Raw genomic sequence first — 267,447 nt, 5'->3', positions numbered from 1 at the left:
CCACTCACCATTACAGTTAAGCTGCCAAGGAAGGACACAAACTAAAAAAAAAGAAATATGAAAGAGAGACAGACCCAGCAGCTAGACACGAATGTTGAAACAACAAGCATAAACAAAGAGCTCACATGTCCATCGTTAATATCTCAGTTGTGATGTTCTAGATTTTCTGGTTGTAACATGGCACCAAATCCATGTTACGTGTAGCTTCTTCATACATTGAAAAGGGGTTTCTCACATGAAATAAGGGGGTTATGTGTTTAGCTACCTTACTATATATATATATGTAGGTGTTTTTGTCTGTTAGGATGAAAGAAAATAAATCCAGTGAAACACGATAAAACAACACTTGTTACTGCCAATGAGTTGGGGATAAGAATGCAGTGTCTGTTTTCTGTATTTTTGTGATACCAGTGCTCATGGATGTGCAGCTCTTGTGATGTTATAAGATATTAACTCTATATCTCGATCGCTAAACCTGCACGCATGGGCTTCATGACAAATCGCTCACATTTCATTTCTTCATGATTGAGCCGCAAAAAGACAATGAATTGTGAAAATCTGGAACCCCATAGGGAGGATTTCGAGGAAGAACAACTCATTTGATAGTCTAGTTATGGCCTTAATTACTAGCTAAGGGTTATGTTACCTAGGAAGTGATTGAATGCTAACATCAGATGCTGCTACTTAGCTGTCTGAGTGTATCAAGAGATACCAAAAATGTTATTTACCTTTGGCTGATATCCTTCCTCCAGATGTCCTTTTTCAGTTTTCTTTTGAAATGCTGACAAATTGTAAAGCTGTTAAGTTGTGCTGCACTAACATGATAAACTCACAGCTCTTTTAAAAAGGAGAGGTTATACGTCCGTCTCTCCTACTAATATTTAAGAGTTAATCCTTTTGCAAAGCTCCAGCAGTTAAAGACAGGATTTAGAATTTCTTAGATGTAAACCCTTAGCGAATCATGTTGATTGTATGTCGTTATGTTGTTTTCCATTTTTATTTAAGTTATGAGGAATTAACACCTTTTACTGTATGCATGTTCAAATACTAAGCACTATGCATGCATCTGTGCATATGCTTACTGTAGACCTGCATCTCCTTTCATCCATGTATCCATCAATCTTTATTTGTAAAGCGCCAATTCACGCAATCCATGTTCTTTGCCTGCAGGTAAACTCAGAGTTTTCTCGTCTTCGCCCCACTGAACTGAAGCGAACTGAACGTTAAATTCTCTGTGATTCACATTTTCCTTAGCTTCATTCATGCAGATGTTTTTTTTTCTCTATGAAACACATCCAAGCATAGACAGAAAGAGAGGAGGAGGAGGAGGAAGATGGAGAATAAGTGAGTCATGGTTCCTGTTGAGCCGTACACAGGAAGCCTCTGTCACCAAGACACCACATTGATCTCTGATAACCCTTCCTGGGTCCCCAAAGCCACTTTTCAACCCTCTAAGCCTCACATACTACCGAAGCCCGAACAGATGAGCTCAAGTTTCTCTTTATAGACACCTCTTGTTATGTCCCACATCAGTCTGAAACATAAATGAGCTTAAAGGTGGACAAAGACAAGATCTTTGCTGCTTCTAAATTATTGCTGAAATTGATCAAAATTGAATCTCACAGTTGTTTTATTTGTCTTTTGTAAGGATCTCTAATGGTCCTGAGGCGCATAGAATCAAACAGAAATAATAAACAAATCACAAAACTGAGACTTTAGATCATGACTTTCCTCAGTTTTGTCTCAACATGAAGCAGTAATGTAAACAGGTAATTCCTTACTTTAAGGTAGAAAATTCAACATTTTCACCCTAAGCCTAATTTTAGCTATTTTCAACGGTACTTTTAGCTTACGATTTCAACTGTTTATATCTGTAAGAGTATTGTGGCTTACTATTTGAACTGTTTTAGTAGCCTATTTTTAGCAAAGTGTTTCAACTGTGTGCTTAGCCATTAGCTTACTTTGAGCTTACTGTTTTCAACTGGTACTCAATAAGCCTTCTTTAAGCTAACTGTTTCAGCGGTTTTAATAGTTTAAATAAAATAGCTCTATTTAGCTGTTTATCCGTTAGCCTAGTTCTTTTTTAAAAACTTTGCATCCTCTAGTCGATCGTAAAGGAAGAATGTGCGACATTGTGCACATAAATACAGCAGAAATCAAGTATATACTCTGTAAATGTCTCTGAGTCATGACTGTCTACAATGAGTGAGAAGCGCGAGTCCTGCTGGCTGTGTCGTTGTCAGGCTGTGTATACATCATGTTTACATGGGCGGGGCGGACTTGCGTATAAAGCTGGTTTAGTCGAGGGCTAGAGAAAAGAAGAATTATCAATGTGAAGCTATAAGTTAACCAAAGTGTGCTAACATTAGCCTGCGAACATAACAATGCAGGTCACAGGCAAAGGACAATTTTGTCCGCCGCTTGCGCTTAATGATGCTTAATTATAGTTGTTCTAATTCCTAACTTCATCGTTTGACCGCAAGTGGAGGGGGGGGGGGGGGGGGGTTGGAGGTGTGCCGCTGGAGGAGAGTGGAGGCTTCAGGTGTCGTCAAACAGCGATTTGTTTTGGTTTAATGTTGGTGCTCAAGTGCGACATCTACTGGATCAGAAAGTCGCACATTCTTCTTTTAAGCAATTTGTTTATACAAATAACTTGTTTCTTATAGCTATATATTTCAACTTTTTTATTTTAAACATTAATCTTCTTTTATGTAACTAATGCGACTATTTCCACTGTTTATCCGCTAGCCTGCTTTAAGCTAACTTTTTCAACAGACCATTCGGCCATGAAATGTATTTTAGTATGTTTACCCGTTACTTTAAGTTAAACTTCTCTGCTTGCTTGCTATCTAGCATTCATACATTCTAGTATTCAGGTGCACAGCCTAACATGATCCCTTCATACAACTTACAACAGAGACCTCCTTGAGGAACAAGTAGGCTGCCCTGGCTTGAGAATCACCGTCCCTCGCTAATACGTTCTGGCCTTGTTGCGTCAGCAGTGAAAGTATAGTAAAACCCTCCCTTCCTCCATCACTAGAGAAGAGATAAAGCCAGAGATTTCTTCATTTGTAATCTGATTACTATGTTTTATTATCGGCTCTGGGGATCAGCTTTGAACCTTGTGGTGTCAGTGCAGCTGTTTTGGTTAATAGGCTGGTTTATTAAGTGCTGTTAATCCACCTCTCAGAGGACGCGGGTAAATGTGGTGACTTGCAGGTTTACTGAAATTGTCTTTTCTACTGTAAAAAAACAATGCATTTTTAGTTTAACGTAGGAGCTGAAGTAAATGTCAGTTTTTTATGAACGAGTAGATATTCTCATAGATTCATATTAGGGGTTTCATGACCTAAATTGTAGCACAAAAATGTCTTTCTCAAAAAGGCCGAGAGTAATCATGTACAACAGGTTAACATATAACCTCTTTTTACACACTCGATACAACAATGGCGGTTTTGGGTGAAGTCTATGATGATGAAGGTTTTTTTTTTAAATGATTCTGTACTAACAGTGTTTTTATGTGTGTTTCCACAAGAGGTAGGGTTATCACAACCAGCGGGGGAGGGGCCTGGATTTTAATTCTGATTTGTGACCATCTGGCTCCTCCAGGCAGCTGCCGGCCCAAGCTGAGCAGAGCCACCCCGCCTAGCTAGCTGCTCTGCCCCGATGCCCCATGGGATTTACAGAGAGGTCAGCACTGCTGCTAGAGACACAGTGTCATCTAATACTCTCAAACAATCAGCTCGAATGATCACACACACACACACACACACACATACTCATAGATACAACGATAAGATGGGTTGCAGTTTAAGAGAGGATGTGAATGAAGAAATTGTTTAAATTAACATCCTTGTTAAGGGAAAAAAGGCCATGATCGTTTCAAATAAAAAAACAAAAAATCACAATTCTTGCTCTGAATGGATCTACACCTAATTCAACAAGACAAAAGAGAGGCGATGGTAGAAGGGGGTGGGGACAGAGAGACGGAGAGAATGGATTTCCCCCCAAGTGTTGCCATGGCGACAGCAGTGGATAGTGGATGACTGATTTCCTGTACAGCTGTGGAGCTCGGAGGGTAGAGAGAGAGAGAGAGAGAGAGAGAGAGAGAGAGGTAGAGAGAGAGAGAGAGAGAGACCTTATCTGTGAAAGAAGAAGGAGGTGGAGCTTGCTGAAGAAAGCATCCATGTTTTCTCTTAAATGTACAAATTCTTAGTACTGATCAGTTTCTTTTTCTGCCTGCATGATACAGGGATTGCGTTCTTTTAGAAATGGACAAATTATTTATTTTCTTCTTCCACAATCTGCAGGGATACATTTGCGTGTTTCATGGAGGACAGTTGTAAAAAAAAAATATCACAACAGGCAACCACAGGACAAAAATTAGTAACAGACACAAAGGTTCTAATACCTACATTTCTTACATTTCAGAGTGATTGTAAAATCGCATACCAAACATAAAACCCATGATTCTCTTTATTTCAGTCTTTTTTTTCCATATACCTTATAAGAGAAAATGTTTTGTTTCATCAAATGTTTGAAGATCTCTTCATGTGCCTTATAGTGTAAAATGTTGTGCCGACATCAATAACAAATTAAGCTTCAAGTCAATGAATTTAAAGAAAGCTTCTCTGCTAAATCATTTGAAACAGTATTTGAGATGGCAGTTTCTGCTACACTGCTAGGAGTAATTATAGCTTCTTCTTTTTCCTCATCATAATTAGATTCATTTGGTTATGTTCAATGACAAGCTGGCATATCAGTTCATCTCTGGTAAGGTGTCAGAAACATTCATTTTGTGGATTTGTACATTTGAGCCGTGTAGGCTGACAAACTAGCTAGTTAACTTATCGCGCTTTACCTGCGTAGCTCACATTGGTTGGTTTATTTTTTATTTATATTTTATTGTTCAATAAACTGTTTTCTCCTTGTTTTCTTTGTTAATAGTACAATTCTGTGGCATTCTTTTTTTGTTCTCACCTAAAAGCCAATTCCTGACCAAAGTTCCAACTGTTAGCATGTAGTGAGCATGTTGAGGCCTAAAGATTGCAGACACGCTGGTTGTTTCTTAAGAGACGATCCACAGAGTGTGCTTCTGTTCAAGTCTCTGAGCTTTTTTCATTGAAGCCCGTCACTATCAGCCAAGAAAGTGAAAACCAAGAAAGTGAAAACATACAGAACTGTATTGCATTCACATGAGAAAATAAAAAAGTTTTTCTGAATTCATTTGATAATTATCTTGGTTTGATTGTATAAACTGTTACAGTTCTACTCTGTTTTTCTCAACTCATGAGAGACTGAACCCAGGGACGGATGGTATAAATGGGCTATTAGGGCTAAGCCCTCCCTTTCTTATACAATAAAGATGATTATAGTTTGTTTTAAATTTTGGGTGATCCCACAGTAGAAACGGAACATAAAAGTACAAGTAAAACATGCCGCATCCGGCCTATGAGCATTTCAATAGTGTCAGATTTATTAGGTAGATTGAATTGATGAGGAGGTTGAGGAGGGGAAACAAAGGCACTTTAATAAGAACTGCGGCCAGCTAGTATATAGACCATTTGTCAGCATTAAGTTATAGGAAAGTATTAGCTCTGTAATATTTTCATATTAATCTCAATGTAAAGCATATTGAGCTAATGTACTGACGTGCTCTATAAATGAAATTGCTACGGCTACTTTTCCTTCATTATTTTGTAAAACTATATCAAATGTAGCAACATCAAGTTTAAATAGAAGCATCCCCAAACAAATTTATATTTTATTGTGAAACAGCGGTTATAAATACGAAACTGTTTGTTTTCCGGTAGCCAGCCACCTACAGTAGTGTGTGTTTAGATGTGGCAGAAACATCACTACTGCTGTCCCATGTGTTAGCATACACTGCCACCTTCTGGCCAAACTAAAACCTACCTGAAAGCAAGCTACCACCAGAGGGCAGCACACACTAATAAAACAGAAGACAATTATTTAGTGATAGTCATGGTGTATATTTTGTTTTACGTTAGTTATTGGAAACAAGTCCATCATCTTAAATAAACTTACAGGCATACAGTACTTTTTATTTTTTAGCTGCTTTTCAATTATCTATATTTCTTTGATTTTTTTTATTGTCATATTTCATTTTTGAAACTACAAACAAAAGAAAAAGCTCACCTATAGAAATCACCACATAAGAACAGAACGTTGGCAAATAATTGTACCTTTTTATTAGATATTGAGGGCATTAGTACCAAGAAGGCACAGACCAAACTTCATAGTAACATTTCTTTTGTTTTTAACTACAGGGTGACAAAAACATATCCTGAAGGGGGATCCTTTCACAGAAAGGATTATGGGCACGAACATACAGACTTACAGTCTCTTACATATTGTAAGTTTGACCATATATGGAAGTCAGAAAATGTAGTAAAAACAAATTATGCAGACTTTAAGGACGTGGGTTATGACTATGGCTATGTACCTCAACACTGTTTGAATATAAGAAACTTTGTCCATCAAACTATGACATGTTTTCATTAATGAGAAGAAACAGCTTCAAAACAGTAAGAGGAAAACATGTAAGAAATATAAAAGTTATTATAGAGCAGTATCTCATTTATGTGTTACACAAATGTTTTTTTTACTTGTTTCGTTGCTGCATTACCTGCATGTAAAAAGCAGAGTATTTTAAAAATGGCATGGTGTATCTGATAGCTGACCAGGACAAAAATAAACAAAAACACCAGTGATCTAGAATGATTTCACATCTTGTATGAGTTTGAAAACACTGACAGTGTTTGTCTTACAAAATGACACGTCGTGCCGACCTAAAGGAACAGCGAGTAAATAAAACAAGCTGAAGTTTGAATGAAAACTTAGGCCGTTTGTTGTTTGACAGACATGTTGTATATAAACTCTAAAAGCTTCATTTCAAAAAAAGAAACACCTCATCTGCAGATGAACTGTTACAGTGAAATCCACAGAATTCATGGAAAAGTATGAATATTTAGTAAGAACTATAATCACTTTTCCTGCCGGGAGTAAAATAAAAAAAAGATTGATATCACTCATCATTTTGTAAGATGTGGAGGAAGCTGACACATGACAAAGGTTAGCTTAGCTAAATGTAAATAATTAAAGTGTGAGGGGGGGCATGGCTCTTCAATGGTTAAAAATACACCAGTTTGTCTTTGAACACATAATTTTATGTTTGAATTGTACAAAAGAAAAATCACACAAACTTGAAAATGAGCTGCATGTGTGTGTTTGAGTATGTTATGGCAGGCAGCAGGGATTTCTCACTTTATCAAGAAATTGTTCTGCAAATTCTGTAACCCTGCTGTGATATAGAGAATTGTTACTTTTCAAGTGTTGCTTTTTAAAGTAAAAAGAAATAAGCTGGTAATAAGTGTCATATAGTTGTGGATGGTGGGGTATTGTTAGTGAGGCTATCAATGCGAGGTTTGGCAAACTGTCTTTTCTCTGCGACTGAATATTAAATGTAGGGATATGAGATTGTTTTACAAGATTCTCATTGAACTCTCTGCATGAAGGAGTAATAAAAGCCCTTCACCTAAACGATGAAATATTCTTTTAATATCACAGCCCAGCAGGATCTGTTTTTTTTATTTTATATCTTCAGGATCTTCAAACTTGATACGATTTCATTTCAAATAAAAAAAGTTATTCTGGGGTCTCGTTCATTTCACAGTGCAGTGTTTCCCAACATGTATGAACACGAGTCAGGCTCTTATTAAAGAGAAGCTGAAAACTTGATTGGATTTTTAAAAAGTATGACAAAGTTGATTTAAAGAGCCCATATTATGCCCTTTTTGGGGTTCGTATATTTAATCTATGTTCCTACTTTTGTACGTTCACAATAGCTAAAGTTTGAAAAAAGTGTCTGTTTTCATGTACTGCTCCTCCTTGCTCCCTCTACGCTCTGAGTCCGTCAGCTGCACTCTGTTGAGCCCACACTGTTAGACCCCACGTGGGCCAAGTGTGCTCTGATTGGTCTGCCGATCCTCTCTGTCGTTATTGGTCAGTTGCTCAGCACGCTTCTCGGAAATTTCAACATGAGCTGCTGGGCTTGCCACAACGAGCCAATGGGCTTAGATCAGTGATCTCACACTGACAATGACGTCGGACTGACACATTTTTATCGAGGGGGGCTAGAACCGAGCGTTACATGCGGCTAATGCTACAGCTAACAGGAGGACGTAGGAGAAGCTGTGTTTCCGCGGACTTTGAATTTTTGCACATAGATGTGCCTAAACATGCACAGGACACTTGGAAAACACACTAAAGAGCATATAAAACCAGAAAAAGCATAATATGGGACCTTTAAGCATATAAAACTGTTTCTTATTTTTTAATTGCATGTACGGCGCATTAATAGGTTCTTTTGAAACCGTCAAAGATTTATGAGAAGTTAGAGCTCGTAGCATCCTGTCAGAGACCACAGTCCTCTTTAGCTTGTCAGTTTAAAAAGATGAAAGCCTGTCCATCTTGTTCAGAGCCACAAACATCACACGTCCTTAATACTGTCACATACATATTGTTTGTAATACTGAAGGAAATCAAGCACACACACAATAACTGTTAAACATAAACAAGTCTGGACAGCGTATACAAAAAAAAACACATGTAAAAAGCTTTCAGGTAAAACAAAAAGGATGCAAAATAAAAAAAGATGAAACCAATTCCAGTTAATGATCAGAGTGACACAAACAGGAAGACAAAGGTGAAATCAAGCCGAGCAGGAAGGAAGACTTGCATGTTTGCATTAACATGTAAGGTTTGCTTTGGCCCACAGCGAAGCGGCCTCCATTTTGAGTCTAGATTACAGGGAAGCTTTCGTGGCCGCACACTAGACTCAAGTCAGGACACGCAGGAAGTAACTCAACTTCATTCCTGCAAGAAAGCTCAGTCTGATTTCACAGGACAAGGAAACATTTTGAAATCATTCTGACATGTTTTAAAATGCTAAAAAACGGGCTTGATCTAATAAAGGAGTGTGTGTGTGGGTGTGTTTAAAAATAATGTCGTGCTTTGTGTTCTGATGGCTTGGATCTTAAAAGGTGAGGGTGTGTGATTGTCAAGGCGACGGTTTGACACCTGCATAGAGGGATGAAGGCACATCGGTGTGTGTGTTCATGATTAAGAGTTCAGTCTGAGAGGCGGGAGTTGGCACACTGCACTTCCTGTTGAGGTAAAATGAAGTGGTGTCGAACCGAGGGAAGGTTCATCTCCCCTCCTACCCTCCATGACTTTGAAATGTGTGTGAGGGCAGTTTTTTCTTTCTTTCTTTTTGTCTTTGGTTTGTAGCTCAGAGTGACTTTGTCCTTTGTGTCCTCCAGAGAACTTTGATATGCTCTTCATGTCTGTGCATGAGTCTCTGTCAGCTGTAACACCTCGTGCATTCACACACTTCTTTTGTTTTTAGTAAGGAGGAAAACACAACATGTGGTTCTTAAAAACAGTCTGTAGGAGACACATTTGAATAAAAATGTTATTTAAAAGATGATGACACGATCCCTTTTTGTTTCCTTTCACACAGGGGAGCAGCTCAGGTTACGTTTTTTAAGACGCATTTTCTCTTTTTTTGTTCTTTAAGTTCCCATTTCAGCCAGGAGCCTCCATGTTTGTTCATGTGTTATTCGTCTGAGCAGCAGCAGACTTCTTGCCAGTTTACTAATAACTGCTGCCAAGAATAGAAACCACCTCTCCAACGCTACTCTCTCGTCTCGTTCCCTGAGGGCTGAAACATTTCCACATCTGACACGAGTCAGAAAAGGTCACCCTGAGGTCGCCTCTTTTCTGTTTCTGTCACACCACGAACTCGGGGACCTCGTCGCTGGTCAGGTCCAGGGAGAAGTACTTGTTGGTTCTCTTAATAGGAAACGGGTGCTGCTCACTGAGCATGCCGGCACGCTGCTCGGCCAGGCCCTGATAGCCCCCGCCGCCGTCGCTCAACTCCTGAGCGCAGCCGAATGTGTAGCTGTGGGCAGTGTCCTGGCAGAGCTCCGCCCACTGCAGGCAGTCCTTCTGGTAGAGCCGGATGTCGTCGAGAGACTGGCTGTGACGATCTGTGGAGGACTGAGGCTTCCTGCAAGCTGATGTCTGTTGTGTGGAAAACAAGAAATTCAATATTACCAAGCTGCAGTAACATTTCCCGCTAATTAACAAATGAATTAAGGCTAATGCAGGTTCACACCTTGCTGTGATTAGTGAAGTGTGATTTACCTGCGGCAGAGACTCGATGCTCTGTCCTCTCATCTTGACAACGGTCTCAGAGGAGCTGGATGTGGAGGAGCTGACGTCTTTCACTATCAGTCCTGCAGAGAACAGAAGAAAACATTTAGCTTAAGTATGAAACAAGTTACTGAATGGCAGATAAAAAGGAAATTCACACTCAGCGAACATGCTTCTTTATGAGTGTCTGACTCCTGTTTGTTTGGTAACTAAGAATAATACAGTATTACACTTCTGCAGGAAGTTCAGTTCACCCTAAATGACTCTTAACAGGTAAAGAAGTCAAATTAGATCAGGAATATTTTGAACCTTCTCTACCTGAGTATCCGTTGCTCTGATCAGGTGACATGGTCAACATGTCCTCTGTGATGTGGATACACAGCTCCTGGTCCAAAGCCATCTCATGAAGCTCCTCGTAGTCTTTGGGGTCGTCAACCAGCATCTCTATTTCTAAGGGAAGAAATAAAGTCCAAATGTAAATGTAAATTAATGTGCTTCAACAGGGTTTGTGGTCTTAAGTCAATTCTTTAAACCTATTGTTAGAAAACAAAAAGACATAAATAACTTTAGTATATTAGTATTATATTTGTACTTCTTCTACACAAAGGAAATGCTGCTGAGTCTGGTTTGGCATTAAGGATTAAACACCAACTCCACATTAACCCTCCTCTCTCACCATCATCATCCAGTATGCGCTCCTTGCCGCTGCTCTCGATGCCGGAGGTGTGTGAGCTCCCGTGGCTGGTTGTGGACGAGCTGCAGGTTCTTAGGGGCCTGTGGGGTGCCTGACCCGGGGCCCTGAAGCTGTCCGTCTCGATGCCCGAGGTGTGTGAGCTACCATGGCTGGTGGTGGAGTGGCGGGACAGGCGTTTGTGATGAGAGACGCTCCCCGCACTGCTGCCGCTGGCCCGGGAACGTTTGTCCAGATGGTCCATGTCCAGCTCGAGAGCGTCACTGATGTACGACTCCCTGTACTGCTTCTTCTCTGATATCAGACAAATACACACAGATACACACAGATTTAACGAGAGCAACAAAGATGAAATGATTACTGGATCAATCAATCCAAAGAAAATTAATCAAAGAAATGTTTTGACCAGTGATGAATTATTCCAGTCAAGTTTGAAGCTGTAATGTTTACCTTTAAACATTTACAGAGTTTAAATGCAGCTACAAGACAGTTAGCTTAGCTTAGTTTAGTTTAGAACAAACGCTGGAAAACGGGTAGAACCAGACGGCTCACTCTGACCTTAGTCGACAAAAATCACCTGACATCATCTCTCAAACTAACTAATTGCCACATTCTTTTGTTGAACCATTACATAAACAGTTTAATTAGCCAATCTGAACTTTCACTAGCTATGGGTTGGAGGATTTTTCTTGGAAGATGGTATGTTTGTGTTCACACCTATCAAATGAACCGGACTTTGGGGTCAAGTCTTCTCGGATCTGGGCCCGGGTCCCTCATGTGAAACCACCCTGAATCTTTCAGTTTTTTTCTCTTTTTTTTCTGTTTTTGCACAGAATGTAACTCACGATGAGCAATGATCAAATGTAACTGGGAAATACCTTCATTTTCCTCAAGTCGTCGGACTTGTTTGAGAACAGGCTGCAGGTTCATGTAAAGCCGGTGGCTGTTGCTGAGCAGCTGCAGGAGGTGGCGAGAGCGCACAGGACAACCTGTGTAGTAGATGAGTTTACGGGCTGAGGGAAGACCATCGGGGAGGATTTCAAACTTCTTCCCCTGAGAGAGCAGAAGATGACAAAGAAAAAGATAGCACATGAGACTTTAATTTATAGCAGTTAATAATATTAAGTTAATGAGGTATGTGGATTTGAAAGTTTTATGACAAAGTGCCAGAGAGGCCTGAAGGCAAACCACAGAGAGGAGTCTGTTCTTAAAACTATTATGCAGCCAAACACAATGCGACAATCAGTGCATCCGTTCTTAACTTCTTCATACACACACTGAGACGGAGCACTTTGGAGCATATTTGATGATTTTTGCAGGAGGAGGACATGTTGGGTGAATGCACAGGAACACTAAAATGGTGGGTTTGTGCTTTCTCTCCAGTTTCTTTTGGCAAAGGCTTAGCCCCAAAACAGCTGTCTTTGGTGTCAGCGAGATTGTTTTCAATACAGACCTCTAAACATTTCTGCAAAGGTTTGGGCTTTCAGAGGCGAGGGGAGGGTTTAAAGCTCTGCAAAATGCAAAGAGCTGCACATTTCTGACCGCAGCAATGCACGTTCACTTCATATGTATCCAATCCTTTTAAAAAGAAACAAGCTTGATCCAAGTATGTTTACAAGCTGTGCACATGTTGGGAAACACGTTACAGGTATGAAGCTGTGTGGTAAAGGCAAATAAGTTCATAGAAACCAACTAAGAGTACATTGACAGTGGCCTTCCTCTGTCTGACAATTATCTCAAGGCAGAGTTATCATTGAAGCTAAAGACTTCGTCTAAAAAAGGCAGAAAAACAGTGTTTGGGGAAAATGAAGGACACATTCTGTTCCTTCCCTTCAGTAGAGTATTTGTCTTTAACCTCAAACTGGAGCTCCTGGTGGCCACCAGTAAAACAATGAAATCGCACTGAGCGGTTAGGGTTAGGGTGAATGAGCCAAAGAGAACGAGTCAAAGAAGGTCACTGCTGCATGACAACTCTTTTCTTAACCCTTTGGACCAGGCTCCCTTTTCGTCTTGCTTGGGATAGGTGAATATTTAACATAATCCAAAAACTAAACACATTATGTTTAATCCATTTTCATAGTAATGCATGCACACATTTCTGCAACTTTCAGGATAAGTTAGATGATCAGATTTTCAGCAATGATTAGCTTTGGTCTTAGGTTGTTTGAATTTCCAAATCTACACCATGGAAGGTCCAATTAAGCAGTCCATGTTTTCAGTGTAACGTTTAAGCACTTTGTATAGACTGCTTTAAGACCTTTAGATATAGGGATATGTGATTGGCTCCAACTGCATTTATTAGACTCTTAGGGACTGAAATTGTTTGAATTTAAAACCAAAACATGACAAATCCATGGCTTCACTGCTGGTGGTTGCAGGCTGAACGCACACAGCAGCAGACTGGTGTCAGGTTTTAGATTATTAAAAGGTTTTCAGAGGCCTCTTTTCTCCTGTTTCATGCAGTACACATGGTCAGTCCATCTAAACTCTCCACTGAGGACAGCTGGACAACTTTCTCCTCTTTCCAAAAATTCCTCCCAAACAGGCCACACACATCGAAAACTCCCAGCGTCACACAGGGGCCGTTTTCATCCAAAAATCCCTCAACAAGACCAACATCAACCAGAAAACTGGCGAGGTTATTAAGGGAGTCTCTCCAATCCAACACCACAGGACACGAGGGGAATGACTTCATTTGTAAATGCAGGGGGAAACAATCAAACTCTCAAGAGGGGCATATATGCTTTATTTCTTCTTATTGCATCAGAAACACTGAATTCGACAACTCCTTGCTTTTCAAGGATAAGCTTAAGTTATCTCAATGCAAGGATGAGCTTAAGTTATCTTGGCCAATATCCTGAACAGAAAAACCCTGAAACCATCGTAACATATGGTATTTATCGGCCCGCACGTCCCTCCACCCTGCTCTGCACTGGCTCACTCGGCCGAAGCTGCAGCCGTGGTAACAGCGGTGTTGGGTGACGTGACTCATGGGTGTGGTGGAGGCAAAAGCCTGTTATTCAGAAGAAGGGCGGGACAGAGCCACCAGAGGCCTTTCACGTCCACAGTGAAACCACAGCAGCCACGCCACGGTCGACTAGCTCTCACGATGCTGCTGACTGCAAGCTCAAAGAAAAACAACCCGAAAAAATGAATGAGGAAAACAGGATGCGTTCACTGTGAACTGTTTGGCAGATGTAACAGATTTTCTTGCGCTAGAGTGGGGCCAAAGCAAAACTCACCACTTCAAAAAATGTCTAGAACAACAAAGCATCTATACAAAAATACAGGAAAAGTAGCTAACGTTAGAATCTAAAGGGCTGGATTTGTCTGCGATGGATAGAGGCAATAATGACCTCTCCTGGTTGAGATTAATAGCCGACTGGTGGAAAACATTCAACTGTCACTGTGAAGCAGATACATGGTGAGCATCTCCTAACCCTCCTACGATATCAGAGACCCTATGGAAAAAAATTAACCAACTGCTGCGCTCTGCTCAACGACAGGCTGAGTCAGAGCGCAGATGAGAAGATTAAAAGGAATCAATTGAGAGTATATAATATGAGAAAAAATACTGCTCCTGATTACATGAAAATATGTGCACAGTATACAGTGTGTGTGTGTGAGAGAGAGAGAGAGAGAGAGAGTGTGAGTGTGTTTGCAGGGAAAGTCATCTTAAATCCCTGATTAGTTCCAGAGGACTTGCAGGCTAAGATAAAACAGCAGTGCAGGGAAAAGAAGCCCTGCGTAAAAATTTCCACGACCCTGAGCATTTCACAAAGATTACCATGAGCCAGGGGATGCTCTGGTTTCGTCATCAATGAAGAGAAAGTAAAATAAACAACACAAACTGAACAACCTATGACAAAATGTTTCTTTGTGCTATCTGTAAGAAAAAGGTGTGATGGTTTGTCTGACTCACCACAAATACGAGTTTTCCCACGTTGGTCCAGGGGAAGTCGTACAACAGTTGCCTTACAGTGCCCACATTCTGCAACAGAGAATTACAGACACGTGAAGTCAATGATTGCAGGTATGGTGATCTTTTTTTCATGACACCCTGATGCAAAACTCAGCAAAAACTCTAGAAGCACCTATGAAAGCCTAGAGACTGAGTTAGCATCTTAGAAATTAAAAATATAGTAAGAATAAGGGACATAAAATAGACAAAAATGGACATTTACTTCAAAAATACTCTTTAAAAAGGGATAGAAATGATTTGACAATGCTGGTAGATTTTCACAGAGAATAAGACTTTTCCAATGAAGTGAAATCATAACTGAAAATAGAAGATGTTAGTCATGCTCTTTAAGTCTAACATCAAAAATAATAAAACCTTAAATCCCACATCAATAACTTCCTCATTACTGAGTAGGAAATGTTGAATACCTGAAATATTTGGATTCCTCGTAAAGTCAGTCCTAATGTTAGAGATGCCTCCACTTCCTTCTTGTCCTGTCAGATAGAAGAATCAAACATGAATCAACTTATTCAGGGGAGGCAGTGTGTTTTTTTACTTTAAGAACTGGAACCATTGAAATGTATGATAAGAGCCCCATGTTTTTTTTTGTTGTTTATTTAACAGGGACCCAAGCAATGAACATGGCTCAATACATAAAATACACAGTACATCCTAGGCATACAGGTTTCTGTGTCTATTTGCAACCCCTGTACCCGGGTAGGCTTTTCAGAAGCATTAGACTTAACTTTTTGATACAACACAACAAAAACCCATTCTTTTGCATGCGTCTTTAAAACCTTGAGCTCGGTCAGTTTTTTTTTTTTTTATTTCAGATGGTATTCCAGATATGTGTTCCTCTTTCTGAGAAGGATGGAAAAATGGAGTTCTGCGTTTTGGTGCTCTACAGTTTCCATCTGAACCCTCGTTCTGATTGCACTTTTTTTGTTTTGTGTACCAGTGGTTAACAAGATGCTATATGTATTTATTATCTCTCCTATCCTAAAAAAAAGTCCATCTGCATGAAGAGATTGATCATCTTAGATTGCATTAATTATCTGTCAGAGTAGACTCTCATGTCACTGCTGTAGACCTGAAAACGTTCCCGTCTCTCACCTTGTAGAGTCTGTAGTAGTGGACAGTGACGTCATCGAGCTGGGCACACTCCTTGATGTATTTGAGGTGAGCCTCCGAAGCTGTGAGAGCGAACTGGTCTTTGTGCATGTTGGGGATATGCCTCAGGATGTACTCACGACCGCGCTTTGTTATCACCTGAGAGAGCGAGAGAGAGAGAGCGACATGTCATGCTTGGCTGCCCTCAAGTTGTACAGATTCATCACAGCAGATTGGCAGCACAGGTTGCCAATAGGCATAAAGAAGCTCCCTGCTGCAGGCCAAACAGATGTCAACCTGGAGAAACTGAACGAGAGCAAGAGGTACGAGCCGGAAACACACTCGCTAAGCTTCATGTGTGGCTTCTAGATACTTTCTAAGCGTCTGAATCTGTGGGGGACTTTCTGTAGAGGAGCGCTCATCATCAAGCAATTTCCTGTCACTGCTGGTTTCAAGTGGCGATAAGAAGGCAGGAGGTTAATTACAGGAAGTGAAGGGCAATCAGACGGGTGTGGCTGGCATAGCCATAGAGATGGAAGGGGGAGGGTGCCAGTTTGGCCAGAACAGCCATGTCAGAGCGAGCATTTCTCAAGATTAAAAAAATAGTCAGTGTGTGTGTGTGTGTGTGTGTGTGTGTGTGTGTGTGTGTGTGTGTGTGTGTGTGTGTGTGTGTGTGTGTGTGTGCCAATTCCAGGGACAAAAATAAACTTAGTGCCCCAGTTCTCAACATCCCACATGCTCAGATGTGGAGCTGTCACTTAGTGTTTGTACAGTGTGATTAATGGAAGTGGGCCACAGACACAGATATTGTATTTACTGCAGGTCAGAACACCAACACACCTTTACTATACGTTTTAGCTTCTCAGCCGGTGATACAGCAGTTTCATTTGAGTCATTTTGAGCCGAGACCTCTTTAAGTCACTGATGTTTTACAAGGAAATTCACTGTGACTCACTTTAAAATCAGACAGACTAACCACAGGAGGATTTACCAGTCTAACAAAGCTATGTTATCACTGTTTTACTCACATCTAACACTGCTTTAAAGCTTCTTCAGGGGAAGTAGAATTAAATGGTTGAAGTGTATGCACCCAAAGGCAGATATGTGGGTGTCCTTTATGTAATAAAACATTTGAAACTGGTTTTCACAGACTAGCAGGACAGGTTAAATACTGAAGCTGTTTCAGTGTGAACAGGAAGGGAAGGAAAAGTGCAAAATGATGATCAGTCATCTTAAATCACCTCTTCTTTGATTTTAATTTGACACGCACACCCACATACGGTTCTTGTTGGACATACTCACCCATGGGGGGAAGTAGGCTTCAGGTTCAAAGTACTTCCCAAAGTGCTTGTTGCGTTTGAAGTTTCCCAGGTCAGCCTGCAGGGCGAAGGCTGCCAGGAGGAAGTAGGCCTCCTCTCTTTGGATGCACTGAGAGAGCAGCACCTGTTTCCTCAGGTGCCAGTAGTAATAGTACCTGGCTGCCCGGTCACTGCAGGGCAAACAGAAGTCAAAATGAAGCAGGTTGAAGATTAACTCGTGTTAAACTGAGTCATGTTAGGATAGTTTGTAGCGATTAGTCGTTGTTATTCAGTTGGAAAGCTTTACTTGCCTGATCAGTCTCCCGTTCTCTACGTAATACTGAGCTCTGAAGTGAATGATCATTGGAGGACCGAACTGGTCGATGCCCTGAAAACGAAAAAAAAGGTTATTTTCTTTTCTACAACAGGTAGAATCTTAAACTACGATGAATCAGGCATAATGCGTTAATAAGCAACATGTACAGAGGTTTTAAAAGTGAGGCAAGAGAGCAGCTTTTAGGCAAACTGTAAGCCTTCATATGCAGCAGGTAAAGTGTAGCGACTGCCTCTTAAGATGGAAAAAGAAAACTTTCAGAAAACACTTGAGCCTCCCTTATCAGGGCAAAAAAGTGTTTAAGATGATCAGGTGTCAGTTTATATCCATGACTGGAGTTATATAATCTTAAATTGGTGAGTGGTGTCTTCTGTAATGGAAATGTAGAGAACCTTAAATGTACATTATATGTATTTATACATTTAATAAAAACAGACCAGTTCAATGAACCTGGAAAACAATCAAAATTTGGAATCATTTAAGAACACTCAATAACAGGAACATCAATTCACATATTGTGCATTGAAGGAAAGAATCAAATACCCTTGTTTAATCCAGTTCTGTGACCTCGCTGTGGTAAATTATGTGAGTCATCGTTAGTGTGTCTTAAAAACTGGGACTTAATGTACTCGTCTCACTTTGTAACATTGTCTGAATGAACGTCTTACCTTGCTGGCTTCTCTTTTCCATTCTTTAGGGCAATATTTGGATAGCTTTTGATCCAGTTCCATATAGATGTGTTCATTATCTGTCAGAGGAGGAGAGTGACAGATTTATCTCAGACATGAGTTTTCTGTTTCATCAGTGTGTGTGTGTGTGTGTGTGTGTGTATATATTCTTTATGTTTGTGTATTTTTGGATGTATAGATACCTTCATGTTTGTGTGTGTGTGTGTGTGTGTGTGTGTGTGTGTGTGTGTGTGTGTGTGTGTGTGTGTGTGTGTGTGTGTGTGTGTGTGTGTGTGTGTGTGTGTGCAGAGAATTCTCTCCTGAGTGCATCCTGTTCAAAGCCTGCCTCCGAGCCATCACATCAGACAGCCTGTGCACTTCTCTTTGTACTCAGAGCCTGTGCTGCTCCTCCTCACTCCCTCACCTAACTCTGTCAGGTCTTAATCTGCTCCTGAACTGACGCCTTTCATGAGCTGCAGCCCTGCACATCTGACGACTCAGTTTACATACAGTGAAAACCCACTGAAAAGCAGAAATTAATCAGAATTCAAACTGTAAAAAAAAAAAAAAAAAAGACTAGAAAACACATTTTATGTTCATGTTTACTACATAGTGACAAATAACTCAATAACTTATTAAATTATCTTCCAACAACACATTTGGTTTAATTTTCGGGTCGGTCAGATAAGCAGTATAAGCAGTGCTTCTCAACTCCGACAAAATTACAAACTGAAATGTCTTCATATGACATGAGTGTTTGTTGTAGACAAATATTCAGAGATTTGCATAAAATGTATTTATTACGACGTACTACAGGCAGTCTTAATCGACAATACAGGAGCACATTTACTCCAGGACATTTTGTCTCCACCTACATTAGCCTGTAACATCAACATTATTTCAGAATAAGTGGGCGGTACTATATGCTACTTTTTCTCCACCAAAGGGATCTCTGTCGCCATGCAGATGGAATTGAGTTCAGTCATATTTGACTTGTGGCGTTTAAGAAATCCAAGCATTACAATTGAGAAACTATTCAGCAAAATGGCTTTCCAGAAACAACATTCCTGTTTATCAGGCAAATCTAAAAACGTCACTGTGAAAAGTTTTCATTGAGGACTATTTGTAGTCTTCCCTTTTCGTAAAAATAAGTAGACCAGGGGTCAGTGTTTTTTTTACTACTTTAAGTTTTGAAGGAATTAACTTCTCTTGAGGTCTGATACATCTGATATGTGTTACATCATATTATTTTAATAAACAGGAATGTCATGTTTGACAGATTGTTGAAGATTTTTTTTGATGAATCCGGTTTCAATCACTTTTTTATTTGTGTGGCTACAAATATGGAGGGATATCAGCACATGATTTGGGGAAATTGAAGTAATAGAGAAACAAAACAGAACAGATCAAGCCAAGCCAAACTAAATTAGGACAGTTTACTCAAAAGATGTATTTCTTACACTAATTAATGATGCAAATGGTGTTTCGTTTTTTCCATGAATCCTCCAAAGACGCATCTGAACCCATGTCTGATGTATCAGCTCGTCTTTGGTTGGGGGGACATAGGGTGACACACAGGGAGTGGGTGGCCTCTGTTTGCCTTGGGGATTTCACGCTGTTCAGACAAGCACTTTAGGAATGTCCCACAATCAGACCCATTGGCTCCTGCTCAACTGACCTGCTGCACCATCATTGGCTCATCTGGGGGCCAGCTGTCTGAAAACATTGCCTTTGCAAATAACTCTCCCTTTGCAGTTGCCTACAACTGTCACCCGCTGTCTGCCTCGCTGTAGTAAAGACACGGTGACTCATTCCACTTGTACGACCCTCACTGTGCCGTCACCGTAAAAACAACTGTAGCCTCGCTGCACAATAGGGGCCAGTCAGGACCAAGAGGCCCTGGTTCCTGGGACATCGCCATGACATGTAGGTGAGAGATGCTACGTTTAGGGCAGATTCCTGTTTCCCAGCCAAGTGATTGGTCTGAGGAAAGAAACTTGCCTGGTTACGCTGTTTCTATGTGGCTTTGTTGCTCTTTATGACTGCATCGCTCCACTATTTCATGATGTAACCGTTTACTTTAAATATTTTGAAAACAAAGCTTTGTCCACATTAGTAGAGATGTGGGGGACGGTCACAGTAAACAAAGTCTGCTTTGTTCAGCTGATGAGTGAAGCAGTTCAACATCAGATTAACTTTAAACAGCATCACACAAAAATACACATAGACTGCTCAATCAGTTTGTTTCCCCCAAAGGAATCCCTGAAATAAAAAAAAAAGTCTTACTCTGAATAACACTGAGTCCAAACAGATGGCAGTCCTTCAGCCTTAAGAGGTCGCACACCTGCACCAACAGTTCCTGGCACAAAGTCTTCACCTGGGGAGGAAAGAGGAGGAGGAGGCACAATTTTAGATCATCTTTTGACTACTGTATACATAAAACAAAAAACATAATCAGATACAGGGATGTGTGTAGTCGACTTCACAGTTAAACATCATCACCCTCACTAGTCGGCACCAGAATTACAGCTCAGTTTAACAGCATTTTTTTATATGTTGACCCTATATGTTAGTCAAATGTTATGCACAGACTCATCCGGGCTGTAGTCATATCCTGGCTGTAGCTCTGTTTAATGGGCCTGCTCTCCCCGCTCTAATACCTCGACATAAACAAGAGCATTGAACGGATAGCATCTGAACTGGATATGGACTGGAGCAATCTGAAACCCCATTTAGCGCAGTAACGTGCTAGAACTAATAATGATCGCCACACTCAGCAAATATAACCGTTTCCACAGATGCACTCCTGAAAATATCCAGATAATTATAATATAATAATATCCAGACATTCTCCTGACCTCGCTGTTCACATAAGCATCTCACAGCGGGAGACTATCCCTGTCAGATGGGATGGGGTGCAGGGGCCAGGTCTCCCGAATTAAGACGGGAGGTAAAAAACCACAAAGTAACAGAATCCGCTAAGCGATGCTATAATGAGTATATTTGCCTTTATATTAATGCTACGTGTAGTTCAACGGAATCACAATTTCAACAAAAGAGAAGAGAACATCATACTGACAAACAGAAAAAGTAACGCACTCTATGCACCGTCACAGTATATAAAGGTCACTCCCCCGTCCCATTTGCTCAAGGTGAATTCTCTGGAGAATATCCTGCTGCGTTCTAACATCAGCTCACTATCCCGAGTTTTTAAGGAGTTTTCTGCAAGTGTGAAAGCCCTAAAACATGGTTTACCTGCAGACAATTCATTGAATTACAGGTATATCTTGACTGTTTTCTGAGTGTTTTCTTACCCTTAGACTAGTTAGTCTGAATTCAAATTCATGTTTAACTGTCTAGTAAATTATTTGCCTAGGAAGATCCCTAATCACATGTATTCTACCACCACCTAGTATCTCAAAGTGTTGGGAAAGTTGTGCATGTCTGGACATATCTCAGTCCAACAATAGAACATTTACTACATAAAGTAAACATCGGATAATCCCTAATGAGATTAAATACATTCCTGCGATTTCTGCAACAACGATTCAGTGTTTCATTAAGTACCAGCTGACAGCTGCCAAGAATTAATTTCACAATTTATTATGATATCCAAACCCCTCCATTTGTGCTCCGATAAGTTTTACAGGCTTATTCACTTTCTTTAAACAGGGTCAGATGAGGAGACTGATACCATAACAAATATGAAGCTACAGAGAGTGGCTGGTTTTCTTAGCTTGGCTCTGCCTGTCCACTAATTCTCTAACACTTATTCTCTTTAGGGTCTCTGTAATCAAAACAATTACAAAAAAACACCAACTGAAGATGTTGTGAAGTAGCATGGTATCAGGCAGACATTTTCTCCATTGTTAAAAGGCTAGAATTGCTGATAAATATCTACCTTAACTAGTGCTGAAAACAATTTCATAGACTACCGGTAAGTACTGTGCATGTTGTGCATGTTTGTCTTTTTATTTTTAAGTTTATCTCACAGAAATAAAATCACGGGGCGCTGGTGGCGCAGTGGTCAGTGCGCGCGCCCCATGTATGGAGGCTGTCGTCTCAAGCGGGCGGCCCGGGTTCACCTCCCACCTGTGGCTTCTTTCCCGCATGTCATTCCCCACTCTCTCTCCCTGATTTCCAACTCTATCCACTGTCCTATCTATCCATTAAAAGGCACAAAAAGCCCAAAAATAAATCTTTAAAGAAATAAAATCACACATATCTCAGGGTTAAAATATTGGAAACATTTGGAGGACACAACAAGTAACAATTTCAACAAGATAATATTGTGTTGTTGTTGTGTGTGAAAGCCTCCTTAGGTCCCTTGAAAGGAACTAAATCCATTATTATGATATTATTATTAATGTCAGACAACTGAATGAGTTAATGTTACAAAATGTATCTTTAAAGGACATTATTTACAGCTTACCTCACGCAAAGCAAGGCTAGCTGTTTAAAGCTCTTGACATAAGCTAACCAACTATTGGTTGTCATTTTATAGTTGACAGATGTTTATAACAATATTTCCTTATCACTCTCAGCAAAACAGCTCATTAGTCTGTTTCCAGAACCATTCCCTTAACTTCCATTGACTCTTTTGTTTTAACATCTTGAGTTAAATGAAAAGTTTTGATAAATATATTGTTTGTATTTGTACTCACATTGACAATGACGTTGAGCGTGTCATCATTGGGCAAAAAAACACAGACACAGCGGCGGTCCTGCATGGCTTTGTTGTTGTGGAAGCTCAGTTTGTTCATCTTCGTGTGGCTCAGACAGAACAGGCCCCTCCTCCTGCTTCCACCGCAGGCACCACAACCACCACCAGGACCAGCGGTCACTGTATGTGTGCTTCAGCTACAGCCCAGTGCAGACACACCAGCACCTTCAGGCTCAGCAGGCCAAGCAGCACTCACAAGGCAGAGCATGTGGACGTGAGCTGGAGTCAGACACTGTGGAGAAATGACAAGAGAAGAAGGATTTAATGACGCGACATCCGTACTGTTGACAATAAAAAAAGGTTTTACAATCTTAAAGTGTTTAAAAATAACAACACGGAATTTGCTGAAAATAAAATAAGTCTGACAGGATACAAGAAAGACCGAGAGAGAAAAGGAGGGACACATTCCTGTTTGTGTCTTTGAATATGTGACTTCATGTACAGGGAATGTCAGTGACTCCTGAGAAACATTTGAACATCTGTTTGGAGAGGAACTGATGAGATGTTACGATGAATTAAAGAAACAGAGACTAATACCTCAAAAACCCACTGAAAGCCTCCCTGAAAGATAAAACAGAAATGCCAAGGAAATTTTATCAAATGAGTAATACGACAACAGCCAAAATGTAGTTGACTTCATCAGCTGTACAGAAACGTATGCACAGGGTGTTAACATGACTACTAGATGTTGCCAAACATCTTCGCTAATCAGCTTCATATTGTCCTTCTGGCAGCTTGCCTGTAAACTCATTCAGCTGTATTCTGCTGTTTAAAAAAAAAAAAAGCATCTACATCGTTTACAGAGGTAAAAATGTTTTCATAGTTCAATAAATGGAGACTCTCAAAGTGCCACATTAGTTGGTCACAGAAATGTTGTAGTATGTGTGTATTTACTATTTTTTGGCACAATTTGCCTTCATCCTGAACTTGGCCCAGAGGCGGGTCAAATATTCACTCCTTTTTTCAATCTACCTGCACCGACTTGACAAAAATAATTCCCACTCAGTCCAGTTCATCATTCCCATTCCACATATTTTGAAATTGTAGACTAGGAGGATAGCCTAATGGTTATGTCGTAAAATGTAGGTTCTGGTGTTACATTTGTTTAAAGGTAAAATTTGTTTGTTTAAGGAGTTCTGTTAAAAAAATGTTGTGGTCTGATCTTTCCATCACATAATAGAAAAGTATTGATAAAGTATGGGATCGTAAAGGAATATTGATAAGGGTATCAAATATCGATAAAAAATAACAATCCCATCCCTATTATAGCATCAAATATATTCCTTGTTCTACTGCCATAACGAGTATAATACAACAAAAGAGGACTATATTAAATTATAGACATTTTGCTCTCATTCAAATACATAGTTATATTGCCCAGCTTTATGACAAGATATATGAAACACACACATGAGAGAGAGAGAGAGAGAGAGCGTAAACACAGCTCCAACATTAACACTTCTCCTTTAGCAGTGAGAAGCTCTCACACTCACACAACAAGCTCTGTGCCCGAGGACGTGATGAGACCTTCAGCGGGTGTGAAAAGTCTCACACCAGACAAAAGAATGTTAAAGAACAATCAATCCAGATTATCACTTCTTCCTGTTGAACGTCACTCACCTTGAAGCCATGTTGTCATTAAAAACAGACAGGAAAGATACCCGAAAGGAACACATTACAGAGTGAAAAACAATTAGCATTTCAAAAGATGTAATCAGGGGATTAAAGGGCCATTCACCACGTTGAGGAGTTCAGGCTTAACAATGTTTTTGCTGAAGTATGAGGCCCCTTCCAGCTATTCAAAGACATGCAGAGCAAGGACTCAAGTGTCACAATGTCTTGACAAACTCACTAAAAATATATGAGTGAAAAACATGCCTTGAAATCAGTACCTAACTTTAACGTAGAAAGCAGAGGCAGAACCTCACGGAAATTACGGTACTTAAAGGAAAGCTACTAATAAACAACAACTTTAACTGCAGGCCTGGACCTCTGCAGCAAAGTCACAAAGTGCTTCTCAGCCTAAGTACCCATTCAATACGCCTGCTGTAGACATATAACACTGCTTTGTTGCTGCACAGACAGGGAGCATTGTGTGCAGCACAGCCATAAATACACATACTGTTGACATTCAGCATCAGTTCTCATTAGAGCTGGTCATTGGATGTGCAGTGTGGTGGGCAACCGGCCACTCAGCAAAACTCTGCTGATGAGCTCTGACTGGGATGACTCCCGCACTGCTGCTGTCCTTGACTTAACACAACAGTACTGCACTGCAACCGCAAATACAAACTCACACAGACAGTATGTCGATGCAAATAAAAATAGAGACACATGTTCAGAGCATGCATTCACAAACCCACACACACACAAACAGTATTGCTTAGTTTCTGCTCTCTAGCCGTGACCATATGTCAGGTGTTACAACAGAATGGCAGAGCTGTGTAAGATGGCAGCGGGGTTAATTAGAAGTGAGATCCAACTAATTGGATCACTTCCCTTCATTTCCCACTTTCCTTCCAGAGCAGTTACAGTAAGCCGGGACTGATATATCTGCAGAAAATACTTTGTTTGAAATGGTTTTGTCTGTCAGATTGGTGAGGTCATAGACATAGAAAAACAATAAATAACGCAGTCAGCTTCATTCATACTGAAAGAAAGGGCTTAATGGCAGCCCCACTGTAGAAACCCAATGCCTTTATGGGGGCTCTGCTGCAACACTAGACGCCTGCATCGTATCTGATTAGCTAGTATCATGCTTTAATTACTGTATATATTCCCCATGTAATCCTGTTTACATTCTTTCATTCACCAATATACAAGGACTGTGGGAAAGTTACCTCTGTCCATGGAACCAGTCTGGAAATAGTTCAACTTTTTTCACTAAGAGGTAGTCCCTTGTATAAAACTGCAACCTGCCACTTTATCATCATTGAAGTACTAAGTACTGGTGCTAAGCTGCTGCTGGTTTTAGCTTTACTGTAAAAAATAGACAAACCTTTGACAAGAAGTCCAAAAAGCATGTGCCAAAACAAAAACATAAAACTTTCCTTGAGCTTTCTTATTGCTGTCTCCACTGTAATATCTATTTCCAAAGATGAATACAGAAGACAGTTTTAGTCAATTGTTACTGAATCTTTAATCAAAGTGATGATCATGCTGTATCACCAGTTAAAGTTACACTCAGGGCAAGACAATCCTCATGTTCCCCTATATTAAAATGTCAATCTTTACTGCAAGTATAAAAATGGTTACAGCTAAAAGTCAACACGCTTTCACTCCGATAGGCATATTTCCTTGTTCATAAAAATGAAAAAAATATTTTGTCATTCAATCATTAAGTTAAATCAGTGACTCAAGCTTTCCAGCTTTCCAGCTTGAGTGACAGTTAGGTGCTGCTTGCTTTCTGCTAGGCTTTCAGCTAATTCAAGTCCCTAAACTTGACCTCTTGGAAAGCCACCTTCTGTCAATCATTGTCAGATCTGGGTCCAAATACTAATATGACAATGGCCAAAAGCAAAACTTAAGGCTTCATAAAATCATGATTACTACGTCAACAAATGGGAGGAAAACGGTATCAAGTAACACATGACTTGTTGTTTATCCTGGCCTAAACCAGCATCATGTTCCTGTAATAAAGTTAACAGCTCCTAAGTAGGCTCTGCTGAAGACTTAAATTGCATTTTCAGATGGAGATATGATTCCTGACTTTCACAGACACATCTTATTTATGACTTGTTTATCCCATTGTTGAACGTTAGTGGTAAAAGCTGATGTCTCTGTCGGTCAGTCGTAGAGACGGATAACTCAGACATAACTGAGTAAAGTCATTATTGATGGCTTTAAAGGGCTATTGTGTCATGTCTGGTCTGCACATGAGACATCACCACAGAGGGAATGTCCACCATGAAATGAAGGGGTGGATTCTGTTACACACTGTTGAGCGTGAACACTGTGTGAGGGAAGAGAGTGCTGGATAATGAAATTATTGCTGCTTTCAGACCCCCTCTCACTGCCATGCAAAGTGTGATGCAACACCAAAGTCCATCTCAAGCAGCTCAAGCACGCACAAAGAGCAGCCAGCAGAGCTTCCTCTTGCCTTTCGGCCTCAAAACAGGGATACTGTCAACGTGGCAAACCTCAAACCTCAGAGTTCGGGCTTGATACCAAATTCCAAACTAGTGGAGAGTGAAAGGGCCTCAGTCACAACTATACCTCTCGTTTTCTCATTCTTTCCCTCCTCCATTGACATCAGAGGGCTGGAGAGAGTCCCTATGTCTAACTGTTGGATGGTAGAGCCAAAGAAAACTTCCTTTGCTAGGAGAAGAGGGAACAGACCAACTGAAGGAAGCTGTCACCATGCGCATTTAAGAATAGCTCCAGGTAGAGTTCGTGTCAAAGAGGAAAATAAAAAAGAGTACAGGGTGGATATATGCAGCAGAGAGAGGGAGAGCACAGGGAGGCAGCGCTTCGAAGCTTAGGCATGAAAAAAGAAAAAACTGCTGCAGTCAGGAGAATTCCTCACTAACATCTGCTTCTCATTTTAACAATGGCGGCCTTTGATTCCTGATGCACACACGAGCAGCACCGCCATCGTCTTCTTCGTCTCCATGTGCTCACAAACTGCATCCTCTGGCAGCATCCTGCAACCTGCACTCACTGTAATCCCTGATCTGGAGCTGACCTGTGTTTGAACACAAGTCTTATTAAGGTAAACCAACTCAAGGTGTTTGTTTTCACCTGCTGTAAGAAGTACATGGGTGCATCCGGACTTTGCACATAAAGTTGAATGATTCAAATAAGGCACAATAATATGCAACTATTTTAATAATCAATTAACCAACATGAAGATCACAAGTTGGGCAACACTATTTGTCAATATGGTAAGACAAAACAACAACAAAAAAACACATTGCCATAGGCATATTTTCATGTTACTTGTAGGAGGTATGGTGGGTAAATGAAGAACCAATTTAAATTTAAATTAGGTCTCTAACAAGCAGTTATTTTGTCCACATTCTAATAGTTAATTATATCAAATCTGAGTGAAGATGTCTTTGTCATAAACATAGTTTTTGAAATCAACTTTTTTAGATAAACTGCCATGTGTTTCATAATTGTTCACATGTACAATAAATTAAAGGGTTTCAGCTTTTCACAAATTTATGGTAAGCATTTTAATATTTGTTACGAGTTATAGTTGCTTTCCATCAGCTTATTTGTCAGACAAAGATTTTTGTTCTGATGAAAAGACAAAGTGAATTCTGATTCTTTGTAAGCAGTCATATGGGAGGAAGCCTGTTTCATGGGCTGCAGATGCTGACACAATATGCCTTTGCTGAAAGGGCATGACTTTTATAAATAGTGCCAACGTCTGGATCCGAGTGGGGAACCGCTCGTTTTCTTTCTGCAGTTCGCTGCCAAGAGATCTGTTTATTCAGCTGATGAGAAATGCTGCTGAGCTGACGAGTGGCTCTAAATCACATCCGTCACAAGATGGAATTAGCCTTCACAGTGAGACTTCCCTCCTCTTCACTGTCTAAACGACTGATACTCTAAAAGGAGGGACTAGGTGAGAAAAAATAAGCAGGAAAAAGCATGCTGGCAGACGAAATGCTTGACCACTGTAACCTCAAACCCTAGACAACCTCAACGTCTATTTTGGATTAAGGCTCGTAAGTCATGATGTCGGGAAGTGGCTGTCGTTATGTACAGGAAACACACCATTATGCTTGGCAAATAAAGCTATTCAATCATCTTATATTTGACTTTCGCTGCTGTCAACAGACCAAAGATGGCGTAAACAAATAATTGTGTCACTTGCTGCAAATAATAGAGCCTAGAGGTATATTTATCCGTGCCCCCATAAATACCTGGATGCTGTGTGGATCATGTGCGTTTTTAGCCGTAGAACCTAATCTCAGAGGCAGAGGGAAAACACACACAACTATTTAAGACCCTGATTCCCATGATCCTTTGCCCATAAGATCATCTAGCAGATATTTGTGATGTCTATTTCCACTGGCTGACAGAGAAGACAAACTGTTTGTGTCTGGCTCAGAGTCAAACTGAAAATCAGAGAGCCTCGACCAGACTTTATCAAATAATATTCTGTTATTTAAATGCAGGATATGAATTATGGTAATCATCCAAAATACACATAAACCATGGAAGTGTCATTATCTTTCAAGTAAAGAGTAATCAGTATATTTGCTCACACATATCCAACATTGGAGCAGTAAACGCCTGGATGTCTCCCTTCATCAAATGTCACACTCATTAACCCTAAAGGTCAGGCCTGGACACAGCATGGTATTATAACACTGTTGCATAATTCATAAAGAAAAGTCGAGGAATTGGATGGTGGGTGGCCTCAGGCTCAACCGCAACTAACTATTTAAATGCTGCTAAAATATCTAACATACATTTTCTGAATTCACTGTAGAGGAAATGTTCATTGTGCAAGAATTTTGAAGACGTTTCACCTCATTTGGCTTTCGACTTTCAACCATCATTACATCCTTTGTCCATGAATTCCTCTCACACTAAGAGAATGAAGCACCTTCAAGCTTGAGCATGGGCATATAAATATGAAAGTGACAAAAAAGACTTGGGTAACTTTCTATGAAATGTGAAATGCCAAATAACCAGCTTCTCAGCTGCTCAAGTTGAGTCGTGTGTTGGATTAAAGTTTAATCCTTGTGGCACCAGCCATCGGGGCAAAGAAATGTGATTTGGAAATATGTGTCATTAATCATTCGTGTCAAAAGCTTTATGGACAGCTGAAGGTTAAATTAAGGGTGGGAATCTTTGGGAATCTCACGATTCAAATGGGATTCTTGGTGGCATGATTCAAAACATAATCCACTGAGGATTTAAAAGCTCTATAAAAGAAAAGGAGGAATTACTTTCATGCTTTTACACAAAAGCAAACCATTCACTCTGAAATCTGATTAATTGCAAAAAGTTACAAGACTATACATACTATACATATAACAATGCTAGATTTGGAAATGATTTACAGTCCATACAGTTCATATTGACATATATATGAACAGCACTTGCTAAATGTTTTAGTACAGTAGAAATTTCTCTATTTTATACTGAGTCAGAGGAGGAGGAATTGCTCCACTATGCTGTTCTCAACCAATCCATCATTATCCACCCTGCTGCTCAGCAACAGCTAACCTATTGGGAAGCATAGAGTAAAATATGCCAGGGTTATGTATTGGCCAAAACCTGTTGATACGATTCTTATACCGGTGGTAATATATATCGCCATACAGGTTCAGGTTACTTTATTTGTACCTGTAGGTAGATTTGGTTGCAGGGAGAGACACTTAATACAACACAGACAATACATAAAACACACAAAGTGCAAATGCACAGATCTACAGAAGATGGCATCCATTGCACACATAAAATGTCAGTCAGAAAAAGAAAAATGACCAGGCGAAATATAGTACTTTTTCAACAGTAACAAAAAATGTACATCAAGCTTGAAGTAAATTTGTCCACAGAAAAGAAAAGCTAAGTTCAATGATTTCAACATTCATAACATCTGGCTTCCATGTGGCTCTTAGCAAAGAAACAGAGCACACACACACACACACATACATACACACACAACTCAAACTGCCGGCACTGCCAGACAAGTTAGAACAGAGTCAGCAGTCGCTCCCTTCCCTTCCCTCCCCACCCAGCATTCAGGCTTGGACTGAGCATGAGCAACCTCACAAAACTAGCAATCGTAGTGCAACACACCGCGAGAACGTCAACCCGACCATTACATATGCTCAAAATAGTGCAAGTAGCTCCAAAAGAGAAGGTTAAAGAATGAGCTGTAATTATAGCAAACCCCAACCAAGCCCTGTTGTTTTGTTTCCGGCAACAATATTCCAGTTTTTTTTGACAGAGTAAAAAGGATGCTGAAAGCGATCTGATTTGTTTTCTGAGCCTCATCTTTGCAACAGGTCTGTCTGCTATTGTTTACAATGTAACACTTGAGCAGAGTCACAAGTGTCATACTTGAAACTTAGTATGCCTTTTCTTCTCAGGATTATCATTTTACCTGGAGTGAATTGCTGGATTTTGCGAAATTGAAAAAAACAAAACTGTAGATATCTGAAACTTTGCAGAAAAAATGAAATCTGAAAGTATGTAAAGCCTATAAATGACTATAAATCAAGGAGGTGTATGTATTGGCCCTGTATAGGCCCAAGTTGGCCCTACTGCTTAATGTGCACTATATCTTAAATTACCCTTAGAAATTCAATTATAACAGATTAAATCAGGTTGCAAAATCTGTTGTTTAACTCAAGTATCCTCTGTAGCTGAAGGAACTAAAGGTCTCAGTGTCACACCAACCTGCTACCAATCCCCACCAAAATCAACTAAATATCCTACAGGAAGCACCATGAGCTGTTGTAAGAAGCGTGTGAGATAAGCTGATAATATCCTCTGGGGGGATGCTGGCAGGTTAAATCTCTTTGGTCCACTTCCTTGAAAGGACTCGAGCTGCACTGAGAAGGCAAAGTAAGCTGAGAGGGAGAAAAAAAACACAATCCAAGGAAAGGGGAGAAAGGGAGACAAATGCAGGAAGAACTGACCTATTTTTTTTTCCATCTGTCCCTTTTGGTGCACTTGAGACATGAATCTGAGGAGTCATGCAACCTCCCTGCAGTAACAGAAGAGGCATGTTGTTGGTGTGCATGTACTCAAATGGCCATAAAATCCAGAAAAATAATTCAAGTTAAATCTTGACAATCACATAGCATCCAATTTCTGGCTTTTTCTAACCTCCTCCAAAGCTAGACTTCCTAAGATTTCAAGTTTGAATACAAAAGCAGTAGCAAGGACTGGATAGTGTAGGGTGATGAGTGGAGAGCCCCGGGCCCCCTGTATAACTAACACCAAGACATGCATTTGACAGCACACACAGTTGAGATCCATGATGCAAAAGGACAGTATGATATAAAGTTTCTTCTTCTTTATGACAATAACAGTAATGTCAACCTCTGTCATGGAGTTGCACCACCCTCAATCTTGACACTCAATACATTGTATGTTTTACACCTTATAGCAACAAGGCTGAAGGCAGAAGGTGATGGATCTAGAAGAGATCATTTCAGAGAAGCTTGTGAAGTATTTTGAAAGTTTGCTCCTAACATATGTCAGGCTTCCCTGAGAGAATTTGCATTGTAAGGAGACGATTATGTAAAAGCACACAACGGGTTATCTCCAGTTACAGATGTACTTAATGCAGCAAATACTTCCTTCTTCAGCTCAGGTACTTTGTGTTACACTTTTTGTATTGACGGAATAGCTTTAGCATCAAAGAAAGCCAGCCCTAAGGCTAATGATTCAGTTGAGCTCTTGATGCAGAGTTTAAAAACTGAGGAAATCGCAGAAAAATTCTGTAAAACAAAAGATCCAGCAATCGCTCAAGCATACCATAATTTCATACTTCATGCGGTTTTAATGACAGCACAGTCAAATAAAGGTTAGAACCTCCAGAACGAGTTGGCAACACATATTTGTTACTCACATAAAGCGTAAAGTGGGATGAGGGATGTTACCTTGTGCAATAGTTGGCCATCCCATCACACATTCCAACACATTCATCTGAGTGAGTCACCGACACACAAACACACACCAGTCATCTTTGTTCGCACATTTCCTTTTTGCTTCCTACTCAAGCGGTGCGCTTCCTGTCCAGACAGCACCTGCACCATCTCTATCTCTCTCTCCCTCCCATTCACAGCATCAGTCTCAAAAAAAAATCTGTTTGTTTTCCATCCATTTTCCTTCACACAGCTGGAGCGAAGACCTCGTTGGCATGTCCCAAACTATGTGCTTGGGAACCGGCCACACAAGATAACCAACTGATTAACCTACCATGTGTACTGGATGAGTTTCCAGTTAATAACAACCCTTGGAGGAGATCCTATGACAGACTGAGCTTGGGTCAGCAGAGCACATTTATGATTAGGTTTGTAAATTGCAAATGAAAAAAATGCAACGATTTAAATCTGCACCTTTAATAGGATGTGGAAAAGTGTTAATTAAAACAACGTAGCTGAGTTCTTAATTGGAAGAGGACATGACTGTGACAAGGTAGTCAAAACAACTAACTGCAGGGTAAAAGTTCAGCTTGCCAAGCATCCTGTCTCCCAAAGAGCCTCAAGACATTAAGTCATGATTTGCGTCAGGGGAATGCTCAACTCTTCGCAATGACATGCATTAAGAAACAGAGCAATGTTGGCCCAAACATGTCCCACAGCCCAAAAGTTAAAAAACGTGATGATTCCCATTGCCTCATTTTGCCTGATTGTCTTGTTTAATATTAAACAGAGGGGGGGAATTGTTGGCATTCCTGAATACTAAGAAGACGACTTTTCAGTTTGTTTAGAAGGAAATAAATGGGGAATGTGTTGCTCCTAACAGGGTTGATTAGCCAAGGTTACACATTTAGTACATCCTCTGAGTACTGTTGGAAGGATGTGTTGGGCATGGTAACTACACAACAATAACAATAGGGGCACCTTTTGTTACGTCTCCTCGAATAATGTTAAAATATTAACATACAATAGTTGAAGGCACTAACTTTAACTTTGCTCTTCGTACGGTATCTAGGTCTGTTTTGGGCCACCATAAAAATAGGGGAAGGTGGTTACGTTTAAAACCATTAAAAAGGGCACATCTTTTAAAGCTATTAACCTACTGTATTTGCTGGTGTCTGTTTCATATTTGGTCAAAATGCGTCAATTAATAGAAAAAAAAACCTCGACCCGGTTACTCATATTTCGTGGCTACATTCACTGTAAAATATCCTGGCAGCATCACTGTTGATGAAGCAACACAACTTAATACTTTTAACCACTTTTAAACACCTGGCACCAACATAAAACTACACAAAACGACTTCACCTGGGAGACATTTAAAGGATTCAAACTGCAGGATTTACGTCACAGTCATTGGTAACCGTTAAGATTCCCTGGAGTGACGAAATGTAAACGGATAAAGATAGAAAGCATCTCGGTAGTAAGCAAAAACCCACCTTTTGACGAGAAAACAAATTAGTCCTGTTTTTAAAAAAGTGTTAATCCGAAAGGTTTTGTCGCGGTTTTGTTAAAACAAGAAGGTATGAAATATCCTCAGTTTGGAAAAGACTTCAGTAAGTTTTAGGGACGAGTCGTCGTTCTGCCGCCTTCAGCTAGCGCCACATTCTGTCCCGACTGGAGCAGAAACAAGTACAGAGGAATACATGTGCGGTTAGAGGAAGCCTAAAAGGGGGGGGACCGGGATGAAGAGTAAGACTCTGAAGTCATATTGATACATATATATTCAAAGTAAAAACATATTATTTAATTCATTAGAAATGTACACTCTAATGTGCTTTTGCTAATGCGCGTTTATACCGTTTAATCTCCATAGTTGCTTTAATGCTAGTAGTGCGCACCCCTAATGGAATTCCAAGTTGGTATCGCCCACGGCTGCCTCTCATTCCATTCCTCCCGACTCTGCTGGACTGGAGCTCTCTGTCGCATTAGTTTTGGAAGTCTGCGTGGAGAAATAGTATCGACCGTGTGTACTAAACAAGCAATCGGAATAAATAGGTAATGTGACGTTAGGCAGTTTATTTTTAAGTTCTCAACAACACCCAAGAAGCTGGGGGTCTTTTTTAAGTATTATTGTTGACAAGGAATGTCATTTGAAAAAAAGTAGTAACGTGTATTACATTTTCCCACGTAGTCTAATAGAAGGATGTAACGACTGTAAATGGCTGTTTATATGAGTTTGTTATATGAGTATGAAAGCAAAGTAGGCTAAGTGTCTTTTTTGAGAAGACTCAATGTAATAAGTTTAAATTAAATTAAAAGTTTGTTAAATTCTCATAAATATATCAAGAGAATGAAGAAGGCTTCTGAATGCCATACACCTACTTGTTAATAGTAGGCCTACTTCTGGCTTTAATGTTGTGTAAGCTAAAACATTAACAAAGTCAAGGCCCAAAATAATCAGGCAAGAAAGCAGACCTGTCATATTTTTGTTCTGCTTCCTTCTAATGTGCCAAAAAAATAGCCTACTTAGTAGGGAAAGAGCGTGGGAAGCCAAGAGGATGAAACTGAAGAACTGCGAACCTTATATAAGTCACAGAGACATATGTAGACACCAGATGTGTCTTTGATAATAGGCTAAATGTGCACTTTCATTACCGTGTTTATTAAGAAGAATTATATACTGGACCCTAATGTTTCTGGTAAAGCCTCTTTCTCCCCCTTGAGATGTCACAAGTTTAAAAGTGGGGAGAGCCCCTCTTAGTTGACATGGTGACCTGTAATTAGTGCTTGGGGGGCCCCTAGACTCTGCTCCCACTGCTTGTCAGGGAGAAAGAAATGAAGTGCCAAACATGAAAAGGGGCTCGGAAGTGTGTCTGGTCAAGCCAGGCTAAAACCCCCTCTGGCCCAGATTGTACACAGCTTTGAAGTGACATCAGAAAGGGACTTGCAGACAACAAAGCTACCTAGAGACCATTATCCTCAAAAAGCAAAAAAAAAGAAAACTGCAGACCACAAATCCCCAATCCCTTGGAATTTAGAATTGATCAGGTACTGTCTGACGCCGAGTCAAAGGTACTCCCAACTTGTGCTCTCCCTCCCTCTCAAAACCACAGACTGCATCATCCCTGTCCTGATTTGATTAGCTGTCTCTGTCCAGGCTGGAGGTGCAGCGGGGAGCAGGTTGGGCTCTTTGTTGTGGCACTATCTCACTAATTGAAATAACTCCCTCTGTGTTTCTGTCTCCCCTGGGGAAGATGAGTACCAGGCCCCCCCTCCCACCCACTGAACTTCAATCATCATGAAGAATCCTTGCCATTAGTCTTTCCCTTGGCTTAATGTGACACATGCAGCAAACCCCAACCCCCTAAGCAAGGTAAAAGCAACATAGCATGACATATTCACACGAAGCTGTTTCTGTTTTGTACACGAAAACACCGGATTTAAAGCTTTGTACTCTTAAGCTCGTGAGTAAACTTCTTCTTAACCAAAGTCAGACGTTTTTGTACTTCTGTACTTTGGCTTTGTGCACAGGGTATTGTCATGCAAAATGGAGAAAGGGTCTTGTTGCTAATAAACAAGGGGTTATTAATCATTGTAATGGTTAGCATAAAAAAAAAATCCTTTATAATAGATATGGGTTGGGTTATGCTCCAACAGAGCTAGTTCACACAACATTTTGTCCGGTTTGAAAGGAAATCTAATTCGGTCATAGTTGCTGCAGACACATTGGAAGGCCAATAAGACAACAAGAATGGCACACAGTTTTAGGTATTTTCAGACTCTCCTTCTACACATTGAATTTGTAATTTCTCACTTGAAAAGTGATTGAAATAGTTTTGTCAAAAATGAAAATAGAGGGGCACCAATGCAATTATGTCGCGTCCCATGTACGGAGGAGACTGTAGTCCTCTGAGCCGTCAGACACAATTCTGGCTGGGAAACATGTTGCATTTGGAAGGTGGTGAATTGCATTCCCCAAATTTACTGGAAACGTTATTTTGTCTGCATACCAAAATAAGTATGCAGACTTTATATTTGAACTTGTGCTCGTAAACTGCCTCATATTAAATCTGACAACAAGCATGAGTTTGAGCTTGGACGTGAAATCTAAGGAGCCGTGCGTTCAATCGCATCGCAGCAGATGTTGTTTAATTGTTGCCATTTGGTGCTCTGTTATGTAAGGGTGCATACCAATGTTACGGAACAATGTTGGGTCAAGAGAGGAGGAAGCTTCCCCGGCTTTCAGTGCCAGATCAAACAATGCTGTTTATATAGTTTTTATATGGAGTCATTCTCAAGCAGTAAGGCAGATGGCAGGTCAGTTGCATGAAATCCTTCATTCAATTTTCTCACCCCTCAGGGAAATATCAGGGAAATAGGGGAGTGATATCTGCTTGGAAGACAAATTAGCAAGCATTATGGGGAGCTGAAGGCTGCAAGATACACTCCTGACTCCAGAGTATAGTTATCCTACTGGAGAGCAATATTAAAAACAGAACACTTTACAGTTTTAAGGATGAACTTCCCCATCTTGCAATAATGTATATGAAAGTGCAGCTGTAATTCTGAAGCCCTGGAGTGCTATGAAACTTGCTGAACAACAGGACTGTAGAAGCTGCCTGAGCTCCCTGGAGGCAGGGGGACAGATGAGGGCATTGATTTAAGTTATTGTGCAAAAGCCCCCTTCAATTGCTGTCCATTTATTTCTTTGTGGCACCTAATGGCACTGTTAGCACAAATCATTTAGAGGAGATTAGACAGCTTGTTGTTTTGTCCATTTATTATACACACAAGACTATTTGGGGCAGCTTTTCATAGCAAATGCCAGTAATCCCCTGACTTTCCCCCCATTTCCCTCTAGATTTAAACATTGTTTGTTCTCATTTTACTACAATGCGATTCACCAGCAGCACTTTATTTTATTCATTGTTTAGCAGAAACAATTGCTGCTGTATTGCTGACACAAAAGGGCCAAACATCTACAGATAAAACAGCTAATACTCACATCTGCACGGTCACAAGCTCGTTTCTCAAAGCGCTTCGTGGTGACGGAAGGAGAGAGAGAGAGAGAGTGACATAAACAAAGCAAGAAAGTGGGAGAGTAATGGAGGGGGTCGGAGGAGTGCGAGTCACCAGATGGTACAGTGAAAAGCATACACAATGGTAACACAACACTAGCGTCATTCATTGGGCTTATATAAGCTTACGCTGTAATGGTATATGCAGCACCACTGTCTAAAATTATGTCATATGTGGACCAATCCATTATTCACTGAAGATTTCTGGAGGATTACAGAATAGTTTCTATTATCTTTCTTACTTGTCTTGGAAAAGCCTAAAGGATACTTCTGGTACATTACAATCAGGGTGTGATGTTCATGATTGGAAGTGATAATTAAATTGCCTTCAACAAAGTATATGCTAAAATAATGTCACATCAGCAATGCTTAAATTAAGTGGTGAGATCTAAATAAGTTATTGCACTTTAGAAGCTTTATTGGCAAGTAGTGGTAGAGCAAAGAGAGCGCTGCTGTAGTTAGCCTTAACTCCATTATACCATCTTTATTCATACATGCACACAACTCAGAAACTTTTCAGGGCCACAGGCAGATACAATCTAAACACATACAGCTGACAGATACAAAAGAACAACACCTCGCTAGTCAAAGGGACACAACTTCACCAGAGCTTATGTTGCTTAAAAATACAGCTTGTTGGACCCTGATTTTATTGAGACGTCTGCTTTAACCACAGTCACAAATATTAGCAAGGATGAAGTAAACAGTGTGTCTGTCTGTGTGTGTTTTGAGTGCAGAGGGCTTTGCTTTGTTTTGTTTTGGCTAATGTAGCAACATGAGGTTGTGCTTGTGGCTGTGAATCAGTACGGGCACCAGCTGTCATACCTGGCAATGTCCCCTTGCTTTCCCACACACACCTGGCACTTTGTCAACTCTCTCAACAAGCACTGCATTACTCATTTAGTTGGGTCTATTAAGAAGAAGTTCACAAACAACACTACATGCTCTTCATTTAGAGAAAATCATTTTCCACCCTGGATGCCGATGACACCCGATTTCTCAGAGACCAAGTCAAAGTTGACTTGTAATGCTGATCCCATAGACTCTAAATAATAGTGGACAAAGTTTGAGTGATGTCACCCATTGTTTACTGCAGGGGGCTTTGGGACGCCCATTGGTGGCAGTCACCATGCTGGAAATGATATCTCAACCTAACTTTGAGTCCACCTAACACGGCCAAAAGCTGGAGCTGACAAATCATAACGGATGAGTTGTGCAAAAGTGAACTCCCTTTACAGTGTCTGCCGAGAGAGACATGAGCTAATCAGTCCAATTTGGCTTTTTAAAACAATCTGTAAACATGTGACTTTCTGCTGTACGAACGGGCTTTTTTTTAACGGGAGTCATCCTCAACTGGACACTAGACGACCTGCAGGATTCTGCACTTCCTCAATGGTTCATTTTTTTAAATGATCCCCGTTTTAAAACTCACATATAGTGTTACAATAATGGATGCCCATACTAAAGGTGGGCAAAGTTTCAGATCATGGCGTGAACGTATTTTCCCCCAATATTAAAACTAAAATTTCACGAGATGGCTTCAAGCCTCTACGTAAGCCATCTTCTCACAGCACTGGAGAGCATCCCTACCCTGGCAACCCACACACATCACATGCGCACAAACACATGGCTGTTTCGTCCTGCCGCCTTACCATCTTCCGTCTGTTATGCCTTTGTTACACCCCTCCATTGCGGATTGAAGGCAGAACAATTTCGCCCCACCATTCTGCCTCCATGTATGACACAATGCGGATGATGTGTAACCTAAATGTTGTACCTTGAAATGGCACTCTGTAAGTATCAATAGATAATTAATTCACTGGTTAGGAAGTTAGTAATTGGAAGACGAATGTGTCAATGAAAGCTGCTAATTCAAATTCTTTGAAGAACATTGACAATCCTCTCTAGTGTCAGGGATGGTTTCACATGCTGAATTATTGATTGCAGGGAGTGAATTCCATTTCATGTTTTGCATGATGTAAAATGTTTATGTGCTTTGCCCCTGTGTGGCCTCTCTGACCACTTACAGAGCAGGTTAGCAGATTATTGAACAGATGATTCAAACAGATGCCTAATGGACCTTTTTATCAGAATCGTAAACAATTATTGATTTTTCCTGTCTGTCAGTAGTGGTTTGAATTCGCTGTGACGGGCCGGAGTAGGAGATCAAGGACTCTGACATGATGCTGGTCGGTCACAGCTGGTTGTCTAGCCTTTGAGCAAGGTTAGACAGGAGCAATGGATGGATGGATGGTTGGATGTCCTCGGGCCCACAGAAGCTTTGTCCTCTATGGTTGCAACCTGACTTGTCTTCTGCTTGAGTTGACAATATTTTGCCTTCATGTCAATATAAGTCCCTGCAGCATGTAGTAATCGTAAACACATATTGAACAGCGGGATTAAAATAGCACACAATTCAACAATGACACCTCATCGCCTGGGGCGGGGTTGTGACTAGTGCTATTAATACCTGTCATATATTAATGTTATGTGTTTTCTGGCAGTCAAGGTTAAAGTGTGTCAATGAAAAGCTCCTGAGCAAGCACAAACACGACACCTTAAAAAAAAAAAAAGCTTTCTCCATCAGCTACCGGTCCTCCAAGTAACGGTCTATTTGGTGCACCCTGAAAGAGTTTATTGTTACTTCCTAAGCACATCCGAAGTCCATTAACATGAATTAAGATGTTTACCTTTTAGTGAAAACTTAACAGCAGCTTTTTGTCCGTCCTATCAAGGGTCACTGGTTGTTCCCGAGTCATAAATCACCTGGGCTCACCTTGTCCAACATCTCACAGGATCAGGTTTTTACGGATGATTGTCACTGTGGGGATTAGAATATCTGCTGTTTGGTGTCTATCAGGGATTAGTGTTGATTGTAATCACTGATCCTTCCCGGCCATGGAGGTCACAGAGCCCGAGGCCGTGGAAAGGCTGGAGGCCAGGCAGCAACAAAACAAACAAACCCCCCCCCCCCCTTTTTTTCTTCTACTCCTTCCCACCCCCACTGCATGGAATGTGCATGTATGTTCGCTCTGGTCCCCATTGTTAAGACTCAGTAACCGCATCACTTAATTGTATGAAAGAATGTATCCATTCAACATTTGAAAGTCAAGGTGAATACAGTTCCTGCATGCTGAACATGGGTACATCACTATTTTGTATATGCAGGTTATTGAAGCCTGACCCCACCTCTCGTGTCACGACCTCCTCCTCCCCTACACTGCAATAAAAACATTCTCTGAATATGTGAGTTGGGGGTTGAGTGGCAAATAAGTGTGGGGAGGGTAAGTCAAACTAAACCTATTTAACAGGTGACTGGTTATACTAGAACACCAGCCCAAGTAACCATTGTGTGTGAATAACAAAAAGCAAAGGAGTTAGGCTGAAATATTTTCAGTATCCAAAGTTGAGATGATTAACTTGTTAGCAAACTGTAGCTCATTTACACACAGAAGAAAGCACTCATTTGGAGTTTAGCTTCCGAATTAGTATAGCTCCAATTGCATATTTTTAATTAAACTTGCGTCTGGAAACAGAGATTTTGAGCCCAATGACTAGAAAATGTCATTCTGATTTGGTGCATGCTTCCATCCTTCAATGTGGGCCTTTGCTTTGAAGAGATACAATTTTTCTAATGTCGATCATGTCTGGTATCAGTTCAAACAGGACTTAAATGACCTACATACAATATTAAACCACCATTGAAATGTGCCACATAAACAAGAACAAAAAAGTTTGGCAGCCAAAGCCGTTTCTTTGACTGTAATCCTGAAGCTATCCCACATGTTTGCTTTCAGTGGTTTTCTCTATTCATTGAGAGCTTTCTATGTGTTCTCCTAGTCAAAATATAGAGTTAAGAATGACTTCATCTGAAAAACATGCTCATGTGGTGTGATCCAACATGAAAAGAGCGGACCGTGTGCTCTTTCTGTTCATATTACACGACAACCAATCCGATCTGATGTGACACCTCCAGCTCGGGTGTGAATCTGTCTCTCTATGTCTCCTTCCATTTGTCCTGTTGTTTTTCCAAGCTGGACCATCTAGCAAAACTGACATTAAGCTTAATCCTGCGATGTCATTTTGTATCATAATGCAGGCTCATGGCGTTGGCTAAGAAAGACGTCAAGGGATTTTTAAGGGCACAACTGTCATGATTTGGTTTCTTATTTTCAGAGTTTAGGTTTTCTTGTTGTTTTTAGTTCTCATTCTTGTCTGATGGTGTTGTTTCCCTTGTGTGTTTTCTAGGTTAGTGTTTCATGTGTTATTTTTGTAACTTCATATCCTAGTGTTTCTTTATGTTCTAGTGTGTTTTGTTTCATTCTTGGGTTCTGTGTGTCTTTAGTGTTTCATGATTTAGTTTGTAGTTGTCCTCAGTGTTTCTTGTATTCCTGCCTCTGTGTGTTTCCCAGTGTGATTGCCCTGATTGTCCTCACCTGTGTCTTGTTAGTCTCACCTGTGTCTGATTACCCCTGTGTCTATCTAGTCTCTGTGTTTCTTCCCTTCTGTGTCAGTTCATTGTATGTTGTAAGTTGCCAGTGTTGTTTGGCGTCTGTTGGCGTGGCAGTGTTTCCTAGTGTTTCTCAGTGCTTGTCAATTTTTGGATTTTCTCAGTTTGGACATTTTGATAGAAAGTTTTAGTTTTTGCCTTTTTGTTTAAATAAATAGTTTTATTAGTTTATTCTGCACTTGGGTCCACCTCCTTGTTTTTCCAACCGTACGTAACAACAACAACCTCGAAAAATATTTCTTTTATTATCTGTAGTGAGATCCTTGAGATCCTAAATCTGAGTCCTTGATGGTATCCTGTATCTTAAATCTTAAATGTACCCACACAATTTACACTACAGGACAAAACATGATAAAATAGAGGACATGCTGCTCTTGGAAACAGATAAAAGAGACTATAAACAGAAGTCTGTGTCGTGTAGAGAAAGAAAAGGGAAAGGAGCAAAAGCAAATATTTATCCTCACTGGAGAAGTGTTTGGGTTTCGGGCACCTCGTTCAAAGTCCAGAAAGTAAAAAATGCCCCTCGACTTTTGACTTCCCTAAACTCTGTCCGCCAGTCCGAAGCCGAAACAGGCAACACCAGCAAGTGCATACATTAATCCCATTACAGAAGTCTGACCCCACAGGTGTTGTTTGACCTTGGATTCCTACATGTTTTGTTGCTAGAATATAGAAAGATATGATGCTCCAAGTGTCTGCACAGAGGATTATAAATCCTTTTTGACGCATGTCGCCAAGGCTGGGAAAGCTTCCCCATGTAACTCTGCCAGAAATACTACACACACTTATACAAACTTCTAGTCCTCCCACATGTTTGACTCCCTGCCTGTTGTGTCTCCACAGGCTGGCTGGTGCTGAGGAGGATGCTGGATTAATTTCAACGAGACGGGTTTTGGGTGGGTGTATAAAGTCCTCAAGGATTAGACAATGAATCAGCACAATTACTGATAAGAGACTGTCCTTATGTTATTACCACCAAAGCTGTATTTATATAACAGCTCTACTTGTCATTTTTACGTGGCACCTGAGAGGAAATATTTGTTCCTTTAATCCTCCACTGCTACTATTTTTAGAGACTGAATTTATGAGTTTATATAGATATGTATAATATTCTTAACCTTGTATAGAGTATAGGCCTTTTACCATTTTCAAGGCTAAGCATGTTACGACTATGCCTGTTCTAGTGTATTTATTCTCACACAGCACATACACATACACCAAATGGCCAATGACAACACCAAGTCATCTTTGAAACTATAAAAAAACACATATATGAACAAGTTTCTGCCTTCTAGCCTTATTTGATAAGAATTTAGGACAGGCTTATATAAGCAGTTAGCTTCTGCTTATGCCTGTTCAGTCACAACTTAATACATGACTTTTGACTTTGTTTGAACTGTCTATATTGTAAAAATTATTTTCTTCTGTATAATGACTGAATAAAAAAATACACACTTACTCATTCGAATGTGTGGACTATAGCTGGATTTAGCAGATTCTAGTTTTCTTTATGTATAGCCGAAAATTGCCCAAACTGAAAATGCAAACTCCACAAAGAAAAGCCATTGTCAGGCCGGGGATTCGGACCAGGAACCTTCTTGTTGTGAGCACAAAACCACTGCAGCTGGATGCCAGCAAAGTTCATGGGAAAATTAAAAAACAAATTCCACATATTTGCCCAGGAAAACATTTGAAATTAAAAATGTTCAACGGTCCTGGCAAAGTTCTCTGATGAAAGTTTCCTAAAATTGCCCAAAATTACTTAACATGTATTTAAATGACCAATGTACACATTTGAACTTGTGTCTTGGACGTTCTCTAATTCAAATTTTAAAAGGATGAATGGGTAAATCGTTATTTCAGAACACTGTGTATAAAAACGTTGTGTTAATGTTCTCCATTGAAACATTGGTTAAGTACTTAGGGGAACAGAAGTGATAGGGCCGTGGTTGACTGAAGGGACCGACCCGTTCTGTCTGCTCTCCAGAGCTCAGAGCATCATACGCTCACACAAAGACTCAATGTTTGCATCTTATGCATCACTCTTAATGCGTCCCACACTGTCAGAAGAGGACCTATAAATAGAAGCCTGGATAAAAAAAGTTTCAGGGCCCTCGGGAAGTGTGAGAGAGGCAGATCGGTCCCACTGTGTTCTCTCTGTTAAAGGTTTAAAGGTTTGTACTTTTTTTCCCCATGTAACAGCATTATTGCAAGGAACATTGTGTAGGATAAGAAAGGACAGAAACCAAAAGAACATTTATACTGCAGCTGTAAATCAGCACAATCAGTCAACCAGTAAATGATCCTGCTGGTTCTAAGCAATTTAAATAACAAAACAAATCATGTAAATCAAAGTTTGCACAAAACTGAGTCCGAACCTATTGTGTAATTTATTAAAGTAAAAACATGATTGTGATGTATTTTTATGTTTTAATTGAACAGCTGTGCCATTATGAGCAGGGACTGTATTGAAGTGCTTCTTGGTGTGTTCGAGGGAGCTTAAATAAAATATTTAAGACAAAATGTTTAAAGACATTAAGGGTTCATGTTTCCAATCTGTGAAATAAATGGCAAAAAAACATACGGCCCGAATTTAGGGAAAGATTTTCCGCTTTGTTAAATGGATGGCAGTGATAAAAAGTTTTAAAAAATGATAACATTCTAACCAAAAAGCATTGTTAAAAGCACAGGTTGACCAACACATGGGACAACAAATGTTTAGCCTAAACTAATAATACGACTGTGATGGATATCTGCTGCTTGTCTCAGACATCAGGTCACCCTGCTGACTCTTACATTTACTGAAAACACTAATCACTCAGTGAGGTAAGGAGGTAGAGACTTAATGGTTTGTTACAGTAAGTAATTGTAGGGCAACCTGATACTGAAAGAGTGCAGGGTTATATCTGACATCAGGGAGTGGTGCTGGGGTTAACGTTTACACTCTGGGTACCCCCAGCTGCCCGTCAATTACATCATCATCCAATTACATCATCTCCCACTTGGACTGGTAGAGCCATCCCAGCTTCTCCTCATGATTGGAGCTTTGCAGTGGCGCACTGTCCCACACCACAGCTTATGTTGCTGTGAGTTTAACTGTGGTACTACTGTGAAAAGCAAAGACAGCACCGTTTTTCCATCTCTCTGAAATGTTCAATGTAATGCCATTCAAAGGCTTTATGTATTACGTAAATCATTACACTCTAGCAGGGAAGCTCAAATGCTGTTATTATGTCATTCTACTGTATTGGAGATCTGTCATATAGATTTATTGATAATTAAACTTGTGTGCCGTATTTTAAACTAAACCAAGGTATTTGATAACCCCTTAGCTTCTGTTAGACAACAGCTAACATCAAAATTCAACCACTTCCTAGATAAGATAGCTTTTTAAAGAATATAACAACAGGATAGTAAAGCTAAGGGTAGTGTTAGCTTGCTAGCAGAAACGTAAGTAAGGGATAAGTTACTAATTAGCTGCTGAAAGACAACAGATAAATTAACATTCAACCACTGCCAAGCTAACCGTAATGTTTGCTAGCTAGTTATTTTAGCAAGGGAAAGTTTAACTCTGAAAAACAACCGTGTTAGCTCGGTATTACGTGTTATAACTTTTCTTTCAGTCAATCAATTTTGTTATAACATATTTCCCTGAGTAAGATTTATGCTACTTTAATTTAGATTAAAATGTAAGAGAAGCACTAAAATTATAATTGTCAGTCATAACTGTCATTGTTGTCAGAGGAAAATGGCCACCAAACAATTGGTATGAAGGTCCATAAAATTCTTACCAAACACAAAAGTTGAAAATACGCACAAAAAAAAGAAACAACACAAGATAAATATTGTATATACTATAAAAATGGTGTCTGATTTTGTCTCTCTGTCCTCTCTTCCTGTGTTTCTCACGTTGTTATAATTTGCCATAACTGCAGAGAAAGTTCAGTTCAACTTAACAGTCTCTCTTTCTCTGTGGCTGACAGCCCCGCCTTGAAAGCAGACAGTAATCTGAACACTGACTGAAGCGGTGAAATGAAGTGGCCACAGTAGCTCAGCTTTGATCATGTGTCTCATATAGTTTAAATCCTGTTTGTACCCCTCAGGTTATTTTTGAGATTATGTTAATTCCATCAGGAGTTGGATTTTACATAACCTCAAAAATTATTCCCAAAAGAGTTTCACTAACGGTCACCTGAGTACAGCAATATCATAATTTTGTTTTTGTATGTTTGTTAGTTTTTGTTAGAAAGGTCCTAAGAGAGCAGATGTGACAATGTTATATTCTTATCACGTAGGCCTACAATGATACACATTTTCATTATCTTAGTTAGGCATGGTAATGTGATCACTTCTGCTGAGGCTGCTATTGAAGATGCAACTTTTTAGTCATAAGCAAAAGCAATAAAGGATATATGGACTTGAGCTCGTGTAGATAGTTTTTCATCTTGTAGTCTTCACATATCACATTCACACCGCACTCACAAATGGCAGAAGGCTGCTGTGTGTATTGTCCATCAGTACTAACTTATCCCATCCATATGCATTCAAACACAGCTGACGCAGCAGTGGAAGCAATTTAGGGTTAGGGTGATGCCCAAGGACACTTCTTAACTGCGGGAGGTGGAGATTGAGTCCCCGACCTTCCAGTTGAGAGTTGATGGACTCTGAGCCAAAGGTGCCCCAAAAGTGCGGACGGTACACATTGAAATGTCAGTGAGGTTATTATGGGCCATAAATATTCAGGGGAAACTCATTGATTTTTGGAAAGTTGTGTGTGTGTGCATGTTTATTGATTTATTGTGGGAACGATAGATTTTGCACAGATTTTTTGTGTGTTGATATTCACCTGCCCAAAGACTACGGATGGAAGTTTGCTTGAAGCTCAATCTTGAACATAGCATATTTTCTCTTCTTGAGATAAATGTATTTTGCTCATGCTCCATAATACAAATACACATAATTTATTAAATTGACATCCATCGTTAAATATATCATTATTCCCAGTATAAGTTGCAATCTTGATTTACTCAGATTTCTCTGATTTATGCTCATGAGTTTTTTAAAATAAAATACCCAAACATGTACTTGTTGGTGGTACCACAGAAAAAGAAAAGGGGTCACCAAAATGTGTAAGCTTGACCTTGTGGGGTGTATTTATACCTGTATAACTTTTGTGTAATAGTTAATGATATATTTCTTTCTGAAACAAAAAAAAAAGGAATAAACAAACTAAACGAGTAAATCATGACACACACAAGGGTTTACTTGTACACACCAGAGATGAGCCTGAATCACATAATCCGTCCCAGGCTACACATAACAAGGTTTCAATTTAATTAGAGAGGCTAACATCTTTCTGCTAATGTTACTAAGAGCTAATTAGCATATTATTAGTTATCAAACAGCAAACAGGGATTTGAACAGAATGTAGCATTAAGAAGCACTTTGTATGCAATTAGTGGACTATGAGGAAGAAGAGTTAAATTGATCTTCTTTGTGCAAAAAGGGGAGATTCATGGCCGTACATTTTCAAACATATTCCTCTGTTTTGTCAGCTTGAACTTTGAAATACACCCATTTATCATCCTGTTTTGGAAGTACATTTACTTTTATACGGTTCAGTGTAGGCAGATAATTGTGTTTACAGGTAGTAAATGTCATCAAACAAGGAAATTATTCCAGTATAGAGCTTTTTTAATTATTCATTAACCAGCATTGAGAAGCCTCTTTGAAAAAACAAAACATAGGAGACATTATGGAGACAGAGGAAGAAGAAAAGCACTCTTTTCTTTGTTCCAGATGGGCCGTGTTTTCACGTGGGATGATGTTTCCATCAGTAATTTCACTTGTCATTACCCTCACAAATAGGACTCCCTGTTTAATCTGCATTTCTAACACTGGGTGCATCTATTAGTAGAGAAACTAGAGCTAATGATTTGAAAAGAATGGCTTTAGGTTCATGTAGCTGCTCACCCACACATTCACTCTGAGTCTTTATTCTTGAGAGTTTGTGATGCGTCTGTTCTCTTCTGTGGTTCTATCTGTGGTTTTCATCCTCATTTGCAGTCTTTGTTCTTTGCAAAGCACTTTTGATGTTTGTTTAAAGTGCCTCTGAAATGAATCCGCCTTTGACCGGACTATATTTTCCAAGCCATTGTATGAGATCTTCACCTTATTTTTACCCCATTTACTTCAATTTCCCAGAAAGGCCTGTTTGAAAGAAAGTCAATTTCACGTCAAATCCGAAGACCTTCACATTGATCCACTTGATCTGATGTGTTTGGTACGTCATACAAATGAGCAACAGGCTTCGGAAGGCGATGGAGGAGACGTTCAAGGCAACAGAGGAAGATTAACAAACTCATGAGTGGAAGTTTCCTGGCTCGTAGGGAGCAAAACGAAGAATTATGATCCTCACAGTGACTGAAATTAGCATGAAGTGACTCATGTTGTGCTCTGCCGCTCTCAGAGAGCCAGCAGGAGGCTCGCCCAGCACAGCAGCTGCTTGTCGTCATGTCTAAACAACATCCATAACACACTACATAAAACCACAAAGTGCCTATGTTTCCAAATCCATCAGGATGACTTATTGTTATCATGCAGATTAGCTCCAACTTTTAAGCAACTGCTGGAATGGGAAGTTATTTTCTTTGATTGATTTACATATTCGTACAACAAACACGCTTATATTCAGAGATTCTCTGAGGAGACGTCCTATTGTTCACACATGTCCAGTCTAGGGTTAGATTATTTTTTTGTAAACATTGTGCCTCATTCACCAACCGTTCATAAGAACAAATTTGAAATCTGAAATCCTAGAAGTTACGAACACTCGAGCACTCTTACGCACATTTGAGAGCTGACCGGCTCGGGCAAAACGACTGGTTAATTTCAATCTACACTTTTAATATTATAGGGTTTAAATTGCAAGATTTTGTTTCATAATTAATATTATATCTCATACATAATTTACATTAGTTATTTTTATGCCACCCCATATGACCATATAAAGTGGCCACTTTGATATGGATTATGACATTTGATAAAGCTTTGATATAAATTGAATAAAGTAGTTTGATTTGATTAAACATTTTCTAGACTTTACTCACAAGGTATACCCTAGTCCATTGTCCATGTGTTCTTCCAGTGCTTTTAGAAGATATGATGTCATTTGTTGGGAAAAAAATAGGATGTTCTCTAGCATGATGACAAAAGAACAAATCCCACACATCTTGAAAATAGTACTTTTACACGTCTTTTTTTAGCAGCTGTTTTGATTTCACGGTTTGAACAATAGAATGTATATAAACATGGACATAGTCTCAGTGAGGCCACCTATTTTTTTTTTTAACCAGGCTGTGTGGTTTGAACAAAGTTTAGTTTATGGCCTTAAAAACTGCTCAAGGGGAAAAGACATTTAATGGTATACAATCAATAAGCTCAAGTTCCATTTAGAAATAAGAAGATCTTACGAGAGTCAGAGGAAATCAGGCAAAACCAATCTTAAATTCTCCTCTTCCCCATTAAAACAGGTCTAAACTTTCTGTCAACACAGGCTTACGACTGAGTGGTGATGAAGCAAAACACTTGAGAAAGTTTCCTTCAAAATAGAAAAGCACGCCTGAAGAAACATTCCCCGAATGTGATTAAACAGCATCCTGTTGCTGAGTCACCCCTACAGGCTCCTCAGGTGTTTCTTACCTAGCTGATGTACCTGCTTTTGATTGGCTCGCCATGTTTTTTGTCCTGATGACACAGCTTTGAGTGTCCTTCCTCTGACTTACATGGACATGACGAGGCATGAGGGGCTCGTTCATGTTTTTCTCTTAACTTCAAACACTTATTGCTTCAGGGGAATTTCAAGATTTTCTCCTGAAATTTATGATTAAGCAGTAAAGGATGATAATGTTTGCCTCTGTGAGAATGTTTCAATGCGTGGTTCTTGTCTTTGCTCGCCAGCAGATGAATCATACCTCATATTACTGCGCCTAATTTGCTGTCAAAAGACCCCTTTATAAACGTGTAATTACAGTCCCGCTACCAGTTTGTTTTTAAGGCTTGTTTTTTTTACAGCTTTGCCCTCCATCGTAAATGTTTTTAATGTATCTGGCAGCACGGTTGTTGGTGGTATACAAAGCTATTAATCCCCTGCAGGTCGGCCTGTTTCTCTGTCATCCTGTAATGAGCTAATTAAGGAGAACAGTAAGCCGCGAGAGAGCCACCCACCTTGTGTGCTCCATGCCGTGAACCGTTACCTGTTGTCTAAATCAGGATGTCTGCTTCAAAGACGTTTTTGTTTTCAAGGTAATGATGTGGAAAAAACTACTGGGACACTTTCCACAAAGTTGGAAAAAAAAAAAATAGAATCTTTATAAGCCAGTGGGACGCCGGATGTTTCAGTGTGACCTGGTTATTTAGCAGTGCAATCTTGTTTCATACTATACAGCATTTAGAAACTTTAGAATGTGATATTATGAACTTCTTCAGTTTTGAAATAGCTTTAGCCTGTTCCCTTTTCAGAAAGCACTCATTTGAAATATAAGTAAATTTCAATGCAAAATACAGTATATTGAAGAGACATTTAACAGTCATTTTGTTGAGCTTCTTTTTCACCTTGAATTGATAGGACAGCAGAAAGAGTATTAAACAGAGGGTGGGGAATGACATGCAGGAAAGGAGCCACAGACTGGATCTGAACCTCTTACATGCTTGGTAGACTATAGCCTCCAATCAGGCACTTCCGCACTTTCCACAATTTCCCAGTTTGGGATCGATAAAGTAATTCTATTCTAATCTAATGAACCGCTAGGTCATCCTGCGCCCCGTTTGTCAGGAAATTTTAAATAAACCCAAAAAGTTATTTGCCATTTATCTCAACATTTAATACTTCATGTAAAATGTGTTGCTCATCAATTCAATGACAGTTTAAGTAAATTTAAAACCATTTTTGACCTTATTTTAATTTTAAATTAAACCATAAAATACAGAGTGAACCCTGCCCCCCTTTCTTTTTTAAACATCAAACACCCTTGCACTAAAAAAGAATCCTGGGAGCAAGTTTCAGTCTCTCCTCTTTAAACACATTAGGCAATGATTAACTGGTGCCTTGTTTCCTCTCTCTTGGAGCGACCTCACCTCCTGCTCTCACTGTGTGATCTCGTGCTGTGCTGTTAGCCCGCCTGCCCCCCCCCCCCCTCCAAACGTGAATGTAATACTTCAGTGATCAAACCCTGAACCCTCCAACAGCCAACCAGTCAGCTTCAAAGCACCTGTACACCAACTCCTCCCTCCTCAACACCACATCAGTCCTTCTGTCCCAGACTAAAAACTGGCTCCCAGGCTTTTTTTTTCCCTCTAACCAGTGTGCAGAGTGAGTATAAATGAAGCCTTTGATGTGCTAAAAAAAAAAGAGGCAGGGATAAGTCTCCAGAAGCTTTAACTATAGCGCCTCACTGGTCAACACTAGCCAACTCCTTCTTCAATTCCATTACAAATTATAGTCATGAATATAAATGCTAACATGACAATTATCAAGCAGAAACATGCACTAATGTTTCAAAGTAAAATAAATCATTTTGCATTAAAAGGCAATCAAAGTAAAAAAAAAACAAAGACAGTCTGAAGGAAAAAGATTTTAAAAAATAGTTATGGTGATCATTAACTCCAGTAAATGTAAGGGGAATGGGGACAAAGGTTGTTGTACTCTATTAATTGTAGATATCTGCATGATTTCCTTGAATTAACTTCATGTGTTACTACGGTAATATGTTTCTGTGGAAGTTATTTGTGTATGCTTGATTGTTTGTTGACAGGCAGAAAAAATATCTGACCTTGCTTAAATCATTTTGGATACTTGAAGGCTTTAACTTAATGGAAGTCGATGTCTGGGCAAAGATTGCATTTTTGCAACAGAGTTGTAACAATTCCGCCATCAATACACCATTTACTTAAACATAGTATCTGTCAAGGCGAAATATTGTGTGACAAAAATAATGGCACTAAATCAGCAAATACATGTATTGTAATGTAATCTAAGTTGATAAATTGTTGAAGCTAACTGTTTTCTGTAACGAGTCCAATCTTTAGTAGAGTGTTGCTAGATTTCTGCTCTTATTTAGATCTGCCTTTTTTTTCTATTCAGTCAGTCTGGCACCAAATCTGGAGGCCACTGAGTTCTGTAAACAATCCTTGCTGATATGTTTACACCTTCTCCTCAAAAAAACACGGCCCATTGTATCCCTGCTGCCCCTGATAACCAGCCTGCAGGTCACAATGCCTGTTCTGAAGAACGCTGAGGTCATCTACTTCCTGCTAATTGTCAGTGAGATCAGTGTGGTAGTGGTGATAAACTAGGCCAGGAAACTGGTTGACTGGGAGTGCTGAGAGGCAATGGGACTGGGAATATGGTTAGACCTGGAGGTTGGAGCTGGAAAGGGTCGTGGCGGCGGATATTGTGGTTTTAGCATTGGGAATTGAAACCATGAAGGGAATAATTCTGGTGTTTCTATCCACATTTATCGTACAACACTTCTCTTAAAATCAAATTAACAGCTTTGAGCTCTGTGTATAGCTCTATAACTTTATTGTTTTGTTTTTGGAGCAACACAAAATAGGCCTTGACGAAAGGAACTGAGTATGTGTCATGCCCTTTCTTTTCTATTTCAGGGCTCTAACCTTGCAATTTTCTCCTCCTAAAACAAAATCCTGCGTTTAAACAGTAGTGTTAACCGCTAGTGGTCCCAATTTCTTAGCTGAATGAGGAAATTCCCGGTCTAAAAGCAGAGTTAAACCACCTGCCTTTACCCTAAACACAGCCTCAAAACAATAGGAAGAAAACAGAAAGGAGGGACATGATCTTATCCGGCGGTCAAGGATAGAAAAGATTAAATCAATTTCAGCCCGGGCTCAGGGACAATCCTGAAGACGAGGGGGGAGCTTTGACTTCCCTATCTCATGGCTGAACTCTCGTCTTTGGGACCTCGCTGACTCCACAGATGCAGGAACGCATTACAAACAACCCCTGGAACAACGCGTGGAATAAACACTGTGCCTAAACAGAACCAGATGTCCCTCCTGCTATGAATCGGAGAACGCTGTGATCCTGCTCAGGGTTGGGCTGATCCCCAGCGTCACGGAGGAAAACCAGCTCCAGCTTTAGGCCTTAAGCAAAACAGGTCTCTTCCTGTGCCTCACAGGAGCAACTATTACTGCTCTGAGGCCCTTTATTGTGTAATGTATGCATTTCATTTGGAGAATAGTTGTGTCTTTGAAGTGACCTGTTGACTATGAGGTCTGCTTCTTGCGCAGAAGTACGTAATCAGCCTTGCCTTGACGTGGGCTGTGCTGTGCCTGAATTAATCTTTTTTTGACTCGGCCTTGCATATTTGCTGGATGACGGACTTTCATAAAACGTGAAAGAAAAAATTAAAGTAAAACAGACTTTACAGACATGGTATAGTGACACTGTTAGGCTGTACTTAAGTGCAGCTATTTATTGAGCTGAATGCAAATATCACGCTAACGTCAGAATGATAACTTCATGTCAACATTCTGATTTTCACCGGTATAAAGCAATATTCCCCATACTTAGTTAATTGTTTAGTCATGCTATAAGTAAGCCAACCCTTGACTGTTAAAAAAAGTGAATGTAGCCAAACGACTTTTACCTGTTTGTTTGCGTACTACCACTTTAAAGTAATGAGTTTGGTGTTAATGGATTCACCATCTTTTCTCTCTCTCAAGCATTAGAAAGATATGATAATCTGTACAGCATTTACCACTGGTCATGCTACTCTCGTCCATCTGCCATGGGTGAGAGCAGTAAAACACCACTTACTGCTTGTCAAAGATGATGGTATATATTGCTTGGTTATACCAATATATTTTGACTTGACATGATTGATTCTCACCACAGTGACTCGCGACTTGCTTGAGACTTGAAGGTTGAGACTTGCTTGAGACTTGAAGGTTTAGACTTGAGACTTGCTTGAGACTTGAAGGTTTAGACTTGAGACTTGCCTGAGACTTGAAGGTTGAGACTTGCTTGAGACTTGAAGGTTTAGACTTGCCTGAGACTTGAAGGTTTAGACTTGAGACTTGCTTGAGACTTGAAGGTTGAGACTTGAGACTTGCCTGAGACTTGAAGGTTGAGACTTGCTTGAGACTTGAAGGTTGAGACTTGAGACTTGCCTGAGACTTGAAGGTTTAGACTTGAGACTTGCCTGAGACTTGAAGGTTGAGACTTGCTTGAGACTTGAAGGTTGAGACTTGCCTGAGACTTGAAGGTTTAGACTTGCTTGAGACTTGAAGGTTGAGACTTGAAGGTTGAGACTTGAGACTTGCTTGAGACTTGAAGGTTGAGACTTGAGACTTGCTTGAGACTTGAAGGTTTAGACTTGAGACTTGCCTGAGACTTGAAGATTGAGACTTGCTTGAGACTTGAAGGTTGAGACTTGAGACTTGCCTGAGACTTGAAGGTTGAGACTTGCTTGAGACTTGAAGGTTGAGACTTGCTTGAGACTTGAAGGTTTAGACTTGAGACTTGCCTGAGACTTGAAGGTTGAGACTTGCTTGAGACTTGAAGGTTGAGACTTGCCTGAGACTTGAAGGTATAGACTTGCTTGAGACTTGAAGGTTTAGACTTGAGACTTGCCTGAGACTTGAAGGTTTAGACTTGCTTGAGACTTGAAGGTTGAGACTTGAGACTTGCCTGAGACTTGAAGGTTGAGACTTGCTTGAGACTTGAAGGTTGAGACTTGAAGGTTGAGACTTGAGACTTGAAGGTTTAGACTTGAGACTTGAAGGTTGAGACTTGAAGGTTGAGACTTGAGACTTGAAGGTTGAGACTTGCTTGAGACTTGAAGGTTGAGACTTGAGACTTGAAGGTTTAGACTTGAGACTTGCCTGAGACTTGAAGGTTGAGACTTGCTTGAGACTTGAAGGTTTAGACTTGAGACTTGCCTGAGACTTGAAGGTTGAGACTTGCTTGAGACTTGAAGGTTGAGACTTGAGACTTGCCTGAGACTTGAAGGTTGAGACTTGCTTGAGACTTGAAGGTTGAGACTTGAGACTTGCCTGAGACTTGAAGGTTGAGACTTGAAGGTTGAGACTTGCCTGAGACTTGAAGGTATAGACTTGCTTGAGACTTGAAGGTTTAGACTTGAGACTTGCCTGAGACTTGAAGGTTTAGACTTGCTTGAGACTTGAAGGTTGAGACTTGAGACTTGCCTGAGACTTGAAGGTTGAGACTTGCTTGAGACTTGAAGGTTGAGACTTGAGACTTGAAGGTTTAGACTTGAGACTTGAAGGTTGAGACTTGAAGGTTGAGACTTGAGACTTGAAGGTTGAGACTTGCTTGAGACTTGAAGGTTGAGACTTGAGACTTGAAGGTTTAGACTTGAGACTTGCCTGAGACTTGAAGGTTGAGACTTGCTTGAGACTTGAAGGTTTAGACTTGAGACTTGCCTGAGACTTGAAGGTTGAGACTTGCTTGAGACTTGAAGGTTGAGACTTGAGACTTGCCTGAGACTTGAAGGTTGAGACTTGCTTGAGACTTGAAGGTTTAGACTTGAGACTTGCCTGAGACTTGAAGGTTGAGACTTGCTTGAGACTTGAAGGTTGAGACTTGCCTGAGACTTGAAGGTATGGACTTGCTTGAGACTTGAAGGTTTAGACTTGAGACTTGCCTGAGACTTGAAGGTTTAGACTTGCTTGAGACTTGAAGGTTGAGACTTGAGACTTGCCTGAGACTTGAAGGTTGAGACTTGCTTGAGACTTGAAGGTTGAGACTTGAAGGTTGAGACTTGAGACTTGAAGGTTTAGACTTGAGACTTGAAGGTTGAGACTTGAAGGTTGAGACTTGAGACTTGAAGGTTGAGACTTGCTTGAGACTTGAAGGTTGAGACTTGAGACTTGAAGGTTTAGACTTGAGACTTGCCTGAGACTTGAAGGTTGAGACTTGCTTGAGACTTGAAGGTTTAGACTTGAGACTTGCCTGAGACTTGAAGGTTGAGACTTGCTTGAGACTTGAAGGTTGAGACTTGAGACTTGCTTGAGACTTGAAGGTTGAGACTTGCCTGAGACTTGAAGGTTTAGACTTGAGACTTGCTTGTGACTTGTACATGTGTGACTAACTCCCATGTCTGTTGGTTAGTGACTATTGGTTGCACACTAATTTTCACAATGTATTGAGGGATACAATAAGTCCACTATATGGTATGATTATAATGCTCACTGATAATTCAAAATGGTGTATGATGTGTAATGATGTGTGTGATTTCAGACACAAGATCTTATCCTATGGTCAAGGACAGGTCAGATAAAACCCATCTCAAGCCAGGCTCAGGGACAAACTTGAAGTTGAAGGGTACTTGAGATAATTGCTGAAAAGTAGAGAGGTAATGGGTCATTTTATGTGATCGTATATCTTTTTCACTACGGACAGGGTTGAAAGAGGTCAGAAAATGAAATGTTCAAAACCAGAAAACAAGGACCTGGATATTTTGTAAGACTGTGAAACTGAAAAACATCAATGATCCATAAATTCAGCAATGAAAACCTTAATGGTTGTCTTGGCAGGGTTAAGATGCTTTTGTTGTAACTCAAAACCCAGGCTGGGGGAGTTTGGAGAGGCAACAACTTTGTGGGATTAGTCTCTGTGGCATGTGTATATTTTCACTGAAAACAACAGATTTTCACATTCCTCTGCATCATTTATTCATCTGACAAGAATTATGGTTTCAGGCTTGCGTTAGAGATGATGCAAATATTTTCCTCTCGGGTGGAATCTGACTTGTTCTTTTTTTTCTATTCCCAGGGTGAAGTTTTGAAATAAAGTCAGCATCCAGTTCGTAGGGACTTGCCTGGATCCACCCTAGTTCTTTGGGAGGAAACCACTTCCATTCCCTCCAATTTCAGACTTTGAGCCGCAGCTCCGAGTTACACAACCGGTGGGTTTGAGAGCGACATTCTCACATGCTGATGTTAACTACATACACAGCACTTTCCGCAGGTCAAACCCCAGCCTCAAAACCCCACGATCTATTAAACTCAAAATTAAGCTGTACATTTGTGCTTGTGGTACAGAAACCAGTTGTGTTACAGTAAAAAAAAAAATTGAGCCTTGTCATGGTACATTTGATGATGAAAAATTGGCGCTCTGTAAAGCCAAACCTTGTGACTCATACAGTAAAGCTGGAACTTATTATACAGACTCACAGATGTTCATGTGGCTGTACAGCAATCACATACACTGTAATGGTGTGCTCTACAGTATTTATGCATTTATGCTACATTTACATCAAATGGGATTGATGGTTGGAGAAAATCTATGTTACTTCATAAGAATTCACATTAACAGGCAAGCCAGAACAGTTGATTGCATAATTTATTAAATGGTGCCAACTCTCGTGCATTGACTGTTATACTCAATTGACGCAAATCTCACGCTTTCACGCCACACATACCTTTTCTCACGTTAACTGGTTGCCATTCTTCTAATTTAGTCGACTGTGGCACTGAGACTAGACAAGGTTATGACATCATGGGATTGCCCTCGAACACACCAGTCATAATGGTCATCATCTGTTTGAACCATACAGTCCATGGTTTGAACTTTGAACCGAACGCGTGCAATAACATATCATTGCGCTGTGCGTGCCTGTGGAGCAGCCACTCATAAGGATTTTGTGGTCGACCACCCGGAAAACTACCAGTTTCAGAAAAAGGAGTAGGAGAAGAAAGACTGGGGTTAATGCAAATAAGAAAATTTTATTTCAAGCTCAAATGGGAAATTGAATTTGACCATGAGTTTGTTACTTAAGCTTTGCTAACCAAACCACTGCACTGTCACTCGTGTAAGCCTACGTTAGCAAAGGTTGCTGCGTAACTGACCTTATAATGAGAAAGCTGTGACTTCATCTCTTCTACCTTCCTTTTTATTACTTTTGTGTTCTAGAGTATATTTAATTCATATAGCTGCAGCAGGGCTGCATCATGCCACATCAAAAGAGTTCATAAGTGTATTCCCCACCACAGCCTATACTTCTGTTGACAGCCATGAGCTAAATGGCCAAAATGCAAATGTGATACCAAGTAATTAGCCTTGTACAAATCACTCTGCGCCCTGCCCCTAGCCAAAGCCCAAATTTGATGAGGTAAAAATCTTCAAGTAACCCTTCATTATCATTCCACCGGGCTGGCACGGACCACAGAACAACAAAAATTACTCAAGTCATTTGGCATTCAAACATCTCGTGCATCTGTCGAGCACGCTGAGGCTTTGATAGATTCTGGATTGCCTGCAGAGAGAACCAGATTTTTCCCCCAAAATAACTGGCTCTTAAAGTAGATGCTGTGTTTAAATTTGCACTGTGTTGAGGAGATGCAGAAATAGGAGTTTCCCAACTTGTCATTTAATGTGGGCATGTGTGGAAACTGCACATAAACGTATCATTAGTGGAAACAAATCAGTGTTTGGGGACATGTTAGGAAGATTTTACTTTTTTGGCCTGAACCTCTGATGACATATGAAGAAAGTAACTGATTTATTCCAAATTACCAATTGAAAAGAAGAGCTATTAGGGATATAAGAATGTGCAGTCCATCAAAAAAAGCATTTACAGGCCAAGCATTAGTCGGCCTGTAAATGATTGTGCAAAAATGTTTAAGCTTAAATTACAGCAACTACTCAGTGACCAATACAATACGTTCAATATCTGTCCTACAAACAGTCCGCTATTGTCTCTTTGAATGCCTGCTCTGTTTAACCTGTATGTTGGCTCCACATGTCTGAACATGCAGGTGAGTGAACACAGCCGCTTCATCAAGCTCACGCTCTGACGGAGGCAAAAAGTAAACCTGGATTTTGTTTCTGTTGTTCCTCTGCTTTATAAACTACATAGACTGAAATAAGTCCAAGTAAAGTCCAGTTTTTATAAGTACAGAAAAAGGAAGAGTAATCTTCTCGGTAAAATAGCACGCCAAGCTCAAAAGGGAAACTTTAGTAAAGTAATTTATTCTCTTTTGGCGAAACAGGGTTAAGTGTGACCCATAAAAACAAGAGCAGAGGTGAGGGATTGAGTTTCCTCAATGTGAAGGAGGGAGCAGGATGTCAGAGGGGAGCTGCGTACAGGTTAAGGCCTGTCCTGCATTTAGAGGGGCTGGTTCTGAGCCGACACGCAGGAATGTGTCTCCATATAGAGCGTGAAATCTGTCCAACGCAATCTCCTCTGTATGCTCAAAAATGATGACCTGAAAGATGAACTAAACTCTTGATCTTTGAGGCTTAAAGAGTTACAATTTAAGCTGCAGGTAGTTTATTATGACTGTGGTTGTTAAATTACAGGTACGCTGAATAAGAGAATCATTATCAGAGTTTTTAAGCGCCCACATAGTAAATGTTAAATTATTTTAGTTTTAAAATGATTGCAATAAAACTTGACAATTCAAAATGTATATGTGAAATAAGATAAACATGACAAAGAATCTGAGAATTTCAAGATAACACTGGTTTTCCTGTGAGAACTTGATGTTGATTTCTCAAGATCTCTGGGACATTTCTGAAAATGAACGTAATGCTCGAAAACCAGTGTTGTTATCTCCAGATAACGAGATAAGTCAAGATCTTTGGTAATCAACCAAAATGTAATTCTTGTGACGGGAAAACTGAATAAAATAAAATAAAGGAAGTATGTCGTCCCAGGGCCTCCCAGGATTTAACACTCCTCTAGATTTATTTACTTTTAATATGTTTACTTGAGCAAATCAGAATTATGTCTGATTGTAAAAGCCCTGTGAAAAGAGTTGGAACAGTAGGTTGTCCTTGAGTTGCCATTTCTGTGTTGCTCTTTTCATCAGACTGGAAGGGATTCTTAACAGAGACGGACAGCGATCATCGTGCCATGAACCCTCCTGAACTCAGCTGCCTGAGACCCGACCTCTCACCTCCTGACTGACCCGCGCTGTGCTAGTGTGGAGCGGATTGTGGCTTCATAGGGCTGCAGACGAGCCCCTTGAGTCAGGAGAAATGAATCTTCCACATGCTGCAGGAGGAATTTCGGGGTCCAGACGGTCCGGAGATCCCTCCTGGGAGTTCAGGAATTCAGGCACCTGTGTAATTCCCTTTAAGTCTTTTTAGTTGAGGGGAGGGTTGGGGGCATCGATCCTCTGTAAGTGCATCTGCAGGCGCAAAGACCAGAGAATGGGAAGATTTCATCCTCAGTATAGAATGGATGGGATTTTTATCCAAACCAAATAGACTGTACCTTGCTAATAAGTTAGCGAACGTCAAAGTGGTGGTTCAATGATGAACGGTGAAAACATGGACGACTTTACAGCTCTGTACATTTCTTACATTCTCTACACTTTCTACACTACTTTTGATTCAAATGCCTTTATCCCTCTGCAGTTCGACATCCGGGTCAAAGCCTGGCATGGGTACAGTGGAGCCTGTGCAGAACACCCAGTCCAGTTTGGGTCGGATAGAGCCATCCATCTCCAACCGCATCATCTAGGTATCTTATTACGACTTTGAGATATTCAATTTCATACAATTTCAGCATGCTTACATTAATTTTAAAAGTCCAGTGTAAGTCGGACAAACACAGTTAATCAACTTTTTCTAACTTCATGTAAAGCTACTGAGTGATTTGTGGTTTTAGTTAATTTATTACACTAGAAAAGCAGAAGTCTAAATTTGGTAACTGAGAAGAACAGGTCTTCACTCACTAGGTAGGCCATCTTCTCAGTCAGAATGAGCCAACAACAGTCCTGCTTTTTCCACTGCTCAGCTGTTGTCTTGAATTGAGGAGTCTTTTCATATAAACTACAATTAAAATGTATTTTTAACATTAGATTGTCATTTGCTTTTTTTTTTCAAAAGCTGCTCTCCCTCATTAAGTCAAAAACACATAAAGATATACAGTATATAAACGTATAGACATAAATAAAGATATCGGTGAGTCCGCACTTTAGAGGGAGAGAGATGTATACGGGGCAAGCGAGAGTCAGGTAACGTGCCATTGTGCACAGCCTGTAAGTGGACGGACAAAAACTTAAATTGATCATCTGCTCTACGGTTTACAGGTTTACCATCAGAGTGTGTGAACACCACGGCAGACTCACTGCAGTCTCCGTTAACACACTGATGCCGTCCAAACTGCTTCAATGTGCACAGAGCGTGCATCCACACGTCAACCTCATTGCTCTGTTTATTAAAAACTATAAACTGGTCATAAGCCATGTCTGAACTTTCAGCGTGAGGCTTGATGTGTGTTGAAACGTTCTTTAATCCGTATGAGCTGCTGTTACGCTAATTACTTATAATACCGAACATTACAATTAATAACTTAAATATGCTTTTGCTTAGTATGACATCATCAAATAGAATTACTTCTCTCAGCTCCCACCAGCTCAAACTGACGTCCAGCGTTCCTGAATCAGGGTAAGTGAAAGCGTTTGTACGATCAGATAGACAACAAACCTTTTACATAAAAGCCAGGATTTAAGAAGTCCACTTTTGACCTTTTGAAACACATTATAAATCACCTCAGACAACATTCTTACAAGGCATTGCCAGCAGACTTTTAGAACCCTCTGAATGAGCTTATTCACAGCAACAGTAGCTGGAATTTAAAGAGGAGAGAGTGTGAACTTCACAGGATGACAAAACTGGACCCTTTTGATGTCCTGCACAGTTGAATCAGTGTCGACTGTGCCTGCGGCCCAGGCAACGTGCTGGTGTCACATTTCATGATCTCTGTGTGCGAAACCTTTGAAGCTGCACGGCTGCAGCTCTTGAATGACAACGGAGAAAGATAAAGTCTTTGCAGAATCTGCTGATGGCTCTCGAACACAAACAAGAATTTAGCGTTTAAGTAAAACTGTTCCTTACCACTTTCACCAACTTTGACCTGCAGAAACCTATGTTTTGTTCAAGCAAAGCAAAGTGTTTGATGGTCAATATTATCTCTGTGTAGACTGGGTCTTTGTTTTCAGTGACATACATTTATTTAATGATGCAATAAAGAAGCTAAATTGCAATATATAACAACTTACAGATGAAGGCAGTAGCATTCTCCAGGCTTATACAAATGTAATGCTGCTCAATCATCCCTTATGGGCCTCCATACATGTGTGGTGACAAAGCTTTATGCTCACACACAGGACAGTAGACTGGAAGTTAGCTGGTAGCAGAGCATGTAACGGCCAAAGAAAGATATTTTTGCTAAGAAGTAGGTGGCGACCGGAAACAGCGCTAAGAGGGGAGACATTATCTGCCCATACCACAACATCGACACAACACAACTGTTTACAGCTTGTTGCACAAATGGACAAAGGCGGTGCAGGTTTAAATCAAGTAAATACAAAGAATGCATAAAGAAATGAAACCTTTTGTGAGTGTTGCATTGAATGTTTTTTGTTTTTTATCAGAGCTTCAAACCAGTATACAGCTACGGAGACAAAAGAGGGACTGAAATGTAAAGGAAACAAAGAAAAAAGCTGAGAGTGATGAACAAAATCATGAGTGAGCAACAGTAGCTGTGGTGAGAGAAGAAAGCAGCTGAGGGAGTGTGAGCAGTCAGGCTGTTAAACTCTACATCATAAATCATGGAACAAGCCTCTCCTTCAATTATGACGTGAAGTTAGGAACCACAACACAAAGACAATGACGAGAAAGGGAAACGGGGGATGTTTTTACAGTTGGCTCCACCGCCATAGGGTCAATGACGTATTTTTTTTTATGCGAGCAAGCTTTCTGAAGTTGATTCAGACTTTTTCTTCTGCAGGAACAGTGTCCTTCCATTTCTCAGCTGTGCACCGTGACGTACCCTTCACTGTTATATAACACAGAATGTATGGCTGAAGTTTCTCCCGCAGATGCTGACTTTATGAAAATCACTGAATTGCTTGCTAATTTCCAGCTGAACGTTATTATCCTTCAGCGGGTGCCAGGCTGCGTAGACAGAGGCCAGTTTGACACAGAGATTTAACATCCCTCAGGGGTCGTACATGACTGGGAAGATTAAAAACAACAGGGTGATATATCTTTTGTCTGCAGTGCAGGGTTCAATCCATATTCGATGAATGGAAAGTAATGAAGATGTCTAAAGACAGAGTGAGTCCTTTTTAATATTCATCAGCTGAGAACACACTGCTTGCTGTTCAGATTGGACATCATGAAACACGAGTGCAGCTAGTAATAACTTAATTACAGAGGTGAGTTAAGGCTGCGTGTTCGTCCTCTGAATTCTAATTAGCAGGACGTGAAATGGCCAGGAACAGGATGAGCGATTCCTGTTGATTTTTTTTTTTTTTGTGTGGATCTTCATGTAAAGGCCTCAAAGTCTTGGCCTCCTGGCAAACAGCTACAATGCATCCACTGGTCAGTCAAGTGTTGTGACATATTTGGAGTTTTGGTCAGATGGTTTTAACCAGAATGGCTCTGAATATTCGCCTCTGCCCAGACGTCGAGCACTTGTCCCGCCTCTCCTTTGCTTTTGGAGAATTCGAATGGCTCTTGTCGTGGGCAGCCACTTAAATGCTTCCGGGTCATTTCACTCGGGTTAGGAACCTTCCTGAGCAAAAATGACAATTCGGACGCAGCCGTTGTGTTTGTTTTCCATGTGGGTTTGACTTTGTGGCGTCCTGGCTATTTAACACTGAAGCCAAGAAATGTACCACTGTTTACATGTTTTTAGAAAAGATATAATTAAGCCACTTAAGAAAGTCCCGCTTAAAAATATCCATATCAGTTTTAAGTGTATGCTTAAACTCTGAATTTTAAGACATCGTGAAGGATATCAAAAAGCACCTGCTTTATTTTATGAACTAAGGATGCCAATGCAAAGGGTTAAATAGATGCAGCACGGACAAATAAATAAATACATATATAAGGCTATTTACACACAGGATCTATAATCTATGAAGTCTTAACACTGTAGGCTGTTTTGATTTTAATTTGCAGACCAGTCAGGTAACAGCAGTTCGTGTCGCTGACAAACTGAAGGACTCTTTGCGCGAGCACCTTAAGAGATAATTACTATTTTGACCTCGAAGCGCTGACTGTCTATAACAAACTCTGTGAAGAAACTAAGTGACAGTAAGAGAACACACACGATGTCTTCTGATGCAAAAGGGATCAACAAGTTATGGATTCTAGAGATCCTAAAGACTCACATGAACCCTCATATTAACTCTGAGCTGTCCCCTAAGAATACATGTTGACAAACAGCGGAGCCCTGCAATTAAAAGGCCTCTGTTTCTGCGACACAGTGACTGCTGCTGACGAGGTTCAGTAATTGTTCCCTTGTCGTGTAAACCTTGTAATTAACCTCGTGGAGACGGAGGCATCTTCTCGCTGCCGAAATAGTCCATCCCTCCTCCTCCGTCTCCTCCTGCAGCAGAACCACCAGAGTCATGATCCCAACTCTGAACCAAGAGCCCCCTTTTTTTCCCTGCTACTTTGTTTCGAATGTAAACAGGAAGTACGCGCTGTATGTCAGAAACTGTGTCAGGAAGTATGCTGTGAACGGTTTAGGGAAGTGTTGTGGTCGCCTTAATGTGGCAGGGATCAGAGGATTTGGCTGCTCTGCATGCTGTATAATTGGGTAATCTAGATGGTGTTATGCTTTTTCAGACTTTAAACAGCAGACGTCATGTAATAAGAGAGGACCGCAGGAAAAAGTAAACCATCAAAGGAAAAGTATCAGCAGCTGCCTGATGAATGTTTGGGGCAGCAGCAGGTTGCAGAGGAGGTTTCGAGTTTGGATAAACTAAGCTAATGGAAAGATCCATAGCATTGAATTATACATCAATTACATGGATTAAAATACACAATCATTTCAACAGATGTCTATGCGTGTATGATATCTAACATTTGGTAAAAAGTAAATTGATGAATGGACTTGAGCTTGTGTCGAGTTTTTCTACTCGTCTGACTACTCAAAGCATTATTTACACCACATTCACATTGATGGCAGTTATATAAAAGTGTCCAACCAACTAATCCATTCGCACACATTCACACCCCGCTGATGTACCAGCAGGAGCAACTTGGGGTTGCGTGTGTTGCCCAAGGACACAGCGACATGTACAATCCAATCCCTGACCTTAAGCTTGGGCAAATTAGCTTCTTGAAGCACGTTTTAAAGAGCACAGCTAATTTTGCAGCTCCACTTTGTGGTTTTAATCACCATATTTACAGTACATGGCGCCCAATTATTTTGGATGTCATGCTCATGGTGGGATGTTAAAATGCTGCTTTAACGTGTATTGCTATGTTCCAGACGTACAAATCCTGAGTGTAAACAACATTAGGGTTTAAAATGCTGATGAAGTTTTTAGTTTCAGGGTTGTGTTGTTCCAGTTGGTTTTTAAGAGGTACGTGTAACGTTACTGGCTTAAGCCCAAAACAGCCTGCCACTACTGGTTAGAGGAAATACTCTGATGCCACATCTGACTGTGCAACCATAATACCATACATGCCGATTACACAAAGCGCTGGGGGGCATCGCCATTCTCCTGATTACATAACCGCAGTATGAAGTGAGAACATGGACTGCTGGAAAACGGTTTACTTCACCAGTCAGTCGAGATTTTCTCTGAACGGTCTCCGTTGAGCTCATGAATAACAGATATCCATACAGTCACATTTGGTCTCTGCAGGTTTATTTTGATTCCCATATGCCGGCTGTCGAGCTGCTTTACCCAGCCTAACACATATAAACTCAACCAGAAAGGAAAAACATATTAACCCTGACCTACAGCAGAGACTTAACCTCACAGGAACATGTCGGGTGTGCAGCTCCAGGCTCTGACCCAGCTCTTATCTGCCTCTTTGTAGTTGAGCTCAGCCTCAGATATGAGCTTTAATGTGTCAGACATGCAGCGTCTCAGGTCCTTACTAACACTGTGTCAGTCTCTAAATCAACTCTTAAGGGACTCAAGAGACCTGAGAGGACCTCGCCACACAAGAACATAACTAGGTACATTCACTCAACAATTTAATGCACGTTTTGAGTTGATTCATTTATTTTACAGTATACATTTCTGGTTACAGTTTACAAATGATATATGCGTATTAACTATAAATTGTTATTATCATCCGGACTTGTAGAATGTATAATGTTAAAGCAGATACGTATTTTACAGGTATAAGTTCACTTCTGATTGTATTAACAGTCTTATGTCATAAAACAATATTTTATTCACATGACTCACTCAATTCCTTTTTATGAACACACTTGTAACTTGTTATTTAATTCTGCTGATAAGCTTTTAAGTACGGTTATAAGTCAAGGTTTTTCTTGTAATGGAGGGCCTCACAGTAAAACAGAAAACAATGTACACTTGAAGCATAAAGTTATTACTTGTCACATTTTAGATGACAGAGACAGCTCAGGCATTTCCCTTTTCCCTTTGTCCTCCTCCTGTGAAGAGATTTAAGATGTTCAGAATTGTTTTCCTCCCACATGAGCGTGTTAGAAAAAACACTCCTAAAGTCAGATCCAGATTTGGCTAACCTATGATAAAATTTAAACGGAGGGTGTGCCTCGTGTTAGTTTAGGGACTTTCAGGAGAACTAAGAGGACCAGATGTGAGATTCACATCAGGTGACGTACTGCAAAACAAATCACGGGATCCATGGAAACTGCTTCAGCGCTCATTGAGTTTAGATTCAAGTTTGGAGTGAAAATCCACCTTCTCCTGACCAGAGGGTTTCTGTCTTTACACCAACGCAAACCACATTATAAGTACTAAGGAGGAGTACTAGCATCGCAACACCTTTGAGGGTATATGGGGCATTTAAACTATAATGTAATAATTTAATGTTTTGTTTATAATATCAAAGTAGTTTCATCATTTAAAAATAGTTAAGTACAATGTTTGCCTTTGTAACACAGTGGAGTAGAATCATAAAGTAGTATAAAATGGATATTTTTTTATTTTTTTATTTGTTCCGTACATGTCAAAACACACAACAGAAAAGGACAAAGAAAAAAAAAAAACAATTCACACTTTATCCCATGTACGGAAAGGAGCAGGGAGAAGAATAACTCTTGCTTTGCCTGCCCCCCTTACTCAAAAAGCAAAGAATAAATGTCTGGATGGTCTGTCCAATTACAATCAATGAATGCATATCATGCCAACATAAAACAAATCTGACAATTCAGTCTTTACTTCCTCAGAAAGTAGAAGGAAAACACACACAGAATACACTAACTGCCACTTTCATACCGTCTGATAACTTTGTTCTTATACATTTTCTTAAACTGAAATTGATATATTGGATATACTTAGGCGAAGTAGAATTACCACATAATTGTCCTCTCTTTTGTAAATGTACTAAGTTGATTTTAAAGGAGGGTTTCATTAGACCAGAGGAAAACTTTTAACTTTTAAGACAAAAATCTGTGAGTCAATTACATGTATTATTTCTATAAATGGACCTCGGAGTGTCCCCCCCCCCCCCCCCCCCCCCCCCCCCTTTGCCCTTTTAGGACCTTTCTCTGCTTCAGTCTTTATTCTGAACAGTCCAGTACATCGCCCAAACAGTCAGTATATTTTCCTGTGTTTATACCTCAGGGAGCGTGTGTTTCTATTTTAGTCTCTGCATACAGTGAAAGAAAGACCTTAGCAGGGTTTGCTCTCAGGCATGTCCACAATGGTTTCCTGGAAAATATAGCCTACCTGCTGGAGACTGGAGGGGCGACACAACAGCAAACTGTGTTCTGTTTTGATTTCTGTTTGAGCCACTTTTGTGATTATGCTGCCTGTAAGGAAGTGATGTAAATACTGGTGGGCAGTGGGTGACTTTTTTTGGGTTAGAAAAAAAAAATCACTCAGTTGAGCTGTAATCACAGGGGAACTATGTGTCTCTAAAACAGTCATACACTCATGGATCTGTAACGGCTTAATGGACAAATGTTGGCTCAACATAGAAATAGTTATATTTACAATATGGCGCCCATGCTGCAGACACGCAAATTACCCAGAAAGGTAAAAGTGGTGAGTTAAAATGTCTACAATCCACTTGGAAAACAGAATAATCCTCATGTGACGGAAAATAAATAAACACAAAGACATGTTATTTTGAAATGACACAAAGGCTATAATGTTTTTTTTCTCATGTCAGTAAAGTCTGGAATGGTAACACAACAAATAGAATTGCACCGAAGCGTTCTATATTTTCATAGTCATCCCTGAATAGTATCATAACTGGAGAAAAAACTCGGACCAAATCGTCTTCGTCTGAGAATGATGCACACCCCTACAAACTGACAGATGTGTGATAAATGTTGTGTGTTTTTGTACATGAGAATTGGGGATTTAGTAAGAGGGAATGCAGACAGAAATCTGGCAGAGAGAGCAAAGAAAAAATAAAACAATAGCAGCCCCATTGTTCCAGCCCGCTGATCATCTCCTGCAGAATTTTAGATTAATGAATAAATCATCATTACGAGGCCAAACAGAGGAATCTCAATCTCTTCATCTTCTTTATAGGATTTAATGGTCTGACCGCATGGAGGACACAGAGGGGACACGGCAGCTCAGAGAACAAGTGTGGCCTTGTTGAATTCGCACTCTCGCACCTCGCCGGCGTCCAGCAGCTCAGCCAGTCAGGAGGATCATATAACAGTGCCTTGTTTTCCTCGTGGATTTTTGTGGTTTGGGCAAAAACCCTCCTGGCTGCCGGCCCGGGGAATTAAATTTAAAAAAGACCTCTGTACCAAAAATCCTTCTCCCTTGTCCTGAATGCTGAAGAGACCCTTGATTTTCATACAATACACTTTATGAGACAAAAAAGACACTTGGCTAATCACATTAGATACGATTTATCATCCGTAGGAGAATTATCCCATTTTCATTATGGGAGTTAACAAACCCTGAATGGAAATAATTTGATTTATGAGGAGGATCAGATGGAGTTTAAGACTGGAAACAGGATAGAGAAGCGCTCGGGAAACCGGAGCTTTAAAGTTTCTGTTTGTGTTTGTGGTCGGCTGCTCGCCACTGAGGTGGAAAAAGTGACTCAGGTTGAAACGGGACAGATAAAGAGAAACTTCCAGGAGAGACTTATGCTCAGGTCTACTCTGTACGACAAACAGTACTGAACATGCATTTGATAAGGTCTTGCAGGTCCATGTTAATGTAGTTTACTTTCCCATCCCCATCTGCCTCTACTTCACTAAACATTACATTTCAGGGGGAAATATTGTACATTTTGTCCACTTTATTCATATGGAATTTTTAGTTTTCTTTCAAGATTATTTATATATGAACCATGTAATGAATCTTAATAACATTGTATTTGGAAAGAATAATATGTAACTTTTCCAACTTTAAATAGTTAAACCTTTAACTTTACTATATATATTATTTTTCATTGTGTTTTGCGACTTTCACCTAAAGGATCCGGATATTCCTCCACTCACTGAGAACCTCAGAAGACATTACTTTAGTGGGATTTTCCTTGACCTGGCTGTGGATAACTTCATGCTGTTTCTCAGACTGACCCTCAACACCTTACTGGCAAAGTAAATGTAACTTATTGATGTACAGTTTCCCCCCACATGCATCTATACTGGTATACTTATACAGAACTCCAGCAGTCCTCCTATACAAGAGTTGTTTGAAAACGTTCCTGTTAAAGTGAAATCAAGGACAATAGAAAACCTTATGGACCAGAGTGAGCTAAATGAACAAGAAGTGAAAGCACCAAACCAGTAGCGCTGCCATCTGCATTCACTTTACACTTGCCGAGCGATAAAACAGCCGGCTGATCATCCAGTTCAGAGTGTGTCCGATAAATCAAAACCCAGTGAGGGGGCTTCAGTTGAGTGTGAAGGAATCTTTCGTAAAGCATCTGCCAGGTGTTTTGCATGCGCACACAATACAATCTCACTGCACAGACGCATCAGAAGAGGCACACAGCAGGGGGGGGAATCCCTTCCAACACCTTCCTCCTTCTCCTCCAGCCTCAGGCAAATTAAAGTTAACAGAGCGCATGCAGAAGGCAACCCGAGCTGCAACGACAACACTGATTAGAGATCCACTCCAGAGACCAGCTCCCCTCTTAATCCAGGGGGACTAAAACCACTCAGGAGGGTGGAGGTAACACTCACAAAGGAAATGAGAAGCACTCAGGAGCGCAAGCTGGAGGAAATTTTAACTGTAGCTTTTCATTCGCTACAAGAACTTTTTCAAATGTTACAGTCTGTTCATGTCACCTGCTCCACAAAGTGCAGTGCCCTGACATGGATTTCCACTACTGCTTTTTGCCTTTATCTTGAACTGCCTTCTTATTTTCAATTCTTTTTACACTTTAAATACATCTACTATTTTTTTGTATTTCTGTTTCTCTTCTCAATGCATATGTTTTTGGTAAAGCACTTGCAATTAAGGTTGTCAGCGTCTTCAATACTTTGATGTCACGTGATTTCAAACAATGCAATCTACTTTATTTTAATGATCGATAGCCAAATCTTAAAAAGAAAACCTCTTCAGTTGTATTTTTAACCCAAAAATACTGCCAACAAGAGAGAGAGCACAAATACACTGACAACTTCTTGGTGCATGGATTGATAATATTATTAAGAATGTACCCAACAATGGGTACTTAGGACTTTTATTTGTTTGTTGCTGTGTTACCGGAACAGGTAATAATTTAATGTTTACTAGTTACATATCAAAGTTTAAATTCTCGTATTGTGACAACCCTACTTTGAATTGCCTTGGAGTTTAAAGGTGGTGGCCTATAAAATGAATAGAGGTTCCTTTGCAGATGATTTAGAAATAACCCAAAAAGAGTGCAACAGTGACATCTGCTGGCAAGGACTGGAACTTATTCACATGTATTGTTATTTTTGTATTTTCTTTTAAAATATTTTTTCCCTTGAATTATCAAACAAACAAAAACAAGAACCTTAATTGTTTTAAATTAATTAGACACTTCAGTATACGCCGACCACTGCAGCCAAGGTGTTTCTCATTTCTATTATTATAAGACAGTATGGGCTCAAACGTCACCCTTTACAATCAGAAACCTTTCATCATTATACAACCAGTCCTGAAAATGTATTCCAGATTTGAAGGATTTTACAAGAAAGTTGAAATGCTTTCTAAAAGCAAATCACAGCTTTACCCATTTTTAACTGTTGTATCTTAAATTTAAAATTTACAGTGGTTTGTAGAAATGTTGTATTGTCATATTGTTGCAAAAACTACATTAACTGCATTGTCCTTATTAAGTTAATTTCATATCTCTGAGTCGTACACAGTCAACCAAAGAGATGTCCCCTCTAAATTAAGCATTATTTAAGTTTGTCATTAGATATTTGTTTATTGCATGGAGATATTTCTGTACACTCGACGATTCAAAAATACCTGGTTGAGCTGGATTTTCTATGTAACAAAAATGGAAAGTCAATCACTAAAACGTTGAGAAACTGGAAACCTCCAGCTTGATGTCACAGTCAGAGTTTGCATGAGCATAGGGAAAGTTTTGATAGCAGACAAAGTGAGTTTTTTATGTAAATGTCAGCCAGTACTTGATGCTTATTCCTTCAGATAAGTACAACAACTTCAACCAAAATCTGTAACCTCAAAGCAGATATTAAAGCTCTTTGTTTCACAACCACTAAAATACTTCTCAGCCACTGTAAGCTACAACATAGGCTAAACAATTAAAGGTCATAACACTTACCTTGCAGAAACATCAGGCAGGAAGGTTGGTAGTGTAGAGACTCCTCAGCTGAGTTTGGATCTAAATGAGGCTAAACCCCTTTTTGGTTGAATCTCTCCATGTTTATCCAAACACTAGAAGTTTGATTTGGCACCTGTCTTTAACCTGTTGATCTAGTTGGCTAGTATAAGGCCTAATTCCAGTTTTGAATATGGGGATATTTTCCTACAATGCCAGGGTGGGAGGCTCAGTTGATTTTATAATGCCCTCCTTGGTTACAGTCAAGTAAAACATAGAAAATCTGAAAAATTGTGATAATTTGACAGTTCCTTGAGTACTCAGCAACTAAAAAGACAATAAATAGGCCTAATGAAAACATGTTTTATCTAAAATAAACAATTTGAAGGAATCCCAATAGTTTATGAATATTTTGTTGTTCCTTCATTCCTTTTTTAAATTGGCCATTTGTAAGAATCCAGCCTCTAGTTTGGGAACGCTGGTTGTTAATCCGTGTTAACATCATTATCAGATAGAGACAGTCATATGGACCAGTTTCTCAATTACTTTACTTTTATATTGTTAATTATAAACATGATTTGATCTGCCACAGCTGCTATAGTTCTACTAATTTGTATTTTTTTTTTTTAAACATTGCCACAAATAATTTACATTTCTTTATTTCAGTGTTTTCCAGGTGTCCCAAATATAAATATAAAATGTTTGTGTTGCTTGCAGCTGTTGTATCTTCTTGCTCACTGATGAATAAAGTTGATATTTGTATGAGTCAGCTTTTGGTAGCAAGAAAAGCAGCTGATGTGAGATACAGTTTCCAGAGTTCAATCTTTATTCAAAGAAATGTTCAAAGAAGAAGCTCAGAGTGAATGCTACAAGCCTTTCAGAGTGGTCAGGTAAAAAAAGGCAACCGGTTTCATCCAGTTATTTAATTAGTTATTCACTTTTTGTAGAATAGAGAATAGCAGAAAGAAAAACATCTACTCCAGTCATCTTTAAATCCAATAAAATAAACAATGAAATGAGCATTGAAAACATGTCTCTCTCTCTCTCTCTCTCTCTCTCACACACACACACACACACAGCTCAGACAGACACAGACACAGGCTGCCCTTCTACTCTATGAAATATATGCAGAAAGTGCCAGCAACCACATCACAAAAACTGCACTCATTAAAGGAGAAATTAGTCTCAGAAGTTCTGGTGTACTTTGACATTTTCAACAAAATGAAATACTGTTTGAAAGGGGTTAAAACAAGATTACAGTGGGATAAAAGTAAACCTCCCTTTGTTCATTTAAGTCCTCGTACTGTTCCAACAAAGCAGAGCAGCATCAGGACAGATATGCCACACGTCAATACGACCTTTAAGAAGACATTGTTTGATAATGAGGAGAATCACACGTAAATATAAGAAACAAAAAATAACGTTTTACATCTCAGTGGTTGATTTTGTGAAAACATAATGGAGTCATACAGTATCTACAGAACAACATTCACCAGGTGTCTTATTGGGAGTGAATAGAAATAAGCATCTTCTTAGCGTGGTTTACTTTTCTGCAGACTGTTAAGAACGCAGCTCAGTCGAAGGTTTGGTGTGATTACTGAGCAGAGCACAGATGCCTTAAGAAGGGTTCCTGCCCCGTACGTACCTGTGCAGACACGTTGCACACTTAACACACACTCAGGAGAAGAACTAAAAATAGATTTTAACCTCTGTGTCCTGTGTTTAAGTTATAATCCTTAAGACTTTAACTAAATCAAACCCTGATTTTTTTTAAAACAATTTGAGGTCTGTTTCCTTTTTTTCTGATATTGAAATGTTTATTAAAATATTTTCTACGGTGGAGTTGGCCATTCTAACACTGGATTAAAAAAGGCCTCCAACACCAAAGACTGTACGTTTGGATTTCACAACTGTGACATCACACATTGGTTTGTGCACTGCAAAAACTCAAATACTACAGAGTGTATTTGTCGGAAAAAAAACATCTCCGTGTGCTCAATATAAGCCACATTCACCTGATGAGTCAAGGTAACTCAATCTTATTTCAAGGTTCAAGGTCAGGTGCATGCTTTTTAAAATTAGGTTAATGATTCATATTTCTGTAAAGAAATTAGACAAATACACTTGCTTATATTTGAGTTTTTTTTAGGGGTGGGACAGTTTTGAAGCCTAAAGGTTGGTTTTGACATCAGAAGCAAAATATGCACAATTTTCTGTCAACAAGACCTCAATGTACAAATGAAAATCATCATCAAGACATGAAACTATCAATGAAGAACAGAAAACTTCAGAGAAAAAGAAGAATATACTGATGTAATAAGTCAAGTGAAAAGAGGGGTCTTCTATTGAATCCAACACCTTTTTTGCAAACAGCATGTTCACCCTCCTGCTGGCCATTTGAAGAAATGCAGGTTGAAACATTTCAACAGTTCTTTCACACCCAGAACGCGACATCCACCTCTTTTTAGAAGACACTGCTTCATACTGAAATGTATGTTAGACACTTAATCAAGATTTATGGTACTTATCTTTACTGTCGACTCTCCTGACACTGCAGCAGAGCTGAATGAAGTCACTGCAAATCACAACAAATCCTTCCTACAACTGCTCAACTGGTGGGCCAGGACCCAAAAGTGGTCTATGGGCTTTATTGTGAAGCAATTACCAATAAGGTTTCTACAATTGGAAGTATTGGAGCAAAAGGTGCAGCCTGCAGCCAGGGAGCGCTAATTGAAGCGTTGCAGTTATAATGAGCAAAACCTCTTTATTAAAACAGAGTTTGTTTGGCTAAACTGTGTAAACCACAGACTGTATAAAGAATGGACAGCACAAGCGCTGCTGAAAAGTGAAGCCAGAATTATATAAACCGCACCTCCTCCATGTTAACAGATGACACATGGAGCAAACTTTAAAATAGAAAACACACAGAAAAAAACATTTCCAAAAACATGGTTTCTGCCATTATTGTGAATCTGACTTATCACCAAGTTTTCTGAGAACATTTGTTTCAATACGTTTTCTTATGTGGGGAAAAAGAGGAGATGTAACGTCATGTTTGATAGCTCTGTTGACAAATGCATCTCCTACAGCGCTCTGTATCAGATTAGCAGGGTACAGGACGAACAGCCAGAGGAGTCATGACGAACGCTAACACAAAGGTTTTTTTCAACTTTCACAAAACGGTGTCTGCTTCAAACCGAAGCAAGAGTCTGTTCTGCTGTAGACTGCACCGATTTTATAGGTACGTTCTGACGAGTGCTTTGGTTAGCATCAGTTCCGAGGATCAACCACCCAGCTCCTTTCTGCACGTGTCTTGGCTTCAACTGCAACATCAGCGCACTATGTCAGCACCCCGTTGCGAGGGTAAATTGGCTTCTTTTTTTCAACAGCGGAAGGAAATGGAGGCGTTTATCAATATACAGTCTATGGTGTAAACTGATGCATTGGTTGCTTTTTTTTTTTTTTTTCAAGTATTTCTCATAAAGAATCAAATTATCGGTTGTTGTACTAAACCACGGGTATGTTAGGATTATAACAAAAACCTTTGAGCCATTCCTTTCCACTCTTTTATCCATCAAACAGCCAAATGTGGAATGGTGTGTGTGCATCGTGTTAAACTGAACTGTCAGTTTGTAAATATATGCAAGGTATTATGACTGTATGTATAGATAAGCCGAATAGTCAAATGGTACAAAGTAACCCAAGCCTGTTATAATCACTCAGAATAATAAACATATAATTAACACACATTTCTTTAAAAAACAATGCATAGCATAAACAACATTGCAAAATCCATCTCTGCCGCTCTTCATACCTAAACCTGGACAATGCTTTTTGTTTCAACAAGTGAAAACAGGTGTCAGGAGTGTTTTTGCTTTTTTCCCAGCTGGAGCCTTCTGCTCAGGCAGAGAGAGCGGTGTGAGAGTCTAAAGCGCTCCCATTTAAAAACAAGAGAAGGAGAAGCAAAGAGGCGAGGTGTTTCTAGGGGGCCCAGAGAGGGAGGCGGAGGCGGAGGAGGAGGAGGAGAAAAGGGAAAAGAGGGGGAAGTTAAAGGGGTTAGGCTTAAGGGGCTCCCTGCTGTAAACACTGCTGCTCAGGACCAAAACTCCTCCGACTTTGCAGACTCCTCGTTGATTTTCTCAAAAGGAGTAGAGAACGGGTGACTCTTTAAGTGTCCTCCTCATCATCGTCATCATCCTCACGGTTTCCCACCACCCTCTTCCTCAGAGCTTCATCAGAGAATCCTTGTCCCTTTGATTCTGGGCGACCCTCTGGTGACCCTCTCCTTGTCCTCCAGACGTCGCTGTCGTCATCCTCTTCTTCTTCTTCGTCGTCGTCTTCCTCGCCATCTGCCTCATGTTCGGCCTCTTGTCGCTGGAATAATCTCGCCTGCTCCATCGTCTGTTTTTCTGCAGAATAAACATTCAGAACAACAGTCAGGGGGCCCAGAATAAACCAAAACCTAAGTATGTGTAGGTTTATTATCTTTACTATGTTTTTACAGCAGGTAAAACAACATTCATTAACATTTTATTATTAAAAAACTCACTTTGGTAGTAATCCTGAGAAGAAAATCGACGTGAGGGGAAGACAAAGTCTGCGATGAAGACCAGTAACTGCAAAGGAAGACCAACAACAAGATGGTGAAACTTTCACTGCAGTCTTTTTATTAAAACACGACAACTTGGTGATGCACAAGAACTCACCAGCCCAAGTGCAAGACCAGAGAACAGAGTGGCCAGGCCAAAGATGACGTAAGACCCCCAAACAGGAATCCCCAGCTGCTCCGTCATGTAGTTATGACAACGCTGGAAAACAAAAGAGAGAGTAAAAACTGTTTTACTTAATGCAATAAACCACGAAAAAAGTTCAAAGAAAGGACAATTATCTCACTTTGCCCAAGTCATTAAATTAAATCATTTATTTAGTGCATTTAACAATCCAAATGCATGGTCAAATGGTTAAACTGACTTTTTTGCTTTCACGTTTTTGATTTCTTTTAATAAAGGCTTTATATGCGATTTTTCACACTTAAATGTAATAGAAATCAAGTATATCCTCTGAAAATAAATCTGTGAGTAATGACTGTCTACAATGGGTGTAACACCCGAGTCCCACTGTCTGTGATGCTTTCCGAGTTCTATCTTCACTTTGTTTACATCGCCCGGACGGCCGGCCGACTCCTCCCCTCTTGTATAAAAGTTTTTCAATTGAGGGACTAGAGAAAAGAAGAATAACATACTGTACTCACTGCTTAATTGAATGTCACGTAAGCGTTTCTAGATCACGCTCATTTCGGGTAAATTTACATGCAGTGTGAAGATACGAGCATAATAAAGATCGCTAGCATTAGCATGCTAACACAACAATGCAGCGCGAGTTGTTTTGGTTTCATGCTGGTGCTCAAGGGCGACATCTGCTGGATCGCATATAAAGCCTTTAAGTACTTTTTGTAACATTTTAATGAAATATTGTTACAATGAGGAAAATGTTGGCAGTAAATATAATGTTTATAGAGAATACATTCACAGTAAAATGTAAACACAGTCTTTAGGTTAAAGTTGTAGACTAAATGCTAAATGCATATTTTCATTGATCTGTCTTTTGGCACCACCAAGAGTCCACAAATGCTCATTGTTGTAGAAACTTGTATACACGTATATCACGGTATGGCTGAACGTTACGGTCAGAAAGTCATTTCCTAAAAAGGGACACAGTTTAATGTAAGATGTATATTTTTGTCTTATCTCTTATTAATAACCACTACATCGTTTAAAGAAATGCTTCTACTGTAAATCCTTCTTTTTGTCAGAGTATGTGTGTAACCAAGGCCTTACACATCTTACTCCTCGATGCCTGAGGGCTCCATTGTTGCTCAAAAGCAACATGAAATAAATGCCTCAAAAAGTCACACTGTTCACTGGATATTCCCCCTTTTCTATGATAAACATAAACCTTATATTTACTCATGTTTACGTTCACTGTCTGGCTGACAGAAATACAAGAGCTCCAAATTCATCAAAAGCTGAATTCCTCCTTGATCCATCTCGGTAACAACATGTGTAGTTTGCATTACAGGTCAGGTCACCTACATTTTGTTCTGTCTTTTGAGTCATGCTTGTATCCTTTAAAACTGGATCTTTTTTACGTTCTTAACATTAATTCAACATTCGAGTCTGTTTTCTCGTGCCGTTTTACACCGATTAACACCTTCTTCAATGAACTAAATCATTTGACTCTACAACAAGAGAGAAAACCTCACTCACCCGGATGAACATGGAGAGCTTGAACAAAGCAGACATTGAATTCATTCTGCAGAAAAGAGGAGGAAAAGACAGCAAGTCATTTGCCAAGGATTTATCAAACCGTAACGTCACAACAAGGCCGAAACACAACAACATAATGAGGAGGGAATTGGAGTGGTTGTTGTTCTGATTTTAGACCAACAGGAAGACACTAAGAATAGAACAAACAAGAGAATGATGTTCCTTTATCTTTAAAGGATATGAAACTGTCACTGTGATGAGGAGCTAAAAAAAGAAAAAAAGCTGAATCCAGAGAGCTGAGTGATATCAATGTGAAAACACTCTGACTACAGGGGAGGCTTATTTTGGATATTAATGTATAATAGTTTGGCCTGCAGGATATGAGAACTAATGGATTGTGTGAGAATATAGAACATTGCAATAACGACATATTAAGTGTTATAAACTAACTAAATGTACAGTATGTGTGGTGTGCATATTAGCTATGACTCACAGGTTTTTGTCTTTCTGCAGTCCATCATGTCTTAAACAACACTAGTGTTTGCAACATGTCCCACTTAAATCCAAAACAAAACCAGGATGCTTTTTTTCCCAAGACTAAACTGTCTCCTTTAAAGCTGATGGAAGCTGATAGCTACCTTGAGCTTTATCCGACTGCATAAAAATGATGTGAAACAAGGGACATTAAGCAGACCTCCATCCCGTGGATGAAAATGTACACACACAGGGGGGGAGGAAACATTGCTTGTTTACATCTTACGGCTTTTGCGATCCCTTTAGTGCTCATATTGAAATAACAATGTGACTAATTTGCAGCCCAAACAATAATTTTTTTGAAGAAGTTAAAAAAGCGGCCCCCCTACCACCACATGTAAACACCACCATGGGTTTTTATAAACTCACAGAAATGAAGATGGCCCGAGCCAGGAGGAGACCGGCTCAACTGCTTTCCATTTCTGCTCATCGACAAAGCTGAGGAAGTCCTCTTTAGTGCGAGCTCCTTGATACTTCCTGAAGACGCCGTCCTTGCAGCTGAAACACAACATTTTCAAACCTTATTCAGGGTGTCGAAAAAAAATCCTGCAGACCTGAAGGGAGGAAGTGATTAGACGTATCTGCACAGCTGTAGAAACATGCGCACCATTGATTAATATGTTCTGTATGGCACCAGATCCCCCCCAAACTGAGCTGAACAAAACAGTTGTGACATTAGTTTGAATACTTTTCTTGAAGTAGTTTTCTGTATTAAAAATCTCATGGACTTGGTGTTTGTCAGTCTGCATTAATAAGAAGGCCACTGGTATAACTGAACACATACGTATGTGTTCTTATTTTCTCTGGTTTAGAAACACTTTTCCTGTCATAATTGAAGTAATGTGAATACACATGAGATTTTAAACTTAGATCAAACTAGAATGTTCTCTTTTGAATGGTGCAAGCAGCCAACAAGAAAGCGGAAGCAACAAAACCACTAAATAACTTACTGGTAAATAGTAGGAAGTGAAGTGATGATGAATCGCCCACTCAGACCTTACGGACAGAGGAGATGAGAACTGTTAGTGTGCAAGAAGACGACGTTTGACTCATAACTTAACTGAAAACAATTTCAGACTTGGCAGACGGACTATCTTAAAGTCTGGCAGCTGCTACAAAAACCCACTGAGCAACATATTCATTTATATTTTATACAGAAAAATAAACACAAAACAAAAAATGAAGACGCACTGAATCCTTCAGAAATGAAGAAATACTCCTCTGCTAAAGTCTGTAAGTATGTTTTTACACAAGCAGTGTCCCACTGAATGAGCAAGCTGTCAGGACATGCAAGACAATTCAACAAAATGACAAATGAACTGTTGTCTTTTGACCGCAATGTAACGCCTCCAAACCTCAATTAACTGTTTTCTAACATCCAACGAGTCAGTGGCAAAGAAACAGACAAGAGTATGACATGAAAGTAAATACATTGTGCTTACGTCATTTCACTGAATGCAAGAGATTCTGTCATACGTTCCTTACTATTACTAAAGTAACTGTCCCTGAATGATGTTTTCAACCATGTAATGCAGACACTTAGGCACCTGAAAGCTTTGAGGATTAGCAAAACATATTCATTTCATCCATAAATATGAAGATTTTTCTCTCTCTGAATAGATATGCAACTCATTAACTCGTTTTGGGATGGCCTTTGTAACGGAAACTGTAGGTGTTTTTATTTTCACACCTGAATTGCAGGAGTACCTTTAGTGAAAACTGCAAACTGTGTCCGTGGCTACTAGTCCAAAATGTCCAAAGTCATGCAAATAAATCCCACTTTCTTCATAGCAATGATAAAGGTTTTCATTAAAGTATTTTGAGGCTATTTTTAGGTTGTTTTTTGTTGCATAATAGCATTTTACTGAGACGTGTTTCAAAGAATTTGATAATGCTCACCGGGAGTAGCTGGGAGGAAAAAAGATTAGCAATACCTCCTTTATTCATCTATTTTGTATCCTAATATCTGCAGGTAAGAAAACCACAACTAGAAACTGACTGCATCCTGAACGCCCGCATCAGAGGAGTAAAGGATAAAGTTAATGAAATCTATGTTATGGAGAATGTACCCTCTCGCTTCATATCCGAATGGACAGATTTACTCAGTTATGGTTAAGACTGGTTCTATATGTGCATCAGTCACGACCACACGACTGGGAACTGACAAATCAAAAGATACTAAACTGTAACGGGCGTTATCCTGAATGTGTAAGTACATGTATGTAAGTACTGGTGTAAGCATTAATGGAAGGATCACATGCATTTATATTTTTCCTATTATTACTTTTTTTGTGTGTGCTGTAAACTTACTGAACTTTTTCCCAACATGACAATGCAAATGCATGCAGCTACACAACCCTCGTTATAGAATGTACATAGTTACTGAGCAAAAAGATGCTGATTATTGTAAAAAACAAAAAAAACAAAAAAAAAAAGGGGTTTCAAGAAAATCTTAATTTGATGCAAACATTATTCACTGCAGATCCTTTATACTCTCTGTAACTTCACTGCTATGTATCTTCAAAATGTTCTCAGCCATTCTCCAAATAATAATAATAAAAAAAAAACTCATAATATAAATCAACTTCAATCGACTGACAACTATTACAAAAACATGGCAATTAGAAAGTCAAAACACTGACTGTACAGTTCAGTTTCGATATGCTGCACTGGCTCGAAAGCTTCATTTTCTGTTCGCATGATTCAAAGTGTAGCTGCCAGTTATTAGAGAAGGTCATTCAGGGCCTACCGGGTTGATCTGTCACGTCCACCTTGGCTATGTTGACCCCCATGTCCTCCCCCCAGTCCGCAAACTCCTTCCACGCCGGCTGCAGCTGCTGGCACGCCGGACACCAGGGTGCGTAGCTGTGAGGTATTACATTACACAGATAAGGCTTTCGGGTTAAACTGTGCAATCACACAGTTTAGGATTTTTTTTTTTTTTTTTTTAAGTCACAGGAGTCAGCAGATATCATGTAAATACAAAACGAGCAAATTACAAGTTAAATCAGAACACGCATAGGAAATCGTTTCTGCGAGATTAAAAATCGCTACTGAGGCTAACAGACGAGCTAGTTAGCCGATAGCAGTGTACTGACAATTCAATCATCCATTCTCCTGACAGGATGTCCTCCCAGTTCCCGTCGGTGACTTCTCTGAGGCTGTCCGGCTTCGCGGAGACCGGCGGCGACGTTAAACACATCGCCAAAAACAAACAGTGGATCCACGAGCGGTGTCTCACTCGCCGCGTTGGAGGAGAAAACATAGTTGAACTGCTGCTCGGGAGCAAACACGCCATGTCTGCCTGATCGAGTCGAGACGGCAGCAGCACCACTTCCGGTGTGCGCGCTTACAGTAATGTCGGCGTCAGCCTGGAAGAAATTACCAAATGTAACTGTGATAAAAATAAAAATAAAAGTTATATTTATCATCCCAAATGGAACTTTTTAAATTTATTATCACGATTAATGAACACACAGGCTTAATCTCACTGTTTTATTAAATATAATCACATATTGATTCACATTAATTCAATAATACTGCAATGCTTATACACAGTAAACTTAACTGTGCTCCTGAATTTAACTTATTGTGCGTTTACGACAGAGAAGGTGTTTTATGTGTTACTACTACTGTGTGTGTTTTGTAGATATCTTTGTTTTCACGTGTTTGCTGTGTATTGTTTGTTTAAAAAGTGTACAGTCATCACAGTCAACCCAGCTGACTTCCTGTTGGAAATGCAGATCAGGTATTGACTTCTTCTAGTCTCTGGACAACAACAGACGCAACCTTCTTGTACGCCTCAGCCTGTAAAATAAACAGACACACACACACACACACACACACACACACAAATATGCTGATTAAAGTGCTTAGCGAGAGTAAGAAACAATCTGTTTGTTTAAAAATACAAATAAACACAAGGGACTGTCACTATCAGGGGCCCGTTTCTGAACGAAGGTTTTGTGCAAACTCTCAGTCCGTTAACCCTGAAATGAGGGGAAACTCTGGGTTATCCGTTTCAGAGGGGGAGGTCACTCAAACCCGAGAAAGAGGTGGTAACTCCAGCCCGTTCCAGAGGGGGAGGTCACTTTACCTCTGAGTCAGTTACTATGGTAACTGAGTCTGTGATCCTAACCTGGTCGGGAGCAGGTTTTCTTCAGTGAATCCCAGAGTTTCTCTCCGTCTCCTCCCTCTTTCAGAGCCAGAAACGCCGCTTCATTTCCTCATTCTACGTTCACTCCGTATCACGCGCGCGTTAGTGAAGATTCACCGTTTGTCTGAATAAAAATCCCGGTTGTTTTTAATATGATACGTGAGGTAGGCATTACTACAGCGTATAAAACGAACCATTTTGTTGAACATGTATTTTAGTCGAGCCTCGGTATGAAGGGACTGCATTACTCCGCAGGGAATTAGAGCCTACATTAACGTCAGGAGATGTTAATGTAGGCTCTAATTAATTAATAAACTAAACAGGATAATGGTGAGAGGATGTTTAGCCTAGGCTATGTGTGTGAATCATAGGTGTGAATACAGCATTATGTTGGGGATAAAGTTAATGCACATTCAAATAGACTCTGAATTAAGTTAACTTGAAATCTAGGCTATAGGAGCCTAGCATGTTCTTATATTTCATTTTGAGCTGTTTTAAAGTCACTTTTCTTCTGCTGGATTGCATCTTCATGAAAATAAATTGTAGGTTTAATACAATTCCACCAGTTTTGACCTGCAATATTTTAATTCTGATTAAATATTAAATTAGTAATAGACTTCATTACGCGCTGACGTGAGCAGCTGTTTTCTCTTACACCACTTTTCTCTCCTTTGCTGCTGCGCTGAAACAGTGTTCCTTTTTTTCCTTCTTAAAACCTGTTCATATTCGCTGTATGGCAACATGAAGATATTGATATATTTCGAAATGGTTAAAGTAGGAGGATCTGTTTTTTGTCACCTGTTGCCATGGTGAATCGTAGAATCGGGGCTCCATTCATGTTGGCTTTTTATCGTCGTGGTGCACGCGCTGAACACGGAGTGGACCTACTCAGAGTTGATTTAACAAACTGAAATCTGCTGATCTGGAACCGAAAAAATCGGAGATAACCCGTCTGAGAGTAAATCAACTCAGAGCTCAGGGTTAGACTGAGGGTTTGTTGAACCTTCTTTCAGAAACGGGCCCCAGGAATGCCAAAAGTAAAAAATAAAAGTCAACAATAAACAGGAAAGTATTGAATTAAATAAAAAAATAGTGAAGAATAAAAAATAAAAAAATACCTCCGGACTGTCTGGGGAGGAGATGACCACTGGAGTCCCTCTGTCTGACATCTCTCTGATGTTCAGATGAAGAGGTATGTCACCTGGAGAATGACAGAGAAGTGTAAAAAGGAAAGTATAGCTAAAAGATTTTTATTCGACTACAACAAATCCCTTAAACCATGCTCATCGTTTTGGCATAACAGGGAAATAAGACATGAGTGGCACCTCTTGAGACAGATGATCATACCTATGCAGTATTTATTAAGTAAGTTACACTGTTACCTGAAAACACCTGCTGTCTTCTCTATTAATCGAGCTGCTGCTTCTGTACCTACCAAGGAATTGGACTCCCAGAGTGTCAGCGAGCTGTCGGGCCCCATCAGAGCCGAAGATGTGAGTTTGGTGGTTACAGTTGGGACACTGGAAGACGCTCATATTCTGAACCAGACCGAGAACCTGCAGGAACACCAACCTCAGTTCATGTGTGTGTGTATAAAAAAAGAGTCGATGGGTGTTGGACCCCTTAAGCTGTATAAATCAGTATGTAGTCTCAGTGACGTCACATGTTGGTTTCTGAAGCAGAGTTTTAAAGCTCAAAAACGGCAGTAAATATATATATATATATATATATGTATATATATATATATATTGGGAAATTTGTCTAAATCTAACTTTGATTCAAACAAATAGTCGGAGCTGAGGGCTTTAAGCCTCCTTATTGACAAACATTCATACAACAAAGATTACCGGCACGTGAACTTTCTTGAACATCTCCGCTCCTCTTCGAGCATCTAGCAGAGCGATGTCTTGCGGCGTTGACACGATAACAGCGCCTGCACAACGAAACACCAATGGTGGATTTTGTATAACAGAACTTTTCCAAATACATTTCCTTAGCATGCATTCAAGGTATTTACCCTTATTTGAGTATTTACGTTTTATGCAATCTATTACCTCTTCTCCCTCTGAGGGAAAAATACTTTTTACTTCTCTACATTTGTCTGACAGCTTCAGTTACTGTTTAGATTCTAGTTTTTCATACCGCCCTGGGTTCGGTGAAATGCTTTTCCTGCTCGTGTGCTTTATGAATTTTCTGATAAAATTACAAGTACCCCATAGAAAATGATGCATTGAATTGCGTCAGCCAAATTCAGATCCATCTGCGGTGGTCGCACAGAGCAAGGCTGCTGTGAAGGCCGACTGTTTTGCACCAAATACACTGACTGTATCATGTAGACAACATGTCTCCATCTCCATCTCTGACTGGTGGAGCTGAGGAATTGACACCATGCTCCTGCTTACCAAAGCCCACAATTAACTCAACGATAAAAAAAAAAGTCACAGATCCCTCAGTACAGTCCACAGCAGAAAAGAGACTCTCACGTTTATGGAAAGTTCAACGACTAACCCTAACCCTATTTTTGATACATTTCTTCTTGCAGATCCTCTTTTACTCTTCTAAACCTGTCGAGGATGCTGCAAGGAGCTGCATATTACATCCGCTCTTTTCTTTATGAAATAGTGAATTAAAACTAAATTTATCTCAAAACAGTAACACATAAATCAGCCTGTTAATAACTCTTATAAATACAATGACATAATCCTGATTTGAGAAACATTTTATGTGTAATTTTAACTTTACAGTTTGATCCATGTGCCAACTGTTAATGAGGGGGAGGCTGGTTCATGACTTTTACTGCAGTCAGTCAGCAGAGGGAGCTCTACATCTTTTGGCTTCACTTTCAGGAGGCGGATTATATTTTGTCAGACTGGTCGAACTTAAAAGGGGCTTAAAAAAAATTACTATGAGGACTAATGCACTGACTAGCATACTAGCTGATACCATGGATTTAGAAAACTCTACTACAATCTGTAACACTTCAAATAGAAGTGTGTGTATGTGTGTGTGAGGGAGGGAGAGAGAGAGAAAGAGAGAGAGAGAGAGAGAGAGAGAGAGAGAGAGAGAGAGAGAGAGCGAGAGAGAGAGAGAGAGAGATACTTGCCTGCTACTGGGATGTTCTGTGTGATTGATAGCTGGACGTCTCCTGTCCCGGGAGGCATATCAACTACCAGGTAGTCCAGTGACCCCCAGTCCACCTACATTCATACACACCCCCAAAAACACATCAAACACATTAAAGTTTCTTGTCCATTCTCAGGTGGGTGTCTTAACTATTTTGAGAATCTGTCTCACCTGTCTGAGCAGTTTCTCTATAGCTGACATCACCATGAGCCCCCTCCACACAATGGGAGCCACATCCTCCACCAGGAAACCCATGGACATGCTGAGAGGGGAAAATGGGGGGAAAGTCACACAACGGGCACCAGCTGCTATTTTATTTTGCTCTAGAACACGAAGAGTGAATAGGTGAGACATCAGGACATAGTGTTTCGATTGCAATGACTCACCAAGGAATCCCGTAGTTGGTGAGTGGGATCATCAGGTTGTCTGGGAGAGAGAGAGAGAGAGAAAACAGCTGAAGACGGTCAAATGATCAGAAACCTTCTGGACAACTGACTGCTCCTAGACCTAATGTGGCTTCAACCCAAAACCAATGACCAGGCGTCATTTATTAGCAAGAAAAAGAAAGAAAGGGACAATTGGAGAAAGATAAACAATTTGCCGTACGGTCACTGAGCTCTGGGTTTCCCTTTAGGTTCATGAGTTTCGGAATCGACGGACCATGAACGTCAGCATCCAACACACCGACTGACTTAGACTGCGGGAGAAACAGAGATATCTTATATCAGACTGAAATGACTGACAACTCACTGATCATTTGTCATTTTGAGAAGCTAACATGGATGAAACAACTCGTGTCTTCCAACTACTTTAGTTGCATTGTGGTAATAATAACCAACTCTGAATTCAAAGCTCGCGTTCAGTGAGGTTAAGCATATTTTTCCAGAGATAAATGTGTCACTTTCTCCCAAAATAAAGTGATCAGCTTTATACGGGATATAGATTCAGTACTTTAAAGGTCTGAAATGCTGAATTGCTACAATGTAGAAATGAGTAGAACAAAAAATGTAACTTACTGGATCGTTGGCCATTAATCCAAGAGCCAGATTTACTGCAGAAAGACAAAAAAAAAGACATTCGACACCACTGCCTCGCAACTTAAACATAATTGGCTCAATGTTTTTATTCAATTCAAACTCAGAAGCGTTCGTTTTATTTTCTCTGGAGATAAAAAAAGAAAAGAATGAACGATATGAATAACAATGAATAACATGAATAGTCTTTTTTAAATCAGAAAAGTCATACTGTACCTGCAGTAGTAGACTTTCCCACACCACCTTTCCCTGAAGCTACCACGATGACCTGCTTGACCCCTGTGATTGGCTTCTGTTTTGGAAGGCCTTTCGCCATCACCTGTTTCTGCCTCTCCTGTAACGCCTTACTGTCCACAGAGCGCTGTGAGGAGCAAACACAAGAGGTACGCAACGAAAAGGATCAGGAGGTTGTGACTTGATGTTGCTAGTTTCATTTCAGGACCTACATCTGAAACCTCAATAAATCAATCAATATGGAAATGGGACTTTCTGTTAGTTAAATGGACAAAATTAGGACTAACAACACTTTGCTTTATCCATGCCATGATTTAAAACCTGCATACGTTATTGTCAATTTTTATTAAACAAATCTTGTGTACAGACATAAGTCAAGCTCAATTCACCAGAAGTCATAAACACACCCTGGCATTATGTACATGCTGCTGAAACAGCAATGTTTAATAAACAGACATTAACATGAAGTTTGGTAAGAAACTGAGAGTGTTTTGTTTTAATCAACACAGAGTTGATCTGGTGTTTATGTGACCAATCACAATTGTCTTAAACTATACCAATGGGGTTAAAAACGGTCTATATTACTCATCAGAAGTTAAATCACATGATAACACTCTCCAATGAGGCTGCTACTGAAAAGAAAGTGATTGTTTTCCTTTCATTGTTTTCTTATTTGTTATCATTTATTAATGCTTTAAGTTGTGAAAAATCCAACTTTTCAGAAACTACAACCATTCTCTAAAAGTCAATTATAATTACATTATAAGTATAACAAAAGATACAAATAACTTCAAACTCTCATTTATAAACAATGTGTTGACAAGTTAGCTGTTGACAAGTTAGATGTCAAATTCCGGGAAATACAAGCAACATTTCCGGTCTTACATTCAAAATAAACTTTAGCTGTAAAAAAAAAATAATAATAATAATTTTTATATCGAAGCGAGATTATATTAATACTCAGATTGATATACAATTTACAAAAAAACATTCAAATAAAAATACGTTATATTCCTGCTCGTGTTTTGAATATGATTATCATTATTTATAACTATTACGGCTTTTACACTTCCGGCCCATCAACTTGCATCATCTCCAACTTGACGTCATCATGAAGCTCTGAGCTAGCCTTGACTGAAACTTGATCACAGTATCATACAATCATCTCACCTGGCAGCGTACGAACTGCAGACAACACGAAGCTGCGTGTTTTATTTCCGGTCCTTTTTGTAAAACGGAGCCTTTATCTGCGGATATTCTCAGTAAATGGGACAGTCTGCTGTATGTGATCTGAGCCATGTTTAGCTGTTTAGATCAGGAGCCTCTCAGCAGGCTAGCCTGGTGAGCCTCAAAATTGCGCCCAGTACGCATGCGCTATCGAAGGTGCGCATTTTGTTTGATAAGTGTTGTCCGTTTACTAGTCTATTTTATAATTACCTAGTTTGTAGTCATTTTACTTGGGAAAAACTTGTGTCCATATAAAATGTTTTATGCAGAGCACAACAGCTATTAATTTTATTGATATCTATTTTAGCTTAAATAATTAACCAATCTATTTATACAATATAAAACCTTTATTTAGGCTATCATAATGATTTATTCTACTTAAAAAAAAAAAAGTTTGGGAAGTGTATTTTTTCTTTCTGTTATTCCCACCTTGTCTTCATATTTTTATTGTAAATATGAGCTCATTTAATGATTGATTTTGTTACTTTCCTTTTTCCCCGTCGTTTTCTCATGTGAATTTAAACACTTTTTTTTTAATTCTGTTTTGCATTCAAAAATAACTACGTAAATAAAATCCACACAATAAAAGATAAAAAAGAACGAACATGCGAAAATAATGCGCAACTATGCGTGCCTTTGGGCAAATTACCTTGTCATTATACGGAAGTGTTTTGCGTGTGTTTGATGTGAACTGTCTTTGCCATTCATCAGGAGCTCTGACCGTTTTTCAGTCAATATTGTTCTGATCGTTTGTGCAGGATATTTCAAATTTAGCCCGAGTTTTCCTTGCTATAGCCTGTAGTGTAGACGGAGTTTAAAGCAGGGAGAAAAGAGAGAGGACAAACTTTCGTGATGACAGAGAAAGGCAGTGGTGCTCCAGCGGCTCGGACGGTGCTGCAGCAGTGTCTGCAGGCCAGACTTCAGGTGAAACCAGCAGACGAACACTCTGAGGCTGAGTTTGTACAGGTGAGACATGACCACACCGAACCTGTTTGTTTACTGCAGCTTAATCATCTCCATTTGATAGAATATTTGCATGATAAAATGATGATCCCCCCCAGTGATGTGCACTGTACTTATGGAATGATGTGAAAGTATAATTAACAATTAATAACAAAGGTGAGTGTACAATTTGACATGAAAAAATTGAAAAAGAAAAGCTGATTTTGAAGACAGGGAATGTCTTTAAGTAGGAAAATAAGATTCAAAGAGAGAGATCATTGTGATTTATAATCCTCAAACTAAAACAGTGAGTCGGTTATCAGTAAGAAATGTCTGAGGGACAAAGAACAGCTCCAACTATTGCTTATTGTACCGCGTGATATGGCATTTGTCAGTGTTGCTGAAGTGTGTGTGTTTTTCTGTTACAGGTCGACAGAGGAATGGTGATCTATGTCTGTTTCTTTAAAGGAGCTACAGATGAAATCCTGCCAAAGATGGGTCAGTGACCTTATAACCTCCCTGTTTTGATCCCTTCATGCTCTGCACTGCTCTCTAAATCTGTCTGCTCGACTCTTATCTCCATGCAGTGTCCACATTGTTGAACCTGCGCCTGTGTGAGACCGATTCGGGGAAGTTCGCGTCGGTATTGGAGCTTCCCGGCAGCGTGCTGATCGTTCCTCAGGCCACGCTGGGTGGGAAGGCCAAAGGCAGAGGCATGCAGTACCACAACAACATCGGTAAAGAGGACGGACTACGGCTCTACGGCACCTTTGTGTCTCTGTGTGAGAAGGAACTGACTGCTGCTGCTGCTTCAGGTGAAGCTGAAGTGACAGTGAAACACGGGACATATGGAAACAGACAAGTGCTGAAGCTCGACACCAACGGACCCTACACACATCTGATGGAGTTTTGAGCTGCAGGGAAATACAAAATATATGTCTTTTTTAATGCCATAACGGTTATTGTAAATATCTCTAAATTTACATCTAACTTGTAAATACCATCAAAAAAGACGAGATACAATCACACTGGAAATGTCTCTTTTCTATAAAAACTACATTTCGAACTGTTTTGGGATGTTTTTTTTTCATTTTTGTGTAATTCTCTAAGGATTTGAGTAAGTAGAAAACAAAAGGCAGTATTCAATTTGCATTACAATTTAAAAAGACAATTTTCCGAGGATTGTTTTTGTTTAGATCAATGGGTATTAGATTTAATAATGACGCACTGTTATAGAGGTAAATCTTATTGTATCCTACCTGCTTAAAGTTACATTTAAGATTACAGTACACTTTCAACCTTAGTGAACAATTTCTGGAAGGCTGTCCTAATAGAGAGATGTGGTTAGGTTTGGTGTAAATGGGCTTGATTGTTCTGCGAAGTGCCAACCTGACACCTCACAGGAAGTGTGTAATGATTGACTATAATTTAACCAGGGTGTCTTTTTAGATCACAAAAACATCCTTTTGAAAAAATCCACATGAAAAAAAGAAAAATAGGTTCCCCCTGTTTCAATAAAGGTGATTGTTTTAAATCATGGAGTGTCGCGACTGGTGCACATCTTATCTCCCCCGGGTCAGCAGGAGGCGCTCTGCTTTGTTTTGGGGAACGGAAATAGACAGCACACAGTTAGCTTGGGTTACAGCAGCGTTTACAACCTGTGTCAAAACTGCCCTTTTGTCAAGTTAGCAGAGAGTAGCAGCAGCAGAACTTCCGCTATAACACCTTTCCCACTTCAATAAATCACATGAATTCAAGTAGACGATGTAAAGGACGATTTAAAGAAAACGGGGACCTATACTTTTATTTAATGGGGACGGGAATTAGGGGTCAATGTTTTACTCAAACTAAAGCGTGTATTTAAAATAATATAACCGTCAACCTAGTGTTAATCTGTGTTGAATGTAAAAATATTCACACATATTGAAATAGCTATTGTGAAAAAAATCCCAAATTATTTAAAATAAGATAATAGATGCTAAACGTTTTTTTTTTCATTTCATGGCTAACATTGTTGGATCAATTGCGCTCTATAATAACATCACAAAGTTACAAGCAAAGTTTGAACTTTTATTTTGAAAGTTCGAACACCGGAAATTACAATGTAACTGCTGCCAGCTTAAAATGCACACCACCAAACGCTACAGTTAGCCATCAGTTTGACTCGATATATATCACTCTGTAAAATGTAAATATACATTTGGATGAGGCAGAATTAATCTAGTTGTTTTTGTGAGCATTTCGGTGTAAAAACAGAACACCGAAACTTCAGTTTTTGTTGAAAGCTGCTGACGGTGTAACGAACATTTCTGTTTACCGGACGCAAGATGTGCTAAGGTGGGAAACGGTTAGTTGAGAAACTTCAGCTATTTTCTGTTAATTTTTGATACAATATTAACGTTTCCGTCATTATTCATGCTGATAGACAGTATGCAGTTCTCTTTCAAATAAGAATAGACTGAATTTTGGAGTAAATTATTATTATTATTATTATTAGTATTATTTTTTGCATCAATAATAAACAATTTTACCAGGTTAAAAAAAATACCATTAAATTTTTATTTCAACTGTAAAAACAAATATATATTATTATTATTGCATCAATAATAAACAATTTTACCAGGTTAAAAAAAATACCATTAAATTTTTATTTCAACTGTAAAAACAAATATATATTATTATTATTGCATCAATAATTAACAATTTTACCAGGTAAAAAAATACAATTAAATTTTTATTTCAATTGTAAAAAAAATAAATATTATTATTATTATTTTTGCATCAATAATTAACAATTTTACCAGGTAAAAAAAAATACAATTACATTTTTATTTAAAGTGTAAAAAAAAAAAAAAAAAAAAAAAGGCTATCAACCTCGAATAGTTAATTAAAAATATATTTTTTCAATTAGCAAATAGAAGATAATACTGTCTCAGTTATAAAGAAACTAATTGATCATTTGGTTTCACTTAGCATGATTTAATATTAAGACTTTCAGTATGAAGTGAAAATAAATATTCCTAACAGCTGCAACAACAATAAGTGAAGGACACTTACCAGGAGTCCCACTGAAAAGTATAGCACCCTACCCACACTAATGCATATCAAATAATGAAATGATTGTCAATATTTCTATCATAGACTGAGAGTCTTTAAATTGGCTGATCTTTACACCTTTATTTTGTGACTCCCAGGAATTACTGACTACATATGGTTTCTTTTGTGATAACACCTACAGTCTATGGATAACACATTTGTTTAAAAGTTAAAACATTACTCTTGGAATTAACATCTGTCACTCATCTCTTCCCTTACAGATGCCCTCTTTTGAATTATTGGATAAGGTGGAGCAGTTTGTGCGAACAGGAACGTATCCTGTAGATGCATCAAAGAGTTCAAAGAAAGTAACCAGAGCTGCAAGCAAAAAATTCCTCTATAAAGGTAATTTACATTTACACTGACACCTAGACATTTTGGATTTCCCCCCTTTGCAGAACAGCTAAAGCTTCAACTCCCAATGTTTAGTTTCTCTTAACTGTTCACTCTGCAAACATTTGCTATGGTAATTACAGCTTTTCTCAAGTAAAAATTGTGTCTAGTAGTGAACTTATAACTGCTCATATTGACATACGTATGTTGTGTATTCAGTCTTCACAACACAAGTTCACACTGTCAGATACTCAGTGACACAAGATGCACTGCTACTGACATAACAATTAATTTAGACCTCAATTCTATTCCTCTAAACATGTTTATAAGTTGATTTATTTTTTTAAATTCTAGAAGTATTGCTAAAAAGAAATTAAATTGTAATTTAACATTTCTAGTTGAATAAATGATAAATAAATGGAAATTAAATACCTAGTAAGCACCAAAAAATATAATTTGCTTTTATTAGCGTTGCATAGACTGCAGTTCATTCCTTTTTCCACCAGATGGCCGTTTATGGCGCACTTATCGAGGCCGGCTGCTCCGCGTTGTCAGGAGCGATGAGGAAGTTAGGGAGGTTATGATCCGTTACCATGACAACAACAACCATGCCGGACGGGTCCGGGCAGTAAAGGAGATTATGGTGAGTTTGGATGATCATTTTTAAACAGATAATAAAAACCAAGATTATTATATAAAACATGTATTTATTCACACATCTTTATAAAACTACGGTTAGTGGTGGCAGAAATGAATCTTCCTCCTTTGTCCTTCCAGATGATGTTTTACTGGGTTGGAGTGACAGAGTCGGTAAAGAATTGGATTAAAGATTGCGTTGTTTGTCAGAGACAGACTCCTACCAAAACACCAGACCCACCCGTCCAGTTCTGCCTGGCCTACGGCTGCGATGCCTCAAGCTACGTTTACCCTGAGCTCAGCTTCCACAGGTCAGACATCAGATTTACAACGTTGTTTCGGAAGGAAAAAAAAAAACCCAACACAACCTTAATCTCTATGTAAAGTTATGTTATTTTCTACTTACTTATAACATCCCTATGCTTACTGTTGGTCAGTATAAGTGTCAGATTACTAGGTTTTATTGGTCTGAAACAAGTTCATCTAGACTTGTCGGTATAGTTAGCCTATAGTCAGCAATGCATGCTAAAATAACAAGAAATCAGTTCATTTTATGAGCAAAATAATTGGAAACCACCCTTGATACCAAAGCACCTTAAAGAGAGTTTGCAATAAGGTAAATAGAAAAATAAAAAGAATATGTCACTGAAAAATGAATTTAAGATTGCAACAACTGAAGTTAATATAATATGCAGATGACACAATTGTAGGGATGCAACCGTTTTGGATTTGAACATCGAGCCCCAAACTAAATCCTGGACTCATTTTGTTGGTGAGAACACATTTATCCTAGGAAATAACAGAAATGGACTTTTTATGTTTTTTAAACAGCTGCTCACTGATGAATGTGCAAATGTACAACAGAACAAATAAAATAAATAAAAGTGGTAACGTCATCAGTGCTAAAGCGAGTATAGGTAGAATGAGACACAAGGTTTTAAAGAAGTTTTCAACATTGTATCAGCTACGTATTTTCTTGCAGAAGAATCTTAAGAAGGTATACATTTTTGAGTACAGAGGACCTTACATGGCTCTACTTTAACTCTACAGTCAGAATGAGCTTTTCTGCTCAGTCTTGTCATAGATTTTTACACTAAACTGGTCAGTCCTGCAGGTTTCCGAAGGAGGTGGAGCAGCGACGAAGATGGCTGGCGGTGGCTCAGAGGGATGAAGGCTCGCTACGCACAAGGTCTTGCCTCTGCTCGAGACACTTTGATCCGTCCTGCTTCACCCTGAGCGAGGAGGGTCAGCTGACTCTATCACCAGACGCTGTACCCACCATCATCCCTGTGACAGTACAGGAGCAGGAGGTGATTAAAAACCACGCATACAGTATGAATGAGAGCAAAAGAGGATGAATTGATTTGAGTAAGGGGGGAAGCCAGGGAGAATCAAGAATACAATCCTGCTAGTGTAGTTATACACCAAGTTAAGTTTTACAGTGACGTGCATGAACACCAGGGGTCTCAGTGATGAATGTAGAGGGAAAAAAAATGTGATTACAATGGATTACTTATTGCACTCCACTGCAGCTTTGGGTAGCGGTTTACCAATCTGTGCAGACTTTTGGAAAATGTTAACCTGTGTGAGCTTGTTTGACATGATCCGATAATCTTCCTTTTGCTTTCAGGGTCCTGTCACTTCAGATGAGGACTTCCTTCGCTCAAAAAGTCTGGAAGAAATCCTCTCCACAGCTGCTGCTGCTGCTGCTGCTTCACGAAGCAAGGACACCTCTGACCTGGCCTTTGATCAATCGTCCATGGAGATTCATGAACACCAGTACTCCCTCCCACCTTCTGACCAGGACGCCACGTCGGTCCAGACACTCAAGGTGTACAAGAAAAGGCAGACCGTCATCGAGTCAAGCTTTCAAACCTACAACCAAATCGCCAGGTAGACACGTGATCGCCTGAACGGTTCATTCACATGTTTAAAGTTGAACTTTTCATTTAACTGGGCCTTTCTTTTAATGTTTTACTTTGTATTCTGCAGGTATCTGAGCCACAGGGTTTTACCAATGCAAAGCAAGATAAAAAGAGGGTCTCTAAAACGGATGGCCAAGCGCTTTGCCCTAATAGGTGAGTGGAAGACCGATAAAACACAGCCTCCTTTATTCTTAAATATACCAGATGATGGTATCAACCTAAGCTAATAATGTGTTAAGTAACACTTCTCTTCTGTTTTCAGATGGAGTTCTGATGTTCACACGAGTCTCTCCTCCTCTCAGAGTGCCGCGCAGCAGAGAGGAGGTTTGCATGATTTTCATACAGTTCAAATAAATCTGGTGTAAAAAAAAAAAAAAGAGCAGAAATAGTCACTGGAAAATGAATAAATTACACTCAAGCAGAATGAACCATAACCCAACATAAACCTCTGTACAAGTTAGAGCTTTTTGAACGGCAAAGGATTCAAAATTCATGAATGAAGTTAAACAATTATATATTTTTTCTGAATAGTTTGAGAGGTTTCAAGTAGAAATTTGCAAGTTTAGCTTAAAAGAGGATGCGCCACAGTTAGAGAGTAACACGTCTAATCACCCAGAAAAGGCCCTGAAAAACAGGGTTCCCCTTTTTGTGCCTTATCATAAACTCTTCATTTAACAGTTCTGTCCAGTTTTGCCCGTTGTCACTGCTGGAAAAGTAAATCTATAGCTTTCTTACAATCAGATATGCATCATATTTTTGTTCACAATAACATACACGTGTATAACTGCAGATCTGAGACAAAAAAAAAATATACAAAATATTTTTGGGTAACTTTTTCTATGTCTGCTCGATCATGACTTTGGAAAACTTCCAAGAACGCCTCAAAATCAAATAATGTGTGTCGCATTGGGACTCTAGGTAAACTCGATCCTGCAGCAGTTTCATGACAACCAGGGTCACTACAGCCAGGGAATCTGCCAGAAAGAGATCTCAAAGCACTTCTACTGGGCCAGCATGACCCGAGACCTGTCCCGCTGGATCTCCAGCTGCAACACCTGTACCAGCAGAACCAAGAGGAAGTGGCTCCGCTGCAGCATCAAAAACTGCACCAACTGCTGCGGTCCGGTGGAGAGAGGCCTCGGCCTCACCTTCCATAAGTATGAACACATTTACTGAAATGAAGAGACTTCTTTTTATTTATGGAGGAGTAGATGAACAGATAAAGAGGTAGCTAACTGGTGGCTAGTTTGGCCGTTCTCCTTCTAAAAATGGATTCAAATTGATACATTGTTGTTGTTTTTTGTGGTTCCTAGTCGTTACTAAACTGACTTATCTTAGATGTCTTTAAAGACACCTACACACACCTTTTCAAATCTCTACTTTGTTGTAAATTCTTTCAGGTTTCCTCTTCACAACAATGCCCTGCTGTCTCAGTGGCTGAAAGCGGTGGGTCGTTCTAACTGGCATCCTCGTCTCTGGTCATCTGTCTGTTCGGTCCATTTCACCGAGGACTGCTTTGACCGCAGCGGGGAGAGGATCATCCTCCACCCTGACGCTTTTCCCACCCTCGTGGTCCACAGTGACTCAGCAGTAAGGCCCAGGAGTTTCTGTCTGTATATTAGATCCTTAACATAGAATCAAGTCAAAGGCTGGTTGGTGGTTGTTCAGTCTATCGTGGTAAATCAAAGCAGACGCTTAGTGTTGTGTAAAAGCTTGTTTTTATTTTCCCCCACAGACTTTGTCTAACGGTCCAGCCCAGCCTGCTGTCGGGGATGAGGTCTGTAATAGATGTTTTTAAGTGTTTTTACTGACAAAAGTCACAAAATCATTCACGGGCCTTTTAAATATCAATATATTAATCAACTTTCTTGTGCATTTTAAAACTGTGACACATTGCTTATCATTCATTGTTCTGCATGTTTTTGGATGATCTGCTTCAGTGTGAGCAGGCCTATTTTGCAAAGTACGATGCGGTGGATCTCTACCTGCGCAGACGCACCTATCCTCATGGACTGAGCTACGTAGAGAAGAACACCTTCAGGAGGTTTTGCAAGCAGTTTACAATCAAAGGTAAAAAAAAAACAGTCACTTTTACTAATCTATGTTTTTCTATTGTCAGAACCCTTTTTACTATCTGTTACGTTTTAAACTAAAAGGGTTCCAACTCAGATATTTTTCTTTTGAAATAAGTCATACATCTGATAACAACCTCCATGTTTTATATAGTCTATGATGGCAATGTTCGTACGGTTCAAGTCTCGTATTATCTATGTTCATGTGGCAGCAGCGTGTGTTTCTCAATATGTGATTGGTTTCTTTACTTGGGGGTCAGTTCCTTCCTGAAATGATTTTTTTTACAAGTTTTATGTTGAAGGATTTTTTTTTCTATGCTCTTACTTTAATGCTTGTTTTTTCCTCTCGAGGAAATTGACTTGCTCGATTGAACTTCTCACAACTTAAAGTCAATAATTAAAGACAGCTTTGCGAATGAATGTAGATTTGCAATAAAGCACTCCAACCAAAAGACAGAAAACAGATCACAGTCATGACATCATAGCAACTCATTTCTAAGTAGATGTGATGGATGGAGGAGGACTGTTTGAGACAAGAAGAATTTGACAAACTGACAAATAATCAGCAAACAAAAAAAGTGACTGTTTGTAAAGCTTAACATCACTTTACAACCTTTGTACATAAAGACTCTGTTTCCTGGTTCCTCAGATGAAGAGCTCCACATGGTGAGGGGAGAGCGGGTGCGTTTGGTTCTGAGGAACAGACAGCAAGTGGAAACGGCCCTGTTGGATTATCACAACGAGCTGAACCACCTGGACGTCAACAAGTGTCTCAGGCTGCTCAATGAAAGGTGAGAGGGGATCTTATGTGGCACTCAAATACCATCTTTGTTTAGATTAGCACGGATTAATTAATATCACAAAGATACAGAGGTGTAAACATCCTGGAACGCTGATAGAGGTGGCATATACACCCGAATGTATCATTACTGACTAACATCACCTTGACCCACAAATCAACCAACAGCAGACGACAATATCAGTATATTTGACCTTCGAATGCTGAATAAAACCTAGATTTGTTATATTTTTAAGTCTGTTTAGCCATGTATAAACATATTTTTCCTCTTGAACTTCTAACCCTTCTAGGGATGGGTGTTGCAAATTAGCATCTGCTATGAACACTATGATATGTCCATTAGCTGTTTTCAATTGGTCTTTGTATATTCTATCTGTCCCTAACAAAGAAACCTTAAGTAATAATGTAGTAAAAACAAAGGTCAAACTTTAACTTATTTTGTTTGCCATTCTGGTACATGATAATAATATAACACGTTTCAAAGTGTTTTTTTTTTTTTTTTTAGGTTTAGATTATACTTAATGCTGGAGGTGTTATTATTTACAATCATGATGTTTCTTTTGAAATGATCTCTGACAGGTACTTCTGGAAAACCATGAGATCTGATGTGGTGAAGTGGATCAACAGCTGCTCGCAGTGCAGCAGGAAGAAGAAGCCGAAACCAGACAACCGAACGGGAGCAGGAGGATCGAACCTGAAGGAGCTGAGATCACCTCAGATACACAGTGATTTCGACAGGTGGGCTGGCTCCTGTCCCCGGGCAGAATTTAATGACAAATATAATCCTGTAGAAACTATGTGCATCAATCAGGAAGCAGGCAAACCCAGTTCAGTTCAGATCTTTATTGTCCCTGGAAGGGAAATTTGATTTGCAGCAGTGGACACAAAAACACAACAGATAAACAGACAAAGGACAGTGCAACACAACCTAATGAAATACAACCAAGAAATATAAAATATAAAAAAAACCCTGAGAGGCAGTCATAATAGCAGAAGTAGTATTCATTATAACAGTAGTAGTAACAGAATATTAAGAGTGTATGCTGCAGACATGCATACATTTGCAGGAGTTGAAATGAAAAAGCAGCTGTTTTTTGGTGAAAAGTGAATGTATTCTGAATATTTTTGACCCCTTATCCTCTCTCTTGTCAGTGGGAAGGATGATGATGATTACAGTCATGATGAAGAGGCTGACGATGGAGATGTTGATGACGGTGCTGAGAGTGTTGGTGATGACGAGAGGATGCCAGCAACAAACTCAGAGAACAGAGTGGTAGGTTTTTCCAGCTTACTTCAGGTACAAGCACGTCAAAATGGACCTTAAAGCGACTGTGAGATCTTTGTAACATGTTGTGAGACACAAAGCAACACCCCGACACTAACAATCAAAACGGTTATATATAAAGAGTTTCTATATGTGTATACATTGAATTACTATTTCTGAAAAAAAAAAACATAACAACATAAACCATAATAGTTTCAGAAATCTTCAGTTCAGATTATTAAAACTCTCTTTCTCTCGCGTAGGAGATCTCTCTGTCCCAGCAGCATGAAACTCCCGCCAAACCTCAACCCAGAATTCCCATCCTCCTTCATCTAAGAAGTCCTGTCAACCTCCAGCCCAAAACTCCCATGATCTTCCAGAATAAGACTAATAACACCAGCTTTGTGGCCAAAGTCTGGACTATCAATACAGCGACTCCTCCCCAGCCTGAAGCTCAGATGGAAACAAACAGCTCTGACATTCATCCTGAAAACCTAAACTGTGTCCAGGTTCCATCAGAGGTAAAGACACAACTTCAGGACCAGAACAGAACAAGAAGTTCTCAAGGCAGCGGCAGAACGCGGTACGTCCAGGTTCATGTCATATCTAAAGCACGTGATCCAGCAGCAGCAGCAGCAACAAATCCTCCTGAAGCCACGAGCAAGCAAAGTCAAAGCAGTAGGCAAAGGACAAAGTCCAAGTCTCAAATATTGACAGAAATTTGTGGTGGTGTCCAGAGGGCGGAGAAGAGGAAGAAAGACCTTGCTGGAGGTTCTTCAGCTAAGAGGAGCTCCAGCTGTGGTCTTGAGCCTGTGAAGGCCTTGAGCACCAAACCCTGGCCCGTCTTCACCGTCTCTGGTTCTGCTCCGACACAGGCAGCCAGACTCTCTCCTGAGGTGGACAGGTATGACAACCAAGTACCACTTAAACACATTCCTTTGCAGCTTTGTTAGTAGCAGTGTTATTGCATGTTTTTTAACTACTGTCCATTTGTGTGTTTGCAGCCCCGCTACTGTTCGGAGGCCGAGGAGACTTCAGGCTCGGACGGTCATCCAGCAGTGCAGTCAGGCGAAGGTTAAGATCAGACCAGCCCTGGACGGGGCCGACGCTCAGTGGGCAGAGGTGAGTTGTTGTTTTTTTTCTATTCAGTTTTTTGTTAAGTTATGTAAATGTGTTCTAAAAGACGAACACTGGATGTGAGATTTTACATTTGTAGAAGGCTAGGATTGCAATTTCTGCTTCGACTGTTTGTTGGCCACATGTCTTAAAGATTACAGGATAGATTTCCATGAACAACTTTTTGTTTTTCATCCTGGAAATTAGCTGTAATGTGCATTGCTTTCCCAAGTTAAGCCAGGAATACACTTTATGATTTCAGGACGATTTACGCCTGATTTTGATTTGCCCAGCTGATTTTATAATCGGACTGAATTTCAACCCAATCACGTTTCATACATCTTGCAGTGTGGCATGAAGAACTTCTGGCATGTTAGAAATTTGGTCTTATGACTTCATACACTCATTGAGAGCAAAGCCATGAGACGACTTCAGGTCTGATTTTGCAAACTGGCAGACAGCGTCCAACATGGACGACAGCACCATGGCAACAGCTTGATGTTCCCTCCCCCTCCCATCAAGAATGAGAGTGGGAGTTTCCAATCAAACTTTATTGACAATTATCAATGCTCTGTCTTGATTCAACTCGTAATGAATGAGCACTCAGGTCCTGCTTGAAAAGTGTGAGCACATAAATCGTGAGCTGTAGTCGTAAATGATTCATTTATAGAGTGTGAGAGGACGTTTCTCACAGTGTTTCTACAGTTAATGTAAAAAGAGGATTTTCACTCTGTTCTCAGATCCAGGACGGGATGGTTGTGTATGTGAGCTTCTTCCAGGGAGCCACTGAGGACGTCACTCATGAAATGGGTAAAATGATTGTTTTCTATATTCCCCAAATTACGTTATTTAATTTTGTGAAGTGAAATAAGTAGGATTGCTTGAAGTGCAGCAGGAGATGTATTTTATTATTTTTATGGACTTGAATAATAAGGAGTTGAGAAAAATAAATGGTGAACATTTGTAATCAGTTTGGAGCAAAACTTATAAACGATGATTATGTTATTTCATTGTTTGTCCTTGATAAGAGATTATTTTTCTAATATCAGTGTAAAGAAAACAAACATTGCAATTAGAAATATACAATCTGCCTGAGGACTTTAGGTCAGCTAAGGCAGTGTTCTTTTCTAAACCTCTTTTGAAAACAAACTTTTATCGGTGAGTCTTTCTTGATTTTATTAGATTTATCTCCTCTGTGTTTGTCCTGTCTGGCTGGAGTGGATTGTTAATGCCTGTTTATAGATTGTTCTTCCTCAACTTTTTGTTGTTATTGTTTAAAAGGAAAACAGAGAAATATTTTAGCAGGTTGTGAAGAAGTACTTTATGTTTTGAATACAACTCTAATAATGTACCTACTGTGAATTAGTTTTTACTTAAATTTTAATTTGTAGTCAAATTTGAACTCCTTTAAACTCCTTAAAATAATAGTTTCTTTTGATTGTATGACTTGTCTGTTTTCTGTATTCTTCCTTTTTTGAAGCACTTTGGTTTTTGAAGAGCTTTCTATAACAGAGCTCTGTAAGTAAAGGTTACGATATTTTTTATTATAGTGGTAGTAGATATTTCTTAACTTGATTTTTATGTTCTAATTGCTACATACACAAGCTTGAAATATATGCATGCACAAAGAGGATCCTATGGACATGCATTACTGGAGAGATGTCAGGGTGAGGGGGCTGCACACAGGGGGCGCCATGACAAGATTTGGGGGATTTTGGGGAACTTGCTCAAGGGAAGTGAACTGGCACCTCTCCAGCCACCAGACCAATTTCTTAACTTTAGTCCATACTGAGACTTGAGCCAGCAACCCTCCAGTTTCTAATTCAAGTCCCTACAGACTGAGCTACTGTCACTCCTAAATGATTACAGGTTTAATGGATGTTATCTGAGCTTTATTTTTGTTTTTGCACACCACTACCATATCCGCATTTCTGATCATGAATTGTAATTGTTATGATTCTTCATTTTATCTTTAAGGGGGTTTTGCAGTCTTACAGTGAAAACAACATTCAAAGCACTAATACCCAAACCATGTTATCCATCAATATTAATCTGCCTCTCTTTTCTGTCGTCGCCTCCACAGCGAGAACTCTGATGACCACAAAAATTTTCCGAAAAGACACCAGACACTTGGTTTCCATTCTCGACCTTCCAGGGAGCGTATTATTCGTCCCTCAGGACTCTCTGGTCGGCGAGCCGGCGAGCGCTAAGAGACGGATGCAGTACAAAGGTGGGTGTGAGCCGTGGTGGGGCGCCCAGCTCTTCTCAACCCTGGTGTCCGGCTGCAGAGAGCTCATGTTGGGCTCAGTGAAGTGCGCGAAGGCCGGCGTTCAGCTGGAGCAGGGAGTCTACGGACAGAAACAAGAGATCGTCCTGAACTCTCTGGAGCCGCTGACGGTCCTGCTCGAGTTTTGAGGTCAACGTGAACAGGACTTGTCTTGAGAACACTTTCTGAACATTTTCCAAGTCGGTTGTCTGGTTCATGAAACTTTCACCCAGGAGGAAACACACCAAAAGTAATGTTGATATTCTTTGTATTAACTGTTGTCTGATGTAATAAGTCAAAGGCCTTATGCAGAGGTGGAGAAGTCTGTCTCCTTCTCTCAAAAGGTTTTTTTTTACGCTGGTAAAGAAGCCGACAACAGAGCCAAACTTTGACTTTAATGTCTGCAAACAACTTGAAAATCCATCGCTCCTCATCGACATTAAGATATAAAAGTAAATCCCTGTTTTGTGAATGAAGTGATGCACAAGCTGAATTTGTGCCCTTGGTTCCTCCAAACAAACAACAGCTTTATTACCTGAGTTAACAAAACATTCTTGGTCTCTAGAAAAAGTTCCTGCAGTACAAACACCTTACTGGAGCGTTTTGTGCTTTATTTCTCTTCTTAATGACATGAAGTCATTTTTTCTGTTTTAAGTCATCATGGTAGTCCCGTTACAGCAGATTGTTTTATTCTCTTAAGAAGAAAAAGACACTTCCAACGTAACAGCATGAATGTGTTCATGAGTGCTTCCAATATTTGTACCAAAATAATCAAATATTGAAGAGGATGTCATCTTTTGTTTATATTGTTTATACTGTATAGTTGAGGGTGAAATAAAGCTCAATATTAATACTATAGTTCTCTCAGAATTAATGTGTACATAACATGAATCAAGTTATTCTCACTGCAGGGCTGCATGGTGGTGCAGTGGGTAGCGCTGTTGCCTGAAAACGAGGAGTTGGGTTCAAAACAGGAGCCTCTCTTCGCATGTTTTCTCCCCGTGAGTGGGTTCTCTCTGGGTCTGTCTTCCTCCAACAGTCCAAAGACCTATACTCTTTAGGTTAATTGGTAACTCTAAATTGCCCAAAAGTATGAATGTGAGTGTGGCTGGTTGTCTGTCTCTATATGTCAGCCCTGTGATTGACTGGCAAACAGTCCAGAGTGTAACCCCGCCTCTTGCACAATGACAGCTGGAATCGTTTCCAGCCCCCCCCGGCGACCTCAAACGGGATAGATAATGGATGGATCAGAGTTATTCACACCAGCGTGATTCACTTATAAAGAGCTGCAATCTAAACAAATCAAAACCCTTTAAAAAAAGCCTTTAAGGGGAGCCAGATAGCCTGACACTTAGATCAAGCCCCCCACGTACACAGGCTGTAGTCCCCGGAATTATTTGCACCCTATTCAACATTTGAAGAGACATTAAATGTGTTCAGTTGTCCATCGATCACTGATCTATTTATATGTAAAGACTTCGAGACTTGATCCTTCACTTTTATTTGAGTGAACAAAATTAAAAAAACAACAGGAAGAATTTTCTTTAATTCCGTTTCTCTCAGTTATTGTTGAACAATCAGTTTTTGATTTAGTGTTTATAATACACTAAATATTCACTTCGAGCCACACTATGAAACCATTTGTTCTTTAATTTTTTTACATAATTCCATAATTCCATAATTCATAATACATAATTCCATAATTCATTGCCATTTCATTCCCAACCTATTTTTACTACTTTAGTGTATTTTAGTGCTTTAGTGAATTACTTTGAGGGGAAAGTTGCATGATCGACACCGCACAGGAACTTTCAGAGCTTATACTGTCACATTCAGTCACAGATTGAAACTATAAAGTAACATTTTCTTTTGGAATAATTACATGATATCATTCCTAACAGAGAATATAATACAAAGTGTCCCTCCCTGTAGCGTTGAGGAGAGCTGGGGCTAAAAGATCTAGTAGGAAAGTAAGTGAGACTTCCTCTAGACTGGCTGAGGTTCTTACTGGTTTCTATTTAACATATCAGAATAACAATGAGCCTTCATCAAAGACAGCTTGAAATTAGAGATGCACATTCATGTCTTTGATTCTTTATGACCCTGTTCGCCAGATAATACTGCTGCTCCATGTCAGTAATAAACATTATTAAGCCTTTATGTCATCAGTGCTGTCATGTCAGACTTCGTTTTTGCTCCCTGTTTACCTTTACAACCTCAATTCATTTCAGTCTTTTCTCTGATTTTAAGCTAATATAAATGACACTCAACACTTTCTTCATAAAAAATAAAAGTTTTAAGATAAAAAAAAAAATAATCCTCCTAGTTCTCCTATCGTCCCCTCTTCAGTCAACCTCACACAAACAGTCACACTGTCGTAGGAGGTCTCTCTGAGGCACCTTTGTGACGACGGTGATCCTGTTATTGGCCAGCTGTTGGAGCTGATCGATGATCTCCTGCACACCCGGGCTGGGCCACGAGGGACCGTTTGTGTAATCTCTGAAGATAAACGAGCGATCCACCAGCAGCTCCAGGCGCTCCAGGTGTCTCAGCTTGTGGAGACACAGCAGTTCCTTCTCCGGTTCTTTCCGGTGAAACCTGAGCGGAAAGAGACGAGACGGGTGAAACTGTCACTGCAGCAGGAAACGGACACATCAGGAGCAGATTTACATTAAAGCAAAAATGATCAGCGTTGTTCAAATGAAATCAAAATGATCCTAAACTTGAGCCAAACCAATGTCCGGAAAATAATGAAACACGACGAAGAAGAGCACTGTGATTCAGAGGACATGAGAACATGATCAAAATCTGCTTTCCTGTGTGTCTCACCGTATCCTGAGCGACTTGAGCTGAGGGAACAACATGGGGATCCGTCTGCAGAGGTTGCCGGTGGAGCGGTTCTGCTCGATGTCGAGGTGCTCGAGTCCCGGGACAGCAGGCGCGATCAAGTCCATGTCTTTCAGAGTTATAGCCACACGCAGCGTCAGCCTCTTCACAGAGGATGGGATGGTGGTCGTATAGGAAGCGAGAGTGTTACCACCTGGAGAAACACAAGACATCATAAACATGTTTACCCATGTGGAGGAACTCTTTTTTTTTTTTTTTTTTTAAATCACACAGTTTAGTAAAGAAACATCTCCACACCATGTAATATGCATCAAATATTTCAGGTGGGTAAAAGAGTTCACTGATCAACACCAACGACTCTAAAATGTACACAAATATTTGAATCCAAAACTTCCTGAAACTTGGATTATTAAAGGAAGAGTGCAACATTTTATACATAAATACAGCAGAAATCAATCATATGTAAATATCTCTCTGAGTCATGACTATCTACACGTGTGAGTCCCACCAGCTGCACTGTTGTCAGAGCCGTGTTAACATCATGTTTACATGGACGGGACGGCCCTGTGTATAGAGCTGTTTTAGCACTAACACAATAATGCAGACTTTCAACACATCCACATAACCGTCTGTTTGACTGAAACTTGTCTTTTCACTTTATTTATTTTTTTACAGATTCAACAAATAAGAAAATGTGTGAATTACTTGAGTTTTAGTTATAGGTGTTGGTAATCTAAAAAAAAATCTAAAAAAATCTAAAAAAGAAGAAGAGCCTTTAACAGGCTGACTAACCCACGATGGTGAGTGTCTCCAGCTGCTGCAGAGGACTCAGCCAGGACCTGAGGCGACACCTGACGCCCTCCCTCATGAAACTGTAGCGGACCATCAGTGACCTGAGCGAGGTCAGACTCCTCAGGGCGTTCTCTGCAAGGATGGGCTCTGGGTAATCCAGCAGCTCCAGACTCGTCAGCGCCGGGCCGCCATACTTTCCTGCAGGAATGAGAGCAGGAGGAAGAGTCTGTGACATTTTGCATTTGCTGTACTCTTGCTGTTGTTTATGTTGCTCTTGCTTTTGCATTCGCTGTTTGTCAAAGCACTTTGTAAACCTGCGTTTTTAAAAGGTGCTATATAAATAAAGTTATTCTTATTATGTCACCTTTCTATCTTTCCACATTCAACAGACTTTTATGTTAATCAGTGTAGGGATTTACACATTTGGGGAAATCAGATTAAACCCAAGATAGATAGGGGGCTTTAAAGTAAACTAACATAAAGTAAACTAACATTATGGCTGAGGAACTGCACATTGCACATATTGCACAAGTTAACTTTTTCTTTAAATTTAATTGTATTTTATTTACCATTTTGTACCTTTTGCACAATTTAGAATGTATTACTGTAAATATTATTTATCTTATTTTTACCTCATTTTATTTGATCTATTTTACCTTATCTTATTTTACCTTATTTTGGTTGTATTGCACCGCGGGACGGAGACAAACGAAATTTCGACTCCACTGCATGTCTGGCATATTTTGAAACTGACAATAAAGTTGACTTTGACTTTGAACCAGGACAATTGTGAGAGTTATATCCTGTTAAAACATATCAGCACTCCTCTATACATTTATCTTGGATTAGGGAAAATAACTTGTCATAGGCCTGCTGTTTGAAACATGCAAGAAATGCAGAAAGGCAACTGTTATAGCCGATATGCACAGTCCTACATGTTTAAATACTAAATTTCATTGGAGCTGGTGAGACTAAGAGACTGGACAAACTCATCAAGAAGGCCTGCTCTGTGATAGGCTGCAAGCTGGACTCTTTTGTAGCGGTGACAGAGAGGAGGACTCTGAACAAACTGTTATCCATTATCCTGATTAATCCTGATCACCCTCTGCACACCCCACTGGACAAACAGCGGAGCAGCTTCTCCAACAGACTGACTCAACTCCGCTGTCACAAGGACAGACACAAGAAATCTTTCTTACCGGAGGCCATAACTCTGTACAACAGCTGAGAACTGTCATCATGATAATATCTGTCTCTCCATACTCTAATCTGTTCTGCACATGTTAAATTTACAAATAATCCCTGCACTCATGTTCACTTCATTTGGCTGTCTACTCGCCGTTATATTGTATAGTTTCTGCTTATAATGTGTCTACAGTGTAGAGATGCAGGCGTGGGCAAACTACGGCCCGCGGGCCATACACGGCCCGTTGGGCTTTTTAATCCGGCCCGCCGAATTTGTCCAAATTTTATTATTATTAAATTAAATTTTATTATAATTAAACCTCGTTCGTTTTCCCCTGTAATGCCCGCGTTTCCCCCAATAGATGGCGCACTTCGGGCTGTATGCGTGATATGCCAAGAAACTGTCGCAGTTTTCAAAGAGTACAGTATCAGCCGTCACTTTGCAAACTACGCCAACAAGCAGTCCACGATTCAAGAGTCAACTACCAAGGCAAGTTTTTTTTTTTTTTTGCTGGCATTCAAATTAGCAAAGGCTAGCAAGCTTTTCTCCGTAAGCGAGTTTTTTAAAAGAATGCATGATAGAGACAGCAGGTCTCTTGTGTCCGGAGGCCAGTTTGAAAAAAAAAACAGGATTGTGACTCACCGTGTGGAACTGATTGACGAAGAATTAAGCCAGCGAATTAAACAAAAAAAAAAGGCCGAGTCCTTTAAGTTATATTCACTGGCGCTGGATGAAAGTAATGACGTGAAAGACACTGCTCAGCTCCTCATTTTTTTTTTTATCCGAGGGATTAATGACAGTTTTGAGATAACGGAGGAGTTTTTGACCTCGGAGTCCCTGAAAGGAAAAAAACGCGAGGAGAGGACTTATTGTATAACCGGGTGTCTGCTGTCATCGAGAGAATGAAGCTACCTTGGAGTAAACTTGCCAATGTCACAACGGGATGGATCGCCAAAATTTAACTGGAAAAACATTGTTGTGGGCTGCTGAAAAGAATCCAGGATAAAGTGAAAGAGGAAAACCCTGACCAGGATGTTATGTTTCCTTCACTGCATCGTCCATCAGGAATCTCTGTGTAAGTCTGTATTGCAGCTTAATCATGTCGTGAATCCGGTTGTAAAAAACTTGTTAACTTTATACGAGCAAGGGGGACTTCAGCATCGTCAGTTTATTACGTTCCTGGAGGAAACTGATGCGGATCATCAGGACTTACTGTACCACTCTCGTGTCCGCTGGTTAAGTTTGGGCAAAGTGTTTCAACGAGATCAGCGCATTTTTGGAGTTAACAGGGAAATCCGACGAATTTGCCGAGCTAAGCGACAAGAAGTGGCTTTGTGACTTTTTTTTTGCATTTTGCTGTGGACATATTTTCACACATGAATGAGCTGAGCGTGAAACTACAGGGGGAAAAGATCAGTCTGTGCACGACATGTACAAAACATGTTAGAGCCTTCAAATCCGAGCTGACTTTATTCTCCAGACAAATCGCAAACAAATCTTTCGCCTCGACGACCTGCACGGAGAATTCTGCACGTCGGTTTTCTGAAAAGTCACTTCAGCTGGTGTCCTGTCCCCCTGTCAGAAGACCCTGAAACAGCACCACAGGAGCTGCAATTGGAACTGATCGATCTTCAGTCCGACTCCGTCTTAAAAACTCAATGACTTTTATGCTTCACTTAAACGAAGCCACGTTTCCAAACAGAAGATGCTGACTTTGTTTGGCTCGACCTACGTATGTGATGTGAGCAGACATTCAGCGTCATGAACATCAACAAAGCCCCTCACAGATCAGAAGTTAACTGACCCAACACCTCGGATCTATCCTGAGAATTACCACCACAAAACTAACGCACTTTAACGCACTGGCAAAAAAAAAAAAAAAAAAGGGAGATCAACAACACTGTTCCCACTGAAACTGAACGTGAGTTTCTCTACTGTGTTTATTAAAATGCAGTGTAATTAAACGAATGCATTTGGAAATCAATTTGTACAATGAGCCTTGCATATTCATGCTTCGCCACCTGTTAAAAGGCCAAATCCTTTCATGTAATGGCTTTCACATGTCATTTCTATTAGTTCACACAAACACTCCATCCATCTGTTCCTGCTCCGGCCCCTCTGTCAAATTTTTAGGACCCATTGTGGCCCGCGAGTCAAAAAGTTTGCCCACCCCTGACTCTACACTCATGCACTTTAACTTATGTCAATACTGTCCATTTACAACTCTGTATTTTGCACATTTACATTTAATCTTCCATATTTAATCTTCCTATTTAAGACTAGTAATGCTTAGTTAAATCCTGGTTGTATATATTCACATTCTTAGATATTTTTTAGTACTTATTTACTTTGTATTTAATATTATATTATGTTTAGATTGCTAACATTGTGGGTTTTTTTACTCATATTGTGTGTTGGATAACCTGCTGCTGTAACGCCACAATTTCCCAGTTTGGGATCAATAAAGTTATTCTATTCTATTCTATAAATATACCGCACATTAAATCCTTATGGTCACATTAAAAGACCTTTTGAAGAAACAAAGAGACAATCAGAGTCCTGATCAACAGAGCAGGCAGGCAGACAATCCGGACAGGTGACCAGGTGCCAGGCTGACCTGGCTGTTCTGGGTCCGCGGGGCTGAAGAAGTCATCGGGCAGAGGCTGCGGCGGCTCCCCCTTCATCCCCCAGGACAGGTGCCTCAGCTTCTTCAGGTTGAGCAGCAGGTGATTAAACACGTTGCAGGGCACCGGCCTCACCCTGTCCGGCCAGTAGCTCTCCCCCTGCTGATGAAAGACCAGGTATCTCAAGTTAACCAGGTGCGCCACGGTGCTCACAAAATGCACCGTGCAGGGCAGCCGGACATTACACACGCTCAGGTGAGTCAGTCGCTCCCGCAGGTGCTCGCTCAAGCTCTGGCCCAGCATCCCTTGGTCCCACGTCGCGTTGCGCACCCCTAGGTCCCGTAAGTCGGGGAAACGCGACAGGTTGTCCAGGTATTTCTCCTTGTACAGCCGTCCTCCGTCCTCCACGAACACGATGGCGGTGATGGAGGGCAGGAACGTGACGAGCCGCCGCCACTCTTTACGCCGCAGACGTCGCACCGCCACCCGGGTGAGCCTCCGGTGGTTCAGGGTGTCCCAGAAGCCGTAGGTGTAGCGGCGGAGGTCCGACAGGACAACCGTGTAGTCCTTCCACAGTGAATGGTGGTCGACCACCGTCTTCATGAACCTGCAACAGGTGCGGACGGTGTGCTTCTCCTCCGTTGACAGGTAGCTGAATATGTAGACCCAGACTTCAGGAGGAAGCCGCTCCAGCTCCTCCATCAGTAGACTCACCGTCCGCGGGTAAGTTGTTCTTTAAGACGGCAGCTCGAGTTACAGCTACATGGTGTACTTTAAAACCTAGACAGCTTTTGTGACTGCCATTGTTATTCAGTTCAATTTCAAGCATTACGACAGCATGCAACACCGTAGATTTGTTTGTCTTTTTTTTAAAGCGTCGCGCTGTGATGACGTCATAAAATGCTTTTTTTTTGGAATCGTCTAGAAAATAAAATAAAATTGATAAACATTTTAAGTTTTATTTGGAAGAATGTATTATTTGGTCTCGTTGGAAATAGTACACAGTTCTATTGATTTTATTGGTTGAATTTCGTATCCATAAATCAAAAAATTACCAGGTTAAAAAAAGCATTGCAGTCAATAACGAGCAAACAATATACAGAATATTACATTATTATTTACAGTCTATGGTTCATACAATAGACAGAATATTACATTATTATTTACAGTCTTTGGTTCAAACAATAGACAGAATATTACATTATTATTTACAGTCTATGGTTCAAACAATAGACAGAATATTACATTATTATTTACAGTCTATGGTTCATACAATAGACAGAATATTACATTATTATTTACAGTCTATGGTTCATACAATATACAGAATATTACATTATTATTTACAGTCTATGGTTCATACAATAGGCTACATTAATTGAATTTATTACTCTGAAACCGTTACAGCTTCTTGTACAATACGTTTAATATCTTTACATGAGTCCAAACTCCCCTGTCGTAACGTTTACATTAAATCGTTTACATGATCTGCATGATATTGTCCCGGAGTGCAGGCCTGCTGGTGGTACCTACAGTCTCCAAGTGTACTATGGGGGGTAAAGCCTTCAGTTATCGGGCTCCTCTCCTCTGGAACCGCCTTCCAGCCGGGGTCCGGGAGGCAGACACACTCTGTATTTTTAAGAATGGACTTAAAACTTTCCTTTTTGATAAATCTTATAGTTAGGGCTGGTGCTGGTGTAGACCAGCTCTTAGTTATGCTGCTATAGGCTTAGACTACCGGGGGAACTGGCACCTTGAGCTCCTCTCTCTCTCTCTCTCTCCCTCTGTGCATATACAGTACATCATATTACTGCATGTATCTATCTATAAATCTCAGTCACTAACCACCTACTTTCCTGGGAGCTCTTGAGCTCTCCTAGGCTCCTCAAGATCGTGGGTTGGCGGCCTGCCAGAACAACCCCCCCACACCCCCTCCCCTCCCCACCGGATTGCTGATGGACGGTCTACCTCCCCCCACCCCCTTGCTCTCTATCCCTCTTCCTGCATCTTATCCCATCTCTCCCCCTATCCCTTTCCAAGCCCGGCGCAGTCTAGGCCTGTGAAGAGTGTTTCGTCAGTCGGGGATCCGGCCGAAGATTTCTGCCTTTTAATAAGGCAGTTTTTTCTTACCACTGTAACTTTTGCTGCTTTGCTAAAGTGCTCATGATGGATAGGCCGGATCTTTGTAACATAACAATGAGTAAGGTCTTTTTACCTGCTCTTTTGTAACATAACAATGAGTAAGGTCTTTTTACCTGCTCTTTTGTAACATAACAATGAGTAAGGTCTTTTTACCTGCTCTTTTGTAACATAACAATGAGTAAGGTCTTTTACCTGCTCTTTTGTAACATAACAATGAGTAAGGTCTTTTTACCTGCTTCTTGTAACATAACAATGAGTAAGGTCTTTTTACCTGCTTCTTGTAACATAACAATAAGTAAGGTCTTTTTACCTGCTCTTTTGTAACATAACAATGAGTAAGGTCTTTTACCTGCTTCTTGTAACATAACAATAAGTAAGGTCTTTTTACCTGCTTCTTGTAACATAACAATAAGTAAGGTCTTTTACCTGCTTTTTGTAAAGTGTCTTGAGATAACACTTGTTATTAGTTGACGCTATACAAATAAAAATTGATTGATTGATTGTCTCTTTGTATACAGAAGAATTCTGAATGCTACCTATTGTTGTGAATAAAGGGAAAAATCTAGGAAATAAAATACATTTATCCATTTGTAACATTTTTATCAAATAAACTTAAACTACTAAAAGTATACTACACTGTAGTGAAGCCCGAAAGCAAGTCAACTTTCCATCACAGAGTAGCAATGTTTCAATATAATTCGTAATATTTATTTTATTCATGTAATAAATTCCTTTATATTCATTTCTCAATTAATTACAAGGGGTGCAGTTAAAAGGTTTAGCATCTTTAAGAATATTGACAATCAGCCAATAGCCTCTCTTACTGTGAAATATTACTAATCTGCAGTTTTACACCTCTCGAGTTTAATTCTCTTCAAGCTCTGCACCTAAAACTAAACCGATTTAGTTCTCTTGTTCTTCTTTTATTATATTTTACTGAAGTAAACATAGGGAACCCACAGCTAAAAAAAAAACCCTGAGTCTCACTTATGTTGAAGTCAAAGAATTACAAGAGTACTCATTACACAGAACTGTTCGTTTAGTACCATTCACATTATATTTCAGCATTATAACTTCTGAAATATTGCTTTTTTCAATACTTTGAGCTGCTTTTAAATACAGCCTGAGTGATGGATATCTACATTTATAATAATATTTGGTAATGTATCAGTTAATTGTACGTTGTTTCAATAATCTTAATCTTCACAGTAATAAGAAAGTATGGCCGTCGAAAGAAAGTGCATTAAGACAGTATAACACTATCTGAATTGTACAAGTAGAAGAAGAAGAAGCACAAAATGCAAGTATCTAAAAATTGCACTCCTGTATGTTTACTTTGTTTCATTCCAAAAAGTATTTTAAATACAGGACTACAGGAAAAAAAGTACACGTTGTGGCTACAGTTGCAGGGTAGTTTATTCACACTCCAACACAGCAGGTGGCAGTAATGCACCGTAACACTTGTTGCCACTCAAAATTAAAATATAAAAAAGAAGGGAAAGGCCAGTTTAAAATGTACCGTTTTTTGTGATTTTGAAATCATGTGATGTTTTGATCTACCTTGGGTCCAAATTGCACTAATGTCATTAAAGAGGTGGTGTTGGGTCCTGAGGTTTGATCATTTGAGAAACTCTGTTTTACATCATCATTCTCCTAATTTACTAAAGACAGGGATGTGGGACGCCACAAAAGAGATCCAAGAAACAGAAGTCAGTATAATTCATCTACAAATGAAACACATTCAAGCAATAAAACATTGTCTTCCTTTTTTACCCCTCTGTTTACTCCTAGCAGAGAATCAGTGTCATGAAAAGTTTCCTGTGTCCTGTTTGGCTCTGCAAGAAGAAACGATGGACGTTGAAGCCAGTCAGAAACCGTGTCGCTGTGAGGTAAAGACATCATTTTTCACGTGACTCGGACAGTGAGTGACAACGTTAAAAGATTTCACCTTTGCAAACATACAATTGAGTTTTATCAGAATTATATGTGCATCCGTATCAGACAATATCCAGGCCTAAAGAAACAATTGAGTGAAAATGCACTTATTTCCACTCTTGTTGAGAAGATTTAAACCACTTTGGGTCAAGAAATAGTCTGATGAAGAAGAATTTTGTTTTTCATTTACTGATGAAACCCAAAAGATTCAACATGTAATTGACTAAGTTTCAGAAATGCTTGCTCAGCGAAATTGGTTACTACTAAACAGAGGCATGCTTGTCTCTGCTTCCAGTCTTAGTGCTCAGCTAGGCCAACTGGCTGCTGCTTCATTCTTATTTTGTAGACAAAAGCACTTTTAATATTCTCCTCTAATGTTCATTACGAGAGTGAAAAGCATGTTTCTCAACATTTTGAACTGTTGATTTTGAATGAGAAATGACAGACTGCCTCCAATGTTAATTTGTAACGATTCATTAGGTGGGACTCTAGTTTCTGAGGGTAATTCCAAGTCTATCTGTTCTACAATGTCCTGTCAAACAAACTAAGAGAGGTCACACCAATATCCAGAAAACAGTAGGTCAGAACAGGATGGTTTCTTTTTCTAACTATAGAAGTGTCCAAGAACGTTGTGAAGAATCTAGTCTGAAATTTAAGCTTTGAGGAAAAACCTCATGAGCAGTGTGAGGTTTTAATCAAACCCAGGGAGACCAGGAGGAGAAACAATTATTATCATATCTCTGGTAGTTCAAATATTCATAGAGCATTTCTATGTACACACCTATAGACTTTATTTATACACAGCTGATAAACACATCTGGGAGACAAACTGGAAAAATATGAACATAATTCATCAGCTTTCTAACTCTCCATCTGCAGCAAACTGTCCCCAGGACTTCTCGGAATCTGAGACAGAGCCAACGCTTCACCCGAAGGAGTTATTTAGGAATATTTATGGAGTCTATTTAGTCTTAATACAATATCAGACACCGAGAAACACCCACAGTCATTTCAGTAGTCATTCATCTTGGTTCAAAGGCAGATACCGGTGTTTTTTTTTGTTAGTCCTTTCAACCTACAAAACCTCCTTCATGTTTGTCAGTTCACCTCCATTCTTTTTGTTTCTCGTCTACTGTGACGGCGAGAATGTCAGGATCATCCACCCGATCACAAAGTAGAAGAGGAACACTGGGTACACCACCAACGCCTTGCGGTTTGGCGGCTGGCTGTCAGCGAGGAATGCCGTGGAGGCAAAGGTGGACCACCCGAAGGATGCCGTCACCACCACGAGCCGCACGGCGAAGCTGACCGTCCCCGAGCCGCCGACCAGGACGATCCTGCACACCGCCATGGCTGCTGTCAGAGGCATGATGCAGTATCCCAATACACACAGACTCTGGAAGAAGGATATGGTGCCTCCCAGAAGCTTTGAGTTGAGGGTGATGATAATGGAACCGAACCAGATGATTACGAAGACCTGGAAAACAAAATATACATTTTTTGGTGAGGATTCATAGGAGAGATTATTTCAGATGAGCAAATATTAGCTACATAAATATTAGCAACCAAGGTAGACCGATCTTCAGACAGGATTCTGACACGGATACAAGCTTGTGACACAAGATCTAAGAAGATTAATCAACGTAATAAAGGTCAACAACAGTTAGAAAGTTAAGAAATTAAGCAGAAACGTTTTTAGTTTCTTAATTTGCTTATTTTAGTTTATTTTGTGAAAAAGCAAATTTAAAAAATAGTTGGCTCATTGAGCGCCTAAATATTTTGAGACCCATTCAAGTTATCATAGGTACACTTTCCCTGATGAGATTTGCAATTAAATAATGTATATTCAAATAAATACCATAAGTAATAATACCATCAGGCACAGTGAATGTTTAGATCACAGGGTCATTGTACTGAGATTCTACCTGATACTGTGGGACAGCTGATTGTGTCAGTAGTTACCTCTTCAATTTGTTTTCAGACTTGTCTGTACAACTCTGTTTTTTGCACATTTACATTCAATCTTTCATATTTAATTTACAACTCTGTATTTTGCACATTTACATTCAATCTTTCATATTTAATCTTCCTATTTAAGACTAGTAATGCTTAGTTAAATCCTGGTTGTATATATTCACATTCTTAGTTTTGATATTTTTTAGTACTTATTTACTTTGTATTTAATATTACATTGTGTTTAGATTGCTAACATTGGCTGGCTCCTCCAGCACATTTCTTTCAAAATGTATAGTTTGTTAATTAACTAATCATTATGTACTGTCTGTTTTTCCATTGATCTATTATGTTTTTTTGTTTTTTTTGTGTGCAATAAATAAATAAATAAAAATAAAAAAACACTGTGTTTTTTTACTCATATTGTGTGTTTGGATAACCTGCTGTTGTAACGCCACAATTTCCCAGTTTGGGATCAATAAAGTTATTATATTCTATTATTCTATTATTTTATTATTCTATTATTGTCGCTGAGTTGAAAGTTCAGAACATACTCGTACGTGATATAACACAACAGACAAATTATAAAAAAAAGTATTAAAGCAAGGAAAGATAGAAGTCATTACTTCAGCGAACTGAGGTCCCCCCTGGTCGTCGCTGTCAGCTGCGCCTCCCTGCAGCAGCAGAGCCAGCGTCACGCAGAGCAGCAGCGGGCCCCACAGGTCCCAGTCCCGCAGCAGAGCCGAGCTCCGCTTCGGGTACAGGACGTGGATGAACTTGTTCCCCACCGCCCTCAGGTCCCGCAGAATAGTCTCCTTCACCGGCTCGTCTAGTGTGGAGAACTCGTCGTCCCGCCTGGAGGAGCTCATGGGCACAGAGATGTCCCCCTCCACGGGGATGTCCTCCGAGATGGAGACATCCGACAGCCCGGCGAAGGGTCTGCTGGCCTCCTCTGCTGACGCCATTTTACTTCAGAGTTTAACAAGGATTGGATATTCAGTGAGTTTTAGACGACAACAGTTGAGTCCATTTGATGAACTGAAAAGTCAGAAAGCGACTGAAACGACAAATGTCCCAATAAACCCGAGAATTCAGCTCCAGCTGACCCAGCCTGTCCGGTTGGTTGTGAAAGACTTTACTCCACGTCACCTGCGGATTGTTTACTTCCGTAGGACGTCATGGATATCCGGTTGGTGCGTTCAGGTGCAGTTCTTGATAATCGGCTCATTTTTATCAGTCCTTTATTTTTATTTTTTTATTTAACCTTTATTTATCCAGGAAAGTCCCATTGAGATTAAAAACCTCTTTTTCAAGGGAGTCCTGGCCAAGAGGCAGCAAAAGTCACACAGTCACACTCACAACATACAGACAGCAATTAAATTTATAAAAAACAGTTAGCAATTAAAATTATAAAAAACAATTAGCAATTAAAATTATACAAAACAATTAGCAATTAAAATTATAAAAAACAATTAGCAATTAAATTTATAAAAAAATAGTTAGCAATTAAAATTATAAAAAACAGTTAGCAATTAAAATTATAAAAAAACAATTAGCAATTAAAATTATAAAAAACAGTTACAAGTAAAGGAGGTCGTCTCAAGTGCTCTCAGCCTGGATTTAAAAGCATTCAAAGAAATCAGTTCAGTTATTTTTCAGTCTTTTTGCAGCATGTTACATGTAGAATTGAGAGAGAGAGAGAGCATTTTTGTTTTATCTGCTGATGTTATAACACAGCCTCTCAAGTAATGACAGAAACAGTATGAACAGTGTTGGTAAAATCTGTTCTGTGATTATCGGCGTGAAACTAAGAGATATGCGTCCACTACGCTCTGCCAATGAAAGGCGTCTGATCCAACCTCCACCTTGTCGCCCCCTGGTGGTGGAATGAACTTCCAGTCCCTCTGCACCTTTAAGAAAAAGCTAAAGACCCAGCTCTTTCATGAATACCTACTAACTTAATGATGATGATCTCAACATCATTGATGATGATGATGGTTGTGATGATTGTTTTCGTTTGATAACGATGACTTATAAGATGGTTTCTATACTGATTAGAGCTCTCAAGAACTGCCGTCAATGTTGTGCTTTGCCTCTGGTCACTTCCTGTCAGCAGCTATGTGTCCAATCGGACTCAAAGCTGATCGTTTGCTCTTACTGACATTGTTCCCTTTTTTCTAGATCCTTGCTTGTGTTGTACTTACTCTCTGATGTACGTCGCTTTGGATAAAAGCGTCTGTGAATTGTAGAATATGAATTCCTTTTCGTAACCAGCAGATCCTCAGGAAGGCTGGAAGTATTTTAGTTTATTCTGGACATATGATTTTAAATGAATTTTCTGTGCTGCCAGGTACGTTGTTATGTTTTAAAACTAACAGCTATTCTAAACCATTCATTCCCCTTGCAATTTGATGCCCCTTATAGGTTTTATATTTATTTACTGACTTTTTGTCATTTAACTACCAAAGATCGTTTTTATACTTTTATTTAACTGATTATTTTATTGTTGAATTCGGTCTAGTATTTTTACTTTTTTTTTAACTCTATTTATGCATTTGCTGTATGCCAAAGCACAAACCTGTGTTTTAAAGGTGCTATATAAGTAAAGTTATTAATTGATTTACTAATCAATCTGTGTAACATCGGTATCTTTTTATTGGTCCTATTTAATATTTATTTAGCTTTTTTTTGTATAATTTCTTGTGTGTACATCACTATGTTTTATAGTTTTAAAGAGGATTAATACAGTTGTTTGAATTGAATTAAAAACGGAATTGTTGTGATCAAAACAAAAACATTACAGATTTTTCATCAGGGTTCAGTTTTTAGTTGTGCAAAAGTATATTTTACTAATAAAACTGATTTGAAAACTTTACCATAAGATACTGTATGTGTGACTAGCCAATATTACTCTCATGGGTTTTGGTTTACAAACAGTCGCGACGACAGTGAAGGCATCGGCACTGTTTGGGAACAGTCGGGGACTGATGACGCACTAATCCGGAGACAGTCGAGTTTTGTGTTTACGTTATGGATTAACACATGTTTTAAAACTGTGCTTGTATGTAATCGTCGGTAACTTATTTTAAAATCAGCAGCGAGATGGACACATTTCGAAAACTGGTGAAAACCGACTGTGATGAGATCCTGAGGCGCTTCAGGAGTACAGAGTCTGTCCGATTCGAGACATTCTCCAAGATATGGAGGGAAATGAAGTTCTCACAGATTTTCTAGTAGGTTAACCTTAAGAAACATCTTTGTGTTGACAACTTTATGATTCCTGCTAATTTTAGGTACAAAATCAAAGCTCATATTGATGATGTCCCATAAATCCTACTTCATAATTAACTTATTTTATATCTGCATTGCTTACAAACAACCCTGCTACCTATGTCATTATTATTATCAATTTAGATATCATTTTCTCTAGTTAATGTTCAGGCACTAAATGTTAAACTTTTCTCTACTAGGGCTGTGTCCAGCCTTCTTTGTCTGGGGTGGCACAGACTTATAAAGTGTGGCATCTGTGTGATTGATTGATTGATTGATTACATTTATAGGATAGGATAATACTTTATTGATCACCAGAGGGGAAATTCGGGCGTTACAGCAGAACAGACAAGAAAGCTCAAAAATACACATTAAACAGAATAGATAAGATAAATAAAAATAAAAACAGGGTATATACAAGTACAAAATGAATGATGAAGTTAACTGGGGGGAATTGAGAATTGAGACAGTATTTACAGAGAATGACAAGATAAAGTGATTAAAGTGACTTGGTTTGATAAATAGTAAGTAATGTAAACAGCAGAGAAGAGAGGCAGTGTTGTACCACAGTAATGCAGAGTGCAGTTATATAATATAATATAATATAGTGCAATATGAACAATATAGTGTAATATAATTAAATGTTATATAATATAGACTAGTATAATAATATAATAAAAATATATATATAGAATGTACAATGATATTTCAGACATATCAAATAAAATCAAACATAAAATACAAAACAAAATGAAAAGCACGAAAATACAATAAACAAAAAAACAATGTTCAAATTATTTCACAAAAAAAGAAAAAGAAAATTACATATATTCAGTTAATATGCCTGAAAAGGAGTAAGAAGAAGTATAAAACTTATTTAATCCTACCCCTTTTCCACAGCTCAATAATTCATATTTATTAAATTAACTTCCTTTGTTCCTTATAATCTCTCTCTGTATACAATCTATCTATATACAATTTGTTATACTATATTTATGATACTATATTTGATATTTACAATCCAATGATTTTCCAAACATATATAGAACTTGATATACTGTGATTTTTTATAATTTATATATTTATACAATCCATATATCTATATCTACATATCTATTTGTACAATTTGACGTACTATATTTATATATTTATACAATCCTTATATCTATACAGTTTGGTACAGTATGTTTACAATTATACATTTGATGCGATCTATATACATATATATATATATATGTGTGCACACAGACATGAATGAATTTCATTAATTACTCCTTCTGTCTCCACTTATATCTCATTTTAAGAAACACAACTAAATGGCAATATATAAATCATTTTTGATCAAAATTTAAAGGACTGAAATAGAAAATATTTGCCCAAAGTCACAATTTAAATACTTACAGAAATACTACACAGACTGCTGCACAAAAGAATAATGAGCACAAAATTACAAGAGTCCAAATTCTGTTAGATTATGTTGGTACTTTAAATAAATGTAAATAAATACTTTGCATACTTCATAAGATAAGCCAGTAAGACAGGAATGAGTCCACACTGTCCTACTTTTAATGGCGATGTTTCAATGTTTTTTGTTCTGCAGCGGCACGGTGAGGCATGAAAAGCGAGAGTTCAGTCGCTTGATTTTGGACACAGCCTACAGCTTCCTCCTGCCTCCGTTCAGCTTCCAGATCAGAGTCGGAGGACTTTACCTGCTGTACAGTTTGTACCGATGTCAGACCGCCTCTCCCCCAGAAGAGGTCAGGATTGCCACAAACCAGCTCCAGTCGTGGGTGAAACAAAGCTGTTGGTACAGATAATGTCAATTAAGTTCATGATGAGTTCTTCGTCTGTATCTGGTCACAGATTCGTCTGTCGCTGAAGGACTGGGAGGATGTGAAGAAGTTTGAGAAGGATGCCGTGGATGCGAAACATTTCGACGTCATTTACATTCTCCAACAGCTGATGTTCCTCAAAGCTTTCATTTTCACTGCCATGCCCACACTGGTGAGCTTGAATTTGACCGTAAAGGCCATTTGATGGAGGAACATTATGTTTTTATTACAGAGATTCAGTAGCTAAGGCCCTTCACACAGAAATCATATTTAACTTCCTCATTTTATTGCCGAAAAATTAACATGTTTCTTGAGTATTTTTTTAAAATGAAGACCAATCTCCCCATGATCCCTCACCACTCAGCATCATCACTCTATGTATTTTTCTTATTCTAGAGTCCCCTAGTGGCAGAAATAGCACATAGCAGGATTTTAAACGTGAAAACTGTATAGCAGAGTAGGTGCTACAGTAGATGCCCTTTTTATCCACATGAGAAAGCTACACCACCACAATAATGATACAATACACACAAATCATACATAAGGTGCACACGTTGAATTAATAAAGCTTGAAGATGTATAACAACAATCTATAAAAACATAAATAACAAAGAAGAAGAACAAAGTGTACTCTGTAGAAAGCAGGTTTATTTTTTACTTCACTTTATAATGTACTTCTGTACTTGAAACAAAACACAGTCAGTCTAATCTTTTAGATGAAAAAAACACTGGCTGACTGAGATGACCAAACTTATTCTGAGAAATTAATCTATTTTCAATATGTAACACATTATGCTTGTAAATTCATATCCCCCCCTCCTCTCTGTTTTCTTTTGCTTCTCTGGTGTCTCCTTTCTCCTCCTCCTTTTTCTCTGACCAGCTTACCTTCCATAAGAAGAGGAAGATGGAGAAGGATCCATTGTATGAGGAGTTCATGGAGCGAGCGTCTCGTCCACAGGAGCTCATCAACACTGAGAGGGTGGAGGTGAGCGGCGATTCTGCTTGAGTCAAGCACTATAAATATATCTGTCTTCAAAGTGCGTTTTGAAACGGGGGAAATTTAGTTTTGAGTACGCTGCTCCTGCGGCTTGTAATCTGCTGCAGGAGGATTTGTGTCTGGGGGAGATGCTCTCTGATGCATCAGGTTGTTGATGACTTTTCAGCTCTGTGACTCAGGATATGTTGATCTGTCTGTGACTCAGGATATGTTGATCTGTCTGTGACTCAGGATATGTTGATCTGTGTGTTTAATTTCTCCGTGTTTTATGTCTGTTACTCGTTTAATTGTGTGCTGGTTCCTGTCTTGGCAAGGACACTCTTGTAAAAGACATTCTTTATCTCAGTGAGGTTCTCCTGGTTAGATAAATATTAGATAAGTACGTTTTAAAAAGTTAAATTGTGCCATGTGTCTTTGGTAGGAATTGTCCAACGTGCACAGTCTGTATGAGAAGCTGAAGACTTCTGCCTCTTTGACGTCAGGAGATGCAGCCTCGTCCCTTAACCTGATCCATAAAGATCTGGTCTCTAAACTACAAACCACTGTGGTGGACTTCTACAAATGGCAGCAAAAAAAGGTGAGACTTCTCAACAATTGTTACAGTAATGAAATTCAGGCTTTAGTTACTTTGTAAACTACAATAAATATTCGGGTTATTTTAACGCAAAATAGATGTATTTTCTCTTTTATTCATTCTAGTCCTTTTCTTCAGTATTTCTATAATGACATGATGATTGTCTTTCAGGAAAAGACCTGCGAAGAGGATGACAGCGGCGAGGGAACATCATCACAACAGGAGGTGAGTTTCACAGCGGTGGAAGATTACATTTATAGGTACTTTATTGAGTACTGAGTTTTCATGGCATCACATTCATCCATATTTCACCTCACTACACTGACAGCTTTACTTTCTCTAAAGATACTTTTTTTTTTTTTGCATTAAAAAAAATCATAGAAATGGGGCGAAGATAGCCTAGCAATTAAGGTCGCGCCCCATGTACGGAGGTTACAGTCCTCAAAGCGGGCGGCCTCGGGTTCAAGTCCCACCTGTGGCTCCTTTGCCGCATGTCATTCCCCAATCCCTCTCTCTACGATTTCCTACTTTACTCATATCAAATTAAGGGAATTAAAAGCCACAAAAGAAATCTCTGAAATAAATAACAAATAACATATAAAATGATGTGATTTGTTATTGATTAAATTACATATCCACTTATATGTAAATCAGATCAGTTGATTCATCACTTTTTTTTGATAACCATAAGAGTGATCCTCCATGCAAAGACATTTCATGGCTCCATCTTCACAAATATGAGGATGAGCTGCTTTTTTCCTTAAAGTTTTTAAAACATTTTCTTGCGTCATTTTTAGGTTTGTTTAAAACAAGCATTTTGTCGGTCTCACTTTGTGCTCTTGGTAATTGTGACAGACTTCCTCACCATTTTCTCAATGTTTGAAGTATAAACACCAGTAGTCCTTAATGAACAGAACATAATATGAAGGTTTTGCCTGAGGATGAATTGGATAAAGTCCTTCAGCTGTGCATTTTAAACGTTGACTTTGCCCTACATGTGAAGTTTACTGACCTCCTGTTTTGTGTCCTCAGTGCTCAAAAAGAGCCATGCACCTCGCCTTAATCAAATCAAAGGCGTACGGGGAAGCAGCAGAGGTTTGTATTATGTTTATTTTAAAATGTAAAATTCACCTTTAAAAAAATGTTATTTGGTCAGTGTTGATCTTTTCAAATCATCAATTAAATCATGTTAAATGTGCACGTCCGTGTTCCAGACCTCCAAGTCACGGCGCCATCGTCAAGTGGAGGTGAATTTCACGAGCAACGAGGCTGGACCCTCCGAGCCGTCAGGACACTCCAGAACAAATAAACCGTCTCTGAAAAGCAGAACGAAGAAGAACGTACACATCTCCGGTAGAATCCTCATAAATCTCTCTTTTAATACTTAGAACTAACAAATGCAATTCATTAGCACTTCTGGATGATAGCGAAGTCCACATCTACTGTAGACGACTTGTGTTACAAATGTATTTCGCTCCAATGCTTTTGTGGAATGATGATCAAGAAATGAAACTGAACTTTCCTCTCAGGTGATCTGGGGAAAGAAGCCACATCGATCAATCGTCTCACCACAGTGGAATTTACTCCTGAAGGTACACAACCGTCAGCTTATCATCATCTTATCATCTGAAAACCTCTTACACTTCTTCTCCTTGGTGGGTTAAGTTGTGCACCGGTTGTTTCCACTGTGGTTTAAAGGCATTGATTGAATTTCTGTTGTGTTCTTTCTCCTCCACTCAGAAATAACAAAGAAGAAAGAAAAATTAGGACAGAAAAAAAAAAGAAAGAAGTAAAGCGAATTCAAGTGAAGAAGAAAACTCAGGAGTCAGCCGAACTGAATCTGCTGTTTAAGAGTTTGAAGTTTGTTTTAAAGTGTTGATGTCTTTTTTGCTATTGTAATTACAGTTCTTTTATCTAGAACCTCACTGCATTGTACAACATGTGAATATTTTAAATTCTATTTTTTTTTAACAAGTGGAGCTTTTTTTAAACATGCACAATTTAAATGTTAATAATGTTGTCACTCTGATTTTGCTCTTAAATGTTAAATAAGTAATAATAAGGTTTTCTTCTCCCTATTCTCATTCATTGAACATGAACACAGCCCCTCACCCACAAAGGCAGACAAATGCTACTGTTTGTCTTTCACAGCTAAAGTATTGGTGGAGTCTTTGTTCTCCGACTTGCACACCTTTTGATAGTGTAGAATATAAAAGTTGTAAATGACTACAAACATTTTCTTTGCAAAAGTTCTGTTTTATAAAGTTTTGCTGTTTTAAATAAAACAGTTTTTTATAAAGATGCACATTTCACATGTCAATTTCTTGTGAAATATGTGATTCAGACTGAATACTTTGCATATTAAAACTGACTGGATTTGTCCGGAGAGTTGATTTTGTCAAATATAGTACCGTCTATGTGGGATAAATTGGAAAGATGTTTATAATTTATTTAGGAATCAAGGGAAACAGCTGGAATTGAAAGGTAAGCAAGTAGTTAATTTTTATCTAATACAATTGTCTAGCATATTTTGATACTTTGATCCGACTAATGAATAATGATAACCTCATCAGTTGTTGGTTTAATGGAATTTGACAAGATTTAATCGTTAGTTATTGTTTTTGTTGTTTTAGCCCGAACTGATGGACTTAAGACAGGTTCAAAGACATACTGTAGGGCTGCGTGCTTAAATCTAAATGTTATTACTATTGGCTATTTATTAAATAATGAAAAATAATTGAGAGAATAAGTAGTTGTAATAATAAATTCAACCGGAAATCACATTTTGAAGACCTAAATGGCTCATATGAGATAAACGAGATGAGTGTAAACCAACTGAATGTGCGTTCTTCCTACAGTACCTGAAGGCGCCATCGTTTCACCGCTCTGTGTGGATGCAGATTTGCGGCTCCGGAGGATGAGGAGCGGCGGGGACGCTGCTACCTCTGCTCCGCCGATTAAAGACTCGTTCCCGCTGTCAGTGTGAGGAAACATCCGCAGCCATGGCATCAGACAGTAAGTGCGACCGCCCACTCACCTTGTGACCGCATCTTATGTGGATTTATATTGTGTCAGAGCTGGTGATGGATGCACTGGTTGTCTTTTTTTTTGGGGGGGGGGGGGGGTTTGGTTGACTGAAAGCGACAGGATGCGTAGGCCAATGTATTCCCTTTTACCCATTTCTGTTTCTTTTCTACATTTTAAGCCATACAATTTATATTTAAGGGACTAGATAAGCTAACAAATAAATAATTATGATGTTCCACAAGTAGGCCTATTCCTGCGCAAAGTGTGCTGTATTTAGGATGGCTACTCACTGGAGAGTTGATAGTTGCCTCATCATGGCCACTTCATGGAAGGCTATTTTTATATCTCCTGCACTGAATCATATGATATTCGTTTACAGGATCGATTTTTATTGAAATCATCACAGTGGTGAATGATAACACTAAGTCTTTTCTTTTTAGTGAGCTGTTTCATGATATAATAATATCTACTGATGGCATGATGATTTAAAAGAGATTCGTTTTGTAACACTGATTTACTTCTCTGCAGTAAGTTATTGGGAATTATTTTGAACCCGTCATGTTTGATGGATTTCAGAGGTATAGGCCTATACTGATACACTGATATGGGATATTAGAGACGGGTGTCTTTAGAGTGAAAAAGTCACCATGTTGAGATGACTATGCTCAGGTACGCAGAAGACTGCTTTATTTATTTAAATATTTAACATAATTTTATAAACAAAGACAAATGACACCATTTTATTAATGGCAAGCATTTTCCCTTTCTTTAAAGTCACTGTTCAAACGTTTTTTCAAATTGGGGTTTAATATTTTAACATGCCGGTGCTGAGATATCTGTGATAGGCCCTTATTAAAGAATAATATTGTCCAAATGACATATCACTCGAGATCTACTAAAAAGACAAATGAAATGTAATGCAAAGAGTGTCAAGGTTTTAAAAAGTTTAATCAGAGTTTGCAAATTAAAATTCTGTACACATAATAAGAAGCTATAATGTCGTCTGCATACAATGACATTTTATTTTCACAAATCCCAAGACCATTAAATTAATAATACACTGATTGACATCTCTGTTTTAGCTCTTTTTGATTCAGAAAAATAATATATTTTATTCTTACATAATATTATATATATTTAGGTTATTTAATTATGTTTATTATCCAACTACTAGTAAAAGCCCACATTAGATAAGGATTGAGAAAATCTTTGAATAACCTGGGCTGAAAAAAAAGACATGTAACAAAATATGGTGCGGACTCAGAAAAGTTTCAAACAATGTTGATTTTTGATCCACTCTTTCCTTTTTATCATCGCACCTTATTTGCACAAGTTATTTAACATTCTCTCTCTCAGCCCAAAAATTCACTTAATTATTTTTTTTAACACAAAACACACAAAAAAGTCAGTACAGTGCACTTTCCCTGCTTTCTCTCAGATTAAGGATGAAATATTGAAGGGTTCATAGTGAAACTGTCTTAATGTTACTATGGAGATTATGTTCAAACAAACTCTTCTAACCAATCCAAAAACACATATGAGGTCGGTGATGTCACAGCCCAAAACAGTAGACCAGTTATCCCCTCCCCTTTGTTTATCTACCACAAGATGAACACTTTGTCCCTTCTGACTCAACACCTTCTGCTGGATGTTGATCACTTGTATTGATACTTGAACTTTTTTATTCGGTCTCCTGTGGGGATACAGGATGTAATCTTATTTTCTAAAATTATTTAACAACAAGAGGTTTGCCGTGTCGTACTCGTTCCTGTTGGATCTTTTACCCTCTTCCTTTGAAACGCAGAGTCTCTCCTGAATGGATGCCCTCTAAAGGGGTCATCAGTAAGTTTCTTTTACTCCTTCTTCTAATCCAAAAAGTTTTCTTACATATTTTTAATTTGCAGTTATTATTGTAAAATTCTTAAATGATCAACATTTACGTAAGTGATTTCTATTTTAGAGTGTAACTTTTTAATTGTGGGTCTTCAGATGAATCATTCATGAAACAATCTGTTGTCATAATGGGAAAAAACACAGGCATCATTATTAAAGCCATTATGATGACGAGCCTGCATGCATTGAACCAGGACCACAAAGTAAAGCGGAAGTCAACTGTCCCAGCATGGCTCTAAAAACCATGGCATGTGGGAAAGCTACTAGTATCCAAAGTAATTTATTGATCTAAAGGATAAAATTGTAATGTGAAGAATATATGAAAAGACATACGATGTCTATGTGAGTGGTGTGCATGGGTGTGAAAGTTGTTAAATACTTAAAACAAAGAAAGGAGGAACTAACGTCGTCAAATAGCCAGAGGACCGCCTGCAGGGGAAGAGAGAGAGAGAGGCTGGAAAAAGCCAAGCAGAAACAACATCTCACCTGTACAACAATCTGAATATCTGGAGTCTGGACGATCTTGAGGTAGAGAACACATTTGGGCACATTACCGCCATTCTTCTTTGCTGCAGTAAACCATGCTTCATGCTGGCTTCGTGTTCAACCTGCTCGCCTAGTTGCGTTGTCCTCATAGCTGCTGAATTTGGCTTTTACCACATTTTTTTTACATAACCTCTGAATATGCTCCTCTCAGGGTGTTAAGAGTGTTGTCATGAAGACAGATATGTAGAACAGCATCAAAGAAGTCCTCGTTGAGTGTGTGTGTGTGTCTGTGTGTGTGTGTGTGTTTGTGTGATTCTCTCTCTGTTTATTATGGCCTAGATACAGACTGCTTCTATGTCTTATTCATGGCGCTCTCTCTCCTCCTCTCTCTGGGATGGCGGGCTGAGAGAGGAGAGCTTTCTCAATCGGGACTCGTGAGAAATATCGAACGCTTCTTCGTCTGTATCAGGAGATCGAACCATCATGATATCAATGTCCCAGTGTACGAGCGCTGGGGCCTTCTTGACGAAACTATGCGCCTCTCACTTTCATTTTGCTCTCACTGCTGGTGATAGTCGAGGCTTCTCGGGGGGGGGTTGATTTTCCAAAATTGGGTGTGGTAAGTTTACAGTGTGTGAAGTTACTCAGCCGCAGTCAGACTTGTCCACAGGAGCCGTTAACACTCCAGGAGGTGCTGAAAAACACTAAACCCTGACATAGCATAACATCTCTGTGTTAGCAAACAGCTGCCAGAGCAGAGCAAAAAAACATCAATTTAGAATAAAGAGTTTATCTATCTGATGAAATGTCGTGTCCATCATGGCGGCTCTGTCATGGCTTGGACCATTACAACTATAAAATTAAGGATTTCTCTGGTTTTGATAACTGTTGGAAATAGTTGACGTAATGTAAGAGCTCAGTAAAAAAAAGAACATACATAGGTTTAGTACATTTTTAATTAGTTTAGATTATTTTATGTAAATATTCTAATAGAGTTCTACATATATTATTATACCTTTAAGCAGCTAGATATGTCCGTCAGGAGTTGACAAAGACCAAAAACGAGCTAAAAGAAATTGAAACCATGTTCAACAGGTGGCCAGAATTTATTTTTAATATTGCTCTGTATCTGCTGGATGTGTAAATAAGCAAACGGTGGCTAACAAATTAGCCTCGCCAACTTAAATGTGATGAAATGTCAGTGTTGTTTTTCCACCTTGTTTATGCTTCCCCCAAGTGGCAAAAATTAAAAACCACATTCAACCGTACATTAGATAGAAATTTGAAAGCAAAAGAGAAGCGCCAAACATCTGTTCTCAACAGGAACTTGTCTTTTTAATCCCTTTCCTCAGTATTTGCACACATGCTGGTGGTTTGGAAGCAGTGGCACCTGTGTGTAGACTCAGATTGTCACATAAAAGGTGTTGATCTTGAATAAAAATGACACTTCAGCACATTGCTAGTGTTTTCTATGGCGGCCCCGAAAGTCAACTAAAAAAATATTTCATGAATTGCAAAAACATTTCACAAAAAGTTTGCATTTGCTTTTTACATTTTTTATTGTTTTATTGCGTTCAACAAAATGTTTATTTAAATGTTTGTGTTTCATCAAAAGTTCTTAATATTTTATACAAATATTTTTTTGCATTATTGTTTTGAGTTTTTAGTGAAATATTTTTTGCAGCTGACCTTCAGGGCCACCGTAGTCTCGGCCTTTACCTGAATGCTATAATCTTTGCTTACTATCTTTATTACATATATTGATATTATTATTATATATAGGGATATATTCCAGGATATATTCCTGGAATTAAGACATGTATTGGACTGTTTCCTCACCTTGGTTAAAGCTCTTTCTTGTTAAGTTTCCAAGCCTTCATCCAAAAGTGGACTTGATTTTGGGCATATGATTGTAATAAATCGGTCACCTTTGAACTGGTCCGTCGATAGTTTCTGAGAACTTGAGTAAGTTTACTTTTTGTTAAGGTAAAAAATGAACTATCAAGCTTAAATTTAAGATACACAGATAACACAATTCTTTTAGATTCTGGTTTTGAAAACGAAGACATCATTATAGCAGTTGTGTTTCTCATTGTCCCAAACTGGACATTTTGAAGGGTCAGTTTCTCCCCTTCCTCTGCGTTGTTGTGTCTTGGTGGTGATCAGGAAGAGACATCCGCCTCGCCCAGTGGGAGGCAGGAAAGCTGTGCTGATTGACGCTTCATACAGGACACAGAGCAGCTCGGACCGAAGGACGAGGAGGAAAGAAATAGGTTGGAGAGAGTTTAGGAGTGTGGTCAAGCTTGTTCGCTGCACAAGTGGGAATTTGTGTTTTGGGTATAGAGAAGAAAGGAGGTGAGAACATGGCCAGCAGAGGAGGAACTAATGAGACTCAGACAGCAGACACAGACAGTATCAACACTGACAGTGATGATCGTAAGCGTTGCTTTTTTGTGTCTTTCCTGAAATTCATACTGCACATGACTTGAGTTCCCATCTCTTGCTTTTATTTAATTTTTACTCTCACTTAATGTTATTTATGGAGAATCAATTTTCTCAAATATTTAAGATTTGTCTCAATTGGAAGTGTTACAAATGATGACGTCCGATTAATAATAAAGCCTTGAACATCACTTGTGGTCCAGAAAGCAATTCATAGTTTGATCGTTTTAAAGTTTTTCCGCCTCGATATACTGACTCTAACTTTAAAATAGGAGTGGCTTTGGCTCAATAGTAGAGAGGGTAACCTTTTAATTAGGAGGTTGGCGGGTAGATCCCTTCAGGGAACATGGCTTCTGTGGCAAGACACTGAACCCAAATCGCTTGCAAAGCATAACTATCAGCATGTGTGTGTGAATGTGGTTGTATAGATCTTAATGGGCCGACACTTGGCACTTTGTGTAGCAGCTTCTGCGCTCAGTGTCCTAATGTGTCAGTCTGACATGTAGTGTAAAAGTGCTTTGAGTGGCTTTGACCAAATACTATATTTAATGGTTTTAAGAGGTGTAATGAAACCCAACGATGAGAGATGCCATATTGGAAAAGCTGACTCCAACTAAGTTCCAGCTGAACCTAGAAGCAAACGAAGAAGTGAAGTTAAGGTGGACTAAATACATATCTTGTATGTTATATCATACGCACCTGCTCTTATCTTGTCTACTAGCTTGCATATTCCATAAAAACAACTCATCAAAATAGCCATCAGTTGGTCAGTCTCAGATAGATACAGATAGACGGCAATGCCCCTTTTCATGACAAAATATGCATAATTCTTAGCCTTAACCTAATTAGAATGGATGAGTTATACAAAAAATCCCCCACAACCCCCCCCCCCCCGCTCAGTTTCTACATATATTTAAGGAAAAATTTGCCAGTTGCACTTGGCTTTGATGTTAGCTCTGATTAATTTCACAAATATTAATCAGGCTTTAGAGGAAGAATAATCTCCATGCAGACTCTGCATAATAATACAGAATCAGTAGTTGCTGGACTGGATTTTTATATCAGAAACGTCCTGGTTTATATTTTTAGTCTGTGTCATTTAATCGCACACTGGTCTTATGCTGGAAAACGGCATGTGAAGATTGACTATAATGCAATCCTGGAACCCCTCTGTAGTCATCTTATGACTAATACACTTAAATTAATGTCTTTAACAGACATCTGCATTCAAGTGAAGCTATAAAAAAAATTCTCTTAGACATTGTTTCTCAACTCCAACTCCATTATTGCTTCTCAGCTTGCTCAGAAAATGCATGGGAAAGGAAGTCCTCGCCAGAAGTCCTTAAAGGCTAACCTTGTAAAACCCAAAAGCCCTGAAAAGTTGACTGTGACTACCAGAGGCTATATCCTTATCAGGCGTTCGTCAATGGGCTCACGGACAGGAGGAAAAGTATGTGCCAACTTACTTTGAGTATGTAGGGAATCTAAGGCGGCATTGTCTTTTGTCTTCACCAGTATAAGCCACTGTAGAGGAGACTTTGGGTGTTTGCTTTACAGTTAAAGCACCCATGAAGGAACTGCATTTTTATTCTAGTTCAAATGGAAGTATACAGTTATTCAACCGATGAAGCATATATTCTACTTCTGTGTTGCGTGCCCACTAATCTTATGTTATTGTGAGCTTTAAGTAATTCCGGTTTTGTATTTGAGATCGAGAAGTCTCTGCAAGAATGAATTGTAAAATGTATTGTTGTATGTTTTAAAAAAAATACATAAAAATGTGCCAGGATGAACAAAATATGTGTTTAAATTTGACAACTTGTAATGTCTACAATAAAGTATATAAAAAGAAGTCTTTGCTAGAGATACCCTTAAAAAGCAGAAGAAACAGAGCGAGTCTGAGTTTACAATGTTTTCTCATTGAGTGTTAAATCCTCAAAATATAGTAAATAAGGATAAAGCTCCAAGCTTGATAAGGATTTACTTGCACATCACTCCCCCTGTTATTCTTCAACTCAAGTTGGAAATAAACTCATTGTCATTTTTTTCTCCATCAGTGATGATGAAGCAGCAGTGACACCCGCTCACATGTTGAATAGTTGATTTGCAGCCTTGTACCAGCAGATGGCAGCTCTGCTTCAGTATTTAGTAAAACTCTGTTTCTCCTGCCAGAGTACAACTCCTCACCTGCCTCAATTCCTCTGTAGAATATTTCTATCTTAATGTATAGACTTTGGTTTTGACATCACAATTGTAAATCCTGGATAGAGCTAAATTTATGTCAGCTTCCACACCAGTCTCATATAAATATACATATATGCACACAAATACATTTACACACAAACATGTAAAAAAACAACAAATAGAGTTTCAATAAACTCACAAATATCTAAGCTAATCAGTCAAATAGACAAAAGTCTTTTGAAAATGTTACAACAACAAAAAGAATGAACTAAAGGAAAAAGAAAAATAGACATGCAAAAATTAGACTTTCATTACAAGATGATTATTATTTAAAACAAAATTAATCTGAATTGTTTTGCATTATGTGACTTTGAAATTAGAAAAAAACACTGTGTTTCCAGTCATATATTTTGTCATTGATTATTTCTTAAAAGTAGTGTAACAATATTGTCTTGTCTCCTTCTTGTGAACCCAATATTGTGTATTGTCTTGTGAGCTGAGTGTATCGCCACACCCTGAGCATTTAGTGTCAACATTTAGAAGCATTGTAGATATGTTGCATCAAAACATCATCTCACTTTGTTGATTTTTAAGAACAAAAATAAGTGCGTTTCTTATGTTTTATTTGGTGTTCAGGGTTGCATAAATGCATCATAGGCAGCTATCTGTCTATAGTATGTGGTTTGTCACAGTTGTAAGTCCTTGAATTATGTATTGAGTGTCTTTCAAAGTGAAACCTCCTCTGATTTCTGCAGTTTTTATTCTTTTTAGCTCTTATTCTTCACCGCTTGTCTCAACCCTGAGATGCTTTTTCACTCCTGACCAATCAGGACACTAAGATAGACAGCGCCATGGTAACATGAGACCTTTTTACATGTGGGTGGGAAAAGGCGCACTCATTATACCTTAATAGAGCCGCTGGGCTGTTTCCAGGGAAACTATGATTTTCAGGTGTGTGTGTGTATTTGTGTGTGTTTGTACGTTAGCTTTGCGGTCAGTGGGTTTGAGTCAGACTAAAACATGGTGTGCTGATGTTTCTGGGATGATTCGACAACAACAACAGCTTGGCTCGTGTTGTGTTTAGTGCAGCGAGGTCATTGAGTGTCACGTGTCAGCTCTGGAGTTCAGAATGTTTTTTTGTTTTTTTTAATTGAGATCAGTGGGGAGGCGGGACTGACATGTCTATGAATTAAGAGCAGCACAATGCAATGGATGGAGTCCATTCATAACCATTGTCACAGAATCACAGAAAGAACATTCAATAGAGTTGAAAAGTGAGAGAAGAGATATTGAATCCGCTTCTGCATGTAACATTTCTAGTTTTTAAATGGTAAATATGAGGTGAAGGGTGAAGGTGAAAATGTGTTAATAAGTGCCACCAATAATAGGGGAAGATTATACCTATATAGAGGCTAAGATTGTAGAGTCATCGTCTCTCAACCGAGGGTTCGATCCACAGCTCCAGCAGCAACATGTCTGATGTGTCCTTGGGCAAGACACTTAATCCTGCTGCTTTGTCGTAGGCGTATGAATTTGCGTGAATGCGATTAGTTACCTCTGATGGTCTCACGTAACAACCTCGGCCATCAGTGTGTTAATGGGTGTGAATGGGTCGGTGTGACATGTGGTGTAAAAGGTTAGAAAAGTGCCATATAAACTCAAGTCCATTTACCATTTACCTCTCAAAACTTTTGCATCAATTGTATTTGCAGCGTCAGTGGCTAGTCCCAAAAGTCTTCTGATTGGACAAGATGCACGAGTGTTATTATAGACGCTACGATCTAACAGCTTCTTTAGCAGAGAAAAAAAAAACGACAAAATTAGATGGACGTGTTCTTCGTTGCGTGAAGATTTATTAGTGCTAAAGAAGAATAATCTTCCTCGATCCAACAGGCTTTTGATTTCATTCCACTAAGACTGAGCATTCAGCTGTGTGTTATAGTAATAATCTGCAGGCAAAGGGCCAAGGAAAAACACACACACACACACACACACACACACACAGGCTTACAGTCCTGAAACTAATTACCCACATTAATGAGTGACCTAACAACGAACTGAGAGAGACAGTGGGGGCTCCTTTTCTTCATCGCAAAAAAAGAAGAAGGAAGAAAAGAACTACAAAGCCCCATACTCTTCTTTTTTCAGGATGTCTTGTATCTTCGGTTAATGAGCGATAATAACGCGTCCTCCACCAGCGCTGTGTCTTCTTCTTCCATGTTTTTTTCTCATTCTAATCTAACGCTCACATCAAAGTGCTCTCTTTTCTCCTCTGGAGCCTCTCACTTCAAAGCTGGGGTGGAAAAGTCAGCAGCTGCATAGTAATCAGGGGATAAGGATTTAGTATTCACACGCACACAAACGCACGCATACGTGAAACCTTTTCAACAGCCGAGTTCGTCACAGATTAGCCATTGTGAAATGTTTACAGTTCGATCCCTCCAGCTCATTAGCCTGATCTGATTCCCCCGGATGACTCCTGGGGATATATCACCTCCCCAATCGTTGTTTGTACATGAATTATGAAAGGTTTGCCTTTAATAGTTCTGCACGTTACACAAACCGTTTCATCAATAACCTCCATTTGCCCTTTTTTTTTTTTTTTAAACCTCCAACTGATTCCCTGCTGGCTCAAAATTGCAATTCACCCTTTACAGAGATAATAACAATTGTTCTTATCTAACGTATCCTGACATGAATAATGTGTGTCCATGAGTTAGTGAAAAAAGTGATAAAACTGAGGCTAAATCGGGAAGCTTTGAAATGAAAGCAGTTGCTCGGATTTGCGACTTTAGCATGACTTAAACCTGGAGCATAACAGGAAGACGCGACAACATTTAGGCTTCCCACCCTGAGCACGACATCACAGCAACATGGCCGCCGTGGGAATATAGTCTACTTGTAGATTAATAAGGTAATCTGTTTAAGATTTCCTCGAATGAAGACGTTCATGCAGACTTGCAAACTGACCTCAGATCAGCGTTATTATTATCTTCAATCAGAAGTTCTCGGTGTCTAAAAAATGAAAACACATTCAGTAACATTCTCTGTGGTCCAAATATATACACATGGTCAAGACACCACTTTAGTGTTGCACGTTCGCCAACCTTTATGCTCCCAGCCTTAAATGCTTGATAAATATTAATGTGATAATATATTTTTGGATTCTTCCACCATGCAGGTTGTTTTCGGTTTGAGCAGTTTCTGTTTTAAAAATCCTCATGAAACAGAACTTCGAGAGTGTCTGACTGCCGCGTCATGACGTATTATTGCCAACTGAAAATGGGATAGAACCAATCGCAAGAAGGAAGGCGGGGCATGACGTTGACGAATTTGAAAGGATCGTTGGATTGGACAAAGCTTTTTGATTGGTCGAAACTTTAGATGCTGCATTCTGGACTAGTTGTAGGCAAGAGCGTGATTCGTGGGTAATTCCAGGAAAGGCAATAATCAAGTCCAGAGAAGAAGAAGACCTGGAAGACTATTTTTAGGTCTGATTGAGAAAGAACTGTTTTTTTTTTTTTAATTTTGGAGATGGTGTGTCATTGGTAGAAACAAAGTCATTTGTCAAGCAGCTTCAGGCTTCCTGATTGATGTATCTGTAAGACACGTTGCCATGCACTTTTGTGATTTGCATTTTCTTCAAATGTATTATGAAGGTAGTTTGTGAATAGTGTATTGTGTTTTGGAGAAAGCCGAGCAAACAGGGATCTCTGCATAAGGAATGAGTTGCATCCATGTTTGAGTCCTGTGTGTGTATGTCTATGTGTGTATGTCTATGTGTGTGTGTGTGTGTGTGCAGCAGGTGTGAGGCCAGACATTTGACCCAGGGTTTCTTCCTGTCCATCTGCATGCAGACAGTAGGAGGCTCTGAGTCTCCAACACTGAGCTCAGTGTCTGTCTGATGGAGCAGCTGAGAGGGAAACTCCAGTTTACAGCCTCAGCCGAACACAACACCCAATCATTAAGTATGTCAGTGTGTTTATTTCAGCAGGGTTTGTTTGTTTTTTGTTACTTAATTTCGGTCACAGGTTGTTGTTTTTTTTTTACTGATGGGGGAAACGATAAATAAACCATAAACCAGTACTTTAAGATCCCAACAGAAGCTCTCATGTAGCAAATGTTCCTAGACTGTTCTGCTAAACTCAGTTTTATTTTGGATTGGGTTTAAAACATGGAGAAGTACTTGCGTCTTTCAGTCGATGGTATTCTTATTATTTAGTCGACTTTGTGCATGCACCTTAGATCTTTGCAATGCAGATGCAAGCCCCACCTGTCAGTTTAAGAAATGTTTAAGTTTCGCTTAGAAATGCAAACACTTCTTTAATCATAATTTCTAAATAATATCACAATAATTCAGAAAAACAGAGCAGATTTAGTAATATTTATGAATTCGTCACTTGTCATTTTGAGATAATTATATAGTTTATTCAGAAAAACAGAGCACATTTTTGTTTCTCATGTGAATGCAATACGCTTCTGAATCTTGAAAAAATATTTCTGGTGAAAACTACACAAAAAGGCTCAAACTGGATGGTTGAAAACCAAGCAAAATGAAATATGTAGGCTAAAGTAACATAATAATGCATTGTATCAATCACATCTGAATGTAGACTTAGAGTGTAAAAAAGACAATGTTAAGTTTATAACTTGTAGCGTAGTAGCTTGCTAGCATGCCACAAGGCTAACTAATACATAGTCAGCAACCTTTAGCAAGTAGCACACAAGAAAGCAGCAATTGTAGTTTAAAAAAAAAAAACCTTTTGGATATACTATCGATTCTTAACACTGTTGCTAACATTTGTTACCTTCTTTACACATCCAACATACACAAAGCAGAAATATTATTTATTTGGAGTATGTTTATGTTCACTTGTTAAATGTTGGTCAAACATTCAGTCTCATTTTAGCTGTTTACTGCCAACTCCCGAAAAAAAGCATTCGGCTCTTAAGTTTATTTATCTTCCACTTGCTAACTAGGTAATTATATCTGTAGTAGCTTGTTGCTTGCCAGGTTCTGTACATGGAGATTATTTGGGTTTGTTTGACAGAAAAAAATGTTAAAACCAAACAAGGAGGCGAAAATTGACTTTGGAGCTGAGCTGAACTGAAAACAAAAAAATGACTCATTCTTCATTTGTTGATTTAAAGACGGTCATAGGTCTTTTTTTTTGTCTCTTAATTTGACGTAATTAATTGTAAAAGTTAAGCTGTGGCAGCTGGGATGTTCGCAAAAGAAAGAAAACTTTTTAAGAGAAATGCTAATGCTGTAAAATAGGACGGTGCCGAAACCCAACATTGTGATGAGACTCCATCAAAACACAGCCTGTGTGTAGGCTAACATAACAAGTATATGCTTGTTTAATTTGTGGTATATTTTGCTGGTTATTTCAGCGTTCCCTGTGACATGACAAAGTTAGCTTGTTTATATATTTGTAATATGTGTTTGCATTAATCTCTCATAGCTGCAGGTGACAGAAATGAAGTCACAGTAGTTTGAGAAGTGTTGAGGCATGAACAGAGGTGTTGGTCAAGTGGAAAATTCGACTTGACAGTGGTTCTGCTATGTGGAAGTCATCCTCTGGAGATAAATGATATCTGTACCAAACCCATGGCACCACATCCCTTCAGTCATTTTGCTAATGTGGGTAAAAACTCATTAAAACAAGAGAACATCCTCCTGGTCTGTGCAGGAGCGTTTTCTCTGTCATTGGCGTCATAAGTGTGTAGGTGAGGAAAGAGGAGGCGGTAGTGATGTTTTTTTAAAAGTGAAACATGGACAGGGTTATAACTAGTGCAGAAGTGTTCCCATGCTGCATCTGTCATGTGTTAGCACTTCCAGACTTCTCTCTTATGTGGGAGTGATCGGCAGCTGAACATGAAGAAAGTAGGTCGTCTGTCTGCAGAAATCAGAGTTAACTGGGTTTTGATAGAAAGAAACTTTCAAGAAAACGGTTTGTTTCCCTTTTTAAAGTAGGTATAAAAGTGAGACCCTTATTTCTCTGTGTGTAGGTATAAAAGGTGATTTTACCCCTTAACCTTAATGTGTGGGCCCTGAGGCATCTATAGCGGCGTCCTTGTAGACTGCTTATTGGCAGCCAGTATAATAAGGTTTTGATGATGTATTGACTCACTCCCAACTAGTCAGATTGGTCTGTGGATCCTCAGATATAATACATAAAGCTTTAAGTGTCAAGTTTGGGCGGTTGCAATTAATATGGTTGAACAATATTAAAAAGACAATATCCTGTTATGTATTTGGAATAAAGCAGTAATAAGCAATAATAAATAAGTTACATATAGATCGAGACTTAAAATGATCTTGCAGACAAACTTAACACATTTGACAGTATTTAGAAGTGGAACAGTCATTGAAACCTGGTGTAGGTTGTGGTTGCAGTTTTGCTGTTAAGCCACAAAAACTTCTTATTCAGTTTTAGGAAAAATCATGGTTTAAGTTTATAAAAGTGCAATTTTATGTACACAACTTGGCTTAACTAACATGGCTTGCTTTAGTAATAAAAAAAAAAAACAGACTTAATATAGATGTTATTATTGTACTTATCTAACTTATATTCCATAATTTGAAGTCAACTTCTCAATAGCAGCCCCCCACCCAATCCAACAGGGCAAACTCCACATTGTGAGGAACAGATGTGATCAAGTAACTCAGGAACACTTTCAGATTTTGTTGGGTGCATGTGTAAAAACATCTTAGGACACCAATAGTGCGTGCGCTGTGAAGGATTACCAACCCATCGCAAAGCTCGATTTCCAGACCACTAGACGATCGTTGTACCGTATTGTATGTGAAGGTGCTCTATGTTGGGTTTGGTAGGCGTCAAGATTTTCGGGAGATTTTTTTCGCCCTCTTCAGCCTACTCAAATTGGAGATATGCTGCTGCTTCTTTTTAGAAAGGTTTCAGGAGGCGTTTTGCGTCCATTCTTAACTCACGTAGGTGGGATTTCGTCTGGATCTTGTATGTTCTTCTTTCTATTATGTAAGATTTTAATGCAAACTCTGGCGCCAATGAATATGAGAGCCAGAGTTAAGATGTTCTGATTCTGTTGCATGTAGTTTAAGCAAAGATGGCTTTATGTGCTCAATGAACCAGCTTCGGTTATTGCTCATTATTTTGTCACCACACACTGATGCTTGGCCTTGTGATTGGATTAATAAGCTACATCATAAGGTGGGAGATGCTGTTCCCAAAATTGACAGAGAGACAAATCAGAGTGAGAAAACAAAAGGTGGTGTTAGGAATACATAAAACAGCATTACATCCTCCTCACACACATAAACACACCAACAATGTTGAGTCCTTTTTTTTTTCCGTGTCAGCTCTCAGCAGGATGTGTACTCATCTCTGCATGCTCCCATTGATTTAGTTCTGCTCTCTGAAATGTTACCCTGGAAACGAGAGGCGACGACCCCCCATTGTGCATTTCTATTCATCTGTATTGAGTCTCAGCCGCCTCATTGAGAGCAGAGTAGTACGCCTTGGAGCACCTTTGCTCTCATTTCATTTCTGCGTATCCACATCTCTCTTCCTCCTCCTATTTCCCCCCCCCCCCCCTCGTCTTTTAAGTCTCTATTTTTGTTTTCATTCATCCGTTTTCCTCGCTACAACTTGCCTCACTCCTTTCTCTCTATTTTGGTCCAGATGTTTTTCTGCGTCTCTCCTATCTTTGATTCCTCTCATGTTTTTTAACTCATCTTCTCTCATTATTCCGTCGGAAATATCTGTCTCCCTTGTCTCTTTTCTTTTTTCTGCTGTCTCCGTCTAGTTCCTCTCATGCTTTTTCTTCCTTCTTTCTGTCTTGTATTTTACCGTTCTTTCTCCAGTTTGATAGGTGGAGGTAGATATGTAAGCTCTTACGATTACTGTTAGATTCTAACATCTTTTAAACCAAAGAAATTCAAATAGTGGGACATTTTTGCTGAAACTACAACATATATGCACATATTAAATGTATTTATAGGGGCTGTCAAGAAAGAGCTAGGCTTATATAAGAACTGTTCAGGGAAAGTTTGGGACATCGTTAAACCTTTCCAAATCCGAAACACAGGGACTAACAGTAAATTAACAGCGTGCAGATCTGAACTGCAAACTTGCCAACCTACAATAGAAACATTGTTACTTCACAAAGCAAAAGAACACATTATTATATTTTATAATACTCAATAGACTAGAAAAAGTCCTGGCTGTCACATGCTCTGTGTTTATTCAAGTTGTGTACTCCATGTCAACTAGTTTGAAGCTTCCTGTGTGGCGCTTGCGAGACCACTTCTTTGGTTGTTGACAAAGGTCAGGTCATTGAACAATGCAATTTGCAAAAGACAAGGCTAAAGACCTGCGACCATATTAAACGTTTGATTCTACTGCAATGCCAAGACGAGAAAAGGGCTGCCTTAAAACTGTATAGGTCGCGCCACATGTACAGAGGCTGTGGTCCTCAAAGCGGACGGCCCAAATTCAAGTCGAAACTGTAGCTCCGTTCCCTCTCTCTCTCCCTGATTACATACTCTATCCACTGTCCTATTTCAATAAATGCAAAAGCCCCCAAATATACACAGTTGAGAATTATGTGCACAATTTGACAATCACACCAACATCACATCAATGCGGAAAAAGAATTCCCGGATTAAGAAGTGGATATCTTGTGTCAGTCTTGGCAGACACCCCAAGCACCTTTTAACCATGCTGTAGTGACAAAATTAAGGTCACGATGTCAATGTGGCGTACTTAAAAGACTTGACCCAGGCGAAAGTTTGTCTAACCTGAGTTAGCCCAGCAATGCTTGCTATGAGAGGGGGCCCTCTGGTTGGTGAGTCAGCGGACCAATCAGAGAGCCAACAAAGGGTCAATTGAGAAAACTGTAAATTCAAAGTGTTACAAAAAATTGGTGAAAAATAAATGATGTTTAAAGCACTGAGGGTAACTCAAATACTAAAGTATCACTCATTCTGTCTGTGTGTATCACATGTGCCATGCGTAATGTGTGTGTGTTTGTGTGTGCGTGCATGTATCCAGACTGTCTGTTTGTGTGGTCTGATCAGTGTGTCATTGTGTGTCCTCTCTCCCTCTCCCTCCTCCTGCCAGTCACCCCAGAGGCCATTGGATTCCTGTCGGCAGTGGGCGTCTTCATCGTGGCGCTGGCCGTCCTCTTCCTCTTCATCAACAAGAAGCTGTGTTTCTCACGTGTTGGCGGGCTGCCCTGTCTGGAGCAACATGGTCGCCGGAAGAAAGGAAGAGTGGGAATCCGCCAGGGGCTTGGTGAGTGGACCGATAAAAAGAGACTGTCTTAACAAGAAAGTGACATTTGTCTGTTTTTTTTTTTCCCTCACACAGTGGTGGAGCAAGACATTTGTGACTGGGGTGGCTGAACTGGGCCACTGACCTCTGTAGAGGTGGCCAATAAGTGTTAAGTAAACTGTGTAGTGCTGTTGCCTCACAGCAAGAAGGTTCCTGGTATGAATCTCGTTGAACAGGACTATTCTGTGTGGAGTTGGCATGTTTCCCCCCCCACATGTTTGGGTTCCCTCCGGCGTGTTCTGGTCTTCCTCCAACAGTCCAAAGACATGCTCATTAGGTCGATGGGTGACTCTAAATTGCCCACAGGTGTGACCGTGAGTATGACTGGTTGTTTGTCTCCGTATGTCAGTCCTGTGATTGACTGGCGACCAGTCAAGGGTGACATCTGAAATACAAGCTAGAGGTATCGATAATGGATGGAATCGAATGTGGAGAAAGTTTTTATGTTATTATGGAAAGAAGCAACCAAAACAACAATCATGACGAACAGCGTAAGGCTCTGCATTCTGTTTTTCATTTTGTACCCTCTATGTTTGCAAGTCTCACGAAACGAAAAGGGGCTTACTGTTCAAATTAGATGTATAAAATGACAAGTACAACAACCTCCAATTGTAGCTAATAGGCCACATTTACATGGCGGCCATTTTCCACTGAGGTCTTGCTGAGGGTCGGCTCCAAATCCGATGTCCTGAATGTGTCCTATGGTAGCTAATCCACAGATCAAAACAACAAAGTTTAAAACCTGTTAGCTAGCATTTGACAGAAGCTAATGTAAGCTATTAATCACTTCCTAGCTAGTATTACAGCTCGATGATGTTAAACAACGTTAATGTACACTAATACTTATACAAATATTACTACAATATTACTAATACTGTGTTACCTGACTCTTGCTGTAGATTAAAACAAATGGGAGTTAAGAAGTACTTGAATGCTAACATAGCTTTTTTTCTAACATTAGCTATCAGATGTGATTTAGCCTACCTATGTGGACTTTTCCTTTTCAGTTGCATTTTTAACTGGTAAAGGAAAAAAAACTATAAAGATTTGAGTCTATTCCCTCCTTTTTAATGAATTGATTCATGAAGAAAAATTCCCACCATGTTTTTGGTTTCCAACTCTGTAGGATGATTTGAAATTATTTCCGAAGTCACTATCATTTTTGTATACAAGGATCTTATTATCTAACACAACTAACATTGTAAATTCAGATGATATATGTACAGCTAACAAAACTAGTGCTAGATTAACAAGTGAGCATTTTAAGTACAACCAGCAGAATTGTAGAAGTCTGTATTTCCTATTTCTTAGAAGTGAAAACTGTTGCTTTCTGGCCAAGGTTCTTCTATTATATAAGCTGAACACCTCAGTGGGAGAGAGACGACAGAGAGAAAGTATGTGACTCCTGTATGCATTACGACTCCAATTAAACTATTCAGTAACAGAGAGAGAACGTGGGTGAGCTCGTGTTTGTGCAGTGGTTTGGGTGGGCGAGCATGTATGTAAGAGAGAAAGAGTTGAGTGAGTCAGCCATATACTGCCACAAAGCTCTGCAGCCACGCACAATAAAAATATTAACATTATACAACCTTGAAGAAGACAGAAAAGTACGGAGAGAACCACAGAGAAAAAGAAAGTCAGCTTACATGTTCTCTTTTCATCACCCAGTGAAACGATTTATTTCCTCCCACTTGGCAAATACTGCTGACACCCTGAGCAAAGGTCACTTAAACTTAAAGAAAAGTCAAATTAAAGGATCACACTGGTCCTTTTTTATATTAGAGTAAAGCTTGAGGTTCACTGTGTCTGTACTTTGGGCTAATGTGATTAATAGCTTTTCTTTATGTATACAAACCACTGACAAAGCCCTGTTTGTGTTAAACATGAGTTTTAAAGCCTACACTTTATTTGACGGCTCTGTAATTTCCTGATAATTCAAAATAATGTTTCCGTTGCATGCCCCATGTATACAGTAGTCCTCGTCGCAGCGGCAGTAGGTACTACGAATCTGACCTCGGCCTTTTTTCTGCATGTCATCCTCCACTCTCTCCTATCGTATCTCTTCATCTGTCCTATCCAATAAAGTCCAAAATGTGCCCCCAAAAAAACAATACTTCCAGATGTTCAGGACAAGATCAACTAAGAGATTAAGAGGTACAACTTTGTCCACAGGGGGTGTCAAAATCAACACAAAATAAAGTTCCTCACAGGGGCTTTAAGCAGCTAAACTAAAATCAAGGGCACATTAATATTCCATCCATTTAACACAGATTTAAAACATAGCAGTCATTAAAATGCATTAAATCAATTGAAAAAATGCAGACTTTCATCCTGTTGTTGCAGCAGTCTCACAATTTTAATTTGAAGTAATTCCCTTAACAAAGAAAGAAATACTGTCGCCGGGTTTACCTCCTACGGTGGAAATCAGAAATTGCGAAACTAAACTCTGTTTTGTTGTGACAAAGTCACATTCCCACCAGCAGGATGGTTCAATCCAGGTGTTGCCTGTGAGTCGAACAGTGAGCAAACACAGTGCTGGTTTGTTGGTTCCTCACCTGCAGCAGGTGGAGTCTCTGGTATTTCCAGTTAAGCTCCTGAACAAACAATACATCCTGTTGGAGTCTTTCAATACCCTTCACAACTTTGAATCCTCGGGAGCTTCGCTGGACGAAGTAGGGGCTCTTACTGCGTGTGATTTCAACCAAAAGGTCAGCAAAAAAACATGTTAAACATTTAGATTACGCTTGAAGCTATGGATAAATATAATAAATATTTATAAATTTATAAATAATAAATAGTCAAATTTAGAGAAGACTAATGAAATGCTTATGTGTCAATTTAAGTTACTTTTCTTAAATTATCTAAAGATATTTAATAGCATATTTTTAAGTAATTAGAAAAGATTCAACCACCTGTAAGTTTTAATGACTTTATATAATGTCTACTTTTTTTTAAACTAAATATATAAGGTTATGAATTACGTTTTTTTTGTAACATAACTGTGTGTCTTTACTTGGTCAGTTGAACAGTCACATTCTGATTGAAGATTTTATTCTGAAAACTTAATTAGAATGATGAATGAATATGAAACTAAATGCAGTGCAGATAAAAGAGTCCACAAAAAAACAAGTTTGGTAGTATTTATATGACTGACTGTTTCCTAGAAAAAGGACTTTGGTCGTATGATACTATATTTAACCAGGAAAATGTTATCATCTTCACCAGTGGTTCTCAAACTATGGTACGCATACAACCGGTGGTACGTGGGCTCTCTGTGGTGGTACACAAAGGAATCTCCACAAAAACAACATTTCTTTTGTTGTTGTGATTCTCTTATCTTATCTGTATTGTATCTGTTGGGTTGTATTTATATCAAATGTATTTTCCCCTCTTAATGAATCTAGTTTTTGCAACAAACAACTTTAATCTGCTCAATTTATGCTTGCACGCGCAGAGACATAAACACCAGGAGTACGCCTCGCGTTTTGAAAAGTTCCACTCGATATTCCGTTATTTATAGAAGTTCAGTACTGAATCAACAGCAAACAGCTGTCGGCCTACATTAACAGATATTCTGTTATTTATTGGAGTTCAGAACAGAATCGGCTGCAAGCAGCTGGACATTTACATTTTTAAAACGGAGCCAGGAGAAGCTTCAGTTTTGATACATTTACAAGAGTGTACGGACAGTGGACCTTATCGCTCCCCCTCTCTCTTGGTCTGAAGCCCAACGTCCGGATCTGACGACATGAAAACTTTCATTTTGAACCCTGTAAGGATGTCACTTGGACGTCAATAGTAAGCGTTTAAAAGACGATAAAAACCACGTCTCTTTAATATTCAGTATGGACGTCTACAGGACTGCCTTATATGGTTTGGGTTGAACGTATTTGTGACGTCTTTCTTGGACGTTAAGAAGATGTTTAAAAAAGACTGAACCATAAGAAGGTGTCCTTTACACATCAGAAATTTGTCTTTATAATAACTCACTTTATAAACTCAAAGCTCATGTTTTACATATGGTAAATATTTACAGAAGAACAAAAGGTGGAACAACAAGCCCAATGTGCATATCAACTGACAGTGTTTTGTTGTTTCTGTGTTGCATTCAAGTGCAGTCAGACATCTCTGTTTTAACTTTTGAATACTATGAACACATTTATTTTTTAATGATTTTTTTTTTGCATTCTTATTTATGGGTCATTTCTTTGTATTGGTTTCAAATATTATTGTTATACCTGGTCAGAATGCCTACTTTTACTTTTAATACATGTATTTTCTTTTTTTGTTTTTGTTTTACCTTTCGGATTTTTACCAATGAAGCAGCTTTTTTTCTCACTAGTTAACTAGTTCTCACTTAGTTAACGACTTTCTATTTCTGTGTATTTAAATGTGTTTGTATATGATAGATTGTGTGTGTGTTCATTGATTTTTTTGTATGTGTGGCTGTGTGTGTTTTGAATGTAATCATTAAGCAACACGACTCCATGCTGAGGTCTATCGCCTAAGAATAGCTTCAGAAAACTGAAGTTAACAGACTAATCATGCAAGCTCGCCCACTCAGGCAACAGCTTCCACTTCTGTAGGTAACCATGGCGATCGCTCAGGTAGAAAAGGTGACCTGCACTTTAGAGGACATACTGATCACACCAACGCATCACTCATTCAGCTGTTGCTATCTAATTATGGTGAAATTATGAAGTGAGTGGAGTGACCCTGCGACCCGCTATCGCTGTTTTTTTTCAGCAGTTAGAGACAGGCTGTGTGATAGACAAAGAGAGAGGCTTTAAATGTGTTTTTTTCTCACTTCTTTATTTAAATCTTAACAAAGAACTATAATTTTCCAGCACAAAGGACCTTTATTAGACTGTACCTGATGGCCAGATTATTGGGTTACTTTTGAAACAGGTTTAGACGGTTTTCAAACCTGTGTTAAGTTTGCTTAATTGCCTTTTTCCGTACAATTTGTTTTGGAATATCTGACAAAGCAGTTACTCTCTAGTTTGGACCATTCACTTTATGTGACGATGGATGACATGTATCCATCTTCACTTGCTTTATGGAAGAGAAGCCAAAAAAAAAAAAAAAAAAATGTTGGCTTCACGACTCTCTCTCGCCCCGAATTCCAACTATATTCACCTTCCTATCTCCCCAATAAGCTCAAAAATAAACCTTGGTCCCTGAAAGTGGTTTGTGTTAGTAAACGCACATTTTCAGGCGCTCCTGTTATTGTCATGTGAGAGGCGAGAGTGGAAAGCTTGACAAAGATAGCAACAGTAACTAAGGTGGGCGGGGCTTAGCACATGTGTTTTTTTTCCATTTGTAATCAGTATTTCAGGAAGAAAAAGTGATTCATTGACTTCAAGTGTTTATGGTTGTTGTAAACAGGATCACATCACCTCTCTTCCTTGTTTCCTCTTTTCCACTACTTCTACTCTCTTCTCCTTTCCTACCTTCCTTTTTTCCTCCTTTTCTTCTGCTTCTCCTGTCCCCCTTCCTCTCCTCTCCTCTCCTCTCCTCTCCTCTCTTTCCTTTTTCCTGGTTTCTCACCTTTTCCTCTTTTTCGTGTACATTTCTTCTGCCTCTCCTTCTTTCCTCCCCTATATTATTCCTCATTTTATCCTCCCATGACTTAAGTTAATTCTTCATTTTATTCCCTGTTGCCTCCTTTCTTTACTTCCTTGTTTCCTCTTCTCCTATTTTTATGTACTCTCCATACCTACTATTCTATTTCCCTCTCCTCTCCTCTCCTCTCCTCTCCTCTCCTCTCCTCTCCTCTCCTCTCCTCTCCTCTCCTCTCCCCTCCTCTCCTCTCCTCTCCTGCTCTTTAACTCTCCCAGTTTTTCCTCATTGTCACCCCCTGCTCTCCCTGTTTATGTCCCCCCTCTAGTGAACAGTTACGGCGATGATGAAGACGACGTCAGCTCATCTGACAGTGAAGACGAGGTCCTAAAGCAGTTTGAGATCTCTGTGTCGCGCTCGCAGAGTTTTCGTACAGCGGCGACGCACAGCGGCGAGCAGCAGGCCCATCAGACGCAGGCTGCTTCGGGCCGACGACACAAGTTCACCCGCCTGTCAGACCAGGAGGAGGGCAGCACCGAGCCATCAGACTGTGAAGGTGGGCTGTTCATTCCTGAACAAACATTACAACAAAAACTCTGCACTTACGATAAGGTTGCAATTATAAACTGATATAATTTACCAAAATGTCAAAGAACAACTTCACTGTATCTTGTAAAAAACCTCTATTATGACCATTATTCCCGTCTTATTTTTTAAACACAACGTCTAAGGAATGTATTCAAACATGGCTCTAACTTCCACCTGCAATACATTTGAAATGTATTTTTCCAAGTTACAGTACAAAGAAATGAAAACATGACTATTACAATTACACACCATCTAACACTGAGTGATGCCCCTACATTTCACACACTGCTCCAATCATTTCATTACAGCAAGCAGAAACACACAAACTTATGTGACCTGCCTGTTTAAATGAGCAGCAAGTTGTTGGTGGGTGGTGACATCGTTAGGTTGGGTTCTCTCTGTCTCAACTGGTATTTATTTTCCCTTTTTAACTGACATATAAGCTTACTCACGCATACACACACACACACACACACACACACACACACACACTCACACACACAGTAGGGCTGATGACTCACATCAGCCTGTTGCCATGGTCAGCACTGTATGCAGCCGTTGGTGTAACAGTCAGACCGACCTTAATGATACTGAATTGGAGATAATTGCTATTGATTGGTCTCAGGTACGGGCTGTTCTCAGAGTGTTTCTGTCTCAGGTAAAGGCCAGGGTTTGATGGATTACACAATATCACCTCTGTTAACACACAATGCTCCCTAACGACATTTAGGTAACTTCTTTTAGACCTCCTAGGAGAAATACCAGAGGAGATAACATGTCTGTTTCCTCTCTCATGTCATTTATCATCTATCATCAAATCAATGACTTTGTCTTTAACTCGGTAAACAATAAAGTTTGTGTTCTTCTCTTTTCTCTTTTTTTTTTTTGTACATTGAATTTGTGAACAGAAATGTGAATTTTACAGCTGGACACGTGGACAATGTCTCTTTGAACGGTCACAATAGCAGCAAATAGCCGTGATGAGCAGGAATAATTAAGGCAACTGCAGCTGCTCTACTAACACATCTTCATCCCAAATACTGTGCTTACACAGCAACATCAAAACTAGGGTTAAGTTTCAAGTAGTTAATCATTTTAGCCCTTTAGGCCATAAAGAGAGAAAACCTGAGTCTGCTTAGCTTTTACGCTAACAAACTTTTTCTAAATTGTTCATTTCTGTTTGACACCATGTGTCTGATTGGCATATTGGACTGCATTTGTTTTTTTATAGAAAACATGCAGTGCCAGAGCAAAAAGGACACAGGCCCTTAATGTACTCGGATGACAAAAAGAAGAGGTGGTTGATAATATCAACTTCGACTTGAATCCCTTTCTAAAGGGCAAAATGTCTGTTTAGATCTTTGCCTGTCTGGCTAATTTGGACTCCGTAAGATGGTGTTTGTATAGCTATAGATAATATGCAAGACTAAGAATCATCACTCTTTGAGACCAGTATGAATCCTGACACTTGTATTCATGTTTTCTTTTGATATTTGTTGCTCTTCAGCTTAATTATGTTTCAGGGATGCAAGATTTGAGGGCAATTCACCCTTGAAAATGGAGAAGTTAGCTCGGAAAATGTATCTTATTGGTTTTACATTAATCAGACTTCTGTAATGTATAATTATTTACTCAGATTTTTCTGCAAATGTAGTTAGCTAACAAAAGTCCTGCCCTTTTCACACCCAGCATTTTACACCTGACCAGCAGAGGGCCTAATCCTGACTTTCCTCTCCTGCTGCCTCCCCTCTGCAGAAATGGAGGCTCAGGCCCGGCAGAGTTTCAAGGACCCACTGACCGCTGCAGCAGAGGAGAGGGAGAGAGAATCTTCGATCGCTCTGGAAAAACCTGCAGGAATCGAGCTGCTGGATGTCAGAAACAGTCCCACCCCGAGTATGAGACGTCAGGCGGCAGACGGCAGTGAGGAGACCGAGAAGGCTGCCGATAACGAAAAAAATGATGCAACTGACAGCTCCTCCACCTGGAGCCCCGAGGTACTACAGTCTAACATGTAGAATAAGTTCAACTTTTACAAAACTCTCCAAAATCGAAATATCGAAGGTACAGTTTTATCAGGTATTTGGGGATTACATTTTATCATTATCATGTCAATTCATAATTTGGCTTATTTGTACATACCAAAAGTTTCAGATGTGAAAATCTTCATGAAAGTATACTCCTCTAAATCAGACATGATTATAGTTTCTCAACCCAAATATGGACCAGATACTAATTTCAGTATAATTCAGAATTATTTTTTTTGTAAACCATTGATAGGGATGGCACGTTATATATGGTGCTTAAAGGTCACATATTATGCTTTTCTGGTTTTATATGCTCTTTAGTGTGTTTTCCAAGTGTCCTGTGCATGTTTAGGCACATCTATGTGCAAAAATTCAAAGTCTGCGGAAACGCGGCTTCTCCTACGTCCTCCTGTTAGCTGCAGCATTAGCCGCATGTAACGCTCGGTTCTAGCCCCCCTCGATAAAAATTTGTCAGTGCGGCGTCATTGTCAGTGTGAGATCACTGATCTAAGTTCATTGGCTCGTTGTGGCAAGCCCAGCAGCTCATGTTGAAATTTCCGAGACGCGTGCTGAGCAACTGACCAATAACGACAGAGCGGATCGGCAGACCAATCAGAGCAGACTTGGCCCACGTGGGGTCTAACAGTGGGGGGCTCAGCAGAGCGTAGCTGACAGACTCAGAGCGGAGAGGGAGCAAGGAGGAGCAGTACATGAAAACAGACACTTTTTTCGGACTTTAGCTATTGTGAACGAATTGTGTGTATACGAACCCCAAAAAGGGCATAATATGGGCTCTTTAAACGCACAGTATGGGAAATCGGCCGCCAGGAGGCTCTCAATCAAAACAATACGTTGAGACTGACAGCGAAATCATGAGAGTTCTCTCTGCTACTCTTCAAGCAAACAATGAGCAGCCACTCATGCCAATAGAAATACATAAATCCTTCACTGAAATAAGGTTCAACATGCAGGGCTGACTTTGCGACTGTCAGATCAGATCTCCAGATCAAAAGAAATGCTCTATTTGGACACACCTCTTTCATCTCTCCGCTCCCCCCGTCCCCCGCCTGCCTCCACGCGTCCCTGCCCCTACCTTCCCGTCTCGCCAGCATGGGTCTGTGAGATGGAGAATGGCAAGACAGGTGCTGATGAAACAAGACTCTGCAATCAATTGCAAGAAATGATGTGCATCTGAGCCTCTAAGCGGATCAGAAATAAGCTGTCGGAAGCACCGTCCCATTAGCGTGAACACAGAGATCAGAACAACAAACCCAGAGGGAGTTTGACTTCACTCTCTTATTTGGGAAGCCATTAGTCCACAATGTATTTACAATTGGTCTTTTTTTTTTTTTTTGCTTTATATTACGCCTTTAAATCTCAAGATAAAATGTCACAGATTTCAGCTCATTGTTGTCACCAAAAACTTGAAAAAATTAATTCAAAGGAAAGGATTACTTAAAGGGGTCAGTGAGGTGGCCACGGCCCTGCTGTTACCCATCATGCTTGGCAGAGGTATCATCTTCACTCAGCTGTGAGAGGATTATCACACCGCTCTTATCCTCTCAGGTTCATTTTGGAAGAAAGAAAAAAAACAAACACAACCCACCGAGGCCTCGAGGTTTTGTATAAATAGTCGATATTTCCTTCGCTCTTCACACTGCGTTGGCTAACAAACAGAAGCTCATGAATAATAATCACTCTTAGTGTGTGTGTGTGTGTGTGTGTGTGTGTGTGTAAACAGTGTGCATAAATCTACTTAACATGTACTTCTGAGTTGATTTGGTGTGCGTGTGTGTAGGAGAGTGGGAATGTAGAATTTAACAACCTCTCAGTCAGCGAATCACACTTTGAAATTTGGAGCAATCTGTGCAGTAAACACCTCCCACACACACACGCACACATACATCCATGGATACACACAGTGAAACGCTTCATAAATAAGAAATGAGTTTGGATCAGTGGAGCTACAGAAAACGGGAGAGACATGTTGTAGCAGTTTATTTACTGTTATGTAACAGTTGTGCCACTGCTAATGCTACAGCTAATTTACTACAAACATGTTCCTAATGACAAGAAATAATACCTCAACAAGTACTTCTTTGAGTAGAGCTACTGTAATCACAAGAGTTGGTGCTGTATCTCGGTTACTATCTTGTTGTTGGGACAAGAATATTGACCCATATTCAGCAAACTAATTTATTCATATTCATATTTTGAATTGATTCATGTAGAAAGTGACCACATCATGCATTGATTTAAGGTTGTTAAAAGGTATTCATTAAAATGTTGCCTTTTGATTTATTGGTTTATTTATTATCTTGGTTGTTGATTTATTAATCAATTGATTGCCTGGTGTGGGTAAGTGGTTGGCTGCTTTTTTTAGTCAGATTTTTGTTCATGGGAGTCTGATATTTAAGATTCTATGCCAACAACTGTGTCACTTTAATTGTGCATATCTACCCGCTATAAAATTCACAATATCACTACTAGTGGTGATGGTAAGTAATTGTTTTACTGCCTGTGTTGGAAGGAGAAGTAAACATCCAAAGCTGCTGCTCAGGTGAGCGTGAGCCTTTGTGTTTTCCTCTTCACATGTGGACCTCCTGACCTGCACGTTCAATAGACCGGAGCAGCAGCTTTGTCATTACCTTATCTCCTCTGCTGTTACCATGTCGACAACGACACTCAGCCCGGCTCTGTCAACACTTGAAACAAGCGACATTGTGTTTGCAGACTGGATGGGAGGCTGGGATTGGCTGGGTCGAGGAGACGAGAAGAAGGAAGATGTTTGTTTCTTCTTTATGACAGGATTTCTGCTCAGTTTCTTCCTCTGAAATTACAAAAAAAAAAAAAAGCTTGGGAGTATTACTCTCTAATTGTGAGTTTTTAAATGTCACTTTGTTGGAGAGTAACAAAGAATATTCACTCAAGTGCTACACTTTTATACCATTTTGAAGTTTCCTTTCTTTAGGTCAGTATGCTATTTAATATGCTTTCACCCCCACATTGTTGCAAATACTACATTTATAAACAAAACTTTACAGATGAGTCAACTTTCAGATTCAGATTGGTAATATAAAATAACTCATTAAATGTATTGAATTTTAATGTTGTAGCGTATATATAAGGTTGCAACCCAATATGAATAGGTAGGTTGATTCAGCACCATATTTATTAGCTTAAACATTTAAAAGAGGATTAAGATTAAGATAATTATCTGTTATTAAAATACATTTTTCTCTTAAAGAGGCCCTCCTGCAGAATGACTACATTCTTTATATATGTTTCGATGCCTTTACCTCTTATCAACTTCCTCTGTGGTTTGACAGTAGATTTGATAAATGTAGCTTTAATTTCAGAGTTAAAGTAGCGTGATCAAAGTAAGGAAAATAAATAAAAGTAAGAGGAAAGTACATGTTTTACATCACAATTTTGAAGCTACATGAGGAGTGATTTCTGGGTAGGTTTAACTTTTGATTTGTTCATTGCAATAAATCCTTAGTGGGTTCTGTTCATTAAGCTGAAGAGACATTGTGTTTGTCAGGGCTGGAACTAATTAATGATAGTTTGTTTGCCCTCTTTCTGTTGTCTTTCTTTTGATATATCAGCTCTATAAACACATATTGTATATGATCAGGTGTATTTGATAAAGAAAATGTAATCATTGAAATTCCCTCCAAAAAGTATGTTTTTTTTGTTCTATCATCCCTCTCAGCAAGAGCATCCTCCCCTTGATGAGGTCTCCTCTCAGCCAGTCAGCTCATCCCCTCGACCTCCCATCTCTAAATGTGGAGACCTGGTTCTCTCTCTGGAGTACCGTCCAGACACGGAGAAGCTGCTGGTCACTGTGATCGCTGCCCGGGACATCCCTGATAAGGCTCGCACTGGAATGGACTCCTGGCAGGTGCACATGGTCCTACTGCCCTCCAAAAAACAACGGCACAAGACGTCGGTTCAACGAGGCTCGCTGCCGCACTTCAACGAGACATATCGTTTCTCGCGCCTGGATCCGTCTGACCTGCACATGTTGGCTATCAGGTTCAGGCTGTACGCACTCGGGGGCAGGATGTCCCGGGAGAGGATGATGGGTGAGAAGATGCTGCGTTTAGGTGGGCTTGACCCTGACGGAGGAACAATGGAGACAACGCTGGTCCTGGAGCCTCGAAGTAACCTCAAGGTGACTTTTTTTTTTGTTGTTTGAAAAATAACGTTGAAATGTTTTCGACAGGGTCAGATTTGTTACTTTTCATTACTATTATTCTATGTTTGTTTCTTTGTTTTCTCAGAGTGTGGACTCCCAGCTCAGCCTCTCTGCTGTGTCTCAGAGCGACAGCGCCTCGTCCACTCAGTCTCTGACCCACGGCGGGGTCCCTGAGCTGCTGGTTGGTCTCTCATACAACGCCACCACCGGACGCATGTCTGTGGAGCTAATCAAGGGCAGCCACTTCAGAAACCTGGCTATCAACAGACCACCAGGTGTGCAGCGGGCTTTTTCAAACAGACACATAAACACTCACAGACTTTTAAAACAAATAGAGACTATAACCCAACTGATGCTGCTATACAAGTATTAATAATTGAATTTCATGTACTGAGGAAGAAAATCTGAATAATTCATATTGAGTGATGTTTTTTTTAAGTAACACATTTCAGTATGCATCCTACAGACCCCCATAGGGTCATCCGAGACAGAAGATCAAAGTGTATATCTCTACTCTCTGTTTACAAGATCTGCAGACATGCCAAGAGACTTCTTCTTTTACAATATTTTGCATTGTATTTTGCATTTACTTTTCTCTAACAGGGAGACAATAAGAGTCAAACACAAAACATCAAGTCATAGTTTCCACAGTCCTCAAAGGATAAGATACTCAAATTATTATCACACAAATAATTCTCCTAGTTTACATTGAAACAAAGAAATAAGATAAAAACTAAGAATGTCTCTCCTTCCCCTGATCCTCAGACACCTATGGGCGTTTGACTCTGTTGAACTCGGTTGGTCAGGAGATCTCTCGCTGTAAGACGTCGGTTCGTCGCGGTCAGCCCAACCCTGTCTACAAGGAGACCTTCGTCTTCCAGGTGGCGCTGTTCCAGCTGTCGGACGTCACGCTGCTGGTGTCAATCTTCAACCGGCGCAGCATGAAGCGCAAAGAGATGGTGGGCTGGATCGCTCTGGGCATGAACAGCAGCGGCGAAGAGGAGCAGCTCCACTGGCAGGACATGAAGGACGGTCGAGGACAGCAGGTCTGCCGTTGGCACGTCCTGCTGGAGGCATAACTTTTACAAGTCCCAGGATATGTATTCTGAAAGTATAGCAGAATGAAACGCCTTGATTTGATCTTTGCACAGGATAAAAATGGGGTTTCAGTTGTGATGGATTCAAGGACTTATCTCTATCTCCACTATTGTCCTTACCAAAGCTGTACGGACATCAAACCTGGTTGATTTTTTTTTTTTTTTTATAAATATGAGTACAAATTGTATCTTCTTTTGAAGGCTGAAACAAGTTTAGGGTAGTATAACTGATGATGAATTGGGAGGTTATTCATGAAAGGAAGAAAGAAAGACTTATGACCAGGTTGCATGAAAAAATGACATTGAATTTGGATCCACTCATGTGGCTCATTCTTTCATTTTTAAGTCCACTGATATGACAGATAAAGGTGCATGTAAAGGTTTTGTGCAGAAAATCACTTCTCCTTTTCGATTCAAAAAAGCTTCATAGAAAGTCCTTCGGCCTACAGGAGGACATGATAATGTGTCCTTCCCTCACAGATTGTATCAGTAAAGCAGCGCTGTTGTGAGGCTGTACAGCTGCATTTCAGTTTTTCTAATGAAATGGGGTGTTAGAAAGCTCACACAAATTAGAGGTGTATTTGTTGTGCTGTTTTTTTTAACTTTCAGTCACATCAATGGAGATGCATAGAAATTATGAATTGATGCAAACAGGAAACGGAATGGTGAAACATATTGATAACTTTAAATTTAAAATATATCATTATTTTCAAATAGAAACACTTATAACTGAACACCTGATGTTGAGCTCCTTCTTGACTCTCCTTTACCTGCAACATGTGTCCTCACTAACAGAATTTTAAAGCTACAATTCACTTTGAATGAGAGTTGATTTTCTGGTTAGATACTGAAGGCGTCATCTCTCTTATGTTGTCAGACACTTTGAATAACAATCTGAGTCTTTTTTTTTATCACAACAGAGATACCACTGTGATCCTAAGCAGTTTTGAACCAACTTTCTGTTCACACACCTAAACCTATACAAATAAGACACAGTTTAAATAAATTACAGGAACAGTTCTTTGAAGGGATAGTTCAGTATTTTTGAAGTGGTCTGTCGACAGTAAGTGTATTAGACAGAGATGCTGGTCTGCCTCTTTATGGAGAAACCGATTGGAGTGCAGGCACAGAAGCTAGGCTATACACCGCTACAGACGGGGTCATTTATACCAAGTTATTGAGCTCAATTTGAGAGAAAAATAACTTAAATATCTATGATGATGTGATTGTACACTATATTAAGAAAATTTTAAGCACTTACCCATCAGCAAGCCATATTTTCTTTTAGCTCTACTTTAGCACACAACATGTGTTTTAGTCACCCTGCAGCACACTGAAGTGTACAAGTCAACTTTGTACTGTGAATTCTGACATTAATGCATCCCAGTTTGAGATGATTATCTGGCAATAATGGCAGTAGAGCTTGTCGAGTCTGGCTTAGTTTTCCTCTTCAACAGCTGACACATTCATGTACTTGCACTGCTATGTAACTTGGGATCTCTCCTAGGGATGCAACAATTCAGTCAGCCAACAGTTTAATATGTACCTCGGTTTTTTTGTCATGGTATTCATGGGCCGTTTTTCTTGTTATCCCATTCTTTATTAGGAACGTATTAGGCAGTTTTTACAGGAACTTTAATGTATACACATTCCTAGTGTATGGTATAGTCTCAGTGAACAGAAGGAAGTATTTAACTAGTGATCGTCATTGATCTTTTAATTGGTAAGTAATGTATAGCCTTTCATGCTGATTATTTTATTATAAAGGGGCAAAGTTGACAGGGAACTCCTGCGGCTAATACACTGACTGCTGACAAGAACATCATACATCCCCACAAAAAAACGATCCCTTAAAGTTTCAGTGCACCATCATTGCTACAAGCTTGTAAATACTGTAGTCAACGTAAAAAAAAAAACCTTAAAAGTTAAGTGAATGCTACCAGAAGAGAGAAACTGCCACATGACGACTTTCTGTGTAAACATGAGGTAATGGATGGAGAAATGATGAAGTCACTGTCAGTGTTGCCACTGAAGGAATCATGCGACCGAAGAATATCGAGTAGAGAAACAAACATGAGAGTAGAAGTGAAGATATCTTGTGATTCAAGTGGAGTAGGAAGATGCCTCATTCATATTCAACACTCATTCATATTCTCCTGACACATGTGCTACTACAGGCAGGAAAAACCAGCAGCTGGAGACTCTTAACCCCGGTGGGATAAGAGCTCCCCTCCCTCCTCCCTTCAGCCTCTTTGACACTGAATGATGTTATTTGGCCCCCGCTCCATCTCCTTCACAGGGCAAAGCTCATTTCAACACCCATCAACGCTGAGCTGAAAAGAGGCTTTAAATATCTCGCTGCAGCTGTTAATAACATGCAATGAATTACCCTGGAAGTGTGTGTTTTTTTTCTCCACTCTCGCTCTGTGGTTAATTGGTAGTTACAGCTGCAGATACAGTGCGATGGCGGTAATGCCGCTGCTAATGCTCATCCTCTTCCAGTCGGAGCATCATTGAGTCACAAGGCTTGCAGTTCAGCCCGGAGGGGGGATTATATTTGTTTGTGTCGACTGATACTGTAGCTCCAAACCCCTCAGGGTTTCACACAACGAGAGCAGAGATGTGTTTATTTGAGCGTTTGTTTGTCTTTGGATGGTTTTCCTCAGGCAGGTGACGACTAAGCCTCTTTAGAAATGTTGAATGTAGCTCATCTGTACAATTGTCATTGGAGGAAATGGTAAAAAAAATCACTCAGAAAGGCAAGATGTAATTACACAAATTTAATGTGACTACTTTTTAGAGAATCAAGCACAACAAATAGACTGAGGGCCTATGCATGTATTCAAATTCTTCCTGTGAAAATAAAGGGTCAGTTCACCCAAATCATAAAACAACCTTTAATACGTATCCCTGATAGGCATTGAGCAGTTCAGATCTTGTTTTTCTCCTCTTTAATTAAAACAAGGACAACATTAAGTCATTGCTCCTTAAAGCCCGGAAATGTTAAATATACAAAAGTATTTTTTGCAAAGTCCTCTGATGTTGTAGAAATCAATGTCTTTGAGACCTTTTCTTAAGAATATCCCATACGGATGTAATTAGTTGTGATTGTCAGATGCCATTGCTACGACTGCGTTTTATTTAGACAGGCTTGGTGTCTGTCACGAAAAGATAATGGTCAGGTTTCGTTGGGGCACAGGTGTTAAGAAAAGTCCCCCAATGTCACGTTTCAGCTCTTTGTTCTCCCTGGCCCTCTCCAGCATAGACGTTGTTATTTGTACCACAGTAACAGTACTTCACCTCTTCCCAGCCTTTAACTGTCGTGACAAAAACTTACTTTTTAGACGTGAATTGCTTGACAGGACAACCTAGTTTGTCTTAGGTGTTTGATCACATGATCAATGCGGTTGTTTTTCTTCACTGGATTTTTCTAGGGAGACAATACTGGAACTGTCTATTTTCTGATTTTACTTCTTGTTTCAGGAATTTATTGCAGATATTTTAAGTGAGAGGTTCATGACAAGGAGTCAGTGTTTTTGCATCTGCACCAAAAATCTGTTGCAGCTTTTAAAGTCCATTTCCTTTAAATTTTCTCTGACATATTTTGTATCTTTGTATCGTTTACTTTTTTGTCAGAGCTGGGAATTATGTCACACCCAAGTTGACCGCCTTCCAGTTATGAGTTGGTAACTATTCGGGAAAAGCAACATGGACCCCTCCAGGAGTGCTTTTGTTGTGTTAGCTAATACCAGGCGTTAACAACACTATCTTGGTCGTTTATTTTTTATTTTGAAAGATGTGTTTTTAGGCTTTTTATGCCTTTATTTGAGAGACAGAGTATGTAGTCAGAAATCGGGATGAGAGAGTTTTGAGAATTCGATGATGGAAAGGAGCCACAGGTCGGATTCGAAGAACCTAACCTAAATAATATGTTTAAGGGCACAGTTTAATGGATTCATTTAAAAGAGGAAACTTACTGTAAATGCTGGATGTCACATGTTTAAACTTCAGATATGTAAAGATGAATTCAGGTATAAATGGAGCATATGGTGAAGAATAGGAGTGCTGCAACTGGCTGGATGTTTCTTTTTATAGTATCATAGTATTTCCTCCAAAGTCTTTCTTATTTTTAATGCTATTTTATTGTTACTACTATTGTTTTTTGTATATAATAATCCTCCAAAACCAAAATAATGGATTTCTGAGTTAAATCTCGGTCAGTGTCAAAGACCGCAAGTTAGCCACCAGTTTATTTATTGATATACTGGAGTGAATTTTTTTTTACTTTTACTTTAGATTAAAAACATGACCCAAGGATGAGCCCATTTCAAGTTATCTAGCCCACTTTTTCTAAACTGACTGACTTTGCCTGTTAAGTCAGTCTTAACATGCTGAATAAAACCAAAGCAGCGGTGCGTACAGTTTCATCTTTTAAAACGCATTTGAAAATAAAACTACAACATTATCACACTTATATTTATTTTCAATGGGATTTCAATGAAACAACAATCATAGATGAACCACCAAAAATGTCAAAAGCATTTTGTTGCACAACACTCTATGCTATTTTTTTGCTGAGTACACAAGCGTTTCTTTCTTTGTAAGTTTTTTCATCTAAACACATTACTCTTACATTATTCTTTCCCTTGGCAGATGAGTCTAAAGACCTGTGCCAAGACTTAATATCAGCACTCCTATTCTACAGGCTTCATCCATGTGAGTGTGAATAGTGACATAAACTATATTTACTGCACAAACTGGTATATTTTATGCATGTTGAGTTGTTGTACAGATTCTATAATATCTACTCTATATTTTTTAAAATAGTAAATGTGTTCTTAAATATTTCCCAGTATTTTTGTTATATTTAGACTTCATGTCTGCATGCTCAGTTGGAGATTCCTGGTTGTATTACAAATGTGAGACAATCAGATAGTGCTGCAGATGTAATACTGTTGTACATACTCTGATGAAGTGCCTGTAACATTTTGAGATGAAACATATCCACCATGACAAAGACATGATCCAAATTTGCATGAAGCCTTCTTGTTGTTCCCTGTGAATGCTGCTGTAGGACTGCATGCATGGACGGTGATTACAGGTCAGGCCTCCTAATGTCAAGGCCAGGACCGGGGCAGAAGACCCACTCAGACCACGTAAAGCTGGGTAGACGCTACACAATTTTCAAATCTTAACCAATTTCAAAAACGTGGAAGATAGCAGACATACCGATTAATAATATAATAATCCTCTGAATTAATAACCTCCAATTCTAGCTCAATACTATACACAAACATGCAAGTAGCATTGATAGTTTTCCAAAATTCTTCTTACTGTTATAAACCTGTGTCAAATTTGGAAATATATTGTCATATTTCTGTTCAAAATTCCCTGATTTTTTTTTATATGTCTGATTAAATTATGACAGAAACAAATCCCGTTCCCTTTTCTGCAAATCCCTTACAGTCTTAGATCTTCTTAGAGCTTCATTGATATCAGAAGTGGAACATGTGAACTAAACAGACTGGATTTGGACACTATCACTAGAGACTGTAGATATTTTGCAGCTTATAGAGACTGCAGTACTTCAGCCCTGGTCCTGGCCGTGCATGCCGAGCCCCAACAGCACCCAAAAAGCACTTTTTGTACCAAGTTTTGTCGTTGCCAATAAAACCCAGAAGATCCCTGCTGTGGGAACGTCTGTCTGCCATCTGTTTTCTTGAGTTGTTCTCCTCGTCCCAATCCTGAGCTCTGCTCTGAGATGTCTTAATCCTGAAGATGAGGCCAAATTTAACAACAAAAACAAAAACACAGTTTATCCCTCTGTGATTAGTAGTAGAGATTTCCAGTGTCAAGCAGGAAATCACACAAAGTGGATAAGAGATTAGGGAAAGTATTTTGTGGTTTCTTAAAAGTATTTTAGGAGAGTTAAGCCAGGTCTTTAGTAACAGATGCTCTGGCTTTTGTTTTTTTATTTAACCTACAAACATGGATTCCTGCATGTTTGTGTGGCTGTTTAGCTGTATAGTATCAAGTGTTCATTTAACCTTTAATCTTTTTTTAAGAAGAGAATGGACAGGTATAATATCAAACTATCTGCCTTGCCTCGACTTATTTCATCTGACTATATTGTTAATTTTCTGGGAGTCAGTTCTTCAGTTTACCCATATTCATTTAACTTTTTAAATTTACAGTTTAAGTACAATTGTCAGGATATTTAGGATAACAAGGTTTTCAAAAACTCCATTCCTTTTTTTTAAATTGAAAATTGTCAATGAAGTACACTGCATTGAAGAACTGTCTTATTGTTACTTTTTAAATGTAGCCTATATTTTTTATTTTTCAGAAAAACATCTTATTGTAAATAGTTATTTATATTGCTATGGAGAAGTCAAGCCCATCACACAGCAAGCAGTGATGAATGCAGGTAGACCAGGGTTGATGCTGCAGCGTCATCACCGTACTTACTCAGTCTCCTAGCAACAGGAAACATCAGCCTCCGCGAGGACCAATGAGGACGCGCGCAGAGCGGTGTGTGTTGTGTCTTGTTGCTGTGAACGAGATATTTTAAGGAGGCTGGAGAGCAGAGAGCGGCTCACCCCGGAGGAGCTCAGAGGTTGGCTGTGTCTGCAGGAACCGAGGAAAGCAACAGACTTCACACCGAGCTGGAGCGTCGTTGAGTCGGTGGGAGGACGGTAGATGTCGCGCCAAGGAGCGGAGGAAAACCTCCGGCTTTAACTGGGATTTACTGACCCGCTGCTGCTGCTGGACAGAATTATTTATAGGTAAGACGCTTTAAAAGGCATTTACAGGATTTATTCGAGGTAATTTTAGAATTAAACACAGCAGCTACTTGGTTCTTAGCTTAGCATTAGCAAGTTTATCTGTAGACTATAAACAAGGAAGCAAAGGTGAAGAAATGCATTGAAACATCATATACAGGTATAAAACACTAAAGGAAAAAGACCATAAAAGCAAAAGAAAAGATTATTGATTAAAAAAAATGGCATTACTGTGCAGGGAAAGTCTTTGCAAAATGTTTTTGAATATGGTGTGATTAATGTAAAATAAAAGCAAAAAAACACAAAAAACCCCACCCCCATTTTATTCTACATTAAAGTATCATTAAGCTTATATCAGGGTTGTTTTCTTAGCTCATAAAAGTTGATATTCTGGTGACAATATTAAACTGAAAGTCTCCTTCTTTCAAATATGAGTTGTATCAGCTGTTAAAATCCAGTTGTTTTTTTTTACCCTAAATATTTAATAATTCATGCAAATCCCTTACCAATCTAAATACATTTAAATGCAATTTAAGGTATTGTTCAGTCATGACCTTCTGTTTGAACATACTTTTGTTTTCAGTGGAAATCTCTGCAGAAGAGCATTTATAGCAAGTGTTGCATCAAAACACACACACTCTTCCCACGCAGCCTCCCTCTCTTCATGTATCCATCATCGTGCATCATTCTCCCACAGATGAAATATTCAGACTGCAGTTGGATGTTAAAAATTGTGTGAGTCACCGCGGCAGCTTCAGGGGAGCCGACGCGAGTGTTGCGCAATGATAAACCTTCCCACTCTGTGTTTATGATGAAGTGATTGATTGATTTATGGCATTTGAGATTACAATCAAACCACGCACACTCACAATAAAAACACTCACACACGTATAAAGACACGCACACAAACCACCCTCTCATCTGTCCTTCCTCGTGTTGAATTGAAAGATGATTCTTGCCCTTTAATGCAGCAACATCAGAGGGTCATGTGAGGATATTATACAGCAGTGCATGTTTGTGTGTGCTTTCAATACAGAAATATCTATGGTCAAATGCAGATTTGTTCTAAAAAATGTCTTGAGGTAATTGATAAATCACATTTTGTACAGATAAATGATATTTTCTTGTTCTTTTTTGAAGTGGTCCGTCATTATTTTGAGATAGATTTGACCAGTTTTGTTTCCTAAACATTATTTCTCATTGCATATCGTCTTTTTTTTCCCCATTTGATTTAATTTTTATGTTAAGCATTTTTGCTTGTTAAGTTTTCCGTGCTTGCAGGTGCACAGGCATAGTTACATTCCTGTTGATTTCATGATTGCATGGTGTGTCGTTTACCAAGAGAGCTGCTTTCAGCTGTCATGTAGACTGTCAACATGTTGAAGGCCATACATTGTGAACGAAAAACTGCATTTCAAATTCCCTGTTTTGAAAATGAAAACAGGATGTTTTTGCAATTGAAAAAAAAACAAAGCAATTTACAAAATGTTTATCCTCGTTTGCATAAGTATCAGGTGTCCGATATTGAAACGTATGATACATCCAGGTTGCAAAGATGACATTTTGGACCCAAATTTAAACATCAAATCATAGCTTGGCAACTTTTACTCCGATCTTCTTTCAGCTATTTGTTTGGTTTCTGCATTGATTCTCAGATGTTTGGGTACTCCTCCTCCTCTTGCTCCTCCTCCTCCTCACTCACTCATCCTTCTCTGTGTTTCCTGCAGGAGCCTGAAGGCGATGTGGAGGCTCAGATCAACTCAGACATACTGATTTAAACTCCAGTCAGAGAGCTGAGTGCCGGCTGTGGAACCATCAGCAGCAGGTAATCAGAGCTTCTATCCGTTACCTCAGTGACTTCACAGAGTTCCCTTTAACTTTCATTTAGTAAAGCATTGAGGATTTATTGTAAGCAGGTGGAAATATGGGCCACTATTTAAACCTTACATACGCTTTTTCACTTGAATACAACACAAAAAGGTACCAAAAGTCTGATATGTTGTATAGAGCTAACAGCTTATTTCAATATCACATTATCAGTTTCCATCTCAATTTTGGACTCCAATGTGCTCAGAAAAATGTCAGACACTTTTGCTGCTCATGCTCCATCTTCCTCACAAGCTTGTCACCAACTGTGCCATTGTGATTTTTATTGTAAGGTAGTTTAAAGGGGGTTCTTCAGAGCTTTTATCTGCTGTTTATAGCTGCCACTGGCTAATAAGAGCGATAAGAATGAAAGAAACTCTACAGGACAGGTCTACATGCTCGTTTAGATGATGCAGGTTTTAATTTCTTTGCTTCACATGTCTAAAACAAATTAAGAAAATGTATAAACGTCAATAATCTGCTCCAAATTTCAAGGCTTCAAAATTGGGCTTAACCTTTTTTGTTTCAGAGCCTTTTAATAAATGTACCTTGTGTTCTGTATAATTTGTGTAATTTTATCATATCTTATTTTTTCATGCATTTCATTTTTTTTGACTTCTTTAAAAATCTTATTTACGTGTCTTTTAATATTGCCTTTCTGTCTGATTGAAAGCGCTATGGATTGCCTTAATATTAAAGCCAAAATGTAAAAGTACACAATGGTAGACTAATGTCTTATGTGATTGAAAACAAAGGGGTTTGATTACTGTAACACCAAAACATTGAGTCAGAAGATGCAACAAAGTTCAGCCGAGGTGATCTTAAAAGCTTAGTGGTGTTCCTTATTAGATCTATGACTGCAAGCAGGGGCACCTGTCACATTACGCAATCTGGGATTGATATGGATTTATCAGGGAGTGATATGGATTAATCAGGCTTGGATATGGATTACTGAAGCTTAAAAGGCAGCCCCCAAAACCCTCATTAATCTTGTTTCACTGCAGACTCTCATTGTTTGTAGTTTTAACCCGAAAGCTCAAAATAAAGCAGACAAGTGGGCCTTAATGTCAGCTTTTTTCTTGTAAAACTAATGGATCAAAGGTCAAGAATTACAATCAACAATTTAGAGCTTTTTTCAGAGGACTGTACATAGGACAGCTTTTGAGGATTGATTTGATTAAAAAATAAATAATGGTGTCAATTTCAGCCCTTGTTTGATTATTGAGCATTGAAATGTGGTTAATCTCATAGTTCTTCTTTCTAAAGGGGATTCATGAATTCATCCTCTACTTATTTGCTTATTGAGTCTCAAGTGCAACAGTTGGGTTTCTTTGTCAATATCATTTTGTTAACTTTTGCTGCTGTGAAAACCCAAAGTTCAAAAACATTTAATTTAGCCCCTTCAGAGTGGAAATCAGAAACCTGAACACATTCGCTCTTGAGGGTGTCAGGTAAAAAATAAGTGTTTTATTTCCAGCATTTCGTCTTTTGAACATGAAGTGTAATCTCTGTTCTGTTGCCTCCAGTTGCTCCTTCCCTGTGAGAGAGAACAAACCATTCAACAACGTCGAAAGTTGCTTACTTCAAGAGGAAATATGCGGAGGAGGAGGATTTACACGGAGGCCTACATGGATATTTTCAAAAAGTATGAATCTCTTCTTTATTCCTTGTCCATCTCAGGTTCCTGTTTAATCCTTGACACTCATTATCTCCTACATCAGTGCTTGTTTCTCAGTCCTTTCACCTGTTATGCTGTCCTTTGTGTCCTTGAGCCTCTTTCACCCAGATACAAAAGAGTTACTGATAATAGGTTTACTTTGTCAGCCTCTAGGCAATGACACCTCTCTGTTCATGACAGAAGCCACATCAAAATACCAAATCACAGGTCCACCTGTAATCCAATGACTGTCATAGAAAGATTTTGTCTGGTGATAATTCAACTACAGATGTGTGTACTCAATGTTGGTCCCTTGGTTAATCTGTTTGAGAGTCAAAAGAGCCAATAAGAAAATTGTGAATGTAAATAAAAATGTGGATAGAGTGTCTAGTACTAGCAAGTATACGCGCAAGTGAATATACCATTTAGTTTAAACAAATACAAACTACAAAAACAGTTTTGCTGTATTGGAAGACTAGTTCACTAGCTTACGTGGTGGCTAATGTCACAAATTGCTTCTGGTCAAAACAAAATAACCTCCCGCATGTCCAAAGTATAAATCTTCAGGTCTTTGAAAAAAAGAAAAATAGTATGAGAAACATAATATAAGAGCCTAGCAACAGAAGGTGAAACAAGATGAAAGGTTATGAATTTAAGCTAACTGGGCAAAGCCTGGTTTATACTTCTGCATCAACTCTTGCACTGTTTCTACGCCGTCATGAGCACTACATACTACCTTCAATCGCTAGTTGACAGTGCTCTTTCTATGCTGGTTATGTAGATAGTTTCTGCTTCTGCCACATTCTCTGCCTGTTTGTGTACAGGAAATAATGGTGACTAAAACTAAGCAGATAATGTTGGATTATCAGATGATAAATAATGTTCTAGCGTTTTTCCTTTGGCAGAATTTTGAATAGGGCTGCGATACCATAAATGTTGTAAATGCTGGAAATACAAGGATTTAATTGTCAGAGGCATTGAGCCGGGAAACATTTCTCAAGACATGAGAAAGACAAATCAGATCGCTTGTTTCTTACCAGTTCTTCTCTTACTCACAGCTATTCGGACATGATTTTGATAATTAACTGAGTTCTTATCGATTTGACGTTGTGAGACCTTGAGTTTTCCTAAAGCCGAAGAAATTTCAAAATATTTGTAGTCTCTCTTGAGTTGTTTCCCTTGAGATAATATTTGCATTCTTGTAATGTATTGTGTAGTGAAATGATCACTATCTAATCTAATGTTCTTTTGTACTGGAGCTTTGACTGTAACAATTTCATCTGTACAAGCTTCAATCCAAGCGTACTCATCTTGTATTCCCCTTCCAAGCTGCTATTGATTTAAACTGTGTTAAATAATGATGCGAAAGCACTGACTCAACTCCTGTCTGTCTGTTTTTTTTTTTTCATCTGCAGCACCTGATACTGCAGGAGGACCGGGGCTGCATCCTGAAGCTGTCCCTGGAGAAGTTGAGGTTTCTTGAGGACCCGGAGGCCTACCTGCGGCGCTCCGTCCTCATCAACAACCTGTTGAGGAAGATCCACCATGAGGAGGAGGAGCTGGAGGCTGATGAGGAGGAAGAAGATGAAGAAGATGATGATAACATAGAAATGGAAGAAGAGGAAGAAGAAGAGGAAGAAGGTGGCATCGTGGGGGAGAGGGGGCAGGGGCGGCTGTTGTACCCTGACAGAAAGAGGGTGAAGGTGCTTGTGATGGACTGCTGTTCTCCTGCGTTTGGCCTGGAGGAGCTGCAGCATTACCGACTGGTGCCCTGTTACCCATCAGCTGGATACCTGTACAGCCTTGGCACCTGCCCAGGCCTCGCCCCCAACCAGGTCCTCCTGTACAATCTTGACGACAATGGGTGACTGTCCGGTCTTCAGTGTCATGCCTCTGTTAACAGCTGGGGAATAAACATCTGCACATGTTACTGGCATGCAGACGTGTACTGTGTCCCTCGTTTTTCACTTATTCTGAGGGACAGGTGTCGTGGGGTCTGCTTTATTTGTTGCCAGGATGTAACCTCCACTTGCTGAGATTCAGCGGTGGAATGAGAGACCTAAAAAGCCCTGATTCTTCTTCCGGATCAACAGGGTCTTTAATGTTGATGTCAAATGCAAACTGTTGCAGCGTCACTGCCATTTATTATAATTTTGAGAGACCAGAAGCAGGCAGGATTTTTTGCTGTTGATGTTGTGTTATTGATTTTTATTGTTTTTGTTGCTCATGTGAATCGTGAGCATATTCAGGGATTTACAGACTGCAGGCTACTTTTGATGCACCTTGGCTTGCTTGGAGAATTTTTGCTGATAAGCTTCTGTTATCTTTTTATGCTATTGTGTGATTTATGAAATATTATGAGTAATATTCCCTGGGCTGTGTGAATTGTCAAGCTATCTGGAGATCTTACCTTCTCTGAGGGTTATTAACTGCCTGTGGAAAGACTGTTTCTCCCCCTCTGTATTTGACGTCCTGTTTTCTTATATGCTGTCTGTTATTTTCTTTTTGCATCACGTTGCTGCCCTCTGCTGGTGAATAAATGAATCTATGGTTAAAACCTTACAGTTCAAGTGAATGAGAAGATGTGAATTAACCCTATTCAGCATGTGCAGGTCACACTTTGATGCAATTGTAAGAAGTGAAGAATTTTGGAGTGTGGAAGCTGGTGTGTAATGGAAGACAATTTAGAAAAAAAGTATAAAAATGTGAAATAAGTTTTCACAAGAGACACTAATTGTTGACTAAAGCTGCACATTAATGAACACTCAAAATGTTTTTTTACAACTTCATAATAGTGTGTTTCAAACCATTTAAAAAACATTTGTTAACTGCTTTAATACCAAATATGGTAGTTGAAATAAAGCTTCACTGAAAAGGGTAATAATCTTTCTTTCTTTTTTCACTTTTTAGGCACATGATAAAATAAACGAGGCTTTGCGTCTTTATGGTTAAAAACCAAACAAAATGATCAGTCTCCTCAGCAGAATATCAGAAAGAAGAATGTCTTTAAACAGATAATTCAGTTCATATTCTGACCAGTCTAATTTATAGCAGCAGCTGTCATCTTGTCAGAGGGAAAACGTGTTTCTTATGAAACTGACGACCTTGCTTTATGACAAGTCGATCAATGATTCATCCTTTTTCAGTGTCTCTTAATGTGTTTTTGTGTCCAGTCTCTGTCCAAGAGTGAAGCGGGTTTGAAAATGTGCATCTTGATAACAATCACTGCAAAGTTAAAAAGACAAACAACAACAACAGCAAGATACTGTACGCAACTATGAAAGAGAATCTTGATATTTTAAAACAGGAATTTATATTTTGATGAAAATGCTTATTCCATATTTAAGAAAAACTATTTTGAAAAAGGGCCATCAAACTTTTTTCAGGTGATTGATTATCAATAAAGGATGTAAGGTGACAATGTTTTGATGTGCTTTGTTGCCTTTTTTCTGTCTGTCTGTCTGTCTGTCTGTCTGTCTGTCTGTCTATCTATCTATCTATCTATCTTAGTATTCAATTAACTGCATCATATTTTGGATTTTGGGGGGTTTTGTTGGTAATGAAAGTCGTGCCACAAAAATTGGCAACAGAGTAAGCGCGGTCACGTTACGGCGTGACGTTTTGAGCTAATCTACTATACGTGCGCGCCGGAACTTCTGTTGCCTTCAAGTGCTTCTTCCTGACTCAAACTTTGAAGAGTCCTGCCCTAAATGTCTTCAATGCACTGTAAGCATTGAGATAAAAAAAACAATCCGATCTGAGAACAACATTAAAGGGCAGTTTGAGACAAAATTATCTATATTCTTCATTGTAAGACATTTTTTCAAGACCCTGCTTTTATTTCATTTAAAATAAAGTTGTTTTGTGCGCCTTTGCATTCAATGGTTTCGAAAGAACCTGAACATTATCACGGTTTCAAAAAAACAAACTTATTTTAGCTATGAAGATAAGTTGATTCTTAAAAGTCCTGATTAATGAATAAAATGTAATGCCATCATTCATCACTATGGGAAAACGTTAATCGGAGCTTCAGAAAGACTTCTGTCATGACTGCAAGTCCTTTATCCCAGCTCTGAAGGTTTATTTAATTACATATTCCTATTGTATGTTTTGCATAATTTTTCTCCATATCCATTTTTTTTTTTTTTAATTATACTCAAAATGATGGGTAACAACTTTCTCCAAAGTGCTGAGCGATAAACCCAAACATCTCTTCACTAATGAGTATCATAAAGTGGACCAGTATGGAATTCAAGATTCAAGATTCAAGATTTTTATTTGTCACATGCTCATACAGATGTGCAGTGAAATGTAAAAGACTTTTCCGCAAGGCCATGCAATAAACATTCAATGCTATGAGGTCTAAGACTAAGGCAAAAAAAAAAAAAAAAATCCTGATATTAAACCTTAAAACTTGCTTTAACACAATAAATGCATTACATTCTTAGTTTATTACCTACATATTGAATTTTTTCCTTCCACATTTTGACTTCTTCACGAAGGGCTTAAAAAGTCTTCCTGTCATTATTTATTTCTTATGTCTGACCCTAATAGTTTTCCGTATTTTCCTAATGAAAAATGCAAACAAAAAAATCAAGGTAGGTCATGTTTAGATGGTAATAGCCTGTTTTGACTTGTATTCATTTTTTTTTTTGCTGGTTGTTTGGAATTATTAATTATTATTTTCAGTAAATGTTATACTTTTGTAAATTAACTAGCGTTTGAATGTTTTCTTTTTAACTGGAGGAAGTATACTTACAAGCTGAACGTCCCTAATATTTTCAGTATATGTCCTAACCATAGACTGTAAGCAATAACTAAATTTTCCCACAGCACATGAAGGCAACAGAGAAGGCGCGCTCCCCGGACTGCTCAGGAGATCTGTCAGTTGTAGAACACCACTCAGGTAGCGGGACAGTGAACGCATCTGGACTCGGTCTTTACCCGACCTGCTCGCTTTATCCTTTGTCGTTTTGACTGAAAACAACATTTTATCGTTTCTTAAAAAATAATACTTCTCGTCGTCGTTACTTGTTAAGTTTTAAAAACGGTTCGGTTTCACTTCTCAGCAGCACTCTGCCATGATTTTCAGGGAAGCTAGCTATCGTTAGCCGTAAGAGCTAGCGTTCATCATCCACTGTTCAGGGGGAAAGTAGTGGAGTCTCTGCCCGTTGATTCAGCTGTGTGTGTGTGTGTGTGTGTGGAGGTGGGGGGGAGTAAACTGGATTAAACATGGAGAAAAGTAACCGTTTTATAGAGCTGTTCCACTATCTCCAAGACCCCCACTTGGTCGCCCGCTTTCAGCGCATTTGTGGGGTACACGGGACTTTTTCTAGAAGCGTCGACAGCAGCAAGGAAGCAGACCGGACTCACTCGCACAACAACGGGGCTTGCCATCATCACAGCGCGGGGGGGCATGAGAGGGAAAACATGGGAGCTGGAGAAGGAGAGAAAGTGCAAACGACTGTAGGGGGGCTTCGGAAGAGGATTGCTGATTCTAATGTCGCGAAAAACCACGATGAGGAGGGGGAGGATGAAAGTGCCCCTCAGAACGGGGCAGTTGTGTCTGCAGCGACCGCCGGGGGAGAGACGGTTGCCGTGGGGGGTAACGGTCGAATTTTATCCGGGACCGGGCCGGAGGAGACGATAACAGATAAAGGCAGTAGAGACCCGGGACCCCCAGGAAGCAGCACTGTGAAACCCCTCCGCAAAAACTCTCTGACGGGCGACGCCGGGCAGGAGTTCCTGATCGAGAACCGGTTCTTGTACTACATGTTCACTTTCGGAACCGAGCTGGGCAACGAGCTCTTCTACATCACCTTCTTTCCCTTCATCATGTGGAACATGGACGCCTTCGTGAGCAGGAGGTTGATCATGGTGTGGGTGTGGGTCATGTACCTAGGACAGTGCACCAAGGATGTGATCGGGTGGTCTCGACCCGCGTCACCTCCTGTGGTCAAAGTGGAGATGTTTTACAACTCGGAGTACAGCATGCCCTCTACCCACGCCATGTCGGGCACTGCCATCCCCTTCTCCCTCTTCTTCTTGACCTACGGCCGGTGGGAGGTACAGTGAATCCATCTTACTTTGCTGCTTCAGTGTTGAAAAGTAACCCAAATCTAAATTACAGCTTCTGGAGAAAAGGTTAAGTTGAATGAGTGGCGTGAGCTGCTTCCTCTTGTGAAAGTTCCCCTTGTGTTGTTGCATCACATCATGTTCCTTTATGTGTTTAGAATCAGTGCTGAAAATGCACACCAAGTGTTGTCCTTTTGCCTTTTGACAAGGGCTGTGACACATTACAACTAGAAAAGCATTAATCTATTTATCACACCAGAAACACGTGGAATCATACTTGTGTAAAGTTCACAATATAATTAGGAAATAATGCTGAGAGAAAAACAACACACTCTAGCATGTAGGAGCTTTGGGTTGCTTATTTCAGTCCCTAGATCTTATATAGAAAGACCTCGTAGTAGACCACATACATCTGTTTCAGCAGCATCCCAAATACAACCTCCTAAAGCTTTAAACACTTTAAATAATAATGGACCGTACATGTAAAAAGTAAATGGAAGATTCCAAAAAATGCCACCACACATCGTCTACTTTAAGTTCATCAGGATTTATCAGGATCAACACGTTGTTTTCACAAGAGACACCATGCGAAACGTCTTTAACAGAACACTAAATGCAGAGAACAATCCTTGGGTTCATTCGCCCTGAGAAATGCTGACGTCATCACAGGGATTGTCCAGCATGCCTACTCTGACGCTTTCGTTTTGCAGTACTTTCAGCAATGTTTGCAGCACAAGTAGCAGACGATCACAGTCAGATGATTAAAGCGCAGTCTGTGCTGGAATTGTTTTTTCGATGTATAATTATGTGAAATAATCTTTAAATTGTTCCTTCTGACTAATGTAACACTGTCATATTGGTGCAAAATCAGTATAGGTCAATTTAAATGGCAACTTAAATATTCACTAAATCAGGTGTAGCTTGTCAAAAGGTAAAATGTATATTTATATCTGCAATAAACCCAATGCAGGCTATTTACCTGCAAACTGTTTTTTTTGCATTTCCTACAGAGATCACACATTATTGCAGATCAAAGAATCAGCCCCCCTTCCCTCCCCTTCCCCCAATGCAAAATTTACATAAGCAATCATATGATAAGTGCCAACTCTTGATACAGGATCACTGAGACTTTGCCCTATGAAGTCAGTCTTCTGATGCTGCTTCATTAACAATTAATGTGCGGTTGGCCAAGTGGATACAGTGACAGCAGCCATGGCAGCCATGTACAGTTGTATGAGCACATTTGTTTACCTCTTGTAGTAGAGTGAAATCAAGCTCAGTGTGGACACAACTAGACTAAAGGTCTACGGTCAACTGACTGTTGGGCTGTCACATTACTATGTGTGATACAGAGCAAAGTAAGACGCTTTTTATAGTGCAAAATAAAATCTACAGACCAGAGAAACAGAAAGTTCAGAAACATACCAATTATCAATTTCCAAGGTTAGGGATTTTTTAAAGCAAAACCTGACCATATTTATTGTTTAAAGCTTCTTAAGAGTAAATATTTGTAAATCACATAAGTCTGATCATGAAATCCTCTGGGTTTTCTGGAATTTAAATATTTCCATTAAGAACTTAGGGCAGTTTGTACAGAGGTTTCAGTCTTTAAAAAGTGACCTTGACAAAGTACAAAGATATTGATAAAAAACAATATTTGTCAGCCCCAGTTGTGCCAAGATAAATGTTAACTTATTAACATGCTGTATAAACACTACTTTGATGTGGTTTTAACAACTCAGTAAATAGTGATTCTCGTCATGAACGGATGTGTTTAAAAACACACTTCCACAACTTTTTCTTTAACTTTGGTCACTTGATGACATCTCATATTCCACCTTCTGTTCTCCAGCTTTGCTAAAGTTACTAAAATTCACGGTGTCCCAAATCATTAGAATAACACGCATGCAGGAATTTTGTTTTAACAAGCCGTTCTCAGTTGTTCTTGTTCTTCACCTCCTCCCCATTGACTGCGAAGGAACAACAATCCATTGTGTCCCACTCTGTTAAAACCAACACAAAGTCTGTTTAGTCCTTCTCCATTGTCTTTCTGTGCATCCACACAATGAGGGACCAGATCAGCAAACTACAGGAAGTCCATTTGATTCCCATAGAACTATGAAACATAGAAAAACCCCTTCAAAGTGATGCATAGTCTGTAAAGTGTTCATGCCTAGGCTCTGTAACTATTTATCAATGAGTTCATTGACTGAAGGCAATTGATCATTTTTCATACATTCTCACGCTAAAATGGAGAATTTTTGTTAGGTTTCAACCATAAAAACAACACTTTTTGATGTTTAAAAATCAATCTAATCTTTTAAGATCAAACGTTTAGAGTTGATCTGAACATAAGAAAACAATCAAGGCATTGTTTAGGGCTCCGTAGAATTGTGATGGGTGGTCTTTCAACCTTTTAGTGGGGAAAAAAAAGATCAAATAAATGCAAGTCAATTTAGGACCTGTTGCCGTTTTTTTTTGCCCTGGCAGTGCCTATTTTCAAAACAAAACCGATGTAGTCAAGGATTTTCAGCACTCAAGTGTCTGTAGTGCAAAAATGCCCTCAGCGTCAGCTGTTACGTTGTTGTTGCTGCACCCTCAGCGCTCACAGTTGAAAAAAGTACGACATTTGGAACAGCGCTGGCGCTGTGTTCACTTCTCCCTCACTGACCAATCAAAATCAAGAAGGTGCATGACTTCTGATATCAGCTTTGTCAACTACAAAACAATCACGCACATATGCAGAACTGCACAGCTCTGCCATTGCACCTTTAGTACATTTAGTGTTTTTATATACTATTATATATTTTTTATCTTCTGTTCCCTGTCAGCATGAATATTTTCTGTTTTATAACTTTTAACTGTTTTTGCTTTATTTCTTTACTAATTGTTTTTGCAAAAAAAAAACAAGTCAAGTTTCTTGTATGTGTGTAAATGTACGGTCTACAATTACAATTTCCATGTCTAGAGCTGCTGCCTATGCCAGGACACGACACGATACCTTTTACATTTATTTTTGTTTTTAGTCATCCTGTCCTTAATTTGTTGAAATACAAACTCAACCATTTTTTTAGTACGTTACCTTTCAGTCAAATAACCAAAACTAAGTCCAAGTTAAATGAAGACAGAAGAGGCTCATCAGTTTTCTACATTTGAAGACCAGTGGGTCTCAAGGAGCCTGCGCTGATGGTTCTGGTTAGCCTGATAACCTTGGGTATTGCTCCTGTAGCTGCTACAATCCTGATAATGCCCCTTTGTATTCCAACAGAAGTAACATGATTTGTAACATCCAGAATGCCATTGTGGGCGTAAGTAAAGAAGGACATTTTGAAAAAAGAGAAGCGTGGGAGCCCTGTTTTTGTTGCTTGAATCTCAGCAGGCGAGAGCAGAGGTGGGACTGATTTAAGACACTCTACCTCCCTGTCTGTCTGCCATAGCAGTTTATAAGAGCGCAGACCCCTGACATTGGAGTGTGGGAATCCAAGATAAGACGGTCTCATTGTCTGCAGCTTTCTCACGTCTTTCTGTACCTATCAACTAAGGTTTGAGCACACAAGTAATGGAACATGCCAGATATGGTTTCCTTATTTTCCAAAGAATTGCGAATATCTTTTCAGCATTTTCAACTCAAAACTATCCCTACACACAGTTGTCAAATAGACACTGCTGACCTGCTTGTGTTGCTTTATCTCAGACTTGCTCAGCTGTTATCAATTTTGTGGAGAGCAGGTAAAAGTGCATACACCATACAAGCTAATCTGACTACAGGAAGTCACGTTACATGAGGAGGAGAAATTGTAATTTTAAATTTAAGAATTGCTTTATATTTTGTGTGACTAGATCAATTTATAGTGTACAGAAGTGACGACACACATAACTTGTTAAGATTAGAGAGTGGAATGTTTTCATCTATTAGGACTAGGGTTAGGGTTAGGATTTGTAACAGTGCCATAATAGGTTCAAAATATTCAAATAGATTGAGAGATGACTGCAAACTGATATCTGGAGGAGGCAGGGTGTGTCCCTCACATCCCCTGCTGCTTGCCGTAGTTGCCCTGCCAGCATTGCTGCTGGAAGTCTGCCTCTGCTGACTTGTCTATAGTGTTTGGATTTGCATGGGCCGGAGTCAGATGCTCCGCCTCCCATCCCAGCCCTTTCTCCAGATCAGACAATAACCAGAGTCAGATGTCTCACTATAGCCGTTTTCACATATGCACTCCGGATAATATCTAGATATTTACAGTAGGACTTCTCCGGAGATTCTCCCGACCTAGCCGTTCACATATGCTCCTCACAGCTGGAGACTATCCCTGTCAGAGAGGAGGGGGGGGCGGGGGATTTCCCGAGGTAAGACGTGACGTAAAAAAACAACGCGGAAGTAGCGGCCGTAGCAACAGAGTCCGCTACACAACGCTATAATGAGAATATTTGCCTTTATATTAATGCTATGTGTAATCCAATGGAATGACAACATCCACAAAAGAGAGGAGAACAACATACTGACGAACAGAAAACATAATGCAGCCGTTTAATTACGTGCACGGAGATCGTAGTAGTCACGTGCAGACACTTTAGGCAGTCACTGTATATAAACGTCATTCTCTTTCCATTGGCTCAAATTGAAATCTATGGAGTATATGCTGCCGCGTTCAGACATCAGCTCACCCGGATTTTCTGCGGATAAAATACTAGGGGTCTGGCCGGAGAAACTCAGGGTAAAGTCCGCGCGAAAAATGCGGCTGTTTGCGTTCACACATAGCCTAAAGAACCTCCGGGTAGCCTAATCGCCGGCGTTTTGCAGGAGATTTCCGTATATGTGAAAAGGGTTTATGGAAGATGCTGGTAAGAGTGAAGTAAGGGAGGCGACAATGGACAGTGGAGCATTTCAAAGTGGGAGAGAAAGGGCAAGAGGGAAGGATGAGGTAGAGAAAAGATTAAAGTAATAGGTGACAGGAGATTTGAAAAGATGAGACTAGAGGGCAAGAGATGTAGGAAACATAAAGGAGAGAAGTGGTTAGTGGCAAGGAGAGAGAGAGAGAGATTTATACAGAAAAGTGATGGAAGAAGAAGGATAAAAGGAGAAACAAGACTAAATGGTAAAAAAAGGGCTGGAAGAGGCGATAAGACGAGGCAACATGGAAAAGGAGCTGGAGAAAAAAGTGATGAAAAGTAGATTACAAGAATAAGAGAAATATGTAAAGCAGATACAAAAGCCTAAGAATTTCCAGACTGAAAATTCAGGCATCAATGCTTCATTGTGTGATATGAATCCTCATCATTTTCTCCAGTGGAGCCAGAACAGAAAACATTATGGTAAACAGGCTTTGTGCGAGACTTCCTCCCAATAGCGGGACCAATACATGGGAACTGTGCCGCTTTTCCTGCAAGCATGAATGAGTTTAACAGTATTGCATTTCCTAACTCCAACCATGACTTTTTCATTGTGCTTTTATGGAAATTGCAGATTAATATCAAGCGTAAATCTCCTATGTTGCATTCAAAAGAAGGAAATAATGTTTGTTTTTTAAGGAGCTGCAGCATTGTTTTTCTTAAGTCACACTTTGACGTTTATCAGATAAACACACGGGAGATAAGTTAAATGAGCTGTACAATACAATGTAGAGTTCAAGACAAACTTAAAACTAACATCTTTCTTAAATAGATGTAAAACTGTGCTTATGAATTGTTTTGTGCAGCGATACAACTTATTTAGACTAAAACACTTTACATTTATTAGAATAACACACTGACCTAGATGTTAGCACTTGTGTTGACCAGTTTCTGTTAATCCCTTCTCGATTACACATGGGCAAAGGTGAGAGTTTAAGGACACACTCACACTAGGCAATCCTTACCGTAGCTTCACCCCTAAAGTCCAGTTTGTTTGACTAGTGTGAGTGCTCAGATCTGTGCTCAAGCAAGGTACACTTCCTTGGCACTGGCACATACACGAGCACAAGCAAGGGCACACAACGCAGACAGCCTTCATTATGGAGAAATCATGTTTTACGGCTGTATCTGACTCAAATGACTCGATATTTTTTGTGAGGGTGCACTCTACACTGAAGCTAACAGTCAATAAGCAGTGGCTAGAGAACCACAAGCCACACAAAAAACACACCATGTCCATAAAACTTTGCATGAGGCGACTGCCGCAGCACCACAGTGGTCACAGGCGCAGGGCCAAAGCGAGCATGCAAACGCGGCCGTGGGACCCGCTGACACCAGATCTGTTTGCTCACAGACAGAGGACACTGTGTGGACAACATGTCTGCAGACGGTGTCTCTGTCCTCTCCTCTCCCCTTCTCTCCCTTCAGACATGAATCAATCTTTCCTTAAACACAGCGTTGGTTTGAGCATGTCTGGCAGTCTGTGTCTGACCTAGCTTCAAAGCTAATCCACACACATAAAGACGACTGTTTCTCAATCTAAACCTCCCTCTGCGCTGACCTCATTTTCAAAAGACGTATAATTGACACTTTGAAGCAGAGCCTGCTGGTTAGATGAACACCTCTAGGAGAGTCTTACAGGAGAGCTGACTGTGGACAGTCACAATTTAATATAGTTGCAGTTTGAGATCAAATACTGTGTTAAAGACTTTTGCCTTTTCCTGTCTGATATCAAGCAATCCTTAGGGCCTAGTCCACACGTCAAAAAATAAACTTCAGGATCTGAGGCTCTTGAGTCTGTAAATATGCACTTGTGTGTGTTGGAAACACGTGTAGGTTAAGGTTTGGTTTTCTACCCTAAGACGGATTGCAACTGAATCTGACCTTAGGCCATGTGTTCATAGGTCTCAGTGCTGTCCTTTGCAGTTTGCACTGACTGGAGATATAATCTTAGTCACATGAGGGAGAAGAAGCTGACTTTGGACACTTTAAGCTGCAGTGAACCCAGCTTTCCTTTCTCTCCCTATTCTTCTTGCTACAGGCCAAGCATGTCTGATAAGAGAACAGCAGAATTGCTTTAAGATTTATGAGGGCCTCTGAGTCTAGGGCACATTCGCAGATAATCATATCCACCACATTACAGCAACATTTATCAAGGCTGTGAGGGTGTTTCTATAATTTCCAGAACACACAACATTTTATCATATTATTATTTTTATCTTAATTAAGCGCAGTAAAGATTGCAGGGATGTCATATGTTCCCTTTGATGCAGAGACTCATTAACAAATATGATGCATGATAAATGTTTAGCGTAGGGTCACTCAGTGCAGGTCAGAAGCAAGGAAAAGGAGACTTTAAACGAGTGCAGCTATAATATTTAACAGCGATTGTGCACTTGTGCAGTTAAGGCTGGTTGACGGAAAAACCTTGATAAAGAGAAATGATAAAATTTACGATCACAATGAAACTTTGGACTCTATAGATGGGTACTCTATAGATGGACCAAAAATGTCATCACACACTGAAATGGTGATATCTGCTAGTTAGTCTGCAGTTTTTTGCTTGCACGTTGAAGTAGAAGTTTGTGTACACTACACATCCACATTACACTGTAAGGCACTGTCTGAGCTGTTGAAGAAAATTTAATTATTCTGTAGAAGAGAAAAAAGTAGGAATACTGACAGGCAGGAGAGTCACAGTAAAAGTGAATTTCTTTTATCCTTGAAAATTGAGGAGATATGTGGTAATTTGCTGCAATTTAACTAGCAGCCCCAGTCCTTTAGTGATCATTGAAGAGACAGTTTTCTTTTTACCTGGATTATATCACCAAGAAATTGCACTGTCATCGATATCGCAACATGAACATTTGCAATAAATACGTTGGCAAAGACCACATTTAATGCAACCAAAGAGCTTTTTCACCAAGTGTCAACCTCCGGTGTTGAAAAATTAAGCCAATGCGGAAGAACCACTTGAGGCTGGCGGAAAATGCCACGGAATCACATACACACCCATTCAAAAATGGCCGTTTTTACAGCAGAAATAAACAGTCTGGTACAAAAACACGAATTTGGTCTGGAGAGCTCATTTCTTCATCGACACACTGTCGATGAAGGGGGGGGGGGGGGGATTTTTAAAATACTCTTCCATTTGGATTTTATGCTGGATAAGAGTTATTCATAATAAGGGTCATGGCTGATCGACTGAGACAGCATTTCCAATATGCAGACCGCCACCGATGGGCTTTAAAAGTCTGCTTCGGAAAACAGCATGCGACATAACTGAGACTACACCCATGTTTGTATAAAGTCTTTGTTTGTATAAAGTCTTTGTTTCTCACTCAGCGTGTGAACATTTAATTATGATTGCAATGCTTTCACACCATGTTGAAACAGTTAAAGCTCAAGCGAACAGCTACACTCAGATTAATTATAATATTTCTAATCCCTCTATCACTTTATCACAGCTGCATCAGTGCTATTTATTGAAATACTGCAAACTGTAAGTCTGCCTAACTGGTAATATGTCAGTGGTGTTAAACATTGCGCTGAAAATTGTCTCCTTCGTCCTCCACAGTACTCTTTCTCACTGGGCTTCAGCTTGGCCCTCTGCTGGTGTCTGCTGGTCTGCGTTAGCCGAATCTACATGGGGATGCACTCTGTCCTGGTAAGTCCACACACACACACACGTGCACGCGCACACACAGGCAGGGGTTGACATTAAGTTAAATTTGATCTATTTTTCAAAGATCACTGGCACGTCCATTGTAACTGCTGGCCCAGGAACGTTACTTTTTATTCGAAAATATCAGTTACCAATTTACTCTTACCATTCTGATGCAAAATTACAACTTTTATTTAATTGAGCTCTAATTTTATCAAATATTTTGTATTTTTCTTATATTCATGTGCTCATGTTTATTCACCATGCTGGTAACTGTAAGAGTCTACTTAAGCTGACTGACATTAATATGAGGTTGTGATAGAGCTGGAATTGTTATGATCAATTTTCTCTGAGAAACTCTTCATCCTTAGATCTTTACTTTAGGCGCTTTGTGAATAACTTTTGTCTTTACCAGGATCTAGTCTTTAACTTTGACGGGTTCCAGCTCCTCCAGCTGTCTGTCACTGTGGCTGAAACCTTTCTCTGTTCTGTTTTCGTCATGCCCTGCTGTCACTCTCGACTCTTCCGTTGATTTTTTTTTCTTTGAATGCTGATTTAAGCCCGGCTTTTGTCGGGATCTGATGGTTTTAAGACCGCTTTACCGAACGGGTTTTTTATTAGAGAATAAAATCTGTGTGCGAGTCTGTACAATTCGAGTGTAGCGAGCGCGAGTGACAGCAGTGAAGCCGTCATCTGCCTTTCAACTGTGACCAAATGCGCGCACGAGCGCTTATGATACGTTGATGCTGTAACGGTTATTAGCGCAACGTTTATAAAATAATTACTTTATTCCGGTATGACAGGAAAGCGCTGTGAAATTAAGAACGTGTTACAGTCTTTTTTTTTTTTTTCAGGCAGTATTTTAACTGGCCGGACTCTGTCAATCATTCATCCGGGCCAGCGGGCCAGTCATAATGTCGAGCCCTGCACAGGCATTGCCAGGTTCTCCACCTGCAGTGTCAGTTTGGTCTCATTCTGTTTGTTTGAACTCGATAGCTGTGAGAAACAGTATCAGACTAGTTGACACCTCAGCTCCAGACCTGCCCTAGCATCATGTTCTTGTGTCTTTAACTTAAACGCCTGAAGAACTACAGAAGAAACAAAACAAAAAAAACACCTAAATAATATTGACAAAACAGGTTATTTAAGAGTTAAAATGTCCAAAAAACGTATTTGGGGACTTTAACCTTCCCTTTTAAGTATCATTTGTTTGGTGTGATTAACAGGCAGGGTGTGAAACAGGAAACCTTTTCCACTCATTGAGTTGAAGCAGGAGCTGGAATCTGAACTTTAGCCTCCAAACAATAGTTTTCCTGCTTTAGAATTAGAAATGTGGAGAAAACAACTGAAGTTTACAAACATGTGCCAGGTGTCCTCTTCTCAATGACAGACAGCTGGGGTTGTTATTACCCGTAGACTTATAATCTGTGTGTCTAGCTGTAAAGTTTCTTAGCTCCTCCCTGAAATGTCTCAAAATTTTAGTATATACCTTTGCATGTTCTTTTTTTATTTGGCATTTTAATCTACATAGAAAAAACATATTAAATCAGGCTTAAATGTTTACAACGAGTCATTCAAATGTGCTAATATGAAGAAAGAACCAATTCAAATTAAACAAAATGTATTTTTCTACTAGAGACTCCTGTCTCATATGTCTTGTGTACTAATCCACAGTGTCTCTTAAATTAAATACGTCCTCCACATGCTCAGGCCTGTTTCTGTTTCCATTTATTACAGCTTTCCGTTGTTAAGGAAATAAGCAGCACACATTTGAATAGAGACTAGGTGTTTTCATGGCTTGCAAAAACTTGTTTCTGCACCTTTTGTCTGCTGCTCTCGCATTAGCAGATTGTCTTGCTGATAGCAGGGTTTTGGCTCGATGTGTTCACTGTTGTGCAGTACAGGTACAGTCATGAAAAGCATCATCGAACACCTCATGGTGGGTGTGTAAACCACTGGTGCCCTAAAGCAGCAAACTATTTCTCAAGAGTCGGGTGCCACCCACTAGGAAGTCACCAATAACAAAGAGTATAAGACAAACATTTCGTTGAAAATGAATGTGCTGGAGTCATTAGGTAAAATAATAGTTGTTGTTTTTTGTGAGTTTTTTTGTTTTTTACTCCAAGTGTGAAAAAAACAAACGAGGAAAATAAGTTTTTCGCGCTGGGAGATTTTCTGTCTTAGTTTTAAGAACCCGGGATTTTGCCTATTTGCTAAATGTTTTGCATTTAGGCTTTGTATTAAAGTTGCCTTGCTTTGCCTTTTTTTAATCTGTACCAATTTACAGCGCACTGTCTAAAGGCACAACATATTTTACACATGTAATTTGCATATAGGCTAGTTTATTTGCACTTGTTTTAAGTCAGCAGAGCATCTGTATCTGTTTCTCTGTCCTGAGCAATTTATTCAAAAAATGTTAAACAAATATGTCTCCTTTCTATTATTTTGTTATTATTCAATATTAATGTCAATGTGTTGCTGTCACTGTTGGTACCACATGGTTTATTGCTATCCCCTCAATGGATTTTTGATCAGAGGTTAGTTCTGCGTTAGTAATAAATAGTTTGTATCACGCAGTCTGAATAAAAAGAATATCATAACTCATCTAATACAAATTTGATAATAAATCTTAGTATTATTATACTACCACCATATCCCAAACTATATCCTGCTCCATCGGTTCAAAAATTTTTGGCTCATTCATTATTTTTGGGACTTTTCCTGAAACACATGTCAGTCTCAACATACAGTAGGTGTGTGTGGGTTCTTCTGTCCACACTCTGCTCACATTAACCCCTGTTAGGGGTTATTTCATTCACTGTTAGATGACCTCAGACTTCCTGATGCACTGTTGGGCCTTGATTGTCTGTCGCCATGGCAACAGGCTCTGTGGTCACGGCGCTGTCAGATGGATTGATGGATGTTGGTGCGGGAGCAGCAGACATTACAGTACGCTGGCCGTCAGCCCAGACAAACTTTTGAAGGTTAATTCCACATCAGAGACGTTCTTTAAGAGCTTTTTGTGGCTGCCCGCAGGCTGTGTCGCGGTTATGATCTCCACCTCACTAAACACACACATCTATAAACTTACACTGCTTTGTATCCCACTAAAACTTTCCTGCTTCCACAGGTAAGAGCATCAGAGAAGTTGTTCCTGTTTTCTCAGAGAAAACATGACAATTAGTTCATTCGTAAGTTAATTAGATTTACAACATGCAGTGAGTAAATTAAAGGACGCAGACCTGACTCATCCTGGTGAACTGAGCAACAACTCCAGGCACGCCTAGTTTTATCCTGGCATTTAACCAGACTCAAGTTCATCCCAGCACTGACAACACCACAACTGTCAGAGTAAATCAGACATTTGAAATCCCCAGTTTTATTAAATGAGCCACAGCATTGCCTCAGAGGGAGTTGGTTGCTCTGATTGGTGTTTTTGTTGATGAATTAGCACGTACCTCGAATTATCCTCATCATCCTAACGAGTCATGATTGCAAGAGTAAACTTTTCCATCACAGGTGTCGAGAAAAAGTATGGAAGAATTCATCAAAACTAAAAACAAACAGAGAACACGTCCAAGATGGCTGCCTTCATTAGGGGTATAAAAAAAAACACTCAAAGTTTGTCACTTTTCAGGAGAAATCAACCAAACATGTAGTTTGATTACATAACCTCAATGACATACGTCAGTACATATTATTCTCAACAAAGACCTAATACTTAAGACATTAAGACAATTTAAGTAATTTGAAACCAATTTCTCTGAATTTGACTGAAAATTCGGCTGTGATTGATTCATTATGTGAGCTCGTGGTCAGTTATATTTAACATTTTGACTTGTTTCTTACATTTGAATAAACAAAATAAAAAATGGCTACCACACAAACACTAGAGGAAGACCAATAAAACACCAGGTAATTAATTTTTTTATTAAAAAATTCTGAGGATTGATAACCTTCACTGTCCACTATTATGCATCGCAAGTTCAGTCTGCAGAAATGTTGTTGTCACTGTTCCGTATCGGAGGATGTAGCATTGTCTAAATATAAAATACCCTTGGGTGCAGTCTGTGTTTGTTTACCAACAGCCAGAGACCCTTTAAGCACCTGTTTCCTTCCTACAAAGAACTTTTACTCTGTTGTCCTGTTACAGTGTGTTCTCCACATGTTCCTCTTCCTCCTCTTCCTCCTCCTCCTCCTCCTGTTCCCTCCTAACAATCAAAGCATGACTGTGAGCACTCGTGGAACCATCTGGATGAAATCATCCGGCAGTAACCAGGAAAGTCCAGCTGCCTGTCCTCATGGGCTTTTCTCCTCGCACTGAGTCTCGAAAGGGATGTAAATAATATCTGTAACCATAGTAACCTCTCAAGAGCCTTCATTTTTAGTTCACTTTCCAGCAGTAACCAGTGAAGTCACTTAATCTATAAAACCTTAATAATCCCTTAAATCTGATCTTTCCTAAAATGGCCAATCATGTCATCTCAAAGACATCATATTCGTCTCCACTGTATTACATTTAATACATATCATCTCCTTCCAACTCTTCAATTAAACTGTCATACTTATATTTATATATATATTTAAAGCCAAAGACACTTTACAGTCAAATGCCGGCGTTACAAGAGCAAGAAAATCTGAATGTCTTTAGTTTGAGAGGAAAGAAAGATTCCTCTTCTCTGCTCGACTTTAAAGTAATCCATTAGGATGGGCCTGTCAGTTTAACTGAGCTTTAACTTTCAGCTCAAGTCTCTTTGTCTTTCTCTTTATTTACAGGATTTAGTCACTTTTTGTTACAGCCATGCATGCCATGCATTTTTATTTCCCAAATTTTCACAATACTGGACTAGCAAGTAACTTCTATGCAAAATGCAGTCTCAGGAATTCTTTCATGCAAAAAATAGTTTTAGATGATTTTTTTTTTTTTGTAAATATGCACATATATTTTTCTATCTTTTTGATGGGACAAATCACAATTAATTGGTTAACTTCAATAATTATTTGTGATTAATGTCATTTGTAGTTGCATGATTGAAATTCCATTATTTCACATTTACAAATACAAATTGTTAGGCTTTTTATTAGAATTTTTGTATTGTCTTAAGATGAGAGTACTGTACTTGCTGTTGGAATGCAACCTCGCTTTTATTATGAAATAAAATAAGGACCTTCTTCTAGATGGAAGGTTAAGATAAAAACCTAACCAGGGGAAAAATGTTGTTTGGAGTTACTGTTCCCTTCATGCTTTAAGGGGTAAAAAGACAATAGAACGTTGACATGGAATGAGTGAGTTTTCACCTTCTGTTGTTTACATTTCTTAAGGTTAACACGTGGGTCATTCAGTCATTCTGCCACTTATTGGTCATCAGACTTCGCCTCAGAGATGTTAAAGGGGGAAACGTGGGTAATGTGGGAGTCAGTGAGGCGGAACAGTGCTATGTTTCTACGTTTCTACGTGTCTACGTGCCTGAGTGTTTGTAAAGCTCCCATCGCGTGCCTTCCGTATGCTTACAGGCCTCTCACACTTTCACAGCACTTTAGTACAAATTCCTTGTGTGTATAAGCATACATGGCCAATAAAGCTGATTCTATTTAACGCAAAAACCACCACACACAGCTAATGTGGATGTTCATATAACTTTAACTGAATTAGTTTGACACTAAAGTATTCAAAAACTGGATATTCTCATGCATGTTGTTGAGTCAGATGTTGCATTTCTAATGCACTTGAATGACTGATTTCTTGACGTGTTTTGCAATGGACTGAGAAAATGGTATCCTTGAAAAGTGTAGATCCCCATAGACATAGCATCTGATTGTTTTCTCAAAGTACAATACGAGCTGCATTTGAAAAAAAAAAAAAAAGATAACAAAAACACAATATTTTGTGTCAAGACCTGAGAACATGTGGCTCCACATAGACACAGCATGTTTCCACCTGATAACACAGTCTGATGTCTGTTCTGAGGCCTAAAGGCTCCACCACCGTCAGGCCATGTGGGAACTGTTGTAATTCAGGGAGTGGAGCATGAACACATGGTGAGCCATTAGCGGTCTGCTCTGCCAGGCCTGCCGGGTACTTAATGTGTTCTGGAAATCATCACGCCCAATGAAACTACTTCCTCCTCCTTTGTTCTGCAGGAAGAGCTCAGAGCACAAAACTGTTCTGCTACTGTACTGTTCTGCTCTGGTGTTTACATCTGCAGACCTTTTACCAGACTGCTCACCCCCCCCCACACACACACACACACACACAACTCTTGTGTCCTGGAAAATTCTGTAACGTTATGAATGATGTGTTATTGGTTTTTTATTTTATTTAAATGCAGTATTTAACAAGTGGAGTGTGCAATCAGCTTAGACTTGGGTCTTTCAATCGATAGTCCAGTCTGGAGGGCCAGTTATAATGTGAGCCCTGACAGGTCTACACATATCCTGTAAAAGGCAAAGTATTACCATGCTTCATTTGCAAACGTTTGACCAATCTTTTCTTTCGGCATTCATCATGTATTGCTAATCATTAAACTTCCAATGTAACAACTCTACAGATGTTACAGTAGCTGCAAGATAGCTAACACCAAGCTAACTGTGATGTCTGTGTATTTCTGTGATGACTCAGTCTCTGACCTGTCTGTATTTTCTGAATTTGAAAATCTAAATAATTCAAGGAAACAATGCACAAATTAAATATGGAATGTGGCATTTGAAGATTGCTTTGTCAGTTTATCCGTCAAAAATGTCCACTATTCCTTTTTTGGTTTGTTTGGTTGGCATGAATTTAAGAAAATGTTCAAAAACATGTCAATCGCTGCTCCCACGACTCAAATATCCTTAGTTAATTGTCATAGATGAGTTATGTATCACAAAAATATGAACAAGAAACAAGCTGGAATCAGAATATGTCCTTTCAGAATAAAATAAATAATCCCAAACAATTAATCAAAACAGTTGGGTTTTAATATCAATAAACTCAATAATGAAAATAGCCACTGCAGCCATTGTGATTTAAGTTGGCTATAAGTTTACATCTTCAAAGAGAAAATAAGGTTTAAAATTGTTTAATGGATGCTGATTTAAGGATCTATAAGTCATTAAGGATTCCACATAAACTGTAGGCAGGCTACAGGGGTTTTTAGTTTGCTACTCGTGCAGGCAACACATTCACTCATTTATTTTATTGTAAGGCACTTAAGATAAAGGCATCAACCGCACAACTTGCACCTTGTTCTCTAAGTGCACCGTGCCAACCTCTCGTCCTCTTTGGGACTTCTTGAGATCAGGCTTCTTGCGTCTTGTTGTGTCAGTGGAAGAGAAAATTACAGACAGCTGAAAGCTTTCTCTAAATGTGTGTTTATGTGTGTGTCATTGTAAGAGAGGGCTGCTAACAGTTTGTAGCAGTAGAAGAGAGGAGATGAATCACAGTGATTCTGAGAGGTTATCTCACTGCTGTTGAGTCCACTTTCAATGTTGATACAGTAAAATGTGTCCTTCCTGAACTTCACTCATAGTTAAGTGTGATTAATGACTGACTTTGAGATCTGGTCTAACATTAACCTAAACGTGTATTTAAGCAGCAGAGTAGATATTTAAACTGTGACATGACCTTGGTTTCATTCTTGTGTGGCTGTAGTCGAAGGCTAACATGCCAGCACGGCCGAAATGTTTGCAGCGTTTGGCAGGTGGAGGGAAACTGGTGTAGATTTACAGTAACCCAAATTGATTTCTCCTCCAGAGAAAGTACACACTGATAAGACGTGCTATCAGGCACTAAAGTTAAGTAAATACTTTACACTCCCAGGTCAGCCTGATGAGAGACTATTACGGGTTGATTTACACTCGCTCCTAGTGTGAAAACACACATAATGAAACACTGCAGACAGCCTGTTAAACACACACTCATCATAGTTATAACTACACAAAAATCCAGTTTCCCTGGCAGATATGTCTCACAGATCTTTAACTTGGTGTCTGTAGTTTTTCTGTTTATATAGTATTGTTTATATAGAATTGTTTATTTAGTATCGTGGTTGAGGCTTTAGCAATGTGAATGCAGGCCAGCCGGGGACTTGGGAGGGGGGAGACAATTGTGCTTTTGCACAGTACAGGCTGACTGGGCCAGTGAGTGTGCCCTTAATTGCAAATACAATGGAAATGTTTCTTTACTGAGTTAAAAAAATACAAGTAATTACCCAATACTGAGTGCCTTATTTGTCACTGTGGTATCAAAACAAGTGTTGAAAATGAACATTATTCCAGTTCACAGCCTCAGATGAAAACTATTGCAAGCAAACATAACATATTCATCCACATAGTCCAACGGTATATAAAAAAGTACATGGTGTAAAAAAGCGTGTTTTTGACACAATATCAAAAACTGGTCATGTTTGTATTTAACACACTGTGTTTGCCCTGTGATTGTGCTGGGCGAACCGGACGAAGCTACCGGTGAAACGCTTTGTTCGCTCACAGTAAAGTTACAGTTAAGTCATTTTCAGTGTGCCACGGATTATTGATTTATTTTCATGGTATGTTCCTGCAACCGTGCACACATGTTTGTCATTTAGATTAAGTATTGATAATGTTTTTTTTTTTTTTACATTTAAAAAAATGAATGCATGAATTTCAGACCATAATTAAATTGATTAACTACTAAATGCTGACTGCCGAACTTTTAACATTTGATAAATATTGAAAATAAAAAAATGTTGCTTTTGGATTTGTAGGACCTGATTAACGTTTTCACTGTTGATTAGTATATGTATAAAATACAAATTTAACACTCTTAGAAAATACTACATAGTTTTTTAGCTTTGAGTCATCACCAGAAATAGTTCTGATCAGTTCAACTGGAGTTCTTTTCTGGCTTTAAGAGGTTAAATCCACACAAAATGTTAGTGCAGGAAGTCAACTGTCAGTTTGCTGCTCGGTTCAATAAACAAACGACCACGATGACCTTTGTGTTTGAGTCTACAGTTCACTGGCATGCTGAGATTTGCTGATTTCCTGTATCCTGTTAACACTTCCTTCATCCATCAGCAAGAAAATGCTGCAATACATATTTTATTTCCATAACAAACATCCTTATCTGATAAATGTGGTTCATTATTCAAATGCAATATCCAGGAAACTTTGTCACAGTTTGATTTAAGATGTTATAACTGTACTTGAACTTGACTAAATGAACTTAAACTACAAAATCAGCCAGTACTGTTTTAGACTACAAGCCTACTGTGCACACAGCTGGATATTAGTCCTGTTTAACTTTAAGGTAAAGGTCAGAGATATTTTCTGTGGGAAAAACAATGCGGACATAATGAAAATGAACGTAAAAACTGATGATACTTAAAGGTCAAATTTAAGCTTCAATTGAAGATTAAAGAATAAATCCTTCCCTGACGATACTAATGAAACTAATTAACAGAAGGTTTTAAAGCAGTTCATCAAATCCATCTGGACTTGAAATCCCCCCTTACATTTAAGGACCTTAAAAGGGACCCTGAAATGATCAAGAAGTACATTAGCCTTTAGGGTCATAAGGTTTAAACTCAGAATTATATTCATTGATTTTCATTGCTATTTATTTTCTCTGGATGAATACATTACCGGTTTGGTCTTAAAATGTCCGAAAAATGTCCATCAATCAATTTCTATCCCAATTTTTGTTTTGTTGCTTGTTTAAATCCAAAGTGTTTAATGTGATTTTAATGTTATAAAATGTTCCAAAACAATATAACACTCTTCCCTGAAACATGACGGTGATCTCTCTGTGATTCAGTAACATCACTCTTCTGTTTCTTTGTTTGTTTTTCCTCCAGGACGTCATAGTCGGCTTCCTGTACAGCGTCCTGATCCTGCTCTCATTCCTGCCGGCGCTGGACATGATCGACGGCTTTAACCTGACCTACCGCTACGCCCCGCTCATCATCATCGCCCTCCACCTGGGCCTGGGCCTCTTCTCTTTCACCCTGGACACCTGGAGCACCTCTCGAGGAGACACAGCTCAGATCCTGGGTACAGGCGCCGGCGTGGCTCTGGCCGGTCACATCAACCACCTCCTGGGTCTAATGCCTGACCCAACGCCAGACCAGCTTCCCTTCACCATGCCCGCCCTCAGCCCCAGCCTGGTGGGTGCAGCCTTGCTGCGAATCTTCTTGGGTGTGCTGGTTCTGATTGCCACTCGGGCGCTTATGAAGGCCATCACAATCCCACTGGTGTGCCGGTTGTTCAGGGTGCCCTGCGACGACGTAAGGAAGGCCAGGCAGCACATGGAGGTGGAGCTGCCCTACCGCTACATCGTCTACGGGGCAGTTGGCTTCAATGTGCTCTTCCTCGTCCCGCTGCTCTTCAGCTACATGCAGCTTTCCTGATTGGGTGTCAGTTCACTTCCAGCTGTTTTTAGATCAGATAGCCCATCCAGAACCCCATTCCTTTGCTCCTTAAGTTGGAGCTGAAGTGAAGTAAAGCCTAAACTTTTATCTGAATGCTGGCATGTTCTGAGTTTTTCAATTTCCCCCCGTTGTTGGTCCAGGTTGGGAACAATGAACCAGGTGAAGCACCTGTGGCGAGTGACATCTCTGTGTTGTGCCCTTTAATTAATTCTAATTAATAATTAAGCGGCTCCTCGTGATCCCAGGACACACTGCGACGGAGCCTTACATCCACTCCTTCTCTGCCAGCTTCACGTTAAAGAGCAAAACATTCTTAAACAGTTGCCTCTGAAAGACTGAGAATGCCACTGACAGTGACTACTGACAAACCTTTTTTCTGCCCATTGCTGTTATTAAGAGTTCAGACAAAGAACCACACAAGTTTCTTTTGGGAAGACTGGAATGTTTATAGCATTTAAAGTGCTTCGTATTAGATAAGAGCTTTAACAACTCAACAGTTGAACTACAATTAATTTCATCATCCATTTATCTGGTGACTATAGTTTTGATAACATCATTTAGGACAACATTAAATTGTGTCATGTTTAGTCCAACCAACAGTCCAAAAACAAAAGATTTGTGGTGACAGTTACATCAAATTGATTGTTGGATAGTTGAAGACAACTCTTTTTTGATGACTTGATTGATCAGCTTGTTGTTTTAGCTCAAGTTCAGTGTTCAACTTTGTGTGGTTCTTTGTGTGGAAGCCTCTTAATATCAATATTTGACTTCCTCCTCTCACCGCTTAAAGCAATAAGATTTATGATTAGATACTTCCTTATTCCTGTTAAAGAGGTCATGGGAAATGTGAGTTTTCTTTTATTTTGGACTCCTGGTGGAGGAGAAACCCCTATGATTTTAGCCCCTGAACTTTGATGGAAATAAACCAGCACGAGTCAGGAATAAGAGTCAGATGATTTTCCAATTGTTGTTAACCTGTGCACAGTATTTTCTAAAAGGGCTTTCACCACTCAGTCTGCTCTGTTTTCTTCTTCTGTTTTTATCCAGACTAATTATTGTCTGTTCACTGCGCGGAGATTGATTGGTATTCCTGCGAGGAAGCAATGACCTGGCACATACTGCGTAGGATTGAGAAGGAAGGAAGGAAGGAAGAAAGAATCACTTTGTTTGGGAAATGCACAGAAAGGTTTTTGAAATAGTTTTTTAAGTGTGAAAGATTGCCAGGGTGACAGAGGTCTGTCTACTTGCCTCAGCATTTTTTTTTCTAAACACTGTAAACTGGCTTCCTGTTTGATGATCTGGAAGGCACGCTTCCACGTCCTGTGCAGGGGACAGTCTCGTGTCAGCAGGGAGGAGGCAGAGATAACGCTGCTCTCAGGAGGGAAGACGTGTAGAGCGATGGGGGGAGGTCAGGGCGAGGAAGGGAGAATGGTGATACAACTCTGGCAAAAATATGACATTTTGTAGCATTTGAGTTTTTTTGGCCTTGGAATTCAGAATGATGAGGACATTTTTGAAAAAGCAGTTAAATGTTTTGAGAAAAAGGCTTTGACTGTGACACTTGAAATGAAAAACTACTCAAAGCAGGTTCAAATTTGAAGAAAATGTAATTGAATATTTTGTAGCACAAAGCAAAGTACGGTCAGCCTTTAGGTCTCATCTTCCAACACAGACATAATTATCTTTTTCTTCAAACACTACATCTTAAAATATCCGGACTTCATTTAAAATTCATTCTGAAACATTTCATTTTTTTTCTCTTAAACTTTTACATTTATCTTGACTTTTCCCCCTTAACCTTGCCAGAACATTTTTCATTATCATAACAAGTTCATCATGAAAAAGGCTTACATTGAAGCTCACTTTTTTTTCCACTCCAGATATTCTTGTCAGAGATCATTAAAGACGGAGCAAAGTTTTGATTCATCAATAACTTTTCCTGATTGCAGCAGTGACGAAAAGGAGAAGCATTGTTTTGCAAAATGTAAAAGGTTTCTGAAGTTGAAATCTTGAATTGGAAGCTGATTTTTCATTTCAAATCAGAGCAATTGGATTTGATAAACTTTACAAACTTGGAAATTCTATGTATTGTTTGGCAATACAACACATGCTCAGTTAGTGTTTTCATGTCAGGGAAGTACCGCTGATGAAAATTAGAATATCTGAACAGTCAAAGATTAGGATTATAATTTCACTGCCAATACAAACCAACATGATCTGATGGAGACAAGACAAGACTCACTTCTGCTGTAAAGAAAACCAAAATGTATATTTCAGTGTTCAAAGTCTTCTTTTTAACGCTACTTTAGCATTAATTCAACATTCTTGTTCTGAAATTTGAAGAAAGAAAAACAGACTCCCATATGGACTCCATCTTTCTCTCTCCCCGTCGTCCTCTTGCACTACATCTGAGTCACAGTAATGAATGAATCTGTAAGACCACTGACCATCTGATCCTTCGGTGTAGATTTACCGATTTATTTTTCCCCTGTGCTTTATTTTTTAATTAAGGTGGACTCAGTTTCTTCTCTGGTTGTCTTCAAGTTTATAACATCAACTGTAAAACAGTTCAGCTGTTTGGGCGGAAAGCAAAAACATTTCTGCACATTTTCTGGAATGAACATGTTTTTTTATCTATGAGCTGCTTTGTTCAGGACGTCCAGTTCAGGTTCAACGACTGTATGACCAAGTGTGATTTTTTTTTTTTTTTTTTGGGGGGGCTCCAAGACTCATCTCTGAGAGCAGACGTGTGTCTCAAACATTTCGGTGTACAGTTTTCTTACTGAACCACTCACTTTGAGGCAATACTGACAGAACATCTGGATGGAAACCAAATGTTCCATCACACATTCCTGCAGCAGTTGTGGGTGAAGTGCCTTGCTCAAGGGCAGTTTGTTTCACCAGCTGGCGGTGCGTTCAGGTGCTGCTGCCTTCTGAGCTTTCTCCTCTGAACTGAACACCAACACAGTCAAAAAGAAACATTTCATGCTTTTTGATTTGCCTCAGTGTGGACTCAGCAGGATGAGCTGGAAGTGTAACAAGCTGACTTCTATGATGATGATGTTGTTGTTGTATACGGTACTGTCCTTATAAGAATGCACTGTTCCCAGAATGCACTGTGTTCCCCCTGAGCTGGGCAGAGAGGGTGAAGTTGGGAATATAAAGTTACTTTTACTTTAGTAAAAGGACCTTATACTTCTCCCACCACTGACATTAATGACAGTTGACGTTCTGTTGATTGATTCATTGGTTATAATCCTTTTGATAAACTGATGATACATTTTTGGCACTATTGCAGAATTTAAAAAATATTAAGGAGCAATACGTCAGATATCTACTGAATTGAATCATAAAACGACCTTACTAAATCATCAGACATTAAGAAAACATGATATTTTTAAGTGCCGGCTTCTCTGACAACACAGCAGCAGCCAGTATGTCCTCCTTCTGAGTTTCCATTCCGGTCTGGTTTCTAAAAAGCTTTATGACCAGAAACCTGGTAAACGTAGATGGTTTAGAACGCAGAAATGTTTCAAGAACGATGCAGAGCTTCCGTGTCCGCGACATGGCGACCTGCATGGACATCGACTCTAGGGAGGAGGGGGCGGGGGGAGACAGTTCTCTCTAGTGTTTTGAATTTGTACTGCAGTACCCATTTTAAACGCTAGGTGTCAGAGTTCCGTATTGCTCCTTTTAAGTATCATTTATTTTGTGAAACAGTTTTCCAAACATGATTTTTCTCTTTTATTGATCACATCAGTACACTAACCGAGTTGTAAACCCAGAAATCATCAGAAATGAGACCTTCAGCGACAAGATGATTCTTTCTATATCGTGATTACGTCACATATTCATAATGAGTGACACATTTCACTACTAAATAGGATGAGATATTTTGTTAGAAAACTACATACACATCTCCAGGATCAAAACCAAAAGTTCCTCACATGAGCGTTGAAGGCTTTAGATGCGATTTTTTGATCCAGCAGATGTCGCCCTTGAGCACCAGCGTGAAACCAAAACAACTTGCGGTGCATTGTTGCGTTAGCATGCTAATGCTAGCGATCTTTATTATGCTCGTATCTTCACACTGCATGTAAATTTACCCGAAATGAGCGTGATCTAGAAATGCAGTTAAGCAGTGAGTACAGTATGGTATTCTTCTTTTCTCTAGTCCCTCAATTAAACAACTTTCATACAAGAGGGGAGGAGTCAGCCGGCCGTCCCGACGATGTAAACAAACTGAAGATAGAACTCGGAAAACTCGGAAAGCATCACAGACAGTGGGACTCGGGTGTTACACCCATTGTAGACAGTCATTACTCACAGAGTTATTTCCAGAGGATATACTTGATTTCTATTATATTTAAGTGTGAAAAATCGCATATAAAGCCTTTAAACTAGATTCTAAAATGGATTTCTGCATAACCTGCCAACATTTGACAAAACTCAAAAGACAGCACAGATTGATCTGCTTCACCAGTGTGTTTGTCTGCCAGTTGTTGGTCTCTTTCAAGGACGATGAGATTTCCCCCTCCAGCTTGTTTCACTTCCTGTGGCCTTGCCTCTTCATGTGTCTATATTTCAGTTTTTTATTGCGATTTATTTTTCTTTGTCTAAATGTGGTTTCCTTTCTTTGCCAATGAAACGGGAAGTGTGGCCCTCTTTTGTTTGTGTTATTGGCTCAGCATTAAGAAAAACCAACACTTTTTAAACCTGTGGTGAAGTCATGTGTGGGCAAAACGTCTCAAATGTTCCAATAGATTTCAATAAGAGCAAAATACTTTCCCACCAGTTTCTATATACGTTAAAACATGTCTGCAAGGCACGGAGAGAATCGTTCATGTTCATTGTTTAAAATAAGAACGTGTAGATTCACTGTTAAACCTGTTTTACATTGCCATAAGTCTTTTTGCAAAAATTGCAGAGAACATTTGCAGAGAACATTTTTTTCCCTGCATACCTTTGTGATACATGATAAGAGCATCGGTAATAAACAGGAAAAAGTGTAAGTGTTTAAACATGTGTTGGCTGTGGACTTTACATCACAGCAGGAAGACGTTTCCTCTGCAGATGGAGGAGCGATCAGAGTAACAAGATTGATAAATTAGATAAAAACCAAACTTCCTGAGTCTGATTACAACCTATCTATGTGTGTGTCTGTGTGTGAGATTTACACTGAACTAAACAGTGCTTCATAAAAAATTTGATACATGGAAACTTGAATTGGCTGAACAGGAGGTTGGGCCAGAAGACCATAGATGTTTTATGAAATTTCTTCAGATTAATCAGATAATAAACTCAACGCAGAACGGTTAAAATTAATTACAGAGATTGTTTTAGCATCAATGAATCCTCTTGTATGGTTTTGCAGGAACATTATTTGGAGAAGTGCTTCCAAAATTTGTTGTGGAATCCAGTTTCTTTGAAGTTATTTATTATAATATTTCAATTGGGAGAATCAGTCTTATTTTGCATGTTGCTAATTACTGTTTATTGAAGTTGAACAATTTATCTGGGAGAGTCAACAATGATGGTGAAAACCCTTCATTGTATTTGTCCTCACCTGAGCCTTGCTTCATTTGGTAGGAGCTACATTTTTCTGTTTACTTATTTTACCATCCAAAAAGTTGCATTGCTTTTATTCCCATTATTTCATAATAAGTAGAAACTGCACAACATTTTGGCATCTGATGAAGTTCTTAAACTGCCCCCTGTTGTACTATCGTCCGAATATATTCACAAGACCAAGTTATTGTTGATTGTTTCTAAGAAAACACCAGACATGGGTAAGAATGCCCAAAATTAAGTTTTTATCCAGATTTTATCAGAAAAAAACCCAAACACTGATGTAGCACCTTTTCTTGACACCCAAATGTCTTCTTAACTCACTAAAATATCAGGGAATGTATACGTAAATATGTTAATTATCATTTCTATAAACTGAAGATAGAAACACTTTCAGCTCCTTTGAGGCCCCTGGAGGCTGAGGGCTCTGCCAGCTTTGTTTTAATATATGAACCTGTTCTGATCTCAGAGACTTTTATAAAAAATTATTTCCTTCTTTGACCAAATGTAAAGTAGTTCAACTGTTTAGCTTGTAGCTCGGTTAGCTGAAGTTCGCTCCACGTGTGCCTTTATTGCCTTTATCGTTCTTCAGGAAGATGATTTTATGTTCCATGTGTAAACTGTGGTCCTGATTTTGTTTTTTTTTAAATTCTCTTTTTTCTGTCCTGTTGTGTTGCCTTTTGCACTTTGTAGTTGCATTCATGTGGAGGGGAAATGTTTCCTGGTTGATTATTATTCATTTATAAGAAATAAGCTTTTAGCTTCCCACACTGCTGCTTGTTTATTACTGCCTTCACTCACAAAGCAACAAACTGTAATTTATGTCGATTTAGTCTGAATTAAAAGAGTATTTCATTTTCACATTTTGTCACATTTGCATTTTATGACTTTTTGCATGAGAAAATGTGTTAATGAGTCACAGAGTAATGTCCTAATTCAAATGAAACATGCATTGGTTTGTCTGTTTGGTTAAAGTTCTCAGTTCATTCATTGTTTCATACAGTCGCTTTCTCATGACATGTTTTAAGTTCAAGAAACCTCATTTTTACACAACTGGCAGTACTCTTTTCAACAATGGGTGTCATTTTGGAACCCCTTCATATTTCCACATAATTTATTGTGAACCACTTTGAATTGTTCAGTGGTGTCCTAATGTGACTGATGTGAACATCTGAGGACATTTTATGCAGTTTCACAGTATTTGATATACCCAGATTGTTTTGTCTGATTTGATTCAAAATGAAGATGTATTTCTGTCTGATTGTGTGAAAATAACTGAAATAAAAAATTATGATAAATGAAAGTTTAACTCCATTTGTTGTTTATCTTTATCTGCAGCTGATGAGGTGAACATGAGATGTGTATGATATTTAGATTTAGATGCAAGAGGGGAACTACGGTGGCCCTGAAGGCCCAAAACGTACCGTTAAAGAGTCAGGTTTGAGGAATAATATTCAACAAGTTTGTTTCCTACAACCAAATAGTATAACATAATTAATCACATATGAGCCAAAAAATGGTTATGCTATGCTTGATTCAATGAAGAATTCTCCACATCAACCCTGTTTGATATGACAATAGCTTGGCAAGTGGAGTAATAAAATAATGAAACTTTTTTTTACATGTATGACTTCAGGTGCTGTTACGTTGTTTTAGTCCATTTTTTTTATTACTCAAAAACACATGAAAACAGAAAGACCCAGATTTTTCACTTTATGCTTTTTAACATTTGTTTTAGTCTATTAGTACTATCCACAAAGTGAAACTGAGATCATGATATCCACTTAAAGGCTTAAGATGCAATTTTTCACACTAAAATGTAATAGAAATCAAGTATATCCTCTGAAAATAACTCTGTGAGTAATGACTGTCTACAATGGGTGCAACACCCGAGTCCCACTGTCTGTGATGTTTTCCGAGCCGTAGCTTCACTTGTTTACATCGCCCGGACAGCCGGCCGGCCGGCTCATCACCTTGTTTATAAAAGTTGTTTAATTGAGGGAGTAGAGAAAAGAAGGATAACATACTGTACTCACTGCTTAATTGAATGTCACGTAAGCGTTTCTAGATCACGCTCATTTCGGGTAAATTTAAATGCAGTGTGGAGATAAGAGCATAATAAAGATCTCTAGCATTAGCATGCTAACACAACAATGCAGCGCGAGTTGTTTTGGTTTCATGCTGGTGCTCAAGGGCGACATCTGCTGGATCAAAAAATCACATATTAAGCCTTTAAAGGTGCGCTATGTAGTTTTGGTAGATAGATGTGAAAGTTGGAGAAATCTACAGATTCTGTGGTATATGTTAATAACTCTATACACAAACTATCCTTAGAGGAAAATTTGGTCCCTGTAACACTGTTTAAAGATAAAATGATACACGAGAAGTTATAGTGGGGGCCCGCAACAGTGAAACTCTCTTAATAGCTATTTAGCTCCAAACAGTGTTCCAGGGACCCATTTTTTCCTTTGAGTAAAGTTTGTGTATTAAGTTCAGAAAAATATAGCTTAAAATTGTTTCACTTTCAAATTTCATTATAAAAACTCAGTAGTGCACTTTTAATATACTGTATTAGTGAAACAATTGACTATCAAAGTAACTCTCCTATGGATAATCATGAATTATAATAAATCCAAAGAAATTCATATTTTCTTTAATTGCTTCTCTAAAAAACAGCTGACGCTAGGTGAGCAATGGCTAATAAAGGCGCTGACATCCGCTGTTTTGTGTTTACAAAAGTAACAGAACATTATGTTGTGGCCTATGTTTTTGATAATGTTTTTCTTTGATTTTGAACTAAATTTTGTCTCCATTTTAACTGGCTGAGACTTGTAATTTAAAGACCCACAACTTTCAAACTTGACAAGTCACTAGCTGCTGTTAGCTTGCTAATAATGTAAGTGCTAAAGCAATATGCCGTGTCATGGTGACACACAAGACACTGGAAGCAGATTAGGGCTGTGGTTAAATACATACATCTTAGTAGTGTGTATATATACATTTATATCTAAATTTACATTTATATAATTATATACAGTTGCAGGAAAAAGTATGTGAACCCTTTGGAATTTCTTAGTTTTCTGATTAAATTGGTCATACAATGTGTTCTGATCTTCATTTAAGTCTCAACAATAGACAAACATAGTCTGCTTAAACTAATACCACACAAACAATTTTATGTTTTCATGTTTTTATTGAACACAACATCTAAACATTCACAGTGCAGGGTGGAAAAAGTATGTGAACCCCTAGGCTAATGACTTCTCCAAGAGCTAATTGGAGTCAGGAGTCAGCCAACCTGGAGTCCAATCAATGAGACAAGATTGGAGGTGTTGGTTAAAGCTGCCCTGCCCTATAAAAAACACACTCCAGTTTTGAGTTTGCTACTCTCAAGAAGCATTGCCTGATGTGAACCATGCCTCGCACAAAAGAGCTCTCGGAAGACCTACGATTAAGAATTGTTGACTTGCATAAAGCTGGAAAGGGTTACAAAAGAATCTCTAAAAGCCTTGATGTTCATCAGTCCACGGTAAGACAAATTGTCTATAAATGGAGAAAGTTCAGCACTGTTGCTACTCTCCCTAGAAGTGGCCGCCCTGTAAAGATGACTGCAAGAGCACAGCGCAGAATGCTCAATGAGGTGAAGAAGAATCCTAGAGTGTCAGCTAAAGACTTACACAAATCTCTGGCACATGCTAACATCTCTGTTGATGAATCTACGATACGTAAAACACTAAACAAGAATGGAGTTCATGGTGAGGACACCACGGAGAAAGCCACTGCTGTCTAAAAAAAAACATTGCTGCACGCTTGATGTTTGCAGAAGAGGACCTGGATGTTCCACAGCACTACTGGCAAAACATCCTGTGGACAGATGAAACCAAAGTTGAGTTCTTTGGAAGGAACACACAACACACACAGGCACAGCACACCAACATCAAAACCTCATCCCAACTGTGAAGTATGGTGGAGGGGGCATCATGGTTTGGGGCTGCTTTGCTGCATCAGGGCCTGGACAGATTGCTATCATCGATGGAAAAATGAATTCCCAAGTTTATCAAGACATTTTGCAGGACAGCTTAAGGCCATCTGTCCACCAATTGAAGCTCAACAGAAGATGGGTGATGCAACAGGACAACGACCCAAAGCACAGAAGTAAATCAACAACAGAAGAAAATACGCCTTCTGGAGTGGCCCAGTCAGAGTCCTGACCTCAACCCGATAGAGATGCTGTGGCATGACCTCAAGAGAGCGATTCACACCAGACATCCCAAGAATATTGCTGAACTGAAAAAGTTTTGTAAAGAGGAATGGTCCAAAATTCCTCCTGACTGTTGTGCAGGTCTGATCTGCAACTACAGGAAACGTTTGGTTGAGGTTATTGCTGCCAAAGGAGGGTCAACCAGTTATTAAATCCAAGGGTTCACATACTTTTCCCACCCTGCACTGTGAATGTTTACATGTTCAACAAAAACATGAAAACATAAAATTGTTTGTGTGGTATTAGTTTAAGCAGACTGTGTTTGTCTATTGTTGAGACTTAGATGAAGATCAGAACACATTTTATGACCAATTTAATCAGAAAACTAGAAAATTCCAAAGGGTTCACATACTTTTTCCTGCAACTGTACATGCATATACAATACGATATCAATATGTACTTTCTCATCTTTCCATCACTGCATTTGCTTGGGAAAATTTGCCTGGGAAAATGGTATAGTCATGTTGCTAGATGCTATTCTAGCTATAGAGTTTATTTTGATGCTTGATTGGTGAACTAACAGACCTCTAAACCATCTGTGACCAAACTCCAGCTGCATCAACTTCAACTTTTTTTTTTTTTTTTTAAATCAGACGTCAAAGAATCTCTCTGGTAAAGCTCATGACGACTTGACATTTCAGGAGGTTAAATAAAACCTGGTTAACCTCCTCTAACGTGTAACAGAACATGTGACGGTTCTTGTGGCCAATCATTTTTTAAATTATTTTGTGTGTCATTTGAATCTGACTTTGACTTTTTAGTGTTTGTGTTTCTGCCCCTGCAGAGCTCCTCTCCATGCACAGATGGCGATGTGGTGATGTGGTGTGTCACAGAATGAACAGTTTTCCACACCGCTCTGCCAGAGCTGCCCGGCTGCAGCACAGGGAGGAGACGCGCTACAGCTGCCCGGCCTCAACATAAAAGACATATCTCTTTGTTGTCTCTTCCTCCTCTTTTTCCTCTTCTGGCCATGTGGCGTGTCTACAGAAGTGAAGGCACACAGGACAGCAGTTAAACTTCTGTGAATGTTTAATGGCAATGAGTCACAAGCTGAAATGAAAACACCTGCTGTCACTGAGGTCACGATGGACTCTTAAAGGAGTATGCTTTCATTTTTGCGTCAAATCTTCTTCAGCTCTTCGGGTCCCATCATGGTTTCCATAATGTTAGTTATTTGAAATGCAAAGTAAGATATTTGAATTGACACTTCTTAAACTGATGGATGCAAGAACCATGACTTAAACTTGAATTAGGGTGTTTTTTTGTCCTAAACTTTAAAGCTTCTTATAAATATGAAGCGTTTTTTAAAGGAAACAAACAGTTAAAAATTTGACAATCAGCTTGTCAGTGAACAACAAAGGCAGAAGGATGAAGCCGAGTCTTTTAGTCGTTCTCCACACCAAAACTTCAACGAAAAGAATTAATAAAAGCCCCCTCAAGAATATAGTAGGAAAGAGTATTGCATATTTCAGTTTCTGTGTTTTGGGGACTTTTCTCATGCTCCAGCTGGCATGAAATACTGAGGATTTATTTAATTTGTTTCTGTGGGTCTGAACTGTGCCACCTCAGATTTGGGTCAACTGGAAAGCTTCAATCGTGACAGTTTTTAATCCCCATTTACACAGAAAGCGGAAAGCCGCTGCTTCCCCCTGCTGGACAACTGGGGACTCACACTTGAATTCAACCCTTCAGCAAAATTAAGTATTTTAAAAAGGAAGAAGAAAAACATAACTAAACGAAATTTACCATATAAAAAAAAAATGTTTAGATACTAAAGGCACATTGCAGTCCTCCTATGTTTGCCTTTATAAAAAAAAAAGTACAATACAAAATTAATTCATGCTCAAACTTTTCTCCTGTAAATGTTTACGGTTGGAAGGATGAACAATACGTGAATAGAAAATATAAATTACTGATTTAATTCGTTTAACACGTATTTCCTTTATCTGAGTTGTTCTTTTCCAGTTCTTTTCTAACAATAACGGAACCTCTTCTTGAGGAAGTGTTCCGACACGGCTGTAAATATTGTGACACAGAGCAGGCTACGCTTGTCCATGCGTGTTTCTCTGAGAACGTCAGAGTAGCTTATTTTAGAGGGTCTGGTTAACATTTAGATAGTTGTCTATGTTGTCAGTTGTTTCGCTGCGTTATGGGAGTTTGTGGACGTTGTGGGAAAGTAGGCAGGTTGAAGTAAATAACGCATAATAACACGTTTATATCAGCTTGTGACTCCTACAAAAAGGATTTGAACGGTGAGTTTTCTGCTCGAATCTGACAGTCCTTACCAAACAGTAGTAGGCTAATCTTTTTTTTCTTCTTCTAGGTCTAGTGTATGTCCTGAAACATTGATGTAATCTTCTAATGTGCACACCATGATGACCAAAAAGCAAGCATGAAAGGATGACAATTTTGAATTGAGTCTTAGAAAGAGGCAACGTTTTGATAGTTGCTGTTAGGTTGTTCATCATTTCTATATGACATGTTATCAAAGAGGCTTTTCTAACACATCCTTTCATTTTTTTCCCTTCCTGTTCAGTGTGGTTGAATCCCATCACACACTGAGCTGTCATGGAGGGTTTGGAGGAGAAGCTGAAAGGTCTTTCCATCGCTCGGCGGTCTCGCCCAGAGGAGCCCACTTACCTGCTGGACGTCGCCCTGCAGTCGACTGGCCTGCTCGCCGTCTCCTGCTCCGACTTCGCCGTCCACGTTCACGACAAGGACACGCTGGACCAACTCGGGGAGTGTCGGGGCCACGACAAACCGCTTTGTGGGGTCGTTTTCTCCCGCCGCTCCCCTGGCTTCCTCTACTCCGGCTCTGCGGACGGGACAGTGAAGGGCTGGGACGTCCGGTGCCCGGCGACAGAGCCGGCCCAGATGTTCAAAAGCGACCCCTCGCACAGCTACTGCAGCTTCGACCTCAGCTGCAGCGACACGCTCCTGTGTGCCGGCACAGAGCAGGTGAACGACGAGGACAGCTTCCTGGTTTTCTGGGATGTCAGAAAACCAGGCGCTGGGCTTCTTGGGGTGTATTCTGAGTCACACAGTGACGACATCACACAGGTGCGATTCCATCCTAGAGACAAGGACCGTCTGGCGTCCTGCTCCACAGACGGCCTTGTGAATGTTTTTGACCTGAGCCGAGGGGCGGAAGAGGAGGCGCTGCTGGCAACCTGCAACAGCGACTCCTCTGCTGGGTCGGTTTGCTGGTCTGGCGCTGACTACACACAGCTGCTGTGCCTGAGCCACGACGAGGGGCTGCACCTCTGGGACCTTGGTCAGCTTGACACAGAGGAGCCTCTCACTATTTTCAGCTCTTCCGACGCTCGCGGCCTGACTCCGCTCGCCGACAGAGGAGGCGTTGATTACCTGGTGGGAGGGAGCTGGCTGGAAGACGCACAGAAGCTGCTGGTGGTCGGAGGGAAGAACAGCGGGGATCTCCACCTGATGGAGTGTGACAACAGGGGGCTCCATCTGCTCAGGAGCCTAAAGGGCGGCCATGCCTCCACCGTGCGGTGCTTCTTATGGGACGCGGCGGAGGAGGCTCTGGTTACAGGAGGAGAGGACGCTCAGCTGTTGCTGTGGAAACCAGGAGGGGAGGACCTTGCGTCAGCGAAAAGGGAGTCAAAGAAGAGCGAATCAGCTTTGAAACTAAAATCCAGGCCGCATAAAAAACACGGCTACCAGAGAGAGAAAAAGGAGGCAAGACAAGACAATGAATGAAGTGTTGAAACACTGAGTCTTACGAACTCGACTGTGGAGGCTTCTCACTACTCTGCCAACAGAAAAATCTGTTTCAAAGTCAATATTTTGTCTAAATATTTCTACATATCGCACACATCTCCACAGGATTAACATCCCTTTAGGCCAGAAAAGACTCCGACAACACTCAGTCAGTCACAATGTGTTTACAACAGCTGACTTTTTAATCTTTTTGCTTTTGTGGAAGCCTTAACCCTAACAAGTTCCTGAATGCTAATTTGGATTGTTCCCATAGAAATAGAGATACGCTGAGTTTTGAAATGTCCAAACTATTATTCTTAGTGTGTTTTATTACTAACCTAATTTAATAGAATGTACTTTACATGAATTAACTTCTTTGCAATTATTATTATATATATATTATATATATATTATATATATTATAATTATTCAACTCTGAGCTTGGATGTATTTAAATAGTTTGTTTTGAAGTTTGAAGTGTTTTAGTTTATTATTGTGTCATACATACACAATACACATACATAGTTGTTTGTGGTCCCTCCTTCTGAAGTGTCACTGGAACATAACTTACAAACTGCACATCGCCGATCTTTCTCAGAGACGGAATAACACTCCCACGCTTCTTTCTTGTTCGACCATCAAAACAAATCAGAGTTTGTTCAACAGGTGACTTCTTCTGCCCAATAATAAAACTCTGAATCAGCAGTTTGGTAAACTAGCTCGCCTGCTTTGATACAATTGATGTGATACAACAGATGCACTATGACTTCTGGCATCAGCCACATTGATTGCAGACGGGCCCGATATCAACCAATACCAGTGTTCAGCTGACACATGGATGCCTTCCCACTCACTCAGTACATGATCAAGCTTTTAGACTACAAACTGGAGCATTGATCTTAATAACTGTTTACAGTCAGTGATCACATCGAACAGATTTTATTGCTCGTATATCAGAAACATGACTTGAAAACGTTTTACTTGAATGGGAAGGAAACAAATCTGTTCCAGCCTGTTTCGACCTTCACACTCATGCCTGGTAATTATAAATGATCTTATCTGTAGTGTGTCCCGTAAATGATTGGATCTAAATGAATGCTTTAGTGGGAGGAGTCTTAAAAAAGCATTAGGGGATGTTACTTAATGACAGGAGATCGGTATAGGATACACTTCGGAAGCCCAATTTCAGATGTGAAGTAGTCCAGATTCATTAAAGAAATCCAGATACAGATTAAATGATAGTATTTGGAAATTAGTTCTCATGTACAGTATATTTATTACCTACCTACATACTAATGAATGTTCTTGCTGGAAGAGGGACAGAGCTGATGGATACTTAAAGACTCAAATGAATCTCTTAAATTTGTGGGATTTTACGCGAGACAAAGAAACAAAAGCACGACTCTAGGATTCTTCAGGAAGATCTATAAAATCAAAGTCATGACATAAAAAAACCTTAATTTCCCTCACTGTACGGTTGTATTCTCATTGGCCACTGGAGGAGCAAGTCAATAAATGACCATTTACCTCACACCTTGTGTACTTTCCTGTTACTCTACAGAATGTGCATTGAGTTTTGACTGATTACTGATATAAACAAAATACTGTGAATCTTTGTGTTGCACTACTGTGCATACAGTATCCTTGTGGACACAGCTTGTAATTCTCTGATATTTCATCTTGAAATAAAGATGATTTTTCTCAGTTTTTCAAAATGTGCATTGTTCTGTGTTTTTATATTTTTTCATATTAAATCTGGAGATGATTGTAGCGCAAAGCATCCTGGAAGTCATCAGAAACCAGCCAGCACAGCAGGACCTCGCCGAGAGAGCAGCTACTGCTCTCAGATGGAGTGGAATAACATGATTGGCAGTTCGACTGTGCTTCAGTGTTACTCGAGAGAAATCCTACAGGGATTGAGTGATTGTTTACTGTTTCTTCATTCATCATAGTTTAAGCCTTGTAACAATGACCAAGAAACATTTAAATCATGATAAGACTTACTTTGTCATGAAGTCATTAAAAGTAGCTGATCCTATGATCTCATGTTCTTGCAGAGATGTGCTTGTAAAAAAAAGATTCTGCAGCAAATGAAGTCATGGTGTAAATAGTTCTTTAGTTTTTTTTTTTTTCAAATAATAGCTATCTTGTGAGAGTTTGACTGCAATTTTGGTCGATACAATTTTTTGGAAGTAAGTTAATTTTTCATATATTTATATAAGCACCTTTGTTGGTAGATGAAGTCATTATTTTTTTTACCAACAGTTAATTGTTAGTATGAATTCTGATTTATTGACTGTGTTAATGAAGCATAGCTTTTTAACTTAAGTACGCTTTTGTTGTACTTGTACATTTCTTTGATTATCTTTGTGTAATGCTCCTTTACACTTTCACTTCATAATGTTTCAGTGAGGTATTGATCTGTGACTCCACTTCTCATTGGACTTCTACATTTACTTTGCCAGTTAGTATTTTCCAAACATTTGACAGAATATCATGACATCATGACAGTGCGTCTCCAATGATAATCCATCCAAATGCATAACATACTTATTAACTATTGCTGTATTCACACATACACACAACAATGCCCCTACATTTTTGGGGTGAGCTGTTATACACATACACAAACAAAAGCTGGCAGTATGGGGTGATGACATATTAAAGGCTTTTTTTTGGTGGTTTTGCCCATTTTCTAGAGCTGCTGCTTATGCCAAGACACGACACCTTAACCTTGGTAATATTTCCTTGAATAAAAGCTAAATTTAAGCACACTGAGCAATCTTTAAAAAAAAGACTTAATTGTCATTATTGAGGGACGCAGAGGTTAACTTTCATAACCTAACAATAGTAAACGGTGGTCAGAAGTGCTCTTAAACTGAGGTCATGAACGCTGCCAGTGTTTATGGACAAAAGCAATATCCTGTAACTGCTGTGTGACCAATTCAACCTTTGCACACGTAAAGAAGCTGCTTCATACAATACAATACGTTGCTAAAGCTGACCCATTCAGCAAGGGGAAATCTCAGTGGGAGGGAAATGTGTGAAGATCCACTTCAGCAGATTTCAACAGGCAGCCTGTCTTGAAATTTTACATTAGTTTGAAAACAACTTATGTTATTTATTATTATTATTATTTATGGTTTCTGGTCTTTAATTCTTATCGTTCCTTTTGTCTTCTGGAAAGTCTTAAAATGTAACATAAACACTATTTGAGCTGAGACTGTGAGGTCCCGTACAGACGCACTACAGTCGGACAAACTGTTCTGTCAGTCAAAGGAACTAAACATTGGAATATTCTCCCACTCACAAACATGTGCATCCTTCAAAACACACCTCGAACAGTGGATAAAAGAAAAACCAAGTCTGTGACCACTTTTAACCTTTAACCTCTATTATTGTCTTGTGTCACTTGTGCCTTTGTATTCGTATTTTGTCTTTCTCTTACCTGCCTAGGGACAACAGATGGAAACTAGCACTGTTCATTAATATGCACTGTTCCTAACAAATAAATAAATAAATAAAAAATAAATAAATAAAGTATAAAAACATTTAACAGGTGATTTGCAAAAAATGTCTTCCAGATACACAACTGATGTAGGTTGTCCACCCTGAATGTACGCCCATGGAGGTGCTGTAGCATTAGCAGTAATCATAGTACACCTATGTTATAGTTATGTAACTCTTCCTGCTAACGTATCCTTCCTTAATATCGGGGCTTGCGGGGAAATCCACTGTTCGTTCACACAGCGTCGCCTCGGTGCTGAAGCAGGCTGGAATATTATAAACCTTCAGCAGAGCTAGGTCAAATCGACCGTCAAAGTGTGGGGTTAAAAATTGTTGAGAAAAAAAAAGGGCTGGGCCTCGGACAGGTTTAGCCTCATTCCAGCACGCTTGTGTGGTGGAGACTCCGCACACTTTGCTTTCCTCGTTCCTCTTTCCTTGTCCCTTCTCCTCCTCCTCCACCTAACCGACGGATCCAGAGACCTCATTTCCCTCTTTTGGGGGGTTGAGTGACACCTCCCGCTGTCCAATCACAACGCGGCACACGTCTGTCGTCAGCCAATCGCCGTCGCACGTCGATCTTAACACGTCAAGCACGCTGCGGTGCGTTTCTGTTATGTGTGCCATGGTCTCAACCCAAGCAGTGTTGACAATAGGGTGAAAAGAAACAGCCCCGAATCATAAACGAAGCTAAGGAAACATCCAAATTCCAGGGGGTTTGGGGTAGACAAGCAATTGATTTAGTAACAGGAATGTAATTGCGTTGACCTGATCGTTTTATACAGCTGTGTTTTCTTATTAATGGGACTTTGAGGATTATTATTGGAAGGAAAAGGTACTCGTGGGTTTGGCTGTTTCAGGCCAGATTTTCCTGCTGTTCCGCCGCTGCTTTGGGGAAAGGCTGTTTGGGGTAGCCCTAACACTTTAGCCCGGTAGATTTTTCCCAAAAACATAGGATAACTCTTCGCCGCCGTCTCCGTTGCGAACCGCAAAGGATCAAGGTAAAGTACTGCAATTGGAGGGCTCACAACAGCCACTCGGTCGGGCTCGGCTCGGGGGACTCGGGACGGTGTGTTGTGTGTTTCCAAACCCCCCCAAGTCGGTCTGTCAGTGTTTGAGCGCTAGCTTTACAGCATTAGCACTGCCCTCCCCTGTATTTACACCTGGGATGATGGGTGATCGCCCAAGCCCGCCCAGGTAACGTTATTTTTTACAAGCACACTATGTTAACACAGGTTTGATCATTCCACTGCTTTTTTTAATTTTTTTTTTTTACAATCTGGTGTGTTTTTGTTTGATTCTCGCAATGAAACGCTAAGCTGGTGGCGGCTAAATGAGCTAAAGGCTACATGTTTCAACTTGAGCTAACCCCCGCGGTAGCCGCTTTCAAAAAAAATGCAGTTTATTCCTGGATTTTCAACTTTACACTTGTGAGAAAACCCTGCTTTGAATGCTTGTTTTTATTATTTGAATGTGTCGCGTACTCAGAGGAGGCCACTAACTTAACAGCAAATGTGATTAAATTCAGACGCGTTGTAATCGAGAAGCTATCGGTGCTAGCTAAGCTAACGTTAGTGAGGTTATCGCGCTGTCAAGTTTTTGAATATTATGCTGCTTGCTGCCAGGCCCGACATGCACAAGCTAACGCCACTTCTCCTGGCTTGATTTTTTGACATACTGCAGCTAAACACTGCTTTAACTGATGGTAGTAAATATGTAACACTAAATTGCATTGTAAAAGCATATAATCTTTATTGTGTTGGTGGTTAATGGCTGATCTGTCTAAAGGAAGAGCTGATGTCAGGGAATCATTCATTTGCTTTTGAAGTAAATGTTTTAATCCCTGTTCTGTAAAAAAAAAAAGTCCTTAGCTTTCCTGTCAGATAGATAGATAGAATCTTTATTATTGTTGTATACGAGGACACAATGAAACTTTGTAAGCAGAAATCTTAAACAGCAGCGTTTACAAAAATATATATAAGATAAAAGATAAGATATACTTTATTCATCCCAGCAGGGAAATGTAGGTGTTCCAGCAGCCAGCATACATACAAACACACACAACACATATATACATACATATCCCACCCATACAGTTTGATATATGATATATGCAACTCAGGCTAAAGTTTAAAAGTTTAAATGTCTTCTGTCCTTACTTAAAGGGGAGTCGTTATAAAGTAGGTAAAAAAAGTGTTTTTTTAAATCTGAGAGAGAAGTGTGCAAAAAGTGGCCAGAGCAATCTCTGTTCAGTGAATGATAATAATAATAAATAAATAGACAGTTGTGGTGACTGAAAGAATATATACAGTTATTATTTTTGCAGTGACTGATTAGTTAAACAAATATAAATATAGAGATATAGTGCAAATAAGTGAAGTTATAGTGCAGTGAATATGAAAAAAAAATGTGTGGTGCTAATCCGATATAAACTTTTGACTGGCTTTGTACTGTAAGATACTTTGTGTGGACAACTTCTATTTCTAAGTATGCCACAGGTCCGTCATGTTTTCTTGATTTAACATCATGTGCGTTGTGTTAACAGGCTTTCAAAAAGGGAGATCATCACCAAATAATGGCACTGTATTGACATGGATGAGAGGTAGAAAGATGGTGATGAGTGAGAGACGCTGTGAGATAAAGATGAGGGCAGATTGAAGCCACTGGGCCGAGAGAAACAAGTTTCTTCCGTCACCAACTTTACTTTTTTTTTGTTCCACCTTGCTTCTGCCCTGTCAGTCTTGTAGGAATGACAGAAGCATGCCAGAAGCCAGGTGTGGCCTTATGCATTAAATGGGATGGTATTTGCAACGCTAGTGTGTGTAGGCGTAGTTCGTGTTTTGGTACTGTCAAACATACTCATCTAAGAGGTTTTCGAATGTCACTCCATTTTGAAGGCATATCCTGCTGTGGCTGTGACAGTTCAACATCCAAAGTCTCCTGTGTTTACGATAACTCTGGTGTAGTACCTGCCTTTTTCTTATCGCCTGTGTTTGAAAGCTGCTGAGTGCATTTGTTCTTGACAGTGTGAACAGCATAATTATCCCCTGAATGAATCACACCTATTAGACAGACTGTCAGATTGTAGTATTCTGTGAAAAGTGGAAATGGGAGAGGTTTGCAAGAAGTCAGTTGTAGAATGATTACAAATAGGAGATGCAGGATTTTGATTTGAATTTACGGGTAACCCTGTGAAATTAATATGTATAACAACCTGTTCTCTTGGGTTTTGCATAAATCATTTGTTGCTGTGATTTGCATGACACTTGTTTGGTTTTGCTTCCTGGAAGATACAAAGTTGAAGGACGTTTAACTTAAAAAAAAAAAAAAAAAAAAAAAAAAAAAGAGGACATGTAGTTTCTAATGATGCTTTTTAGCCCTCCTCAACAAATGAAACATCAGGAGGCTTTGAACTTAGATATTATTGATGTGCCTAGTGGGGCCATGTATTAGCAACAATCTAGTCATACAGAGGGTATCCTGATACAGGGGGGTTATGATTTGATAAATGGCTACAGCTTGTGATACTGTAAGCAAGTCTATTATACTATTTTTTTTAAATGTTATTGCGACAAAACGTATAGTGGAAAGAGCAAGTAAGTTTGAATTTACATTTTAATGCCTATACATTGTTATCTGGGCAAAGGGACTTTCCTAAGCTCAGATCAGTAAGGAAAAAATGATGCATGTTCTATTAATAACTGGTGTATTTGAAAACTGATAGTACACAAAAGATAACATCTTGGGTTTTGAATTGCATTTACATTTCTAGCATCTCTAAGGCCAAGTGTGTGTGCACAGTTTACTGAAACAAAAAGTGCATTGACAAAAAATAACAAATTTAGAAATTATATGAAGAAAAACTACAAAGAATACGTCTCGGGCCAGCTCGTCAAATTGTGAATAATTGTGCTGTTTACTTATTTACATAACGAGAAATTGAATATTTATAGATATCGTAATGTTGGCTGGACGAAAGAAGTTTAAAGCCTTCACTTGTGGCTTCAGAAAACTACGATGATCATATTTCCTGATTTCTGGGAAATTGTAGACCACATGATCAGTCAGTTAAAGGGAAAAATAACCGGTAGATACATTTGTTTGTAATTTAAGAAATTGTTTTTTCCTGAGAAGTATCCTCTTGTAAATGCAATCCCCAGAATGTGAACATGGATGTGTTTATTATTATAATCATTTGTCTTTTTTACGATAACAAATGGAATATCTTTGGCTTTCTGGCTGTTGCACGGAAAACATGATGTTTGAAGATGTTTTGGAGGGCTCAAATTTTTTTTAAGCTGTTTTGAACTTTAAAAGCCTAAATGTTGACTGTTTTATCAAGAAAAGGCAAACGGCAACCTCCGGTGTTGAAAAAAAGGAAACGCAAAGACCTGCAGTTTTTTTGTTGGTCCACTTGAGGCTGGCTGCAAAAGCCCTGTAAGTCATACACACACAAAATGCCTGTTTTTACAGCAGATATGAATCTGTTTACAGCCTAGTTCAAAAAACAAATTTGGTCTGAATAGGTCATGTCTTTGTATATCACACAATGTATGGGGAATGTTTTTTTTTTTTTTTTCAAACTCATCCGTTTAGATTTTCTGAAGGATAAGAATAATTCAAAACAAGGCATGTGTCTGACTTGACTGACGGCGAGGCGGTGTAGCTGTTGGTGATAAGATTGGTGGTAAACTGTTAAGACCTGCCTCAGCACCGGCTCTTTGCCTGGTGTTAGGTTGACCGAAAGCTAGGTTGAGACAGCATAGACCACCATAGACGGGCCTCAGAAGCTCCCCCTCATTCACATATGGGTGACATCACTGAGAATGTGTCCGTGTTTTCTTTACAGTCTATGGTGTAATTAATGTAAGATGGAATCTTATGTGTCCCCCTTTATAAGATCAATGGTCAAAACTGTCCTTCTTCCAATGCACATGGCCTCAAAGTTGCAACGGGTTTTTGCCTTTATCTTTATGTATTTACTTTCAGAGCGTTTCTTGTGTGCTGGTGAGCTTCCCCCCTGAAAATGTGTCTCTGGGGTTTGAGCTGTTAGTTTGACAACATGTAAAGGTATTGTAAAGCCTTGAGGAGCTGATAATGGAATCAGATAGTTGATGCATGACATACAATCATTAGTCACAGCCCTTTATTTAATTTGTTCAATGCCCATGAGTAGATGATATCCATCAGGAGACTTTATGATTGCATTAATATCATATTGTTTCTTTGACATTTTCTTTGTCGGCTGCAAAGTTGCAGTATTCCACTCTGTGAATTCATTTTCTGTAATAGTTGCCTCTACCTGCTTGTTCTTATAAAATATTGATTCTCAATAACCAATATTCATAACTAGAGTTTAGCCAAAAGATGTACAATGGTCGACTTTCACAGCTCTTGGGCTGTTTGAATTTTTTACTCTGGACCGCAGATCTGGATGATCCTTGAGCGCTCCTCCAGCAAGCCTCCTTTTTCATCTCCCGTGTGTGTGTTCTTCTGTATGTTTGAGTATGCATTCTGTTCCCTCACTTCAGCTCATCTTGCTCAGCCTATTTGTTGACTTCCTGCTCAACAGCAGCTCCCTCCCTCCCTCCTCTTCCTCTCTTTCTGTTGCTCTCCCTGTTGTTCACCATGCCCCCTCCTCTCTATCTCTCTCTCTCCTTCCTCCTTGTTCTTTAATCCCACCCTCCCCGAGCCTGTTCCGATGTCATCTGGTCTCTTATGTAAGAGGCATGGGAGGGGAACGGCTTTGGTGCTTGGGTGCCATACGCCCGACCTGCCGCCGTAGTCTCGCTCTCCCTCGTGTGTTGCGGTGGCACCGGAGTGTTTTCTCACCATTAGCCGGCTAGTCAGAGACACAGAGATAGACAGCAAGGCACTTATGGTTGTACATGGGGATTCCAGTGCCCCTTTGCACAGGTAAGTGCAGCTCCCGTATCTCTGTGTGTCATTTTTAAGGACTTTTCCTGTGGGAGAATGATTGTAGTTTATCGTCTGGTTGGATTCAGCAGGTGGCGAAAGCATGAAAGCGTTGACGGATCTTTGAATATTCATGTTTGCCGTAGGTGATGCTTTTTCCTCACCGCTTTTTGAGATGTACAACTTCACAGATTCATCCTAAAACACAGCCCAAAGAGTCTCTTTGATCACGGCTGAATCAAGCTGACTGGCTGTAATAAGTCGTTGTGACGAGTTGATATATTGAGATGCAGTGTGAATGGGATGACAGAATTTGGAAAAAAAAACTGCTTGCTTACTTCAAACCAAAGTAACTTTTCTGTTCATCCTGCTCCAAATTACACATTTAAAAACGCATGAAATTCTTTTGAGCTGACCCATACGTTTACATTTTTTTTTTTTAAATACTTCCATATTACTTTGTCGTAAAAGACAAGAAATCTGATTTCCTTTAGGGTTTTGTAGAATACTAGATAATTTCCTTGACTGTCTTCTTTTCTACCAAGAATTTTAAAACCAAAAGATATTTATATTTACGTGAAAAACAGCTCCGCTAACTGTACAATTTGCAACCAGAGAATGGATGTTGTCATAGCTCAAAAAACGACTTGAATGATAAAATGATAAATCAAATAGTTGCAGGGTAATTTTCTGTCCGTTAAATAATCAGTGAGCCAAAGAGCTAAGTGTTATGTTGACTACTCTATTCATAGATCTTTATTTGCACAATCAGAGACCTTCAGAATGTATTGTCTTTTTACCTGTGATTAAAACGTTTTAGGATATTTCATCACATCTATGACTCCTCTGTAGCATCAAAGCTTCAAGAACCATGGTTCCAGGAAAAAAAGCTGATAGTCTTAAATGTGTTATAGAGTGTGGACGTCAAAGCTGTTCCCTCTGTAAGCCAATAGTTGCAGATAATCTCAGAGTGAAGGTGATTTTCAGAGCTGCTGTCTTCCTTTGTCTGATCATTGCGTGGCTCAGCAGTCGGGGTGTCAGTTTTCAGTTTTTGGTTGTGTTTTCTTAGAGCCTCGTGTTAAGGCTCTGACGCTGTTTGGACCCACTTTGTATGCCATTTGAATAGCTCTGTACCAAAGTGAACCACGGCAGAAAATTTCAACTTTTGTTCATGCAATTTACAGTCTCCATAATGCTTTGTATTCAGCCACATTTTTTACATTTACCCCCCCCCCCGCTTTTGTTTAAAATAATTTGATGGGACATCCAGATTGATCCAGACTGGCGGCTGTAGGTGTTAAACCAAGCAGCCAACAATATGTCAGATCCGTGTTCAGCTGGAGGTATTTTCCCACCCTGCTGATGACGCTGATGCCCAACAGAAGGCTTTCATACAGACGGATCGTTAACAGCTGTTTGGTTATGAGAGACAGGACAATAAGCAGTGTTGACAGTTGACTCCCCTGCCTTCTGCATGTAATTGGTTTTGTCATATGTGAATCTGTGCCTGTAGGGTGATGCAGTAAATTAAGAAAGTATCCCCTTAGCATTACTAAAGTTTATTTATGGAACGTTGACTGACGCTTTCTCTAGTTGGCTTGCAGTTGCTGGTTGAATCTATTTGTTGACTAGCTTGCATATTATAATAATAAATATTTTAGAGAAACTAACAAGGACACTGAACATAAATTCATCTTTGTATTACATCGCCCATACCCTGCTTCTCTCAAGAACTGCGCGTCATAGTCCCTCTCCATCCCTAAGATGATGATATTGAGGATGATGTTGATAAGTTTAGTCATGATGAAGTTATTGCTGATGATTTTAAAAAGTCCTATACATGGTGTGATGTTCTTCTGTAGAGTGACTTTGGCACCTATGTCCGACCTGACTTGAAGCCTTTTGTATGCACTCACCAATATTTTTACATCCAGTCTAGATTCTTTCTTGTGTTGTATTTACTCTTAAGACGTACATCGCTTTGGACAAAAGCATCTCCTATGAAGAGCGGAACTGTTTCTTTTGCTGATTCACTTAGCTTTATCATGGCTCTTAGTTAGCTAACTAACTGTTGATTAACATTAACGTAGAATAGTTGTGAGATCGAGATAACGTTGCATAAATAGGTTTGTGCACAATGTGTGATCGGGCCGAACTTCTGCTTGGCTTCTAAATCAGTTGTGCCGTCCATAAATCTGGTGGTAGCCCGTCTGAAATTGTACATTGTATGACTGGCTTAAAGAGAGAAGTTTGAACAGTGAGGCCAAGTAGATGCTTATGAAATAATAGAACATGGATTTGGTGATTTCCTTGGGGCTTGAAAATGTCTTTATTTTCTCTTTTGGTTGTAAGTCGTCTAAGAAAAAGCAGTATTAATAAAGACAAATTGATTTGGATACTCTCAGTTTACCCTAAAAAACAGTTAAAAAGACAATATAAACATTAAAAGAACTCAGCTTTTTGATCACAGTTGTCGGGTCTAGCCTATTATCTTCCTCCAGTTACATTAATATTACATCAACACCCCTGGCAGTCTCTATCCACAGAGAGGAGCAGTGCTGTTCTACAACTATTAATCACTTAGAAACTGGCAGTATATCTGTACATGATGATGGACGATCAGCTGTGCAGCCTCACATAGCTTGTAAATGCTTCCACTGTCGCTTAGTGCTGTCCATATCCTCAGGCAGCAAGGTGACGTGTGTGTGTATGTGTGTGTGTGTTCTAAAGGCTGCATGTGTGCTGGTGCCTCTCCTCTCCTTCTCTGTCCACTGTTGTATAGGAGGTCTGGTGGACAGACTGGATGACTGCCTGTGTGACTTTGACAGAGCATTATAGAAGCAGCCAGCGCAGAGTACCGCCTGCAGCGTCCTATTCACTTTTTTTATTATGCAACTATTTATGCTGGAGTCCTTATTCTTTTCTTGTCCTGCCTTCGAGTCACCCAGCTGAGTTAGTAAATGTATAAATATTTATCTCACATGTCAAGGTACTGTTAAAACTAACAGCAGAATCCCTCAAGCAAAGGAAATATTGAGAGCATACACAACACTGAATAAAAGTTGACCTAATCTAAATGGACTGAGAAAGTTACTGTTTTCATCATATCATCTCCTTATAAACCAATCTATCTACAAAAATGTAATATTGACAATACAGTCCCCAAGATTCGCTTTAAAGGTATAATATGTAATATTTTCAACATTAATATAGCAGCTATCAATATATCCTCGCCTAATGTATTGTAGAGTTGCTGAGGAATTCTTAATCGCACAGTATATCTTTAAATGTGATCATTTTAAATGTGCTCTAAGACATTTTAAGGAATCAGTAATTCCATTCATAAATGAATTGGATGGATTGAGAGAGAGAGAGACATTTGGTAAAGAACAGGAAAAAAAAATGGGATTATGACTTATGAGTGTTTAACTCTTTTACTCATGAGCTTTACTTGAAAGAGTTGATGTGAAAATCCTCATTGATCCTTTTGGGAACCTGGTAATTCTCTTCCAGGCCAAGGCCAACATGGTATGCCAACATGATGACATTCTGTGCAGCATGTCATGCACAGAATGTATCATGTTTGATTGATATCATACATAAACTGGCATGCTAGTATGATTTAGTTTGTAAGGTGGGATGAGCCTCACAGACACACTCTTAGACCCCTGTCTGTCTGCCAGCTGAAAAAGGAATCTCCTTTTTTTTTTCCCCCCCAAATGTTTCCTCCTGGGTGTGGTTCAGAGATGTAGTTTGCAGTGAAATGTGTTTTTGTTGTGACCACCCGAGCAGCCAGTTTGTTAGAAGTTTTTTAGACGTAATCAGCAGCGAGCACACAGCAGTGGACATTTCCTCGGCTTCCTCCCACTGAGGAGACGCCTCGCAGCCGCAGAACCTGCTCCATTGTTGTGGGTAGACACTGGTGTTCTTCGTCTGTGTGTGTGTGTGTGTGTTTGTGTGCTGTACCAGGCCTCAGATGAGGCCCATGCTGGGAAAATGAGGCTGTCCGCTGTGGCTGCACAGGTTTGTTGTGCGTCTAATAAACTGCTTGAGGAAGGTGGAATGATCCAGCGCTAAGAAACAGAGCGGATGCTGTTTAACATGTTACTATTATTGTTTTGCTTTCATGAGCTCACTGCTAATAAAAACACATGGCTGTAAATCTGCATGTTAATGGATTACAATCTGACTCTTGTGATTTGAGCAACAACAAACGGATAATTTTAATTAACATCCATTTAAGAGCGCAGAAATGTTACCCACCTATAAATAAGAAGATTAACAAAGTCCTATGCTAGACATGAAAAGTAACATTATGAACGTTTCATAAGTGAAATACAAAACAGACGTTTGTTGATTGGTGCTTCAAACCTAAACCATTCAGTAATACGACATTGGGCCAAGTTATGGCAAAAAATGTCACAGCACTTTTGTTTACTTTCTAATTCAACAACTTCACATTTTTGTGGTCAAATGACATGTTACACATAATGTCTTATTTATATACATTGAACACTTTTGAGCTCTATTGAATCACAGAGTCTTAAAAAGTCCTTTAATCTCAAGTGATAATGGGTTTCTTTTGTATAGGACTCAAGATTAAGACATAATCAGATGCCTCGTATTTGATTTTGCAGATTTGATCACCATCTGATTTAAATGCATTGAACATATCCACTGAAGCATATCAAAAGTGTCTGAAATTGTTATTTGTCTTCAAAAAATCCACACCGACTGAAGCCCAGTTTCAGATCTGCCAATCTTTCATTATTGTGTGATTGATTTTTCTGTCCTTTTGTAATCGGAGCGCTCTCTAAACGCATGTCTGATGTGACCGTGTTAACCGCCCGCTCCCCCCCCATTGTGTGTTTCTCCCAGCAGGGCTATGTCCTCGGCAGCCACCACATCTCCATCTGTGGACAAAGTGGACGGATTTTCACGGAAGTCTGTCAGGAAGGCCAAGCAGAAGCGGTCGCAGAGCTCGTCCCAGTTTCGCTCTCAGGGCAAACCCATAGAGCTCACGCCCTTGCCGCTGCTCAAGGGTAAGTAAGAGGAGGGGGAGTATGTGTGTTTGGTGTGGGTGGTTGGGGTGATGGTGTGAAATGTCAAAGAGGTGATGATAATCCAGCTTCCAATATAAGGAAACTGCTGAAGTGAACTTTGTGAAAGAACTCATGAGCACATCAGAGATAAGAGAAGTGTTCAGTGAAAGGCTAGTTTCAGTAAGTACAGTTTACTTAATGTAGATCCCTTTAATGCAGATTGAACTTGTGACTTCTCCGTAAAGGATTATCCAAAGGCTTGCTTCATTTAATCGTTCTCACATTTCCAAGAATTCCTATATAATAAAATGACAAGTAGTCATGAATATGAACTGGTCATCTTCCTCCATCTTTTCAGTGGGATACCGATTGCTCCTCCCACTTACAGCGCCTTGACTCACTCAGTGAAAGGAAAGTTTGTCCAAAACGACCGCATTTTTCACCAAGTCAGCAAACAGCCTCTTTTCTCGCTGTTCTTTCAGTGAATAGAGCAGTCATTGCATCGTTTACTGAGGGTAAAATTGCACGCAACAGATCAAAGAGCATTTCAAATAAAAGCCGACAGCTATACTGTTGAATGACCCGTTTGCTCCGGCAAGTTTATAAGCAAGCTGAGCAGAGGAATGCAAATTACGGAGGGTAGACACAGAAGGGTGCTGGATGTACAATCACATATTTGTCATGTGTGTGTGTGAGACGAACCTATACAGAGAACAACAACTTTTTAGCCAGTTAATAGAGGTGAGTTTTATCCTTACACAACCCCATAAGAAAAACAGATCCAATATCCTAATTATTTAATCACATTTATTGACAGAAACATAAATGTATTAACCTCTTTAAGGAACTGATGGTGCACTTTTAAGGAAGCACTTGCAATCTAGGGATGTAAGATGCTGACCTTGTGTTTGTGGCATCCCTGGTTTAAAGAAAGCCTTTGAAGCACGTCGGATACCCTGTGTTTTTGTTCAGCATTTCACACAAATAACACAGAAATTCATCTTTTCATTGTTGCACACTTGGAATATCTTTACTCATTACATTTTTTCTCAGTATTATTTCAAATTTTGTGGCTAGATTCTTCAGTCACCTTAGCTTCTGCTTGTCTTTACTATAACCCATGCACTGTGTGTGAATATATTTCTTAAACTCTGCCTTTAATGTTGACTTCACCAAAGTTCAACCAAAAAATGAAAGTGAAAGGTGTGCAGTGCTAACAGCCAGGCTGGTTAAGTGGAGCCAGTTTACTCTCCAGCCATGTTTGTTCCAGAGTCTACCCCTCTAGTAGTGCTGTTGTGTTTTTTTTGCCCACTTCTTCATCTCTGTGTGTGTGTGTGTTTATGTTTGTGTCTATGCTTCATGCCTAGACAGGTAGCTCACCCTGATGATGACATGGAGCAGGTTACTGTGCCGTTTGTCTGTCACTGAGAAAAGATCTGGAAAATTACTCCGGAAATTAAAGTTGCCTCATTCCTCAGTTGTTAATGTTCATTGGCATATCTTCCTATAATTTGTGTTATGATTAAAGTGAATGGTAATGTGTGGTATGTGTTTTGGGTGTAGTCAGCACAATGAGACATCACCTTACTTTTCAATTGTGTACAGCAGCAACGTTTGTTTGGTACTGACAACAGGAATGCAGCCTTACAGAAACCAGACAGATCCAACACCTGTCTGTGTTTGAGGCAAAAACCACTTCCTGGTTTCATTCAGGAAGGCCCCGCCCTAGCACCACATAGATGGTGTGACTTGCAACCAAGACACTGTCAAAATCTGTGTTTGTGTAAGTCTGTGTTCTAGCTCCTTTTCAGCACACAGCAGCACACCTGATCTCCAGCTTCAAAGCCTTACTGATCCCATTAGCTGTAGATACCATTAGTGTACAGCGTGTTTGACAATGACCCATTCACAACAAGCGTGTTGAATTGTTTTATAGAAAGGCAGAACTAGAGTTCCTAGAGAGTATAATGACTCATTTCCCTTTTTCAACCTCTTTTTTTTTTCTTTTTTTTTTGTGATATGGTGAACAAGCACAAAACAAAAATGTGCACATAGACATGACAATTAAAGCGACGGCAAATAAACAAAAACAGGCAAAACAGAAATAAACAAAACAAAATCAAAATACGCAAACATTCGCAAAGACAAATACAATTGAAGTAGATATAATAAAAGTCAAGTAGTAAGTTGAAGTAGTGTGTAAGAAACGTGTGAATGTGTGTGTGGCAGTATAATACATTAAAGTGAGTGGCTGAATGGGAAGTAGCAAGAAAAATAGATAGCAACAAAATTGAAGATAATTGAGAGGAAGAGAAAAGAGGGGAGAAAAACAAAAAATATATATATGTGTCAACATTAAAGGAAAAAAGAAAATTTTAATTTCAGTTTGAGGTATGATTTTTCTGGGATTTAGGTGAGTTATGAATGGATTCCAGGTGTTATTAAAGGCTGATATATTGTTATTCTTGCAGGCTGCCTTTTTCAACCTCTGCTTGAACAGGACTGTTTATTGAATTTTTTAGACATCATGTGTTTTAAAAGCATACAATCTCTGTTATTTTATGATGGATAATATTGAAAAAGCACCAAAAACATGAGATATTTAGTCACATTTTGAGCACGTTTCGGGAACATCACGTCAAAAATACACAATATTGTGTGACTGACTTGTTTATTTGACGCTGAGGTATCCCAACAGGTATTGATATGGTTTGATTTTTACTAGATGTGTATCAAAGTTTAAAAATCTAATATCATGGCAACCCTATTCTTTTCATAGTGCTGTTTTTTGCAAAATAAAAGCCGTAAAAATTAATGCTTTTGACATAATTTTAATCAGTAATAACATTTACAACTGATTGATTATTTCGGTGATGCACCTACATTATTCCCCTTGTTTTCTATCAAGTCAGCGTTTGTCCATCTACATAACAAAGACCTCTTTTTGTGTTGCTTTTGCTCCCTAAAGCAGAAAGTGCACATATAAGTTAAGAAAGTGTTATTTAAGACCGCTGTGTTTAAGTTAAATGAAAGTAAATGTTCCATCTATTCTGCTGGAGTTTGAAAATCCCAGTGTACAGGAGCGAGAGGGCATGTTTTATAACTCATAGATTACACAGTTATTGACCTGTTGCCTTCACAGTAAATTTCTGTTCTCAAAATGTTATTCTTTAAGAACATCAACAAGTCCCCTTTGTGTAAAGCCACATTGCTACTGTATGTACTGTACTGTTACATGGACTTTCAGTTCTTGTTGTAGCTTATTTTAGTTTGCCTGTAGTGTATTTATCTGTGTCAGTAGCTAAGTCGGCACATGGTCTGTCTTTTTTCAGCACACCCCCCCTGCTTCAGTTTCACACGCTCACTTCATGTTCGCACAGTTCCTCACATTTCTCACCTCCTCAGTACAATCGCAGTCTGCTGCTCCACTGGAAACGCTGCCGTAACCCCGCGCAGTCGCTTCAGGAGACGCTTTACTTACAACAGAGACGAGCTGTCCTGAATTAGAAACCTTGTCGGATATGTCACGTGATAACAGATCTCATTGCTAGGTGTGAGTCCGTGTGAGTCCGTCTGCTGCGTCTTTGCGGCTTTCTGTCGCTGCAGAAACATACTGTACATTAAGAAACTAAAAATAAAGTATACCCGACACATAACCCAGGCTTACGTTGTGGTTTCGATTTAATGTGTTGCTCTGCTTGATTGTGATGACAAGCATCAGTATGCATAGGTTGAGTGATCACCTCTCAGTTATACAGTATTACATTCCTTAATCTCCCACTACATGTAGTAAAATAAATCTGTATGATGTTGCTTAGCTATCTTCTACGTACAGTTTTTGTTGACGTGATCAGAAAGGTGACCGTTCTACTTTATACTTAATATTGAAGTTGTTTTGGGTTGTGGTGTACTACAGTGCACAAGTTAATTGAAAGGTTTTGCTAAAATGTTGCTCCCCTTGTGTATGTTAATGGAGTGTCATGGCAACAAAACTGTAGAGGTTGAAGCTTCTTTAAAGTCAGATTTATGGTAGAACTGTTCTATTGGATTGCATTGAATTAGAAGGTGTATGTGTAGATAAGAAAGAGCTACAAAAAAACAAACGGGAAACATCCTTTTCTTCAATGTTACAAAATCAATTTTTTCGTTTAGTTGCAGGCAGTACTACCATAAACCTAAAGCTTTGGAGTTGTTCTGCTTGTGAGCACATTTCCTTTGAAGAAGCGTTTTTGTTTCTTTGTTCCTCCAGAGCTGCTGAAAGGTGAAAGCATACCACAGCCTGTTGTTTGTGAGGGAGCCGGAACGTCTCGTTTATTTCAGATCAGGATACCTTCCATCTGGTCACGAGACGTCTTCCTCTACCCTCTGAGCCCCTTTCTACTTCCATATATGTCTGCATAAACCAAGTGGAAGAACAGGGATTAAGTCCGCCTCCTCCACTTGTCTGTTGTGAACTTTAAGCCACAGATAAAAAGAAGACTCTGTGTGACGAATGCCAAAAGCCCCGTGTTAAACCACCGAGCAGTAAAATTGAATTTAGTAAATGAAGTCAACCATTGTGGCCCCGCAGAGCCAACCTCATACGACTGAAACACGTGCGTGGCCTTCAGGTGCGCCACACAATGGCTGCCTTTTGTTGTCTCCTTTACTTATAGCCGCCTCCACCTTTTAATCTCCTGCCGTTATATGACTGCCAGGGAGATGTGCGTTTGGCAGCGCTGTATTTTGTCAACGGGCTGGCGGTCTCTGAGGCCGCCTCAAGGTTCAACCCATTTGAGAATGTTTTACATCCGTGTTCACATATAGAGGACAGGTATATATACTTCCATATATCAAGGTTTTAGAGTTTTCCAATTGCTTTTCCGGACTTTCTGAAACTTTGACTTTCATTTTTCTTTCAGTCCTTTGAAATCCCACTTCTCCTGCTATGTAAATATTGCTGCCTGAGTTTTCAGTAATGTTTATTTTAAAAGAAAGAAATGGGGTTACAAAAGCTATTTTTTATTTCTAGGACACCTTGGAAAAATGAACTTCCTCTGTTTTAAAAAAGGATTTCCTGTTTTCTTGCTTTCTGTTCATTTTCAATACCTGTTGAGGATGTTGTAATTACCCATCCTTTTTTGTTGTTGTATTTTTTACGCTACAACTAAACAAACCTATTCTGCTTCTTGTCCTTTATTTAACCTTTTCTTGTGGGGATTCACATTTTCATTTTTTCCTTATTTTGAGGAGGAGGCTCTTAGCTGTGTTTTTGTCTCTTTTTCCATAATCTCTATGCGTTGTCCCCCTGCCTTGAGGTACACATGTACGCAGCAGCTGAGGTAGGCGTAAATATCTAAACAGCTTAGCTCAATGCTGCTTGTCAAGGAAACCAAAATTACATCAGGATGCACAAATCACATCCTCTCTCCCATCCTCTCCTACTCCTCTTGGTGAATTAATCACAGTTACAGGTTACCATTAAGTGACCCAGAGGGTCTTGGTAAGGTGCAATGGATTACATAAATCCTGTCGTTGGCAGTGCAGCTCATTACTAGACTGTTAGAGAAAGATGAGGAGGATGCAGTTTCCTCAAGGGGGATCCCTTGGTAATGCTGATAAAGCATGCAGTACACATTTGTACAATAGAGCCAGTCAATTTCTCCTCATAGCTTAAGCCATGCCCATGGTTCAACTGACAGTAACATTACATCTGTGATTTACTGAGAAGTAATGATTCATTGTAAAAAAAAAAAAAATAACTGTATCCAGCACTCCAATTTTCACAAAAAATTCCCAAACTTTGGCTCCCTTACACTGATTTTGTATCGATTTAAAAAAAAAAAAAAAAAAAAAAGTCTTGTCACACATACACCCTGTGATAATATCAGTGAGCATCACAATCATTTTGGATAACTTTTTTTGGTGCTTTTTCTGTTTTGTTAATGCCTCTCCTGCATCTCTTGTCAGTTTGAGAATGATCAAGAATGCATTTGCAACAATGAACCAGTTTTGACAGCATTTTGGATGTAGATTCAGGAGGCACATCTTGCTGCACAGCATGGACACAGATTGGAGACAGAGAGAGAAAGCTTTTATCCATTAGAAGAGTCCAATCTTGAAATTGAATAGATGGAGGTTATGCAAAGCACCATGCAGCAAGGAAAGCTTTTTTTCCCCAACTGTTTAACATTCAAATGGTATTGCGTTAATAGTTACATTTGGAAATGAATTATATGATGAGCTTTGAAGATAATGTTTGTAAACTCAAGTAAATACTAAACTTATCCTATTCAAATGTGCTGCATGAAACACAAACATTGGGGTCAATATCTAAATCACATGAAGTCTGCAGGTAATTCCAGTCCCATGTGAATTGACTCTTTACAATGAATCTAGAATACTTTAACTTGATTAGCTGAAGGACTGCTGTCAGGGAAACAACAACTTTATTTAGTTAAGGCCCTTGTTTTTACAGCAGAAGCCTCAGGTTCCACTACACAGATCCCAAGCGAGCCTGTTAACAACATTTATAAATATGTATCAAAATCAAAGAAATGGACACTCTGCCTGAGCCTCCTGAATCAATAAAGGTTAAATTAAAAAAATTCCCAAAAACAAAATAAAATAGGAAATTAGACGCATATCCTGCTCTGGCAGGAAAGTTTTGTCCAAAGTAATAAACATTCACATGAGAAGGTCAAAAACAAAACCTTTAACTCTTGGTTGGCATGGCAACAAAAGCATCCCTTTGTATTTAGATGTCTTCTCCTCATGAACAGCATTATAAATAATATTCTGCAGTAATATTGTAAATATTATACAGTGGAGTTGCATAATCTTATTTACATACATGTTGCTTCTTAGTTTGAGCCTCCTTTAGTGTTTCCACGGAGATGTCTGCTTGAGGAGATAGAACAAAGAGTGCAAACAGAAGAGAGGGAGAGGTGAAGAGGCTGGTGGGAAACCTGGAGGAAGGATTAGGAGTGCTTTAATGTTCTGTGGGCTGTGGCAGACGAAGGAAAGAGGATGGGAAGGAGATAGTTGTTTCCTTTCAGGCAAAGGCTAAACCTGAGCAAACTCAACTTGTCTTTTTGGTCCTTGGTCCATCCCATCCTCCTTTAAATTGATGCAACACAACAGATACACATCAGCTACTGAAATCAGTGCATGCAACATCATTTGCTGATGAGTATCCCTAAACAGTGCTAGATAAAAGGTGCAAAACTCTATCCATTATTTGAGATTAAATCCGTATTTAACCCATTTTTGGGGTTAATGCAATATAAATGAGGCATCATTTTCTCTGTTGCTTAAGAACTTTCACCACCTGGTTTGTAATTTCATGTGGAGAAAAAACACAGATCAAAGTCACTCTAGTAAAACTAGACACAGTATTTTTGTCAACCACACTGCCAGATTGGTTGATGATAAGATTATATCAATTGGCTCCACAAATCATGGACAGCCAAAGAATAAAATAGAATAAGAAATAGGAAGTGTTTAACTTTTAAAGTGTTTGGCAGTCATTCTTTCACTGTAGCACAAGGAAACACACTTTCAAGAAATAAGAAATAATTTTGCGGTTTCCAAAGAATATTAAAAAGAAATAAGACGTTGACTTGGACCAAAAAGATAGAATTTATTGCACTGGTAGAAAAATGTATTGCACAAGTAAGGAAGTAATATTTTGCATGCAAGTCATTTATTATACATGAATAAAGATTAGCTTGATAGCTAGTTAGTACTACTAGCTTTGTCCTTTGGATGTCTCCCTCCAAAAAGCTCAGTGTAGGCCTCATGTATCTCTCAGGAAATTACAACTAATCATCAAGCAAAACAGTCTCATTATTTCAATTTTAATTTCAGAACTTCATTAAATGAAAAGTCCAAACTCTTTGCACAACATTTCATCACATTAAGCCCACTATTAATACTGTCTTAATTGAGATTCTTCTGAATGATTTTCTTGCAGCATGGATGTGCAATATTAACCCTTTTGATAATGTAGAAGACTACCAATAAAAATATTCTATAAGCGTACACAAAACTATTAAGAAAATGATTATAACTACTCAAGTTGACACCCTGGTTACCTTTCCCCAAATAAAACAGAAGATGATTAAGTATAATCCAACATGTTTCCTTAAAGGGACAAAGGCAACGCGAGCCCGTGTCTGTTAAGTCAACCTGGCAGACTGAAAGTACCAGGGTGAATTTGTAGTCCACTGATGTCTGTGAGGAGAGCGGAGAGATTTGTGAGTAAAATCAGGTGCTCTCTCCTCCTTCTGTTCCCGTTCAGATGACTGTTTTCCTCCTCCCAGCTCTCGTGGAGGTCTTCTCTCCTCCCTCACTGAGGGAGCTCACCTCACTGTTAGCTGCTCTGACGTCTCACTATCGACCCCCTCTCTGTCACAGATGCTGTTTCAGAAATGGGGGGAGAAAAAAACCATGAAAACAGGCCCAGTGTGAGCACATATTTGATTTCAGCAGCAGGCCTGGGCTTTTGTGGGCCAAAACCTCCTGTGGCTGAAAGTGTTTCCCTGATTTCCTACCTGAATTAGCTTCCGCTCACGTCTGAGGCTCACGTCCGCCTTGCATAGGAGGACTGATGTGTCTCTGACCTCTCTGGGCAGCAGGCTTTAAAAAAAGGCTAGCAGCAGAAAATAGAAAGGGAAAGACTGGGTTCTACAATGCCGTACAGCCTGCCTTGTCCCTCCCAGCGGCTGCCTCTGGTCTCTGTTCGGCCAATGAAGCCCACTGACACGCTGCCTCGTCTTCCCTCCCCTCCACGTCCTCCCTTCAGGAGAAACCTGATCCACGCGGTGTCTCTTTACATTTTTCCAGCCCCACTCGCTACAAACAAGCCACAAGAGGAGCGTGGGTCAGCTAAACTCCTGTTGTCCACATGTTTGGCTCAAATCAGCTCAACCAGCAACGTTCATGACAGTCTTTTTCTGCTGTTGGTGCCCAACAGGGAGAGGAAACCTGATTAAGTGAGTGACAGAATTCATGAATGTGAATGTGTGTGTGTGTTTGTATGAGGAGGGGGTGCTCAGCAGTTAGCACAGAAGCATTGAAAGTTAAAGTTAGCCTCTGCTGTCAAGGGCTATCGTCTGCTTCCACCCGGCCCGGCCTGTCATGTGTAAGTACGAGGCAGATGGAAAGGTTGACTTAAAATGGACCGGGATTGGTAACAGAAGACGAGTGTTTTTACTGGCTGAGAGTAGAATGGAAAGTTCACTGGTGGAATGGGAACGTATTATTTTTATGAATCCGTTGGGCAGAATGTACTCGTTTGTGTCCGGAGCAAGTGTTGACATCCCACAACAGTGGATTCAGTGTGTGGCCTGGTATCAAACCTGTTTGAATTGGATCCAGCTCCAGAAGAAAACCAGCAATTAAGTAAGAAACATAGCTTTTAAGATGCCTTACAGTGACGTTTGAGCCTGCAGAGCTTCCATTCACTTTTCTGTTGAACATGTATCTTCTCACAGCTATAGAGTTTAAAACATTAAGTTTCTACTACTGATTATTTATATTTTTGGATGCTGTATCACAAGCTTTTGGTGATTCTTTGTTTGAACTATAAAGCCTGATAATGTAGAAAATGCTTGCTATATCACCTTTTAGCGTAAGGTTTGTACTGGGACATCTTGTTTTGTTATTGTTTTTTTTTATATATACTTATTATCTAAAACCAAACAATTTAATGTACAATCATAGAAAACAGAAAGAGAATCGGACACTCGCACCATTAAGTTGAAACCAGATGAGTGATGCAACTTTAATTTGCCCTCTATTTACTAATCAATTGGTGAAGAAAATACTTTGTTTTCTTTTATTTCTCAGGTTATTGAAATACAGGCGATACATTTTCATGGGGATGAGAATTGATTATAGGTTTAAAAAAAACAACAACTTTGTTTCAATTAAAAACAAAGTGGGGTTAAAAACAAACTGGAATTTAAAACAACACCACCAGCACCATCTTCCAAACGAAATCTTCTTGATGTTGAAACACCAGAAGTAAAACTTTCGAACCACGTGCTTTGGAACATTTCAATTTGTTACACTAATGATCGATAGTATCAAGTACTAAAAGTAAAAAAAAAACAAAAACACTAATTTCAGACAGATTATTAACTAAAATCTGCTGAGATGCACAAAAAAGTATAAAATGCACAAAAACATTCAGACACTGTGCAGTATTCTGCCTGCAATTTATTTGTTATTTTTAAACAAAAAAAAACACCCAATATAAGCTGTACAGGGTTTTTATTTTAGTTGCCGTCATATCAAAACAGGTTTTCATGGATGGATTTTTACTAGAACTGTTTCTGGAATTTAAAAAATCTGGTAATGTGACATACCTACTGCATAATGAGCAGTTTGGAATTGTGATTGCTTTATTTTTAGGAACAAAGAATAGCTAAGGAGAGGTTAATTCTGCCCACTTTCTTTGTTTTAATTTCATACTTGGTGCTGTGGCTGTATTAAAGCCAAAGCCAAAGATGTTACAGTGGGGAATTGAGGTTTGGTACTCGGTCTTAATCCCTAAAATCTGAACAGAAACCAACCTTAATCCAGGTCATGTCAGAGGAGATTAACATGTACTGATTGACACATATCTTCTCCTGACTCCACACAAACAAACCCACATGCCGATCAGTGTGTGGCTTGCTGCGAGTGTTGGTAAAAAGCTGCAGGAGGAGCTGGTGTTGACTGAGCCGGACAGGTACCCCCAGTGTTGCGTTGTGGTGCCCCTGCTTAGAGGAATTCCTGCTATGTTGCTCCTGTGAGGGAAGCAGCCCTCTCACCTGGACTCGTGAACGATGTCTTTGTGTGAACCGTCCCAGATGATCACTCCTGCAGCTGCCTCAGACTGCAGCTTTTACTGTTCAGAGTCTGAGCTGATGCTCTCGAAACAGCGTCTTACTCAAGGAAACTTTGGTCGTGACATATCAGCTGTCTGGGGTTCAAACCTTTGACCTGTCAGTAATGTGAGGGCCTATCCAGCCTCTGCCAAATAATGCTACCCTGCATCATTTAATTTGCTCTCTCTATTAAACATATGTAACATTAAATGAGCTACAGATGTTTTTTTCTATGATCTACAAATTGTCCTCCATGAGTTAAAAAATTCCACTTCATGGAATGACATGAGTTTTGAGATTTGAGTTTGTTATTAATGTTGGAATATTTGCTGAAAACATTCTGTTCTTATATTTTTCTGTATTGATGCAGTAAATTCAAAAAAGATTAATTCATAATTTCAAGTGATTTAATGTAATTTAAATCCACAACATCTGCAAGTTTCAGTGGTTCAGTCCAAAGTGAGGATGCTCCTGCCTCTCATTTCCCAAAATTAAACGCAAACTAAAGTTCAGACTAGTTGACGAGTCTAAAGGTAAGGAAAGCACAAATGTTTCACAATGTATAAATACCAAAGCATTCAGTTCTCCTTGCAGGTTAATGTCCAGATGCCTGTGCTGGTTACACCCTCCTCTGGTCGAGTGGTTATATCTCAGTTTAACCTGACACAGTCTGCATGCAACTTTATATCTAATCTCTTTATCAAAATACTGCTACGTGCTATGAGATGCCATCAATCCACCGTGCTGGTTTACATCCAGGTATAATAATTATAATAATTAATAATTTATACTTTATTGATCCCGTGAGGGGAAATTCGTTTTTACACTCTGTCTAGTTAACATGCTACACAAACATGCACAAACAGGGTCCTATGGACATGCACTAATGGAGAGGTCTCAGAGTGAGGGGGCTGCCCACGGCGGGCGCTCCTGAGCTGGTGGGGGGGTTAGGTGCCTTGCTCAAGGGCACCTAAGAAGTAGTAGTAGGTAGTAGCACATTATGGCCACCAGCCAGATCTACAGCCCAGGCTTTTGGTGGATGGCTGCAGTAAGGGTGGTGCCGACGTGAGGGTGACAATTACAAATCGTTTAGTTGGCTAACAACGCAAATTTCTAGTCCAAAGATTATCAGGTTTTCTGATGTCATTTTAAACAATACTTCTACTAATACTTTTACTTTGGGTAAATGGTAATCATGACATAAAAAGTTACTGCAAAAGACTCTTATATTTTCTGTTAAACTGCCAAAACTTTTAAGATCTATTGATTGTTTGGTCTGTAAAACTCCTTGTTTGGTCTGTTTTTCCCCAAATACCCCAAGGTAGCATATAAAATTGGATTGTTCAGAAATCATCATGACAGCAGCAACGCAGGAAAAATATCCACATTTTAGGATTTACAGCCTGCAAATATTGGTGTCTTGCTTGAAAACAAATCTGAATGGTAATTATTCATTCAAAGTTGTGAAAGTTCATGTGAAACTAAAAGTATTCAACCTTCATAACATTTCCTACAATCTCTGCTGGGCACTCACTACTTGATTGTAGGCAAACTTGTGATTATGATTATATGGCATTTAAAGTTCTGAGCGCTGTTTAGTGTTTATGCAGTGTCAATTAAATCATACCCTGTAAATCAACAGTACATTGAGTTTTCTTGACAAACAGCAGCCTGAAAAAGAACTTTTTCAAAATGATGGAGGCCTGTATCCACCAGCGGTCATCATCATTAGCACAGGTCTGGTAGGAAAAAGAAGCACTCCCACTTGAAGGGATTACTCATCTAACTGTAAAGGGAGACCAACATTTAATCATTATGATTTTTATTAACTGCAAACAAAAGGGCATCACTTATTTCAAAAAGGCCAGGGTGCTGCCGTGAGGTTTTATTGGAGTGATTTGTTGGCTAAGGGTTACAGAGATTGAAAGGGCACTTGTAAATGATAAGTCTGTTATAAAACAGTTCTCCAGGTGCCCATCATGTCTTTTTTTTTCAATGCTATATTTCCTACTCTTCACACTGGTGGCCATTCCTTCCTAGTCTTCATACAAACTTTTTAACCACATTTTCAGACAGCATGAGGATTTTGCGTCCAAACGCTGGATTGTATCCACTCCTTAACTTACCTGCCGGCTGTCATTGCGTCGGGGAAACACACCAGGTCCCCTCTCAGAAACGTGTCAACCAAAACATCCAAATACAGGCAGAGCACAGGGTCTCTGCAGACTCAGTCACCACCTCACATGTACGGAGGCCCATAAGTGATGATTGTGTGGCATAACTATTGTGTAAGTCTGTATTTTATTTTTTAGGGAAAAGCCACTAACTCTATAAGTTTAGAAGAAAGAAGAACAAGGCTTTATATGCATATTGAAGGCAAGAGGTCTTTTTGATACGATGCACGTTTACGAACATGTGATCAACCTGATTGTACCTCTCCAGCCTGTTTGCTCTCAGCAGGAGCTTGCAGTAGTCTTATTGTTTGTCTAAGTGAAATGCAATTCAGACACTTAGTACCTGTGACATGTTGTTGCCTAAACCCTGGAGTGAAAGTGGCTCTACCATCTGCCATGTCGTTGGCTCCAGTAGCTGGGAGCAAAGTTTACCCATGAGGACTGCATGTGTTAATGATTGACAGCAGCCTGGCGCCTCACAGAGACACTTATGAGACCCGAGAACATGGCGATAGGGGAACGGGTAGTTTGTATCTGGGTCATGAATGTATATTTATATGTTGTGGTTCTTCCATTTCACAAATCCTGCCCTGTTACCTGTACTAACTGTCTATGTACGGTGCTTCACTCTGTGGATACAGGGCCTGAATCATTCAGGGTACAAGTGCAGCTTCCTGTGTTGTTATAAGAACAGGTCTTGCCGTGTTTACACATTACTACAATTTGACTACAAGGTAATAACAAGGTTGCTTACTGCAGTCAAAATCTACAGCAGCGCAGTTTTGAACAAGAACATATCAATCTGTTCCACCTCATACATTCGGACACGATGTTGTATTTTTTCCTGTGCTGGATGTTCATCTTTTTATCTGTGGAATTTAACTTCACAATTATTTATCTCTTCATCAGCAAAAAATAAAAAAACGAAAACTTTAATGATCCTTTAAAAGCAAGATGTTGATAATGTTTTGAAGATGAAATAACACCAAAACATTTGATTCTCACTTTTGGATTTTGTAGCTACAGCCGGACTTTTTCTGGTTTTGTTATAAGCTAGTTCATGCTAATGCTTAGTGGTGCAACGATATGTCGACGTTGTCAATAAAAATCGATGACTGCAGGATTTGTAAAGCAGGCTGCTTGTCATGGGAGCATGCCAGTAATCTGCGAGTATTTGATAGAAAAGTCACCCTGGAAGTCTCTGACATTCATCTTCACAATTCCAAAGTTTCAGCCACACAGTGATTTTTCTCCTATTTCCATTGTCAGTCCCTCACATTGAAGCCTTTCCCTGAAAACGCTTCATCTTTTTTCCCCCCTCATCTCTTTCCAGAGCAAACCCTGACTGTGTTATTATAGTAATATGGGTTAAACTAAAATGATCAGTCTTGCTTCCAGTCCCTTTTTTTTTTTTTTCCTGTTTTGAGGATTCAGTTAACCAGCTGACCCAAAACACATTTTCTAGAATATAACCAAGCCAAAATGAGCTGCATCATTTCCTATCCAAGGGTTGGTGCTCTCAGTTCCAGCGATCCAGTTAAGCATGCATGTTTGAATGTTTGACTCGGTTGCCATGGTTACATCAGTCAAGCTCTTACTGGTGTGGTCTTCTTTCCCCTCTGTCTTCCATTTATCTGTTCCAGTCGGCTTTCCTCAAAGTGTCGTCTTAATAGAACTGCTGCTTGGTCGAGAAAACGTGAAATATTTGATTGTAATGTTGAGACTAGACCTCTTGTTTGTCACCCTGTTAGAGTGCTGTGGTACCAATAGAAATATTTGGTTATTACTCATCTACTCTTTGATTTCCTGTAAAATGGCATTAAAGCTCATCACCAGACTTTTCAATGGGAGTGAATGCTGCCTAATAGACATAATTTAAAACGTCCCACAGGTAGTTCATATCTAGTTAAGAATTTGTATGTTAGATATTGTATCTTTAACATGACAGCAGACTGTACCATGTTCCTTGCAGCAGGAGTCAAAAGCACCTTTGTATTGTGCTTTGTCTCTGGCATTGGACACAGCTTACTTAACAGCAACATCCATTTGAAGGTCCATGTGCACATGCATGTGAATGTCAACACAGTGTCGTGGTTGTTGAGCAGTTGTTCGTGAGCAGATTTGCATGGACAGCTGATGAAATGTTGCTGGGTCATGTCGTTCCTCTTGTTTTTTGAAACACTGAGCAGAACAGATGTTATGACAGTCGGTGTTTATCGTCTCCCCTCGCTGTAATCCTTTATGTAATGTTAACCCCGATGGCTTATAGGCATGGTTGCAAGCAACAACAGTGACTGCTGGTAAACTGCCTGCTTCAACAGGAAACATGACGCACAGTTTCAGTTTGGGTGAAAGCGTTATATGTACATATGGAAATGCCTTTGTGTGGCAAATGCAATTCTTATGTAATTTGAATTGGGATGCAAAACCTTATGTGCAATATTTTGGAATTAAAGAATAATTAAACGAGTCTGCATGAAAACATAAAGCCAGAAATCTAGCCAAGTTTCATTTTGTCACTTTTTTCAAATATACCTGCAGCATTAATGCTAATAAGCGTTACTAGACACAAACTGCAGCTCAAACGTATATAGACTTTTGGTATATATAGTCTTATTGACCAAACCAGTGCTTGACAAGGTTTATTTACCTAACAGTATACCACGGTTTTCTCTGAATGCATGCTTATGACCGAATGACGGGGAAAAGCTGCTAAAAATTGTCACCACCAGAGTTGTCTGTGTCCCAGCAAAGCAGCTGCTTGCAATACAGAATGAATGGAGGCAAATTTTTAATACCATCAGGTCACGTCCAATCTGTGATGGTGGCCGCTGTTCTTGCAGTAATGACAGCGTGTCTCAGCATTTTATACTGGTTATACTAGTATACAGGACACAGCCAGTCTTTAAGAAGCCTGTCTTTTAAGTAATTTGGAAAACTTTTACTCAGTAGCTATTAGCTGTTGTTGAGTTTTCCTTAATTACAGACCAGCAGCATTAGACTAGTGTTGTTCTGAGCAGCTGAAGCGCAGCACCTTTCTCTTGGTGAATCAGGTTAATTAGAAGCCACCAGCAATGTAGAGGGCAAAGGTCACATACACAGCTCCTTGACATTCCTCCATCAATAGCCCTGCATGTCTCTCTAATTGTTCTTTTAATCTCCAGTGCACCTTGACCTCGACTCTTTATACCTTTTTATGATGGTTGAAGAGCCCTGTGAGTGTGTGTACACATACATAATATCCTACAAAGTGACCTTCAGGCAGAGGGGTTCAGTCACCTGCTGAGTCCATCTGTTGGAGCTGCTCACTCTCTCTCCTGCAGTAACTCAAGCCTGCTCGCTCGGTCACACGTTCTCCCTCCATTTAGAGACAAGGGGCTTTCCCATTTACACCGACTGTGTGTGTGGTTTTTGTACGTGTGTGTACTGTTCTTAAAGAGTGCGTCCCCTGGTCGTCTTACACCTTCCTAGACTTGTGTTTCCATTAAAATCTCTGCAGGGCGCTGTGCATAACAGTATAACCTAAAAATAGTGACCCACAGCACTGGAGTATTTTCCATTAATAAATAAGTTGCTATTTTTACAGCTGATGACCATAGTAACTGTGAAAATTCTAAAAATTGACAGCAAAATGAGGGGTTTCCTTTAAATTAGATGAATGAATAAATTGATGAATAAACATCAATCCTTAAGGGAGAAAGGATGTGACTATTATTTAGAATTAACTGTTCTGACCCGCAGTAGTGTCAAATAATTTTGGCATATGAGTTATTACAAAAAGCAACACTCATTCGAGCAACTTTAAATATGAAAAACCTTAGGTGCAGTTTGTGGTAGGGGTTTATTATGTTTTTATTTTTTTTCTCTTATAAATAGCGACCCATGTAATGTATGAACGTATGCCTGGATTTTAAAAACTTTAGGGTACACCAAAAAGCAGATAGTGAACTCTGCTGGTTAAAATAAGTATTACAATATGTATTTATATCAAATCGATTTAAATTGTCCATCTTTGTATCGATTGATAATTGAATTGCGAGGTATCATTACATCCCCAACAAGTGTTTTTACTAAAACTTGACAAAATACAACTACAGTCAATGGTATGTAAGAAGCAATTATAGCCCTTTTCTGTGTTCCTTATAGTGGAGGGATATGGCCAGAGTGTCAAAGAGAGTCACTGTCTATAAGATTTAAACTGATTTTGTCAGTAAGCTTTCCACTGTTTTGCCTGCAGTGCTGCCTCATAGAAAACCCTAAAAGCCACTCTATGATCCTGTCAGTATTTGCAACATTTTTGTCTTCAATCGATTTCCTTGCAGCAGTAAGAATAAAGAGTTTGGTTCAGTTGGAAGATTGAATTTGTCTGCTTGCTCTTTATCTCCATTTCTAGGCCTATTTATACATTTTTATATATCCTTGGAGGCAATGCCCTACTATGCATATAAACAGCATCATAATGGGGAGCCCTTTACTACATCTACAGACCATTTAATGGCCATAATGAAGAAGCCTTTGACTTGGCTTAAGCTATAGTAACGGCAATAGAGTTGTGGGAAAGATTGTTTCATCTACTGTACATGTTTTTAGTGTAGAAGTGGTTGCTTTTGTGCAGCTCCAGAGCCGGTCTTCACTTCTCATCACAGTTCTTTGCTGTAGACCGACTATGCTCTTTGTAGTGTTTGTACACTGCCAAGTCATGTTCAGCTCCTAAATCAATCAGTGGATGATGTAATCTTTGCTTGCAACTACCCTCTAAAGAGCTGTAAAGCATGTTAAGCACATTAAACAACATTAAAACAAGTTATTTTACAAGCTTCCCTTTCTTCAGAACTGATTCATACATGTGCAATCTGCTAGATCCTTGCCCTGTGTTTGATAGCTTGATGCTGTTATGTAATTAGCCTAACTTAAAGTGGTTCATGTGGTGAGCCATCCGACTGCTCTCTCCCGTTCGTGCTGCGAGTCGTTAAGCTTTTTTCCACCATTAATTAAGCAGCAGCGACTTCTCTCTTCCTCTGCCAAGGGAGCCCAGATGAGAGTGTCTTCCAAATCTGAGAAACAGAACAGAACAGAAGAGGCGGGCGGAAGTCTGAAGCAGAGCAGAGCACCAGTGTTTCCATCACACTCAAAGTATCTCAGAATAGTGGTTGATCTGATACTCGTTTGCTTTTATAAGAAATGGTGATGTATTTATAATTCTGCGACCTGGTGATGACCTCGAGTGGCTCTCGTGTCCCAGAAAGCAATGCACTGCAAGATAATTAACCAGCAAGCAAAAGAGTGGCTGGTCCCATCCTCTCTTCAATAGTTAAGATTAAGCCTGTTATCATGATGCTTTGTTATGAAAATATATTGATTTTCAAAACTGTGAAGGGACCAATCATTTGTCAAGTTTAATTAGCAGGAATGTACAGTTTAAATACAGGTTTTTTTTTCCAGTATTTTAATTCAACATAATATTGCAATCCTATGCAAAATCATGTGAAATTCTACAGTTTCAGATTGCATTAGACTCCCCTCCACATGTGCAGCTCATTTTTGCCTTCATTAATACTCTCTTCAAGTCCTTAATTTTAAAATCAGAATACATGAGACCACTGAAATACACGACCACAGTAATTTAGAGTCTTTGCCAAACATTTCCACAACTGAATCTAATTCAGTCTTCTAAACATCAATACACATTTTCTCGTTGTGGTTAAAAATCTGTTTAGATTTGTCAAACGTCACGTCATCAAGCCATTTCTTGTTAGCTTTGTTACAAGGAAAGCAAATCACTAGCCCATTGAAGGCGCATCTCGCCTCCAATATGAATATCACACAAAGGCGTAATCGGGGGACGAAGTGATCCCTCCCTCTGTTCCCTCATCGAAAGTGGTAACCGAGGCGTTACAGGGGCTAGACGGGATCGGTGGAGCCAGTGGGGGGGGGGAACAGAGCTGCGCATTTGTTTGTGTGCCTGTGTGCATGCTTGCGTGCGTATTTCAAGCTCAGGTTGCTTCAATACACGTTGTGAAGTACAACAAACTGCAACAAACACCTACTTGATAATAAATCTTTTGTAGCAGTCTCAATTGCCTGGATTCCTTGTTCTGCATCCTTCATTTTCCAAAGCTAGACAGAAACCCCTTTAAGCTTCATAAAACAAGTGAAAGACACAAGTCCTGAACATCTATCCGAACATATTCAAGTTACCTTATACGGCCATTACAGCTGCCTACATGGAGTTCTTTATGCTGCTTAGATATGACTGAAAACAACTATCCTGCAACGCTTCAAATCGACTAGATGGTCTGCTCTTGACCATCTGACACCGACTCTACCCTTTATTCTTCTATCTGCTGCTAATGTGATGTTGCCATAATAATCCTGAAAATGACGTCGCAGATCATTACTCTCCTCACTCGATACCACGCTGGATTAAAGATGAAATTTGTACAAGCTAAAAGGATTTCTGAATGGTTGAAGTAAATGCTCTCAATAATAGGGGTACTTTAGACATTCAAGCGCTTCATTTACAGTCTGGGGATAAATGGGTCTGGTTAATGCATTTATTCAAGTGACTTCTAAATGGAGATAAAATGAATTAATTATGAATAAAATCAGGTTTATGTAACTAACGAAAAAGCAGCTTTAAGATTGTTTTAATGGAGTTTATTAGTTAGTCATACTAACTAAACATGTAAATATTGCATAATTAAGCGTTTCCAGGTATCGTGTTGTTTTTTCTGCTCAGTTTTGGTCTTTTGCTTTACAGCTGTTGGAATTAGAAAAGCTGGTTACCTTTAGCCCTTTTCTTGCAGCTGGTGACATTATTTCCCATTCTGATAATATACATGGCTTTTAATACTGGGTCCTGGTTCGAATCCCCGTTGGACAGGACCCCTCTGTGTGGAGTTTGCATGTTCTCCTTGTACTCCGGCTTCCTCCCACATCCAAAGACATGCTCGCTATCTTGATCGGTGACTCTAAATTGCCGCTAGGTGTGAATGTGAGTGTGGCTGCTTGTCTGTCTCTATATGTCAGCCCTGTGATTGACTGGAGAACAGTCCAGGGTGTAACCATGCCTCTTGCCCAATGGCAGCTGAGATCGGCTACATCACCCCCGCGACCCCGAGCAGGAAAGTGCGGTCAAGATGATGGATGGATGGATGGTTTGAAAAGCCCAGGCTTTCAAGAGTTTATTCAAAACAACTAGTTTTGTTTGCTGTCTTTTACATAAAATATCTCTTGAGTTCCTGAATTGATGTGGGCCAGTCTGATGTTGGCTGTTGCCTCGGGCCACTTCAACTCAGATCATGTCTTTGATCAATGATGCAAAAAAAAAATTGTCTTGAAAATGACTGACTTGAAAATCCTGACTCAAGTCTTTGATGGTCACAAAGAAGACCATAATTTTCTAGATAGGAAGGTCATTCTTTAGAGTTTCTTTTTATGCCAATTGATGGATTAAATGATCTGTAGAGAACAAATGGATGTATTTGCCTCTTTACCTTGGTTGTTTGATCGCAAACCACATAAATAGTAGCAGGAAAAAATATTGACAAGGGAATATATACCATTTGTTATTGTACTACTTGTGTCAAATATTGAGATTTCAGTTGAATAAAAAGCACTATAAAGAGATTTCTAGGCTCAAATTTTGACTCAACGCATCACTACTCCATGACTTGGCACTTGTGACATGAAACGTGACTTGAAGTTAATTGGCCAAGTTGTCAACTGAAAGGCAAGAACATAAGAATGAAATAAAAGTTTGGAAAAGCTTTGTTTGTTGCATGTCATAAAAACATAACTCACTGAAAATTGTGACAGCAACCAATGACAGCTGCCTGTTGTTTTGATGTATAAAACTGGCTGACGTGTATGTATGTTTGTGTTTGTGTGTGTGTGTGTGTGTGTGTGTGTGTGGTAACAGTTCTACTACAGGGTTATTCCTTGCTGATTTGTATGAGGGGTAGTTTCTGGGTTATTCTAGGCTACAGACGCACACACACAGTCTCTCACACACTTAAATACAAGCACACACTTTGATGCACATACCGGCACAGAATCTCTCTCTCTTTCTGTTCTTCTCCCACATTCACACTTCTACTCTCTCGACCTGCTCCAAGCTGGTTAGCTGTGCTCTCTCTGTGTCTCTGTTAAGGGATTACTGTGTCCTGTGTGATTATCTGTCTATTAATAGCTTCCTTTAAGGCTGTTCACATGCTCCTATAGCGGCAGAGCTGCAGGATCTCGAGGCCCAGGGATCGGCAATGCAAGCCTGACCCCGTATCCCGCAGCCAGTAATTACTGTAATAAACTACAGCACACTGTACACTACTGCACTGAGGAGAAACCCCAGGGGGGACCTGCAGATAAACACACTTTAAAAACTACAGGGTGTGTAGTTTGTACAAAAACATTGGCAATGTTTTTGGGACTCAAGTGTTGCTAATATTTTTGTGCAATTTAGACAGTGCGCTCTCTCTTTAATGCAAGAGTAAAAAAAAAAAATAGGACTGAAAATATTAAGTATTGTTCAAATATTTTTACGCTTCGATACTATCAATCATTACAATAACTGAGATTGTATCGTTTTAAAACGTGTTTTCAAAAATGCATCAACGTATTGAAAATCTCTTACCAACCTTAGAGATACTATTTCAGTTTCTACACTCAGGCAAATACCTCTGTAGCCACAGCATGGAGAGATCAGATATATCTGTTTCCTCGGACCAGTGATTGCAGTCCCCTGACCTCTGTGTGTCTTCAGCCTCGTATAGTCCTCTCTGAATACTTTGCATTGCGCTGATGATTTGCATACTTGCACTCAAGTGTCCACAAAATTCATGGTGTGCCTTACTGTACATCTGAAGTAGATTTGACTTTTGAAGGCAAATACTTCATGTACTTTTGCATGAAAACAAGATGAACATTTACTTCCGATTGAGATTCCTCTGCATGTTTTTCTGCTGCTGCAGTGATCGCAGGGGCGCGCGTCATATGTGCGGATCCCCTGATATAATAACTGAGTATAAAGAGACACTTTAAAATGTGGATAATGTAGTCTACTTGAGCATCTCTAATGTACTGCCGTTAGAAATTGTCCAAAACACACTATTTAAAAAACGTATACATGTGTTGTGCGTACGTGTGTGTGAGTTGTTTGTTCACAAACTAAAAAAAGCGAGATAAAAAAGCACAGTTAATATATATTAAAACCTAACCTAAGCTAGTAACGCCCTCCAGAGAGAGCGACAACTCTCCCCACCATCACTACCAACTCCACCCCCCAGGTACAGCGTGATTCTATTGGAAACACAGTTTTAACTCATGAGTATTGTTCTTAATTCACACGCACAGTGTTTTAACTCAGCCACCTTTCCCTGCATGTTCAATAAGAACGTGCTACAAATGAAACCTTTGAATCTTGTTAAAAGTGCACACACCTTTAAAGTCCACATTTCACAACACATGAGAATGCCTATTTGGGTGTGCCGCTGTACATGCTGTGCAGGAGTGATATTATTATTTTAAGGTCATATGGCCTAACCCTCATTCATTCACATTTACAGACAGGAATGCATACACCGAAGTGTACTTTGCTGTGGATGAACTGCATCCCCGTAACTCCTGCTTTTCTTATTTTTTGTCTTTTAACCTTTTTAAATTAGTTTGCTAGATTTGTCATCATTTGTTCTTTCTTCCTTCATCTTCTACATTTTTCTGATAGTTAACCTGTTGGGAGGGAGTCCTTACTGTGCTACTAGGAATGGCCACACTTGAGAAAAAGAGGCCCAAAGTCTGCCGTCATAGAGAGTTGAGACATATCGAGATATACGGGAGGGAATGTTTAGTGTCTTTTCCAAGAGATTTGCAGTGTTTAACTCTTTGTACACAAAAAAAAATCATGGAATCAGTTGTTGCATAGAGAATGAATCCTGGCAAACCATAGCTATGTTGACATTCAGTAAGATTTCAATAGGAATGCTTAATCTGAAGAGACAGTAAAACTGCCCATGTCAGGATGTCCTCCTGCATTGTCCCCCTTTTATCGATTGAAGGACAAGTATGTACTTCTGAGCTTGCGGCTTATTTGGGAAAAGAAGGAATAGAGGAGGAGGATGATATCTCTGGCACACAGTCAGAGGGAGAGCGAAGGAGCAACATCTGGAGGCATGCAGCCACAGGTGTTTGTTTAAAGCTCTGACTGTTTCCTTTTTGTGCCTCTTACACTCATGCAATGTAAAATCAAATCACACACTAAGATATTGAGACACCAATATTACTCTGTTGTGGATTCAAAGTAATAATCCAAAGGCTTAATGATAGTGGAGCTATGACGCTGTTGTGTACTCTCGATATAAAAAAGGCCACACAGAGCATATGGGACAACATAAGCAATAACAGAATTTTGAGCCGTGTTAATGTCCACCTTATAATTGTAAATCCATTATTTCCTCTTCCTTAAGCTCTAGTATAGTCTCAGTTTATCACTGGGGAAAATGTTTGGCTCTTTGGATGCAAATTGTCACTTGCTAGATTCTAACTTTGTCTTCCTGCTGTTTGGTGCTTAGCTAATAGTGCACAATGGATTTATCAGCTTATTGAAGAAAACAGCTCCATTTAGCTGCTGGTCACGATGCCATGAGAGTGCTGAGTGAACCTACTTCAATAAAAAGATGTGCAGGGAAGACTTTTGCTCAAGGACATGAAGACTTTACAACAACCTTGATATTCTGGTCAGCTCTCTTTTTGGGTATTTGGAGCACTGAGCGATCATGTCTCCTGCACATCAAAGAGGAACTATATTCGTCTTGTTGGCAGGTTAACCATGAGGTACTGCACATTGCAGATTTTAGATCGTTGTCAATCCATATTGCATATGCGTTAATGACTCGGTCTGAAATAAGCATTTAGCATCATGTTAAAAAATGTTGTGCTTTTACTCAGTCTTCTGAAAGCCATCACTGAGCCTTTGGTCCTTCTGTCCCACCAAGGTTTGTAGAGCAGGGATTAAAGCCTGCAGAGCCCAGGACTCTTGCCAGTCAATCAGGGTCTGGAGGTTGTTTTTCTTTTTTTTTTTTTTTTTTGTGTGGGACTGGCCTGCTTGGACTCAGCCTCAATGAGCTGAGCTAAGCAGGAGGCCAGCAGGTCGTGAGTAACTGATGGCATTTGGATCAAAACATGTTTGGAATAATCACTTTAAATGCGCTTGATGAGATCTGGTGAGGCTGGTTTCCCAGGACAGGAAACTGCTCTGATTGGTCAGAGCTTCAGGAAGAGGATTTCAAGAATTTGGCCTTTCATTCTGACTGGCTGAATTGATCTAGCCTGCAAAATCGGTAAACGTGGTTAGATATAAGGAAAAGGTCAAATTTGAAGTCATGACACGCATCTGAACAGCGTAACTGCTGAAATAATTTTCTGAGCCCTCGTAACAAATTCCTCATTTTTGAACATTTCCTTCCCCAACGCAAACCGTGGTCGAGCGACAAATGACCTGTTTAGGGACTTCACACAGATTAATTGTGACAATATTGGCCAGAGCAGAGACGTCATAGTGTGATCAGGCTCAAATAGTGACCCAGGTCCTGTGAATGAAATGAGATGAGCGCTAATGAGAATTAGCTACGTTGTCTGACTGAAGGCGTCACCTTCAGGAAAAGGGTCAAAAGCTAAACCTAGTGTCTCCATATAGTAGGCACTTTCAGGTATTTAGTTTGCCCAACATCTAAAGCAATCACTTGTGTTTTCCAACCATGATTTTCTATACTGTCTACCCTGTTGAGGGTCGCAGGTAGGCTTGAACCAATCCCAGCTGTTATTAAGCGTTAGGCGGGGTACATGCTTGACATGATGCCAGTCAATCACAGGGCTCCACCAAGCATCAGCCTCAGTTTACAAATGAGGCCAATGTGGTAGTGCAAAAAACCAAGGAATCCCTATTGAGTCCCATATTAAGACGGCCATTTTTACAGCAAAAATAAACATGTTAACATCCTGGTATGAAAATGTATTTTGGGGTCAATAGCTAATTTCTCTTTTGGTAAAAACTGTGCTTGAGGTTAATTGTTTAAGGACATGTACATTTTGATGATATTAAGGTGAAGAGTTTGCATACATTGCATAATTGGGGGCGTGGCAGATTTGACTGACAGGTGGGCCTATTACTAGACTGATTGTTATTGGAGTGGGTAACTTCAAAATGCCTCTTAAAAACCAATGGGTGACATCAGTGAGGCAATGTCCATATTTTAATTCAAACCTTCTTGTGTGGTTCCATGAAAATTTTAATATGAATGATAAATAATTCAAATTAACAGCTGCTTTTAAAATGCATTTTCATTTATTGATAAATCTACGGTTTTCCTTTATCATGTGTTCTATACATTTTAATGATAAAAATGGTGAAAAAAATTACAATTTTAAACTTTCATTGTCTCTGAGAGCCTGAGGAAATGTCAATAATATAATTGATTATTCATCCCTAACATCTGTAAGTTGTGAAGAGGTGAAAAAGTCATTTGAATGTTACTCCACAAGTCTGTCACTCATTGATATGCTGTTTGTGACTCAACAAATGTAGCCGAATCCAAAATGACAAACGAGCACTTTGAAGTTTATTTTTCCTGAGAATATACCGGTACTCAAAACACACACACACACACACATCCACATACACAGCCACAGCTACTGGTCTGGTGCCTTGGGAGCAGCTTATCTCTTACATAACAATGGCCAGGTCCTGCTGGGATGGGAACATCAGCGCTTGCGATCGGGGGGGGGAAAGAGCGTTGTGAGTTTCCCTACAGGTCTGAACTCTGCACGACCCCTCCGCCATGTCTGTAACCGAGAGATCAGAAAAAAGACACCTGCTGAGTGCTGACTTGTTCTTATTTTGCATTCCGTATGGTTTGTGACAGCTCAGCTCCGACGCTCCAGTCAGAAACACTCAGTGCTGGATAATGAGGCTGCTGCACTCTCACACAGTACTGACAGAGTATGCAGAAAATATGAATAACTGAAAGACTGACACAGAGTAGGAAACTGACTTCTTTTCACTGTGAGGTTGTCACACTCTTTTGCTTTCTTTCCAGTGACAAACAGTTTTGGATGCTGTAACATTCTTTTTAAGATTATTCTGTTGCTTTTCGGTTTCCCCCGCTTATGGTAATAATCACTCGGTTCATCTTCTATTTATACCAAACACACCTACCCTGCTGCTGCTGAAAGTTTTAAACCTGTGTCTTCCATTGTGACGGGATCAGCCGTCTTTTTATCCTCTTTCACCCATAATAAAGAAAAATATTGTAAAGGAGTCTGCATGTCCCAAGACATGTTCCTTCAGGTTAACTTGAAACTGTCATTGAGTGTGGGCATATCCACAGGGGGCTCGGGCCGATTCTAGCTAACGTTGGACTAGAGGGGGTAAACCCTCTTGTTCAATGTCTCGTGTTTTTTTTCACTGTCTTTATTCCAAGTCCCAGATTTTAAGTGTTTCAGCTCTCTGACCTCTGTGGGAGTCAGGAGAGTCAGCATGGTTCACATTAAATAATGTAGGTATTTAATTAACTGACACATCTCCTCCTCTCTCTCTCTCTCTCTCTCTCTTTGTGTTTGTTTGGTTTGTGTGTGCAGAAGTGCCAGCGCCGGAGCAGCCGGAGCTGTTCCTGAAGAAGCTGCAGCAGTGCTGTACTGTCTTTGACTTCATGGACACGCTGTCGGACCTCAAGATGAAGGAGTACAAGCGCTCCACGCTCAATGAGCTGGTGGACTACGTGACGGTCAGCCGGGGCTACCTGACAGAGCAGGCCTACCCGGAGGTCGTCAAAATGGTGAGGAGGGACCAACGCAATATTGACAACAAAGTCACACACTGGAGCTCTTAAGACAAAATTGAGTCCAACATTGACTCAATTGGACCAAGACTGTTTATTTTTTTTACCCAGCTTGTGGTACAGACAACACAGTTATCCCGTCATCTACTGTTTGTCCAACCTTTTTGGATGTTTACACCTTCAAAAAACAAATCAAATAAGTCCTATTTATGAGTTTATGACTCCTTATGTCATCAGAATACATATTTTAACATCTTAAGAGGCTAAACTAAGGCATAGTTTGCAGTTTAATGGACGTCAGGGTTGCTTTGGATTGAAAAAGAAAGTCCTTTGAGTGTTTAATTAACACTTCCACAAAGGCTGATTCAATCTTTTTTAGGCTGAAACCTTTTGTCACATGAAGACCTTTGACATCACAGGAATAAAAGCTCTTAAGAACCCCAAGCTGACACAGCACGGCCTTGATAAACAAGTATAGTAAATACAGAACACACTTAAAGCCAGTACTCCTCTCCTGTCCCATTCCCCCCCCCCCCCCCCCCCCCATGAGCACACTCACTCACGTGAGGCGCTGATGTAACTCAGAGTATCACAGAAGAAACCTCAGAGCCTGCACAAGGAAAAAATAAAAAATTAACACAGCAACATCAAAGTGGTTCAAGTTGAAACAAAAATCCCTCTCCACACTTAACTGAGCAGTCTCTCTGTTGGATTGAAAATAGAATAGCAGCACAGTTGTTTCATCTTCAAACAGGAGGAAGTGCATTTCAGTAATTATCGATTTTGTTGCTGCAGTGAACACAATGTAAACACAACGGGGTGGAAGCTGAGTTCAATGTGTCAATGTAAAATAAGAGAAGTACATGAGCTGTGGTGGCAACACTGAAAACACAAGTGACTAATCACAACTGTTCCCATTCTGCCTGTTTTTTTTTATCACAATGCAAAGCAGAATTTGAATAGAAAAACTTAAAAATTGCATAGATTTGAATCCATTTCATATTCATGAGTGTCATAAGTGTTCCATATTTTTATCCAGTACACTGTGTTGTTATTGTTAAAAAAAGGTTATAACATCTTTTAGGACTTAAGGTGCTTTGCAGAGTGCGTCATCAGTGTGCCATTTTACAGAACCACACATACACAATATTTGTATCTTCACAACTAAATTGCCTTTTTATGGTTTTACACACGCCACAAGATGGTGTGGATTTTTAAAGTGCCTCTGTCTTTTGTTCAGGTGTCTCACAACATATTCCGGACCCTTCCGCCCAGTGACAGTAATGAGTTTGACCCCGAGGAAGACGAGCCCACGCTCGAGGCCTCTTGGCCACACTTACAGGTAAGAAAGCACAGCAGAGCGTGTGTACGTGTTTGCATTTACAAAACAAACAAACAATGTGTTTAACCTTTTATTGTTTACTTAGAAGAAAAACTGAAATTTTGAACCAGACATAGTTTACCGAGCTTTTGACTACTCAAGGAAATGAGCCGCTAGGAACACACCTTACTAGTATGAGGTGTAACTAGAGGTTCAGAACTGTTTTGAATAAATAAAATGACCTTAAACGGCTTTTAGTAACTTTGATGGATGGATCTCGCTTTGACTACAAGTATCTGAGATGCTGCACACAGTCACTGTACCTAAAACCCCTACAACCATGTATTATTTTTTTTTACATGTCTGTTTGAGTAGAATGATATTAATATACTCCCTGAAAGATGGCGCACTTTAAATATTAAACTGAAGATACTTCAGTTGCATTTGGCGCCTTTGGATGTGGTGGTTGTGTTTTTGTTTCTGGTGGTTGGGTGGGTTTAGTTCTGGGTCCATGTCTAGAGCCAGGCTCTCTTGTCTCTCACCTCCCCTCCTCCTTCTCTGTGTGCCTGCTGCCCAGGACTCCTTTAGAAATGAGATGCAAATCTCAAGGAGAAGCTTCCTGGTAAAACCTTTTTTCTTTTTGTTTCGTCTCATTTGCCCATTTTTTTTCCAAACAATTCCCCCCCTTAATAAGAACCCCTTTATTCCCCCACATCCCGGCTAGGGATGCAACAATTCTCAGTATAATATAGAACTGTTTGTTACAGCATCCACGGTTCAATACGCGCCTGTGAATTGCAGTATTCTCAGTTTTGCGTACAGCTAACTTTCATACCTAGTATTTCTCTCCAAATTGCCTCTGTTTTTGTGTGCCTGTGAGTCCGTGTGCTGGGATAAGAAAACTCCTCCCCATGAGTAAATATCCAATCACTGTGCGCTAAAGTCAGAGGAAGAGGACAATCCTAGTGTCAGATACACACATTACTTTTACATGGCGAGTGGTGAGGAGAGGCAGCAGCATGAGGAAACACCGCCGTCTTTCAAATCATTGTTGGTTATAATAACAAGGAGAAAACGGTAAACAAAAAATGACTGTCTACAAACATTGTTTTACACAAGTTGCCTACTCGACTGGAAACACTTCCGGAGTTTGTTTGTGTTCATAGCAGGGTGTAACGTTACTACCATGAAGTAGACACCAGCTGTTACCTGCATGATGTAGAGGGGGGGGGGGAGAGAGAACGGAGAAAAGACGAAGCAGACGATATCGTACACAAAGAAATATCTACACCTTGCGACCCGTTTCTGTTTGAAAGTCACACCAGGAACGTGTTTAAATGGAAAACATTTTTTGCTTTAAAGTAAAATAATGAAATCGTTTTGGAACCGAAAACAGTGACCAAAAAACGGAGGTACATATTGAACTGTGCGCTTGACTGTATTGTTGCCTCCCTAATCCCGGCCAATCAAAACATTTTTTGCTCCTATCTAAACCCACCGTACACTGAACCTGTTGTGAACTTTTGCCCTTCTGACCTCTCCCTTGGATCCGCTCCAGTCCCGGTGTTTATGGGGTTAGTTTAAGGGCTCTAATTTCATAATGAAACATGTCTGGATTTTTCTTGTCTTTTTTAATCAGCTTGTTGTTGTACAGTTGGAAATGTGACTCTAGCTTGTGTCCAAAGTTAAGAGGATTGTTTTTTTTTTTGCTAACTTAGTGTAAAACTGAACTCACACAAACTGCAGCTAATCTTTCTGAGCTGATCAGAGAAGTAAGGCAATCAAACCTTTTATTTTTGTTGCCTGATCATCAACATCTTGTCCTCTCTCCCTCCCCCTTTCTCTTCTTCTCGTCTCCTCAGTTGGTATACGAGTTCTTCATTCGGTTCTTGGAGAGTCAGGAATTCCAGCCCAGCATTGCCAAAAAGTACATAGACCAGAAGTTTGTCCTACAGGTGAGTCACTGAGTCTATCTGCGGGTCAAAGATGAACTGTAAACTATCACCTTATGTCAGTTTAACTGAAGAAATTGTTCTCCTTTCATATTCTTCTTCTTCATTTTGTTGTTGCACTTTTTTCCACGTCCTGTCCCTCCTGTGTCCCTTCGCTTTAATGTCACCTTTCTTTTTTACTGATTCTACTTTTCCTTATTCCCCCCCCCCCCCCCCCCCCCCCCCCCCCGCCATCTCTCCTCTGTATTCCTTTCCTGCGTGCAGCTCTTGGACTTGTTTGACAGCGAGGACCCTCGGGAGAGAGACTACCTGAAGACAGTCTTGCATAGAATCTACGGCAAATTCCTGGGTCTGAGGGCTTTTATACGAAAACAGATCAATAATATTTTTCTACGGTGAGTAGACAGCAGATCTCCAAACGTGTGAAATCTTTTAGTTGTTTGTTTCTCTCTATTTTCTTACAGTTTGGGTCTACACACATGATCAGTTTTTCTTTACTTGACACATTTTTGAAAAGAGCTTGTCTCCTCTACATTTCAAATATAAAGTATACAAGTAGAACCCTTTTTTTTTTTTTTTTTTTTACTTTAAAGCTGCTTGAAGAAATGTTGAAGTTTTCCAAACACTGATTTATTTATTTTTCCCCAACACAAACCTGCACTGTATTACATTACAGACAATGACACATGTTTTTCCTTTGACCAGTTCATACATTCAACAAGTTTTATGAAGCCCTGTTTCCACCTAGCGCTTTTTTTGTTTTTTGAGAGCCAGCATCTTTTTCCAGTTGTTTTCAGTGAGCTGAGGGCGTGTGCAGCAGAATCGGCCGCCTCGAGAAAAAGCGCAGCGCCCTGCATGATATTCCCTGTAGTATTGCTGTCTACGGATCCTGTTTTGTCCCCACATCCTCTTTGCTCCGTGTCTGATTGGGAAATAAACAATCTAAAATAAAAATAAAAAGTAACGGAGCAGTCTCGGTCATGCAGCAGCCCGTGTCAACAGACTGTTGTCATAGAGACAGGACGGGCCGTGCAGTGCTTTTCTTATCAGCGCACAAACGCTTCATGCAAGGGCTCCTGAGCGCATAGCCAGCACTTTTTTGCCCGAAAAAAAACGCTAGGTGGACACGGGACCTGAGAGAGTCAAATATTTTCAGAAATCCGTCACATACTCGTATCTGCCACATTGTTCTAAAAAAAGCTTTAAGTGTGAGATATTGACCCCAATTCATGCAGGCTGATGCCATGTCTAAAGAAAACACCAACGCACTGGAATACCAACAGAAGCAAAGACAAAGAGTAAAACAATGACATCATGTTGCTTCTGAATCGGCCTTTCACTATTTAAATTAAATGGAGGATGTTAGAATCCAAAGAAAAAAAAAAGAGGGATTTAAAAATTTGACGCACAGAAATCAAAGTGTAAGCCTCCATGTTTTTCAGCTAACTGGATATCAAAGCACATCAAGCTGGAAAATGTGATTCCCTTCTTTAAATTCACACTCAGCTGAACCTCACTAGAGTTTTCTACTTGCTCGTTTTTCTTGTAGTTGTTTAACTTGTCTCTGCCTCGGCCTCATTTCGTCTTCTGTCTTTTGTCTCCTCTTCCCCCCGCGCTGCAGTTTTGTTTATGAGACGGAGCACTTCAACGGGGTGGCTGAGTTGCTGGAGATCCTCGGGAGGTATGTGAAGGCTTCGACCCTCAGATGCACATTTACACCCCGACCGGGAGACGCATAGACCTAAGAGGACCGACAGTACTGAGCTTAACCCTCAAAGCTTCCTGTTATTTACGTTTTAACTACCAAACATGTGTTGTTTAATTAAGAAGATTGACGGTTAAAAGTCAAAGCTGAGTGATTTGGCTCCTTGTAGCAGAGTGTCGGGTTCAGGGTTGAGTCAGGAGTAGAAATGTAGATTCAAGAAAAGAAATGAATTAATCCCCAACAGTCTTTTAATCCATTTTAATCCTTTAAAAAAAAAAAAAAAAGACCCCACTTACAAAGGCAGTGTATCAGCTCTGTGTCTGGAGCTGCACACGGTTTTTCACAAGCCAGACACGGCTGAGGACAATTATTTTCTTTTCTCAAAATGATCACAGATTTTGCAGATATGAGAAATAATAACCAAATGTATCTGTCTGAAATACACCGGCATAATCCTCTTATAGCTGCTGTTACGCTATTTAAAATATTAGCTACAATATTTAGCTGCTTTAAGTCAATATGAAACATTTTTCATTTCATTTTGGGAACACAAACTAACGTCTACAGGCAGAACAGGTTCATGAAGAGGCTGCAGTGATTGTAAATGAGTCTATAAGGTGATTAACAGAAGATTAAGCCTTAAAAACGATTTGTTACCGATTTGCTAAACTGATTTTTACAGTGTTCCTCAATTACAGCTTGTGAAAACTTAATTCCAGTGAATTGGAATATGAACAATGCAGGACTGTCATTTTTTTTTTCTTTGAGCTGTAAAGGAACATCCTGTCTGTTCTCTGTCGGCCTGAAGGCTCGAGCAGATCTCCTCCATTGGCTACCTCTCTTTATTTTTCCTCCGGGGCTCCGTCACTCACATACGCAGTCTTCTACTCATTGATCTTCCACTTGCTTTCAAAGGATTCATAATGACACTCTTTCATGTGGTCATTTTTAATTTATGACTAAATGTGCTCTACTTTTTTTCCTTTTTCCTCGCTCTCTCTCTCTCTCTCTCGCTCTCTCTCTCTCTCTCTCCCTCTCTCTCTCTCTCTCTCACCTTCCCAGTATAATCAATGGTTTTGCTCTGCCACTGAAAGCGGAGCATAAACAGTTTCTGGTCAAAGTGTTGATCCCCCTCCACACTGTCAGGAGTCTGTCCCTCTTCCACGCACAGGTAATGTGTGTTTTTCTGTTATTTCTCCAAAATATGCACAAAACCTTTCTGGTTAATTCATCATAAATATTTCATAAATGTTTTGCTGTATATTGTCCTTTGAATTTTTTATTTTTTTTACCAATTTGCTAGTTATCATTAATTGAACTGCACTGACTTATAGAAGAATTGACTCGGCCTTCTTTCAGAGACATGTTTCAGAATTAGGATGTGTTGAGATGGGAGAAGCCATGTCCCCTGTAGTGATGGGGAAACAGTGGGTGCTGGGGTCAGTTACGACAGCGATGGTTTTCTTTGAACGAAGAAAGGCTTCAGGGTTAGGCTAGTAGTGGTTTAGGTCAGGGTTAAGGTAACTCCAGGAAATGAATGCAAGTATTTGCAAAATCCTCTAATTTGACCCAGGTAAAAAATAATGAATAAATGATAATAAACGTGGCCAAGTAAGGACGATTTACAAATTTAGAAAATTTGGCATTGCTTGACAGAATAATTCTCATAACATGCAGATGTTAGCATTACCGAGCAAGTGTTTGGCTGTATGTAGGTTTAGAAATGATCCGACAGGTAAAAACAAAAAAGTAAAACATTGGTATAAAGATGTTCTTAACAAAGTTTTGCATGATAAAGGTTAAATAAACATGTTCTAATGAAACATTTGAAGTTCCAGAAGTTTCTATTGCAAGCTAAAGTAAGCTAACAGGCATTAGTTCTGACATGTTTTCCTTTTTTCCTGCAGTTGGCGTATTGCATTGTACAGTTCCTAGAGAAAGACCCAACATTAACAGAACCAGTAAGTATCAACTATTACCAACACAAACAGTCATCATCATGACGGTGCTTCTTTTGTCAAGCTTGACCATTAGAGACTGTAAACAAACAATCCTGACTGTTGTGTGTTTTTTCATTATTATTGATCAGTTATTCCCACAGTAAATGTGTCTAAAGTCGTTGATCACTAGCCAATGCTGCTACATATCCCACTGTTCCTGCTACACTGTGGTCATTGATGAGATTTTAAACAATAACGGTGCAGACAGCGCCTCACTCAGGCGAAAGGAGGAGTTACATGAATTGATGAATACAATTTCTTACAGTAGAAGTTAAGCAGTGCAGTTTCAGTTGCACTGGGTAGATAGGAGATTGGATCAAATAAAATGACAAAAAAAAAACATTATATATGAACTCTCTCTCTCTCTCTCTCTCTCTCTCTCTTCTGTTCGTCCTCAGGTCATCAGAGGCTTACTGAAGTTCTGGCCAAAAACCTGCAGTCAAAAAGAGGTGAGACTTGTTTTTTTTATTTTCTTTTTCTTTTTGCACCGAGTGTAAACTTAGTGTGTTTCTGTTTCTGTGTGTGTATTAACACCTCCCTCTCATGCGGTGGTGCAGGTGATGTTTTTAGGGGAGCTGGAGGAAATCCTGGACGTCATCGAACCAACACAGTTTGTGAAGATCCAGGAGCCGCTCTTCAAACAGATCTCCAGATGTGTCTCCAGCCCACACTTCCAGGTCGGTGTCACAATTTCGCAATTCTATCACCGGTAACTGTCAAAATAGTGTTAAAACAATTGCAACAGGATTTATTTAGTTTACTAAAACATCAAATTATGAAGTTAAATGCTTCACTATGCAGAAATCTATTTTGAGGTTAAAGGCGAACACTTGAGTTCAAAACCCTTTTAAATAAGTTCTTTACATGATACATGGGCACACAGGCCAGCTCTCATTGGCTGTTTTGTCTCCTTCACCCCAGGTTGCAGAGCGAGCTCTGTACTACTGGAACAACGAGTACATCATGAGTCTGATTGAGGAGAACTCCAGCGTCATCCTGCCCATCATGTTCGCCAGCCTCTACAGGATCTCCAAAGAGCACTGGAACCCGTGAGTAACTTTAAAACTAACTCTTCCAGCTTTTTATTTCATTTTTTGAATAACAAATATGAGGCGGATTTTCAGTTTTTAAAGATCTTAAGTAAGAAACACAGGGCGTTTCTTTTTTCTTTACAGCTATTTAGATTTAAGACGATTTTCTCCCTCACTTTGTTCCCACACTTATTTTGTGCTTTATCAGCAGCTCTGCTCAGCTTTACCTTCTCGTTCTTCTCATTGTGTATTACCTCAAGCACAGACTAAGCTTTCTCTGCCACATGACGACACTGTTTACTGTAAACAACAGATCGACTCATTTCTGCAGAAAAAAAAAAACTGTGGAGCATGAGAAAACATTACCTCGTTAAAAAATGAACTTAAAATAAATTTTAAGAAAAGCTGCTTCCTGCCCACTATGTACCTTTTGTTTATATATATTTTTTTATTTATTCAACCTTTAAGACAGCTATCTTTTAAAAAAGCTTCTAGAACACTGAATGGTCGACCGGGGACGCTGAAATTGAGTCATCATCAGGAGACTGAAAGAAACGACAATCACTGTAACATGAAATGCTGATCTACTTTCATGAATTTTACATCAATTCAAATCGCCAGGATTATTTATGTGAATATGTATTATTTATTTTTATAATTACGTAGAAGTGCTGAGGGTGTTGTGTGTTGTGCTGTTCCTTTTTCTGCTGGTAAAACTGTGGACACGATGTCCTGACAGGCTGGACTCTGTGGCAAGGACTAGACCATCATAAAATAAGAACTTTTGAAAGCAAAAAAGTCTAAAATACTAATTCAGTAAGAATTTGAAGTACACATGTCTCTTTAAGTTTTACATAAACCCTGCAAACCTTTGACTCTGAAGATTATCAAAGTTTATAGAAGCTGTAAAACTTAATATTATGTCATCAGTGAAGTGAACTGTGATCTCTCTCTCTCTCTCTCCCTCCCTTTCCCTCCCCCTTGCAGGGCGATCGTGGCGCTGGTGTACAATGTACTGAAGGCCTTCATGGAGATGAACAGTACCTTATTCGATGAACTTACAGCCACTTACAAGTCAGACCGCCAGCGGTAAGAAGCTGCTCATGTTCTCATCATCCACGGTGAATAATGTGATGGAGTCTGATCTCTGCTGCAGGGAGCTGCTAGACCAGACAGCAGTGTTACTATGATCACACTTTACAAATATCAGGGTGAATATTAGCTGTGAGTATAACAGGAACAGCACTCAGAGCGGCAGGAGTACAAGGCGAGAGAGGGATGAGTTACAGCAACGGAGTAAGAGTTGTAGAAGGGAAACTTTTATCTATTGTTTGTAAGACTTCCAGATGATTTAATGGAACGAACATGTTCTGTAAAACTGTACTGACCGATAAAGATTCAAAGTTAAGGATGCACTTAATGCTCCCAATACCCATTCTGACGTAAAAAACTCATGTGACTGGCTGATACATACATAATTTGCCTGCTAAAACACTAAACTATGATGGGAAATGTGTTGAAATTGTAACCTGCTGAACATCTGCATCATAGCGCTGTCATCATGAGCATGTTGGCCTTAAGCTCAAAGCTCTACTTTGTCTTGGTAGAGTTAAGAAGAGCTGCAAGTGTGCAAGGCTCCAGACTCTTTTTCCTAATTATATAAAGCCAAAAAAAGAGACGATATGAGACATGATAACTCCCAAAAAGTGTTTATTTTTTTGACTTGTTGCTTTTATTACTTCACCTATTTGGACTAAAATGACTACACCTGTAATCCTCTCCTTCAAAGCTGTGATTTGTTTTAACAGCGGGCAGACATGTTTGTCAGTTGGAACAATTGCAGACTTTCCTGAATGACGTCTTAAACAGGAAACGAATACTCATCCTCCATGTTGTTTGCTCTGTTTCAGTGAGAAGAAGAAGGAGAAGGAGAGGGAGGAGCTCTGGAAGAAGCTGGAGGACTTGGAGCTGAAGCGGGGCCTTAGGAGCGACGGGATCATCCCAACTTAACGAAGACAGCGCCGCGCTCCCCTCTGACCCCCCCCCACCCCCCCCTCCCACCCTCTACTCTCCCCCTGTGACTCCCCCTCCCCTCCATCCTTACCCCGACTCCCCCCTTCCACATCAGCCATGTCTGCTCAGAGCTCTGTGAAAATCCCCGATTCAGGCCATCGTCTGTGGATCGACCCGGAGCGCCCGCTGGTTTCTTAATTGTTTTTTTTTTTTCTTATGTTTTTTTTTTTCTCCTGTGTTTGTGCGACTTACTTTACAGTAGATTCATCACGTCTGTTTTCATTATTTCAACAGCACTGTAAATAATTATTTTTTCTTTTTTTCCCTTTAAGCTGATATTATTGCAAACGGGAAAACAAAACAATAATAATAAAAAAAGGAAGAAAAAAATAGAAAATGAGAAAATGACTTGTGTGGGAGGGGAATTTAAATAAAAAAAACAACTTTTGGACTGTAGGACATGAAATGAACTCTTGGAAAACAAAAAACGACAAAAAGAGAAGATACTAGATTGATTGAAACTCTTCATCCCTTCTCTTCTTCAGTACAGTCCCATATGTCATTTTTATTTTCCTGGTTCTCCTCTTTGCTTTCCCTCTCGTTGCCTCCATCTTTCTGTTTCTTCCCTTCCCGCCTCTCTAATGTTGCATCTGTCATTTCTGCCCCCGTGTGGGATGTCCGAACTGATAATGGGCCCCCTCCTTCTGAAGGTTCCTCGAGGACCTCCCTCTCTCCCTTAAGCCCCGCCTACCTTTCAACACGTTCTTCCTGTTTTAAACGGACGGAAATTGATGAACAAAATCTCATTTCAAAACAACAACAACAGGGACTTTCTTAGTACACAGACCATCTCCGCTTTGAGTGTGTTTACATGCATGGCTGAATGAGAGGTAACTCTTCGGGGATCAAACCCGACTGATTTCTCTCCCCTTATTCCAGGATCTCTACCTTTTCCATCCTCAAAATAGAAACAACATTCAAACCTTGTAGTCTGATGACATGATTTGCATACCCGAATAGTGCATTAAAGGGAAAGTAATGAAGATAAAACTCCTGCTTACTTGCATCCTTTCCTTAAAAATTCAAGTAGTTGACTAGTATCACACCTTAAGAAGCTCCTTCTGAAGGGACTCTGTGACCGTGCATGTACTGTTGCACCTTCACAATAAAAGCCATTACATGTCCCACATTTGACATTTTCCGCTTTAGGAAAAAGTTGCAGCAAAACGAGAAAACGTTTTTAAAATCAAATCGGTGCAATTATTGTTTCCTGAAAACTGCATTTGTATTCTGAAAGGGATTGCTGTAATAAGCCAATATCAGTGGAAACAGTTTTAAAGAGAAAACGGCATGAAAAAACAGTGTTTGCGGTTCTCTACATTGTTAGATAAAAATGCTATCAGAATTGGGGTGTAAAATAATCCGTTTTGTTAGGATTACTGTAACCTCTCTGTAGCATTATAACCCCACTCTTTATTCAGGGGCCATTCAGTGTTTGCATTGAAAGTAAAACTAGTTAATGGCAAATGGACAAAAAGAAAGAATGAACAACAAAATAAGGGAACAAAATATACAGATTGTCTGTTTTCCTGTTATATCAAGTTAACTTCTAGAGATTTCATTAAAATGTTTGAAATGAACTCTTCATGGGACAAACAGCCTTCATCTATCTCAAGATAACACGTTGAGATCTTGAGAAAAGATCCTAAATTAACTCATTTTAACAGGAAAAGGAGTAAAGCTAGATGTATGGAAGCATGTCCTCTGAGGGCTTCTGTAATTCTTCATGTACAGATAATAAAAATGTACTTCCACATTCTGCCCTGATTTTTTGAATGTTTTACCTGAATTCAGAGCCCTGTTGTGCTCTCAAAATGAAACTTCAGACTGGATTAACCATTTATATGTTGAGATCCGTTTTTTTTCCAGAGACACTTTAAATCCAGAACAGTCAAAATGTAAACACACTCAATTATTTCATCCTTACATCCCTCTTGCCTCCTCTCTAAAAATAATGGACTACCTTCATGTTTTTTTTCTGCTTCTCTTCTTTTTTTTTTTTTTTTTAGTAGCCTTTGACCCCTCCCTCTCTCCTTACCTGCCGTACCAGGTATCCCAGGTATCAGTCTGGCACTGGTACCCTCTGGCCATAACGGGGACTTACAAATAAAAACAAACAAAAAAAAAAAAAGGCTTCAGAGGAGCGCCAAATATCTTCCTCCCTGTTGTGAAAAAAAGACGAGCGCCCCACCTCACCTTCGTCTCACCTCCACTCCTCCACCCCCTCGCCCACCGGGGGGCGCCGCGTTGACTTCACAGTATTACGACAACAACAGTGACAAAAAGAAAAGACAACCCTGTACATTGTTATTGAATGCAGTACACTGATAATCTTGTATCTTGTAGTAATTTAGCCTATGTTTTTGCTTAGGAAACTGTGGAGAGGAGTATCCAGTATATAAAGAGGTATTATGGAACAAGACTTCCTGGTATTTATGATAGTGTCCCCCCCTTTTAGTCTGTTTTTTTTTTCTTTTTCTGTCTCTCACTCCTCCCCTCTTCTCTTGGTTTTTATCTCATTTTGGATATTTTGATGAAGTTTCTTTTGACCATTGGATATATTTTTTTTAGTTGGGGAGGGAGGGAGGGAGGGGGGTGAGGGCGAGGGCAGGTAGGCAAGGAGTCGGGGGGGTTAGAGGGTGGAGGGAGGGAAGGAAGGAGGGAGGGAGGCAGGGAGGGGAGTAGAGAGGGAAGGCACGGAGTAGACCACTTTGCCCTGTTGGGAGTGTGACAGTGAAACTCCCCCCTCCTCCCTCGCAGAATTAATGTGTGCTTTAGAACGGCCCAGATGTAATATGATTTAAAAACTGAAGAAAAAAAAAAAGATAAAAAAGGGTTGGAGAAATACAAATGTTTAATTATTTTAAAAAATAAAGAGATATTAAATTAAACCTGTTTTGTGATAAAGCCCAGACGCTGGATTGCTTTATTTACTGGGTTCACAGGGCGTGTACGTGAATGTCTGTGTCTGTGTGTGAGTTCAACCTGAAACATCTGTGAACATAAACAGATGTTAGTTTTTGATCCAGTCAAAAGAGTGTTTAACAATTATCTGAGTTTGGTTTGGATATTATTCCTCCTACTCTAGACAAAAACTTATTCTAATTTATACAAGAGTTAGTTCTAACTGAGTGTTGTGATTGGACAAGAGGCATTCCTTCAGTGCCGGCACAGTACAAATTCTCTGGGACTTTTCCCAGTATGCATCACTCCTGAGCCAGCTGTTCTAAATACTGCAAGTTAACAGCGGACAGTTTGTCCTTATTAAATGGTATTACACTCTGATATAACTTACTGTGTGATAAATTCAAGTTGCAAGAGTGCAGGAATGTTTGGGTTGCTTGGCAACAGATCAGCTTCAGTTAGATGGGGAACTGAATTTGTGGAGCGAGTACCAGGGCTTGGTGATGTGGACCATGTTGGCTGAATGGCGGTACAGGATACATATCATTTTTTTTCTGTAACAAAATAAAAAACAAATTCCTTTGTAAGTTAAATCCACATGGGACACTTTTTATCAACAGGCTGCTGCACAATGTCAACATGAAACATTACATAAAATGAACCACCTGTTTGTGAAGTAAAAACTAATATGAGATACAAAATTCTACCTAAATTAGATAAAATAATAAATCTGCCTTTCCTGCATTACAAAATATACACAGCTGTGTATTTTGTTATTCAGGCATCTTTGAGTTTTGCTCAGTGATGGAGAGAGGCGGAGGAGGGCAAAGAGGGATAGAGGTTAAACTGTATTTGTCCTACTTAATGTGTTCGTCTCTTAAGTCATTATATGAGTACTGGGCTTTAACTTACAGTGTAGAGTTGTATACAAATACTTTAAACCTTTGTAGAAGCATCTAAAATAATCCAGCCATCATTTATTTAAGAGATATTTTAAACTGTGTTTGTTTATCAAGCCGCAACCTCCAGAGAAAAATAAAGCCACTGTGGAAATACTGCAGTTCCTTGAATGTCCACTTGAGGCTGGCTGCAAAAGCCAATGAGCCCCCTTTAGGTCCCATTATAAAACGCTGTTTTTTACAGCAGAAGTAAACATGTTTTCTGCTTGGTAAAAAAACAGTTTTAGTCTCTAAAGCTCATGTTTTATTCTTGAAAACTTAATGGGTGTGGGTTTGAAAAAATAAATAATGCATCCGTTTTGATTTTTCAATTAAATTCAAAACGTTGTTACATACTGAGTGTCCAGTTAAGAAAAACAACACAATACAGAAAAAGAGAGCACAATATATAAGAGAAAATTATTATACTAAGGCTAAGAGCTTTTCATAATTGAATATATGTGGCTTGGCTGAGTTGTCTCACAGGTGGGTGCTGTAGTTGTTTGCCATGGCCTGCCTCTTTGCCTGATTTTAAACTGATGAACGTTGTGTGGAGATAGCATTTACAATATGGTGACCGTCATCTTTCGTCTTCAAAACGCCTTCTCACAAATCAGCGGGTGACATCACTGATACTACGTTCATGTTTTATACAGTATATGGCATTTCCTAAAAATAACCAAGTTTTTAGAGTAAAATTGTTACGTCAATGCCCCTTATTTGTCATCACACATGTGATGTAAGTTCAGGAATGAAGGGTCTATGAGGAAGGAAGGACAGAACTGGGATCAGTAGCATATTAAAAGAAACAACTTTAGATAGATATCCCTATAGAAAATGTGCTTTGACACATCAAAAGAAAAAAAAAGAATTTTGAAAGAAACAGAATTAATTTAAATATATATTTTATATATATATATGTTTTTTTTTTTTTACCTTTTTTTTTTTTTATTTATTTAAATGCATTTTTATCTTTCTTTTTGGGCTGCCAATAACTGCTCCACACTCCAGTCCGGTAGTTGGCAGTATTGCACCTTTAAGGTAGTCAGCCAATCAAATCAAAAGAAGGAGAATCGGTTTGTCCTGGGAAGTTCTCTCGGCCAATTAGGTAGCAGGAGGAGGGGCCGCGGGAACGTACACAGGTGTTCAAACTAAACGAGCCCTGCGGGGCCTTGTGTGGACGGGAAAACACTACTTCATAAAGTTATAGTTTGAAGAAAATATTAAGTTTTTGGAACATATCTTGTAAATGGGCTAAGGAGTGGATTATGCTGCAGGGGTGTTGCAAGTTTACAGTCTACGTTTCTGCGACATTGGGTTGTTTTTTGTTTCAAAGTACTTTGAAAAGTGAGCAAAACTCGAGTTCAAACTTTTCCTCAGCTCCTGTTCTCTGCTCTCATCACAGACCTCAGCAGGTAAGATACTTAAACTATTAAAAAACTTAAAATCAGTGATGGGACCAGAAGTAATCACATTTGTTACTTCAGTAAAGTAAATATTCAACAGTGTAAAAATACTGAACATTTAAGTACAGCCGCATAAAAGTATCCTACTCAACAGGCACATTAGAAAATAAGAATATGATAAACAAATTCTATAATATCTGAAATGATTATTTTAAATCCATGAGAGTACAAACCAAAGAATCTTATTTTTAGTTTATTAACCAAGCCTAATTGTTGCTATGGGTTAGCCTATCAGTAGAGCTTATTGGGGAAAAAAATGCAAATCACACATTAAACTCTATGTTCGTCGAAGGAATTTGAAATATGCTTTTGAATATTTCTTTATACAGCTGATTTTGTTTTAAAGGCTGCAACTTACTCTTGTTGGACACAAATGCAGAGTAGTACATCAATCTGCCACCAGAGGTCAGCATAGGCCAGCAGTTAAATGAGCTATAGTTCCCAGCTGTAAGTGTCTGTTTGACACCCAATATTGTGGAGAGAAAGCGAGTAAACTGTCTTTTATAAGCATTTAATAACAGGGAACTGTTTTTTTTCTTTCATTTTTTGTGTATTTATTGATAATAAAACCCTGAAAGGGCAATTATGAAAAACAGTAACTTGCCGTTTAATAAAGAGTAACGCTTCACTTGTTTTGGCAGGATTAGATCGATGTTTCATTCAACTTTGAGCCTCGTCTTGAGGACATAAGTATATTTTAAAAAATGTCCAACTTATTTCTCAAGTTTTAGAAATTACAGGAATGTAATTTAGAGAGCTGAACTGGTTTGGTATGTGCTGAAAACTGATGACTCTTTTCTACCTGTTGTTACCTTCGACTTTATCACCTGGCTTGGTAATCTCTTCATACGAGACAAGAATAGGTTGCAACAACTAATTCAAGTTGCCAGTAAAATCATTGGGGTTCAATTGACCTGATCTGTCTCATACTTCTAGTGAGAGAGCAACAGCTAAGGCTCAAGACATCCTGCAGCGTCCTCGACACCTTCTCTTTGGTACGTTTGCGTTTAACCAAATTTAATATAGAATTTGGTAGCAAAGATACTGAAAGGTGTCTCCAAAAGGCATGTAAGCCCAGCTCGTAGGACCTAGCTGCTGAATAATGAGATACTGTCGAGTCATGGTGTTTTAACTGTGTAGGTTATTATAACCCAGGAACAGTAGGGACATTAATTAGGCGTGTGTGCGGAGGTGTTCTGTTGGAGCTAGTAACCATTTTATTTAATTAGGTTCACCTGTGAAGAAAAATACCCTGACAACTTCACAAGGAGGATTAGTTTCCTAAAAGACTCGCCCCCACCTTTTCCCCTGTGTTTGGGCTAGGTGTAATTACTGGAAAGTTCTCTACGCCTCATTGCACTTTTAGCTCTGAGCACTTTATAAAAAAAGGCCATGACACACTGAGAGCACTGTCATAATTCATAAGCCCTCAGTGCTGATAATTAGGCTTATTAACAACCATTACAATGCTCACTCACACCACTTTATTATATGTAGGCATACGTGTATGTGACTTTTCTTCCTGTTGATATCTAAGTTCACATCCTACAGGACATACTGTAACGGAGCGCAGCACACATGTCTGAATGTCACTTTTCTGCTGAGCATTGAGACCCCGTTCAGTTGAATGAGGGGCTTAAAACGCTAAAATAATACTGAATCAATATCTGTGGGAGAGAGATACGGGCACAGTTAGCCTAGCTTAGCATAACATCTGTGACTATCTTACCTCCTGTGGTATGTTTATGGCTTCAGAGCATACAACTAGTTTTTGTTTCTGGATCTGGACAGGAGGTTTCTCTGCATGTATACTTGACTCAGCAGATGTTGCAGTAGTTGCAGAAATCAGCCTGTAGGGGGAATCAAGCTCTTTATCACAAACCCACGCAAAAGTGACCCTCCTAAGGACCTCCTTGCAATAACTAAGGAACAAAAAGGTACTTTGAGGATCCAAATTACAAATTTAGGATGATTTTAAACTTTCTCTTCCAGAATTAATTTCAGTTTCTCTCCAGTTACAATTGTTTTGTACTCTCTATTCGGTTGTGGCTGTCATCCTCCCATCACCCTCGAGTCTTCTAATCGCACTTCTTTTGCGATTTAATTTTTTCAAGATTTATTTTGGGGCCTTTTTGCCTTTTTGTGGATGGAACTGAGTAGGATAGAGTAGGAAATCGGGAGAGAGAGTTGGGAATGTCATGCGGGAAAGGAGCCACAGGCCTGACCTGTGCAGCAGCCCACTTGGAGAACTGTAGCCTCAGTAAATGGGGTGCAATCTAACCGCTGGGCTAACCAGAATTTAAAATCAAACGTTTAAATAATGAGCTCAGAGTACAGTAGGACAAGGGGATGAAACAAAATGTGCACACCAGAAAAAAGATTGTTAGAAGAAATTGTAAATAAGTATATACATAAATAAACAAGATAATAAACCAAAAAGGGGAGGGGCTTTGATATATGTTCATACAAAATATACCCACACAGATATTCATAGACAGATACAAACATTTTCACTACTTGTTAATTAACCAGTTTTATTGGGACTATTGTTGACTTCAGGAAATTCCTCTCCCAAGCAGAGACACCAAACTCGTCACTGAAGGAGTCTCAAAAGCAGGAAACCTCCCTGACACTTTTTTTTTAATTTTCTCTCTGTTTTATTTTTCCAACAGGCTGAGTCATATCCCCTCTGTCGCCCACTTCATATTTTTGGAGTTCACCTCCTCCTGTTTTGGAGGCTCGAGCTCCCCCCTCTTCTCTGTTTTTTTTCTGCCTCTTTCTCTCTTTCTGCCAAATCATTGCAGAGACAGCTTCCTCTGCTCTAACCTCCTCTGATTTCACTCTGCATCTCTTATGTCTTTTGCCTTTTTGTTTTCTCAATTTCTTCCCCATTTGGACCCCACTCTCCCTTTTTTTTTTATCTCCCATTGTTTCCTCATAACCTCTTACTCTTCCCCTTCTCTCTCCTATATGTTTCTTTTTATTCTCTTCTCGTTTCCTTTCCTTTCTTAATTGTCTTCACTCTTGTTTCCTCTTTTTCCCCTCCACGCATATCTCCTCAACCTCTGCCTATATTTTCTTACGTACCTCTCTCTGCTTCTCTTTTGTACCTCTCCTCCCTTCTCCTCCATAACTTTACACTGTGTTCTACTCCTCACCTCCTTTTTCTTCCTCCTTCCACTTCCTCCTTACTTCTAATCTTTTCTCATTGTCCCTCTTTTTATGCGTTTTGCTGCCTCTTCTCTTTGGTTTTCTTCCCTGTTCACTCTTCTCTTTCGTTTCCACGTGTCCCTGGCTTGGTTTCCTCCTCTCCTCTTCCTAAAAGTCCTTCTCTCCTCTTGTTCACCCTTCCTCCTATCTCCTTACTCCTCACCCAAACCATTACACAGAATCTTTCCTCCCCTCCTTTTCTCCTCCTATGTGGTCTCTCTCCCTCCCTTCACGTCTCTCTCTTTATCTTATTTATTTCCTCTCTCGTCCTGCACCTTAATCTCCATGCAGTAATGGACGTGTTTGAATGAATAAATGGATGTATATTGATAGAAGCCTCTTAATCCCATATTGCTCTGGGCTAATCTTTGCCATTTAATGCTTCTCGATATAAAAACGAGGCGAAGCCAGGAGTTCTTTCCACATTAGCTCTCTGTGATGTGGAAACGAAACGCCTATAGGGATTTTCCAACAATGCACTGAGGACATTATCACACACAAAGAACCTTCTTGTAATGATAATGTGAGCAGGGAAAAGTCCTGTTGTTGTGTTTGTTTGATAATAACATGATTGACATGAATGCTTTTAACCTTTTTTTTTTTGTGGTCAATGACTGTACAGGAACGTATTAGAACGTATGCAGCCTCCCACTCACCTGTTATAAATAATGCTGCTGCAGGAGCCGCGAGCCCACACACGCAGCGCTGAATGCACAATCTGTCATATACAAGTGTGTTTGTGTGTGGGACCCCAGAGGCTTCTGTGTTGACACACACACACACACATGAAGCATGTGGAACCCTCTCCTGTGGCTGTGCCTGGCTTTCACCTTTAATGGGCAGACATTTATAAATGTTTGAGAAAATTGATTTACTTCTATTCTCTCATGTTTCCGGACTAAAATAGCACGATTAACTAAATATGAAAATAATATATTATATTTATATATAAATATTATAGTCTCCCAGGACATGTTGCCCATTTAGGGCAAGTTGTGCATTGTTATCCTGCCACATGAACACGGTTCTTGTGTAAAGGCTTCTGGATTCCCTGATATGGGCTATTCACTTGTCCTTTTTTGTCTCAATAATGGACGACTAGTAACTACCAATCAGATTGGAGCTTTCCAGGAGTCTTAGTTGATTGAGGTAGCTCAGTTAGACGAGCCTTTCCCTTCAGAATGACCATAAATAAAGATAGTTCTGACCTTGATTTACACTTGTTTTTAGAATAAACACAATTGAAAAGCCTAGGCACAAAACTGTTCACTCTTGTGTTTATTACACATCTCCTGTCCACTCAACCTCTTATTCTGCATACACCATCAGCTAACTGTTACAATGAAAATGTGATTGTTTTTGTGCCTTTCTGCTTTATTAATTAGCACAGCTGAAGGAGGAAATTTGGGAATGAGAGTGGAATAAACATGCATCAAAATTATGGCCGATGCATTAAAGACTGTAGTCTCTGTGTGTGAGGCGCCTGCTCTACCGCCTGAGCTAAATGGGTTCACCAATGTCAAAGTTTTAAGTTTGTTGGACATACAAGGGCACGTTTATTTTTTTTTTCATGGCTAACTTAAAATCTTTCAAAAACTAAGCTGCATGGCTGGACTGACACAGCTGTGGGGATTGGCAGTTGTGTTGTCTGCAACTTGCAAAAGAGCACAAGACAAGATCCAGAAGCAGTGGCTCTTTTTTTTGGCAAGTCCTGCATTGACACAATTATTTCCCCTTTGTGTTCTTGTCTGTGGATCAGGATGCACGAGCCTATGCAGTAGAATAACACACATGGTCGTTTGTGCTCCAGATCACCTCTGCACTTGTATTCAGAGCTGTTTACTTATAAATATGTAATCGTCCATGAGGCGTCTGAAAACCAAGTGCAAGCAGGGTCTGTGAGATAGTTGAGCAGGTGTTCAATCAGCAGGGGAGTTTGATTTTTTTGTTGCAGCAAAAAGCAACCTTCATTCAGAGTTTTAGGAAGCTGTGTTTTTTGCGCTTGTCTGCTTGCTCTATTAGTGACAAATTGGCAAATGTTCTTTTAACGTGGCTTTTTTTTTTTTTTTAACCACATGAATAAATAAAAGTTTAACTTACAAAATCTGTTGAAACAAAAGACTTGATTACTCTACATGAATGTGGGCCTATAAGAAAGCTGACTGGATGGAAATGTGAAAAAATTCCCAAAAACAAATAACCAAACCCGTCTTTGAATAAACAGTGGCCACACATATCAGGGCCAATGAGATGTTGAGATACGGGTCAAAAGGTCAGATGGACTAACAAATCCACACGTTTGTAGCTTGATAAGATGTAGTCTATAAAACCATTAGAAAGGATTTTGCCACTATTTAAGCTCTATTCAATGAATTACATCATTTTAGAGATTGTCTAAAAATCCCACTGATCCAAAAAAGTGGCCAAATGGCCTTCTTGATTCAGCACCACAGACAGCTCCGACAGTCACTGAATTACAGACTTCAGGGAGAGTTTATTCTCAGAGCAGTCAAGCTTAATTTCGTTTCAGTAATTTTTCAGGCGATTGGGATTTTGTAATAAGAAGAAAGCAATTCGTTGGAGCAATTGCATGGCACCATTTTTTTTCTCCTTAACCCAACAGTTGTATCCCTATTGTATCTCTGAATGCACCATCAGACCGCCCTCAATCATATAAAGCACAATATTTAATTTTTTGCAACCCCCGGGTTGATATTAAAATCCTAAAATACTCTTTTGATGTAATGCTGCAGGAATGCTAAAAATAGCTCAAGTCAAACTCT

At 39.5% G+C, this 267,447-nt stretch overlaps 12 protein-coding genes and 1 long non-coding RNA gene across 24 annotated transcripts; 8 read left to right on the top strand and 5 right to left on the bottom strand.

Moving 5' to 3' along the window:
- Positions 1 to 6,189: 6,189 nt before the first annotated feature.
- Positions 6,190 to 34,249, bottom strand: frmd6 (FERM domain containing 6). The gene is made up of 14 exons (XM_061063532.1): positions 34,084 to 34,249; positions 22,966 to 23,256; positions 20,588 to 20,678; positions 18,302 to 18,381; positions 17,611 to 17,687; positions 17,304 to 17,490; positions 16,005 to 16,160; positions 15,320 to 15,385; positions 14,853 to 14,921; positions 11,809 to 11,983; positions 10,916 to 11,224; positions 10,558 to 10,689; positions 10,231 to 10,322; positions 6,190 to 10,107 (listed from the first exon to the last, which is right to left on the bottom strand). Exons 2-14 carry the CDS (start codon positions 23,062 to 23,064, stop codon positions 9,814 to 9,816), a joined length of 1,827 nt encoding a protein of 608 aa, XP_060919515.1. The 5' UTR covers positions 23,065 to 23,256; positions 34,084 to 34,249; the 3' UTR covers positions 6,190 to 9,813.
- Positions 34,250 to 72,679: 38,430 nt separating this feature from the next.
- Positions 72,680 to 82,003, bottom strand: tmx1 (thioredoxin-related transmembrane protein 1). The gene is made up of 8 exons (XM_061063545.1): positions 81,775 to 82,003; positions 81,426 to 81,541; positions 79,627 to 79,672; positions 79,046 to 79,174; positions 78,143 to 78,188; positions 76,583 to 76,684; positions 76,426 to 76,492; positions 72,680 to 76,285 (listed from the first exon to the last, which is right to left on the bottom strand). Exons 1-8 carry the CDS (start codon positions 81,972 to 81,974, stop codon positions 76,044 to 76,046), a joined length of 948 nt encoding a protein of 315 aa, XP_060919528.1. The 5' UTR covers positions 81,975 to 82,003; the 3' UTR covers positions 72,680 to 76,043.
- A 367-nt stretch (positions 82,004 to 82,370) lies between these two features.
- On the bottom strand, positions 82,371 to 88,625 carry nubpl (nucleotide binding protein-like). The gene is made up of 11 exons (XM_061063548.1): positions 88,394 to 88,625; positions 87,206 to 87,350; positions 86,972 to 87,006; positions 86,562 to 86,652; positions 86,342 to 86,381; positions 86,127 to 86,217; positions 85,936 to 86,029; positions 84,680 to 84,765; positions 84,268 to 84,388; positions 83,951 to 84,033; positions 82,371 to 82,483 (listed from the first exon to the last, which is right to left on the bottom strand). The coding sequence occupies exons 1-11, from the start codon at positions 88,520 to 88,522 to the stop codon at positions 82,421 to 82,423; spliced, it is 978 nt and encodes a 325-aa protein (XP_060919531.1). The 5' UTR covers positions 88,523 to 88,625; the 3' UTR covers positions 82,371 to 82,420.
- Positions 88,626 to 89,019: 394 nt separating this feature from the next.
- LOC132993613 (D-aminoacyl-tRNA deacylase 2-like) lies at positions 89,020 to 90,463 on the top strand. Its single transcript, XM_061063546.1, has 3 exons — positions 89,020 to 89,416; positions 89,821 to 89,890; positions 89,980 to 90,463. Exons 1-3 carry the CDS (start codon positions 89,303 to 89,305, stop codon positions 90,303 to 90,305), a joined length of 510 nt encoding a protein of 169 aa, XP_060919529.1. The 5' UTR covers positions 89,020 to 89,302; the 3' UTR covers positions 90,306 to 90,463.
- A 925-nt stretch (positions 90,464 to 91,388) lies between these two features.
- On the top strand, positions 91,389 to 103,755 carry LOC132993606 (uncharacterized). 3 transcript variants are annotated; one of them, XM_061063530.1, is made up of 19 exons: positions 91,389 to 91,729; positions 92,710 to 92,833; positions 93,328 to 93,464; positions 93,599 to 93,768; positions 94,572 to 94,767; positions 95,088 to 95,350; positions 95,450 to 95,535; positions 95,645 to 95,706; positions 96,301 to 96,539; positions 96,783 to 96,972; positions 97,118 to 97,159; positions 97,323 to 97,452; positions 98,104 to 98,245; positions 98,833 to 98,991; positions 99,406 to 99,526; positions 99,781 to 100,421; positions 100,522 to 100,639; positions 101,374 to 101,443; positions 102,717 to 103,755. In XM_061063530.1, exons 2-19 carry the CDS (start codon positions 92,710 to 92,712, stop codon positions 103,046 to 103,048), a joined length of 3,222 nt encoding a protein of 1,073 aa, XP_060919513.1. In that variant the 5' UTR covers positions 91,389 to 91,729; the 3' UTR covers positions 103,049 to 103,755. The 3 variants fall into 3 exon arrangements, with proteins under 3 accessions (XP_060919513.1, XP_060919512.1, XP_060919514.1); XM_061063529.1 differs by having other exon boundaries at positions 91,389 to 91,739; XM_061063531.1 differs by lacking the exons at positions 91,389 to 91,729; positions 92,710 to 92,833; positions 93,328 to 93,464 and having other exon boundaries at positions 93,634 to 93,768; positions 94,564 to 94,767.
- A 628-nt stretch (positions 103,756 to 104,383) lies between these two features.
- LOC132993611 (uncharacterized) lies at positions 104,384 to 111,212 on the bottom strand. Of its 3 annotated transcripts, none has more exons than XM_061063543.1 (5): positions 110,598 to 111,212; positions 110,342 to 110,510; positions 106,539 to 106,736; positions 105,729 to 105,939; positions 104,384 to 105,497 (listed from the first exon to the last, which is right to left on the bottom strand). In XM_061063543.1, exons 1-5 carry the CDS (start codon positions 111,048 to 111,050, stop codon positions 105,245 to 105,247), a joined length of 1,284 nt encoding a protein of 427 aa, XP_060919526.1. In that variant the 5' UTR covers positions 111,051 to 111,212; the 3' UTR covers positions 104,384 to 105,244. The 3 variants fall into 3 exon arrangements, with proteins under 3 accessions (XP_060919526.1, XP_060919527.1, XP_060919525.1); XM_061063544.1 differs by having other exon boundaries at positions 110,342 to 110,507; XM_061063542.1 differs by having other exon boundaries at positions 110,342 to 111,212.
- A 2,676-nt stretch (positions 111,213 to 113,888) lies between these two features.
- yipf6 (Yip1 domain family, member 6) lies at positions 113,889 to 117,557 on the bottom strand. The gene is made up of 2 exons (XM_061062797.1): positions 117,005 to 117,557; positions 113,889 to 115,902 (listed from the first exon to the last, which is right to left on the bottom strand). The coding sequence occupies exons 1-2, from the start codon at positions 117,341 to 117,343 to the stop codon at positions 115,555 to 115,557; spliced, it is 687 nt and encodes a 228-aa protein (XP_060918780.1). The 5' UTR covers positions 117,344 to 117,557; the 3' UTR covers positions 113,889 to 115,554.
- A 1,809-nt stretch (positions 117,558 to 119,366) lies between these two features.
- On the top strand, positions 119,367 to 125,432 carry snapc1b (small nuclear RNA activating complex, polypeptide 1b). Its single transcript, XM_061063261.1, has 10 exons — positions 119,367 to 119,611; positions 121,249 to 121,405; positions 121,512 to 121,652; positions 122,361 to 122,465; positions 122,899 to 123,054; positions 123,223 to 123,276; positions 124,084 to 124,146; positions 124,266 to 124,404; positions 124,581 to 124,643; positions 124,792 to 125,432. The coding sequence occupies exons 1-10, from the start codon at positions 119,481 to 119,483 to the stop codon at positions 124,842 to 124,844; spliced, it is 1,062 nt and encodes a 353-aa protein (XP_060919244.1). The 5' UTR covers positions 119,367 to 119,480; the 3' UTR covers positions 124,845 to 125,432.
- A 504-nt stretch (positions 125,433 to 125,936) lies between these two features.
- Positions 125,937 to 161,573, top strand: syt16 (synaptotagmin XVI). 2 transcript variants are annotated; one of them, XM_061062842.1, is made up of 8 exons: positions 125,937 to 126,066; positions 142,188 to 142,361; positions 148,291 to 148,518; positions 150,306 to 150,544; positions 154,290 to 154,751; positions 154,861 to 155,050; positions 155,541 to 157,604; positions 157,655 to 161,573. In XM_061062842.1, the coding sequence occupies exons 1-7, from the start codon at positions 126,054 to 126,056 to the stop codon at positions 155,852 to 155,854; spliced, it is 1,620 nt and encodes a 539-aa protein (XP_060918825.1). In that variant the 5' UTR covers positions 125,937 to 126,053; the 3' UTR covers positions 155,855 to 157,604; positions 157,655 to 161,573. The 2 variants fall into 2 exon arrangements, with proteins under 2 accessions (XP_060918825.1, XP_060918824.1); XM_061062841.1 differs by having other exon boundaries at positions 142,119 to 142,361.
- An 840-nt stretch (positions 161,574 to 162,413) lies between these two features.
- Positions 162,414 to 168,739, top strand: LOC132993432 (uncharacterized). Its single transcript, XR_009676469.1, has 4 exons — positions 162,414 to 162,657; positions 164,382 to 164,479; positions 166,047 to 166,165; positions 167,593 to 168,739. It is a non-coding gene; the product is annotated as an uncharacterized LOC132993432 (long non-coding RNA).
- A 2,389-nt stretch (positions 168,740 to 171,128) lies between these two features.
- On the top strand, positions 171,129 to 198,071 carry sgpp1b (sphingosine-1-phosphate phosphatase 1b). Its single transcript, XM_061063533.1, has 3 exons — positions 171,129 to 172,243; positions 180,720 to 180,809; positions 190,622 to 198,071. Exons 1-3 carry the CDS (start codon positions 171,410 to 171,412, stop codon positions 191,171 to 191,173), a joined length of 1,476 nt encoding a protein of 491 aa, XP_060919516.1. The 5' UTR covers positions 171,129 to 171,409; the 3' UTR covers positions 191,174 to 198,071.
- A 5,065-nt stretch (positions 198,072 to 203,136) lies between these two features.
- Positions 203,137 to 206,274, top strand: wdr89 (WD repeat domain 89). Its single transcript, XM_061063119.1, has 2 exons — positions 203,137 to 203,275; positions 203,560 to 206,274. Exon 2 carries the CDS (start codon positions 203,592 to 203,594, stop codon positions 204,741 to 204,743), a length of 1,152 nt encoding a protein of 383 aa, XP_060919102.1. The 5' UTR covers positions 203,137 to 203,275; positions 203,560 to 203,591; the 3' UTR covers positions 204,744 to 206,274.
- A 2,594-nt stretch (positions 206,275 to 208,868) lies between these two features.
- On the top strand, positions 208,869 to 259,037 carry ppp2r5eb (protein phosphatase 2, regulatory subunit B', epsilon isoform b). Of its 7 annotated transcripts, none has more exons than XM_061063539.1 (14): positions 208,869 to 209,248; positions 219,045 to 219,205; positions 245,865 to 246,061; positions 247,305 to 247,406; positions 249,248 to 249,340; positions 249,602 to 249,732; positions 250,959 to 251,018; positions 252,105 to 252,213; positions 252,950 to 253,003; positions 253,441 to 253,491; positions 253,600 to 253,719; positions 253,964 to 254,091; positions 255,061 to 255,162; positions 255,984 to 259,037. In XM_061063539.1, exons 2-14 carry the CDS (start codon positions 219,049 to 219,051, stop codon positions 256,081 to 256,083), a joined length of 1,404 nt encoding a protein of 467 aa, XP_060919522.1. In that variant the 5' UTR covers positions 208,869 to 209,248; positions 219,045 to 219,048; the 3' UTR covers positions 256,084 to 259,037. The 7 variants fall into 7 exon arrangements, with proteins under 7 accessions (XP_060919522.1, XP_060919521.1, XP_060919520.1 ...); XM_061063538.1 differs by having other exon boundaries at positions 219,042 to 219,205; XM_061063537.1 differs by having other exon boundaries at positions 209,184 to 209,444.
- Positions 259,038 to 267,447: the final 8,410 nt, after the last annotated feature.

The sequence above is a fragment of the Labrus mixtus genome, chromosome 18 (assembly GCF_963584025.1).
Source record: "Labrus mixtus chromosome 18, fLabMix1.1, whole genome shotgun sequence".
Lineage (NCBI taxonomy): Eukaryota > Metazoa > Chordata > Actinopteri > Labriformes > Labridae > Labrus > Labrus mixtus.
This window is presented reverse-complemented; position numbering and strand designations above follow the sequence as displayed.

Coding starts and splice junctions, on each gene's coding strand:
- frmd6 (XM_061063532.1), bottom strand. CDS start 23,064: ATGAACAAACTGAGCTTCCACAACAACAAAGCCATGCAGGACCGCCGC. Junction 15,386..16,004: donor ACTACTACAGACTCTACAAG/GTGAGAGACGGG, acceptor TCTATCTGACAG/GACAAGAAGGAAGTGGAGGC. Junction 14,922..15,319: donor GAGGAATCCAAATATTTCAG/GTATTCAACATT, acceptor TCTCTGTTGCAG/AATGTGGGCACTGTAAGGCA.
- tmx1 (XM_061063545.1), bottom strand. CDS start 81,974: ATGGCGTGTTTGCTCCCGAGCAGCAGTTCAACTATGTTTTCTCCTCCA. Junction 78,189..79,045: donor CTCGGGCCATCTTCATTTCT/GTGAGTTTATAA, acceptor TCTTTTCTGCAG/AATGAATTCAATGTCTGCTT. Junction 76,685..78,142: donor AGCTCTCCATGTTCATCCGG/GTGAGTGAGGTT, acceptor TTTGTTTTCCAG/CGTTGTCATAACTACATGAC.
- nubpl (XM_061063548.1), bottom strand. CDS start 88,522: ATGGCTCAGATCACATACAGCAGACTGTCCCATTTACTGAGAATATCC. Junction 86,382..86,561: donor AAACCCAGAGCTCAGTGACC/GTACGGCAAATT, acceptor TCTCTCTCCCAG/ACAACCTGATGATCCCACTC. Junction 86,030..86,126: donor TAGAGAAACTGCTCAGACAG/GTGAGACAGATT, acceptor GTATGAATGTAG/GTGGACTGGGGGTCACTGGA.
- LOC132993613 (XM_061063546.1), top strand. CDS start 89,303: ATGACAGAGAAAGGCAGTGGTGCTCCAGCGGCTCGGACGGTGCTGCAG. Junction 89,417..89,820: donor CTGAGGCTGAGTTTGTACAG/GTGAGACATGAC, acceptor TTTCTGTTACAG/GTCGACAGAGGAATGGTGAT. Junction 89,891..89,979: donor TGAAATCCTGCCAAAGATGG/GTCAGTGACCTT, acceptor ATCTCCATGCAG/TGTCCACATTGTTGAACCTG.
- LOC132993606 (XM_061063530.1), top strand. CDS start 92,710: ATGCCCTCTTTTGAATTATTGGATAAGGTGGAGCAGTTTGTGCGAACA. Junction 95,536..95,644: donor CAAGCGCTTTGCCCTAATAG/GTGAGTGGAAGA, acceptor TTCTGTTTTCAG/ATGGAGTTCTGATGTTCACA. Junction 96,540..96,782: donor CTCGGCCTCACCTTCCATAA/GTATGAACACAT, acceptor AAATTCTTTCAG/GTTTCCTCTTCACAACAATG.
- LOC132993611 (XM_061063542.1), bottom strand. CDS start 111,050: ATGGAGGAGCTGGAGCGGCTTCCTCCTGAAGTCTGGGTCTACATATTC. Junction 105,940..106,538: donor GGAGACACTCACCATCGTGG/GTTAGTCAGCCT, acceptor GTGTTTCTCCAG/GTGGTAACACTCTCGCTTCC. Junction 105,498..105,728: donor CTCAAGTCGCTCAGGATACG/GTGAGACACACA, acceptor CTTTCCGCTCAG/GTTTCACCGGAAAGAACCGG.
- yipf6 (XM_061062797.1), bottom strand. CDS start 117,343: ATGGCGTCAGCAGAGGAGGCCAGCAGACCCTTCGCCGGGCTGTCGGAT. Junction 115,903..117,004: donor GGGGACCTCAGTTCGCTGAA/GTAATGACTTCT, acceptor TTTGTTTTCCAG/GTCTTCGTAATCATCTGGTT.
- snapc1b (XM_061063261.1), top strand. CDS start 119,481: ATGGACACATTTCGAAAACTGGTGAAAACCGACTGTGATGAGATCCTG. Junction 124,147..124,265: donor CGTACGGGGAAGCAGCAGAG/GTTTGTATTATG, acceptor TCCGTGTTCCAG/ACCTCCAAGTCACGGCGCCA. Junction 124,405..124,580: donor GAAGAACGTACACATCTCCG/GTAGAATCCTCA, acceptor CTTTCCTCTCAG/GTGATCTGGGGAAAGAAGCC.
- syt16 (XM_061062841.1), top strand. Junction 148,519..150,305: donor CGAGCCATCAGACTGTGAAG/GTGGGCTGTTCA, acceptor TCCCCTCTGCAG/AAATGGAGGCTCAGGCCCGG. Junction 150,545..154,289: donor CCTCCACCTGGAGCCCCGAG/GTACTACAGTCT, acceptor CATCCCTCTCAG/CAAGAGCATCCTCCCCTTGA.
- sgpp1b (XM_061063533.1), top strand. CDS start 171,410: ATGGAGAAAAGTAACCGTTTTATAGAGCTGTTCCACTATCTCCAAGAC. Junction 172,244..180,719: donor TGACCTACGGCCGGTGGGAG/GTACAGTGAATC, acceptor CGTCCTCCACAG/TACTCTTTCTCACTGGGCTT. Junction 180,810..190,621: donor TGGGGATGCACTCTGTCCTG/GTAAGTCCACAC, acceptor TTTTTCCTCCAG/GACGTCATAGTCGGCTTCCT.
- wdr89 (XM_061063119.1), top strand. CDS start 203,592: ATGGAGGGTTTGGAGGAGAAGCTGAAAGGTCTTTCCATCGCTCGGCGG.
- ppp2r5eb (XM_061063534.1), top strand. CDS start 214,126: ATGGTTGTACATGGGGATTCCAGTGCCCCTTTGCACAG. Junction 252,214..252,949: donor TGTCCCTCTTCCACGCACAG/GTAATGTGTGTT, acceptor TTTTTCCTGCAG/TTGGCGTATTGCATTGTACA. Junction 255,163..255,983: donor TACAAGTCAGACCGCCAGCG/GTAAGAAGCTGC, acceptor GCTCTGTTTCAG/TGAGAAGAAGAAGGAGAAGG.